We start from the raw sequence: 257820 nt of genomic DNA, 5'->3' as shown, positions 1-257820 counted from the left end.
AGGAGTCTTGAAATAAATTGTCTCAGTAATGCACATATTTTTGCTGCTGGACAGTAAGCAGATACCGCGTTTGTAGTAGCTGATATCCTTCGTATGATAGCTTTGATCATACCATTTTCTCCCAAGTAGTAAAGAAGACGTGGGAAACCCATTTTGAAAATGCTGCTGTCCAACAATGCTAATAGCGTGAAGCCTTCTCCGTACTTGTTCATGCCAGTAGCACTTTAAAATGAGAGAAAGAGTAACATGAAACATCTGATTGGTACCTCCTATAGTCCATTACTTAGTTAAGGTTCAATCACTAAAGGTTCACACATTACTTGAACAATTTTCCACTTTCATGGGTTGTTTAGGTTACATTTTACAGCAGCAAAATATCAGGCTTTTACTGATTATTTGATTTTACTGTAAGGAATAAATGAAGAAGTGAAGACAAAATGTATAATAAAAACCTTGTCTTCACAACATCATAAATGTTTTAAGATTTAACCAATAATGTATTAGACTTCAATCCTTTCCTCAAATAGAAAAACACTTCTTAAAAGTGTGTATTAACTCTTATTTCTTAAGTGTGGTTTTTTTTTTGTGGTTCTTAAAAAGGAATCCTGAGAGAACCAATAACCATTTATGTCTGCACAGCAAAGCTACTGTTTGAGTTGTCTTGGATTACATCATTATCTTCTTTCTTCTGCTTTATTCTCTCTGGAGACATAAGACATTAGTAGCAGAGTTCAAGCTGTCGAGAGTCCAAGAAACAAAAATGGGAGATTATTTATATTCAGCTGTCTGGTAAAAGATTGGAAAACTGAGTAATTATTTTATAATATTATATTAAAGGATGAAGTAAAGTTTTGGCTCTTGACAGGTATGGTGTGATAAAACCAGAACTGCCTACAATTAATTTTTATTGTTATTATTCACTAAGCATGCTAAAGTGCATACAGATTTACAGGGAAATATGCAGATAAAATCCCCCAGACAGGAACTTTATGTAACAAAATAAATTGTAACCAAACTGATGACGACAAGGAGGGTCCGTATGCCTCCCTCCCTTCCCAATGAAGAGCCCTGCAGCTCCTTGGAGGGCAAAAGTTTCTCACCTTGTGCTAATTAAGCCCATTGCTGATTTAATGTTTGCTCTGCTAGATATGGATCACCACCTAAATTTTAACGCTACTGCTTTATAGTTGCAAGGAATATTCCGCTTAAATCCAGAAGAGGATGCCAATATTTGGTGTAATATAGAACACCCTCTAAACATGGTAGCAGGGATCACACCAATGATAGCTGCAAGTGTGAGTAACAGAAAAACATTGACACTATCAATCACAACAGAGCCTCAGCGGCCATTAAGATTTATGATGTCAACCCTATAATATAGAGCTGTTAATGAAAATAGAAGATTGAAAAAATACTGATTTATTGGGTCAGGCACATGAAGGCTTTAATGAGAGCATCCTTCCATTGAATGTACTGCAGGACCCTCGGTAGTTACAGCCCTTAGACATTGCCCCCGCTAGAATTTTAAATGGAATTTTGAAAAGTTCAGGTTTTCCTCAAAAAAGGACTGTGGATATGAGGCTGCTGATCTTCAAATATTAGCTTTGTGGGCTTAAAATTAATAGTAAAAAATTACAGATAAGAGGCAGAAAAGGTCCATCAATGCCTTAAATGTGTGGTGTTCAGGACCAAATCTAGTATAGAAAAAACTATGCAGAAGCCTGGTGGGTTGTAGGGCCTTAAATTTTCAGAAATAATGATACTCAGGTCTCTGAAGTCCCCTATTGCAGAGCCAGAGACCTGTCCCATTAGCTGAGCCTAATTCAGGAAAGGTTTGATTTGATATTCAGATCTCATTTGCACTCACTGCCAACATTAAATTCAGTAGAGCAGTAATGGTTCCTGCCTTAAAAAAATGCTGAAAACAAGAAAAATCCCCAACAGAGGTAGACGCCTCTTCCCTGCTGCCCTCGCGGCTCACATGCCCTCACTGGAAGGCCAAGGCAGAGCAAGTGGCTGTGATCACTTTCAAACGAGTAACTTTTTGAAAAAAAAAAATCAAAATTCCTGAACAAATTTCTCAGCATAACCTCTGAGAAGCTGTTTTTTTATTTGAAGTACCATATTCCTAGTGTCAAAGTAAGTCTGGTAAATAAGGAAGACACATCCTGCTTTTGAATGTCTAATCATAAGTAGTGATAAATAAATACATCTGTCTACCTATTCCCCAGAATTCATTACATATATTTAGCAGAGTATGTGTGCACACGTGCAAACAATTTCTCAAAATAAGACTCTTAATAATCCATGTCTACCTAATTTTGTATTCCCTTCTAGATCATGTAGACACATAATGGATACATCACTATAGCTAAGCATACATGCACATGTGTATGAGCAGAGACATCAAAAGCAGAGCTCACACTTATGACATAAAAACTAGTCAAATGTGAGTGATCCAGCTCAGTAAAATGTTGTTAGTAGCATTAAGGTGAAACATTTCTGAAGACTTAAAGTATTGTGAAAGAGCTGGATGTCCTCCATTAGTTTTGAATTACTCCAGCTTGTGAAAGACGCACTTTTCTGTTTATTCAAAGTAAGGAGGATTGTTATACTTGGCGGTTCTTGCTCCCATCAGATGCTGCGTTAGCCTGCAGGCCCCTGACTCTGCAAAATAGCCCACAGCAGCTTGGATGGTGCCCACTAGCCAGGGCTCTTCCCCTGCTTTCCTGGGGGTAAATGCACTGGTCAGGTTTATGCAGCTCAGCAGGGGTTAGTGCCTTGTGATCATGGGGACTGGTGTGCTTGTTGGCAGCATCTCCATTTCACTGGATTCCTCCCCAGCTGGGCAGGGCAGTCCTGGTCCTGCTACTGCTGCCGGCCAAGGGGCTGGACAGCAGCTGGGCTTTCCTCAAGCAGAGGTGACCCCGTGCCTTCCTGCGCTCAAGAGTTTCACCAAGTTTTGCCTCTGCTGTTCGCTCCGGGAAGGCTTTGTTCTGTCCCTGTCACCCAACCCACCATCAGAAGGATGAAGGCTCACCACCAGCAGCTCACCAGTGACCGGCTTACCTGCACTCTGCCAAGGAAAGCACTCCCCGTGACACAGAGCCCAGGGCTCACCAGGCACATGTTCACCAGGCAAGAGTTGCTCTCAGACCTCAGGTTTCCCTGTCCCTTCGGCTTCATGCTGAGCAGCACACAGCTTTGGGCTCCCCACACAGCCCCGCTGCTCCCCAGTGCGCTGTGGCTCAAACTCACGTTACAGCCCCGGCATGGAGGAGTGTTGCTCCAGGGAGCTGAGGTGCCTGGAGAAAGATTTTAATGCTAAGAGGTAATGATTTTCAAGGATGAGATATACAGCCCATGGCAACAGGATTAAACTATGATTCAAAGCAGGAGGAACTTTACTTGCCCTCCTCCTGCAGATCAACATGGCAAGGAGAAGTCTCAGGCCACGGGCGCAGTGTCCAGAGAAGAAGAGGAAAGCGAGGCCACTGCAGGAGCAGACCCTTTCCCCTCTGCTCCACTATCAGCAGTTTATCACTTCTCCTTGCCTGCGATTGTGTCACTAAGGTCTGTAATCGCATGGGTGCCCCATCCCCTTCCTTAGCCTTAATGAAGGAACAGAAGTCACTGTAGGCCATAGTACCCAAATGTCCATCTTCTTCCTTAAAACCTGTCCCTGCTCTGACACCTCCATGAAGCTCATCAGCTGTGAAAACCACTGCCTGTCATGCAGATCGCTGTTCCCTGGCCATCCCCCAGACTGGCTATTCATGTCCACAGCTGCCTCCTGGCCAGGACACACCTTGGTGCCCCAGGTACCCCTCGGCCACCACCAAGTACTGAGGAACGGCCTGCAGGAAGGGTTGGAGGTGGTGGGAGGGTATCACACACCCCCAAGCCTCGTGCTTGGGAAGCCCCCTCTGGATCAAGGTGGGGACTGAAATCTTTCCTTATTCCTCCCATGTCCCTACGGGCATAACAATGGCACTCAGCAGACTGGACCCCGTTATGCTTGGCACCCTGCACATAAATAAGAGAGATGTTCCTTGGGCCCCCACCCCCAGGACCCCACCTCAGATTTGATGTATTTCTCCATGACTGCTTTCCTACCTTCAGAAGAGTTATGGTTAACCCCATAGCATTTCTGGCGTGTTGGCTGTAACTGTATTGGAAAAGTGATGCTAACCCTGTAAGTAGATGCAGTACAGTTAATGACTCCTCGCAAAACTGGTGTGACATACAGGCATCAGTGCTATTATCAACATTTAACAGCCACAAAGGTCAAAGCTACGACGGAAGGTGCAAGGAGTTGTGTAAAGGACACAGAGAAACAGGTAGCTGGGATTAGACTTCAGGAATTCCTTCTTTACCAACCTTCTTATTAATTGTTGGACCAAGCTCTATTCTCCAACATGGCTTTCACATGCTTTGTAAACACGTGAATTTTCCAATTGATCAGCCAATAATTTGTCCTCTAAGATCTGTGCAGTGCACAACTCAAGTCGTGTGACTCGGTGATTGAGGTGGATTGATTCCTCTTCATCAGCAGTATTTACAAAACTGACTTCAGTTTCAAGGCACACACCTAGTAACAGCAAAGTCAAAAGGTGGTCATGGCTAGGAAAAAAGTGTTTGACATTTCGCTGCCATAAGTTCTTCTATTTTAGTTATATTATAGCTTACTTTGTTTTTTCAAATTCTCTTTATGTTAATAGAAAAAGGAATTCAAGCTGAAATAGTTACCATCTGCCTGAAAGAGGACAGGAAAATGTGGTTACAAAAGAATGTCTGAAGTGTGGAGCAAAATACGGTCCTGCTAATGGTAGCACTTCTGTCATTAACATTAAAGATTAAAGGCTATAATATACAGGAAAATATATTGCATGGCTTATCACAATTTTAATGAAGGGTTCAGTGTTAAAGCAGGCAAGCGCTGAGAAGAAAAATGTACCTCTTAGATTTTATTTGTTCTCTTGGGAAACTACCCTATCATGATTGTAGCCCGTAGGATCAGCCAAATGAACACCAGGCAGTAAGTCAGCAGTCCCCAAAAGGTTAACAGAGCTTCTTCCTAATGTTACAGCAATGATTAAAAAAATTAGCTCACATTAACCTTTCACCTTTCGGTGGATGGTTCAAATCTAGCGTGGGTTGGTAGTGATTGAGAGTGGTTGCTATAAGTTTAATGTTTTTTTGGTGGCTTACGCAATGCGAGCGGGTGGTCCCACGCTGCTTCCCAGGGGAGGCATGTCTGCCCGATTAAAACCGCAAAATAACTCGCCTCAATTGGTGCTAATTGGAAACCTCCCTGGCAATTTCAGCAGAGACCCCTGTGTGGGCACAGGCCCCGAACAAGCTGCTACAGACCACGGCTGCAGCAAACGCCGCCCTTGGACACTCTGGCTTCCCAGCAAGGTTTCAAAGTCCGTAATTTTTAATTAAAGCAGGTTTGCCCATCTTTGGTGCTGAGCCTCCCCAGGGCCCTGCTCTAGCTTTAGCCCCTTCACCCTCTCCCTGCCTTGCACCCCCCAGGTCCTCCCCTAACTCCTCATCCCGACACACAGGACATGGCCTTCATGCATGGGTCTCACTGGACAAAGTGTGGGGACACAGCCTGGCCATGAGATTAGGGGTCTGCTCTCTTCAACTAATGTAATTTAGGGTGGAGGTGACTGTCGCCCTGTAACCACTGGCAATGAATGCGGCTGCAGCAACCCATTTATCCCCTGCATTTGTGTACCTTGTCCATCTCCAGCCCGTGCCCCTTGCCCGCTCCCCCAAACCAAAATCCACAGTGTAAGCGTATCCGTAAGATGAGAGCCTGCAAACAAGCATTGCCATAAGGTAATAGCACATCATGGCCCGAGAGCAGGGACGTCTAGCCCAGCCACGCGCCTCAGAAATACAAGGCCCAACACACACCCTAAGGCTCACCATGATGGCTGAGGCAACAGCAGCACAACCCCAGGATGTCCTGCTTCCCTGTGTGCCTTCAAATCTTGTACCAATTGGAAACGTTTAATCAATGACACATACACAAACACAAGCTCTCTGCAAATCCTGCTTGTTTTCTGTGGAAAATCCTTTACCTGGTCTAACAAACTACTCCCCTTCTTCTTCTGTTGTATTTTGCGGCTAGAAAAAATCATCAGACTCTGTCCATGTGCATTTCTTGCTTCTTGGGTGAGAAAGAAAGCAATCAGCACTCAGCGTTGTTTTTTCTTTCTTGGGTAAATAGTTCTTGTTAAACCAACCTAAGTAAGGTGATTTGCAGTATGGATTTTTCCCATCTAAGTTATTAGAATAAGTTCAGTCAGCACATTCAACCCTAGTCTCTAGTGGTACATAAATTTAATGCAACACTCAACTCTCTCTCAGTATTTTTGGTGTATACTCGAGTTTTTCTTGGCACAGAGAGAAGTGGCAGGTGGAGTGATCAGAGACTTTTTTCCTTCAAAGTGAGATTAGGGTTTTTTTAGGTTCCTTTGTTCTGTAAAAGCCTTGGTCTAATTCACTACAAGCTATCCAGGACTGAGAATGCCATTTCTTTACTAATTTATATGTTTGGTTTAAAGCTGTGCACTGATCTCAGTGGAGTTTCTCTATTTTTAGTATCCTGCTAAGAATTTTTAACCAAAGGGTTTTATGCACAAGAAGGGCAGGTTTTGTTGGGATTTCTTTGTTTTTGCATTACACTATCAAAGGCATTAAGTTTCCTCTTTCTTCCCCCTGATAACTTCTTATCTCAGCAAGAGAAAGTGGGACATCCAGGCTAGCTCGAGGCAATGGAAACCCGGCAGCATCTGTTCAGGACAACACTGATTGACTTGAGCCCAGGCTGAGCTGGGTATCTTAAAGTTAAAATCCCCCAGTGCATGTGAGGAAGTGTGCTTGGGAAGGAGAAATAGGAGAAGGAGAAATGGGATTTGCAGTGAGCTGTCTTCTCCAGGAATATACTAAATACAATTCACCTGGCAAAGAAAATCGGAGAATGCATGCAGCTTTCTTGCAGGTGCAGAGAAGACCTTTGACATGATTTAATGGTATTTTAAAAGGCAAGCACTAGAAACAAATGGGAGTGTGCTGGGATGAATTAGATGGATTAAGATTCAATGCGATACCCTAACAACCTCAGGAATAACTAATGACCTACCCTAACAGAAATGTCTGCTGGGTAGGGAACAAGGCAAAGCTGTTCACTTTAATGATTTTGCTGGCACTGAAGCCTCTCATTTGGGACATTCAGCAAGAACAGCTTATAAAAAGTATTGGCTGAAGTCCTCAATTTGTGCAAATTGTCTTGGTTCCTTTGGCATCCGGCGTGTGACCCTCTGCCCTATTGGAGCATCTGCCTCATTCTGGTAACAAGACAGAAATCAATGCAGACCTACATGTGAATGATATATTGATGGCTGAGATACTCCTGTTTATAGAAATGCTTTCATAATACCAGGAACAGGACAGCCTAGAATTTAACATCCAGAGGCGCTAGGGACTGCCCCAAATGTTTTACATGTAAAGAAGTGACAGCAATGGTTAAAACATCTGAAAGGGTGACTGTGGCGTACAGGCATCGGTCTGACACCCAGCAAGACTCCCGTCCATAGGAAAAATGATGCTTTGCTCCTGTGACATTTGAAATAAGAAATGAATAATAGTGTACCCAAGAACTGTCCTTAAAACGAGTACTTCACCTCGACTTCTTTTCAGTCTGGTAATTATTCACTGCATCAGTTCAAAAGGAAAATGATCATGATCTTGGCTGAACAAACTAAAAAATCTCCTAACATATCAATTAACAAGTTGTATAAGAGCATTGCAATTAATTTGTTTAATTGAAGTCCCTATTTCTTAGCAGTGCCAGGCTGATTTAGAGCCTTGAAGGACACAGATACTCTGCAGAAATGAAAAGAATGCGCTGGCCACAGGAATGAAAATCCCCTTTCTGCAGTCATTTACGGGATGAGAACACTGGGACAAGTGTCCATAAATCTCAGCTTGGCCACTTGTCTTGCCAGCAAGTCAGAGCTACAGAGAATCCACCTGAAAGGCAGAGGGCTGTTAGCTATGCGGTGTGTTCATCACAGCCGTGAGGGGCTGTGGGTGCTCTCTGTCAAGGGACCTATGGGGAAAACATGGAGACCTCCTGTACTTTCAGACTGCATGGTGCATATCACAGTAGCATGCAAACATGGCTTAAATCTCTCCCACAGCTTTCCACGGGATTAGAGCAGCCCTCAGGCTCTAAGTAGCAGTAGACAGCACCACTGCCAAAGGACCAAGCATATATTCCAAATTCAGGTGGGATGGAGTGGGATCAGTTCCTCTCTTTTCCTATGTTCTTGTAATGTATATGCTCTGTACCAGCACTGGCTCATATTCCCTTGCACAACTCTTTCTTTCTTGTTGCAAAAAATGTTACTGAGCAATGAAGAGCCGCACAGCCATTAAGCCCTTGATGGTGAAACAGCATGTACACGTGCAGATGTGGGTGTGCGGCCAGCTAATTGCAAACCGTGACTGTGTATGGCACACGCAATTTAATACAGTTAAAAGTTCAGTGCCTGACCTTCACAAAGGCTACATAAAAATGCTTCCCTTGATCAACCTCGGCTCATGATTTCAGCTGTGGCACCTCTGAGGCATTGCCCTGGGTGTGGAAGATGTCTCTATCCTGCAGTGGGGCCCTGGGTGACATTGCGCTCTATCGGCTGTTATCAGCCCCTTTAATTACTAACAGGTATGTTACAAAGCATCCAAATTGTAATCAGACTGAAATGGAGTTATAATGATATCTGATCTGGGAATTTAGTCCAAAGCTTTCCTTTTCCATGATGGTTTTCATTTCCTGTAATTTAGAGCTGGAAGCATTTATGGAATATCACATGGTTTTAGTTTACACAGGAAATCAGCTGCAGTTGCGGGAAGATACTGACTTAGGGGTTTTAGGGTTTGTTTTGTTGGGTTTTTTTAAGAAATGAAGATTGCTTCAGAGGAAAACATTGCAGACTTCTTCCTCTGCTGTTTGAAGCCTGCGTTCTGCAAAGCAATCTATGATTATATAGGAACAAGCAGTTTATTTCTGTTACATGATAATCACTTAATGTGAATGGAGCAATAAATGCCTTTCCTTTTTACAGTGAAGAGATAAACCAAGTGCAGGAAAAGATGTGGAGGAGTGTGAGGGGAAGGGATGCTGGGCAGCTGCAGCAAGAAAAACCTCTGAAGCAGGAAGTATCAAATAGAGTCTGCATGAAAAGCCTGAGACGACCAAATCAGATTAAAATGGGAAAAGGTGGTTATGTTTTTTGAGTTACAGCCTGCCATTTTAATCGCTCTCTGTGTGACTCCTGGGGAGGGGATGGGGTACATCAGGAATAACATCGCAGAATGCTGCACCACCCAGAACACACTGCAAAAGCCTTCTCCATCCCTGGGGGGGCAAGACTGGTTCTCCTGGTGGTGCCAGGCACGTTTCTCTTTTGGGTTGAGGTGCAAGTGCTGAAGTTTCAGTCCTGGGGGGGTGGGGGAAGCAGTTTTGAACTGCACTCCCACTAGTAACACTTCTCAACAAATTACTCCTCCGAAAGCGCCGGCAGAGCGGCTCGGCGCGCGCTGGCTGGAAGGCCGGAGCAGGGCAGGTTGGCATCCCTTGGGAGGCAGGCTGCGAAATGCCGGTCGGGAGATATCAAAGAGCAAGAAAGGCAGCAGGAAGGGGGGTGGAAGCCAGCAAACGGCAATAAAAATTCATCCCTTCCCAAAGGCAGCCCTTCCCACTCCCCGGGTCTCTTTGGTGCCAGAGCAGAGGGAGATGGCAGGCTGCGAGAAGAAAGAGATGGACCGCGTAAGTCAATAGCGACTAATGAACCATGCTGGAAACACCGTCAAAAGCACAGAGCTGGATTTGCAGGACGGTGAGAGCAGAGGAGTGCTGGCTGCTTTCTTTTTGCACACAGAGGTACATTATGATTTTAAATGAATCCAGAACAGCTGAGGCATTTGTGGACTAAAAGCCAACATAACCATGACCATCTTAATCATCCCCTTGTAAAATGAGCAGCCATATGCGTGAAATCAGCCCATACATTTTATGGAATATCTGTTGTATGCTGGACAAGTACTTGGACTGAAGTTTATTTTCTCAGGACTTCAACTCCTGAAATATAAACCATGTAACCTTTCTTTTCATAAAACCAGAATTTAGAGAGGGGAGGGGAAATTCCCCCAAGCTTTGCACTGCGTGGCGTTGCCTCTCACATGTCGCTGCACTTGACAAAGTCTAGTGCTATAGTGGACGTTATAAACAATGATTCCTTTACCATTCTGCATGAACAGCCCTTGTCATGACGAGGAAGGGCATTTAAACAAAGGTGGCAGGGCTTACAGTATTTGTTAGCGAGATATCAAAATATTTGTGTGCACAGTATTTCTTTGCTATATGTCTCAAAAGGCTGAGGTTAATCAAAAGAAGCCTGTTCCTTGTCTTAAACAAAATCTTGTCCCAAAATGCCTGCTCCTTAATCCCCAGAAAGCAATATCGTATTTCCTTACTGGTTGCTTCTCAGCTAATTGATTCAATGTCAGAGGCAGCGTTACGCTGTGTTAGGATTTCTCAGGGCGGGAGAGTTCCTCCTTGACCATACTTCTCCCGGGCTCTGGTTCTGCAAGGGTTTGTGCATGTGTTCAACCATCTGTGCCAGAGTAATTCCTCGGGCCTCAGCAGGACCGTTCATGTGCATCGTTACGCATATGCATGGGTCTCTGCAGGACCGTGGTCTGATTGTATTTTATGTTGTACCATATCCTGTAATATATCACATTGTCACTGGCTTATATGTCATGAATTCTTTCAGCTCCCGGAGCAAACTGTTGGAAGCAGGGTTGTTCATGATGGCCAGAGAGCACTCCTTGCGCTCGTGGTTTCATCTTGGGCTTTTCTGCTTGTTCCACTTTCATCTTGTTCCATTCTTGTTCTTCAGTGTTTCTGAAGACTTCAGGCTCATTTTGCTCTCTCTTCTCCTCTCTGATGTCCATATAAAACCACCAGGGAAAATGCTATAGCCTGTCCTACCATGTCCCAGTTAGTGTGTTTATACTACCTGGTCATCATCGAGACAGCCCCAGAGGTCTGTGCTAGATGGAGGCAAGGGTGGTGTGGGGGATTCAGCGCTTCGGATGTGGGCACAGGACAGCAAGGAGGAATATTTGGGCGGGAAAGTCAGTCTGTCTTCTTTCTGGTTTTGGGCTCAAAACCCAGAGGACTCCCCACTTCTCCAATTTTTCTAGCTGTCTTCTGGAGCACATAAAAATCCCTGCTTCCAGCTGTACAGGGCCATAGTCTATTTTCCCACTGCTGCAAAGGATGAATTGAGGTAGGTTGGGGTTTTCTGGCCACTTCCCTGACCTGCCTGCGGAGTGGTGTAAAAGGGTGTGCAGGCCCAGAGCTGGAAGAAGCAGGGTCCCTTACCGCGGGAGCGAAGAGCAGCCCCATGAGCGTGGCCCTGAGAGGGGAATAAGGCAACAAAAGCAACCTACGCCATCCCATGAACTGTACTGGAAGGGAAACGTGGCCAGAAGAGAAGATCACACTGCCTGTGTGGGAAAAGAAGACAGGATTTAGCACCAGTTATTTGGAGAAAAGGTTGGTTTTGTTAGGGAAGGTGTGAGAAACTGTCTATATGCGAACAGGCCTCGGGGAGCAGGCTGATTTAGGACAATGGGTACTGACTTTGGAAATGGGAAAAGGAACGATTTTGCACTAGTAGACAGTGAAGGGGGGCAGCCAGGAGGGCGAGGAAGCCACTGACGGACCCTCGCCTTCTAGAGAAGAGATCTTTCTTCTTAGGTGGGTCAGCAAAAAAATCTTGCCAAAACAAAGATTTGCTTTTGGGCAACAAGCACAAAATTATTTGAGCAAGAGAGAGGAACTGATCCAGAAGATACCATGCAATTTCTTTGCTGGGGGATTTTTGAGAGGATGTTGGGACCTCCAGAGCATCCCTCACTGTCCTCATGCATTGGACGTGGGCTTGCAGCAGCAGCTGCCTGTGGTGCTGAGTGTCCCTGCGCTGCACCAGCCCAGGGGCAGAGCCTGGGGGACAGAGACTCCTACCCCGACACAAACAGCGTATGCTGGGGAATAGGACGTGGACCTGGGATGAAGAGCAATATTATTTCGTGGTTGATCTGAATTTCAGTTTTTCTTCATCTAAGGGAGATTTCCTGGATGCTGCAAATATAGACTTGCGGGAATTTCAATCACAACTTCTTAAAATGCGAATTAGCCCCCTCTTCCCTCCTCCTCCTCTTGGGATCAACCTCAAAGCTGGAGCCAGCAGTCCAGGCAGGATCTCTGTGCTCCTGCCTCTTTCTCCAAGTCCCGTTGAAGCGCCTTATCTTTAAGTAGTCTCCGTGCAAACAGTGTCTGTTGGAACACGATGAATTTGTGCAGATGTATTTACCATCCCAAACTAGATTTTAAACAAATTGACGTTTTAATATGCATTTATTCCTGTCGCATTAAAAAACCTGCTGGTATTATGCCAGAATGTGATCTATAATGATGTTGTTTAGCGGCAACTCTGTCATTTGGTGTTGTTGACAGTAAAATAAATTAACATAATAAACATAATTTGTTCAAAAACAGCTAAGTAAAAACAGATGGTTAAAATATTTTGGCAGGACCCGTTAGCCCAGGTTTACATGTGTGTTTAGACATTAGTTCTGTTTGCAACATATGTTACATATTTTCTTGATCCCATTTAATATGCAAATACACACCCTCTTCCACAGTTGTATAAACAGGTCCTTTACAGCGTGAGCGACTGGGAGGGTGGGGGGAACAGGATTTTTTTCTCACTTTTCAGTGTCAGGACCAATTCTCGGCTACGTAAATGGGGGAGGAAAGTAGCCATAGTACTGCAAGAAACAAATAGGACGGAAGGTGGAGCATAACAACATATTTGTGTACTGACACAATGGATCTATTACTGGCTGCTGATACCTACTTGTGTAAGGCGCTGGTTTGTTGCTCACTCTCCCGACCACGCCAGAACGTGCTGTCCCCATCGGGCTCCGCAGCCTTCCGCTTACCTAATGCTCACCGCGCTGGCCTGAGCCCTGGCAGGATTAATGGTCACATCTAGTCCTATCCCTCCCTCCCTCCTGTTTGTGAGGGCTAAGGTGAAAAAAAACAATGGGAGAAAGCAAGCTGCTCTTTTAAGGAAACCTGCCATTGGAATGGAGCAAGCTGGGATTAAGTTCTTCTTTTTAACTATTTCTAAGCCATGGCTGAACTGATATAGGCACTGAATACTATGAAATTCTTGTTAATGTTTAAAGGTTAAATGTTTGTCAGACATTTTCAGTGTGTAGCAGATGAAAGTAAGCTTCGTGTTGCAAGGGAAACCAGCGGCATCAGGCCTGGGCATATTTTTAATAAGATTATGTATATTTTATATAAATCATATATACGTATGTACAGGTACATAAGATGCACCTTTTAAACCACAGCTCCAGAACAGAAGGAGCATGGACTCATGGACATAACATGGACCATCAATGGCTCTCAGTGCACAACTGCTTCTGGAGAGCTTTGACCCAGAAGACAAAGGTGGTCTTCAATGCCCTCCTGAGAAAGCCCAGACTGCACCGATCACACAGGGTGAGTTTTGTTAATATGTGGACTGGAGAAAAAGGTGATAGGGAGGGTAGTGCCAGCAGTGTGAGCTCTCTTCTTTAAGTCAGTAGTAAACTGTGCACACTTCAGGGTTTACTGCATATGCAAACTTCAGTACTAGGTGGTCTCAGATTGTCCCCCAACTTTGTACCCCTTTTTCTCACTCACCTCACATTTGCAGAGGGAGAGTGGCTGTTCATATCCCCTTCTCCATTCACCCTTCCCTAAATCTTCTACATCCCCCTTGAAGATCTTCCCTTGCCTATCACCTCTAAACACCAGCAAATGTCACTGTCCCATTTATCTCTCCCCCCGCTGGCAGCTCCCCCCTCTCAGCCCATGTCCCTGCCTGCCCCAGCACCTCCCGGCAGCCTGGAGGGCAAGGCTGGGGAAGGGTCTGGGCCACCTTTCTGCCTCTGGAGCAGAAGGGGATGAGGGAGAGAGGGGACAACATAGTTAACCCACATACCATCCATGCTGGCCCTTATGGCAGTGACTCACAGCATCCACATGACGAGCGGCCAGGGCCTCATCCTGCAGGGAGGGCTCTGGATGCCCAGGAAGCATGGGATGCTCTCCGGGGAGGTATGCCGTCCATCATTGCAGAAATACATGGCACGAGGGAGCATTTTCAGAGGTTCCTCAAAATGTCACTGTCCCTTCCTTGCGTGGTCCTGCGACATACCTAATATAAAATATTATTTGTGAAACTTCTTTTTAATTGCTGTTTAATGGCTCCTAATATATTTCAAATAGGCATCTGCAAGTTCATTTTGACATTTATTAGAAGCCATTAGATACCAATTTAATGGTAATTTTATGACAAATGTCTGACATCATTAAAAATGTGATGGTTGATAAATTATAATGTGATGTGCTTTTGAGCATCAGGGAATTAGACTGTTTCCAAATGTGACTGGTTTTGATGTTGTAAATTAAATTTTATTTCTAATTGATTTATGTTTGTGGGCTCTCAAAGTGAAGAGATTCAGAAGTTGAAGAGTTAGTGGGGAAGCAAGTTCTGATGAAGGCAAACATGTTCAGTCAAACCAGTGTAGGTCCTGATGGCTTGATTTGGGTGAAGGAAGCTGGTATTTGGAATAAATTGCTTTTTAGAGGAATTGATCTCTCCTACCAGTGGTCCAGTAAGTACTTTCCCCTGCATTAGTCTGATTATTTGTTTACAACTTTTTTATTTTCTCACAGAGTATCAGTCATCCTGGACCATCATCCCCTTGTGCCAAAGAAAGGACAAGCGTTGGTCCTGCCCAGGCAGTTTACAGTACAGGCAGGCCCAGGGCTGAGGGAACAGGGAGACAGAATCAGCATGATAAATGGCAAACACTGGTCTTTAGAAAGCTTTTCATAAACATCATGCAGAAAACATTTTTAGGGATAATTGGCAAATGTTTATAGGATGTTCCTCGCAAGCACAAGAGGGTAAATGGCAGAGGAGAGAGCTGTGCAAACTAAAAATGGTTGATAGAGGCTGCCGAGGGATCCTGAGCTACAGGGTTCAAGCAGATCATGGGTGTGGTTACCAAAGGAAAGCTCCATCTCAAGTTGCGTGGAAATCCCACGTTCACATTAACATGTGCGCAAAGCAATGGAGCAGAACCATAAGTATATCACAGATTTCAAAGTGAGTAGAAGACCTGCAGATGTGGGAAAAGATGCTTTCTCACAGAGGGCTCTGGGTTTTATGGAGAACAATTCCTAAGACCACTGTGTATGCCTAGGTGGAAACCAGGACTTCTCGGAGACGAAAGTACAAGTCAAAGGAAGTGGTGTCAGGAAGGCAAGATCACCTCAGCCTCCAGAGGCAGTACAGAATCTGGATGTGGTGGAGGAGAGGATGTCTTTGGGATTTGTGGTGTTTGGGATAAAAAAGCTGAACTAGCCCTGGGCTGTGATGCAGCTCTGGGCTCTCCTGGCCTCCCTCATCTCCAAGCATAGAGGCAGGTGCTGGCAGCCCTGGGCTGCTCTGCTGACAGAGGGCTGAACCGTCTCTGACCTTGTGCCTGAGGTAGTCAACCTGCCTGTCTAACGACTGTCCCTGCTACCAGGTTCATTAGACACTCATGGGGTGGCACAGGAACACTGGGAGAGCTGCCTAGAAAAAGTACCTGGAAACTGGGGAATTATGTTTCCCAGTTTGTGTTTGGGAGGAGGAGCAACTCCTTTGGGGGCCAAACTTCACGGAGAACTTCATTTCTGTCTTCCTTCATGGTCCAACAGCTTGGCAGTCTGGCAGGACTGGCACAGGCAGGCATGCCTGAGCGAGCAAAATGCTGATGGTGTGGCAGCATCGGGTTTGGCATGTGTGTCTGCAACCCACTGGGGATGCTGGGTACAATCCTGGGTAGCTTCACCTTATTGATGGCCATAGCGCATCTTCATTGGTGCCTGTATGTACGCCTGCTAGATCAAGGCTACTATTTCACAGTGCTGCCATCGCACCACGGTCGGTCTGACAGCTCTGCACAGAGCACGGCACAGCCTCCGTCGGGACATCAGCCATGGCTTCTTGATTTAATTCCTCATGTGCAGCTGAGGGCAGTGGTGACGAAACCTTGCAAGGCAGGCAGGAGGAAGAGGGGGGTGTCAGGTACGCCATTCCTAAATCAGCCATGGCATAGGCAGTATGCTGCCTGCTCCTCCACAGGCTCACCACTGGCTGGAGGACACAGAGCTGCAGCCAGCTCGGGCAAGGGGGCCTGTTGGGTCCTTCCCTGCGCTGTGGAGGCAGTTGTCGTCCTCCACGCCTGGGCTGTGAGCCTTGCTTAGCTACCTTACAGCACAGCATGCAATGTACCTGCATTTCAGTGGCTCTTACACAGGCCTGGAGGCAAAAACAGCATCCTCAGTAAAACTGCGCGTGTTCCTAACTCTAATATTGAGCCACGTGGCTTTCTAAAAACCAAGATTTTTGTTAAAGATGATGCCCTTTTCTGTAGGTTGCAAACATAAACTGGAAGACCTCCACAAAGTAATTATACAGTGTCAAAAGCTCTGTTAAAGACAGAAGATTTTCTCAAATCCTCCGGGAGGTGTTTCCCTAACATACTGGAGAGTCTATTTTGGCCCCATTAACTTATTTTCTTGTCTGTTTTTCAAGTCTTTGAAGTTTTTTTCTTTTTCCTTTGAGTAAGTGTTGTTTTACCATTGCATAGTTAAGTGTGGGGGTACTTGAGACAGGTCATGCTGGAACAATAAAATCTTGGAAAAAGAATATTTTGCATTTCTTACCACCGCGGTGCATCTGAGGGTCTTCAGGTTTGACGAAGCGGAGCTTTGCTCTTCTTGACTAAGGGCTTGCCTCTGCCGGGAACATTGTACACAGTACTAAGGTGGGACTTCACAGCACATTCATCATGACACATGATACTGTGCACAAACTGCCTGTACAGAAGAGGTCTAAGAACACTTTTGGAGCAGCCAATGCCTTGGGGTAGATAAACCCCAAAGTGTTAAATGGCTCATTCCAGGAGATAGAGAAAATAGAAGCAGACACAGGCTGAGCCCGAATTCCCTGATGCCGAGCCCTGGTACCCCGCGGCTGGCTGAAATCCAGCCCTGTGCTGCCGGCTTGCCAGTCTGCCCGCAGCTCCCCCGGGTGCAGGGCACCTCGTGGTCCTCCACGGGCTCCTGCGCCTCTTCCTCGCCTTGTATGGAGGTCCTCTGCACAATGAACATTGTTTTGGTTGTGCTTCTCTGGCCTTTTTCTCCGTCTCTCCCTCTGACTTTTCTGAGAGAGAGAGAGAGGTGCTGGCCAAAGCCGAACACACCATTCCAGGAGAGGAAATACCATTATACTGGCATCATGAACGAGAGGGATCCTAGTGCTGTATTTAAAGCAAAGCATGAGCCCTGGGTACATCTGGGTTCTGTTCTCCGTCGTGCTACGGGTTTTCTCTGAAGTTTGCCCTACTTACTCAGAGTCTCTATGCTGCAGCCTCTCTCTCTGTGAAAACAAGGCATCTTAAAAGTATTGGGGTTGTGAAAGACTCAGATACTTGAGTGGAGATGTAATTAAAAATGCAAGATAGGGTGGATTAATTATACCCCAGGCCTCTGGTAACAGAAGCCAAATGCCTTGTTCTGTGGTTTTATAAGGAAGAAATATGTGTTTGGACCATGCTGTGTCACCAGGCTCTGCTCCCCAGTGCTGATGTATGGGGGTCGAAGCAGAGCTGGGGGCTGGGAAAGCCACGGTGGGGAGAGCAGGGACGGGAGCTCCCCCCCAGATCTGCACTGGGGTTGTGGGTGCTGCTGCTGTAATTTACTTAAGCACAGAGAGGGCCTGATTCGGGAAGTTGCTGAACATGTCTGGAGTTGCTGAGTGAGTAGGGTGCTGACTCCAGCCTGGCTTTATAACCACCTCAGCATCAAACAGCCCTGTTTTGGTGTATGGGGCAGATTTGGGGGTCTTTTGGTACATGGCCATGCACGGCCATCACGCTGTTTGCCTCCTCTCTCCGTGTATGTGTGTGTGTGCGTGACTGCAACGCGCACGCCCTTCTTGGCCAATGTGCCTGGTGGTAAAAGATGAACCTAAGTGCAGATTCGGCATGCCGGGGTTAACCTCCGACTTGCTGGCAGCTGATGCAGCTCCAGCCCTGTTTCTTGTTTTGAGAAAAGGGCAAAAAAAACCCAAACTTTGTTTGATTTGTTGCTGTAATAGCAGCTGATCTGGATTGTATTTTATCCAAGTCTTTATGTGATTATACGGCCCAATCCCCACAGTATGTACACAAAGCTATTAAAAAAAGACGAGACATTTTAAAATACAGTTGGGCTTTAAAAAGGTCTGCTTAAATTGTAAGAAATACTGAACTTCTGCCAGGGATTTTGGTATTTGGGCGAAAATTGAAATCCCCTTACAAGATTTGTTACATTATTGAGCAATTATAAGTATCCCTAGTTAAATAATGAAAAAAAACCCAGTTTTACTGGTCTTCTGCTGGTGAGTTGTCAAGCGAAAATAAAACAAAATATGCCAGTGTATGCACACTGAAGCAGAGTTCCTGCGGGAGGGGAAAAGCCCGCAAGCAGATTGATGGCCGTGGTGCGTCCCTCTCTTGTAGAAACATGACAACATAGAGAAAAGAGAGGATGGGGGAGCTCACTTGTGGTGTGCGAAAGAATTGGCTGAGCAGCAAAGCCCTTATTTTCTCTGGATAATTTTTTCCTAAGTGAGCAAATGCCTGCTATAGAAATGTCAAACATTTTCCGAGCAAGGTTCCAGGTAGAGAGTGTTGACTTGCGTATCTGAGAAATCACTTAAACGGCAAACTTCATGAGCAGATGTCAGTGTTTTGAAGCCGTTTGACATTATTAAAGATGCAGGTGGTACGTTGGCACTACTGACTCAGCTCTGGGCAGCGATGGGCATTGCCTGGGAGACGCAGTATCTCATCACTCTTCCCGAAACTCCAGTCACGCTCAATGAGGAAAGCCAGGCTAAGATGAACTATAAATCTCAAAATACATATTTTTAGTAAAAATTACATGTGAAGTCCAAATTTAAAAAATTATAATATTGATGTTAGTGGTGTGTATGTCATTTTTCACGTGTAACAGGAAACACACCAGATCTTTCATGTCAGCTTAGACCAAACCTAGTAGACTGTGAAACTCCAGAGAAGAAAGGGATTTAAAAATTGCACTTTTGTTTCCAACCTCCTGTTTTCTTGCTGCTCCCAGATTTCCCCAGGTGCCTTCTCATTTTCATCGGCTCCCAGAAGCCAGGACCTTGTCATCTAATATGTTTTTAGAGTATATTGAGTCCAAATGACCAGTAGTCAATGACCAAAACACACCTGGCCAAGGCTGCCTTGCAGGGTCTTGTCTCTAGGCCCAGCCTGATCCTGCAATGTGCCCAGCACCCTCAGCTCCCCCCTCGCTGGCACTCTGCTGCAGGTGGCTCTTAGAATCATACATGGTTTGGGTTGGAAGGGACCTTTGAAGATCACCTAGTCCAACCCTCCTGCCATGGACAGGGACATCCTTCACTAGACCAGGTTGCTCAAAGCCTCATCCAGCCTGACCTTGAACACTTCCAATGACAGAGCATCCACAACTTCTCTGGGCAACCTGTTCCAGTGTCTCACTACCCCCATCATAAAAAATTGCATCCTTACGTCCAGTCTAAGCCTACCGTCTTTCTGTTTAAAACTATTGCCCCTTGTCCTGTCACTACAGGCCCCTCTTCTCCGGTGGCAGCAGCTTTCCTTTTGGCTGCCTGTCCACAATAATGGGGAAGAGAGTGTGGCAGAACGTAATGCCCACAGGAGCATTAATTATAGAATCATAGAATCATAGAATCATTAAGGTTGGAAAAGACCTCTTAAGATCATCGAGTCCAACCATCAACCCAACACCACCATGCCCACTAAACCATGTCCCTAAGCGCCTCATCTACACGTCTTTTAAATACTTCCAGGGTCAGTGACTAAACCACTTCCCTGGGCAGCCTGTTCCAAGGCCTGACCTCTCTTTCAGTAAAGAAATTTTTCCTAATGTCCAATCTAAACCTCTCTTGGTGCAACTTGAGGACATTTCCTCTTGTCCTATCGTTTGTTACTTGGCAGAAGAGACCAACACCCACCTCGCTACAACCTCCTTTCAGGTAGTTGTAGGGCGCGATGAGGTCTCCCCTCAGCCTCCTCTTCTCCAGACTAAACAACCCCAGTTCCCTCAGCCGCTCCTCACAAGACTTGTGCTCCAGGCCCTTCACCAGCTTCGTTGCCCTCCTCTGGACACGCTCCAGCACCTCCATGTCCTTCTTGTAGTGAGGGGCCCAAAACTGAACACAGGATTCGAGGTGCGGCCTCACCAGTGCCGAGTACAGGGGCACGATCACCTCCCTGCTCCTGCTGGCCACACTGTTTCTGATACAGGCCAGGATGCCGTTGGCCTTCTTGGCCACCTGGGCACACTGCCGGCTCATGTTCAGCCGGCTGTCAACCAGCACCCCCAGGTCCTTTTCCTCTGGGCAGCTTTCCAGCCACTCTTCCCCAAGCCTGTAGCGTTGCATGGGGTTGATGTGGCCCAAGTGCAGGACCCGGCACTTGGCCTTGTTGAACCTCATACAGTTGGCCTTGGCCCATCGATCCAGCCTGTCCAGGTCCCTCTGCAGAGCCTTCCTACCCTCCAGCAGATCAACACTCCCGCCCAGCTTGGTGTTGTCTGCAAACTTACTGAGGGAGCACTCGATCCCCTCGTCCAGATCGTTGATAAAGATATTGAACAGGACCGGCCCCAGTACTGAGCCCTGGGGAACACCGCTCGTGACCGGCCGCCAACTGGATTTAACTCCATTCACCACAACTCTCTGGGCTCGGCCGTCCAGCCAGTTTTTTACCCGGCGAAGAGTGCACCTGTCTGAGCCGTGAGCCACCAGCTTCTCTAGGAGAATGCTGTGGGAGACAGTGTCAAATGCTTTACTGAAGTCCAGGTAGACCACATCCACAGCCTTTCCCTCATCCACGAGATGGGTCACCTAGGCATAGAAGGAGATCAGGTTGGTCAAGCAGGACCTGCCTTCCATGAACCCGTGCCGGCTGGGCCTGATCCCCTGGTTGTCCCGGACATGGCTCATGAGTGCCCTCAAAACAAACCACTCCATGATCTTCCCTGGCACCGAGGTCAGGCTGACCGGCCTGTAGTTCCCCGGATCCTCCTTCCTGCCCTTCCTGTAGATGGGCGTCACATTGGCGAGCCTTCAGTCGTCCGGGACCTCCCCAGTTAACCAGGACTGCTGGTAAATGATGGAGAGCGGCTTGGCAAGCTCCTCTGCCAGCTCCCTCAGCACCCTCGGGTGGATCCTGTCCGGCCCCATAGACTTGTGAGTGTCCAGGTGGCGTAGCAGGTCGTTAACTGCTTCCTCTTGGATTGTGGGGGGTTTATCCTGCTCGTCGTCCCTGTCTTCCAGCTCAGGGGGCTGAGTACCCTGAGGATAACTGCTCTGACTATTAAAGACTGAGGCAAAGAAGGCATTAAGGACCTCAGCCTTATCCTCGTCCTTGGTGGCAACGTTCCCCCCCCATCCAATAAAGGATGGAGATTCTCCTTGGCTCTCTTTTTGTCATTAATATACTTGTAAAAACATTTTTTGTTGTCTCTCACGACAGTGGCCAGGTTGAGTTCTAGCTGGGCTTTTGCCTTTCTAATTTCCTCTCTGCACGACCCTCCCCAAGGGCCCCCAGAGCACCTACCAGCGAGGCTGCACTCCTGCTCCTCCTGACCAGCGATGCTGTAACCGGGGGAGCAGCACTTTGCAATTCCTAGACCCGTGGTTCAAATGTTGATGCTACTCCTTACACTTGAAACCACTCATCGTGTCCCTGAAATAGAACTTGGTGGGGGGCTGATGGGTTTGGCTTTTTTTTTGTTTGGGTTTTTTTTTGTGGGTGTTTTTTTTAAGTGTGAACCTTTTATGTCCCAGGTACAAATGTTTGCAGGGCGACAGAGGCTGCAGTGGGACCCTGCCTGTCTCTAACCGACGCCAGGTGAGATACCTGCTCGCCCTGCGCAGGACACTGCTGCTTGGCCCGTCAGTGAAGATGGCCCAGACGGGAGAGATGAGTGTGTGTGTGCTGGGCCAGCTTTGTGCCAGGTGGCAGCTGAAGGACTGGGACTGAGGCATTTTCCTTAGGACTTTTTGTGTCAGGCCCTCAGGCCGCTGGGGCTGAAGAGAGTGCTAGGAGAAGAATGATAGGTGAAAGCTCTGGAAAGCACAGTAACGTCCCATAGGTTTAATCTGAACCCTCTCAAACCATATGAATTTGGCAGGTTGAGTTTCCAAGTTCATCTGGCTGAGACACGGAGGAATCAAAGAGAAAGAAATCTCCTTTTCACTTGGTTCCAGGTGGAGCAAGATAACTTGTTCTGGCAGCCTTTCTTGTCCCAGAAATGTGTAATGATGTACGCCAAAGTGCATGCCCCTACCCTCTGGGGGAGAGTTCAGCATCTGTAATAAACTTGCATAGCCTAAACCATGCCCAGAACAAGAGGATGCTTTTCAAAAGAAGCTGGCGAGTTCTCACCGTTGCCTTCAGCAGTTGCAGTTCAGCCAGCTGATTTAATAAGGGCCTTCAATGTATGTTCTGCTTCCAAAAAAACAGATCTCCTTTACTATTCAAAAGGCAACAATCGACCTAGGGGAAAAAAAAAAATGTTTGCAAATATGATTGTTTCCTTCAAACTGTGAGTTACGCTGTTTTCCTGCTCAGCTGGCACTGTTTTGACAGGTACATATGAGTATTTAACGTGCTAATTAAATGCCTGGTGCCACACAGGCACTGGCCCTTTTTAGCACTTACTTGAAAATTCCCTGAGGAGCCGGTGCCCCTGCCCGCGCTGGAGCAGCACCGCTGCCCGCTGCCGCCCCGCGTTGGGACCAAACCTCAAGAGACGCGCACAGAGCCCGTCGCGGCCGCTGCCAGGTCCCCTCAGCTTCCCTAAGAAATGCCTGGTGCAGCAGAAAATGGGAACTGAAGCACAAGCATTAACTCTTCACTTTCTTTGGGGAAAACCCAGGGAAAAAATAATTCCGCAGTAATACCCCAGAAGAGTAGTTCACATATGGGATATTTAGCAGTGCTGAGAATCACCTACGCTTTCATACACGATAAAATATTACGATGATTTATTACATAAGAAACCTTTCGATTATATTTAATGAGCTTCCATTATATCGGTTTATTAGAAGAGAGACAGTCCTCATTAAAATCATTTCCAGGATTGAACTGGAAACGTTATCAGGCATATTTGGAAATATAAAAGTCTCATCTAAGGGAAAGGCATGTATTTGTCTGAATGTGAAAGTAGATAGATCCTTTTCACTGTGAGGAAGGTGACACACAGCAATAGTTCAGTTTTCCAAACTGAAATTTTAGCTCTAGTCAATACTTATTTTCAAGTTCTGTGCTATTTCTGTTAGCAGTCTTGTTTTCCCATTAAGAAAAATGTTAGATAAGGTTTGGAACCAACTAGTTAAAGAACACGTGAGTTTGTAGCAGATGCTAACACAATTCTGTAGTCTGAAAATAAGCAATGGAAGGGTTTTGTCCCAGAGAAGCGGAGTGACAGCTTTGCGCTCGGCTTTCAGATCACCTCAGGCTTCTCTCAGAATGATTTATTTTTCACTTGACTCTGTATTTATTAAACGGTTTGTGTGATGCATTATAAAAGCTGGAAACACAGCAGCAAAATCCATTTCCCTCATGTACTGCCGATCACCAGCAACATGAAAGCCTTGGCACAGCCCGTCAGCGGAGCAGGGTGAGTGTCAGACACACGTTTCTTTCCCAAGTCACACAAGAAGGGAAAACTTATTGAAATGTTTGTGTGTTTGTGTTGGACCGGACAGCCTGAAAACTGTGCCTAATGACACAGTGGAGTTTAACATAATTTAAAGCTACTCTGATCACTAATCTCATCATAAGGAAAGTTGTGGGCTTTTTTTCTTCCCCAACTCCCACCGACTTCATTGTCCATTGACGTCAATAGGAACGAGTGCCCGGGGTCTGCAGTGGTGAGTCTGACATTTTAATGAGCCACAGCACAGGATCTGAGCAGCACTGAATAACCTGGCCTCTATAGATTACACAGATTTAGGGGAGTGGGAGAGGAAGAGATGAAAAAAAAAACGCTTTTCTGCCTAGCTTTACACTGACTGGAGTGGAGAGAGCCGTCAGCAGGTGATAGGATTGCATCCAAGTCTTGAATTTTTCCTTAAAAATGCCTGTAAAAACCAGAGCCTACAAAGGGTCTGAATAAAACATGAGGTGAAAAATTGTGCCTCGCTTCTACTGTGAAGAAAAATTAGTGGTGGAACAGGAGCGCCCCTTCCCCGGTTTGAATGTAGCTGCAATCCTAGGAATTAATTACAGCTTGGCCACTGGATACCTGGCCAACAAACACTCATATTGTATAGAAAACTTATTTCTAGGTTTGTTTAATTGTCTTGCAACTTTTTTTTCCTAACAAAAGACTTGTTCCACTTAAATCACTGAGTGCCTGCCCATTGGCTGTATTTGGAAAATAAATAGATAAATAAATACAGTGGATGTTTATACTGTATTTGTTAGTCACTCTGCAGTACAGCTCAGGGCACCTTAAATTGAGCACCTGAGTTGCCTGTGTGGTCACAGGACTACAAATGACACCCAAAGGGTGACCCAGGACATCCAAGACAGGTGTTGAAAATCAGGAGGTGTGAGTTCACCTTCTGTATCAATTCAAGTGGGAGGTGAAGGGAGCTATGCTCCTCTCATCAGCCACCTCACTGTAAGATGAAGCAAATCTCTCTGAACCCCCTTTTTTTTTTTACTTTTATTTTTTTCTCTTTTTGTTCACTTGTTTTGTTTCAGCCAAAGCTGACCTGCCACTGCTGGGGCCTGCAGTGCTATGACACCTTACATCTGACAGCACAGCGCAAGGTGGGCTGACAGCCGTGTGGGATGCATCTCTCAACACAGCCGTGTATGTGTCTCCTGCCTCTCTAAAATGGTCCATTCATGCTGCAAAAAGCTTCAGAATAAGGATCTCTTTCCCTCCATGGATAGGAAGGGTTCTAACGAGACCTTGCTCTCTGCAGGAACAAGACTGCAAATTCAATTTTTATGCCACTGATCCCGATATAGAAGTTCCTTTTGGAAATGTGCAAAGCCTATTCACCTCATTTCCCAGAAGGCAATCAACTGCCATGGGATGGGAGAAACATTTTGTCACTATCACTCTGACTTATTTGAATTTCCAGAAAGAATGCAGTGTGATGAAATCACCTTGCCACTGCTGGCATGCTGCCAGTGTCGCGGGTGATAGCTGGCTGCAGCTAACCATCTCTTTTTATGTGCTCTTGGCCATTCTCAACAAAACCCACACAAAGCAGGACATCGCACCTCCTTCGTTGTACAATCCAACTGCAGGGAAAGTTCAAGGTTATGGTGAGCAATGATGTTCTTCACCAATGAAGGGAAGAGAGTCTTGTCACCTACTTTTGTATTCAGCTTGCCTCTAGTGGGAATTTTAAGCAAAGTCGTGAATGTAAGTTTTGCTTTTCTACAGAACAGCAAAAGACCTGAAGGTAGAAGAGCTAGGTCATCTACTTCTCCTGTGCTGGACTGCTCCAACAGCACACGGCCTTATTTTCTTTTCATACCTGAAGCAGTTTTGCATATGCCAAGGGGACTTCCACCCCTACTTTGCGAAACTCTACTACCTTCTGTTAGTTAGTACCTGTGTCCTTGCATAAAACACAGTTTTTCCTGTCTGTAAATTCATCCCATTACATCTAATCTTATCCCAAATGAGCCATCCTTGGTGTTTATAGCCTTCAAATACTTGCAGAGGGTTATCATATCCTCCTCCTTTAGTCATCATTTGGAAAAGTTGTTTATGCTGAATTCTTTCAGGCTTTCCTCATCCAGCCGTTCCCTCCCACCTCTCATCTGTGGTGGTGCTCTTTGAAAGCTCTCCAGCCTGTCTGCATCACCCCGGGCCTGAGGTGCACAGCAATGATTGCAACAGCCCAGGTGCAGCTCCGGCAGAGCCCTGTTGCAGCCCCAGCACATCCCCACTCTGGGATGTCATACCTCAGCGGGCAGCCCCAAATCACACAGGCTTGTCCTGTCCCACGTGTAGCAATGGCTGCTGTCTGTCGGCTGCTTTCCTCTCCTATGGACGAGCAGCGTTTCGGATTATTTCCCCCAAATGTATTAACTTCAGTTTTCCCAGGCGCAGTCTAATTTGGTTATTTCCTGCTCATATTTTTAATCTCTCCAGCTTCCCCCATATTATTGCTACATCCTCCCTCATTTGCTTTTGACTGCTTGGGCCAAATTACAGAGAAAGCAGAGATGAGCCAGGATGTGCATCCAGGCTCTCTGCCAGCCATTTTGCAAAGACATCACCCAGGCCACAGGATCCCACCTCTCGCGAGTCAGAGCGACAAACAGTGAGTTAGCAAACAGCCTTTCTTCTTCCAGCCTACCTGGTTACAGGGGCAGGATCGGTAGTGGCCGCCAGCTGACCCGCGTGGTCACGGGGGCTTGAAGGTTTCCAACTCCTACAGCGACCTGCAAGGAGCCCCTGGGTCCTCAGGGGAGATCATCAGGTATTATGTCCAAGCAGTTATTTGGGTATAGACACAAAAAAGTATGTGTCCTGATTTTCAGATGCCAAGTGCCTATAGTTTCCATCGGTGATTTTGACCATTATGCTACCTAAAGAATGGAGCTCTGGGTGTGATTTGACCGAGCAGAAAGGTTCACCACCTCTGAATTTCACCTTTGAAATTGCTTTCATGTAGGTGAATGAATTTCAGCAATTTTGGAATTGTTTGCATGCCTATGTGTACATTTGTGCATGTGTGTGTGCTCTGGTTGTGCAGACAGAGACCAGGCAGGGGGACATTAGTACTCCCTGAGAGCACAGGGACCGAAGGGGCGATGACAAGGGTCACTGGAAATCTGTGGCCTTACTTGGGAGTGGGGTGCCTGTGCTTTAGCCAGCAAGCTGCTGCATATTTTCCCTCTTCAGAAATAGCCTGAATTGCCTCACACCTACATAAGCTGCTTTCCAGGAGGTGACCTGCTTTCCTGAATCCAACCATTTAATCAAACCGGGCTTTATTTTTGTTTTAGTTCTTTATGTAAAGTTACTCCTGGTTCACGAACACTTTCAGCAGCTGTTCATGGCCTTTCATCATTGCACCTCTCACTTCCTCGGGGCTTTTTCCCACTCGACGACTGAGGCATCATGTCTGCCGAAGCGAAGTGAGTGTTCCTAACTTCACTGCCTTCAGCTTTTAGAAAAAAGGCTCTTTAGCAGGAAATGGCTTACATTTCACTAGACTGCAAATGATCCTGCAAACTAGTATTTACTAAGTCAGACTCAACCTGTGGAGCGTTCCCAGTACCCAGCTGCTCGACACCTGGGCAGGCAGGGCCAGCTCCATGGAGCGGCTGACGTGATGTGGCCCCAGACCCTTAACACCCTTAATGACACAGAGTTGTCACCTGCCCAAGCCCCCCCTGCGTAAGCCCAGTCCCCTCCGTTCCCCCCGTCCCAGCAGGCTGACATCGGATGGCCGGGAAGATGACCTGCAGCCCTTCAGGCCAGACGTTAAATCCAAATCTCTCAACAGCTCTAGCTACAGTGTTTGGGGGTAAAGGCAGGCTAGTGCTGCCTCCGCCAGCCCAACAGCAGCCCAGGCTGGTGTGCCTTGTGCAGAGATCATTAGTGGAGACCCCTGTGCCTTGGAGTCCCTCAGGGAGGGGAGGAGGACCCCAAGCTCCTGCAGAGCTCTAGGTGGGAAGGTGAGGAGTCCTGCTGCAACGGCAAGGGCTCAGGGCAGACCTCCCGTGCAGAGCCCTGGGTTACCAGGAAAACTTAAGCACCTCCAAACTCCAACAGTGGGATTCCTCTCTCCACTCTATAGTGGAGCCATACACCCCAGGCTCCTTTACAGTCAGTAAGAAGGAAAACCATTTTGGATACAATTCACCTGACTTGATATACCTGTCTCCTTTTGGATGAGGTGACTCCAATCCTAGAATCCAGCAGCTGAACTGACTAGAGCTCTGCTGACTACAGACCTGAGCGGTGGTGATTGCTTCCCCAAAACCTCCTCTTAGCCCCTGTGTGAAGCCATGAGGCGGATTCAGGTGCAAGATGCTCTGCAAGTCTGAAGGCTGAAAATGGACAAAAGAAAGAGTGGGCAGGCAGGGCATTGCAGTGGTCACAGTGACAAAGCCAGTTATAGCTGCTTCCGTGCCCTCCCCTAGCTTACCCATTCCTGGCCATCTCCTCTTGTAGGCAGGAGCAAAAGCTGAGGAACTATTGGGCCTTCAGCTTTAATAAGTGCTGCAAAAAGTGAGGAAGGGAAACGCTGAATGAAGTAGCTGTCCTGGCCCTCAAGTTGTCTGTGCTTACCCAGCACCAGAATCGGGGGAAAGAGCCCAGAGGCATCCCGGATGGTGGGCAGGGAGCCAGCACAGGTCCCCTGATGTCAGTGCAGTGCTGTGCCCAAGCTAACAAACCCAGGGCTTATTAGCTCAGGTGCAATGCCAGGCGAATGGCAATACTGACCCACTGCTCTCTGTGCATGGGCAGCCCTGGGCTGCTGCCTGGTTCGGAGCGTACGCAGCTCATAACCACTACCTACTTCAGGCCAAATGTGCAAGGCCCACTTCCCTCCCCTGCTATATATACAGTAATAAACCCCATGAAAAAATCATAGCAAGTGAGAGAGAAGAAAGTCCAAGCCTGGTTTTGTCACCCATTTGGATATATGCCCTGGAAACGAGCAAACTGCCAACAACCCTCTGGCATGTGTAGTTTAACCTCTCTGTTAGTTCCCCTGTCCTGGACAAATGTCCTTCACTTCTCACTTGGTGTTAGAGACCTCCTGTCTCCTCCTATTAAAATGTGTCTTACAGGTTGAAATTGTTGTGGTCCCAAAATGCTTTCAAGAGACAAGATGTGTGCAGGTGACAACACACACTGTCACCAGTGTAACGGGGCAAGAAGGTTCCTGTTGGTTAGTGCATTTAGCCCTTCCTAACAGTGTTCCCATTGCAAGGTAAAAAAACACTTGAGTATTCAGCACATGAAGTGTTTAAAAATAATAGTTTTGTGTGTGTGCAGGGTGGGGGGGCTAGTTTCTCTGCAAACTGCCGCGCTGTGATCTGGCTGAATATTTCAGCAGTGGAATAAAAGCCCCGCTCCAACTCTTCTGTCTCCGAGCACCCAAATAAGGGTGTATATGTATTCAGCACAAGCACTGCTCTAAACCCAAGCCCCAAATGCTAGCAGGTGCTTCTCCCTCTCTTTTCATCATCTAAGCGTAGCTGATGTCTCCTGCCAATTTCAAAGGCAAGCGAACACAATGGTGACGGGGGGCAAAGCAGCTGGGGGGGCTGCAGGGAGGGGGCACGGAGGGGGCCCTGCTTGGCAAGGTGAGCGGTGCCCGCCAGGATGGTGGGCAGCCCTGCCAGCTCTCTTTGTGTGGCTCTGGGAGGAAAGAGGGGAAGGAAGAGACGACAGCAAGCGAGCGAATTCAAAGTGAAGCGGCTGGGGCCAGCGAGCCGTGGCTGATCTGTGCCAGCTGCGAGCCACTGCTCCTCTAGTCGATGTGCCAATTATTTTGCTCGAGTAGGGAAGAAAGAGCCACTAGAGCTCTGTGTACTTTCGTGGCCAATGGGGCTGGAAGAGAGCGATGTGGATTTACGTTACCCATATCCACAGACACGCAGCCATCGCAAATTCCCTAGCGCCTGGCATTCGGGGTATGCTCCGTGCACAATCGAGCCTGGCTGCCCCAAACTGCTGGGTCCCGAGGGAGAGGGAAAGGGCAGCCATGCTCCCCATGCCTATCCCAGAGCAGGGTATGCCACAAAACCAAGCCCGTGTCTGCCAGGGAGTCATTCCCTGAGCTGCTGCAGGGAACAGGACCTCAGCACTAGCTTCCTTAGACCGGCTACTAGATAATCAGCTGTCAGGGGAAACGTTTGGCCCCAAAACTGCCCCTGCTGAAGCGCCAGCGTCAGCATGGAGGGCAGTCCTCTCCCTCTCCTCTGTCCCCTGGGCCACGGTCCCCGAGGGGCCACTCCTGTTCTCACGGCCAAAGGATGGTTTTGCTCTTTTCATGTGCTCCTGGATGGAGGAGTGTGGTTCACGTCAACCACAGCTGCTGTCCCCAAGCTGGGCTTAGCGCCGCCTGCGTGGGAAGAGGGTTGGGTCAGGACAGCTCTAACACCCCGGGTGGGATGTCAGGGAGGAAATGCAGCTGCTAAAGGCTTTTGATGAGGGGCTTGTGCAGCGTGGTAATGCCCTTCCGTAGCGGAGCGCCACGGGCACAGGGCGGCCAGTGTCGGGCCGTGGGACTCCTCTGTAACCCCGCCAGCCTGGGGATGCGAGCCAGGCACCGAAGCCCAGCGCCAGCAGCGATGAGCAGGCGCGGGCGGAGGACCGCTTGGGAAGGCAGCAGCAGCCGGGAGCCCCAGGATCGTTTTCACTCCCTCAAGTACCCGACTTCTTGTGCACTGAGGCCGAGCCTGCCCGTGGAGCATCCCAGCCTGCCGCCTGGTTTGCACCCCTGCCACAAGCCCCTCCGCAGGGCAGCGTTTAACGTCCCTGACCACAACACACTCATCCGAAGCCGCAGAGTGAAATGTTACGGCCTTCGCTGGGGCAAACGGTAACCAGGCTGCCCGCCCCCGCCGGCTGGAACGAGTAAAGCAAACGCCTGCAGCGAGGTCACCCTCCGCTGCCCCGCGCTGCCGCCGCGGGCAGGCCGAGCCGGCAGCCCAGCCTCGGGCCCGCCAGGCCGGCGGCCGCGCCCCCCGGGCGGACCGGGCCCCGCGGGCAGCACAGGCGGCGGCGCGGCGGCGGTGCCACCTGCCGGCGACGGGACTCCATGGCGGCGGCCCGCGGGGCTACGGTGGCGCCCGAAGCCGGCGGGGACGGAGCGGGCTGGGCCCTGCGGCAGGGCGGGCGGCGTTTATCCCCGAGCGGCCGAGGCGGGGGCCGAGGCGGGCTTTCGGGGTGCCGAGCACCGCCTCCCGCGGCAGGGCCGGGAGCTGCGGAGAGGCCCCTGAAGGCTCTCCCGGGCCGCCGGCCAGCGGGCGAGGCCAGGCGCCCCCAGGCCTGCAGCCCCGGCTCCGGGGGTCCCGGGGGACGCCCTGCCCGAGGCACCAGGCAGCGGCAGATAAACGCCGGCCGGCGGCGGCTGAGCCCCGCACTGAAAGGAAGGACTTCAAAGCCACCTGAGGGCAGGAGAGGTGACAGCCAGGCAGCGAGGCTCTGCTGCTCCGCGTCCCGCAGGCGCGTTCTCCTGTGGCCGTGGCCTCACGCTCACCCAGCAGTTAATGACGGGCGCCGTGGGCCGGGCGCCGTGGGCCGGGCGCCTGGGGAAGTGCAGGCTGAGGGCGGCGAGCCCGAGCAAGCGGCTGCTCAGCCCTGCAAACGCTGAACCCCGGCGCGGCGGTGAGAGGCGCTCGGCCTGCCCCAGGGATGGGCAGCTCTCGTGTCCCCTGCCTCGCCTCTGCACCCCGGGATTTTGAAACGCCTGTCCCGATGAAGGGCACCTGGTGAGGTCCCCCGAGGCAGTACACCAGCCTGCGTCCAGCTCAGTTTAGCCAGAGGAAGGACGTGAGCCTCTACAGGGACGATGTTCTCACGGCAAGCAAGGGGCACGAGGCAGTCCAGCGTGAGCAGGCTGGCCGGCCCAGCGGCAGAGGTGGTCACGGGGCAGGAGCACGGCGACGCGCCCGCGTTACCTACGTTACTGATGGGGAACAGAAGGCACAGTGTTCACCAGCCGTGTTTGTGTAGTGCAGTAGCCAGTCATCTGCCCAGTCATCGGCCCTCGCAAGAGCCTATGGCGGTGGCTCACATGACGCAGCGTGAACATGGAACAAGGACAAGCACCTATTAAATTCAAACAAGGCTGGCAGCCTTCAGCCACTTCTTAATATAAAACGAAAAGAACATTTTAATCACTCTGTTTTGGCATTTTTCCAACATTTTTTCCTTGTCTCTTCCCTTCCAAGAAGGCTCAATCATTATCCCATCTACCAGGAGCGCTTTCTTGTTAGCAAACATCCTCTGCCTGCCTTCACTGGGCTCTGCCTGCCTCCCCATGCACAGCTCAGTCCCTTCGTTGGAAAATGCTTCTTTAAGGGTTTTCCAACTTTTCTTAATGAGTTTCACTAAGAAAGGGGAAGGTTTGGTGTATATCCTTCAGGAAGAAACAAACCCATAAGAGATTTTGGCCTGCTCAGGACACTGGTTGAGAGGGTCCCTTGGGAGACAGTCCTGAAGGGCAAAGGGGTCCAGGGAGGCTGGACGTTCTTCAAGAAGGAAGTCTTAAAGGCGCAGGAGCGGGCTGTCCCCATGTGCTGTAAGAAGAACGGGCAGGGAAGACGACCGGCCTGGCTGAACGAGGAGCTCTGGCTGGGACTCAGGAAAAAAAGGAGAGTTTACCACCTTTGGAAGAAGGGGCAGGCAACTCAGGAAGAGTACAGGGATCTCGTTAGGTCATACAGAGAGGAAATTAGAAAGGCAAAAGCCCGGCTAGAACTCAACCTGGCCACTGTCGTGAGAGACAACAAAAAATGTTTTTACAAGTATATTAATGACAAAAAGAAAGCCAAGGAGAATCTCCATCCTTTATTGGATGGGGGGGGAACGTTGCCACCGAGGATGAGGATAAGGCTGAGGTCCTTAATGCCTTCTTTGCCTCAGTCTTTAATAGTCAGAGCAGTTATCCTCAGGGTACTCAGCCCCCTGAGCTGGAAGACAGGGACGGCGAGCAGGATAAACCCCCCACAATCCAAGAGGAAGAAGTTAACGACCTGCTACGCCACCTGGACGTTCACATTCTATGGGGCCGGACGGGATCCACCCGAGGGTGCTGAGGGAGCTGGCGGAGGAGCTTGCCAAGCCACTCTCCATCATTTACCAGCAGTCCTGGTTAACTGGGGAGGTCCCGGACGACTGGAGGTTTGCCAATGTGACGCCCATCTACAAGAAGCGCCAGAAGGAGGATCCAGGGAACTACAGGCCAGTCAGCCTGACCTCGGTGCCAGGGAAGATCATGGAGTGGTTTGTTTTGAGGGCACTCATGAGCCATGTCCGGGACAACCAGGGGATCAGGCCCAGCCGGCACGGGTTCATGGAAGGCAGGTCCTGCTTGACCAACCTGATCTCCTTCTATGACCAGGTGACCCATCTCGTGGATGAGGGAAAGGCTGTGGATGTGGTCTACCTGGACTTCAGTAAAGCCTTTGACACTGTCTCCCACAGCATTCTCCTAGAGAAGCTGGCGGCTCACGGCCTAGACAGGTGTACTCTTCGCCGGGTAAAAAACTGGCTGGACGGCCGAGCCCAGAGAGTTGTGGTGAATGGAGTTAAATCCAGTTGGCGGCCGGTCACGAGCGGTGTTCCCCAGGGCTCAGTACTGGGGCCGGTCCTGTTCAATATCTGTATCAACGATCTGGACGAGGGGATCGAGTGCTCCCTCAGTAAGTTTGCAGATGACACCAAGTTGGGTGGGAGTGTTGATCTGCTGGAGGGTAGGAAGGCTCTGCAGAGGGACCTGGACAGGCTGGATCGATGGGCCGAGGCCAACTGTATGAGGTTCAACAAGGCCAAGTGCCGGGTCCTGCACTTTGGCCACAACAACCCCAGGCAACGCTACAGGCTTGGGGAAGAGTGGCTGGAAAGCTGCCCAGAGGAAAAGGACCTGGGGGTGCTGGTTGACAGCCGGCTGAACATGAGCCGGCAGTGTGCCCAGGTGGCCAAGAAAGCCAACGGCTTCCTGGCCTGTATCAGAAACAGTGTGGCCAGCAGGAGCAGGGAGGTGATCGTGCCCCTGTACTCGGCACTGGTGAGGCCGCACCTCGAATCCTGTGTTCAGTTTTGGGCCCCTCACTACAAGAAGGACATGGAGGTGCTGGAGCGTGTCCAGAGAAGGGCAATGAAGCTGATGAAGGGCCTGGAGCACAAGTCTTGTGAGGAGCGGCTGAGGGAACTGGGGTTGTTTAGCCTGGAGAGGAGGAGGCTGAGGGGAGACCTCATCGCGCTCTACAACTACCTGGAAGGAGGTTGTAGCGAGGTGGGTGTTGGTCTCTTCTGCCAAGTAACAAGCGATAGGATGAGATGAAATGGCCTCAAGTTGCGCCAAGGGAGGTTTGGATTGGACATTAGGAGAAATTTCTTTACTGAAAGAGTGGTCAGGCCTTGGAACAGGCTGCCCAGGGAAGTGGTTGAGTCACCATCCCTGGAAGTATTTAAAAGACGTCTGGATGAGGCACTTAGGGACATGGTTTAGTGGGCATGGTGGTGTTGGGTTGACGGTTGGACACGATGATCTTAGAGGTCTTTTCCAACCTTAATGATTCTATGATTCTGTGATTTTATCCCTCAGGGGACAGAGCAAGGGGCCGCATGTGCAAGTGTGTTTCCGGAAGCTCCACTTCCATGCTCGGTTGTGTCTGATAAGGGCCATTCATTCTAGACATATAACGTGGAAGTGAATCTGCTGCTACCAGGCTCTCACAGACCACTGCCTGTTCTGTGTCATCAGAAATGAGGCAGCTGTGGTAAGATCCTCAAATACAAAACCAGATATTTTTCTAGCACTTGGTCTTATGATCTATGAACATCAACAAGTGAGGGGTGTTGGATAAGGTGGAATCTTATTTGTCCAACCAATATGGGCTCCTCGCAGACCTCACGTTATGGAGTCTTCGCACATATTTTAAGGACAACCTGTAGATCTTCTTCTGTGGTATCTACTCTGTCCAAACTGGTACCAAGACCAGTGGTGGTTCCAGAGGATCTCATCTTCACAGGTCATTCCTGAAAGGCTCCAACTTGTCCCTCTGTTGCTCAGACTCTGGGCTCTCAAAGTTCATTCCTGTTGCTGCCCCGTGTAATTTTGGCCAGTCCTTCTGTGGTTCACGTTACTCCCAGCCTTGAGCGCTGCATCTGCTTTTGCAAAGTCTGTCTTGCAAGTCTTAGCTCCAGCAGTCATGTGTTGGCAGAACGCATGTCTCGCTCTAAATCAAAAAGCATTGCAAAAATTAAGTCTGTTTTGCTGGAAATTTTGATACTAAAGTAAACCAGAGGCTTCTGGATAAAGTCAAAACCTCAGACTATTTCTGGTAGTTTTCCTTTTCTGAAGTGTGCTACGTTCCTTAGTATTTATTCCACTGGTGTGGTGTGGTACGATGCAGCACGGTTCTGCTTCTGGTCTTGCAGCCAAATTTTGAAAATCTTTTCTGAAATAGAGAATCATCTTTCCCAGATCACTAATAAACCACTTGGAAAGAATTGGGGGGAAAAATATACCCTCCCCTCCCCCCCCCCCCCCCCCGGCAACTGAGCAGTAAGGCACCAGCAATCGTATTCCTGAAATGTGAAAGTTAGAATAGTTAAAAAAAACCCCCACATATTTAAATTGTAAGACTTCAGTGAAATGAAGGTAGCAGTCAGAGTTGGAAAAAGAAAAAGCATTAGAACTAGCTGAGATTTTACTTGGAAACTACTTACATAAATGATTTAAGTTCAAAAAAACCTAAGAAGAGAAACGATAAAATATTGCCTGGGCCCCCACAAATAAACCAAGCCAAATCAATTACTTTTCTGTCTATAAGTCATGAGCACTTTATAAAATATAGCGTGAACGAACAGAGGCACTTATAATAAAGTGTTACCACTTCAACAACATTATTATATACAGCATCCAATATCTGGAGCTAGGAAGCAGGTGCCTTTCTCTGCAGCAAGTTGCCATTATCAAGAGCAGCAATTGTATCAAGGCTCCTGTATGTTTACTGGCTGCATAAAGACAATTAATAGCTCCACGCATAAACAGTTACCAGTTGATACACCATATTTCTAAATTAAAGGGATTAAATATCAGAGTGCTGCTATCACAGCACAAGGGGCTCACCAATTGCCACTGGAAAATGAATGTGCTGGTTAGCACAGCCTGGAACCCACAGGCTGCAGAGCGGGAGGCTGAGCAAACGCCACCCTTTAGGGGAGCGTAAAATTGAAGCTGAACAGGTATCAGCTAGAAATATGAAAAATGGGGACACTACAGGTTGCTTTCTTCTGCCTCCCCTTGCTCTTCCAGCAATTCATGTGCCCTAGGACTTTTCTCTGGGTCAGTAACTTGGTGAGTAGTTCCACGGGTGGGTCCCTGCAGAAGAGAGGGCGGAAGTTTGGGGTGGTTTAGGTAATGTTTGCAGCCGTGGTGTAGGCAGCCGGTGTAGGCAGCCAGGCTAGACAGCCCTGCAAAGCCCCTTCCAGCTTGATGGGATTGGTAGAGCCACAAGCGCAGAAATGCATGACTGCAAGGGTTTGCCAGCACAGGGTCTGGACTCTGTGTGTGAGACGTGTAGCAGAGCCAGGGACTTCAGATGCACATTCAGTACCTTTACCATGAATCTCTACAATCGACTCTACCTTCTATTTGAAAAGATAAAGGAAAGTTTTCTTCAAATACCCTGGTTCCTTATTGCAATGAGAGAGCAGAAAACAAAATGGTTTCTTTTGCATAAATATTGTATCTTTTAGCAACAGAATGTAAGAAATTTGTCCAGAGTCTGGTCCTTGCTGTGAAAATATATTCCTGTACTAGTCTAAGGGGCTACACTAAGCAGGAGTGGTTTACAAAGCTTTATACAAGCGGCACTTTATGGCCTTGCCAAGAGAGCAATTGGTGCTTTCTGCATCAGGACTGCATGTGGACCTCAAGTCATGGGGCCGCCCTTACTTCGGACTGTGGCTGTAGAAACAGGATGGGGCCATCTTTGCCCCTTGGGCCACACATCCTTACGGAGAGCACAAGATCTGGCATGAAAGAGTGTGAAGATGCAGTGCCTGCTGCTGATCTTGTGTGCCTGCTGCATTGGCACTTGGGCACATCGCACCGATTCCCTGAGGAATAAAGGGCAGGGAGCACCTGAAGGCAAAGTAGCCCAGCTGCAGGAAAGATGATGGTGTGTACACAGCGTATGGCGCTCCCTCTTTTTCACTGTTCCTCTGAAATATGCTGCACTTAGGAGAAACACAAGCCAGAGATAAAGATTTACTTTGCTTCAGCTCCAGAGCATGCAGCTTTGTGGGCTGGTTGGAGTTGCTTCTTTGGTGGCTCTCCAGCTCTAGGAACAGTCCCCACATGACTGGCTCCGAGTCCACGCTGCTCCTGGCCGCCCCAGAGCACAGAGGATCGTGGAGGAGGGCTGTCCTCCCCACGAGATAGGGCTGGCCAGCTGCACGGCTGGTGAAATACTGCCACTTGGCTGCATACTCCCCCCATCTACCCCCAAGTCTCACAAAAACAAACTGGAAAATACCCCACGAAACATTCCTGATACAGAGCAGGTCCCAGGGCTGCCAAATGGAGAGTTTAAGACCACCTGCGAGTCACAGAGCAAGCGGGATGCCTTGCAGCCAGCACCTTTGCTAAATCTAGAGACGCTGATTTTGAAGAGGAGAGGTATCACCCTGTGGGCAGGTACCATGTGTGCAAGCAGCGGATTCCCTCACAGGTAGGGCAGTGGCTGACCAGCACGGTCCCCGGGATTGCCCTCCTGCCCGCCCGCAGGAAGAGCTGCTGCTTCACCCTTTTCTTTCCGGGATTGGCCGTACTTACTGTGCGGGTTTTTGGGCCGTGCCTCTGTCCGTGGAGAGGTTTTGCACTTGTTCACCTCCAAGATCGGAAGTCAGCGCCCAGAAAAATACTACTAGCAAGAAGCCAGTACAGCACACATGCTACGGCTTAACATGAAGGGAAAAATATTATTATAATATTTTAGCTGTTTTTTTGTAGTAGTAGTATTACTATTATAGGACCAGGATAATTGGATTAGATAGAGAAAAACTAACACTGTGACAACACTACCCCACAGCCACAGATTTTAACAAAACTTAGCCACAGAGCCAGCGTGAATGAGGAAACTGCACTGACTCTCCAGACTGTTCTTCGTGCAGTTTCAGCTACTAACTCACCAGGATAGCAGCAGAAACAGGAGTTACTCACAATTAGCTGTTCTTCCAGTGCTCGTCTTACTCCACTGTTCAAATCACAGGAAAACAACATAGAATCAGCATTAACCTGACAGGGCATATAAATACGAGACCAGAGGAGGGAGAACCAACCTGGCATTTCAAGCACTGCACCCCAACCTCCTTCATCCCCATCAAAGATCAATTCACACATTCAGTCTCAGGAGGAAGGTTGGAAGCGTTCATCTACCCATGGCAGCATCTGAGGCTTGTATGATCAATCCTGTCCTGTTGCCCTGTGAGAAACAAAGGGGATCGTGCGTCCCCAGAGCCAGTACTGGCTGGCTGAGCATGATCCTCACCTGTGCCCAAAAGGGATTTCACTGCAGCATCAGCTGTCGGCTCCCAGCATCATACTGGGAGAGTGCATCAGGTGAACAGGGGCCTCACATGTTTGAGTGGTGACTTGGGCATACAGGCTGCTTTCTCCCACTGCCGGGCAGCTACGACCTGTTATTGTAAACCTACTTTAGTTTCCACACAAGGCGATGTGGAAAGCAGGCACTTTGGAGAATATTATTATTTGAGCTAGTTCTCCTCGTCTGCTACTTGATCCAAAAAGGAAGTACAGACTGAGAGTTAGTAGCAGAAACCGGTCAAATTGTTCTTCCTGCCACTCCAGTCAAGCAGGGTTAATGCTGCCCTGCGGGGAGCACGTCTCAGCCAGCCACAGCCTCTATCCCAAAGCGCTCTGCAGCGTTCAGACTCCACTGCACCAGCCCGCCACTGCCCCGCTCCCACGAAAGCGCCACAGGCTTTCAGAGAAGCTCAGAATCAGCTTTCACCAGTTGTGCAAATGGGTCCACAACTCCTGCTCAGCTAAATACCTGTTTGGGAGACTGGTGGGACGGCAGCGGACAGAAACAAACTCTCCCCAACTGTTAAAGATTAGTTTTGTTTTTAATCCCCTTACCCACCTTCCATTTTCCCTCCTCTTCTGGCTGAAGCATACAGGCTGCAGATTTTTCAGACATAATGTTTTATTTGCTGTTTTGGCATACCAGGGTAGTCACATTTCCAGCCCATTTCACTGCTAACAAATCCTTACGTGTGCAGGAATGCTCGTGTAATCAAAGAGCAATATTTTTAAGAGTCAGGATTGAGCAGTTTAAAACCATAGGAGATAAGAATCATGGCTGAAGGCCTGGAAGCTGCGAGATCGACAGAAAATGCGGAATGCCATGTTCAAGGTACTGCCTTTTTCACATACAGAGTCCCTGTATACTGGATACTTTGCCTTTGAATTCACCCTAGACATTAAGTGCGTTCTTGGGGGGTCTATTTGAAACAAGCAAACAACACTAGATAACCCAAGCAAACAAACTACTCCCCTCCCCCTACCCAGACAAAACCTGTTTCAGCTGCATTTCCCATGCAGGGCTGTAAAAACAGTTCAAGAAGATTTTAATGGCCCTTTCCAATTTCCAGCCATAAATGGCATCCCCACAGTGGAGAGGGAGGGTGGCAGAAAATTAAAGCGTAACCCACAGTCTTGTCTGAAGCCTTAACGCTGACTTGCTTTCTCTTGTCAGCTTCACATTTGGGGAAAGCATTTTGATAAATAACAAGTATATTAAAGACAATAAAAATATTTTATTTTCTGCAAAACCTTGAAGTTTTCCTAGGCAACGCTAGGAGCAAAGCACTTAAGCAGGAAGTTGGGTTCTGTGTCCCAGTTCCTGAAACTGAGACACGAGACATCAAATTATGTAAAAATTACGGTAACTCCAAGAGCTGACAACACTGAACTATGTTTCACTGCCTGCAGGACCCTGTGCCGGCTTGTCTTGTCTTTTAGCTGAGATTCTAACGGCTTTAAGGGTGGGTAAATATTGTCCTTCAGCAGCACTTGGAGGACTGACGGTGTTTTCAAAAAATGAAAATAAATGATACTACCCTGCCAGAGGAAAAAACAAGGTCAATCATGCTATGCAAATCAGCTCTCTGTTGGAGAGAAAAATCAAAACAGAGGAACCTGCTACCCCCACAGTACAGACTGAACATGAATAAACAAAACTTAATTCCTGCTTGATTTTATCACCAGACAGGGTGAAAGGAAAATATATGGGTGCAAAAATACTTAGATGAATACAGCAGTGACTTTGGAAACCTCTCAGTGCTTGAAAAATAAACTTGTCGCTATGAAGCCCTGCATTTTCAAACTAAGAGTGTCCCCCATGCAGAAGACATAACCGAGGACCTCTGAGAACTATCAGACATCTAAACATCTTTTTGCTGGAGGCTATGTAAGAAGTATCCTGGCTCTGAATATTGTTGCTACCCTTTTCTTGGGTTACTTCATTTCAGTTCTTGACAGAAACCAGTAATGAAAGGAAATACATCAGTGCTGAAAATTCACCTGTAGTACCTCAGGTCAGGTGAATAGTACTTGCGTATTTCTAGGCTTTTGGTTTATTTACTTAAAGGCCAGCTTACAACCTATTAATTGATCTGTCAAAACAAGATTAATTTTAACTATGGAGCAATATTTACTGCAGATCTTGATGAAATCTACACCTCACACATTCAAAGATCCTACCTTTATTTCCTTGGGCCTAGGAGAATGACAAGAGCAGCAACAGGCACCACTGCAGGTGATCACTTTTTACCTAGGCAGGAGGAGCTCTGCACGGCAGAAGGAAACTTACGCTGGCAGGAATGAAAATGTGATATCCACTAGGCTACCAGAGGGGAACCACACAAGTTGTTAGTAGAAATGCCAAATACCTGAAAAACATTTCAAACAATAGCAAATTTTTACTCAATTACTCTATTCAATGTCCTAATTAGCTGAATGAAAAAGATTTTGACTCCGGTGCTTATTGAAAAAATGGACACGATGCCATACTCATTTGCAAGACAAGTTTTACTCCCAATAGCACAAAGGTTGAAAAGATTTTTCAAAGTTTGAGAACCAGCATAATAATTTTGGTTTCATGTATAAAACAGGGCAACTCAAAGGATACAGAAGTTGTGTGACCGTTCCAACGTTCAGCATTAAATTGTTGCACAACCTAATTTTATCTCATACATTCATTTTTTTTCCTACATTATCTTCTTCTTAAATGATAACTCTGTACAACACCCGCAGATATCCAAGGTTAAAATATTTTGATAAAATACCATGTTATGGAAGGTTCCAATGACTTAGTATAGATTACAGTATAAAATAATGACAAGTCAGAGCATCGCTAAGAGTTTATTCAGAAGCTTTTACTTTTGGTTCTTATATCACAAAAGACATGTTTAATGTTTACAACAAGTATTAGAAACTGAGATGTTTTTATTTCTACTATTATAAAAGTAACATAGGAGACCATTCGAAGCCATCTTCAAAATGCAGACCAATCTTTTTTTTTTTATATAAACTGTACACAAAAACCAAGGCACTATACATTTTTGGATAATAAAGTATAAAGGTTGATTCGCATAGTTTCTCAAGAAATCCATGCTATAAATACAAACGCTTTGTTCAGTTTAGCACCTGAAGCAGCACTGAGAACAATTCATTAACTATTGCAAAGAGAAACTTTTCAGAATGCGTAGGAGATACATATTGGTGGTATAGCTAATTCAGTACAAGCAACTGCCATCCAGCTACTTTTCTGTAGTTTTGACATGGAAGTCTTGAAAGTGAATATATATTGCATTGTTAAATACATACTTGTTCTATGTGTTTATATAAATATAAATTCTTTGTAATCCACAAACTAACAAAATAACACTTTACAAAGAGAACTTCTTCAAAAACAAAAATGGCAAGTATTGTGTATAGCCAAAGGACACCTGCAGCAGTAGCTCAAGAAACTACTGTTTAAGTGCATAGGAGAGCAGAGCTTAAACACATCACCTTTAAGAGTAAAAATTGAATTCCATTTCCAAAGAGTTCTCTTGGCCTTTTATAATATTACGCACCTCCAAATAGGTAGTCACTAATAACTTCAGATTATTTCTATTTATTCTGTAAATGTGGGGTACAATTCTTCTAAAGGGCATAGAAAGTGAAAACAGACATCCGTTTAGCGGTCACACCAATAAACACATCTTAGAAAAGTCCTTTTGCCTTCTTCAGATTAACCTGCTTCCAAGATGGCAGTGCACTGTACTCTTCTCTTGTCATCTCTAATGCAACCTGCATTTAAAATGAAAGGATATGCCATTAGTAAAAACACTTACAAGTAGCAAAACTGTCAAATGAATTCACAGGCATGCACACAGTAACAGTGCACCTATTCTCTCCTTACCTCAAAGTCCTCATCTGAAAGGTAAATTTCAAGCTTCAGTGGATCAACTCCCTCAGGTAGAGGCCTAGCTAAGAGATCTGCTAGTGGATACACCGTTTTACACAGCTTGGCTAGCACGTCCTCTACAAGGATTATCTGATTGGAAACGTCAGCATCCTGTAGGGAGAAAAGGAAAACAGAGAATAGGATCACAATGCTGAAACCACCAATGGCTCCCATTGCAGTCTGCAGATGGCATGGGATCAACCTGCACTGCCTGGCCCACGGAGCACAAAGCTACACATCCAGGTCTGCACACAGGCGAACAGCCCTGCCCTACAACAATTTCATGGCTAAAAAAAGATCCGCACTTAGCAGAAGGACATCCTGTATTCTCAAAATACACAGGCTGAATTCTGTGTTTAGTCATGAAGCCAGCATTTTCCACTAGGGATGGCTGCAGAAGACTTACAAAGCAGAAAATGTCATTTGCCCTCAGATGCCCCTTCACTGAAGGCTTTTAAAGCAGTCATGTGTCATTTGGCTGTGATTCCGCTTCCCAGGTGGGGAAGTCAATGCTGGAGCTCTTGGAGCCAGCTGATCCTTTGCGGGGCATTTTGCTCCCCTGCACTTGAGCCTGGAGGACAGACCAGAACTGCACGTTGCTGCCTGTTTCACGTGATGGAAACAGTTGTTCTGCTAAACTCTAGTGCATCTCTTTCTAAGATAACACTTTTGTCCCGTTTTAACAAAAAATAATATGAGAAGTTACATGAAAGAACAACCAAGAATATCCACACTCCCAGTCAGAATTTAGCTATGTTGTTATTTTTTTCCTGTGCAGACTCCTGAACTGTACTTTGTAAGTTCATCCTCTGGATTTTGGGGCTTGACAGCACAAACAAGCAATGTTACTGACAACATGACACAATTACTAGCAATAGGAAACCGTATGTTCAATGAAAAGATTTACCATTTCTGTGATCTCTGCGATGTCTTCCCTGTGTTCCCAGCTTGGGAACATATTAGTGAAGGTCAGAGGCTCTAGGCCAGCATGAATTAGATAGGATTTTGGGGGCTTCTTTACATTTTTTCCTAAAAATAGTCAAAATACAAAAAAAAGAGAGAAATCACAAATGGTACCATATTTTGCAATGTCACCCACTATCCAAAGCTACCTCATAAGCATGTTTAATTGATGGTTCCTGAAAAGCTGAAGTAATTTAAGGCAGTAGGAATAAATTTCACCAGCATTTTTTTTAATGTAGTATGGCACCTTTTAACATGTTTTTCAGTATTCTTTAATCTGCCTTTTACTGTATCTGACCACAAAGATCAAACCATGTATGCTGAAAATCCCCCACAGTTACTTCCTAACCCAATGTATTTCTTATCTTACAAAAACAGGGTTAGAATAGAGTAAGCAGAGTGCGATGGTCTGAAATTAGCCAAATTCAGGTAAATGAAACCTTCTGGTATGCTCAGCAGAAGTGTCCTGCCAGCAGCAAATAAAGCTTAAGCTTGGAGGCTTAAGTGAGAATGTTTAAACTGTTCTTACCTCGGGGTACTGAGGTCTAACACAATCATTTTGTTATTACAAATTCAAAGGAATGGGATCTGAAAGTTAACAGAGGTATTGCAATAGCTGGATGGTAATGACTGATGATTTTCAAGACAGTCCCGCTTCTTTAAAGCATGTATCTGTGCACACTGCACAGGACATGGACATAACCCTGCCTAGGAGTGATGCCTTATCAGATTAAGTGGTTAAAGTCATTATGCTAAGTACTGGTGAAAAAAGGCCCTATTGGTTGAGTGATTTCATTCCCCAAGGATTCAAAAGCGCTGATAAACTCCAAATATTATTGGAAAGATGTAGACAGGCAGTCAGGGACTGGGAGGAGTTATCATCCAAAAAAATATTGTACCTTCATCTTACTTGGATTCAAACAACTCAGTCTAATCAAATTTTTTTTTCCAAATAGGCAATGGAAAAGCTGAAGATGTTGCAGAGTCCAGAATCAGGTGAAACTAACAGAGCAACATGACACCACCTCACTTCTGAGGGCTGTAGCTTTCCCAAAAACTGCTTCTTGCAAAATTCTGTTATTCCCTATATCCGATCTCAGAGCATCTTTAATGCATTAAGATTTCCTTCAGAGCATATAAATCCATTACAGAAGACACTGTTTTTTACTGTAGTCCCTACCTGCACTTGATGCATGTGGGCTCTCAGGCAGGAGGGTCTAAAAGAACACAGCCCCCTCCTCCCCATTGCCGAGGAGCACCCCAGGGAACTGATGCAACACCTGTGCTGAATGCAAATGGAGAGCCTGGCTGGAAATTGTTGTTCCATTAGGTTTGCAAAATCTGAACATTACAGGTTTGGCTTTAAATCAGATGTTGGGAGGAAACTGATTAGAGAGAATATGTTCACATGAAACTCTGAATACTAGAGATAAAAGCTCTGTGAAGTAGTCTAACAAACGTAGTAGAATGTGAGTGCTTTAACTATACAATTTAGACAGGAGACTTATCATTTGAATACTTGATTTTAAGCTTTCTCTTTCACATATTTTCACTGTGGTTTATTTGTTCATTCTATCATGAACGATTCAACAAGCACTTAAAAACTTTGCATTTAAAAAACGTGTGAATTTGCTCTAGTTGCGCTGCTCCACTCTCAGTAACTCAGCCAAGAAATAAAAGGAGAGTGGCATTTGCTAATGTTCCAGTACAGGTAAGATGAATTTGTATGTAAGTGGAGAAACATTTTCATTGCATGAACTCTGCCCGCAGCACAAGCTGATCTCCTCACTAAGAATCACTGAAGGGCAAACCAGATTCTTCCCTTCCTAGCAGTCTGCAGCTCAGCTCTCCAGACTGCTGATTTAGCAGATAAAACCACAGAAAAACTTTCAAGACATTTTGACAAGTTAAATAAGATTTATGCACAAGGAGAACTGCTAGGTATATTCAAGGGATATCCAGAGTTGCTAATCAATCTCTTTCATACCATCATGTAGTTAAACACTGCAAGCCAGAAAAAGAAAAAAATAAGGGGAGGGGGGAAGGAGGGAGAGGGACATAGACAAGGGAAGAAATGGAGAGAGAAAAAGAAGAGAAAAGCATTTTAATGCTTCTGATCACTCAACTATATTCTGGTAGTCAAAATAATTGCAGCAGCATTGGTATCTCCTGAAATTCAATTTCTCTACCTTGATAAGTAACAACACATAAGAGCTAGTCAGCCCTGACAGCTTGATGCAATGAAATTTTGAAGTGGTTGACAGAATCCCAGATTGTGAAAGTGATAGATCACCAGAACAGCATAGTTTGCCCAGTAAAAAACTGCTAAAGAAGTTCACATCAGCTTTAGCATAGAAATAGTAGAAGTAGAATCGGTCTTTAACAGCAACAAACTTGCTCTGCGCCTATCCAACCACACAGCCCAAAGCTCTTGAGAACTACCCCATGGCAAAGAGGATAAAGCCACAACTGCTGCAAAGTCATGGCCAGCGGTAAAAAAGTGAGCACCCAGCAAAAAAAAACTTGTCCTATGATACATATGCTAAACTTCAGATTCATAAGGAGTCACTGAAGAGCTTTCCACTGCGCATCAAACTCAGATGCAGCAAATTCAATCCAGTGCAGAAGGTATTAATCCCTTTTCCCACCATCAAACTCGATGAAGTTCAAAAAATCTGGAAAAGTATCCAAACCTCAGCATGTGTATCTGATTCCATCTCTGCTGGGGCCAGAAAACATGATTTTCATTACCAGAAGATTACAGCACTGCATCAGGAACACTGAGACCAGGGATCTTACTTCCATCTCTCTCACTAGCCTGCTGAGCAACTCTGGGCACTTCATTGCATGGGGGTCTGTCCCTCTAAGCTGACGTTCACTTCTGCTGTGAAGCACACTGTATGAAATGATTTCAAAGAAAAGCATCTTACCACTCCTTCGGACTTGTAAAAACTGGGGGTGGTGGAGAACAAGTAACTGGCCTCTTCTTTAGGAATTCAGCAGTCACTGCCAAAGACTCTTCCAATTACTGCCCTGTCTTTAGCACCCCATTCCTAAACAAATGCTGCTGTTTGGCAGGGCAGTGCCAGGGACACCAGAGGATGAACCGTGTAGAGCAATAATGCAGTCCAATAAAGGTCACGTTTCAGTGTCTCCAGTACTGGTTTTCAGCTGTCTCGTGCCAGGTGTTACTACCTCCCCTCAGTGACATGAGACAACTGAGTAGAAACACAACACTTGCTCCTACTCCTATTCGACCTGCAGATTGGGAAGGAGAGACTGGCTTATCCTTGTAAGGGTGGAATCCAACAAGGGTATCGCTTTCCCTCTTCAAATATACAAGTATCTATGGGAGAAGATGACAGATACCACTAGCTGTGTCACCAGTTGTAAAGTTTATTTGCTACAGAAGAAATCAGTGGCATCATGAGGTCTGAAGGTCCATAGCAATCAGGCTTTCCTTGCAAGAGGGCACAGTTTGCACCAATTAAGTCCTAGTGACTTATTCACACTGCTCTGAACTAACAGAACATGGCTGTTACTTACACCCTCTTTCCTGGATGGTAACCCCACACCTTTCTTTATTCATCCTCCGTTAGAAGATGCAAGGTCTGTTCCCAGCCTCACATAACCTTAGATGAAGTGAGAGGAAAGCATTACAGTGTCTCAAGGAAACCCTACTAGTGCAAAAAATAATCTGGTCAGTGTACTCTTCCATGATCATCAATTGCAGCTTGAATCACTGCACACTGAGCAGCAGTAACTGTCTTGTAGAAGTGCATTTCCGATGACCACCTGTTTCTGTGTAAGACTTGTTCTCGATTTTCAAAGTCCTTCCACCTCCCCCACTAAATCAAAACCCAGTTACATCAGCAAACTATCTTCATTCAGTCTTGTGATACACAGAAGCTTATGAAATCTAAAACAGGCTAGACAGAAAGCATTCAGGTTTAAGAGGCTGTGTTCTCAGAGTTCACTTTTAAGGTCTAGTGTCTGAACTATTCTCCCACAGTGGGGGCACAGAAGAGGAATAAAGCCTTTCCTCTGAGAATTGAGTCAGCAGAGTATCTTGGCAATTTGGGAACAATGCCATTACTACACAAATGGTTTGCTAAGAAAGAGCAGAGAATGTATCTTCAAATACACTGATGTTTATCAATGCCATTGGGGAAGCACCTGAGTACCTTTCAGCTTGGGACAGTAAGGCATGGAAAGGTACAACACACTCAGAACAGCCAGGCACAGCAATCTGTTACCTTTGCAGTACTGGAGCACTGTCTCCATGGCGCATTTCCTGTCTGTAGCCCACCTGATTCGAGCTGATCCGGCGATTTTGTTTTCCACTGGCCACCAGCCTTGCCACAGGTACACTTCATGGTGATTGTCAACAAGGAACAGTGCTACACAGCCAAAAAATAACAAATCCATAATCAGCCACTTCTTAGTTCTCAATTCCCTAAACAACTCCAGTCTTACATGCTTGTCAGCATCAGGACAGGATCATTTCAAAGCTTACCAATACCTTTTTGTTATTGATCCAGCTGAACTCAGATTTTCTGATATAAACAATGTATTTTTATAGCAAGCTTTTGGGATACATGTAAGTTTGGTTAGTTCTCAGCACCTTTAGCATGGAAAAATTACTGTTATTGCTTAATGCTGTATAAGCATTACATGCATTTTCCTGCAATAAATCAAGTTAAAAGTGGTTACAGTTACTGAATCACTGTCCAATACAGGATACAGTTATCTGTTTTCTTGTTACTTAAGTATTTTAAAGCATATACCTGGCTGTGGGGCAGTGTAAAGGTCCTCTTGCAAGAATGGCATGGAATTGATGACAGCAGGGTCTCTTGAAGGGTAAACGTACTCGGTGGCTGAGAATTCTCCTGATGAACTACTGAGGCTGAACAGGCGGGGGGTGAAATTAAACTTTCCGGGATCTTTAAAGAATAAAAATTAAGAAGATTTCCAATAGAAAATGCCAGAGATTAATGTAAAAAATATAAATATCAACTTTTAGAGTGACTGTAAATTCTCTGTTTTTTTAAAAATCAAGAAAGATGCCCAGATGTCCTGGGGGACTAGCAACAGCTGTGAAGAACTTGAGCTAAAAGGCTGGCTGCCATCAGTTTGAATCTGATCCTGGCTAGTTACTATCGGCTATTTCATAACTGACTGTTTTGCAGCTTAAGAGAAGCAAGCCCATCTCAGAGTTTACTCTTTAGCTGACAAATTTTCCACTTGGTAAATCAATCCCCCTGCTACCTTTGTTGGCAGTTTCAAAGCAAAGATGGACAAGAATGTGTGCAGAACTGCCTCCTAAATCCCTTCAGAAGAGAAGCAAAATGTGTTGGTAACAGTGTTAACTGTTGCTCTGTGCTGCATGAATACAGAGGGGCTGCAGAAGGGGGAGAGAACAAAATGAAACACTTCGTTTTCCAGCACTTTCCTTCTAAAACAGTATTGCTTAACTCAGTTGATTTTTGGAAGCATCTCTCTGAAGGGATCATCTCAACTACTAAGAAGTTCTTCAAAAGCTTTACATTAAATCTCACAGTACTGTAGACCAGTAAAATGTGAGTGCCAAATCCAGGAATGCAGGTCTACCTTGCAACATGCAATCATAGGCCTTTCGATCTCTCCTTCCTAATGCGTCCCAGAATCCCAAGGGCTCTGACCCTTCATCACATTCATGTATCGTCACCTTGCTGCTGCTGTGCAGCCCTGCCTCCAGCGGGCATCTACAAAACACAAAGAAAGAGAGTGAATCCAGCTTTCCTGCCCCGAACAGAGCTAACACAAACCCGCTGGCCACTCGCATTATTAGAACCCAAAAGCACCCTATAGGCTTGTTGCACACTTCCTGTCAACGCAGGCTTTTTGAAAATGATGACAAAAATTATCAATAAACAAGATACAGAGTTTCAGCAACCATTCTCATACCATTTCTGATCACATACCCAGAGTGGAGGAGACCTCACATGAGGTCTCAGTAGGGATTCTCACTGCCTGTTTTTGTAACTACTGCTGTCCTCCTCACATGCTTTCCCAAATTAATTTCCTCTTCCTTATTCACAAGGCTTGATTCTAATCCTCCTATCAACTGGGATTTAGTTTGCTATTCAGATATTGAGCATCTTCCTCCAAATGGAAAGAGATTAGTTTTTTGCAACTGTAATTAGTACTGTAGGAAGAATAAGTGCATTTGACCTTAAGTAAGTGATTGCAGAACACTTGTTTTCCCCACTCCACCGAATCAACTACCCAACATTCCTCCTCCTTACCAAGCATGCACATGCTGCAGTTGCACGCAGAGGACAGCTTTATTTATTTCAACTTTTATTTGAGGCAGACTATTTTAAGTAAATTGGTAGCCTGTATAAACATCTCCAAAATATAGGTCAGACACTCACTGTTCTTTTATTTTATTGGCTGCTGTTCTTCCTACATCCTTGGTGTGTGATTGTGCTTTGCAGCCATGCCACAGGTAGATAAGAGCTTTATTTATATTGAGGACAATCATGGATGTCCGGGAACGCAGGCTGCTGCAGTGACATGCTACTTCAAGTAAGTTTCCTTCATTGGGAACTTCTCCTCGCACGCAATATAGCCTCCAGTCACCTGGAGCAGACAGGAACAGTGCAGCAGTATTATACAGTCACATGGGATTGAAAGTTCAAGACCTCTGCTCTGGAACAGCTGTTCTCATACTGGATGAATTTCACATATCGCATGCCTATATTGTCATAGAATAAACTAGCTAAGCATCAGGTTTGGCTAACGCTACTTGAGAAACCCTGTTGCAGAAGAGGTGCCTTATGAAACCTTGCTACAAGAGTACAAGTGTTAAGAGCTGAAGAGCTTAACAGAGCAGAAGAGTCAAGTTTCTGCTCTGTTTCATACAGAAAAAAAAGGGAAACAAATACAGTAGTCCTTCTACTCAGCTCCTCTTCCCCCGTGCACCTTAGGCAAAGGAGGTCACATTCAGATGCAAAGTGGAACATGTCCAAGCTACACTTGCACTGAAATTCTCCTACCTGAACTGCAGCATTCAAGGAATATATTGCAAAAAGTAATGAATGGGTAACAAAAGCTTAGAGTTCTCCTTGGAGCAGGAGAACTGCTCATAAAAATACTCTTTTGCCCAGACTATGTAGAAAAGAACATATTTTAAAGCAAACAGGCACTTTGCTTAATTAAAAAAAACAACTAGAACCATTTATATGCATATCAATACAATAAAGTCAGCTTGCTCTAGGGTGACAAAATCCATTCTAAGCTCAAAGAAGAAAAACTACCTTGAAACAAAGCATGGCAAAGCTGTCTCATGGGTTTCATGGCATTCATTTCTCTTTTCTACAGAGTATGGTAGTTGAGACTGAATTCAAAGCCCTTCACCATAGGTAAAAAAGGATTTTGGGGCAGAAGCTTTTAACCAACAGTAATTTACTTTGTGCATTTTCTTCTTCCTCTTCCCTTCTTCCAGCATGCACAATCATCCCTCCTTGGAAGCACTGCAGGAAGCATGGCGGTTCTTTCCCTTGAAGCACTTGTACCTGGAAATTGAAAGCACCACTCTTCATTAAAAAAATGAAGCAAGTATACAGACTCAGGAAAACTAGTCTCTATGGATTATTAAAAATTATATAGTTATGGCCACCCATGCAGATGGCTTTCCTTGTACTTTACAACTGCTGACTATTGTTTAATTTACCATATATATCAGCATGCAATGGGTTTCATATGTGACCTGCATATTAAAAGAAACCTCTAGTTGGAATCCAACAATCAAGTTTCAGAGGATAAGGGATACCAAATAAACCTCAATTTAAATTAGTTTAAACTAACCATTATTTGAATTCTTTACAGGACTGGGCCATCTTGCCAGATATTCTTTGAAACTATTATGAGATACTGCAGGAACTGAAGTAGGTTCACAATTTGCTGTGAACTGGTTTACATGACAACATGCATGTTCTTTGCTCATTAAACATTGCATTTTGATTATGAAATTGATGTAGCCAATTGTTAAATCAGCTACATTGCACAGCGTCCCACACTCTGGGTCAAGTGCATTTGTGTGTCTCCTCTATGAACTCCTGTCTTACTGGTCATGTCTATGCTGCTGTTAAAAAACTAATTACAGCATTATCAAGGTACAGAAACTAACTTTAAATCTCCCTTCTTTTGTGCTGGTAACAGTCAAGCCACAGCAAAGCCTAACTCCACCTAAAGACAAAGCAAGCTAGCCTGTCCTCTGAGCTTCAAACTAGCTATTATCTGCAGTTGCTAGAATCTCTGCAAAACAAGGTAATCTACTCCGTAATTACAGAGTAAACATTGAAAATTTCAAATGTATTTTCACGCCTTGGCCTGGCAGAAAGTGCTTCTCCTGTGCTCAGCACTAGGAAGACAGTCCTGTTATCTGAACATGTATGGAAGGGAAGGCACAAATTTGTTTAACTATGCTTCACCTATTCCTGCAGGGAGAGGAGGGAAGACATTCTTCTTCAGTCATTCTCAGAAACATCATCTTTAGAAGTGGGATTTGGGAATGACAATCCATAAAGGAGCTTATGTGAGTGTGGAAGTTGGAATAAAGCCAAAAGTAATTTTGAGGGCTGGCTATTTGTACTGGCAAGACAACCTTTACAGAAAGAGAGGAGGCAAAAAAGATCACCCATGTTTACGTCCTGGCAAGACAACCTTTACAGAAAGCAAGGAGGCAAAAAAGATCACCCACGTTTACTGTTAGTGGCTACTTGGGCAGGCAAGTCTTACCAGAACTGCCAGCTAGGTCTGCAGGAAGCTCACCTGTGCTCCTCTCTCTTCATCAAGTTCCACTGTCATCAGTGCCGATGTCCCTTTCTCACTCACCGTGGAGTGCCTTCCTTGCCAAAAGAAATACACGCATTTCTCTTTTCCAACAGCTCTTACTTGTTGCTCTCCTTTTTGCCTGCTTCCAACTGCAAAACAGAAAGCACATGCTGAAGAAAGTACTCTGGCTATAGGTTTAAACAGCACGTGGTTTAATCTCGTCTGCCAGCTCAACACTGTCCTGTCCAGAACAGGAAAGATAAAATGTCCAACTGGAGGAACATTAGGTCTCCAAGCCAGTACATCCCCGTGCAAAGTTGGCATTGTCTTATGAGGTGGATGTAAGCCCACATGCCTGCGTTGGCCAGAGAAAGAGATGTAGAAAGAACTGGTACTATCTGGAGAAAAATAACTGACATCACTTGAGCCAATTTGCATGTGAAATGGTATGTCCAGTTATGTTACCAGAAGAGTGCATTATGGCTCATTTTCCACATTACACACTGTTCTTTGGCAGCAGGAGAGTAGCTGGCTGAGTTGTACTGGAAACAGCAACAGCTGAGACAGCTAGAGGCATAAAAGAAAAGTCTTTCTTGGTAAAGTGATATTAGAAAGGAAAACTACAGAACAAAAGAACACCAAAGCAGTATTTTTCAGTCATAAAAAAGTTAGGATTAGGTAAGCTTTATTTATTTATTTTTAAAAATTAACTCCGTATTTCATGTTGGTCTGGAAAGTGGGTTAGCAGCAACTCTTTTTTTTTTTAAAAAAAAAAAGAATTGGTATTTAGTTGTTATGATAAGCAAATAATGTTTACAGCAAGTAAAGTTCAACAATACAACCAATTATGGAATATTTTGCTCTTTCCAGTAAATACTGAATAAACAAATATAATCAAATCAAAGATTTAAAAAAACCCAAGAGCTTTAAACCAGACTCTTAAAAAAGTATTAAAACTTCTGCCTTGATTTCAGCAGTGCTGAGTAGCATCCAACTGAAATAGTTAGGAGAAAGCATCCTGTTTTTTTCAAGTTGAGAATACTCAATCCACTAGGCACTTCTAAAATTTATGGGTTTTACTCTTATCTGTACATTCAGCCCATAAAAATACTGCCTCCTACATAAAAATTTATTCTGTTTTGGAGTGATGGAATATATTTTCATCCATTTTGATTAGGAGTCTGTTTACAGTTCAGTATTAGTGTTACACACTTCTCCCAAGACTTACAAGCTTCTGTATTTTTCTTGGATTTGCCAATATGTGAACTCAACAATCCTGAACAAGACCTACCTACATTTTTTGGCTAAAAGCCTGAAGCTATATAGCTGTTATACTGCTTTCAACCAGTTCTAATATTTTCCTATTCAAAACAATCATTTTTAGACCATTTCTATTTTACTTACCACAAAAGCCACCTATTCTTAATTTAGTGCCAGAAGGGAGAGTTCCAATGAGCACACCGAGCTGACTGGTTCTCAACATTTACCTGCTGCTTTCAGGCTCTTTGTCAGAACACTGCTAAAGTTTTCCACTTGAGACTGAAACCCATAACAAAGGGTTTCCAGAAACAGCAAAAAAGACAGCAAGGGCAATGAATTGGCAAGGCTTTTCCTGTCATTGTTACTGTTCTCCATTACCCAGCAAAGGCTTTCCTTGTTGCTAAGCCTACCTCTCTTGTAAGACATTCAGACCACTGTCATTAGTCCAGCTGCCTAGTTATTTTGATGTTAAGCTGTGGGCACAATTCTGGCTTAATGAGCTGTCCTGTGAACACGTACAACACCACTGTTGGGTAAAAGCAGAGATGGACAGTATTACATTTGATGTATAAAAAATAACTACAGCTTTTTTTTTTTTAATACTTTCTTTTAAACAAAATATAATAATAATGTCTACTTCTTAATGGCCTAGGAAGGCTAAAACGTAATTTCTAACCTTTAAAACAGTTTCACATCCAAGGAAGTCTAGGTCTGGATCTCACCACTAACAGCAGCAGTTTCAGCTGCACTTCTCCATCTTTCAGCAGGATGAAATGGAATTGTTCACTAACCTGTAGTGCTCACCATGTACTTCCACTTCACCACATATGTGTCTCCCTCATGGAACTGCCCTATGCTTTGCTTAGGCAGTCTACTATAATCGAATTCCAGGATGTGCCAGACATCCACAGATGCAGTGATAATTTCAAACTGCCTCCCATCTTCTCCTTCTACAAGTCCATACCCCCGGCCAATATTCATTCCATCCAAGACTGTGCCTACAGTCGTTTGGGGCACAGCTACCATTAGCATGACATCATATGGTTTAGAGTCAGATCTGGATTCTTCCTGTCAAAAAACACAGAAGAGATTTCTTTGAGCATAGCTTTTTTCTTCCTACCCCACAGTTCCACTCGAACAGTTTGACTCCTGCATATTTCAGTACTTTAATATCTTGTGATCATTTGATACCTTGTCAAAACTACCTTGGCCATGTTCATTGAGCTGCTTGGCACTAATATAAAGCAACTCTGTGGGTTCACTGTTCTGACCCCTAGGTCAAAGCCCGCAAGATAAAGAAAATGCTCTGGATCCTTGAGAACAAGCGTCCCTTGCTTCCAACCCAGCTAGGTCATCTAGTCTGAAATACCTAGCATGCTTATTATATGCACCTTCTGGTGAAGGGATTCACTAGAATTCTTCTCATTGAGTTTCTTCAGCTCTGTCCAATCAAGAAATTTTTCTTTGAACAATATGGTCTCGTTATGTTCTGTGAGTCTGCCAAACACAGCCCAGTCTGGGCGTCCTTGTCCCTTTCTGTACAAGGCAACAAAAGAAATAGAATAAAATTAAACACTGTGAAATAAGGGCAAGAAAACTAAGCTTTTGCAATGAGACTAAACTTCAGTTTTGATACCTGGGTATAAGGGGATTGCATTCCCCTGGGTCCAGAGGATTTATGTCACAATTGGAGTAGTCAAAGGTGCCATTCCACAAGTGTTTTGCCAGCTGGAATGCCACTTTTCTTTGTGCTAAAGTAACTTCCTTTCCATGCCATACATATACTTCACTGCCAAAATCAAACACCAGCACCTAAAAACCAAATCAAACCAAAAAAACAACCTACCATTAGGTTAGATGATACTCTGATCCTCCAGTTTCCTAGTGCTGCAAGCTGACAGTGCGTTGAACACAAGCTCCTCCAAATACCTCAGTTTCTGCAGTGACACTAACAAGTAGCACTGCAATGCAAGTAAGGCCAGGGCAGTGGTCTGCACTGTGACACCTAATTGTTGAGGATGACTGGAAGCAAGCATGGGGAATACTATGAGGTGTATCTTTAGGTGGTAGCTAGGTCACTAGCAGATTAGGGAGCTCTTATTACTAAAAACCTGATTCTGTTGCATGACTGATTGCTGTCCAGTTACAGCAGTTTTCACTGACATTTAGACCTATGCTTCGTCCTGCAGCCGGGGAAGGCTGACAGAAGATACAGCATGGGTAATGGCTCAGCAAACAGGCAGCAGCTTGAATACTTTCAAGAAAATGTATTGTGTCTTTATTTTGGAAATCTGCTCTCATTCCTACTTAGATGGGTGAAATGGTTGTTTGAAAGGGAAAAGTCTGTGAAAGATAGAAATAAAAATGCTTGAAAGGGAAAACAGGTTTTTATTTTGTTTTGTTTTTCCAAAGTGCTGCCTGTTTTGCACTTCATGACTTTGGAGTGAGCCACTGTTGACAAAAAGATTTACACTTCCTAAAATAGTATTTCACTTTAAAGATAACATGATCTAACTTCTTGAGACCTGCAGCACACTCTAGAGAGCAAAGTGTTTAGAAGCTTTTCAGAAACACGGATGATCCAATTTTCAGTGAGCCTCTCCATGAGCATTTGCAGTTACTGAAAGTTGTTATTAGCTGTATGTTCCTGCACTTACCACAGGAGCATTAAGTGGCACGATACCTCTTTTGGTTGTAGCAGGGTACATTTTGGCACCTTTCCCCAGTAGTCATCCTCAGGAATGAGTTTATCCTCTACGAGGCGGTAAATGCAATTTGTTTCTATTATTGCAGCTTCATACATTTCATCTTCTTCAGGACTTCCAGCAGCTTAAGGAAAAGATTGTCAAAAATAATAAAAAATGTTAACATCCAACTATCTTTAGTAAAGAGAACTGACTCAACTATTTTACTGTGATAAAACATCAGATACTGTAACTGTAAGAATGCTTACACTGGTAATTTGTCTGTCCACCAAGGAGTTTCCAGAAGTCTTTGGCTGCATGGGTATGGGTATTTATTCCTTCTTCTATGGTCTGTATATAAGAAGCTCTACAGCCAAGTTCCCTCTTTGTCTGAATTAAAGTTGCAAGTTCTGAAGCCTAAGAGATTAACAGTTACTTGAACAGGATTGCTTAAGTATTTGGAATACTTGTGCATATCTTGTTCAGGGAGAAGGCAAAAGTAGATAGGATATAATAGAGCAAATTGCAGAAAAAATGGTTATTATTTGTTGCACTAAATAAACAGACACTAAAGAAAATGTTACAGAAATACATTCATTCTTTCATTTGCCTTAAAACAAGACTTGATCTTAATGAACATGGTAATAAAAAGGACATCCTGCAATTCAGACTATTTTTTGTATGAGTGCAAATCTGTTTCCTGAGGATATCCTCTTTTTTCTTGCAGTTTCACAACCTACACACTCCTATGTCGGCTTTCATTCAGTGCACAGGCTAAAACATATTTACAGGAATCCTGCATATCTACCTGTCAGCGGCTATCAGTTGCATGCTACTTTTTGAGACAACTGGCACCAAGGCTCAATTATATCAAAGAGACATATGCTGCGACAGTTCTAAAAATAAATAATAAAAAAACCAACTAGTACTAACCTTTGCTTTTTCTATGACATTTGCAAACTCTCCTACCCATAAGAAACAGAAATGTGGAGTTAACAACAGGAAACAGTCTCCGCTGTTCAGTGACGAGGCCCTTGGTTCAACTAATCTTGTTTGAACATGTCTTCTTCCTAAAGAGAAAACAAAGCTAATTATATTCCTTTGACTACTGCTATCAAATGCCAAGATCTAATTTGTTTTGAATGAAATACAAACAATCCCAGCACATTTAGCAAAATATATGGAAACAGACTGTTAAAGAAGAATTAAAAGACTACTCACAAGAAGCAAAAAAACCATTACCTCCTATCAACTAATATGTCTATTATTTCCTGTTCTCACTTTAACAACTTTGAGTCCTTCTGGAAAGAAATGAATTAAGTACATAGCAGACAGCAGCCAAATTCCAGAATACTTTACATTTGCTTAAGTAAAGCTATGACACAGTTTCTGTAGGCAGTAAAAAGTTTTAAGAATTTTACTTTGCCAAAAAAGTAACTATTATTTTGCAGAATCAGATACATTACTACGCAGTGTAAGGGGAAGTGGAGCAAGAACACTGTCATGTCACTTCCAAGTTATACTGAGCACTGGAGGAATGGGACAGTTCAAAAATTTCCACAGGAGATGGCTAGAATTCCTGAAATATTCTGTTTTCTCTGTTTTCTCCCGGCCACAATGCAAACCTGTTTGTAAGGTTTTGCATTTGTCATACAGTTCTCACTTATTCTTTTAGGTTTTGGACATAAATCTCAAGCTGGAGATCTAGAACAAGCTAAGCATCCAACTGTGGTTGGATAAGCAGCTCTCATATGTTACAATCAGCCTATTAGGTATGGAAAGTAAAGCAGTTCCAACATACCTTTAACTTGCAGCAGCATTAGCTTCTTGTATGGCACAGCACTGTTGTTAGAGTTTTGCTCTGTTAGATTAACACTCCGCAGACTAACGTTGCTGAAGTTCTCTTTGCTTGCCAAGCCAGCAAGTGCTACTTCTGAGAAATTTGAGTTTGTAGACACTTGTACATAGAAAGAAGTTGGAGGAAAAAACACACAAAAAAAAAACAAAAGAAGGACAAAATTATAAAAAAAATGGTTGTTGCATTAAAAAAATTATTTCCCCCCATTATTTCCAGTCTTTCTCCTTCTCAATAGCAACAGCAAAACCAGCTTGAACTCAGATTAACTGCTAGCCCAAAAGCTTTGTGGGTTTAGTAGTACCTAAGTTTCTAGATATCATCCAAGGGTAAACTGTCAGTGTCAGAACTATGTTATTTGGCAGAAATACCAACTTTGCTAGGAAACATGTCTTACCCAATGTTTTGTGAAGTACTGTGTAGATCTTCAATGCCTTATAGTTGATCAATGATAAAAGACAGCAGAGTAGCCAAGGCTAATTAACTGAAATTCCCTTCAAATTTGTCTCAGTCAGTGTGATGCAACAGCCATTTACATTTCAAAGTCTTAGTCATGTTTTACTGTAAACTTAGAGCCTAAATTCTTGGCTACTTTTGCTTATTTCTCAATCAAAGAGAAAGTACTTTATGAATTTATAACTCAGGGAAATGCTTCTCATCAAATGGCAACAAAGTATTACACATATAATTAATGTTTTCGTCAATACAGGCAATGTTTAAAGATGATTTCCCTTTATTCAAATGTAATAAGGAAAACTTGTACCCAAAATGGTAAAAGTGGTTTGACAAACCTTTGAATAAATTTTACAATAACGTCTCTTGCTGTCCATCTGGTTGTCAGGAGAAAGCAACATCACAAAGCCCTGCCGCAGACCACTGATCCTTTATGGAAATTAATCTTTCGGAGTCAAGAAGGCTAATTCCAGTTTCTGAGAGAAAACTAGGACCCAAAATTGAGGACAGGGTACCTGATCAAAAGTTTATGTATTCTTGCCAGCTCTTCCCGCCAGCATAATATAATGCTAGATCTGCTTTCCTTATCTCCTGCCCTCACCCTGCAGGTGCAGTGGCACTCACTCTCTCTGCACAAGGTGACTATGCTGAAAATAAATAATTAAACCTATGCATAGGAGGTGGCTGTAGGTAGCTTTCCCTGAGGAAGTCACACATGCCTTTCTCTCCAGACCTCCTAGACAGCCCACATTCAACCTTATACCTCAATCAATTTATTGCCTCTCAGAGAATATGCTCCATTCCTTCAGTTGTGGATTTGTGTTCGGATTTTTTATTTTGTTTTGTTTTTAATTAAAACACTAAGACAGTGTCTTGTACAAATCATCCTGTTAGCTTACTTTTTTCTACTTTCATTCGCTTTGACTCCATGAAGGCAACATTCAGTCTTTGTTCAGTATATTCATGAAGAATATCTTCTCTTGCTGCCAGCATTTTCAGGGGGTTTCTTGAGGACTGGACTCTGCGCATAGGCCTAACTGCACGTTTGTGCTCTGCTACAGAAGATATTAACCTGAAAAACAAGCAGTGTTTATAACCATCGGTTAATTTTCCTAGTCAGAATCATCTAATGACAAGAGATTTGCTTTGATTTTGGTTGTGACATTTGTTAGGAAATCAGGATCAGTTCCTTGATTCAGGCAGAAGAGTGATTTCAGAAATGAGTAGAAGAAATGCCCAGTACTAAGATACCTACAAGATGACTTAAAACTGAACATTTTGACCACCGCCCTTATGTCTGCATTCATAACAATGGAAAAAAAAAATAGTTCTTACTTTGGTGCATAAGGGTCAAAGATGGCATCAAAGTCCTCATCAAGGTCCAAAGGCACTGAGGAGGAAGGGAAATCCACATGGCGATAAAATTTGGAAAACGTTTCATCATCATCCAGCTTCATCACCTCTTTCACAGATTTCCCTGTAACTGTCAGCACTGTCTCTTGCATCCCAGCAACTGCAGGAAAAAAACACCTCACCCAATAAATAATCATACTGGAGTTTCTAACTCTAGAACAGGTGAACGTGGCTTGTCTGGTAGTTGTTGGGGTGGGGTTTTTTGGGGTGGTGATGGTGTTTTTTGTTTTTTTTTGGTTTTTTTGGGGGTTTTTTTTTTTGGTGTTTTTTTTTTTTTAATTGATGGAATTTGAAGGAGAGATGGTATAAAAGTCTGTTGGAAAAGAATGATAAAAACAGAGGGTAACTGCTACTCATATGCAATAATCTTTATTACAAAATGGAAATATATCTGAATAAAAAATTAGGCACTATCAAAAATGAGTTGTTTTGGTAGGGTGATACAATCATTTTATGGTCTTGTATATTCCACCTTGCCTCCCACAACATAATTCCTTCCTTTGAAAAGATCTACTAGAACTACAAGTGGAAAAGTCACTACTTAGACTAGTGAGTATGGCACAATCAATATCCTATGCTAGTGCCTCCTCTGCTGAAATGTGAATATGTTTGTTTATGGTATTTGACATTCTACAAATTACAAAAGGATTTTTGTTTTACAAATGGGAGGACACATATATGAGATGGAAACACCAGAGAACTCTAGATAACTTCATAAGTAACCAACAAGCTGTAGAAGGAAACTGTATGAGCTGCTACAGAGAGTCAGTTTTCAAAAAAGCAGTAAGGTGAATGAATTGTGCTTGGGAGGAGCTTGGTGTCCTATCTTGATTTTAATAAGATTAGACTACATTTAAAGCTGTTTCACTGTATATGGCAATATGGTTCAGACTGGCTGTGTGGTTTTAAGAAATTTTGCTCTCAAGAAGAATGTGTACATCGTGTGTAGAGAAAGAAGAAAGTTATTTCGGCATTTGTGATTTATTCTATTGTACATTTGTAATACAATAGCATAAGGCTTTTTTGTTGAAATTTAGCAAAGACCAAATCACAAAAATAAACTGTGTAAGTGCAGTCTGAACAAAGAAATACTCAGTTTCTGTTACCAGATATTTTAACTAAGAGGTACTTTAAGTGATTTACTGAAGTCGGAGGGTGGATACATTGCCACCTTTGGCAATTCTACCAACCTTTGTTATTCAGCCTTCCCAAGAACGACTCCAGCTTGTCAAGCTTCATATCTGATTCCAATTGCATATCAGGCCTGGCTTCAATTTCTAAGCAAACCAGAAAGTAAAAGTTGTTAATTGACAGGAAGTAAAAAAGCCTGAATGTATTTCAGCCATTTTAATTTCTTACCTTCCAAGGGCTTTGTAACTGGAGTGGTAGATTTCTGCCGGTTACTGAAAGGGGATGCTACTGGTGTTAGCGCACTTGGAGAAGCCAGGCCTGCGTAAGAACACAGAAGATAGGAAATGCAGTCCTGCGTCAGCCCACATTTCCAACAATGATGACAGGGGAAGCTACTTAGGGAAAGCAGACGAGCCTGGCCACTTCCTACAGTCCCTCATACTTCCCCAGCCTCCACAACTGTTGTGTTAGGGATGGCAGAGCGTACTGCCCTGCCGGCTCCTTAAATCAACAGCAGCCTCAGAAACTGTCCCCTTCACAAGAACAAAGCTTTGTTTCCAAGTGTCTGTAAGCAAGCTAACACAAGATATGTGCTTTCTCTTGAATACAGTCATTCTGCTTGTTTTCAAGGTAGCAGCAGTTCACTTGGTCTACATTTTGGACTCCAGTTCTACCACAAGCCACATTTTAAAAACATGCAACTGTTCTGAACAAAAAGATATGTTAGCAGGAAAACTACCGAGATCTTGCTTGGCACCTTCACCACCACCACCTCCTCACTCCCTTTTTTTAATTTAAACCCATCTGTATTTATACACATAGCACGATGCATCTGACCTGTGAATGCTGAACCTGGATTAAGCAGTAATTCTTGGGCCCTGTTGCGTTTTTAAGAACACGTGGAAATGGAAGTAGAAATGGAAGTCAAAGTCCCCACCATATCAAGCACTACTCCCTCCTTTTGTTGTACTCTCCTCCCTCCTTTCCAGTAACTATCATAAAGCAATTCATTCTGGACCCAGTGGATAAAATCAGATTATTTTTGTTTAGTTCTTTTCATATGAATCTACATTGCTCCAGTAAGAAAAATGGCACTCTATAGGTTTCATGTTTTTTATTAGGTAAAAAACCATACTGAAGCAAAGAATAGCATCTATTACCTCTTGTTGCCTAGACTTTCAGTAAATGGGGAAACTGTCATTTAAACTTTCTTCTAATATCGATTTTCCACTTAGCCATAGCTTACTAATTACTGACCCACATAAGTTTAAGCCTTCAGTTATTTTGATCAGATTAAAATGATATTGTGCTGGGAGAATACATACTAACCACGCTTCCACTATCTTTACTGCAACTCCTAGCAAGACATAATTGTCAAATACCACGATAGATTTAGAATATAATCGAGTAGCTTTCCCTGTTACCTAAGAGACTCAAAATTCCAGCAGGTTTTAAGTCAACTGGTAAAACCTTCATCAAGACGTATTTGAGAGGTCACAGCTCTTAAGCAGCTCTCCCAGGACTTAATCCACAAGACCACATTGAGAACTGCTTCAGATGTTGGTAAAGGATCACCTTCCAATTAGGACTGAAAAATTTTCAGCCATAAGAAGCAATTAAAATACAGCATCTGTGCACATGTATATAACAAGGATTTAATTTTGCACTGCTTTCTCATCATCTCTTAAATTAAAAACTCATCATGATAATTTATTCTTTTAGGCAACAAAAATAGCACACATCTGAATAAAATCCCACTTGGGCTACTTTTATTGATGCCACTGTCACTGGATTACCAGAATGATCGCAGTACCTGAAGAGATCCTTTCAAGGTATTTTTCTTTTCCCATTAAGAAAAAGCAAATGCTATCACCCTCTATTCCTTTCCAAAGACCAATCTATTTGGCAAAAAACCAAAAAAACCCCAAAAACCCCAAAAAATCAAAAAGCAGTCTGTGGACAACTGAACACTTTTTCTTGGTGACCCTCCAAAGTAGGTTAAACACTGACCACTGGCATTTCTAGCAGCAAAACAATGTAAGCAGCAGCTAAAATACGTTACTAATTACATCATTAATAGATGTAATTCCTAATACCATGTATCTGTTTATCTGCCAACAGAATGTGGCTTGGATTGCAAATGGAGTTACTCCCTGTTGCAATACTGCCCTCACCCCACAATGATTTTTTTTGGTGGTTGTCATTTAACTCAAGGTTCATTGTTGTGTTTAATAACCAAGTCTTGTAACAAAACAAAATTTAGTGTTCATTAACCACAAGAGATCAGTTTAGGTGTTGTCTTCGCAAAGCTATCATCTTCCCAGACACACTGCATGAACAGCTGTATTTCTACCATGTAGAGCATTCAGAGACTTCTGTCCACTTCAAAAGAATGATTGCATCTGGAAACAGTGACTGAATTCAAGAGATCTCAAAAATGTCAACATTGCTCCCTTGTCATTTCTACTCCCTGGTTCTATGCAGAAATCTGTTCAGTGATTTCTTCAGCCTAACACAACACTTCAAGTTGTTGTCCAAAACAGCATCCATAAAAATAACACGTGTTTGCTAAATATTCCCAGTGATCCTAGGAGCGGGGGAAGTGCCAGCAATAGCAACGACTAGATTTCACAACTTTTCTCTAGACAGTGCACCTGGGTTTTCAAAGAAAGAATAAATAAGAAAGAATAATCCAACTGTGCCCTCTGGGTTGTATTAGAAGGAAAAACAAAACGTATGACTGTTTAAGTGATTGACTACCACCAGTCAGATAGAGCCCAGTAATAACTGGATGGTAGTGCAACAGGGCAGAACAAAATGGATCCATACCAATGGCCACAAGAAGCTAGAACGAACAGCCTCATGACATGATATTCCGTTGAAGATAAACAGTCCTCCTCTTGCTAAACACGGATCCTGTTTCTGCATAGCTTTAGCTTGACTTTATTTTGACTAGACAGATAAGCAGTAGCTTATTTATATTAGGATCATTTCATCACTGACCTTTTTTTACCATTCGGCCAGCCACAGTGAACTGCGTGGAGTCATTGGCTGCTCCTTTACCCTTGGACTTCCAGGCTTCTTCTCGAGCTGTAATCAGATGTTTCCTTTCTTCAATGGTCATCTGACTCTCCTGGTTATCTGCCATTCTCTGCTTTTTTGGGGGAAAAGAGAAAGAGATGTTTAAAAAAATAGATAAACTGACCTGGATATAGCAAAGGACTGGCTGAACATTTCAACTGCTAGCTGTAGAGGGAAAAGAACAGGAGAACAAGCTACTGAAGGAAAGTCACAGACACAGCTTAGTGACCCTGACCCTGAGAAGCTTCATTGTCTTGCTGCCCCATTACACTGTGAAGATAAGGTTTTGGTCTCTGCTCTTTGACCTTTTCTTGAAATTACCAGCCAAGGCAAATGACATCCCTCTAAGCAAAGCAAACCATACCATTTACTCTGTGTACAATATAATTTTCCAGACTTTGTTCTTTTGAAACATGACTTGCTACACTAGTGAGATCACTAAACTGACTTTCAGCAGATGTTTTCAAGTGTACAAATCTGCAGGTGGCACAGGGAATAAAAATGAAGCAGCATAACTTCAGTTTGTGATTTCCAAATCACTCTCTTACAGTAACTCAATTCTCCAGGCAGAATTAGCAGCCTTATCTCTCCAAAGGCTGCTCACTTTACTTCCTATGTCAGCTTGCTATACTGAATTTTTTTCCAATGACTGTGATCATCTCCCTTTTTTTTTTTTTTTTAGGTCATCCTCAGCTTTCCTCATTTGCTTTAGAGGGAGCAGCCAAAGCTTGAGTGATTAGAAGCAGCTAGGAGCACTAAGTATCTTAGTGCCCTCCTAACACAAAGGATTGAAGACGGTACATTAAATAGGAAAGAAACTGAATTTACACACTCTGCTGTAGCTAGGTCAGGCCAAAGAAATATTGCTTCAATGCACTTATCTCAAAAAAGTAGCAACATTTCAGGGATTATACTGCATAGAAATCAAGTATAAAAGTATTTTTAGTCCGTGGGACTGTCAGCTCTAGAATTACTTTCAAGTGTGTGCCATTTGGCATTTGTCTTCACAACCTAGCTGTTAGAATTGAAAAAACACTTGAAAATCTAAAGCTTTATCACAGCTCTTGCTTATACAAGCACAGAGGGGAAATGAAAAAGGACCCAAACGCTTGTGAACATAAAATAAATACTCTTCTCCGTTTCAAGATACCAGGAAGAGATATAAACCCAAATATTCTTATTTATTTCTTTTCTTAAAATCAAACAGACTAAATACATCAGTCACTTTATATAAAAACTCTTGTGACTGCAAGAGGACACACCGAAATAGAGATTTCGTAGTTTTCGGCATTTACCAGGAACAGTATCCATCAGCCAGAAGAGTAAAGACAAGCCAAGAAGTGGCTTGTACAAGGACTAGGACATGAGAGCTCTCCACTCCCTCCTCTGGTTCCGTGTGCCTCTGCAGTAACGCTTGCTCTTCATTTATTAGGAAATAGTGTCTGGGCAGCTAGACACTATGACTGCAAGTCATGATAATCAAGATACAAACCTCTCATTTTTCCCTAGAAATCCAAAACGTTCAATAGAAATAAAAAGATGCAATTGTTGTTGTTGCAATATCTATTCAATATTGCTTCCTCTTCTGTAAAAGCATGTGAATGCTTTAAATAAAACACTGGAAGTGAGCTCTGTTCACTTCCCCCAATGTCCGAAGCACAGGCACCAGCTGGTAGAAAAAACCCACAGCAACATACTAAAGGAGATCTTGGCTGGAAATTAATATATACCTCAAGAAACCACAAGTGAAATTTCATACACAAAACAAATACTTTTAACTTAGTGAGGATGCTGACTTTGATTACAGTATGAGGGTAAGTGAGGGAGAGGCAGGATGAAGTAGAGTCATAAGGATTCTTTCATATGTATTATTTATAATTTTTTTTAAGTGCCAGGGGGCTTCATTTTGAATTTTGTCTCCAGCCAGTACCTGAAGCTCCAGAGTCTGCAGAACTACTGGAAATTCTGAAGACATAGACCTGGAATGCGTATGTGTTAATCCCTACACATGTAAATTGTAAGAAAGATCATGAGTAATTCTGGAGCCTTGTCAAAGGACAAAAAAGAGTAAGTAGCTGTCTAACAGTAGAAACAAACTTTTTTTTTTTTTTAATGGAAGATTTCAAGCTGCTCCGTTGGGCAAAACATCCTTGGAGTTCCTAAAAGAAAAAAAAATCAGACTGGATGCATATGTTACAAAACTCGGAGCAATTCCATATTAGATCTCTTCCTAATGCGTGAAGACTCCCACCTTCCTCTATTAATAAACAAATTAACTAAAAAAAAAAGATAAGTTGAATAGACACCGAGCAACCCATTTAATTTGCTATAAAAGTCCTGGTGAAAAACAAAAGTATATGTGATGCTTAAAAGAAAGAATAATTTACTATAGTTGGAAAACTAACATGAGCCAATGCAATTGTCAAAAGAAATTTCAGAACAATTACACCTGGTAATTGGGAGTAGTTTAGAAAGCCCTCACAACTGCCAAATGACAGCATTTATGGAGGAATGAGTTGGTCAAAGCACATTCTGGTTGGGAGAAAATATGGCAAGAAAGGTAAAACCTGACAAGCTTTTAAGTGCAAATTTTATTTCCAAGTAAAAAAAAAAATTACGACATGAAAGAAGAACAAATCTCAAATTTGTAACTGTTACATTTTGATAAGGGGAGCTAAAGACCCCAATAAAAACCCAAAACAAGAATTATTTTAGTGTATCAGGAATAAATAAAAGCTTAGGAAGACAATGATTCCAATGCTATTTTTCCATTAAACAAAAAAGGCTGTTACATTCAATGAAATATCCTAATTTGTCATGAAAAATACATCCATGTGTTCAGACAAATGATAAATTCCTAAAATGAAGTGGAACAGAAAAAGGATCAGACGAATTGGCATCCAACAACATGAAATAACTGGAATAGGAGATGCCCCAAACACACGCAGTGATTTTAAAAAAAAGCTTTGAAAATGGGAAAATGTATAGGACTGATAAAAGCGCAGATGGGGACAATATTTAGAAGAAGTAGAACTAAAGCATGTAGGCACAGGTCACAAGCTGTGTGTTGTTCCAGACACTCAGGGGAAGACTGCTGTAAGACAATCAATAAAGAATCAAAGCACAGGCACGTAATTAATGCCATTTCACATGGCATTATGGAAAACAGGTTTAATCAAAATGGTAAGTTTGATGAGATCAAGCATGATTAAATATGTTAACACAGTTACCTCTGATTTCTTTAATATATTTGACTTAATCACAGATGACATTCTGAGAGTTTTTTGAGCAATATAAAAATATCAGCGCAGCTTACAGGCTGCAAACTAGTTAACTGACTGAAAAATTATTTCTAAACAGAGAAGAGCCATGCAGTGATCTGATTCGTCCCAACTTTGATCAAAATGTTTTCATGCATGTGGAAAAAAAACACAGTTCTGCTGAGAAGACCCTCAGGATGACACCAACATACAGAAGAGTGATGAACATAAAGAAGAAATAATCGCATAGATGGGTAAAAAAAGGTTATCAGAAAAATCTGGTAAACCAGGCTTTTAAGAGAAATGTTATTTGAAAAGGGAAACAAGCAAAAAACAGCCAATTAGGAAGACAGGAAAAGATGAGAAAAATTCCCATGGAATTATCTGAACAGATAATCTGTACTGCAATAGCTCATCCATTTCCAGCCTCTACACTTCTATCCAGGATGCAGACAATTTTGAAAGGTTCCAGGAAAGGGCTAAAATATTTTTTCAAGATTTGAAAAAATCTACCTCAGATTTAATCAGATGACTATTTATTTTTACTGAAGAGAGGGTTAAGAGTTAAGTTTTACCCAGTGAGAGTAATTACACATGAAAAATTACTTAATATTGCAGTGAATTTTCTGTATGTTGACACTTTAGAATAAAGACTGCGTATTTTTCCAAAACATCTGTTTTAAGTCTTAGAAGGAGTTATAGACTCGATGCAAGAACAGTTAGAAATAGGGATTACTTTTCTCCCACTGCTTGGCTAGGTAGGATGATGATACTGGTCTTTTCTAGCACTCCCAAGACATTTCTTGAGGGTATGCACAGGCACTCTACTGCTTTTGAAGCATCAGTTCATGCTAAGGAAGGGTCCACATCTAGGCAATGCTCCATTTTGTACCCTACAATTTTCCAGTCCAAGCAGTGTCCTTTTTAGGTCACAAGAGCACAACTGAGAGTGGTCTGTTAGCATGCTGGTTTGTTGTTTTGGGTTTTGTTTTGTTTTTTGATACCAGAAATAAGAGATGGTTTTCTATGTTGAAGATTAAGACTGCCCCTATCTGGAGGAGTCCAAAACCAAGAATGAACATTAAAAAAAAAAAGTATTTTTCAAAAGCAGGATCCATTTAAAATGTTATAAATTATATGAAAGAAGAATCCAAAAAGTATCTATTTGCTTTTTAATACAAGTAACTTCTCTGGTTTAGGCTCCTAAGACAAAAAAAGCACAAGAAGAATCCAACAGCTGTACAAGTACGGAAAAGTTTCTGCATTGTTTTCCTCTGCAACTTTATATGGGTCTTGTTAGAAGGAGAAAACTCAAATGCAAATGCACATCTTCCTGTTCAAAAGTGGTTTGAGCAAAATAGAACATACTCAACTCGTGTTTGGTACAAAAACCAAAATGATTAATTGTGCCAGAAAAAAACCAAACAAATCTGTATGCACCTTGACACTATGCTAGAAGGAAGCAGCTTTCTAAGAGGGCAGGATGTAGCTCACCACAATCAATGGAAAGATGAACACTTTTTGAGTGTTCCCCTTTTAAGACAGATGGGATGAATAGCCCATTGAAGGTCCTCCTCTCATTACTGGGGGGATATTATGTTAAGCTAGACTACATATTTACCTTCTAGATACATAGACCTGATGAACTCTGTCACAACAAAATGAATAGGTTATCTAAGTAAATAGTAATAAAGCTATATTAAAACTAGAGCTTACAGAGAAGAGGTAACACTAATACATTTCAGTTACTAGCCCCAAATTTAATTTTTAATGAAAAAAAAACAGAGTAAAAGATCATCCTCAAAAACAGCTATGGAAGTGAATGTGGAAACAGTAAATATCAGTAGTCAAAATTTTTATCGTAATTCCAGTAGCCTCTGCTGTAATCATCATCCTCTGTTCTAGCAGTGAATATCTGCCCCTTGGATTCAATGCCATTACACATGCTGGTCAGAATGCTCCCCACATGTGACATACACTGTATTTTGTGGGGGAATGAAGAACCCAATGGATTTCTTGTAGTACTACAACCACAGATCTGAGCTGGGAGGCAAGGGGCAAGGAGATGTAATAATGCAGAATTAGATTTGCATAGATCTATTGAAACCATCCAGTGAACTCTCCTTGTTTTCTTGTGTTTTTCTTCAACTTGTTTCTTTGCCCACTCCTGCCTTTTCTTTTTTTACCTCTGATCATGTGAAACAGGTACTTTTTTGCTCAGATCAAGATCCAGTATTCTACTTCTGCTCAAAGACAACTTTGTTATGTAGCTCTAGCTGAAGAAAGTTTATATTTCTCATTATCTATTAATGCTTCATAAGTAAGTTCTTCAAATTGTTTATAATGGAATTGCAGAGATAAGGACATGATTTTGAGGAACACGTCACATGAAGCTTCTCTAACATTTACTGGAACAGCAGCAGAACTCTATTCCCAAGCAAACACAAAGTTAACTCTGTTGTCACAAGTTGCTTTGGGAATGTGCATCTTAGATCTGAATGTAATTTTCTGTCTTATTCCTCCCTCCAATAATTAAATAGGAAGTTTATACAGCATTTCACCTTCCATCTCCAAGGATGATGTTCATCAGAAATCAGAGAGCTTGATTCTTTCAAACTAGTACTACAGACCTTAAAGGAAGAGAGAGAGAAGCAGGAAGATGGGACAGTCAGAGAATAGAAGCAGGATATGCCAAGGTAAAAATCCTTTAGACAGGGACTACGGAAAAGCACTATGGGAAAGTAACCTCTGAACAAAAGCAGCTTGTTTTTTACAGTCAATAAATTAGATGATTTTACATCTTAGATTGTATATGCGCATTACTTACAGAGAAGCCAGGGTATACAGCATTTTATTCTAAAATAAATGCTGTGCAGTTACATATTGCTCCTTTTATATACCCTTTTTAACAACTTGCAAGTTTTCAGTGTTATAATGAATGCAATGCCTCCATTTACTTTCTCACCTATATAGCCTAACAGATACAGAATTTTTAGAAAAGCAACCATAAGAGAAACACTAGCAGAATGTATATTGAAGAAGAGTACACAGCATAGTGGCATAATACTACGTTTCTTTAAAGCGGCATTTACTAATCTGGTTAATCAGTTAAGAGGATTATTAATTTCCTATGTAAAAAAAACCTGTCAAAATGTGCTTACTTGAAATTGTTGAGCATTTAAATTGTGCAGACTTTTGCTCACCTGATTAATAGGTAGAAAAGGATGAAATTTATGGAGAGCGGGTATAACGGGAGAGTAAGTAGAAGCATATACAGGTTCCTATGACAAGGACAGAAGCAAAGCAAAGGAATTAGAAAAGAACTGAAGTATCAGAAATGGAGATGGGGGGGAAATAACTCATCTTTCCCTAATTTCTTAAAATGAAGTAAATCTGAATCTTTTAATCTTCTAGAAATGTTTTCCCTATTGGAAAGCCAGAGATCAAAAATGTCATAATACAACAGCACGTTTACCAAAGCCATTCCATGCAGGAATTAAACACGTTAGTACCAGTATCACTACAACTCAACACAGAATGAAACAGCACAGCCAGAAGATATACTTTTCATATGCTGATAATTTTTATGTCTCTGTTTTCATGCACCATTAAATTGATGAATCATGTCAACCACAATGTGAATAATTCTGCTGCAAGTTTAATCAGACCCTGCTAAATAACAAGCCATCTATTTTCTAGATGAAAGGAAAGAATGCTTACTATAACTGCGATACTCAAAAGCCATCTGGAAGGAACTGCTAAGCCCACAGCACTCAGCGAAGGTGAGCTCACCATTCTAAACAAAGCCTACAAACAACCCCTGCCTCAGAGCTGGGCTTATCCAAAGCTGATTAGACATGGCTTTATTATCTGTAATTCTTCTTCCTTTCTATAGGCTAAAGCAAATGTGGAACATTGCACAGAGTATGGCTAAATGCAGCTCGTTAGAGTGGCTCAAAATGAAGCCTAATCATTAGAGTTTCAGCTTTGATTAGAACTGGATACGAGCCCTTGGTGGATGCCAGATATGAAATGGATAAAGCTATTACCACAGCAGGAGACTAATATTTTCCCTAAAGGTCACTTTTTAAGGGCTTACCCCCTTTAAGATTTTTTTACAGGCTTCATCTCTGAGTAATTTTGAATTGACTGTTTAGCCCTAGCCTTTAACACCAAGTGCTGAGCTCCAGTTTGAACTTGCTATAAGAATTAAGTGCATTTCAAATGTCATTCACTGCTTTAATGCAACTGCAATGCAGCTGGTAATCACATTAATCAGGGACTCTGTTAAAAATGGCTGACTATAAAACAGGAATTTTCATTCCAGTAAATCTTGCTATTTTGATACTAAGGAAAGATTTTAAAGTTAGTTAATTTTTCTACCCATGAAAAAAACCAACAAACTGGAAGTCTTCCATCCAACTTCAGATGATGAATACAAATATACTAAATCCAAAATATTTTTCCCAAATAAAAGGGATTTTTTTTTTCCAGTAAGACATTCCTCAGTGCACAGTTGTTCCCCTGATGTTAGAGCTATTCTTTGAATTGTCCAAGTATGTTTTACCACACATATAAATAATTTAAGAAGTCTCACAGCTTCCAACGAATTTTCCTCCTATGTGCAGCAATCATCAAAACAGATGCTGGACTCCAAGTAAATCTCAACTTCCCCCTCATCTGTATCTCCTTGAGTTAATTCCTTAGTACCTTTTTTCCCCTATTTGAGGTTGCTCTGTCAGCTTTTCCATGAATTTTATGGTTTTTCTACAGTTTAGCCTACATATAAATGACTATAACACATTTGGAGAAATATCTCACCATGCAGACAACGGTGCAGAAGTATTTTGACTAGAAGTGATCTAACAGCACTATTTAATGTAACTATTTTATTAAGAGTATGAATCTCTCAACTTTTGTTGTTTATAAGAAATCTAAATGTACTCTAATAACTTCTCTTTTATACAGCTATGCTTCAATAATCAAATCTCCAGAACAATTTAGATAACCTTTTAAAAGAGACACACACACAAAAGAAAACCTAAAAAGGTGTCTGACTACATTAACAGGAGTGACATACTGCAACTAAAAGCTTCAGGCATTATTTTGAACCAGCAGGGCATGACAGAAGTTTACACACCCTTGCTGTCAATGCATAACTGCCATGTGTGGAAATTGTATTTTAAGTAGCTCAAAACACAGTAATCAATACAATTCCTGCATTTTTATAGCAATCCAGCAACAGAAAGCATTAAGATTCTTAAGTACATCATAGTCTCAAAGCTCTTCTACAAATAGAGACTTCAGTAGCACACTGCTTCATGGTCCTCAAAGGATAATAGCCATCACATTGATTAATTATCAATAATAGTATTTCCAGATTTAAGAGCAGCTGACATGGTGTGTTGTAAGCAGTGTGGTCAACTTAGTGAAGCTTTACATTATTTATCATGTATCACATAATGAATCAGCATCACAAATAACAATACAGGGAGTTGTGTATCTAATAAAACTAACATTTTTTCTTACACATCCAAGATTTCACCCATTGGCAGACATGCAAATCCTTTGATTTAGGCTCTAAATATCCAAGAGCTAACATGAACCAACAGAGTGGGTGACCCAGTGTCACAAAAACTCCCAGTGCTAGCATTGTCACTTCAAAGCTTGTACCCTTCAAGCACTTCATGCTCACTTACTTGCTTTAAAAGCCTAACTTGTGCTATGCTGAGTGAAGTTGCTGCACATGGTAACACAGCAGGGAAGATATGGGTGCTGGGGAGCGAGAAGAGAGAACAAAGGTTTTGTCTCTGCCTAAATCTTGGCAGCTGCCTAAAGCTTTTTCTCAACCCCATTGTCTTTAGCTGGAGTACATTTGTTAACTGATCTCAACAGTTGTCATTTTGGAGACTAGCCTGTTAAAAATGTGACCGCAATTTTGCTTTCCTTGCTGAAACTATTTTTGCTTTAGGACATCTTTCAAACTAGCAACTGGATTTTTGAGCAAGTCCACAGGGCAAAACCAAAACAAAACCCATTAACCAAACTGCAAAAATCAGCTTTCTTGTTTTTCTGTCCAGTTAACACACAATCATTGATGAATCACATGTTCAGGCACAGATTTATCCTCAATAATGACAGACTGTGTAACAACTCCTTATTTGTAATATACTGATGGAACAGGAGACTTTTTGTTATTGTTTGCCTATACTATGTAATAGAAGCAGCATTTTCACAACTAAATAATTGGATCCAAAGATTACTGTCCTCACTAGTAAAATTCGTAACACAAATTTTATCTTCACTTGTCCTCTGTGAAAACACTCCTTCAAAAATTAAAGGCTTTTGAAATAGCCTATTTTATCTGACACTGTCATTTTCAAAATACTAGACTCAGAAGGGAAGCAAGTCTACATTAGTCCTGTAGTTTGAACCAGCAGTCCATTTTGAAGCAAATCTCCCAGTCATCCTCACTTTCTGTGCTTTGGTTCACATTGCAGAATGCACAGACTTTTGGATGAAACTAAGCGCTTGAAGCGCACTCCTGGATTCCCATGTAACACCACGGCTGCTAACGGCAGTCAGGCCACAGGAGCAGACTAAACTTAGCCTGAAGCAGAACAAGTAAGTATGGCATGGATAGCACATCCTCATTAGTAATCGTTCTGCTTTACAGATCCACTCCTGCTGGGCAACATAATTTACTCGTGTATAGACATAGCCAGAATGTGCTAACAATGTGGACTTCCCTTTCCTCTACGCCTTTCTACCCATCTCCCACTCTATTCACTAACACTGACAAGACAGATAAAATCCTTGTCCAGATGGTTTTGGCTATCCACAAACACCAAAGATCATGCAAGATAACCAAAAGCCAAATGGCTCATGAATGCTCTGGTACCTGCACTTCCTCAGTTTCTAGGATCCAAAATCACTGCTCAAAAAAAAAGTATATGCACAGAGACAACACAGCTTTAGGAATGTGAAATTTTTACAAGCTCACCCATACTGAAGAAAACACCTGAACTTAAAGTCTTAAGCCAACTTCATTGGGGGGAAAAAAGGCTTAAATCATTATACCTGTAAACGTTCCAGAAGCCTTACAGGCCCACTTACTGGTTCATAATCTGCTGATGTAAAGTCACTGTAACCAATATTAGATGTCTCAAGACAGTGAAGACATTCTCGTTTAAAGAGCTCTCATGTTGGGAGAATTGTTTTTTAAACAAGCCTAACAACAAGAGGAATAGCAGGAGCTAGTAGCTACTATTAGGCATGCCTGTCTAGTTGGATGCATCTTCAAAAAGCTGAAGCACTTCAAGCGAGATGTTTTTTCCAAACAAGGATAGAGTTACCTTCTTCAACAGCTGCTCAACTTCTTGCATTTGCGTGCTACGATCAGTGACAGACACTTTTGCATACTCCTGCTTTTTGCCGAGCCTGCTCTTCCAATCTTCTTCACCACTCTTCTTCAGCAATGCCAACCTAGAAGAAAAACCATGCCAACAGATAGCTTTAAACACTGTACTTCCTGATATCCTCAAAAGCTACCCTTATTGTTTCACTAATGCTGCATTCAAGAGAATTTGAAATTAAGTTTTCTAACATTAATTATTTACATTTCATACTCATATACAAAGCTCACAAACAAACACCAAGCCTTTACTGAACATGTTGAATGGGAATCATCTGTCAAAAGACAGATCAAAATATCTAGATCTGAGACAGGCACTCCAGTTAATTTGTATAGTCAATGGAAATAGCCAATACAGTCAAGGGAAACCAAGGTACAACAGAGATCATCCTAAAGTAGACATACAAATAGGTTAGATTAATCACTGCTTTTTTCCCTCCCTTCTGTCGATAAGGCACAGAGAGTGACTAGCTCAGCTATGGAATCTTATGCTGTAGATGTCCAAAGTTAATAAGATGAATCCTACCTTTGGTCTTTATTGTACTCATTAAAAAATAAATTTCTTTAAAGCCCAAGAAGAAAGAAATCTATTCAGCAGGCACCCACCAATTAGGTCTCATCAGGCACATCAAATGACAACTCTGCAGTTACTGCTTTCACTACAACTCCAGTGACTGAGGTTACTATCAGACGCCTAGGCACCACTTAGTATCTCCTTGCTTAGCTCAGGCATTGCTGTGACACAAATCAGTAGTACCAATGCACGTGTAACTTGGTGCTAACTATAATACAGCTGTGAAATCCATCTGCAAGATTCAACTTATTTAAAGGATGTCTTATATTTAAAATGTCGATTACCTGTCGATCTCAGGTAAGTAGGATCTTTTAAAAGTGCTATTTCCTAATCTTGAGCAAAATTCTGAATATAGCACACAGGAACACTAACTGGCTCTGGTGGGGATAGCATGTAGATTTATTTTCCTAGAATTATAAACTATTTGTCCATACAAACTCTGAGGTGATTAGTTTTGGGGGTAGGGGAAGTTAGTTAGGAATACGAGGTGTACACAGGCATGATCTTCAGCCTACCTTCCTCAGAAATTAATATTTGTATGAATTTTCTAGCTTTCAGAAATCATTCTTAGTACTCCATAAAATGTGTATCTGCAGTACTTGTGCAAACAGTTGCATTGGTCCACTAAATAATTTTTATTTTAGCTGAATTAAGTTTTACTATATAACTTTCTTTAATCTAGGGCATTTCAGTAAGGATTATACCAAACCTTTAACCCTATTAACATTTGAACAGGTTCAGTAGTTAAAGTACTGGCAACCTATTTTGACCACAAAATACAGAGATTCCTTTTTAGAGATGCGACTACTGTTACCCTCACAGTAAGTCTTGTCCTGAAACAAGGGGACAGGAGAAGGAAGGGGTAGGACCTTCTAGGATCTAGCCAGAAGCCAAGTTTCAGGCAGCTGCTTCCTGCAAAAATGGGGGGGGTGCAGCCATCCTACTGACCTATTCAAAAATGACCAATTGGTCCTAAGGCTTTCATTTGAGAAAAACCGAGAATGCAGAAAACAGTAAATCCACAGAATACAATGGCGGTAAGAACGTTAGTATTCAAGAAAGCAGTTATTTCCTCTCTTCCTGCCCAGGCAGGCAGCGCTGGCAGGCTTCACATTGCCTGATTGCTTCATACCTCACAGCACGGGATGAGTAGGGGTGAGAAGGACTCACAATAAGGAGTTGAGGCCATGGTCATTGTTTCCAGAACGTATACAAGATTTCACTGCCCAGAACTAATCTTCTGGAGTGCATCCATGCATGTGTGAAACTGTGGAGGAGACCAAGATGGGACTAAATTGCCACCATGCAGTTGAATTATCTTCAGTAGTTATGTTCTCTCAGGTCAGCTTTGCTTAGAAATGATCGCGATAATTGAAGCTGGAAGGCATTTTGGTCAGCTTTGGCCTAAGGTGGGTTTGTTTTTAAAAATGTCTATAGCTGCTCAGTATAGCAGGCAGGAAAAAAATTTCTTTTTCAACTTGACATTACTGCAGGATATTTGCCCTAGACCTTTGCCCCAAACAGCTTGGTTGATCAGGAAGAGGAAATCTGTAATTCTAAGAATGCTTCTGTGTCTCTGGAGACTTCGTTTTCTCCTCTGTCATACGGATGCATTCATACTAGCCCTCCACTTTTCACCTGTATATGTAATGAAACAACTTGTTCCTAGAGTGAGAACACACGTTCGTCTGTTTTGAGCACTGAAATTACAACTTAAAGAAATATGTATGCCCAGTATGCCACTGCAAACTTCACTGCTGTGTAAAACCTAAAGCCATGTATTTGTTTCTAACAATGGAAACAGCAATAAACTCAGACTGCCCTGACACAGCAACAATTGGAGGGCACCCTTTTGTATTAATAAAGATGCAAAAACTACTGAATTGGTTCACACAAGCAAGCCCACCAGCTCAGCAGCTTAACTCAAAGTAAACAGCAGTTGATTCTTTGGAAAGTCTGTAAAAATAAGGCAATTATTCGGTCTAACCCTTGGATTTGTTTAAGGCTTGCTGCCTACTAGTTTCATTGCATACCTCTAATTTTCCACTTCTGATAAATAATGAATAATCATTCATTATTCACTTTCACAGTGATATTCATACTGCTTTTGACTCCAAAAGTTCCTTTTCCAATCTGAAAAAAAATCAGTTTTACTCTTTTCTTGGAAGAAAAAAGCTCTTTACATATCTGCCCATCTTTGACAGCTTGCTCTGCGTCCTTCTTTGACCTGCTACTGAGATAGAATATCTGCCATCAAGATAGAATGATCGTCATCCCAGAGGTGTCAGGATGGGTTCAAAGCAAAAGTTTCACACCTCAAGGCAAAATGTTGGATTAATACTGAAGGGAAATAGAAACAGGATTTGAACAATGGTTTTGCCTAAACAAGGAGCGTTGTATGAAAGACCTTGGCAAAGTCCTGGCAAAAAATGTCAAAAATGACACATTTTTCTTTTGTGGCAATATTTTAGTATCTTAGCTACTAGTGTTATCCCCGAGACAGATTAAACTGGACACAGGCTTGGCTTTCACACATACTCCATTGGCTGCACTTGACCAGTTCTTTTCAGCTAAATCATAAATCCTGGAAGGGCAATATGAGATAAGTAACTACAATAAGAAAGCCGACTGTTAAAGAGTGCATAAATTCACTATAGTGGGGACTAGTCTGCATAAGAAAGTCTTGTTCTGGTGTCCATACATCAAAAAAGGTTGAAAATTAAGTTTAGGCTGGGCTCTTCCTGAGAAGAAATGAATGAAGGTAAGAGGTCCACCAGAAATTAGAGTTATCTGTAGTTTTTTTAAATGGTGATCGTGGCACGCAGCTGACTTCTAAAGCGGAGCCTATAGAGTGGCCTTCTAGCAACTTCGGTCTCCATAAATGCACAAAGACAGGTAGTTACATGTAACTGATGCTCCATTCGAAGTCCTCCAAGGCATTCCTCTTCCTGAAGGCAAGACAATTAAAAAAAGGTTTCCACCACTCATATATAACACATCAGTGGATTGGCCCTGGCTGCCCAAAACAAAACACAGCCAAAACTACCCGAAGATATGAGCCTTTGCTCCCTCTCACCTCCAAGCTGCGTGTTTGCAGAAGGAGAGAGGATAGGTGTCTTTTTGTCCTTGAAAAATCATGATTTTCATTCTTCCATATAATATAGGTAATTCTGAAAGTGCCAGGTATGCACTCACTCCACAAGGATAACGTTAGTTCAGTGAAGTAAGTCTTTGTGGAAAAAAACTTTCATCCAGACCAGCATGCATGCATCCTGCCCAAATATCATTACATCTGTGGAAAAGCTGTTCTTCCATAAGGTGAAAGAATGTCTGACACAGCCAGAAAAATCCACTGGATGGGAAGATGAAGTTAGTGAATGTAAAAGCAGAAAAAAAAAAATCCAAAGTGTAGTAGTTAATCTTTAGCAGAAATGTTCTTTGAGGTTTATGAATACTTGGCATCAGCTACAGCTAAGCAAAGGAAAATGACTGGTTGTAGTTTTTTTAATTCTGGGCCAAGAAGGAGGCTACTGTGGTATTTGGAAGGCTAAAACATTTTGATATCAGCTCTGCCATTTACAGACATTTGTGGAATCAGAATATACAAATTCCTGACAAGACAGCAGGTATTTTCCTTTGTCAGCTTTGGGACTGACTAGACAATCTTGGAGGCCTAATGAAAGTGATTCCAGATTGAGTGTGACTGACAGTCTTTAAGAGCTCCTCAAGAGTTCAACTCAACTGAAGCATTAAATTTAGGACTGAAACAGCTGCTAGTACTTGGATCTTCTCTTCCCTCCAACCTCTCTTTCCCCACCAGGATCAGTGAAGGCAGATCATTTACTACCTATAAACCAGAAGTTACTGGTCTTAAACCTTATCTGCACAGACAGTTGACATATTTACAGAAGGGGGACGGGAGGAAAGGAGGTTGCTTTAAACAAAACAACAACAGTAAACTGAAAAAGGTAAGTACATCCTTCAGGAGGGGGACTAAGACTGGACAGTTGTGTAGTTGCCCCTGCACTCCCTCTTTATGTTAAGGGGATAACAGGGAGTGGGGATGCTCTATAAATGAGGAGGACTCACACACGTCCTAGAAATACATTAATTTAGGTAGTACACTTTGGAATCATGTTTAAAAAAATGGTTTGGAGTTCCTAATATCACACCCATCTCACGAAGTGCGGTAATACTTTTACACAATGAACGTTTAATCAACCAGCTACTTTTAGTTATTGGTTCTGCTTTCACTGCAGAAAACTGAAGTAAAAATAGGCCTATTTGTCAACCCGGAGCAAATAATCGTAATTTTACTCACTGGACTGCTACCAGATCCTTTTACAGTTTGGGGCTCAAAGTTTTAACTAAATTGGAATGACTTTTACAAGTACTACAGCAGCTATTGGAGCTCTAGCCGTGAACTCCTACTGTTCGCACAAGCGCAGAACACTTAACATTTTGTTTCAGATCAGAATGATCTTGGGTTGGAAAAAACACTTCTAATACTCCCACAAACCTGTCCAACTTATTACCCTTCTAAAATCCCTACAGTAAGTTTTCAGAAGTCAAAATGGCAATCGTATTTCTGAAGTAAAGAGGGAAACATCACAGAGTCTATTCCTGACTCCCTGTGGTCAGCTTATTTAAAAGAGACTACTCCCATAGACCAACAAAAAACTAGCTATTAAAAAAAAATCCCATTATATCTGTTGTAATTGAAAGCAGAACCTGGGGAAGTATATTGAGTATATCAGTATAAATGTAACTAGAACATGTATTTTTATAATTTTCATTTTCTGAACTACTTATTGATTATTCAGGCTCTTTCAAAATCAGATTATCACGTTCTCTTGAACAGTAATTCTCATTCACCACCATTTGCTTTATAAGCATGCCAGGCAGATTAGCTGCATGTTTCTGCTGTTAGTATTTGACATCTAATAAAGCCTAATAATCACTGCTTAGCTTTTTCAGAAACACGTTTAAAGCTTCTTTTTATACCATCACTCTAATGACTGTATTTATATAGATCATTTAAAAAAAAGTGAAATTTAAGTACCTTTCCTTAATTGACATCGTTTTGCTGGAATTATCAAGGACATCCTCAGTTGTTTGTCCTTTGTTCTCTCCAACAGAAAACATCTCACAGGAATTCTTATTAAATTTGCCTTCCAATTGTTCAGAGAGCTCCTGCAGTCTACAGGATGCTGCAGCTGCAGTTTGTGAAACTGTCCTCATTGCTGATGTGCTGGTGAGTTCAGAAGTAGGTTCAGCGTGGTCTGCCCATTCAAAAGAGAAGTCCCGAATTAGAGTTAGCGTTATTCTCAAACATATTTTACATTACTAACACTGACGCAGCAAATCATATGCCATCCTAACAGAGAAAAAGTTTCTGGCTGAGCTAGAGTACAAAGATTAATCATGCAATATTATCTGCAGCATAGACTGGCCATTTGTGACTGAAGTTCACACGAAGCCACAGAATATCATCTTCAACACACAGTTCTGAACTTCATATGGAGGAGGCATAAACTGCTGCTCCTGCCATCACACAAACAGGAAAACAAATGGACAGATGAAAGTGAGAGAGGAACAAAGAGTAGGGGAAGAGAAGCAGACAAAATTTAAATAAGAAATTAACTTACTGGTAAAGCAGTTTAATGCATAAGTAGCATACTAGGAGGACATTTAATAGCTTAATAAAGGTATTATTTTCTAGGAGGGTGTTGGGGGCTTTTTTGGTTTCGTTTTTTCAAGCAGCAATTAAACCACAGGAAAAACTGCCTTGATGAAAGATAAATGCACCATTACAGTTATCATTAAGGAAATATAAGTGATCTTCATTTTTCTTTTTGAAATTTTACAAGCACAACACCCCTCTGATACACAACTGCTCCTTTTTATCCCAGTCTCCATCTCCCCTGCAGTCACCTAAAGTTAATTGGATAGAACAGATGCTGCTTTTGAGGAATACAGGCAGAACTATACCTTCCTCGCTATGCCTGTTTGAAGACCATTAAATTAAAAATAAATTAACTTCACAGAATGAAGACAAAAGTGCTTCTAGCACTACAGGGTACTGTGGTCCTGTACCCTATCATAATAAAACAGAAACCTAATACAACATCCTTCTATATTCAACAGAATAGAAGGCTTTATGCAATGACCAAATTAACTGATTATTTAAAGACGGGTGAGTTTACTTATTAAGTTTGAATTATGCTGTGCATATAGAAATGTAATTGCTCTGAGAATTACTTGGTTTATATTTCATCACCACATTGAAGAGAAAATAATAGTAGTTTTGCAAAATTAGTTCTCTGAAAATTACCCACTACTAGCTATATATGTGCATATGTAGATAATACATAACTATATATGCACAAGAAGGCAACAATTAAGAGCAGACACTTGACCCAGAGCATCAAGTTTAGCTTGTTCAGCATTTTGGAGGGCAGAGGCAAGGGCAAAAGAAGAAAGGATGAGTCTTAGCTTCAGCATATAATGCCACTTCTTTCAAAGTAAGAAAATCTGAATAAAATTGAGCCATCTTTAAAGGCTGAAGAATTGAAAGAATAACAAAGAGAAAACGGTATTTGTAAAATTTAAGATTTCACAGGTATTTCTCTACCTTTAAGCAGTGTTAAAAAAAGGAAAAATAACCAGTCTTGATAATGCTTGAAATGAAGGTGTTTAAAACTAGAGAAACACCATAGTTTGATGAACAAGACTACAGCAAAAGCAAGTATATACTGCACCTCTTTGCAAAGTCTTGCTTTTCATAACACTTTCCAAATCCAACTTTTCTTGAAAGGACTGGCCGCCTTTGACTTCCCATTTACCTTGCATGCGAGTATCGATCTCCTTCTGTTCAAGAGGCTGAAAAAGGGCTTGTGAACTAAATAGTTCCATGCTGCCCTTCCTCAGGAAGCTGTATGTTGTCTCTTTATGGTAGTCTCCTGTTTTTTCAGGAACAGGATGTGTGGTTTCTTCCTCAAAGGAGCTGTACTTTGTAATTTCATTAGCTTCATGTGCCAGAAACCTCTTTCTCTCTTCTTCATGCCTCTTTAATGCTCTGTTGCTTTCTAGCGTTTCCATTGAGGGCTGCCACTGTTCTGACTTCTGTGTGCGTTTTCCTGAAGAGTCAAAGTTTTCTGCTGAAGAGTGGAATCTCAAGTCAGCTCTAGTGGCAGTGCTCATGCTTCCATCACTAGCTGGCTTCGCGTGCAGGTCTCCAGCATACAGCGGAGAAAGGGCAGATGCCATCGTTGAAACTGATGTTGCAACTCCAGTTGACAGGGGAATAATTTTTCCACTTTCATTTTGTACCTATGAACAACAAAAAAAAAAAACCAACAACAACAAAAAAAAGACTTACAAGCTCTGAAATCATCAATTCCTGAAAACAGTCTAATCATGTCAGTTCTTCAGAGGTGTGCTTCTGTATGAATATAGTGCTCTATAAATATACACTAGAAACAGATAAGGAGAGCAACAATGCCCCCATAATTTGGCTGCAGATGGATTATTCCACCCAGGGAAGAAACAACTGCATGTGAACAGCAACATCTTTAGTAAAAAAGGGTTTATGTGTAGCATGCAACATGATGTTGTGTCAGGGCTCCATGAAAAGTTTCATACTGACATGGTACTGTGCAGCACTGGGGAAAGAAATTAGCTCAGGTTCCACGCACCATGTGCCCAGGCTAATCAACTCTGCATGTCAGCAGGGCTAATTAGCTTTGGCACAGCTCTGCTCTGATACGGTTATGCAGCTTCCAGCTCTGGAGCTAGCTCAGTGCCAGAGAGAGACTCTGCTCCATGCTGTCCTACATAGGGCAGACATCCCTGACGCTTCTGCCATATAAACCACCTTCACCCAGGACTGTTAGTCTAAGACTTTTTCAAATATCAAACATTGGCTGTCATGTACATCTCTGAGCAAAGTATTTGAATCTAAGAAGCATATTAGAAAAACCTCCAAATTTGCTTTGCTGGCCTTTACAGTGGAACAATTATCTCTTCTACTCTTCTAACATAATAATTTTATAAAGTTTTCCTAGAGACAGTTCAGATGCAAAATTTTTCTGAAATGCAGAGCTTGGCTTTGTCTTCTCCAAAGGAGACAAAAGCTATGAAAGAGACTGACAAACATGCCTTCATGCACATCAGGAGAGGTTTTTGTTTGGCTTTTTTTGTTGTTTTCTTAAACTGCAGCGCTAGTGAACAGCATGCAAAAGGAACAGACAAAATCACACCAGTAGGAGGAAATCAACTGAAAACTTAAAATGCACATGCAAATTCCATAAAGCATGGACAACACAGTCATTCATTAAACAAATCAGAAAGCGGAGCAAACACTACTATGCTAGCTCAAAGTTTCCAAAGAAAGATTAAGAAAATAGTTACCAGTTTACTCTTTTTCCATTGCATCTATCAGAATTAGAAATTTAGAGGAGATCAGCAAAGGAATTTCAGCTTTAATTACAAGATACTTACATTTGCAATTATGTATTTTCATAATGTAATCTCTAGTTATCTATTTTGATACCTTTCTTTTCTTTCTTCCTAGAAAAACTGTGACTGCATCTCAAAACATCCCAACACTCCAAAGGAACAGTTCACTATAGAAAGTCTTTTTGAAAATACACTCCCATTGAACTTGCTTCAGAGTCAGCTCTGGTTTCTTTTGCTAGGTTCAGAAAGGTTCTTCTGCGTTTCCTTGCTTGAAGAGCAAATTTGTTCTGTAAAAGTCTGACAAACTAATGTGACTGTCACTGGCTTCTCTCCCATTTGCTTCAGCCCATTTCTGTTGATCGCCTTCCTGGCCCCCAAACAAGTTAGTGACACAATCATTAAAAAGTCCAGGTTGGCATGTGGAAAATGAATGGAAAGAGGACTATGTAAGTCCTCTTAAAAATCTCTGGAAATCTTGCTAAAATAAATTTACCAAATATTTACTACTACCTCATGCCTAAGTAAAGTATGCATAAAGTACAATTATATATCTGTACATCCTTGCACCAACATGGTTAGAGAAATCCTGCCTTCTCACTATTCTATTATTATAATATGGAAAATGTATAATCATGAATGAAGCGTATAGAAAGAGAAGGGTAGGAACTTTCTAACACAGATTGATCCAAATCCCTAGAAATATGACATGCATAAGAGTTCTCCTTCACTGTTAAAGCGATTTCTTTTAAAGCTGTAATACTAAGGGACTGATGTTTCTGCTATTTGAACATCAGCTCTGAAAGACCACTGCTGGGCCATCTTATGCTCAAACTTCACTAAAAAGGCATTCCTTTGCAGTTCCAATTATATGAAGGATTCCAGAACACGAAGCCCAATTCCACAGCACATATTAAATCATTTCATTTTGACCATGATTTTCTGAATTTCAAAAGTATTCTGCTTTTGGGGGGGGAGAAGGAAATCAATGCCCCCTCCCAGGGGAAAATGACAGAATATGTCCTGACTAATAATGGAAATATATAGTGCTTTCAGGAAAAAGTCTGAAAGTTGCACATGACAAAGCTCCAAAATTCCCCCAAAATACATCTAAAGCACGATGATATGTGTCATAGTTTTTACCCCTTTGGTCAGGAATTTACTTTTAGAAGACATGTAATACTCTACTGGAAAAGACAGACACTGTGAAAGGTACAGCATGCTAATCAGGAAGATGATATACTCCTGAATTACTTAAAAAAGAAAAACACACCAATGAGGTTGAACATTTTAGAGGATGTTGTTCCTTAATGTCAGAAGACAGCTTCCTGACAAGCTTTTTCCTGCAAATACGTCATGACCCCAGCATGTAGCTCACAGCAAAGAAAAGGCCAGCTGTTACGGCATCTTACACTGAAGCTGTTTTCTCCACTAAAAAGAAACAAATGAAAAAGAGCTAAAATTGCACTTACCTGCTCAACTTCTCCAAGAGTGACTGGCTGAGTCTGGTAACGAGCATTCATTCTCCTGTGCCTAATATCCCCTCGACTCCTTGTGGAGATGGCCCTGGATACTGGTTGAGACAGTTTGTTAAACAAAGCCATCTTTTCTGCCAAACTTAAGGTGGAAGAATCGGGTTCATCAGACTGATCTTGCCCCATCGCCTCTTTGGCTGCTCTTATCTCCTCTTTAGCTAAAATTTTTTGGTGTGCTGATGCCTGCAAGCTGAAGAAACAGAACTGGAAATGAGTTTTGAAGAAGCCGTTATGAAGTTTTAAAATCTCAACCTGATAGAAGCAGAAGAACTGCACATGAAGCACAATGGCCAATGTAATATAGCAGCCTAAGTGGTTATGCAGTGGTTCAACATTGGCATGATGAATTCTAATTCAACAGCTGAAGATTTAAATAAAGTTAAATTTTCATTCACAAATTCATTTGATTAGAACACAACGATTTTTTAAAAGGGGAACTCAAGATTGAAGAGAGACTTTTCGGACCAGCCTCTTTTTACAGACTACAGAGCTGTGGAGAGACATTTAAGATGCCTGCTGTGGAACAAACACAGGCCCTACAGTGCAATTTATGTAAAATTCAATTTTATTTGAAATAATTTGTGGAGCATATATGATAAAAACATGTAAAAGTTGGATTTAAACTCCAGGTTAGTGCTGCTTTAAGGTTAGCATGAATTGCAATACCTCTTATAATTCAAAGTGGAACAGAATTCAGACTATCTTTCATTTTGAGTTATCTGGGGTAACTCAACAACAAAGAATAGTTTTGAAATATACTCCATTAATTTTGAAGATTGTTTGACCAATGCTGAAGGCAGACACATTCATTCATAAAAGCTGTAACTGCATTTGTCTCTACAATAATATATTTTATTCACCTCTAGCTAGATTCAGCCACATTTATGGAATTAGTAGTATTCTCTTTGTTTTTTTCTCTGTCGTGGTCTCTGCTAAAATTCTCGTATTCAGAACAGGCAAACAGTATTCTGCAACTTTACCTATAGGTGGTGCAATTTCTTATCTTTCCTTTAATTTTGCAAGCTAAAAAAATATATGTAGAGACAGACAAAGAGGATATGTACTACTTGTGAAATCAAGCACCCAGCTTTGGTATTTTCATCTCAAGATGACATTACTGTATAAAAAAAAGTACAAGAGCAAAGAGGATTCTGCTAGGTTTGCTCACATGCAAATTCATTTATTTCACAAAGAAGAAGAATATGCTTCTAGAACAGGTAAGTGTGGTTAGAAAGGTCCTGAAAACAGATGCTTGACAAAAAAAAAAGCTGCATTGTTTTATCATGCAAACATAAATGAAGGTGACAATGTTTTAAATATTCTTGAAACGAGTATTGACTTGACACATTGAAAAGGCATTCAAGACTTTAAAGATGCATCTGCTATTGAGGAATCTTGTGCTCCATGTAACATGCATGTTTATCCCCCCCAGTACCTGATAGGTTGTACAGTGCTCTTAACTACAGTGGGACTAGGTACTCTTGTCACTACTGTGTGGGTATTCACAGAACGTGAAGCAGGGGTAGATTCACTTTAAAGAATTGCCAAGGAGGGAAAATTCACAGGGAGAGAGAAGAAAAAAGCATTAAGAAAAGCAATACATTAAGTGTTAACTACAGAAAAGACCAAAACCAAAACAAAACAGAAAAAAACAAACAGCAATGATTTTTAATTAACTGAGTTATCTGCTGCGACCTTTACAAATAACTTCAAATACTTTGAAAGAACTAAAAACCTAGAAGAGCAAACAGGTTCTCTCAAAGTTACTCATTACCCATAACATAAGCTGTCTTTTAGCAGATCATTAGGTGAATGCCCATTCACCTTAATTTTCCCAAAAAATGACTTTCCTTTTTTCAGAAAAATTTCACGATGTATGACCAGAGTGCAAGAAATGCATTTCCAAAAAGTACATTTGAGATATCAGAGTGTAAAAGATTTTCCCCAATACAAATACATTCCATAAGAAATTGTGCAATTTCCCTCAGCGCAGAGTATCTTTTTCATTTGAGTTACAAACCAATGCTATGATTAATCCCGTTTACCTAATCTACAGGTTCATAAGCTTTCTGCCAAATTACAGTTCATACAAGTTATGCTTTACTAGTCCCTCTACTTCTAAAAAGGAATTTCAACACAGTTTCCCCTGTGGTTCTCAAGGAAGGTGGCCCTTAACAATAAATGATTTCCTTGCTACAAAGTTGTAAACACCACATATATGGAACTTATTCCCAGATTTAAACGCAGGAACCAAAGTTAGAGCCAACATATGTACAAGACTTACGTAGCTGCAATGACCACTTCCTCACTGGTAATTGGTTGTGTGTGCGATCTATCCTGCAAACGCCGCAGTCTCCTCTCTACTGCTGAACTTCTTGTAGGTGGTTTAGGAATATTTTTCATTTCAAGTGATTTTTCCATTTCCTAAGAGGACATATGTCATAATTAAAACCATGGAAGAAAAGTTCTGAAACAGTACTTTCTTATTAGCTTTTTTGCATGCAAAGTAGTAAATTTCCCAAATGCCCATCTCTGAATTAGAAGCAGGATGTAATTGCACAGTAGGCATCATGAAGTCAAAACTAACTACACATCTCTCTAAAAGATGTTCTTAAAGAAGGCTTTAGAGCAATAGGTCTACTGTGTAGGTAGGCGAGATGAGGTTAAAAAAAAGTTATGTAGCTTGGACTTGGTTAGCTGCATTACACTTCATTCTAATGCCCTTTCAGTTCTTCAGCATCTTGTATTTGAAACGTTTAACTCAGCCTTCTACTAAGAAAATGTAATACTTACTCTAAAAAGCAGCCTCTTTGCTGCTACACTTAGTTTGGCTCGGTCATCCAATTTTTCTTCGTCTACACAAAGAAAAAGAAAAAAAGGAGGCTGAATGTAATGAATCAAGCTCATATTAAGTGCAAGGCTTTTTTTGACTAAATGATTTCTAAACTCCTCAAAAAATTATGTTTTACTAAGACAAGAAGCACCACCAGCAAAAAAGCTGGCTGGTGCTCCCTTTTAACAAAAGACTTATCATGAACCAAATTGTGTAAACTTTACTTGTATTTACATGTATTGCATCAGAGGAAAATTCTTAACAGGACTTGAGAACAAAAACCTCGTCTTCAGGACAGTTCATGTGCTTTCAACTTATCCAAACAACCTTTTATGAATAATCAAACTTATTATATTAGTCTATGATAACACATGGACTAAGAAAATAATTAGACTGAAAGACTGACTTAAGAGCCAGTATTCACCATGTTGTATCTATCTTTTACTCGCTGACCATACAAGATGGTCTCTCCTGGAAGCTGGTCATTCTGATTACCACCTTATGTCCCCATTTTTCAGAGGCTCAACTGGCATCCTTAGGAGCTGAAATCAGCATCCTCCAGAGCTAGCATCTCAAAGCTGCAGAGAATATCAGCTTTCAAATAGCATAAGGCATTAAATCTAAATTTAGCTACTCGTGAGATTACCTACTTAATTTACGCCAGACTTGCCGAGAGTGACAAGAGGGAAAGAGAAACAAGATGGCAGATTGAATTATATAATTTAATAACCAGCATCTTGCAACTTCCTTAGCTAAAAACACATTACCAATATCAGTTTCACACTGTAATAAAGGCTTTTTTAGTTATTAGTTCTAGACCACTGATTAACATGTGTATTTTTTTCCATCAACTAGCTTATTTATTGTCTAAATCAGGAAAAAAAAAAACCAAACCAAAACTATGTTGAAAAGTGTCAAGCCATTCCCCCCTTGCCTCCCATACAAAGTTCGGTACCCATAGACAGACTTTTGGACTTAAATGAATTTGAAATCAAGTCTGTAGTAGACATGCCCCAAGGAAAAGTGGTACTTCAAACACATTATAGATAATGATAGTTATTTTCAAGTGGACTTTGTTTGCATTACCAAATAGTTCTCCAGTTAAAACAAAACAAAACACATTTGCTCCCATTTCTTCCTTAGAAAATAGTACAGTAACATACCTTCAACAGGTGGTATTTCTGCACTCAAAATTGACCTAGTGAAAAATTATCAGAAAGAAGTTAGTTGGAAATGAGATATCAAAAATTAAATTCAAACTCCATCTGAAGGAGCAGGACTTCAGAAGTCTTAAAAGTGGGAAAACTTTATCTATTTTTCAAGTTTCAACAGTTTCCACTTTGACATCCTTTAATAAAGCAGAAAGGCAAGCAATTGCAGCCAAACTTAAATACAGTAAAGGAAAATGATTTCCAGTTCATCTTGCAGAAGATAAAAGTCTAAGATTTGCTGCCAGCTCTTTTAATATAAAATATGTAGCTTTGGTTGTTTACAAAAAAAGTAAATGATAAAGCAGAGCAGAGGGAAAGGAAACTCTTTATATAAAAACACACAAAAGCATTTATCATTAGACAGAACCAGACAGCTATAATACTTTATGATGATTCACTGTTCACCATTTTATGGGGGGGGGGGGATTTGCAACAAATTGGTTTTGTCGGTAGTGTTTTGGTTTTTATTTTATAAGAAGCTATTACAAATACTTGATTGTTTTTAAAGAGAAACAATAACCTTGCAAAATGTTTATGCTAATAAATGAACAAAGTCTCTTCACAAGCTTGTTCACGTCTACCTGCACCAGAATTCTACACAGAGCTATGTACATGCCTACCTATCTGTCTCCTTTCGTTCTGCTGACGTTATAGGTTGAGTTTTAAATCTCTCAGAAGTCTTTCTATTTTCACCAGGAGAAAAATAGCGCCTCGGCCTTCGTGGCCCTCTTTCACGGTCACCATTGGCAGACAAAGCACTACCTGCTGCTGACTTCTCAAACCGAGATTCACTTTTAAACCACATGATAGAAAGCGCATAGAAAAGAAAATAGAAGAGAGAAGTAAAGCATAGATGTAAGCATCTCAACAATTCACTAGAGATCACTCTGCATGCTCCTCCGGTAACATGCGCAGACGTACACATTCCAGCTACCCCACATCACAACTTGCACTAGCAAGCAGAAGCACAAAAGCGGGATTCAAACCATCTCAGCCTCCAGTACACACTGGTGAGAGCTAAGCTGTGTGCTTTAAGTGCTGAACACAACTGCTGTTGAGTGTGTGTAATTTTTGCCAAGGACGTGCAAGTTTCACACGAAAATATGTCTGAAAAGTCACCTACAGTTCCGTTTTCTTGTTGGCATTAGCAGTCTCCAGAAAGACATTACGGAGCTGGGCAACAGAGACTTTTGTGTCAACCATGCCAATCTCACCGTTTGCTTCCATGCTCTCCTTACTTTTAAAAGCTTCTAGCTTAGGAGCCACAGTATAGTCAGACATTGAGCGCGTCAGGACTTTATGCTTTGCTGTCGACACTTTCCGAACAGGAGCTTTTGCCTTGGCAGGCTGCGATACAGACCCGCTCTGTATATACATAACAGCTTCACTCCTTTCTATGTTCTCAGGGGTCTTAAACTGCTGCTCGGGAGCCTGCCTCTTATTGCACTCCAGCTCTCTCTGAACTTCTGAGTTAACTTTCAGCTTGCTTGTGAAAGAGGAACTCCCCCCGGGGGTATCCAGTTCTCCTCCTCCAAAGAGGCCTTCATGGTTCTTCCCTTGCTTGCGAATCTCAGATGGCAAAATTGGTCTTCTGCCTTTGGAAGCCTGTTCACCCTCCAAGGAATCTTCTTCATCAGGCTTTGCTCCATAACCAAGTGCCTCTTTCTTTTCACTCTCTGATGCAGTGGCTGCTGACGATTTTGTTAAGAGGCTAACATTGTCTGGTGGAAGGAGGCTGCCAACAGTGATGTTTGCTGGTTCTTCTGTTGCCATCAGCTGAGCTGTGTGAGCAATGCCAGCAGGCTGAATATAGCCATGTATTGGTTGGCGGACTGAACTGACGGGCTGATTTATAACCCTATCAAAGGCAGACGTTTCTGTCTGAAGAGGCATGTAGTGGGCTGGCACTGGATGGGATTTTCTCTGAGATACTGTGTCTGTGACAAGTTCAGGGCTTCCACGAGCACTTTCCTCTTTCACCAGTTTCTCTCTAACTTTTACTCTTTAAGAAAGAAAAAGGATTAAAGCTGTGAACAGCAATACCCAATCTGGGAAGGAACACAGACACCTAACTGTGGGTACAGACAGCAACATCGTATTAAAATAAAAAGCAACCAATACATAAAAGAAAGCAATCTTATGATGCAACCCGTTCCTCCCCCCCCGAATCTTAGCAGTAACATTGCTCAAAAACATTCACGTGATTCACCGGCCCTCAAACATGCATGATTCCCGAGAAGGTAACTGAGCAAGCTCTGAAAACGTACAGCATGTTCCCATGAGGTCACAACTGCATTTGTCAAACAGCACATACCCATAGTCTCAAACAAACAAGATGATCAAAACTGCTTTTTATATTATCAAAGTGTTGGGTTCAGCCTGAAATTGCAAATTCCATTGGCAATCATGTATGTAGTCAGATTTTTGAAGATGTCTAAACACTGGGCAGCTTACGTCATACCAAGATACTGTTGCATTGGGGAGAGGGATGAAAAAACATGTTATTATCTCCACCTAGCCCTTCAGATGTTTTCCCAGAGACTTTTTTTACTTGTGCTTTTGTGTATCATATAAGACATCTAAAATGTTACATGCAGTGTAATCTGTTTCAGTAAGTGAGAAAAAAACGTTGAAACTGCAAGCCTTAAAGCCCAAAGTGAAACTATGGCATGGCTGTTGCTATTCAGAAGGCTTGCAGGGGAGAAAAGGATTAAAAAAAAAAAACCAAACCAAAAAAAACAAAACAGGCATTCTGTTTTAAAACATTTCATTACATTCTAACGTGCAAAACTTACAGGAATGTTCCCAAAAGTTACCTTCCTTTAGAGTATTTTCTAGAAACATCTCTAGATTTGTGTAACATCCATGCAAAACAGAGTCATATTCTACCTTTAGACACCTAATGCAACTCCACTAACGGAAGGCAAGCACGTGCATCCGGAGGCAGCCTTTGCTCTACAACTACAACTGCAGGTAAGCTCTCCAGCAGCTTTACAGCCATGCCAAGTGTTCGGACAGCTTACAGGGCGAGCGTTTGTAAATATCGCGTACACAGTATTAAAAATGAAAGCCCTGTACTTCCTTCCCTCCCAAGTGGGCATAAAAATTATTTTAATTCTGGGGAAGGACAGAACTTCAAGTACAATAGGAAACTAGCTCTTTATTTGAAAGTAAGTAATCCAGCTCAAAGTATGTGCAATTCCAGGCTTGCTACCAACAGACTTTTTGGAGCTCACATTATTAAAAAAAAGCAAGATTTAGGAAAAAAGGCAAACGAATATCTGAGAGAATAATTCAGGATATCCAAAGTTATCTGAAACACCAAACTTCCTAATATTTTGGTGTTTCTTATCTCTGAGGATTGGTGCACTTATCAGGGAAACTTCTCAAAGTTACTTAAGAACAGAAAGTGTGTTCAGTCTGAAAAAGTGATTCTTTAAACTACGTATACCAAGCATTCTCCAGAACATCCACAGTGATGTTAGTACTGGGTTATAAGAATTACTTTAATCAGGAACATGGAAAAGAACCTTCCAGCAATGCTTCTAATGGTGGGCTAACTGTATGTGCTACCAAGCTGGGAGAAAGCAGCTGCTCATAGCTCTGATCAAGATCTTGCTTTACTTGTCAATATAAATTTTTTGCTCCTCTTGTATCATTTCCTTTGGAATTCAAGGAATTAATCGTAGGGAATGCTAAAATGGATTGGTGTGTGGTATAAAAAGCTGCTGGTTTGCAGAGTACAAAGTGGGATAAAATAAGAAGTTATAAAAATTAGTGGAAGCCAGAATGATGGTAGCTGTGGAAGAAGCCAGAGGCATTTGTACTTCTTCATCAAAATACCAATTGGTCGTAAGTTACAATAAAAGCAGATGCTTCAGAAAAGTTTCGACAGCTCTTTATCCGCAAGAAACAACACTTTCTAACTTGCTGTTAAAGGAGAATTAAAGGCAAGTGTTAAGTGAAGACAGAGTAAAGGGAAAGAAAGGGGAGGTTTATAGTCTGATTGTTAGCCACACAGCTACGTTTTATGATACCTGGAGGGCCAGCTGATAAGTGAAGGTGTGTCCCCTTCCGAATCTTTCTGAAGAAACCATTCAGGTTTTGCTTTCCCTGCACTACTACAGAAAACAGAACTTTAGATAATTTTTGAGATCTCAGACATGCTCCCATTGTTTCTCCCAGTCTTCCCTCCCCACCGCTTTTTTTGTTTTTTAATTACTCAGTTACAGAGGACTGTTGATGAAAATAAAAGCACAGCACTTTAATCAAATTGAAAGGTAATAAACTGTGAAACAAACTATCATATTAATTCAACAAACATCTAAAAGGTGTTCTGAATGCTAAATATTCTGCAAAGGTAACTTTACCAAGTGTACATTGTCCTGAATTTGAGAAATGAAAGCAACTACACAATCTTATTTTTGCCATTTGCCATTGCAGGTCAGTCTGAAGGGTTTATGTAAGGACACCTGGAAAAGTTGCTAAAACCATTCCTTTAATTTGTGGTTTAAAGTGGTAAAGACCGCTGGGTCCAAAACGAAGTAGTAGTATGAATTTAGTGAAGTTAGAAATTCAGATGGCTATATCATACTTCCTAAGAAATTTTCAGGAGCAGCTGGAACTCCTCTCCCCTCTTCTAGCCCTGTATCACAAAAGCTTCACAAATGCAAACCCAGTTAGCTCACATAAAACATGCTGTCTCACTGAATGACAGGGAAAGGAAAAGCTTAAAAAACAAAGTAACCCCCAATTTGTTCTTGTCTTGACTTTATTCTGTTTCCATTTTGGAGAAATGAAAGCATAAAAAGAAACAAGAGCACTGCAAACTTTTAAAAGCCCTACAGGAAAGGGTGTCTGCAGACTACCTACGTACAGTTTCTCAAATACTTTCCTAATGTCCACCTTCATCTACAGTCCCTCAGCAACAGTATATCACATCAAATACTTTGAACTTTGCAAGCACAGACTGTCCGGCCACACTAACTTTTACAAACAAACTCCCTGGAGGTGACAAGCAGCCAGGCTGCTTTCCATTACCTACACCTACATCTGAAAGAACTCCTCGCATTGCAGTAGAGCCATTTGGGATGAAAATCCCAAATTAAGCTCCAGGTCATCTACTTTAATTTTTCTTAGTTGCTCTTCTAATAAAAATAGTTGAAAAAAGTCAAATTAATGACTGTTCTTAAGATAACAGAGCATTTACTGCAAGTAAGTTTAAAATTGAGAACTTACCTACAATTGCCACCTTATCCAAATCAAGCTTAGAACAAAGTCAAACACTGACTGTTAAAACACCTTTTGTTTTTCCAAATGTTTTTGAATTCCTAAAGGAACTGACCAAATAGAAGGAGGAAAAAACCTTTCACAGGAGCTGACCAGGTAGCTGGAATTGCTTTGAAGCAAGCAAACTTCCTTCTCATCTCTTAATGTGTACTTTGGCACATTTTTATAGTGGGCATGGCCCAAGCAGCAATTATTTGTACTTGATCATTCATCCTTTGAAGAGAGCAGTCAGAAGAACACAAGCCATGTTTTGAATTTAGAGTTAATCGGCCACTTCAGCAGCCAAATGCAGACAATGTCAAATGATACCTTCTCAGCACTTTGTTGTCTTCTCAGTGATGGATAATAGGATTAATTATTAAATCGTCTTAGGACTGAAGGCACAAAGCTTTCATATGTATTCCAAAGCAAGCTGCATTTATTTTCCAATTTGAACTCAGCAAATTTAAATTTAAAAAAACCAATTTTGCAACCTATATAATGTGGAACTGACTTCAAAACAGCAGCCACCTGGAAAGCTGGCATTAGCCCTTATTTTGCTTGTGCAAATGGCCTTATAGGAGACTACCACACAGTAACTTTAAACAGACTGCATGGAAATAGGCAATGACTTCTTTACCACTCAGAAACAGGGACAAGAGTTTCTGAGAGGTTATTCTTAAATCTCTGAATATCACACCATTAAGTATGCACTGGCACTGGAAGTTGCCAGCGCTATTAAAATGCAGAACGGGCTCTTGGCAACTTGGCCTTTAAAATGCCACCTACTGCCTACACGCATATCCAAACCAGAGACCAAATCCTAAGTTTAAACTCTTGGCTGCTGTAAGAGCTACACCGCATCTTGGTGGGTGCAGATATTTCCTTCAAAAGATAAGACAGACAGTAATTGTGGGAGACTTGTTTCACGCAAATACTGACCCAAACCTCATCCAGAAAGAACCTGAAATCAGTGACAATGCAGTCAGAAATTTGTATTAAGTTATGACTTATTCCTGCTGCTTTTGCCCCAGTCTCTCATTTTTTAGTATGGCACTACTGCAGAGCAGAGAAGTAAAAATGACCACACCACAAATGGGATGGAGTTTAAACTCTGGAACTGTCCTAACATCAGAACCCACCTGAAAATGGATCTTACTATTTCATTATGGAAACGGAGAATAACTAAGTTTCCAAAAAAGGAATACCTTGCAGAAGGGGCTTGTCTCCAGTGCTTGCCAAACACAGCTGATCCCTTTGTGTTTCTCACAGCATTAGATCTTGTAGGGACATAAAACTTTTAAAAAATGAAAAAGTATGCCCCCATTAAAAACACTGTTTCTTAATTATTTCTCTTGGGCCCAACTTTTGCAGCATCTTTTATTACAAGAAAATACGTAATGCCAGAAGTGGCAGCTTTAAAAAGAAACAGCTGGAATTTGTGAATGATTTGATAATGCCTTCAGCCTGCTCAGTCTGAACTTGTAACTGGTTTATAGAGCTGCATTAGAAAAAACACACTTGTTAGTTAATAATGAAAGAGCTTTATAAGGAGACCCAATTTCTCCACATTAAAGGCTAATCTGTGAATCAGCAGATTCAGGTGTCTCTCTCTAGCCAGCATGCTGTTTCACCAGGACAACTGCCAATCCCACCAATGCTGCATTAAGTGCAGCTTCTCCTGAGTTGAAAGAGATAACAACCTAGAAGGCATTTCATTGTTCAGTGTTTCATTGGTTTCCCCTCACAGAAACAGGGACTAGGATTGCTTTATGAGAGTAAAGAAAATAAAACCCCTTCTTACACTGCAGCAACACATTCTTGGCTATAAAGTTTGATGGGGTATTCTCTTTGCTTTCCTAAGGCTGAAAACTTTGTCCCTTCCTTCACCTTACAAAACAAAGAAAACAACCTGCCAAAGGTCCATTGCTCCAATATCCCTTCCTATCAGTGATTGGATTAATCAAGAGATTTATCTCAAATCGATCATTTGAAGATAAGGAATAACATTTTATAGTATTTGATTTAAGACTGCTTCAGAGACAAGTTTTTTGGAGCCTGGAATAACCTAGTCAGCTCAAGGAGTTTCAATACAACTCTTGTCTCAGTTGTACAGATGACCCTGCAATGACTGTTTTCCTTACTGTAGTAGCAGAATTGTAAGCTAAAAACATAAACTAAATATAAGATAGTAGCTTCCCAAGTATGTTGACTTACTTTGCCTCTGATGGCTTTTTTGAAATGATAACATTCCTTTAAAATTTTGGCTTAATTGGGAGAGTCCAGTGATAGCTCATATAGCCACGTATCATGCAAAAGAAGGTGAGCAGGATTAGAAGGCACCTAAATAATGAAAAACTATGAAAAAAATATTAAGAGACTACTACTGGTCTGTCCTATGCAATAAAGTGAAACAAAAAAGACGACTAAGTACATTTGAGCAGTTTACAGGCACTGTAAATAGATGACTTAATCCACCATGTGGTTAATCTTTGACGTAGAAGATTGCTTCCTCATTCAAAATTTAAGGTATGCTTATATGAGTTAATAAGGCCACAACAAATAAAAATCAAGTTTTGTGATTTTGATGGGAAGGATAAAGAAGTCCAGTCAAGATAGCTTGTTTCTGAACCTCCTGCAAAAAATGCCAAAAAGCGTAAACAGTTCAGTTTATACCAGTTCATTTCAGTTTTTTAGAAGCAGTCAGCACTGCTCAGCATGGTGCAGATGTGTTTACGATTAAGTTCTCACTACAGTTTACATCATTTTTAGCTGCAACATTTTAACTTAAGTTTTTACAGTTATTTTCCATTTATCCACCTACCTAGAAATTAAAGAATCACACTTAGAGAAAATCATGCTTTTAAAAAATTCTTAGTCACGTGTTGTTTTCAGTCACCATAACACTTTGACAGTCTGTTTTTGCACTACAGTGTAAAACTACAATGTGAAATTAGTGAAAACTTTTTTTTTTTCCTTTCTGGAAGAATCCGGTTACCCTATTACTGGAGTGTATTTGTCAAATCTGAAGCAATTCAGCATACCATGAGGGAGGCCACGTTTTCCAATCTCAGCATGGAATTTTAACTCTCCCCTCTGCCCCTTCATACACATACCCTGATACTATCTGAAAGATTAACTATCACAGTTTAAAAGGATTTTTACACTTTCACAGCAGGAAAACAAATCAACTATTATTTCAACTGACCCGAGACACTTTTCAGCTTTTAACTCTGAGACCTGTTTTATTTTGGCAGAAGCAGTCATGAAGCTACTCAAATCTTCGCTGAGAAACAACTTGCCTTTACTTGGAAACCCCCACCCAAAGAATTACAGGCTATAGAGGGAAAAAGTTAAAGGCTTGCTCTAACAGATTATGAAAAACAAAGAAGAAAAAAAAAAAGAGCAGATTTAGAACCATAACTGCTTCAATTCTACTTGTGTAAATATCTTAAACATAAGTTATCCCACTCCCCCCCAAAAGTGCCTAATTTTAGCATAAATTATTTAAATATAAAGTGAAACCAAGGACATACGTAATCACAGAAATAGATACCCACTTTTTTGTATCAGAAACACACTGTGATTCAATAGACCCAACCAATCCAGCCTGAGACATCCAAAGCCACTAAATACATTCTTCAAGGGTAATAAATACATTCTCATAAATACTGTAGACACTGCTGCAGAAGGTGATTAAGGTAAAGGAATCATGCTTACCTTTGTCTGATGTTACTGTGCAAGGGCTGGTCATTCTGCAAATGGATCGGTGAGGTTGCCCGCTTTGGTGAAGAAAGGGACTCTCTGGGGGTTTGCTTTGGTGATATTGGCACTTCATTATAGGAAGAAGATTCTCGTCCAGAAAGTGAAAGGGAAACAGAACTATCCAAGGTTGCTGAAGGGTCAGAAGCCTGTCTAATGGCACTGTTATCATCTCCTTTTCTATCACTTTTTTCGTTTGAGAGGTCTTCTTTATCTGGAACACCATCTTTTTCATGGCTGCAGTACTCTTTGGATTCAGAAATCACACTCTTTGACTCCTTCGTCTCAGTTCTGGACAAATACAGGGAGCCACAGTCCCTGTTTTCATCATCTTGCCTTTCACTTTTCACTCCCTTTCTTTCTACGCTGTCGGGATCTTTCCTTGCCCGTGTATATCTGGATGAGTAGTCAGAATCCAAATCAGAATCAAGAGATAATCCGTATTTTTCTGCCAGCTGGCGCCGCCTCTCTGCCTTGTACCTCGCTATTCTTTCTGCTTTTGACTCTAGTTCCTGGGCATCCATGTTTCCTGTACTATACAAGGGCTCTGTATTACCTCCTGCGATTTCTGCTCGGTACCTGGATGTTCTGGGTTGTTTTTCTACAGAAGAATCTGAAGTTTCCTCCTCTTCATTTGATCTTCCTGTCAGAAGTACAACATATATGAGCAAGTCCATCCCAAAACTCCGAGTACCCTACCCACCATTCACATTGAGTGAAGTAAAAGCTTCCCATTTTCTTACAAATCAAAGTGTACTAGTGACTACAGAGACAGATTACATTTTTGCACTTATGTCTCCAAAAGCACATACATATGATTAAGAAATGTATATTAGTTATAATTCTTTAAAAGTCTCATATCAAATTATTGTTTTAAAACAATATGGATAATCAACCTTTTTCAAATAAGACAACTGGAGAATTAAAAGGCAAGTTAAAAAAAACCCTGACCACAGTTCTTCTATAAAACTCTTCTCCATGTACTGCACAAATGATAGGATAGTAAACATGAAGTAATTCAGCAATGTAAGATTGACTGATGTATACTACTTACCTAAGTGGGGACTGTATGGATCAGTTGCACGCATATATCTTGGTGTATCTTCCTCTAGTAAACGGTGTGTGACTGATCCTGGACAGTTTTGTAGAAGCATAGGTTGTGTATCATTTTCAATTCCCTCTAAGCGTCTAGCTATTCTCTCTTTTCTGAAAAAGATGTGAAAAATGTGAAATCAGGCATCTTTGAAGATTTGAGGGGAGAGTTTCTAAGGAGGTAACAAAACAAGCTGTGTGTTTTGTTTTACAGGCCTTTTTTACCTTTTCATTTCCAAAAAATCTTGGTTGTTTGGTTCAAACAGTTTTCTTAATTCTGAAACTGAGACAACAAAAGATTATACAGTTTATAAGCTACTAACTTTCAGAAACTCACAGAAACTTGCTAAAATGCTTTAGAATAAGAAGGAACAGTCAAATAAAGTTAAGAGGTTTGAAATGGCTTTTGTTGGGGAACAAGCATTTTCCTCTTGTTTTCCTAGTTTATTAAGCTTGCGTTGTCAAAAGTGCATTAGGCACATAGGTGTAAACACCAAGGAGTGCTCGCCTCCAGGTACTTCCAGCTAAGCTAGAATCTGCTATGCATCCTAGCAGTTTTCAAGATCTAGTATAAACTGGGCAACTTGTATTTTGATTAGCTGAGGTCAAGCTTACACACTATAGTAACCCCTTTCAAAACCAGGGAGTATGGAATTACTGGTTACCCTGTCTACACAAAGGTTGGGGACTGACTATGTTTAAAGAGAAACTGTGTCCCCTATTCCTTACTTTCCTCCACTCCCTTATATTGAGCGAATCCCAAGAATCCCAGCAACTCATGGTTGGAGTGAAAATTACTGTGTACCCTCATGAGACTCCTGCATGGTTAATCACTTTCTACTTTGCTAATTTTCCCTTGTAGTTTTAATTGGATATACTTTCCTTCTCTCCCCCTAAACTGTTTGGTGGTGTTATGTGCTAGTAGACAGCTGTCACAGTTCACGAAATAGTAGTGAACCAACAGGAGGCATGACAGATGAAGTAATCCCTATATATACACACATATGTGCAGTTATCAGTGATGTTTGCAAACCACACTGGAGCAGTGAGTGCTACATAAACAAGTGTGGTGTGACTTTCTTACCACCAGGAAGGGAAACCATCCAGTTTGTCAATGGATGCAGTGGACCTGGGGGGTCTGGGGCAGTGCTTAACAAACCCCTACACACCTCCCCCCATCATTGCCTTGGCAAAGATGTGGTGCTAAAAGCTGTGTGCACCTATTCTGATGCAACGCACCTCTGGGGTTCTGATCCTGTTGACCCAGGGATCAAAAGTTAAAGCAAGCTAAAGTCTACCGCCTGCTAAATCAGCCCTAGATTGCCACCAGAAATGTCTGACGACTCCGGAGTGTCTAGTAGATACTGTTCCGCAGCACTGCAGAAGTAAATCTATCAGCTTTTTTCCCTACCAGACTTCATCACTCTAAATACTTAGAAGATAAACATTATTGAAACACCACCCTTTTAAAGGTCAGACGCACCTTCTCTCCCTTTCCTCTACTGCAAGAACTTAGATGCATCGCTAAGTCAGGGTTTCAGCTTAGCTAACACATGTCCAGGAAGTTTGCTGTAGTCAGTACCAGTGCTCATACCTCTTAGATAGAGATAGATACTATTGACATTGCCTGTCATATCAACCTTACGTGCTGAAAAGCCACTAGGACTCCAGGTAAAATGTCTTGGATCAGGAAGAATGAATGTATTCTGATCACGACTACTCAGAGAAGCAAATGAACGAGGTACGAATATAGCATCTGAGGCAACAGATGAGTGCCTACTGAGAATGTGTGATTAACAGGGGAAAGAAATCAGCTGGGCCACTCTCCAAAACAACTCCTTTAGTCTACATTTTTACAGAAAGCAGACTCAAGCTATCTGCTTCAATTTCTCAAGCCAGGTTAGCTCAGATTGTAATCATGCCGTGGAAAAAATCTAATACGTACACATTTGATGCAACTAGCAGTGCCGAGTAGCTAAGCATGCAGCTACTTAACAGTACTAACCCAAGGGACACCTCTTCCATGCCTAGTTTCAGCATGTGCAGCAAAGCAGATGGAAGCCTACGCTGTTGACGAGGTTGACAGTGCAAGATAGCCACTAAAAGTCGGCAAGCGCCAGGCACAGATCTCTGGAGATGGATGGGAACTGGACTTGGGCAATGCAAAATTTGCATCCTGAACCAACACCAAAGCAAAGATGAGCCCTTACGCTGTGTTTTCATAGACTTTTCTCTCAATACATAAGCAGTTCCCGCTGCTACTCTGCCTAATCAAGCTGTGCTAGCAGTGGAACTGTATTAAACAAAGAACTTACCCATATGAAACTAGCTTTTGTCTCACATTCACACCAAAGGAAATGATTTCTCATAAATACTTTGCTCTCACCTCTGCCAAATCTACTTCTGTTTAAGTTTGTTCCTGTGGCTTTTAGAGTTTTTCTGTTGCATCTGTTGGTTATACATACATAAAATGGTCAAAACAAAACCCATAATTGTTCTGCCACTTCAAACAGGTCAAAGGCCTCCACAGCTCACAGTTAATAAAACCACATTCCATCCAAATCCTCATCATTTTTCTTCCCTAGTCACCGATTTATACAGTCCCTAAAACCATCATCAGACAACAGGTCTTTTACACAGCTTTAGTAAAGCTCTAAAGCATAGCTTCATATACTAAAGTTGCCTTTTTTTTTGGCCCCCCCAAAAAAGGAAACTTGACTATAAGTCGTCCACATACAAGAAATGTGGAACATCCAAAGAACTCCCAGCAGCATTAGCTCAACACCCTCTTGCTACGTGTTAGCTGAGGTCCAGAGATTCTACTACCGCTCTGCAGTCCTAAAAAGAGCACTGGCCTCATGAAGCATCTCTCCCAACACCTTCCCAAACAAGATGGGACAAAAATAGCATGGGACTACTCTATGATGCCTTACACTTTTTCCACACTTGAGATTCCAGACAGTAATTTCAGCTAGGTTGGCCAACATCTGCAGAGCTTTTTTGTGAAAGCAGTTTCAGCAATTCTTCTTCTGGGGAGGCAGGGAAAAGAAGCACAAAAAAGCAAAAAAAAAAGACGATAAAATGCAGGAAGTCTTCTACTGTAATGATTTCTTTTTGCTGAATAAAATATTTTACTTCAAAACACGAAAGCCAGTTGGAGAAATTTCATTCCCAAGGACACTGGTTGGCCTTTGCAAGCTTAGGTGATCGGGTTTCTCTTTTTTAGTTTGCAATTTGAATATGTTGGTGCCAATTTCCCATCTTGTTCATGGCATGTTTTTCCACATGACCATCAGAAACGACACCATTTCAAAGACACCCATGACAGCGTTAAAGAATAACAACACTTCTACCTAAAAGGTAGCACAAAGATCTGATTCAGCACACATGAAAAGACTAAGAAGTTTAAAATAATTAATTTCACAGTAAAAGCTCCTTATCTAAGTTACTTCATGCCAACACACTTTGTAATAACTGTTGGTCAATATAGTTAAGGGCAAGCGGAAGAACAGCCACAGTTCAGGAACAGACCTGAACTTCAGGCTTTATTTTAGGATGTTGAGCAGGATGCTATGGTAGGACGCCCTCTAAGGTAGACTGTCAAGAGGCATCTTAATTTTGGTAATTGTAGACCTTCGGAGCAGAATTTACCTTATAACAACAGTATTTAGCAAAAGCAGTATTGTTCCATGTCTCGTCCCAGAATAGAAAACAAAAAGTACATTTGGAATGCACCTTATAAGAATGTTTTAAAAACTCCTTAAATTAAGATCAAAGATTTCTTATAGAATTCAGAAATCTTTCAGAAACATTTGTTACAGAATATAAATATGTTTTTGCTGAAAGCTCTCTTTGATAACAGCAGAGGGGACACATGGATAAAGTTGCAGGCATGTGACAGTTTTATTTTTAAAATACAGAAGCTGTAAAAACTAAATCAAGCCTTCCAAAAGTCCCTAGTAAAGACTGAGTGCATAAATTTGTGAAGCCTGAATAGACGTGGATCAAAAGTTTACCTGCCAGAGGCTTAATTTCTCAGCGATGGTAAATAACCATTGTAACGCAGGTATATACATCTTCAGTTTGAGGAAAATTTAACACAATAGTGAAGCCTACCAGCCTCGTTCCTACCTCCTCTTCTCTTCACCTGGAAAGATGATGGTCTACAAACCAGGCTGGAGAAGCATTTATCTTCTGTTTATGCTAGCAGAGGCATACTAACATGTTCAATGCTTAACTGCAGGCAGCAACATGTGAGACTTCAGCTAGACTCTTTGAACCTCAGTTCAGTCTGTATCATCTGAAAATTAAATATATTCTTCCGATTTTCCAACATGTGCAAATCTGGATCAAAGTTAGGCCCTAGATGACACAAGTAACCTGCATTTTCAGAAAGTGTTTGGCCTCAAGTGGTCCCGTCAGAATGTGACCATCAGCTCCCACTGCTAACTTTTTCTTAAGTCTGGTACACACCAAATCTGATGCCTTTATTATGAGAATAATTTCTTAGGAAATAGAGACATCTTGGAATAGAAATTAGTTCACCGAGAAGCAACTTACAGAGAAGGTTTCTCAAGTGAAGGCTCTCACAATTAATTTGTTGGCCAGCATGATTGTAAGGCTAAGAATATGGAATAATGAGGGACTATGTATTCTTACTGACTAGTGCTCTCTGGAAGTCTGTATTATATAAATGCATATCACTCCGTTCCATCATTGTGTCAATGAAGTCTCCTTCTGAACATCTGTAATGATTGTATTATAAAAGCAAGCACATCACTTAAATATCACTTAAATGTTAGGCTGGAAGAAGGGCTCCTTTCTAAAGGAATTCTGCAACAAATGACATTAAAAGAGCAAGCCAGTTCCTTTATGTTGGGATTAGTTCATCTAGCCTTGTAGTTTGTCTGAAAAGGATAAAAATACCACCAGAACACACACACAATTTTAATCGAAGTTCTGAGATCCACAACATCCCTGAGAGAAGGGAACATCTTTATGCCAGTTACACGTAGTTCTTCAGTCAAATGTCACCCTTTACTAGTCAAGAATTATTTTCAAGCAGATTGTGATTTCCTCTAAATAATTCAAGAGAATTAATTCTCGCCTCTACCTCAACTGTGTCAAAAGATAAAGATGGAACTCCTGTTTTCTTCATAAGTTATTCAGACTAACACAGAAGTTTTTTTTTTTAAAAAAAAAATTTAAAAAAAATCCCCAAACCCGTATGTAGCCAGGTCCTTTAGCATGCAAGACTAAAATTCAGTGTGTAGTTGTGTAGTCAGTTGGTCATGCAAGCACAGTGATTCTACCAACTACCGAAGGGGACTGGAAAGAGCCAAGACTACAAGCCAAGTTAATACCTTTGAATTCAGTATTAATCTAACTGTACAAAGAAACCTCTCTTGAACTTTTGAATTTCAACTACTTCTTAACCTATTGAAAACTAGGTAAACAAAGCTGAACTTTATGAAGCAGGGATGTAACAAGGCTTTGTAAAAGAGCATTGTGGTTCATCCCGTTTCATCCCCTATGCATACTTCACAGGGAAAAGAAAACTCGTTTACAAAACATCTGTGCCTAAATGATTTTAACTGTGCCTTCCACTTGCATAGCCAAAACTTCTCATGCTGTTAAATTACCACTTGTGCTCATAATGTGTCTCCCTTACCTACCTTTTGGAAGTACTGCTAAGAGATTAGCATCAATATCCTTTGTGCTGTTTGCAAGTTCTTCTTTATCTTCAGATGAAAACTCCTTCTGAAAACTGAAAGCAACATCTGTTTTACAGAACTGTGGATGTTTCTGCTACAAATCAAATAAAGCCAAGATGTAACCAATTTACTGCAAGATAGTCTAACAGAGATACCAAAGAAAATATTTTCCATAAGAACAAAATAAGAAATAACCCCAAGAAACTCACAAAGCCAAACCTAACATAATTTGAAACTTGTTTGGAACTGACTGTGACACATTTTTGCATTAAATTACTGACTGGAGACTGCCTTCAAAATGCTCTCCTAGCAATTATATTTGAAATAATCTATATCAAATGATTCTCCATAAATATTAAAACATACTTCATCAAATGCAGTAGTGTATGTACACTCCAACCTAGAAGCCTTCTGCACGACTGCCCTATTGTTGTTACTGCACTGATCTCTGGATCTTATATGGCTTATAATACACTAATACGAGCAGCGGATCATTTAGTTTTATACCTTGTCTTTTCAAAACAGCAAAAATGCCCATTTAGATGAGACAAAATATTTCTTTAAATATGTTCATTAAATGTGCAAATTTTAACTGTAAAATGTAGGTGTCATAATAGTCTAAAGTAGATACTAACTGTCTACAGAGACTTTTTGGAGGAAGTGTTCCTCCTTGTGGGTAAAAAAAGTGAGATTTTTCTCTCCAATTATTAAAAATAGAGAGAGAACTGCTGTATTCTGCCATTATGACTTCTAAACTATCCCAACCAGGCATAAGAAAACTTATACTAGTCTTAAAACCTTTAGTAAACTGTGTAGACAGGTGTAACAGATACAAATCCCCACAGGGAAACTAGGCTCTTCTTTTTGCCACGGTAGTGATGTGCCATATGATTTACTGTCATTCTGATAAGACAAATTGCACAGCCTTACTCTTGGAAAATCCTTCCTTAGGACAGTTTTTAAATGGCTTTTTAAAGAATTGAATACCCTTTCATCAAGGGTATTTCGCTAGAAAAGAAAAAATAGTAAAAAAAAAAAATCTGTACTCACTATTCCAGAAGAACGTTTCTCATTGAAAAGAGTTTCAACATACAATGACTAATAACATTTTACATGAACTCCAAGAAGTATTTGGTTCTTTATCATTTATAAATAATATTCCTTTGTAAGACAACATTGAGGAGAGAGTAAAACCCTTGAAATGACAATAAAGAAACTGGGCTGTGTCACATTCAGGCACTATGCCACCTGCCGCGAATCATCTCCCACAACTGCACTTACAGAAATTATTCCAGGTACTGCCAAGAAAAGCAATGTTAGCCACTACAGAAAATAGCAAATAGAAGATGAAGAGCTGCAATAAGCTGTCCATTACAGAAAATTGTGTATCCTTACAGGGCAAAAACACTTTAATGGAACTAAACAAAAACCAAAATAAAATAAAAAAGTAGCACACAGCAGCCACAAGCAAATAGGTGTGTGTGTTATCTGAGACTGGGCAGAGAATCAGACAGTTAACCACATGTTTCTATACGCCTAACCTCACATTGCAAACACTCATGATTCTTATTAGCCTCACAATATGTTATTTTCTTACAGACATAGCTTCTGGAGAACCCCTAGGTGGAGAGATTCCCAGTTTCCACTTGAAAGCAGTTTCTACTTCTTTCGGCTGAGGATGAGTTTGAAAAATGTGAATAATATTGGCCTAAGGCTTTAAATCAAAACCAAAATTTATTTTGTCAAATCAATGTGATTACTTCAGACTTGTCTCAAAAGCGCTGAGGGACCCAGCTCATGACTTTTGAATACCTGGGCTTTATTTAGCAGCATCTCCAATTGCTTCCATAATGCTTGTGACAGTGCAGCACCTTAAGTTTCCATAAACATGGGACTCTGCACAGAAAAGCATTCCCTCATACAGTTTAAATTAACTGTGCACTAACATCCACAACTATGCCTCAGTCCCACATGAATTTCCAAGGGTAAAATCATACAGAATCAGGACTGGCGCTAGCCTGCTGGTTCTAAAAAGAATTGTATTATTGCATTGCTTGTGGATCCTCCACAAACTTTTAAATACTGTAAGCTAGTTAGGTTCACTCCTGCCCGTTCCTCCAAACTCCAGGGAGTCTAAATGTCATTCACTGGGTTTCCATCCACTTGTTCTCATGCCAGTGTTGTCAGTTACCTTACTTATTTTTCTTAACAGAAGTTTTCCACATCTACTCAGCTTCCTCAAGACAGGCTCTCAGCTTCACTGATTATCTGTAAAAATGCTCTCTACCTGTTCCAGTTCTAAGTCATCTTTTTTGTATACTGTGTCCAGAATTGGACAGTCTTGATTCTAGACCTGGGTCTTAGCAGTGTCTTATAAAAATAGGAATTTTAGTAGAGAAAGCATTATTATATGACTAGCCAGATGAATGCCGGGATCTACCACACATTTGCCTTTTTATAACTACGCTATACTGGTTGCTCAATCCCGCATGAGAAACTAATATGCCAAAGCTTTGCTTTCATCAGTTGCAAGTGACAGAAAAATTTATCAGCCCCCAATGCACAACTGTGCACTTAGTATTATTACATTACATCCCTTTTCTATTACTCCTCAAGGTCATGCAGTTCTTCCTGTATGTGAGCTCCCTCCTCCTCTGTACTGAGGGTGGCTTCCAACCTTTGCTCACTGGCAGATTTCATTAAAATTCTTTTAATAACCACAAACTTCTTAAGCCTAACCCTTGCTGGGCTACATGGCATCACAGGTTATCTGTTTTGTGAAAGTCCCTTCAGAGTTTCCCTTATGCCATTATTTTCCATTTCCCTCTGGACAGACTGTCAACTTTTATTTACTTGTTTATTTTTAAATGATTAACTATTTTCATATACTGACTGTTTTATCCACAATGGAGGAGTTTTTCCTCTTCAGAGGCATTTTTGCTCTCTCTTGCAAAGCTGCAGGTGGCATTGCTTGTTTTAAATATTTACACATTAGAAATACAAAATGTTTTAAACTGATGTATCAATTACATTGTTTTAACTTGCACAGAGAATTCAGAGACAAAGCACTGCTCTGAAGATGATACAGTCAAGCCAAACAATTGGGTATTTATAGATACATATATAAAATTGGTTCTAAAAATGAAAGTAGGCATATTTAGGACATGTCACAGAACATTCATTAGGAATCTAAATTGAGTTGGAATGATGTTAAAGCAATTCCAAATAGTTTAAAAAAAAAAAAATTACAGGACACTACTCATAAGGGTTTTAAAAAAATATGCTCATAAGTAATCCCTCACCAAGACTTCCCTTTTTGCTCAAAAGGATCTATCCAGATGTCTCCCTGCTTTATTAGTTTCTCTGCCAAAGGAGCAGCTGCAGCAACAATTTAGTTGCTCAAGCAGAGTCAGACAGCCAGGCTTGGATTGCCAAGTATATTGTACCTTCAAACTCTTCCACAACCCTGTTCTAGAAGTATCACAACTACATCTACTCACCTTTGCTTAATTTCTCAAGTCATGCTATAAATCTAGGTGCAGATTCTGAGCAGCAGCACCAGGAGTTTCTGCACTTAACAGCTAGGCTATGCACATTCATTATGAAAATAATTTAAGGCACACTTGGGTTTCTCTAAATGAAAAAAAACAACCAAACATTTAGACGTTTGCACAAATTCTTTCTTCTTAAAGTCCCTGTTAAATCTGGATACTGAAAGAGGAACTTCTCCTCCTTTGCTTGCTTGAAATACAGCCTGTGATCATGGCTCATGAAACGCAATCAACAGCAGGAGGTCCCACAAGTTTGTTTCACACAGAATTTGTGTGTAGTTTGGCCTCAGGTTCCCAACAAACTCATTATACTCTCCAATGTTCAGGAATTCATACGATTCCTATTAAAACACAGGCAACAATATTTTACAACCTCAAATTTTTCTTTAAAAACAATGTATAACGTGGCATTAGTAGAGTATTTGACAGTCTCAGTAGTTATACTGCTCTTGCCACTTCCAAAGTAAGTGTGGGCTGCTTCTATACATCAGGGATTCCAGGCTGAAAACTTCATCTGCTGCTGCTGCAGCAGCAGCAGCATACAGTTTCTAAATAGCTGTCCCACTAACCTAGTTACATGCCCAACAGCAAGCAGAAGTTTGATCCAAATGCCACTGGTAACATTGCCCTGCCATCTGGATTAAAGCTATGGGATATACTGAGATTTTGTGATTGAAACACATGCATGAAAATCCACTTGTATATCTGCCAGCTAGGTGCTTGGCGTTATTATTTTTTTCTCTTTCTCTACCTCCAGGAGAATTTCCTTCCCTGGACTCTTATATAAAAGGTCCATTCTTCAGTCACATCCTTCTCTGCTACTCTCATTTCTACTTTCCCCTACCTGCCTTCCATAACACAATGTGTCTTGTACACCTATTCCCTCCATCTCTCTGCAATACCTAAGAAACAACATGGCAGGGAATCAGGTGCACTCCAGAAGGTGTGCGTTGACTGAAAAGATGCTTGCAAACATGAGCCTGGGTGCCTAAGGCTGGTGGATTCTTGTGCAGCTGAGCCAACAAAACAGCTGGTTGCTGGGGCAAGACTGAGTTCCCAACTCCCTGACCTCCCCTCTGCACCATTATGAATGAGTCCAGCAAGTTCGGAGTGAGGATGGGAAGAGAGAGGGGATGTGACCAGCCACCTTGCTTAACTGTGAACTATATCCCCTTACTCAGCCTTGTGGAACTATGCCCTAAGATTACAGGCACGAGGCAGCATGGCCCTGCAAGGAAGCAGCAACGTCACCTCTCCATTCATCTCTATGGTGTCCTCCTCCCATGTGCTGAAAAAGCTCTCTGAACAGCTGTGTAATTAATTCACCCACTTCAGCCACCTTCTTTTTCAGACAGATCAGTTTTCCAAGCTGGTTCACTAAATGTCTGTACTGTGTCTGTGCCATGCAAGGAAAAATGGGCATTGCAGTGGCAGGAGGCTCAGTGCACAGTGGGACTCTTCCCTAAGCACTGCCAGCTATAAATTTTCACATTACTTAGGAGGCAGTTGTTTAGGTGTTTTCAATAGCTGTTCAGAGCATCTGCTTTGTGCCAAAGCTTGGTCCTGTGAAAGGACCAATAATCATTTTCCCTAACAAAAGAATAAACATAGATTCAAGCAATGACTGCAAGTTACAATCGTGCAACCAGTCATCTTCACTGGGAAAGAAAAACTTGACCTTACCTTAACGCTCTCTTCCTTTGGAGCAATCGTGAAGGTTTAAATCTGACCGAGTTCTCTCTGTCAAAATCTGTGAAATGAAAAAAAAACACACCGTAGTGAAGATGCTTTAATAAATGGGGAACTTTTAGGAAACTACGTTATAGTCTCCAATCATAGTCCTTTCCCACTGGAAAAGACTGTACAAAGGTCTTCCCTCTAGTTAAAGGACCATCAGCTGGCATGTCCAAGATGGTGATAAACCAAAGCCTTGCAAAAATGAGTACAGACAGTAAACAAATCAAAAGCGTCAACACTTTATGGAACTGCCATGTTCTAATCCCAGTACTCATGGTGTAGCACTGCAGCCTGGGGCTATCATTTAAACTCCTTGACTCAGTTTTCCAGCTTATAAAATGGGCAGTAGACATGTTTATGAAGCACTCTGCAAATGAGAAATGCTGCAAGCAGCAAGAGCCTTTTTGGCTGCAGCCTAGCAATACTATAAAAACTGCATATTCACTGCAGAAGTCAGAGGTGCCCAGCAGGAGGATCTATTGCAACAACAGTATTACACCATCCATGACAGAAATATTTCTGAAGGTTGTCTACTGTTTGGAAGCTCCCATTTTTTTCTGAATAGCCTTAGAACATGCTTACTTTCAGACAGGAACACATGTTTACACTGAGAGCATAACTGTGTCAGATGCAACCTTATATTCAAAAAGTATGTATTACAAAGCCTCTAGTTCCCAAACCTTTGTGAATCGTAAGAAGCAAAGGGCAATTTCCCCTTTCTCCCCCCAGATTTAACTTTTTCATTTCTGCAGCCAAGAACATTACCAGAGGGTCTAAACAATGACCAGTGGTAAGGCGGACCAATGCTCCAAGTACCGGCTGCCTCCATTCAACAATGAGGATGCTATTAAGAGACCTTGGAGAACTGCTAGCCAGGGAGCAGGGGAGCACCTGGTCTGTGAGTGCTGTTGAAAAACACATGAAGCTACTAATAATTTACTCCTAACAGGAAAATTGCCTTCCGTCCCATCTGTATTAAGTCAACTACCCCAAGACACTAAATTAATAAACAATTGGTCATTGACGCAGTGTTCGTTTTATTTTTCAAAGACAGACCTGAATATTACACAACCTGGACTTTAGAACATTTCAAAAGCAGCAACATCCCTTTTACTCTACCTCAGAACTGAGATTTAACTATTTCAAAGAAAAATTAACTGGCAAAAAAATATTTTTTGCTTATACAAAATATTTTAAAATCTAGGTAGGATGTTTCTTATTTTTGCAGAAAAGGTTTAATGAAACTTATTATAGCTGACAACATGGGTCTTAATTTAGAGAATTTATCTTTCATTTATGCCTTTCAAAACTTCTCACCCTCTTCCTCTCTTCCACTTCTTTCTGCCACCGCTCCAGGTAAACACATTAAAATTTTAAAAAAAAAAAAAAAAAGTGAAAGAAAAAAAAGGCCATTTTAACAGCTTGATAAAGAGGCTTTAAATTTGCAAAAAGGCATTTTTTAGGCATCTGCTACAAGTCACTGCAGATTTCAAGCAGCTTTGCTAATAGCATTCTTCAACTTTAATAGGCAACTTTTTCCTGTTTTTGTTAACATTCATTTTCTCTTTCCAAGTAAATGGAGAATAAAGCACACAGACTACACAGAAACATCTTGTTAGACCAAAACAGAGTATTATAAGAAAAACAGTATGAATGGTATATAAATCATTATATTTTACACTACAACATTAAAAAGAATACTCCATGCCATAAGTATCCTCTAAAAAGGCCAGATTTACATTACTGTGAGAAGAGTATGCAGTAACTTAAAAAGCCCAGCTCAATATCAGAATAATCAGAACCAGGCATATCTTAAATTGATAGTCGTTCTAACGGGATATAACCCATCCTATCGTTTTTGGCGCTAAACCAGCTGTCCACCATGAAAACCACAAACAGACCACAGAGAAATTCTCCCTAGCCTAGCCAAAACTGGAGAGGGGATATGAGAAGGGAAGAAAGTAGCTTTCATTGCTTCGCTGGGAGAAGGGAGGGAGAAAGGCTGCGAAGAGGGGGCACACAAGCCAGTCTGACTCTTGCTACCCATTAAACACATTCAGTAACATTCATACATACCACATCTATAATGCCTCAAAAACATCTTAAAACTTTGCTGTATTTCACAGGGGCAAGCTCCTCTCTTCCTCTCCACAAACACAGAAAACCCAACCAGACAATTATATTCTGTTACACAGTTTTGGTATTTTATGTATTTCCTCCTGTTCAAATTAAACCCCATGTGAGAGGATTAAAGTCCAATAAAACTTACTTACTACAATATGGAAGTCTTAAAATTAAATACAAACACAGGAAAAAAAGTAAAACAATTCTGCTTCAAAAGAAAATAAAGATGCCCACAAGAGAAACATCAGTTTAACACAGTCTTAATTCAATGTTTAATGTAAAGCAAAAAACCCCACCCTCATAGTATCTGATACACAGAAAGAAAATCTTTGCAACAGCATTTTGTTCCTTCTTTCACTGAAGAATTCTAAACATGCATATTAAAACAATTTTAAATATTTGTATTTAAAATTAGGAGTATATTTACTGAAGTGTAAATCAAACTTGCTCACAAGTTTAAGCATTTGTTCAGTCTAGTCCCTCTCCCTGTTAGGTACGAACTACCAGATAAAACCACTATCCATAGTTTAATACATAAGAAATTAAAAATGCTGAATTTAAAAAAAAAAGTAGATGCAACTTTCCAGTATTACTTAGTATATTTAAAGGCCCTAAGTCGGTGGCAAGCTAAGCTAATTAAAAGATCCATCTAATCGGATCTTTCAAAAGTGTCCTTTAGGAAATAATGAAATAGCCTAGGTGAGTAACTGCATACTGATTGCTAAAGTAGCTAATGCAGCTGCAGAAGATCTAGTCAAACAATATTTACACATACATACATATATACGAGAGAGATTAAACACACACAAATGAACTGCATTTTCTTCTATCTACTTGGAACTCTTACCTTGCTCCTCAGAGTATTTAACATTTCCCAAATAGCTGGAGATCCAAGGATTTCTGAACATGGTTGCACAAACAAAGGATTCAGCAAAGAGAAACTACAATAGCAGCTAATTCTCAACCAGCCACAGCCCTAGGCCTGTCTTAGCAATATCGCGTAGAGATTTTTCATAGCACAGGACTGGAGCTGTCAGGCTATCGCGTCCCAGGGAGTACAGTAAATGCATAGCAATAGGCTGCAAGCTGGAGCAGCTCAAGCCAGTAATCAGATTACAAACAGAAATTAGGCACATGAATGCTAAAACAGATTGGGCAATGGTGATTGGGAGATTTATAATATTACCACTTCAAAGATCCAGCCAAATCACACATTATATTCCTGCAAAACGAATACAGAACCCCTAAATCTTCATATTAAAAAAAAAAAAAAAAAAAAAAAAGAAAAAACCTCCAAGAAGAGGAATAATTCCTTCCTATCTCTAATCAGGATAAACTGCAATGCTTGCTTAAGAAAAACAGCATCCAGGCTGCCAAAAAAATGGACTCTGTTAATCATATCATTATGCTAAACGTTTTGCCTAACTATTAGTTGGAACGTTTAAAACAGACAAGATTTATGGATAACATATGAGCAAAATTACTGGTGGGGGTGGGGATTTAAGAACAGACACCACAGCTCCAAATATTTTAATTTGAGACAGAAGGTGTAAAATTGCACAAAAGTACTGTCTAGCTACCATATTTTTTTATTAAACCGATTTGATGGATTTTGGATTGAAGAGTCAGAACCCTTTATAGTTAATTTTAAAGTCTGGAAATATTTGTTCAAAATGGTGCAATAACCCTGGCTCAGTCTTCCACACTGAACTACCTGATCATCTAACACACACACACACACACAGACAGAAGCATTAAATATATGACTGAAACAGGTCCATGCACTTAACCCCATCCAACCAAAGGCAGTAACTGCCTACCAGCTTCCCTCCAACAGACTTCTTCCCTTCAAAAAGATTTCAACTAGCATCAGTAGAAAACTCACCAGAAGGCTGGGGTTGTCAGGGCCATGAAAGGGTAGCCTAGAAACACAAGACCGAAGTTCTTGACTTTTCTTATCTGTTTTTATGATACCTGGTACAACAGGACCCTGATCCATGCTGGGAACCTCTATGTACAGGCAAAATATAAGCAATGGTGCTGTGAAAGAGACTGCTTAACCACAAGTGAAAAATATAACCTATCAAAAACCTATTAATTTCTGTTGGCTCACCATGAAGTTGCATTTAGCCTGTCTAGGTCATCAAGACACTGCTTTTCATGCTGGCAAGTTCTTGCAATGGACAGAAGAATATGCGCTCCATCTTGTCTAAAACTCCTGCTATTTGTATTAATTTATTTATTTTTAAACATGAATAATGTTGGACTCACCTTAACTGAAGCACCTTTTATTAGCTGATCTTTCAGCAGTAGAGAGCACCCTGGAACAAGAGTCGCCCAACACATGGAACATGGCATTGAAGCCTGTGACTCAACAAGTAATATCCTCTGTTCAGAAATATCTGATGGTACGTACCACATTTTTTTCTTTGCCTGTAACCTTACTGGCTCTCACGTTTAATTCTAACCACTTTACAGCACTACCCATAGAACACAAACCGAATACTGCTGTGCTCTGTTGACCAGCTGTGAAGGCCTACATGTACTCAAGCCCAGTAAATACAAAAGCAGTAACAAAAAATGGAATCTGTCGACACTGGTCCAAACTCGCCATTAACCTGAAAATCTGCTTTATGGCCTAGACATAAGTGCAGGTGTGCTTAAAACACAAAAACGAGACAGTGCAGAAATAACACAGAAGCTGCTGGTAACAGCTAATGGGGACATTCTGGACCAGTACCTGTGTGGGTATACCAATAAAAGAGACGCCCAGTTCTGAAAAGGTCCCTTCCTTTCCGAACCCTGCTTGTGTGAAGACTGCTTTCTTGATCTTGTGAATAGAGGCATTATTACCTGGAGCATTTTTAAGCACCTGTAACTCATCTGGTACACAGTAAGGGAACTGTTTCTCATAAAGTGCAGGTAAATAACACTCATTTGATAAATCTCGTGGCTGCAGTCTTTAGCAAGGTTGAAGGAGAAGTTAGACTTGACAGCTGAGCTGATGCAATAGCTCACAGCTGCCAAAAAAGACAGTCCTACCTGTTTCTGTCTGCGGGACCTCTGCTAGGTCCTGCTCCGCTAGTGACCCAGTCAGATGACTAAAGTGGTAGTAAACGTTCCCTTTTATTTTTGCTGGGTATGCTTTTCAGGAGGTGCCAGAACAAAAAAAAAAAGGCACAGGATCTTATGACCAGGAAGGAGATCAATCCTTCTGGCTAACAAAGGAGGTGAGCTCAGCTTGATTGTCATCCCCATGTCTGGTAATGTCCCATATGACAGAGGAGAGGTGTGTTTGTATTTGTGGAGGGAGGGGACAGGCTCCCACATTCCTCTGCTGTTCATCATCTCCAACATTTTGTCCTCAGCATCCTTCTGGTGAACAACGTGCAGAAGGTAAAGCACACAGAGCTGCAGAAAAACTCTAGAGTGCCTTTCACAAATGCTTATATTTTAAATGGGTTCTTGCTTGTGCAAATTCAAATTCTACTCACAGAACACAGTAAGAAGCCAGTTTCTCCAACAGCTCTGGCTACCACCTGGGAAGGAATACCTGCAATAGGCTTTGGTGCAAGTAGGACTCCTTTCCCTACTATTTACGGCTAGCAGGTCAAGAATACAGGGGCCATCTCATGGGACCGAAGAGAATTATTATAGAGGAAAGTAAAATAGCCAATAAAAGAAACATCTGTATCAAGGTGATAAAAAAACACACCATAACCCCACAAAAAAACCCACCCATAGTCTAGAGTTTGGCTTCAAGCTCTCTTTATGTTAGGTTGCAAGGTGATCGTTGCTCTGTGCACGGTATCTATGAATTGATTAATGTCACTGCTGTTAATACTGCAACTGCTACTGTGCAGAATCTGTGACCCCAGAGTTTGTTCAGTTTCACTTCAAGACGAGGGGTATGTGCCAACACTACTTCCAATACTAAAACTCTTAATGCCAAGAGATGCTAGAGCCTTCGGGTATTACACCAATGCTATGCACTTCACACAGATCATTGGGAAAATATAACTATAGGTAACTGACAACTTCCCTCCCTCCTTTCCATCAAAAAGGGATCACCTGTTGCAAGACAGGTCTCTGTGCTGTCCCTTAACCAGCTTTGGCAGTGGAGAAGACAACTTGGTAAAAACAGTAAGTCAGCAGGGTCAAGCAATGGTATAAAGAAAAGAAGTCTTAGATTTAGCTTTTTGCTGCTTGTTTGGAAACAGTAGGTTTAAGAGCAAGTCTTTCCCAGAAGAAAAGAAATTCATCTGCAAATACTTGATGAGGGAAGGAGGAAGAGTATTTTGTCCTTCAAAGCGATCCAGTCTCCAGGACCTAGAAGTATGCTCAGCCAAACTGTGTTATCAAGGCTGTGTTACAAATCAGTAGTAATGTTCTTGTCCTCCTCTGCCATCATTAATTCTTGAGCTTTAGCAGCCTCCAACATAAGCAAACAGAGAACAACAGTTCAGCTGTTAGAAAGGGGGGCAGCCCAGCGGGAAGTTAGGTTTGCAGTCATTTGGGCAAAGAGCTAGAGGTTAAGCATGCATACATTTCAAATCTGAGACTGCTCATGAAAGACCAGCTGGCAGCTAAATGTTGTTCTGAAGCTTCCCACAGGAAGAGAAGGAAAATATCTTCCTTTTGTCTGGCAAAACTAATCACTGTAATCAAAGCTGGAGTTTAAACGACTTGCAAAACTCTTCTCAACTTACAGGGCTGCCAACCCCAAAGCACTAAAGAGTTATGAATCAGGTCCCACAAGATCAAGTCTTTTTTCTTTCTGAATTTTGATCGCTTATAAATTATATTTAGAAGTGTTCCTCTGTGATAAGGAGAACTAGATACTTTGTTGTGACTTGCAGTTATCATAAAAACAAAAATCAAAGAAGCCCATGACAGCTGTTTGAAGAAAGCCTAAAAATAAAAAAATAAAATAAAATAAAAAAATCAAGAATGCAGAAGAAAGAAAACCCACAGTCACTGCAAAGAAACTTTCAGCAAGTACGCTAGTTTGGTAAACAGGAGTCTGACCAGCACGGAAAACTGAGATGATCTGTATAAACAACATGATGAAATCATATTTTCATCCACACTTCATGGGTAGAGGTCTAAAGCAGCTCATGAATTTTATTCCACTGCTGCCCTTCTGGACAATGAGAGCGCCCTTGGAATAGCAAGTCAAAGTGAGCTGTGCCAAGATCTGAGATGTTGTGGATGATCGCAGGAATGAAGGTCAGAAGAGAGGGCTACACCAGACGCCTCTCTTCCATCACTCCATCTGACCTCCCCTCCCAGGCTCCAGGCTACTTGCCCACCCCAAGCCGCCCGGTCAGTTTTTGGCATGTAGGCATGTGTTTCCAAAGTGGCAAGGCACTCGAAGAGTCTCTCTTTTTTTTTTTTTTTTTTTTTCTTTTTTCCCTCCCTCCCCCCCCCTTCTTCCCATTCTCCACCAATTTTTGCCAAGGTGTTTAAGAAATAATGTAGCCCAAAGCTAAAGGACAATTCAAAAATCTAACAGAAGATTACTTCAGTAGCATAATGACTTAACAGAAAGTTATCATCTGAAGTCATGTTCAAGCATCCTAGCTTGCAAACACAGTATGTATTCTGGGTTGGCAATGCCAGTCAGTTTTCTCTTCTCCATCCAAATCGCATGTACGTGGGCAAGTGATATTCTCATTTCCTAAATGGAGGCTATTTATACAGACTTTTAAACTAGAATAAAGTTTCCTGACGTGATATTATCCTTCCAATGGGAAGCAATTTTAATTCTTTTCACTTTGCTTCCCCCCCCCCACTTTCACTGTGCAACAGTTTTTGAATAACGATCCTAGCAAAAAGATTTCTGCTTTTAGGCTAGTGATTATGTTTTGGACAAGTCTTCAGATAGACTTCAGCACTGCATTGCCTATGTGGTATACTTTAAAACAGGTCATGTGCAAAGAGATGAAAACAGCTGATTAGGAAGTGTCATAAAGGGGACTAAGTTTTTTAGGACAAGATGACAGATGTGTTAAAAGAATATGGATGGTCTTTTCGTACTGAATATTTACTTGTGTGCTCTGGGAAAAGGGAGAACAACAGGTATTTTTCCATGCATACTCTAAAAAACCTTTCAGTCTCTAGATTACTATTTCAGATTTGAAGAAGTCTCCCTCAAGTCATTAATTTTAGCACCCAAAAATCTCCTAAAAGGAGATTTTGGTACCTTTTAATCTTGCAATACATTTTCAGAATAAGGAACATGAAGGTAATGTCCCCTGACATTGCTACATCTTGTATCACTGTTCACAAAACCATATGGCAAGACTGTAGCATAATTAAAGATCTTCAAGGTTTTCCTCTTTAGGAGTAGGATCAGTCTAGACTAGCTCCTTAAAAGTTCAAAGGCCACGCACCCCTCTCACATGTGGTAATCAGATATACCAGTGAGGCACATTATCCGAATTGAGTCAGACCTGTTTGTCTGTGGGCCTGAAACAGTAACAGAAGATGTCAGGCGTGCACAGGGCCAGGGTTAGGCATGGACTGAGCAAGTGGATGGAAACGACGGATAAGGCAGGAACTCCTGTCCCAGCAGTACATACAATTTAAATGATTAAGCAGCCCAAGGAGTTTGAGGAGACATGGATTTTTACCTAGCAAAACAGTATCTGAGAGCATTTCCCACCATGGCTCACTGTAAAGCAGCTGCAGTTCAGATTGTGAAGGCACAGGGTTAGCCACAGCTCTGTGGACGTCCTTCACTGAAGTCATGACACAGGCAGCAGCTTCTTCTTTACTACGGCAGTGAATGAGAGCTTTGCTGCTGCAACGACCGAGGGCTTAAACCTATTGGGTTTAAAGCTGTTAAGCTATTGGGAGAGACTGTCTGCAAAACTCCTGTCCTCCAAACAAGTGGCCAGGGTATCTAGGACAGATTTCCCCTTGTTCTGACACTTCTAGTCTCTTCAGTCTCCAGAAAACTTTCCACTGGAGTGCAATACAACCAGCAAAAGGCTGTCTCCTTGCCTGGAGTGGCAAGTGGCCTTGTGCAGGTAAGCAACGCAAAAAGCACAGCCACGCTACTGAGTTTTATCCCGGCTGCTCTTGAACGCCTCTGCACTGTCATCTCTGCACGCGTGTAAAAGCCCACTAAGGAAGCAGGAAAGATACGCATACCACAAAGAAGAATTTATAACAAAGTTCTTTGGCTCTTCGCGATAGTAATCTATAACCAATTTTGTTTACCACCGTGATGTGACATTTCGCAGGCCACATCATACTTACCTCATACTTACCTTGAAATATCACTGTAATTTTCAAGCCTCAGGCAGACAGCAACCTCGCAGACAACAAATCCATGACCCCAGCTCCCATCCTGTTTATAGCATGTTGCAATACTTTCTCAGAAAATTAAATACTTAGTAAAAGAAATAAAGAAAAAGCATGTTCTTTATTCAAGAGCTGATGGTCAAGGTAGGACAGCTCAACTACAAGTACTGTCACTGAAAATAATGAAAAAACACGTGTACCGGGCTTAATTTGCAGCCAGCATGGCTAAGCAAAAATTCATGAGGAAAGAAAATCTGGTTAGCACAGTGATGCTGCAGTTCTGGAGCCTGTTCTCTAGAGAGCAGGTTTGAATTCATAGCAGCCACAGCCTTTTCTCTTTATTGCTCTCATACACTCCCAAGGCCCCTGCAAAAAATCACAAACATGCCCACTGCTCAGGAGGGTACCAATCACATATAGCAAGTTAATCACAAGTCAGATCTGAAGAGCTTTCCCAGAGCTGCCCAGGAAAGCTTACACAGCACCTGCCTGTACTATACTTGTCTAAATCTATGGGTATTTTACTAAGGGAAAAACACACAGACTTTTTTTTTTTTTTTTTTTAAAGCCTTCTTCCATGTGAAAGTCAGTTTTTATGAGGTGGGTATGAAGCAATCTAGTAAAGTCCTGGTCTGCACACAGGCAGCGGGTGCCAATATTCCCCTTCTCCTGGGAGCAGGATCATTGCTTTAGCCAATAACAAACAGTCTTCCAATAAAGGGCATAAAACTGCACAAGAAGAGAGAAGAAACAAGTCCTGAAGTCATTCCAAAATAAAATTTAATTCCTCTTGGTTCAGGTGTGTCTCTGAAAGCAGACAGCAACACACTTCTTAGCAAAGGCCACCGCAAAGCATTCCAGTATATGGAATGACAGTGTGAACTGGCGTCCTAAGGTTACAACCAAGCACATGAAAAATACATCAGGAAAGAGAACTACAGTTATGAACATTTGTACAAAAGGATTTTATTTTTTTAAAGCCAACTCTAGCATAATCCTTGATTTTTGCCAAGCAGAGTTTACTCTCTGACAGCCACGCTTAGACAGCAGCAGCTCCCTGGCAGCACACTGTCAGCACCGCAGTACTGGGTCGTATCTCCCGGGGTCTGGGCTGGATCCGTTCTGGGCTGCGCGCTCTCCGCCGCCATCCAGCATGTTCTGTCCCCAGACACCGCTGCCGCAGCTTGCCTAATAAGGCCACGCGTGAGTTGACTGGCTGGCTTATAGGTCACCCAGTGTTTACCTTGCAAGCCGGCAGCGCAGCCGCGGCTGGAGCCTACCTACCCCTTCGGCAGGCGGAGGGGGCTCGGCCAGCCCTCTTCAACAGCTGTGCCACTGCTCTGCCATCCCTGCGCTTGCAGAGCCACGGGAATCTTGGCACATCAGCGCTGCTCCTGTGCAAGAGGTTAAGCTCAGCCAACAGCTCACAGCCGAGGGAGACATACTTCAGTTTTACCACAGGCAGCGTATAACTGCAGCGAGTTCAGGTAGAGTTTTCACCACAGCACGTTTTAGGACCATTAGACTGAAAAAATAATCAGGTTTCTCACTGCATGAATTGCTTGAAAGTAGGCCAGCAGCGCAGGTATAAAAAGCCACATTCACAGCTCCAAGACAGCAGACAGGTACTTGTCAAACACCAGAACCAAGTGAACTAGATGAAAGCAAGGTACAGATACTCATTTGAACACTACTATTTAATTATTGAACACTCTTGATCAGTTATGGTGAGATTCACTGCAATTCAGATGGCTTCAAAAGTAATGATTTAGTCTCCCCAAAATAGCTATCTGGCACAAAAACCCTGCTTCTGCTGCTCGCTCTCTCTCTTGTGATTCAGACTAGTTTTTCCTTTATACCTCTCCCAAGGTAATTTCAAGATGCTAGATTTGGACACCATCCTATGCTTTTCCCCAGCAGAGAGTTTGCAAGGAAAGCCACGAGACCGGTCTGTGGTTAGAGTCAGCAGACAGAGGAGAGCGGCACGGGTCACCTCCTCCCGCAGCACTGCTGTGAGTTCCCTCCAAGGGGCTGTTCGGAGTGGCTTTTTCCCTACAGGTCAGTACAGACAGTGCATTTCTGTCCTTCATTCCCCCCATATCTGGCACTGAACAGTAAAATACCAGGACAGTTCAGATGTTATTTGTACCCTGATATTTCTAAAATTGCCATCCAATCTTCTAAGAACTTTGCTGCCTTGAACGAAGCATCCCCAGCGAGCATGCTGCCAGAGGGCTGGCAGAGACTGTCCCGATCAGCAGGGATGGGCACAGAGAGCACAGGTCTACGGGAGGGCACAGAAGAGCAAACTGAGGATCCTGCCCATTGCCCTAGAAACTTTTTGTTCTTGGATTCTGTAAACTCCGTATCACAGCTCCTTAGTACCAGAAAAACCACACCACCCTGTAAGGCTTAAATACCTACCTAGTACTCCAGATGTAACAATATATTTACCAAATGATTCTCACAGCTAGAAAAATCTCTAACACACGGGGAATAAGACTAAACCATGATTATCACCACACTGAAAGAAACCAAATTGCCACAGTTATGTCCTGTTCCTGCAATGAACCTAGGGTTCACACTATTATAATTAAAAGTGATAGCATATATGGCCAACTCATTCTTTAAATAGTGCATGTTAAAAAATGCAGCTGGGAATCATGCTGACAGTTTGTAAGTTTAGCCATTATCATTTTTGGCTGAAGCTGTGCCCAGATGCACACACAGATCTTGGCTCAGAACTGCTGATTTTCTGCTAAAAGTCTATTCTCACCCAATATATGCTTCACTAATACAAAGAAATGGGGCACACACATTCAAAAAAAGGCCAGTCAGACAGAATTACACACAAGTAGTCTTAAAATAAGCTAACTCACTTTGTATCCAATTTGCTTAGATCAGCAGCACAGTATACTCTTATGAATGCTGTAGGAAACTAAACAACACACTAGGACTAAGACGGACTGGTACGTGTGCATTAGACCTGTTAACAGAGTTTTAGGAAGAAGTCAGGATAGCCCTGAACTATGGAAGTCAGTCACGCTTCACAGACATCCAGGCTGGGACGAGAGAAAACCTATCAGGCTTGCACTATTTCCTAGAGGAAATGGGTTCACCCATTCATTTCTAGTCTCTCAGAACACACAATGACAAACTCAAAGTACCAGGGGGAACACTGTCTCTCCTTTTGGTTCAGAAGGAGCATCTCAAACTCAGGCACATCCAGAAAAAACACTGTGACATCCTCACAGGTGACTGCTTAGTTGACACCAGTTAACTTAGGACTGTTTGTGTAACTGTATGCTAGCAAATGCTTTCAAATGCTTTTACACTTTTGCAGTTTTAATTTTAAATGGGAGGTAAAGTAACAGCTGACTTTTCTCCATTCTAACACTCCCATCTTTGCTCACAGACATTAAGAATTCCAAGAGACAGGCTTCAGGAGGGAATTTTCGGGATAGTTTAGAAATACTGCCAGTACCTCCTCCACTGTGCTAAAGATGGAAAAAAAAAAGAAAAAAAGAATTAACATTTTTTTTAATCTGTATTCTGAATATCTTAAATGCAAAAGGACACCTAAGAGGTCACCCTCATGAAGAAACATGGCTTTTTCATTGCTCAGGACAAAGCACAGTTATTGAACTCAGTTATATCCGACTGGTGCACAGCTAGAGAGTGAAGTTCTCACTGAATTCTTCAAGGGTAGAAAAGAAATTTCAGCAAAATCTATGCATATCAAAGGTGATGCTGAAAGAACAGAGTAATGGCTCACGTAAGACCTCTACTTTAAATCAAGGCTGAAGAATTTTTTCCGCACACACTCCCTCAAACAGGCCACTTCCTCCAGTGACCTTACAAAAGTCAACTCCCACCTCAGCTCTCGGTCACACAAGAGGAAACACATCTACCACATAACCAACAGTTACATGCTGCAGGCACACATTCACTGAGAAGACAGATGGGGTTTCAGTGAGGTAACGGGGAGGTGTTCTTCCTCTGGTGTACAGATGGTCAGTTCAAACTCAAAAGCAAAACATCGTGACTTTGTTCTAATGAAATGTAGTGAGCAGAGAAAACAGCCTACAAATGAAAGAACAAGGGCAGTTGCTTGGGGAGCCAAGAGGTTTGTTATGGTCCAGCCTCCCTGAGCCACCTCGGGAAAGTACAGAGGACAGCCCCCAAGGCTGGTGCAACCCTGATGCCTGTGTGATGGCTGGGAAGGAGTGCTCTGCCACACCCACATGGGAGGAGCTCAGCTGTACTTGCCCCAAAGTTCACGCATCTTCCTGAGACTAGAACTGCCATTCCCAGCTCTACTCCTTTTAGTCTCCTAGCTCTCATCCTTGCCAATCCCTCCCTTCTGATTTTATTTCTGCTGCCTTCTGCATACCTCCACCTTCCTCCTGTACCCCATCCTGTGGGTAATGCCACCACATTTGTATTCTTAACTGTTTCCAAATCTTCTTCTGCTTCTCCCCTGAGTCTTCTCCAGCTCTCACTGCAGACTCTCCTATTAGAGACCCAGTCCCACCCCAGAGGCTCTTTTTACCCACTCCACCCCACCCCCTCCCCCAACCAGGCCACCTTCTTGAGCAGGGTTTTGTTTTCCTTCTCTAGGAGGCTTCAGTGAAGGGCTGTCCAATCTAGCAGACTTGACACTTACTCTCCCCTTTACTAGGCAAGATCTGCACATGGGAAACTAAGAATGTGCATTCGTGAGAGCTGAACCAACCTGGAGCACACAAAGCTTAACTTCAGCAGCACACTGTGGAGCAGGCCAACAACCAGAGGGCAATAGTGTAAGCATGCTGATAGTCTTGGACACTTTTCTTTTGCAGGTAAATTCTCTTCATCAGTCAACTTGTTTGTCCCATGAATAGCATCAAAGGAATGCTGTGCTGTTTGGAGAGGCACTGAGTGTGTGTAATGGAAAAAAAGAGACATCCCTTAAAAGAGAGAAAAGACAGGCAGCTTGAACAAATTAGAGTTGGAAAGAATGACAGACTCCCTAGATGTCTTGATGGCCATTGGTTATTACAGTACAACAATACTGTAATAATACAATACACTAACAACCAGTTACAGAAAGGGTGCTGGACTAAGTCCTTGCAAGGCAGGCCTTACAACCCAAGTTTTGAAAATATACCTACAGTAGTATTTGTCTAAAAGTGAGGCAAAACCACTGGTGAGGAGTAGTGCATTATCATCGAAATCACAGACATGCACAGTACAAAGCTTCTTAGCCAGCAGGGTGCGGTGGGACACAGCCCTGTGCCAGGTGATGCTACAAAATCCTCAGTCACTAGGGGCCTGTCACATGTGGATGCAGTCTAGTGCTGAGCTACATGTTCAGCTAGCTCAGACGAGGCACCAGTATGTTCAGCTGCAAATGCAATATGTTCAGAGCTCAGGAGGGGCTGCAAAACCCAGCAGGGAAACGGGGCAAGTTCTGCAGCAAGACCTCTCTTTGCCACCCACACCACACTCTCTCCAAATCAAGGACCTTGCAGTTCTCAGGAGCAATGAGGTGTCGCAAGCCTTGGGGAATTTTGCATGGACCATGAGAAGCTTCATTGTTAAAATGCCCCATCATCCTCACAGGCCCCACAGCCACAGCTAAGGCGGATCCCACAGTTCGTGATCCAAGCAATAAACAGCAGTTGTACATGAGCTTCAGCACCTTAAGAAAGCACGTACAGGACAGCTACACAAGAAACTCACTGAAATGCACCTAGTTTATTGTCAGCACGGTGCCCTGCTCACAGAGTCTGCAGAAAGGTATTCTTATGGCATGAAAATAGTCCTTCTTCCTACAGCAAGGAGCCTCCGGGAGCCATTTGAGAACTTTATTTCGGCACAGCAGCACTACTGGCACATTTACTATTAAGTTCTGTATCAACACTCCACACAAAGGATTTTGAAGTCCAAGCAAGATGCTTGTTTTTCTAACTGCCTTTCTACACCTGGCCTGATTTTTATAAGTGCTAATGGAAAAAACTGAATAAAATAAAGCTGTAGAAGAGCTACGTAATCCAGCAGCTTCTCTAAATAAATGATTTAACAATTTGTATTGCACTTCAGCATACACATATCTTGCTTTGACTTAAAAAATCAAGTTCTTAAATAGTCAAGTAAACAGAAAAAAGCTCAGTCAAGGCTACAATTCAAGACATTTAGACTATCTTGTAAGTGTATTGCTCACCAATGGCTTTAAGTCAAACTACAGCAGTATTTTAAACTCCCATGGAAAGTATGCCTGCATTAAAACTCAGTACAAGAAACTTAAACATCCTGACAGCATGTGGCCATGCTTGAGATCACAGTGAAAAGCTGCAGCATTTTCTTCAGCTATTTTCGTTTCCTAGGAAGTTTTAAACCATAATCAGCAGCTTATACCCAAAGTCTAGATGTCAAGACAGCACAGACTGGAGTAAGTCCAGGAGTTGCATTAGCTCACAATATGCATTAAATAACAAAATCCTATCCAAGGAGATCGGGAGCACTAGCATGCTATTTAATGAAGGCTGAACAAAACCAGAGGATTGCTCCTAGAGAGGACGCTATATAGGGATTTCACTTGGAAAGCGTAATTTCATTTTTAGTCAAATTCTCACTTTCTTCCCTCAAGGGTATATGTGTGTGTGTGTGAAAGTATTCTGTTAAACAGCTTGGCATATGTAAGTTCTCAACTAGTTGCTTTTTTGGGAGCTTTTTGTTTGCCAAGAATTATCTGTATTTCTTGCAAGTCATTATGAGGAACAGTGTGAGACCATCCAGTTTCTGATATTTCAAAGGTCTGAGAGTGTGTAAAAACAACCTGCATAGAAACTGGATTTTACAAAGGTTTCACAGGAAACAGGTTTGGTTGGTTGTTTTTTTTTTTTAAAAGATTTTTTTTCATCTATTGACTATAAGAAAACTTTCTGTTAGAATAAACATGCAACTCTTGATTGAAAGAGTCTTATTCACCTATTCCTATCTTTTTGTCCTATAATTGGGAAGCAAAGAAAAGCAGAGGGCAGGCAGTGTGGTAAGTAACCTTGAAAAATGACTTCCAAACATAGAAAGGCAGGGAAGAGAAAGGAGGAGACTAGGGGATGCCAAGGTGAATCAGCACCAGGAACGCCAGAAATCTACATCAGTGTAGACCACTGCCTTGTTTTATTTAAAAAGTCAAGCAGTTGTTTCTCTGTGTTAATGATAAACTGTTAGTTGTGGTGCTTTTTTTCTAATGGGTGAACCATGCCACTGTGGGTGTTCCACATTCACCACTTTGTGGCAACTATCTTAACAGGAACATCCAGTAACACACGTTGTTAAATACTGCAACAAATTTAACACCCCCACCCCCCACCCTGAAAAATAAAACTTACATTTTATTTCTATTTCCTTACCTAAACACCTAACTGCTCCTGTTCATAGACTTTTTTTTCCCCCCCTTAATAACTTAAGATTATGAAGAAAATAAATAAGTATGGGGTCCATACAGGATACTTCAGTTTTCAAGTTTAGAGACTGCAGCAGGACTTTTACTTCCTTTCAGTTACCCTTACTAAGAGATAGGGTTTGGAAAATAAGATGGTAAGAAGAACTCAGAGCAGATTTTGGGTCCCATTATGTCAGAATAATATATAGTTATACCCATCTCCATCTACTGGAATTGCTACAAATACCTTTTTTTCCCCCCTCCACATTTTTAATCCCAATAAGTGTTATGCCAGTTTATTCTCTCTCTTTCCAAGCACTGGTAGTATTAATGCATCAGGATGGAGTCTTATTCCAACTCTTATTCCAACTTTATAGAGCATGCTGGATACCTCTGCCATAAATAAAAGCTACTTATACAATATGCAGCCAATATACAAACAAAGCCCATATCTGTTAGAACTGAGCCACCACACTCCGTTAAGCTCCAGTTAGATTACAGTTTTTCCTGTAACTTGTTCCACACCAAAAATTATTTGAATGCCTAGTGCTGCTACTCCTTTTTGGTCAAATACGAAAACAATATATTAGTTTTAGCTTCAAATACTAGCTTCCCTGTGAACTTGCTACACAGAGGTCATATTCAAGCCATTTAATGCCTCAAGACCAGTCTTAGGGTGACTTGGTGTCCAGTTTAGGTTTTCAGAAAATCTCCTGAGACCCATAAGACAGGTTACTAAAGCAGTTACTAAAGCACTGAAGTAGTAGTGGTGGAGGGCATTCACAACTTATTACAGGAAATTTCTCGAAAAATTTGAGAGCAAAACACAAAAACCCTGGCTCCAATGCTAGCCATGTGACCAAAGACTTACGTGCCTGAAGCACCATGTGAAAGGGATATTTTAACACACCTTAATCTTTGAAAGTTTCTGTAAAACTGCCTTCAAGGAAGCCAAGACACAGATATGCCATATCCTACAACATCAAAGACCATAGAAGATGCTGCGGTCTCTCCCTCAATATATCCTACTCGCTGTTAAACTGCACCCAATACATAACAACTTTTTTCAAATTGTTGGTTCAGCACGTTGGAGGAAGCTGTCTTCTGGCAGAGAAAGACAAATGCTAGCACAGCTACACCCCTTTCCTGGCAAGTAATTTATCTAAATTAGATTAAGCTTTTCTGACCTCCTCCGCCTACCCAGAGCTTGGTTAAATGCAAGGGTTACCTATCCAGCCCCTGTGGTACTAACAGGACACAGCAGAGTAAACAGCTCTGCCCTCTTAACATTCAGCAGTGGGACCCCCAAAAAAGAACAGGCTGGTTCCCGGGACTCCTGACACCACTCAAACAGCACCAATCGTTTTGAGCATTATAATTGATATTGAAAGTCAGTTTTGCATGATAAAGCTAGATAGTAATACCGTAACTTTAAAAGCAACTGTTAATATACACAGAGGTTAATTTAGAGAGCATTTGTACAGATAGCCCATTAAAAAGAACTAATAAGTCAGATGAGCAAGTTAGAAGATAACAACTTCTACTTTAACATGTTTAATCTGACATTGCTTTGAATATAATATTAATCACTTTAGGATACAGCACTACAGAAAAATAGTGAAAAGCTTTAGAAAAGGAGCACCAAATAGTTTTCCTCTGCTCTCCACAGTGTACAGTCCAGTATACATTGACAGTGCATCATCAGATGTGTATTGAAACCACGTTGATAAAACATCCTAATTCAAAGCTTAAAACCAGCACATTGCCAACTCTGTTAGCAGCACAAGTAAAGCATCTGTCGTTCTGCAAAGCCTTGAAATTGGTTGGGTTTTTTTTTAATACTTCAACTCTGAATTTGGGTTCTGCTTGAGGGAAATAATAGATTAAAAAAACCACTAGCATTCAGGGCTTCTTTTTAGAATAGATTTGATATGATTTTGGAAATAAATACTTTGCGCTTTTCAAAAAAAATTAACAAGAGGGTGTTTTTTTCTTTCTGCCATTACCTTTTACAACTATGAACTGACTACTAGGTAACTTCTTAAGTTACAAGTGTAGGCTAAGGATGGAAACCAGTTGACAAAGAATGCCTGAAACTAGATTTGCCTGACAAAGTTCCTTTAGATAAACCGGACTCTATTTGTCTACAAATGACTGATCTTGCAATCTTGATTCTCAAAAAAACTTACAAAACTAAAACCTTCCAAAAAGAAGGCAAAGAACTAAAATTTCCTAATTCCCCTAGATACCGAGAACAGCGACAGGCTCATCAGATACTGGTTTTATAGCTTCCCCCTGTTTAACAGGCTGTAAACTCCTTATTTCTTTCTCCAGTAAACCAATTATCTTCCCACCCTCCCCCCTCCAATGTAGGAATATCATACTAGCAAGCTCTTTTCTGACAGTTCAACGCATGTCTGATTAAACTGAGTAGTTTTTCATAACTTCTGTTTAACCTTGAAATCTGCTGCTTCTATTTCAGACCTGATGAAGTGCTGGTGTGCCTGCAAGCTTGTCTCATTTTTTCCCTCCATACCAGCTGGTCTAATAAATTACCTCTTCCTAACAACCTCATGTTAGCTATGTCCTTAGATCATACACAGCAAAACACCATTATGTCACTTCAAACTTGTATTAAACCCTGATAAAGGGTACTTCTGGCTTAAGAAATAATAAAAAACTAAGTCACCCATACCTTGCATTACAAAGGCAGCTGTTCAGCATCTCCACTCATCACATAGATGAGAGTTTATATGCAAGGAAAGGCTCACTTATTAAATACCTTCCAGGAACATGAGCATTTTCTGTTTAAACTGTTCTAAATGTAAAAAAAAAATGCATCGATTGGACATTTTAATAAATCTGAGGTGACTCTAGGGCTGATGGTTAGGTTCCTAAAGTCTGCTACAGAGCATGAGTGTAAAACAACCAGTTTGCATGATTTAAATTTAAAAGCAACTTTTTCACTTAATTTGAGAAAGGGAAGGGGGAGGATGGGGAAGGAACAGTTTGTTGCAGATAAATCACCTCTTTTCAATCCATGGGTAAAAGGTCCTTTTTTTAAGGTTCGGCAGTTGGAGGCTTCACTCCCCTTTCAGACATGCCTTTATTTGGAAACAATGCAGGAGCAGGCAGGGCAGGGCTTTTTCATAAATGCTGCCTGGCCACATGCAAAGTAACAACAACTTGGCAAAATGAGTGGCAGCTCTGCACAAGCAATACAGCCATATGCTCCTCTAACTGTCCCTGTACAAAAAACAAATATGGAGTTTATGGTTTGAAAAAGCAAACAAACAAAAAAACCCTTTGTAATTGCTTATTGATCATTAAAGGAAGGAGGAGGATTCTAGTATCTGCTTCTAGACAGAGACCAGATTTCCGTATAAATCCTGCAAAGCTTGAAGCTCACATAACTATACTCTTTAGGACACTTACTGCTTGTATCACAGTGCTATCTTCAGGATTGCAGCGTATTTGCTCTTGAGAGCAAGGAGTGGCTCTGGATAAGAGGGCACAGTCATATGAAACGCATAGACAGCGCTTGTTATGAATGAGAGGGGGACAGAGCTAACTGAAGTGCTGACAAATGACTGGACATAAAGCTTCACATTGGGCACTATCAATGTACGAAAATGCAGGAATAAGATGCAGTTCACACATTGGCGTTAGTGCTTGTCTGTTCACTGCAATACCTGCAAGATGGCTCCTTGAGATCACATCCCCTTCTTCCCACAGACAGGGAGGAGAGACTATTTTTACACAGCTGCTGACCAGCCCACTTCGACAAAAATAAACAGAACTAAAACTTGAGGCCAGCCTATCTCCCAGGAACTTCAGGAACATTAGCAGCAGAGAAGACCAAGTGAGAAGAGGAGATCCCCAGAATTTTAAGTTATAACCTGACCTCAAGTGCAACATCAGGATCTGTTTGCATTTCCTTTCTCCATGCTGCTTTCTCTCACACCAAGAAATGCTCTCAGCTAGGAAAGTTACCATATCTTCAGCAATTTTTCTTTTTTCTGTTTTTCTTTTGGAAGAAAAGACTCGATCAAGTTCCATTCAGGTTTTCTTCCCCTTCCTTCTTCCTTCTTCAGATATTGCCAAGGTCAGATACAGGAACCGTACAAAAAGGCATTAAAGCAGAACAGAAAGAGGAGGTATCTGTTCAAAGGTACTTTGATCTTCCTCAGAAAAAGAACTTTTGTTCCAGAAGTGAAAGTTCACATTCTGCACAATCTTTAGCTTGGATTATCCCCTATGCTCCTCCTGGAGCACTGGCTCAGTGCTGTTGAGCTGAGGAAAAAGTGTCCACTTCATTACAGATGCCTAGCACTGGTGCCGGGTGGACCATCACCACCAAGCCAGTCTCTCACTTCCAACCTTTCTAGACCACAGTGTTCACAGAAGCACCTGGCTGCGATGACAGAAACCATTTGCATCCATTCTTTGATGGATGGTTGATTTGATTATATCAGTCCTCAGGCCTGTGGATACCGCTCACCTTGGGAGGGCACCCAAAGAATCTCCTGAACCAGACATGGTCTGCATCTGCATGAAAATGCAGATTCCCCATCTAGAAAGTCCGAACAATTCAGACAAGAAAACAAAGTACAATAGCAACATAACAATGAGGCAATTATAGGAGAAAGAAGGGGAAATACCTACTAAAAAACTTAATTTGCTAAGGAAAAGCCTGGACTTCAAACAAACACAGAGGACAGACTTGTGATGAAGGTTTGACATCTGTTCAGTTCTTCCTCCGTGGCAAGTAGCCTCGCTGTCTCTTGCACGGATGCAATCAACACAACTTTGCCTGCCTGCAAGTTACATTCAAAAGGCTGTCATCCAGAACAGTCTTGAACTTTGTTTTCCATCATGGAATACATTTTGCAAATGTATATTTTTATTTTTCCTGACTGATCTCATGTAGAGAGGCCACAGAGTTAAAGCATCTTCGGTAAGCTTAAAGCGGGAAGAGGTACGTGGGGGAAAGACAGTTTCTGTGGCTTTTCTTTTTTGTAGCAAAAGGACTCAAGACTGAGCAGTAAGTGTGGAAGAATTCATGCTTACTTAATTATGCAAACTGCAAGATTAGGTAAGTGATAAATATGTTTTCCTCTCAGAGGACTCCGAAGACCTCTGTCAAAAAGGCAGCCTGTGTTTTACACCCAAAAGCAGACACTGCCTCTTTAGTCACCCTACAAAAAGGGCTGATGAAAGCTGAGGTTAATAAGTGATTTTCCTTCTCTCAAAATTGCAGCACGTCTCACTAGACATTAGTGATTTCCTGTTGCACTCCCCCAGCTGGTGAGAGCTCTTGGGAGCATTATTTCTGATAAAGTATATTTCAAAATTTAAGACTTTTTGCATTTTTATGGCCATATAGCATCTCAATAGATTTATGACTGCTGAAGAGTTGCGTCTCTAAGAAGAAAGATTTCAATTTCAAAACAAGTTGGAACGATTATCTAAATCCTCCCAAACCTTCAAAATCCTATTTAGCATGTTTTGAGATTCACAGTTGTTTTCAGGCTTTTTGCTGGGATTTAAGAACTGCTTCATCTATGTTTATAGTATTTACTGTTCCTTGCTCTGGCAAAAGAAAGGGGGTGATCAGCTGTTCCAGTTCCTTGACCAAAACAAATTACTAGTTTGATTCGGTTTAGATTTTAACTTCACACCACATCTAAAAAAAATTCTAAGTATTATTTTTTCTTCTTCCTCCTATGAGCTGCACTGTTAAAAGGGTCCCATGTTACAAATCTTGAGTCAAGAAACACAGTAACATGTTCTTTCTTTTCACCCTTTCTATTTAAGAAAGAAAGTATGTATTATTTGGAGTGGAACAGTAATATTAATTTCGGTAAGGTCCTAAATTTTAGGACTTTAACTACCCTGATTCCAGGCTAGCTAGAATCCTGTTCAGCATTTTTGCCCATCATACCACTACAATGACACATATGAGGGATTTGCTTTGGCATTTCTTCTGAAGTTTCAATCAATGCTGTGGAAAAAATGCAATAGGAAAAATAAGAGTACACTGACCACCAACAAAAGTTAAGAGATTTTTCAATTCTTGGCAGAGTTTCTGCCAAATGGGACTAGAACTGCGACCTCTGTAGCTCTCTCCAACCTCTCAGCAATCCTGAAAGCATTATAAAATACTGCTATCCTACAAAACAGAAATCAGATATTTTCCGTAACTCTTTTGAGAGGAATACAGTCTCCTAAAACAAAGCAACAATCCTTAAAACTGATCGCTACCTTGAGTAAGTAAAGTTACTGTAGTACTACTATCCCCCGTAACAAGTCTAGTGAATGTTACAGACTGCATTTAACAACTGGCAATTTTCAGGAGAGCCACCACATGCTTCCCAGCCCAGCAGGGCATTTTATGGCAAGCAAGCAAGCCAGAAATTGTGACCAATTCAGTAACAAAAATAAGCACAAAAGATGTGATCAGCAACTCAACTACTTGAAGCTGATTTATTTCCACAGTAGTTGGATGTAAATATTTCCTCATCTCTACACTGGTAGACTTTCAGTTTAGGGAATGTATTACGAGATTCAGAACCTACATCCAACGCTGTGGCTCCCTCTGATTGTTGTATTGTGTAAAAACTATTGTGGGAGCATGTTCAGCCTAGTTAGCCAACAATTTTACCATCTCTATAATTAACTCTGGAGTCTGACATCATCACGCCCTCAAGGTTCTTTTAAAATTTTAATAGCCTGGTTTATGAATATTCATTTGCCAGCATTACACTTCCAGGGATTTATGAAAACCCAATGGCATGTCAGTTCCCAAATAGGTTCCATTATTCCTGCTGCTTCCTTAGCATATTTATTACAAGACAACTTTATGCTGTCAGAAAGTGCATCAAGTCTGCAGTTGGTCCAACCATCTAGGTCATTTCATAGAGATTAATAGACACAGCAGACATCTGAGTGCTACTGCTAAGGATGCCTATTAATCCCTCCGCTGGACGTGATGCTTCTTCACAGGCCTCACTGGTTCTAGGCTATAAAACCTCTTTCTCCTCCTGTTTCTCTCCCCCTATATGCCACTGGAATTAAAAGCCAAGCTCGCGACAACCAGCCCTTCAAAGGCTGCTCCTATGTGAAAGAACAGTCGCCCAAACCACGAGGGGTTTATGAGATGTGTACAGACAACTATTTCACGCAGTCAGCTTGCTTCAGCAAGTGCTACAAGTCAGATGAAACTGGCACACTGCAACAGCTAAATAAAGTTTGTGACACATTATTCCATTACTAAGAGGCATAAACAGTTCTGTACTGAAATGTATAATTTGTTTGACAGTTGTTTATTTTTTGCAGAACTGTGACAATGCTGCAGTTTTAAACCACTGTCTTGGACATCACTGTGTTTCACAGACATGTGACCCAACCATTCCCAGATGTAAAGCATCTCCAGTTCTGAAAGGAGAGCTCACCAGCAGTTCACAGTGCAGGTAAATCGAAAGCCCTTATAAACTTGAATCATTCAACAGATGTTAAGAGCACAGTAAAGCATATGAAATTTAAGGCTACATTAAATGTATTAAGCCAGGTGTATTTTTAGTCAGTTATTTAGAAGCTTCCTCCTAATATTCATGCAAACTGGAAAGCAAAACTAGAATGCCAAATAGTATTTGTCATTTCTCTCATCTATTCCTTGGCTACACTTCTCCTTTGTCAGCAGAGAGGCAGTTCAAGAAAGCACAGAACTACTTTTGTCATTTCCTAACAAAATGAATTTAAATAGATCTTTCTGAAGGCATTGTCAAACCTTACCTTAGAAAAACTGATGCAATTATGTGAGTTTTCCCTCACCACCACCACTTCGGAACAAACACAGTAAGAGGTTTGATCTGTCATAAATGAGCACTCAAAGTTTCTGCTTTCTGTTTCTGCTCCAAATATTTACAAAGCAATGAAAGCTTCTCAATTTGGAAGACTCATTTCCAACTACCATTTGGCAAATGCAATACTTAAAAGTGCCTCCAAATGCAGCCTCAAAATTAGCAGGGGAAAAGGGAGAGAGAAATGCAGCTAAAGAATAACTTGAGTAATAAAAAAGGGTATAATCCTTGAAGGAAAAGGGAGGGGAAATTAGAGACCAGCAATTTAGACAGTGATGAAGAAAGGTCAGAAGTCCCGAAGGATGTAATCACGATCCTGTTTTAAAAAGGGAAGGGCTAAAATTGTGACTGATACAATGGCCTATCATCCAGTCCAGAAAGTCTGAAGTACCATGAATAAAATGGCTTTACAGAACATCATCACTTGCAATTTTTCACTTGATGCTTCCTCTAGCTCCCAGGCCACAGCTTTGGCCAGGGAGTGTGTTTGGGAATAGAATTGTAAATTCTTACCAAAACCTGGTGAAAAGCTTTTGTACTACAGGCAATCCTTGGCACTGGTCAGGGTACAGCAGGCACAGCACCACTATGGTTAAATTACAGTATTTCTGGTTTGCTTCTGTGGAGAAACCAGGCTATTTGGCCTTGTTTTTTTCTTTCCCAGCCTTCTTTGGGGAGGGGAGGGAATAACTTACGCTATGTCTTCAGAACACAAAGACCTATTGTCAAAGTCTCAAGCTGCCTGTTTGCCCTAACACGGATAGATCCTTTGTGGTGGAGGGGGAAGGGGGACCTTTCACTTATAAGAGATCTCCTTTAGAAGTAGAATGGGTTTTTTGTTATTATTTTAAACAACAACAGAAGGTTAAAATAATTTACTTCAAGAACCCCTGAGCTAAAAGCTAGATTTTTGCTTTTTTAAGAGCTCCAAAAAGAGGGAAAAAAACCCCACCACAACCCCAAGTCAGCCCTGCAAAACTCTACTCCCTTCTCTGCACATCCCCACCCCTCCCCCAATTTATTTATTTATTTTTAGTGACTTACAAGCTAAATCTCTAGCCTGCAACAAAACCAGGTTTGGGTAGCTGTCAATCCTTAAAGTTAAACAGTTACAACACTTGGCAGGTGGTTGTAGGAAGGACTTTTAGCTACAAGGAAAAAGGCTGGGTAAAGCTGAATGCCCAATTTTTTTTGGCACCCAATACTCTTGTGGGATGTACAGCCATGTTGGCCACGGTCAGGGTCCAGAATTATGTAAATATTTCCAAACGTTTAGAGCTTGTCTGCCTTGCTAGACCACCCACAGTGAGTACAGCTTGATGGCCATGGGAACAGTACCACCAACTACATTGTTTTTTACTGTACTCTACTGAATACACTTAACCCCCAGTGAACTGACAAAATTACTCCTCTGTGTCAGGAAGATGCACACACGTCTGCCCAGCGGGAGCTGCAGTAAAGCATCCCTTTTGCAGGCAGAAGGGTGCATCTCACCTCCATCAGCTTTCATGGTTAGGTTTCAGCCCACGAGTCTCGGAACATGCAAGGGCCACGCTTAAGTTTTGCTCCCCTGCTAATAGGGAAATAGTGTTCAACACAAAAATCCAGGTTTGTGGAAGCAATGCAAACACCAGAAAACTACTTGGGAATTTAACTAATTGTCACATGTCACAAGAGAGAAGCAATTCAGAAGTGTTAATCAATCCGGAGTTCATTTCAACTCCAACCATTTGCTAGACTCTGGAGTTGAGCAGCCGGTTGCGTTCCACAGCCACTGAATCAAAGATATGAGTAAGGAGTAAAATATCCCAAGGTACCAAATGGGGCATTGTCAGGGTACACGACATGTAAGTAAAATCATGTTGAGAACGAGTCATTTACACCTTCTGTGTAAATCTGGGTGTAATCCCATGATGCAATACCCAGATTAAATCTTAGACCATTATCCCAGCATATCAACCCTGTCTGTTTCCAGCAGAGAGGTGACCCAAAGATCCTGTTTAAACTAGCCCATTGAGCCAATCAAGACAGTAAAAACAAAAGCATGAGAGCGCTCCTCTTCTCCCTTGGTTCTCCTTGAAACCAGCTCTAGGTTTCAGTCTCAAAGCCTGGTCCCTAATCCTTGATCTCTCTCAACTCCTGCTTTCTCTCCTCTCTCTCTCTCTGTCTCTCCAAAGTCTTGCATAAGAAGCAAATGGCCTGCTGTGGAAGGCTCCTTGCGACGCCAGGAAGACAAGCCAGGGCAACTAAGCCTAATAGTTCTTGATTTATCTTAAGTGTTTGCTGAGAAGAATGTGTGTGGAGTCACTTTTTTTCCCGACAATTAACTTTCACAGAGTTGTATTATCATGACATTTCATTGTCTGCATTCAGTCTCGCATCATCACAGGCAATTGCAAGTCATTCATAAAAGTCTACTCAATTACTGGCCCTAGGTTTAATTCAGAAATACTTATCCGTTTAATGTTTCACTAGAAACTAGCTAGTGCTGGCTTCAATCAAGCTGCAAAGTTTCTGTGATATCAAACATAATTCTTTCATAGCTGCACTTCAAAATTATGCCCTAGCTTTACTTTATACCTATTTTTACATAAGTCCAAACAACCCAGCACAGGCAGCATATAAGCCTTCATAATTCAAGACAAAAGTTTATTTAAATCGCAAATGAAAGGTGCAGAACTAACTAATTTTAAGTAGAGGACTGCCGGACTGTTCAGACTTAAGCCCCCATGATGCTCTTTCAGAAGCATGGCGCAAAGGCAAGTAGACAACTGGGCAATTTCAACGCTGGGCTAGAAGAAATGGCAGTAGGCTTGGTCCAAGAATCAATATGATGTCTTAAAATAAGAGAGAAGTTCTCTTTGGCATAAGAATATTAGCACAACACTCACATAACACATTGTCCTACCTGCCTTACCATGGTCTGTTTAAGCCTTTAAATCAAGCAGACTGAGGCTATCATGAACACAGTATGACAGACCTCAAGTTGCAAACATTTAGATGCTGACATTCCACCTGATGTGGTGAAAACAATGCAAAGCACTGAGGTACCTCACAGCTCATAGGGCCCACAGATTTTGTTCCTTCTCCTGCCACTTAACCAGAGCCAACAGCGTCCCCTACTCACCTGCCCTTCATTCTCACTCCCACATTGAACAGCTCTTTTCTAACCCCAACTCCTCCCACCTGCACTGAATCAGCACCCGCACTGGCATAGCCATGGTGAGCAGGACTGAGGAACCCACAGGGCTAGAGAGGAAGGGAAAAAAAGTTCTCAGACAGAGCAGTTCCCTGATCTGTGCGGCCATGTAGCCAATGGACGCACATAGAGAGAGTGGATCAGGAGCAAACTGGGAGGGGGGGGGCGAGCAGGAGGGATTCCTAAACTGGTATTTTAAAGCGAGGTTGCAACTTCCACTACTCCCATCTGCCAATCCAAACCATCAGCTGCCTAAAGCAGTCAGAAGAACTTGGTATCCCTAGCCTTAAACATTTGCAGCAACATGATCCAGCAGGTGTGCGTGAGTGTCTAATATAGGTGAACAACAACCATCATTCCTGACAGTAATAGGAAAGAATGTGACTGGCCTCATCAAATGGTGTCCAAATTGCCTAGGTATTTCCAAAAGAAATGGGGAGACCTGAATTTGAAACTCACCAGCCTGAAACCTGAACCCTCTTCAGGACAGCCCTAAACACCAGCCTACAAGCAAGTGAACACACGAACTCCCTTGTTTAAAGCAGGGCAGCTATGAAGAACAGTCTTATCGATGATGATATGTTTTTCTGCAGTTAGTAATTGCTATAAATCCTCCTAGTGAATACACCTGACACACATTACTAGCTCAGAGAACAAAATGTTGGACTGAAGTGTGTTGATGCTATGTTTTCTCCTTTGACTCAACCATTACGAAATCCTTGTAGCCAGCAAATATACATAATCTAAGTAGCCAGAAACATGATTAACACTGGAAAAACTAAGCCTTTATGGCTCTGAGTAAGTGCCAGGATAGATCATTTTTCCTGGGCCCACCTAAACAGAACCCTTACACATAAAGAGTTGTGACTTCATCTAATGACTGATCAGCAAAGGCTGCCAGCCTCTGGTGAGAAGTGCCAACCACTTGCATGTATGGGAGCTTTTTTAACTTCACAACTCTCTAAGTTACCAGAGTTCCTCTGAGCTGAACACTTATCTCTCTTATCTCACACAATATGCTACATGTGAGCATATGATCATCAAATCTCTTCTTTTGAGCTCTGAGATACTTCAAGACAACCGATTTTTTGCTACTCATTCAAAGAGCCTAACCTAATCAAGTTTTCTACAGCTTAAATATCCCATTTCCATCTCAGAGAGATCTCTGGCTGGACAGGTCACTCTTCAAATACACATGGCAATCAGTAGCTAGATGAAGACTTGGTGTAGATTCCTACATGCCAATGGTTAGTTCATTTAGTTTTTCTTGCTCTGAATAAGCCAAAAGACCTTTATCCTTTCTAGAAATTTCAACACGGAAAAAAATATCGAAGTTGTCCACACACCAAACACAAACAATTTTTGCAAACAGAACACATTTCTTCCAGAAGTGTTCTGATTCACTAGTGTTTCAAGTACAAAATAACTGTACCCAGTTGAAGTACAATTCTAGGTGATTGTTATATAAGCAGAACTGACCACAAAAAACCTTCTAATGGTTTTGTTCGTTGTTGGTACAGTTGGTTAAGGTCGACTTAAAGTGCAATGTTCTTGATTTTTTGCAGAGGTACAGGAACATTTTTGTGTTAATTGCTCAGTTCAGTTTTAAATGGCTGAGTGGCAGGGCTCACCCCGCCCCAAATACTAACAAAGCAATTGTTAAGACATCCATAACTCCAATATTTGCACATATAAACTGACAAATGCATTTTGGCAATATTGAAATTGCATCTGCCACTATTAAATGTGTAGCATACCTTTAGATATCTGTGTACTGATAATCAGAATATTTTAGTATGTAGAGCTCTATAACTAAAATGTATTATGTGCTGGTTTATAAGGTATATAAACATTTCTACCAATGTTTCCCCACTGATAATTTAATAAGAAATGGAAGTAAAAAAACATGAGAAACCTCAACCTGAGAATTTGGTATTTAAACCTGTAACTGTAACACAGCCTTTAAAGACTTGAGTTCATTTTACAGTTATAAAATTGTTTCCCATCCTGATACACAACCTCCAGCTATGAACATAAAGATTCCTTGCTTGCAAAGACGACCCTTACTATCTGATCAGAATGAAAGGATGGGGGTTGAGCTATGTTTTCGAAGTCAGCTTGTACAATTCACACAGGTTTCACTGAGTGTAACTCAGGGAGTTGGGATGTTTTTTGTTTGAAGTAGTTTTAGTATAAACTAACTCTAGTTAGGTTTTTTAAGGCATGCAGTAAGCTTCATTTCCCTCAACTTCAAGAGTTTATCATGTTGCTTAGAATTACCAACATTAAATCCTTGAGTCTGTTTCTTTCAAATGAGTTACACACTCTGGATGGTTTGACAACAGTAAGAATATCATTCTAGGTTAGCTTTACTCACTGCAAAAAACAGCTACTTGTCTTCACAATGAAGAAGAAGAAAAAGTGAAATCCAGAGCTGCTGGAGCAACAACTGCCTGAGTTTTCAGCTCCAGTTGCCTCTGTTAACAAATCAGGCAAGTATTTTTTATTGGAAACTGAAGGCAGGCAGGTGTTATGATGGCTGACACCAAAGCCAAGTGAACTCAGGTCTCTCAACTCCCAGACCTAACCTGTGGCTACAGGGTTAGCATTACCAACCCCTAGTCACTGCTGGAGTGCCAACAGCTGCCCGAAACATTGCTTCCACTAGGATGTCACCTTGGTTTTGGGGCCAGTTGGCCCTTAATGGAAAATAACATTGAAATACTGTCCATTTTTCACTGTAATATAAACAGTTGGGGCAATTATTTTCTAAGAGTTAACGAGTTATTCTAGCTGTCTCTGAGGCTTAGCTGGGCTTTTTGTCAGAAAGGGTAAGATTAAGAAAGTCACATGTGAAGCACATACAACTTGCATATTCCCTAGATCATTTGGTGCAACTGTTTTGAAACATTAATCGACACTCCTCCCTCCTTCCGCAGCAAGCTAATAGGAGACAGTGCTAGCTTTGTTTTATTTTAGGGAATAGACAGCAATTTTGTCTAAATCTAAGGCTGGTATGATGGAGCATGAATGAAATCCTGCAGGTCTTTGCTGACTGTCAAGAGTTTTACAGGTATAAGCCACGAGGAGCACATTTGGCAGTCATTAACTTCATGGAAGTATTATTAACTTCTCACAGTACTTTGGCACACAATTTTTCGACTAACACCTGAATCTAGTTCCTTTGTAACAGACCACTAGTAACAGCATAGCAGCTTTCGGCGTCAAACAGCTCAGTTCTGTGGGGAAATTACACACTTCCTGTGTAACGGTCTGATGGAGCCTTAAGTTGTTTTAGAAACGTATCTGGCCTTAGTTATTACGACACATGATGCTTCATGTCCAATTTCATCATGCTGCTTTTTTGTATACCTGAAGAGAGACATGCCTGGAAGAAATCTGAATTATTTTAATCTGAGTTTTTGAAATCTGACTTTACAGTTTTGGTTTGTGTTTTTTTTAAACTCTGAAAACTGGCATCATTAGAGCATAGAATCATAGAATCATAGAATCATTAAGGTTGGAAAAGACCTCTAAGATCATCGAATCCAACCGAGCAAAGAGAGACCAACCCACCAACTAAATCCAAATAAATCAGCAAAGACTTAATGCATAATTGCTCTATCCTCTCTGCTGAAAGACTCCCTTCAACACACCACCACGTGAGTAAGTGACATCAGAAGCATTTTTATCACCAGTTACCCAATGCATTCTTATCTGCTTAAGGCAGATCCCAACTAGGACATGTTTTGCTCATTAAAAATCACGACCTTCCAACGCGTCTCAACTCTAAAGTGCCTAGTTGGGAAAGTAGCAAAACCAGCGAATTAATAAGGTGAGACCATTGTGCACACTGCTTCCTTTGAGAGCTCACTATTCCCCTCCATTATGCCAAATGGAGGCTTCTCCGCGGAGAAACTGAAGCCAATGCATTCAGCAAGAAAACACACTGTGAACCGCAGTGCCCCTGCAAAGTGAATAATCTCAGCCACCCTGTTACTGCAAACTATTCCAGAGCTTTTGCCTCTTTAAAATTGTAGTGAAATTGCCATGCACAACAGCCAACACATTGGGTAACAAACATGAACTCAAACAATAGCAATTTAAACTAAATAAGCTTGTGCAATTTTCACCTATATTCATTCTATGAAAGGCTTCATAGACAAGAGCCAATCTTGTGAACATGTTCTAAGCAAGGAAAATGAAAATGTTGCATTTAAAAAAAACCAAACCCACAAACCACAAATTCTACATATTCTTAAAAATGTTTTGCATAAACAAATGTACTAAGACTATATAAAGCTTTCAAACCACTTCATCAACATAAATCTAAACAAGAGAGAAACCTCGGCTCATAATGTGTTATGATATATGCAGGAAACGCACAAACCCTTTCCACACAGAAATCTGGCAACAGACTCCTCTGACCTGTCTGGAAATGCCTTGGTCACAAATGGCTCAACTCCACCATCTCTGAGTCTACCTTGACTTGCTGTGAAGAAGAAGTGTGTACTACCATTTCACTTTTCCTCAACTAGATAGTTTTGGGGAGCTCTGTGTACAGATACAATGTAATCTCTCTTCTCTGTATAAAAATGGTATAGCTAGATTAAAACTGCTTGCCTGTCCCCACTACCTTTATCCTATATAAACTATCAAATACAAGGAATTTAACAAAGAAATGCCAAGTACAAAGTTATAGTCCTTCTGAATAAAGCTCCTAGAAATCTGAAATCCTCCTTCCCACTGGAAATTTTTGCCAAAAATGTAATTTAGCAATGCAAGCAAGACAAAACAGCATTGGAAGAGGTAGAATTAATGCTTAAATTGACTAATGAATTCCCCAGAGATAGCAGGGAAGAAAGTTTACCTGTTCCAACAAGTTAAGCATCTGCTGCACAAAGAGGAGCTGATATTGTTAGTTCTCATCAATCAAAATGTTTCCTGCATTCCACCCTTACCACATTTGAGCCTGAAACTCAAGTTAAGAGCTCTAACAATGTCTTCCTGCTCTTGTGCAGACTCTGGGGTACCTAAGTTCCATATCTGATGTCTTTGTGGTCTGTTTTAAGGCTTTTAAGGCATTGACATCTTCTAACAGGTTTATAGGAGCACAACACAGGCATGCTAAAATGGTAGAGCAATTTATGTCAACTTGCTTTTTAAAATGCAAGTAGAAAAGAAAAAAGAAAAATGAGATCATATAAAAAAGGATGCCTATTAAAAATACTAATTTTACTGGAAGCAATACAAAAACATTTTAAAGTCAAGTATCAAACTGAAGTACACATCTGTTAATCCAAGACAAAAATTAACAGGCTATCTGGAGGATATTGATCGGGCAGTTTCTTCCTAACCCTCACTGCCTCTGCAGGTAGAAGGATTCAATCTCCTATAAAATATGCAGATAGAGGTGAATATTTAAGTGTATATCTAATCTGTGTGAGAAAGATAAAATATATGGGCTTCTTTTATTCCAATAAAGTATTCCTATCCCTAAACTGATAAAGTAGTTTTTAAACAGTAACTCTCCACACATCTTCTGTCTGCTGGTATTCTCCAGGCTAAAACACAAGTTTATATAATTCAGAATAAAAATTCTAGATTGATCTGACAGAGAAATACAGATCTGTAATCCAAAGAAAATGGAAGATGGCCTTAAATTGCTAGTTCCCGAAAGGGAAACTGAAAACCAGAAAATTTCTTTCCTTGGCAAGGACACTATTCTTGTTTTTCTGGAGATTAAAATATACTACCTGGAATATCCTTGAAGCAAGGAACCTCCTCTTCCCATCCCCCTGCCCCTTATGCTCCCCCCCCTTTAACAGCTGATACTGCTGCAGGAGAGGAAGGTGAAACAGTGCCAGTAACTTTCACCTGTGGTGTCCTGGTAATGTTTGAAAATAAGAGAATGGAAAGTTGGAGGAAGCTTTCTTCAGAACCCTCCAAGTCTCAAAATACAATAGAGTTATCCAATGCAACAGTATTCACATGTGTTTATAGAACTTCTTAAACACAAGAGAAAATTACTACTGAAAAATTTTGGTTTTATAGAAGTGTTCTTATAGCTGCTTGTAGTACTGTGGCCAAGGTTAATGTATTAAAACAGAAAAAGAAAAGAGAGACATCTCACACACAAACCAACCAGCGACAGGACTTTCCATTCATAGCAGAATGAACTCATCCTCCAAGCAAAACCACAAGAATAAAAACACAAAATGCCTTAAGGAAGGCTGAATGACTGGCATGCACAGGCTGGAATAAACCCACTCACATTTCAACCTGACAAAGCCGCAAATATTCTCAAACAACTGGCTCGAGTGACTGCGTGCAATCTCTCCGAATGAGGTGCTACTTACTTCAGAATCCTGTAAAAATCCACTTGTCTGCCTTTATACAAGGAAGGAAAGAAAGAAGGTACAGATGCAGCAGAAGGGGTCAAAGTCTTCTCAAAATAGTTACTGATAACGCCTGAAGCTCTCTTTAGCCAGGAATTTCATAATTCTTGTTTTAGAGGAGTTTCTCACTTCAGCTAAGATTCCTTTCCAAAGAACTTAACACTCACCCGCTAAGAAAACAGAAAACTGACTTCACAAAAGTTACCAAATATCAATATGCAAGGCTGGCAAGTACATGTGCAGTCAAGATGATTCAGATAAGTCAGATAAATTTAGAACAGCGCTTTCCTAAAAGCATGCGTTCACCAAATGCAGTAAATATGCAGGAGCTATATCCAAGTGCTGATTCCAAACATTAGAGCAAAAAATTTATTAGTGAAAATCTCCTTTTAAGAGTTCGCTGCCATCTGAAGTCCTCAATGTTATTCCTTGATCTGCCTTTAGTATTTCCATCCATCACTGGATTTATCCACATAAAAAGCTATAGGCTCTCCAACCTCAGAGGACTAAGCCAAATGCAGTGTGGCAACTTCACATAGGACCAACCTTTTATGGTTGGAACAGTAGAGCTTTGATACAGCTAATCTACCATAAATAGCTCTTGAAACTCAGAAGGATCAAATCAGCTGTTGCAACAGTCCCAGCCTTTAGCTGCTTCAAATCCAATTATACTGTCAACTCTGTCTTGCAGGTCTCCTTTTTACTCCCCCCATCCAAAACTTTTTTAGTCCTGCTCCTGCGAGAAATTAAAAGCTGCAAAGACAAATGCAGCAGAACAAAATGCATTTAATGAAAATTGAAACAAGTGGACAAGTATTCTTACAATTATCTTAAGGAACAGAAGCTTTGTTCTGTGAAAAAACGGCTTAAGAATTTGATGCCCATTAAAAAAAAAATTATCAGCCCTGATTTTTAATGCAAACATACAATTTGAAATAAGGAAACAGCTGCAAGAACAGCAAGCTCAGCTTTAAAAGGTGGGCAAAACCAAGCAGATAAATTATCTGTGTCCCAGATTAAGGCATAAGGCACTGAATTGCTTGCATATTTTTTTCTGTAACTTAAATACCCTAGAGAACTACTAGAACTCAGTGTTATAAATCCTTGTATTACAATGTTTCCTTTCAGGTAGTTAGTACCATTTTCCCACAAAGCAGCTGAGAACTATAATTTAAGAACTCTTAAGGAACTGGGAGCTTCCACAATGTATGTTTACTAACAGTATAAGTCAACATAACTCTGAAAATTACCACTAGGACTACTAGAGCACAGCAATTCCCGAGAAACTAGTGCAGTGACAATGTTCTGGAAAAAGATGCAGGTTTGGATCCAGTGAAACACAGGTGAACAGCATTATCTTTACGGTTCACCTCACAGTGCAAAGAAACCACACAACCCAAGTACATAAGTATACGCAAATAAAAGATTTTTTTTTTTTTAAACCATATATTATTAACGTCTCCACAGTCTTTCCAAAACAAAGAGATAAATTACTCCAGTGTAGTACAGGAACTCTGGTACTTCAACAGGGAAGAAGTGTCTTGTGGGCAAAGCCTGCATCCGTATCTCCCATGAGCATGTAAATCCTGAACACTGCCAGGGCATCCTCCTATAATACTGGGACTGACATCTACAATCTAGGCATCAGTCCTTCTTTTACAAGTGGGGAGAGAAGGGGATTGCTAATTCCCAGTATTCAAACTGCTTTAAGAAGGGCCTGAAATTTGGCTCCTCTACAAACAACTCTAATGAAAGGGTCAAAATACAAAAATCATCATCCTCCATGTCATGAAAACCTGTCAGCCATATGCCATTCCACTCTTCTCTGAGCTTGCATTAAATTTTATCATCTCCGTTAAAGGGCCTGGGTTTTAACTGATTTGCAAAGCATGTAACGTACATCGAACACAAAAAGAGTCACTGGTTTCAATCTTGCCTACACAGATGATGACAAAGCAACTTCAATTAAGTGTGGATGGGTTAAATGAAGTGGTTTGCTATCTCCTCTAAATTGTGCATGAAGAACCCAGCTGGGTCACCTTCTGGAAGTCTCAGAGAAGTCAAAGAGCTGGAAGAAGGCACAGAGAGTTTTCCCTTTAGGCCCTAGCAAATGCCTAACCTAACCAATTCAGATGCACAGGGGACAGTGAGCGTTTCATTAGCATGGAAAAAACTGAGCATGTGAGAAGTAGATAAAACAGACCAGCACGATCTGCCCGAATAAGTTTATCACTTTGAAAATGGTTTCTAGAACTTGTCACATTATGCTTCTGCACTGCGGTGAAAAAAAGTAGCCGAACCAACTGCTGACAAAAGTTCAACAGAGCTCTCAAAAATGCAGCAGGCATGCTTGCAACTGGTAAGAGAAAGAGCAGCCGTGAGCATGCTGCCAGAGCATAACCACTGGTGCTTTATTCCCTATCCATAACCATTTAAAATCCGAGGTCTTTTTATCACTGTGGAATTTGAAGGATGCGAGTTATGACATGGAAACACACCCCCTCTCAAGGAGCAGGGCTGGGACTGCTTGTTTCTTTTATAGAAACCACTCTACATCTTACTGTTTGCATTCATTCTCCCTATCACACAGGGAACTATGTTAAAGATTTCACTTTCGCACCTGATTTGAAAAAAAAAAAAAAATCCTGTGTGTGCTCTTTTCACACAAACTTCCTTGGCTATAAACACACAAAGCAGAACTGACTACCACGGAAATGCAGCAGTTTCTCCCTCTTCCTCCCCAATACAAAATTTCTGTAAACAGAGTAGAGGAAGCCACAGCCGATACTTTAGTTCACCACTAGCTCTTTACAGCAAGCATAAGATCTAGCATGTGTCTTCCGGAGACTATCACCTCTGTTATCAAAGAGAGTGAGACATCATGCACCTCTCAGACCACAGGTTCTGTCCCAATTAAGACAGAAGTACAAATTAACAGACACACTTTTGATATCAAGGTCTTGCATTGCAAGAGAGGATATGTGCGTCAACGAGTAACAAGAAATAACACCAGTGTAACACACAGTAAAGTGCACACAGCTTGGGAAGTCTGGAGTAAGCATGTATTTATTTAACAATTCAGTTTCATAGTTTACAAATATTTTCCTTGGGGGGGGGGGGGGGAGGGACACACGACACTACAAGAGACTTCCCAGAAAAAAAAGATGGACAAGTTTAATAAAAAGTGACTTACCAGCATCCATTGTTAGAATCATGACCCCACTTCTGTGTCCCAGGAAGCAGGAAGCCTTACCCATCCAGTGTATGCGAATGACTCAGAAGGACAGCATGGCTTTGTTTCAGCTTATATCTTCCAGCTCATTCACCCCTCCTCCCTCTCGTGGGATAAAAGTGTTGCCTGTGCCTGGCCATCCCTATTGGCTCAGCTGGGGAACCACACTCATTCAGCATATTCAAGTTTCTGTGAGAGCCTAAAATGACCCACAGAGGATTTTTAATTATCTTAAATAAAAAAAACCAAACCCCAGCAAAACAAAAACCAACACAAGCACTTTTTGTCTTTCTAGGAAAACAAACCATTCATTCTTTCACTATCAGACGCATTTTACAGTTGGTGTTATTGCCGCAGGGTCAAACAATTCCCTGTGCTCTGAAACGATGAGAAGGTGGCAAGTCAGGGAGGACAGTCCCACAGACTTCGGTAACCCCCAGTTTGGCTGCACTGTCTGTCTATGGGAATACATGTTTTGTGCCAAAGCCTATGCCCTCCAACCCAGCTTATCTGCAATGCAAACTGCATATACCCCCAAAACTGAGGATCTCCCGGTTTGCCAGGGAGGATTTGCTCTTCCATTTTATTTTTAAATAGGCAGAACAGTAAAAGATTGTGGTCTTACTGAAGACACACAACCAGACTCTACAGGTTAAACTCTGCAGTGAGGAAAAAGTCATTTTTTTCTTAACCTGTAGGGTTCTCTAAATGTAACAATTGGTATAATCTAGGCTCTGCCTGAAGAATTTAGAAAGCTGTTACAATCTATTTGTAAACCACCACTCCAGTGAGATAATAGTGTTAAAAAAATTCACCACAATGTAAGTGAAAAAATCTATCTGATCAAGAGATATCAGAACCCTTTGTTAACTTTGATCAAACCAAAGGACAGCCTAAAAAGTGCATTTGGAAGGAGAGAAGGTGGACGGGGAGAGAAGTTTGTTTCTGCTGTACAGACCCTGAAAGGCGAGTTTCTGTATCTTGCAGTGTGAACTGCTGACAGACTTCATATCTGTACTTAGGGATTCAGCAAACACAGTGAATGAAACACTGGTGTTCCTTGCCTCCAATAAGAACTACCTTTTCTAAATAAAGCATGGACATGTTAGGCTACTGTGTCACCATGTTAGTCACCGCTAGATAACCTAAGATTCATAACTCTGCGATACAACCACAAGTGTATTTTGGAAGTGTTGCTTGTGGTTGTTGAAATAAACAGAGTGCTCCCTCTCCTCCCCTCCTCTGTTTTTAGAAAAGGTATCAGTTGCAAGTCTTGAACACCAAGGTTTGTAGAGCCACTAATGAAGTTAGCATCCTCAATTCAAAGAAATTAGCAAAAGCAGTACAATTGAGTCATCACTTCTCAGATTTCTTGACCTTCTCTTGCTTCGCGTGGCTTCCCACCAACGCTCCTGAGTCATTACAGTTTTGGGGAAACAAAATATTCCTAAAGATGAAAATTTCTGACATTTTCAGTAGGACACTGCAATAAAAACTTTGGAAAGAGGCATGAATAATTCAGATCCTAGAAACAAATCTGAAATCTTTCACTGAATGGAAATTCAGAAGAAATGACCCAGGTGTACAGGCTGCTCTTCGAAAGCCTTACTACAGAAAGAAGCACACAGTGTCAGAAAGGATGTCAGACTGAATGGATTAGTGGTTTCATCCAAAGTTTACAACTCTCAAACAGTCAGGGTGCTGTTTTGTTGACCATAATAAATAGCTAAGGACATTTGGCAACAGCCCAGGCCATGTGCAGAGATGCATGTTAAACTTATGGGAGAGACATCGGGCATAGCTTCCTTTCCTACCAATAATTATCAATTTGAAGAGAGATGCAGCAGTAATGAAGATGCTTTTGCACTCTCCCTATTCCCACCCTTTTCCACTTGACATCATTACTAAAAATTCCCAATGCTTTAAACAAACAAACAAACAAATCCATGACAACAAAAATCAGAGTTTTGAGTATGCCTTCAAGTAGTGCAATCCCAAATCCTGAGAAGAACTGTATGGAGAAAATAGCAAAAGACCGGTTCTTACCAACAAGGTAGAAGGTGAAGAGCTGGTACACTTTTAAGCACAAGACCTCGACTCTGCACAAGATGCCAGGCTAATCCAACACTAACACTTCCATCCTCAGGCAAACTGAGCATGAGTAATATTGCCAGAGAACACTAGGCACAACAGGTACTATGCCAAACACACACATTTTAACAAAAGCATTATCATACTTCGTATAAGAGCAAACCACTTTCAATAGGATGACATTCCCTGTAAGCTTGGCTTTTGCAAGAAGTCTAGTATACTGTTCTGTAGCAGTAAAGTGCAAAAGTTCAAGCAAGCTGTTCTCAAAACAGCAAAAAAAAAAAATTCTGGGTCAGCAAGAGATTGTGAGGTACTGCATGGTTTTATTTTAAAATGGTGCAAGTATTAATAATTCAGCTTACAAAGTATTCAGAAAGGTAGTTGAATTGAAACCATAGCAGAGGGGAACAATCTTATAGATATCTGAGAAAATAAATAGGAAATAAATGTTTTTGCCTTTATCCTCAGAAGGGAGAGGATGATGTTTCCAGCTATGTTAGAGAGAACATAGTACAGGTGTTTAACATGTGACATTAACCTGAAGGATACTGCTGCACTGACAGGGGATTTATAAAAACCAGGCATCACCAGTGTTTCAATTCTAACCTGGACAGCAGAAATGAAACAATTCATTGTTTTTCAAGCTACACTGGGCAGCAAGAATTGGCTGAAATTTCTGTAATTCAAAATAAACCAGTATTAGAAGGAACACTGCATGTTTCTTCATATATAAGCAGGGCTGCTAAAGCGTCCAGAAAGACAGCACATGAACTTGCACATGAAGCCTTGGCTTTGCTGTCTTTTGTGGAAGTTACACAATACAGGTAGTACATGATAAACGGTATGCAGCTAGCAAAGCCAACACACTGTAAATTAAAAAAAAAAAAACAAAATACCTGTTCATAAATTGTGTCTACTGGCATGATGTGAAAAGAGAGTATCAGTGACGCATCTGATCGTGCCCTGCACATTTCCCGGCCTCAGAAGTCAACTGGACAGTCTCACCCAGATGCAAGTCCAGCAACAAAGTAGAAAGCTAGGTCATGACTTCCAGAGATCACCAATTTTCTTCCATCATTTTTATCCTGTCTGATAATCTGGAGTCCACATAATTGCTTACTGAATATATATTATAAGCCAGTTATGGGTACAGTAAATACTGCACAGGATTGCAAGATGCTGTGGAAAAACTTAAACATGTTAATCTGAAGATTATATATCCAAATAGCCTATGGTTTAGTTATCAGACCTTCTCAAGCTATGTCTTGTCTTATCTTAACCACGTTAAGTCTGTAAATTGTGTACTGTTAACAATCTCTAGTTGTTTAAATTGTCTACTAAAATAACCCTCATGGATTTTAGTTGTTGATTTTTTTTTTAGATACCCAGAATACCCATTCACATGGTCTGACAGCATCATTTTCTGAAGGTTACAACCATTTTATGATGGTATATACTAACAAGCAAGTTCAGCAAGAAATTCTCTGGAGGCTTGACTTACTTGAGTCTTTGCTGGACGAAGTTATTCAAGTACATATTACGCTTAAATTCACAAGACTGTTCACATAATTTTCAGTACATGCTTTAGTCTTGCAAGAACAGGCTACTTCTGCTCACCTTCATTAAATTACTCACTGCACAGAAAGTATACAGCTAATAACCGTGATGTGAATATGCCTGCTCTAAACATTTTTGGAGGAGACTTTATACAAATGCTTTAATTCAGAATTGTCAAGATTCAATCAATTTTTTCCATGACCATGATCCAAACCCAAATCTTCGGGAATCAAGGTTAGGTTTTGCTTTTCTACTGCAAGCCTTTCCAACTTTTCAAGCTCTCCAGCACGTGTAAGAGTAAGCACTGTCCCCAGTCCTCCACTTTTTTTTTAAAAATAAGATGTTAAAACCAGCAAAATAAGCTTTTATTCAAACTTCCACTCTTTACACTGTGTTCCCCCAGCCTTCAGAAGCTATAGGAAGTTGCAAGGAAAACAGTTCTCACATAATTTTGGAGCAACAACTGAAACACTGCGTACCATACCTCCAAGAAAAAACATAGGCTACATGTGGCAAGAGAGTAGTAGGATGACAGCTCTTTCCAGGCAGTATGGCCAGAATTAGACATCAGTTCTGTTTTAGGAAAGTTAAGAGATAGATCATCTATATATTATTTTGCTGATACAAACCAGTGAGATCTTTCTGATCATGTCCAAGAAATCACATCTCTCCACTCACAAAAATTACACAATTCTCCAAGAGCAAGATTAATCCCATGCTCTGCTTTTATGGGACTTACAGAACCTGCTACACAAACTTACACACAAAAAACCGTCCCTTTTGTTCTTGGTTTGTGTTTGCTTAGGGAAATGCTTTCCCATAGCCAAGCTATGAAAATATGAAAAAACCTCAATCAAATCTAAACTGCAAATGTATCACCAAAAGTCTGCAAAATGAAGAGTGGACAACATGAAAGGTAGACTACAGATCTGTAATTAATTAAAATGTTATATTTGAAGGAATTGTCCACAGTCTAGAACGGCTGAAGCCATATTTTGTTATACAACAACTGGAAGAGGGAATGATAGAAAGGCTGAAACAGGAGATCCATCTCAGCTGCCTCTTAATGCATACCAAGATGAAGTTTTGGGAACTCTTATTGTCACTTTCATATTCAATAACATTTCTTCTTAAAGCAGCATTAGCATCTACTAGGTATTTAAATACTATCCAGCTTTTCTGAAGGTCCTAAAGGCTACTCTGGGATCTTAACTATTATACCACTGCATTTTATTAATGCTACATATGTACCAGGAGGCACACACAGATTCTTCTTTAAAGAAGATACAAACAACTCCAGAAAAAAAAAGAAGAAAAACAACAATCCGTAGTTCTTGGTTCAAATCTGCATCCATTTTTCAGCACAGGCTCACCTTAAATCCCAAGCATCCAGGCCTGACCCTCTAGGTAGATCTGCATCACCATGTCCAAGTGGCTCACAATCCAAAAGGCAGTCCTTCTCCTACAAGAACTAAACACAAAAAAAAAAGGGTAAGAACCACCAATGCACATCCCAGGTATGAAAACAACTTCAGAACTACCAGGCAGTTGCACAAAGGGGATGACCTGATTGATTACAGGGAATGAAGCAGTTTAGAGTACATTGCTACCTTGCCCATTCATGCGGACAAGATCATTTCCACAAGCAAAAGCACTTTTCAAAGCTCAGTTATTGATGCACTGTAGCTATCGTCACAGGGAAAGTGAGGTCTTGCAAGTTGGCTAGGAACCCCAAGGAACTTGTCCCTTCAGTCACTAGAGTCCGATCCTTCAACACGAGACACATTCTTGAACTACCAATTTCTCTAGAAATGCTGAGCTTTCACCTCACAGAAAGTAGTCTCTATTACACCTTTCAATAAGGTCAAGCAGCACTGAAGACAACAACAAAACAGCAGCATCTACCAAAAGACTATTACCCTCAAAATCTTTAATTTTAAACATCAGTGGATGCAACTGGAAGAGCCAGCTCTCTTCCTAGAGCCACAGCAATCCTAGAACCAACCTGAGACCTCTCCCAGTGGAGAGTACTTGACCCATCAAGCAAGTCCAGCTCTACAGGCAACACCTGCCACATGGCCTGATTTTTGATCCCCACACCTTGAACCACAGCTGCTTTTATTTTCTTCTTTGGTAAATACAAAACATCTCTGGCTCTGCCTGTAACACCAATTGCTTTCCCACAGGGTGATTTAGCCCCTGTGGAGATTTCATGTTGATGCAGTATCCAAATTAGGTTGTTCCAAACTAGCTGAATTATCCCAGCACCACATTGTCCTTAAGGATGCCAATCCCCTGAACTCATAAAGAAATCACAATAATCAAGTACTTTGGGCTTGTCACTCTATTCTGTACCACCAATGCAGTTGTTTCTTTCCACAGAGCAGAGAAGAGTTCTCCAATGACAACCTGAACTCCACGAAACAGTCTGGGCTGTTGAACAGATTACTGTCTCCCACCTGTAATATAGCTGGTAGCTAAAAGCACATTTTTACTCTTGAGGGGTGAGGTTCAGCTCACCTACATGTATTTTTAGGTGCCAAATATAGTGCTTTCACTTTCACTGCTGCTTTATTAAACTTCCTTTTTTAATCTAGTAAGAGGCACAAAATGAAGTCATGATATCCTAAGTGACCAAAGCAACAACTGTTAAGAGCAGTCAGGTCACTGCTCTGCTTCCACTGCAGCTGCTGAACATGTCAGACACTAATAACAGCATCTAGAGAAAAGGTCAAAAAAAAAAAATCATTGAAAAGACAGAACGACAGACAAGACAGGAATTTTGCCTGAGTTGGGAAAAATTCTGATTTTAGAAGACAAATCCCCAAATTAGACTACCTTAGACCCCATGGGAACAGATAAGGCAGCAATTCAGTCTTCTCCCGAATGTTATGCAGCTGTTCACACATTTTAACTAAGCCAGTTTTTATGGTCTACCCACATTTATCTTTGTATTTCAGACAGGAAACTACCCTAAAGTTCCCAGAATATGGCAAACCACATACTATTGTTTTCCCATTTCCAACTTTCATTCACCTCAAATAAGCATTCCTGCACTTTGGAAGGGTAAATGAGTGGGGATTCACTTCAGCCTGGTAGAAAAGCTGAGGAAAAAAAGGTGGTCGGCAAGAGGTAGTTGAAAGAAAGATAACCTGGTTCCTCCACCATCACATAGTCACAGTTACCGAATTCCTTCTTGCTACTTAGCCTTAGGGTTGCCTGAATGCTTCTACTGTTCCTACCTTCTTTCTTTTTACGTATTAACATTTTAAAAAGACAGAAAAGCCAAGGATCTGAAATCCAGCTATAGTTTCAGTCAAATACTTCACGGGTTTCCTGGAAACCACTGTGAGGTGGGAAGAGGTGACATTTATAATGAACAGCATGCATTAAACCTGGTGTGCACTGCCACTATTCGACTAGCATATTTCATTATTTCTTCTGAGTTGAAAAATGCTACGTTTGTTTGTGTGTTGGAACAAGAGAGAAAAGACCGCAGCACTGCAGTTTTGAAGGCCTGCAGCTTTGAAGCCTGTCAAAGTCTATCCTTTTAAAGGAACCTTGAATATCTGGTGTGAGTTGAACTATCTTGACAGAGTTGTTTTGGGTTTGTTGTTTTTTTGGTTTTTTTTTTTTTTTTTAATATATTTGCCTATGTCACTATATGCTACATATCCTTAGTTAGTGTCAGAAGTCTTACAAGAAGTTTTGGCAAGAACACACAATAAGACAAACACAAGGCCTAAGAAATACAGAGCACCTACCAGGGAACATTCAAGATTGAAACCAAAATGTGAGAACTGGCAATTCAATTTCGACCTTTTAAAGATTGACCTTGGCTGCAATTTTTGCACTCTGTCTCCAGTTCACCTGAGAATTGTCTGGCAAGCCACTTGAACCATATATCTGATAACTCCCATATTTTGAAAGTTTAGAACAAAAGCAGGAAAAGACACTCCAAATATTAATTTTCGCCTTTTTGATGGACTCTGCTTTATTACACAATAGATGATTCCTGGAATCAGTCAGTACATCATGAAGGACAAACAGACATCAAAATATTATTTGGATACTTGATATTATGAACTAGAAAGAGGGGCTAGTGGGTAATTGCTTCTGCTTAGCCACAAAGATCCATCATTTTTGATCCAGGAGAATAATCAAACTTCCAGTTTTTCTAGACAAAGATTCTTCTGGATGCAGATAACATCAATGTTTGGACTAATTTAACACCTGAAAGCTGAACCAGGAAAGACAGTCACTGTGTGCACAGCAGACAGAAACATAGCTGCTTTGCAAGAATCTGCAGTGACCCATCAGGTTATTCATTAGAGGCTGGCTACAGGACAGCTACATCATCTTCTCTTTTTTAAGATAAGCCTCGTAGTTCTGGAGCTCTCACATGCAGAACACACTTTAAAGAGTTTCACTGAAACAAATTAAGGTTGCATCCTTCCAATACCAAAAGAACAGGAAAAAGAAAGAAATTTTAGGATGTTTTATTTATGGCTTAATGACTTCTATCACACCAGTTCTGCAAAGCCATCCTCTTCTCAGGCTCTTTAAACCCAACCCAATGAAGCCTGACACCATAGATCTTAAAGACATTTTGATAAGGCCCCAATCTGCAAAGCTTTGGTACATCTTCATTTCTTACAGAGAATAAAAAAAATGCAGCCTCAAAAAACCTGGGAAAGAGGTAGAGGAGTGCAACAACTTTCCTGGGAAACCAGGAATTCTCACAGAGAGTTCAATTAAACCAGAGTTTAACACCTCCTTCACACTATCTCAACTGAGGTGTCATCCTTATTAATGCTCCAGACGCATGTAACAAAACATACTGGGCAGCTGCCAAGTGCAAAGGAGATTTTCAAACTGCTGGTTTGCTTTTACAGTGTCCCCTCCCCCTTCCACCCCACCAAAAAGAAAGGCCACAAAGACTGTCATCGGTCCAGGTTCTCTCTTGTATACTGAGAAAATCACTTAAGAACAGCAAAATTCAGCTCTATGCCTGCACTTACCCTCTATATTTGTGCTAGCCTGTAAACTCTTAACATCCCATGTTCTTATTTCTCTTGTTTTCCAGGCGTTTCGGAAGAACCCTACACAAGAGTAACAGGATACAGGCACTTTTGTTTGTAGCCAGTTCTGTTACAAAACACATTCAAGAGTTCAAATCCACCCTGCTGTTATTTTTTCCTATTCCACCATCTTACTTAAATTGTCATTTGTGATGTAATTTCTCCAGTCAGCAGGACTCGACTTCAGTGCATTTCTCTCTCATTTGACCTCACATAACACTGTCGTAGTTTGACCATCTGTTCTAGTCCCCCTGCCCGATGGTGTTTTCAGAAACAATCTGCTTTTGCACATTCCGGATGTTTAAAGAAATTACTTTTCTGGAGAACTGAAGACGACCTGCTGGGGAGACAATCTCTGTAAGTATCATGATAGAATCATACCTGGCTATGCTTCCCTCAACACCTAAAGTGAAGCCATTCCCCTGAAAGTTATCAGCTCAGCGCCCATGAAGTGGAGAGCTACACTACGAGTGATACATGCATGTGCAGTTCTCCCACCATGCCCTTGGTAAGTACAGTACACAAGATAAGGATGACTCCTATAAATAGCATGGCATATAGAAATATATCTGAACCAAAAAGTCATGTTATTGCAATGCAAGATTAGTGTTTGGGGTGCACGTTGGAACAACTGAGTGAGCGTATTCATGCTTACCACATTAAAGTGCTGTTATTGATACTTGCCAAATATTCCTTAAGCAAGGAGAATTAAAAGCAGGAAGCTCAAAAAAGCCCTTTAGCCAAGAAAGTCATAAGACATGTTAATGTGAAGTTTTTTCCACGCTAGTAGGCTACAGTTTCTCTTAGAATCTGGTTTCAAATTTGACAAAATAGGATTCTGCAAGAAACTCTACATCACCTCACAGAAGCTCCCGTCATACACTGACCTCTAGTGTAATAAAGGCTCAAGACATCAGAAGTCTCTTCAAAGCCTTAGAAAACATGATCAAATTATTTTTCCAGCATTCTGAATGACATTTTCATGCAGTAAAACAGACTTAAGTCAGAAGGGCCTCACAGGATTACTCTCAGTTGTTTAACAAAACTGAAGTACAGATAAAAGAAGCTACAAAACTCAAATTGTTCTAAGGATGTGAAGCTACTGCTGTATTTACATAAAGTAATTTACATCAAAGCTGCATTTAACTACTTGGAACACCAGCTTAATTTAGCATCTAAACATTCTGGATGTACAGAATTGTTTCCTAACTACAGTTTTACAAAGCTTAGTTAAAAAACCATTTCAAATAGAAATGCTGAGCTTGGGCAAGTCCTGTACCGGACAGATCACAATTATATCAGCCCAGGTTCTGCATCAGACTTTCGGAGGGCATGTGGACAGAGCTGCTGACTCAGATGTACTTACTGTAGCCAGCACTCAAGATGAGAAGTCTGCTGGAAATGTGATATAAAAATCCTCATGGGTCCTCACTCACTAAAGACACAAGGCTCACAGAGTCAGCTGGGGGGGTGGCATCTTAGAGAGCCCAGGCAGACTGGGGTGGGAGAGACCAACAGCTTTTGAAAAGGGAGGGGGAAAAAAAAAACCAAAACAAAACCAAAAGATTTAAGTTAGTTTCAAAACTATCAACTTAAAACCCAAACAAAAACATCCCCCCCCAACTTTTAATCATTAAAGAATCTGCATTTTGTTATGAGTTAACTACAGTTTTATGACAAAAACTATTTAATGGAAGCGTAGCAAATTCTAAGACAGCATTGCTGAATGGGGCAATTAAAATGGATGCCCAAATTATTTAGGGCTTGTATACCACTTCCGCCCACTGCTTAAGCACCTGTCCTAAGCACCTGACTCTGGACAACAAATCCCAGAGATGTTCCCTTTCCTTCAGACCATTTCTTACGCCTCCTTTAAAAGCACAGCATCATTCAGAAGCTGTTCCCAAGTGAAATGACATTTTCAAAGTGTCCAAGCTTTCCAGTGTCTGTACACAATGCCTCTGAAACGCAGGCGTATGTGGCTATGTTGGAACAAGAGCTTTTATATGCACTCTAGAGTAGAAGCTCTTATAAACTGAAATCTCTTTTGAACAAGATATTAAAAGCTTCAGAAACATGAAGTTCAAAAAGAGTTAAGCACAGCCATCATAATTTCAAAGTATGAAGGAAGTATTCAGAAATCATTTCAGAGAAAGCTGCTTCAAACTAAGTTCAGATAAACTAAAGGAGGTCCTTTACGTTTGCAATCCCAGATTCGAGTCTGTGAAGATAACGCAGAAAATAAGGACTGAGTTTTTAAGACTGGTTTCTAGCTTGAGTACCAGAATTCAATAAATCCTTATCTGTAATAAGGTCTGAAAAAATAGCTTTGCATTATTTAAAAGAAAAAACTGCTTAATGATGTGTTCAAACCTAAACATCTGAAGTTTCAGACCACTTCTGAAATACATGCAAGTCATTAGGAAGACAACTATTGGTATCTACCACACTTGCCTTCTGCACAGCAGCTGGCTTCTTGCTGCCCCAACAATGAATTCCACCTCAACACAAGCTGTGACCTGCATCCTGAAGTCTGCTTTTCGGATGTACTGTATCCTGCAATCTAAACCTGGCAGCCTCTCTTGTCAGACCGAGGTGACAGCACCAAGTATACAAGTCATAATGAAGTCCAGCACCCTTCATGCAATTTGGTAAGCAGTCTAGAAGAAACAGGATTCCTAGCTACTGGTCCAGAACACTAAAGGTCAAATCTTACCTGTAAGAATTGCTTTTCTTTTCTATATCACAGCCATTTTATAGCCAAAAACTCTTACTCCAGTTATAGCACGGAGTCAAACAGTAGCACTCGGGATTTGCAAGGATATCAGTCGCTAAGTAAGGTCATTTCAGGCAGAGTCATGAATAAGATTCATGTTTTAATATGAGAGATCCTGGTCAAAGCCACTCAGCTACACTTCATTTCCAATTCAAGTATGCCAACTCGGCCAGCTACTTACCTCACATACAGCCCATACATCACTCAGACAAGGAACTGTATCAAGAAATCCCTTACGCTAAACTGTAATTTCTATCCAGAAAATACTTTGCCACTGACTAGGAGAGCATGATACCACTCTCCCAGTCCAAAGGGGGCAACAGTTAATCCATAGAGCACATCAGACAGACCTCTGAATAAGAAGTGCATGGAGAAGTGCTTGCACAACAGATCCTTGCCATTGTATTTGACAGAATGTGTTCTTCCAACTATTTTTTCCCTAAATTCTTGTATTTAATTCAATGCATGTGGTGGTGGGAATGACTTTTAGAACAGTGATGTGCATCAGTACACAGATGTTCCACATTTGTCATGTCACATGAACCTTGTGGCTAACACCCAACCATTAAAAGTCTAAAAATCCTCCTACATAAAAATCTACATGATGCATTTGTTCCTAGAAAAACATCAGACAATATATTAGATTGCTGGAGACAGATTTATCCAATATTGTCTTTTTTTTTTTTTTTTTTTAAACTGCAACAAGCTTTCTTCGGTTTCAAGAAATAAAAGTAAAAAAAAAATACACAGAAATTAAGTCAAATGGTAGCTTGACAAAATTTGCCAGAGCTAGGAGAAAGCCCTTCAAATTGAATTAACTGTAGTGTATTGTGTAAAGAAAATGCACATATGTTACATATAATTATGTCACAGGAGTGAAGCAGACAGCTTCATAACCAGCACAAAGCTCTAAACTCTTCAAAGTCAAAGAAGTTTCCTAGTTTATTCCCTCCCAAATGAATCCAAACAAAAATAAGGCACAGAAATTGATGCCAGAATACATGACCTAAACTCTGCCTTCAGACCCTTACATTCAGCACTGCCTTAATGATAAGGAACATAGCTCAAAATGCTGTATGTGTTAAGAAATTTGTGTGTCCAGGGTTAGTGAAATACTCCATTCTAAATTTTGCACAAGGCCATCGATAAAGTGTCACGCTGCAGATTGTGTGAGTTACCAAGCAATTGCATACTGACTGATTTTTTTACTGAGCTGGCAATATAATACCACATAAGGATTTGTTTCAGGCACTAATTCCTGAACTATCTTTATTAAGGGGCAGTAGCCCTTAAACATAAACACGCTGTAGTCAACAGATCACTGTCTATCCAACAACCACATTTCTAAGGGAAAGTTACCTGAAGTTAACTATGTATTCCTCATGAAATGCACCCAGCTTACATGTAAAGATCTACAGTTACGACCACCTCAGTACATTTGGATTTTGGCATACACTAGAAAGCATCTATTAACTCATACATCAGTATTTGCAAGCAAACAATAAATTCAAGTAGAATAAATCTAAAGCCACTTCCTTCCAGTTATTGCATGTGACAGACCTGCAGTCAGTACCCTGTAAGAGGAGAGAGATGGTTTCAATTTCTTGCTGAGAGAAGCTTGTGTGACCTTGGGCAAGTCACTGGGGTTGGTCTGTGGCTCCACGGCAATCTCAGTGAGCTGCTGGCTGCCAGATTCCCACTCCTCTCCCTGGCTGCATGAGTCTATCCCTTCCCGGCTCCACAACATGTTTGACCCTGCACTGACTCATTTCAGACCAGCAACCATAAAAATAATTTAATTGCTTCCTTACACATTAAACACAGATGACTCAGTACAGGGTCAGAAAAACAGAGGGGTGCAAAGGGGGAAGCTGGTACATGTGGGTGAGAACATGGTAGCTAGCCCCCATAATCCAGCTCCCGGTCCATCAGTCAAGATAAAGAGAACTCTCCAATTTCACAGGGGTCTGGTGAGGATGAATAACTAAAGGTCAAAAAGGCACTGAGATTCATGTTAATTCACTGGAGCAATTTTTTAGATTACATGCCTAGGGAAGGGAATTTTTTCCAGAATACCCATTTTGGACAAGTCTGTGGCTCCCATCACCCAAATTTCCAAGTTCTCTAGAGACTTCGAGTCAGAGACTTGCTGAAGTAAAATAAAGCTTAGAGGGATCCATGCTGAGGCAGAAGTCTCGAGGACAAGCCTCTGTTTTGCAGGAAGCTCCAGTACAAGGGAGGTAAGAGGGAACAGAAGGCACAGAAGCAGCACAGAAGGGGCCTTCCCTTCTACAAGTCTGCATGCTCAACAAGATCACCATTTGCTGCTGTTTCTGTAATTCGTACTGTATTTAGGTGTGGAGCATCACACAGCAAATTGATCTGAACAGTGCAAATTCCTGTATCGGAAATATGCATGCTGCTTTATCTTGATTAGACAATGCTTAGCCATTAAAAGGGAAAAGGCAAGACAGGGTCTTCAGGAGATTCCCTAGATAAGATGTCCCCAAAAGCTGAATCTCATTTCTCCTCTCTCAAGAAAGGGAGGAGGCCCAATCCATTCTTAAAGCACCCCAAAGGGAAGCTATAGCTTCCTATGATCTTCAGTGTGGTGGCTGTACCTCTGTTGCTGTTTGGGGCTGGCTACCTCAAGGGCCAGGAAAGACAATCCGATAGAAAATCCACCAACTCCATGGCTGAACACCTCTTCTCAGCTATCTCTCCTCCAACACCCATGGGAGCATTTTTTTCTAGACTGCTGCAAGTTGTTGTTTTCTTCCCAGTTCTTCTATTGGCACAGCTGTCTTAGGTGGCCAAATTAGACAGGATGTGTGGGTCAGAACATGTGTTAATAGTACCAAAGCAGAACCAGAAATGCCACAGCAAATGTTCACTTTATTAGCATAATTAGAATACAGCATATAAAATATTTAGCAACATATATTATCCAGCAGAATAAGTAGCAAAAACCTCATTCAACATTTAAAGGCTCTTTTGAACAGGTTATAAAAGTGACCTGTTGGAAACACAGCTATGTTGGTAAAAAAGTTCAGCACATATCTAACAGTAAGTTTCTTTCTTAGATATTCTTTCTACAACTGCCCTGTATCTCCTCATACATACTTTAAACAATTAAGTAGTAGCCATTAACCCATCCGCAAATCCTTAAGTAGCCTTTGGAGCCTTCAGTCTCCTTGTTTGTTTTATGAAATCACATCATAAACAATCCAGTCTTATTCATGAGCTAAGCTTTGGAAATTTTACTCACTTAGTGGACTACATAATTACAGTACAGATTATCTAGTCCTGTGGGATTTGCATAGTTCCTTGCTAACTGTCTCTGCTATTAAAAAGTTTATGTTGCTTACAGTTTATTTATGGACTTAGGTACTTTTGTTTTAAGGTAGCCATCTCAAATTATAGCTTAAGTCTAAAATCAGAGCAATTTTGTGGTGTACTTCATTGTAGCCAATAGCAACCTTGTTAGTCAGTAATACAGCCGTGAATACTGTATGTAGAAGACAACAGTCTGAATTTAATGGAAGCAACGTCATTACCACTCGATTTGCCAGTTTTGCATAAATCTGTTCAGAAGAGATCTACGCTGTTTGGCAGGCTATTGAATAAGCAGTGGGGGAAAAAAGCAAGCATGATATGCAGCTCTTGTTGTAGAGGAAAGTTATGTATGTTTATTACAACACAAGAAGCACTTGTGATAAGATTTTACATTTCCAGAGTGAAGTAGTCTGCCTATGCTACAAATTCAGTTTTGAAAACAGAAGCAAGCACCATAAGCCAGTAACACCAGTGAAAGAGCCATAGTTTCATTGCTTTGCATGTCATTTAGCTGCTAGCGGCAAGAAGCTTCCAACGGAACAAGTAACAGAAGTACATCCTTGCCTCCTGTAACTCCTGGGAAAGCCAGTCTGTGATTCTCACAGCACGTTTACTGTGATCACCACCTGGAGGCCTTATCATTGCTGGCAAGCTCAGTCAGCTCTCCTCCTGCCTCACTGCTGGGCAAGACGTGAACAAGACCAGACCTCCCTGTTTCAGATGCCTGAGAAACTGCAGCACAGAGACACCAGCTCAGTCCTGCCCTGCACAGAGGTGTGCCCTCTTGCTTTTCCCCAACTCCATGCAAAGTCATAACCTACATGCTTAGGGCAGATGTTCAGTTTGCCAGTTAGCCAGCAGCAGGTAAGTGCATTTTCTGAAACACAAAGGGCCACAACATAAAGGGTAAATTTTATTTCTTTTTTTAAATTGACATTTAGACTGCCATGTTTCACTTTAAATGACTGGGAGTGAGGTGGTTTTTTTTAGGCTGGTAACAAGCTTCTGAAAAGCTAGACACATCACAGAAAGGCAATTCCCTCTCTGCTAGGTAACCTGTTATGCTGAATGTGGGAGGGTAAGAACCTCAATGAATGCAAAAAGTAACTATTTGAATTTTCATCTAAGTTCAAGGGAATTTCCTACCTACAGGCTAAAAAAAGCAGGAAAAAAACCCCATCAACAGCACAATACAAACAAACAGATTAAAACTGTGCTTACAGCAAGTCTAGGAATCAAGTATTGTTTTCAATCTCAGCCTCACAGTTTAGAGAATATGTGCTGTAAAACACTCACTTCATGTATCAGCCAACTGGCAGACCCAAGTGTTCTGGATTTATGATATCTGAGTGACTTCTAACCTGCACTTGCACAGCTCTGCTCAGCCAGACCTCAGTTATAAATCAGGACTGTGCATATTTGCAATGTGCGCTCTTACTGAGAGAGTTAGTTACCTCTGACACGTGCAAGCGTGCAAGTAACAGGGGCCGGAATCTCTTCTGACAGAGTGCCCCGGGACAAAAACAGTGGCCAGAAACATGTGCTATAGTTAGAACTTCGGTCATGACTTCAGAGGGCAAATCGCATCGCTTGAGCTCTTAGGCACACTCACTCCTTAATCTTCAGCTTGAATTCCTTCCTCATCTTTTACATATCAATTAGATATACCAAAATAAAAGCCAAGTACTGGCTGCGTAAACTAGTTCATCCCACAAATCCAATTTTAAAAAGTAAAGTGCAGCGATTGCCACATGCTCTAGACAGTATGAGTGTGGGTATCCTAGTGATAAATAGTCTAAATTCTACACAGGACCCTATGTACAGGTTTCACTGACTGTACATTCAAATAACTTCAGCAACTTTGACTAAGATACACCTGGAAAACAGAAGATTCCTTTTATATTTGTAAACCAGCTGCCATTGATTAAAGTCACAGTAGTCCATCTTGAACTCGTATCCTAACAGACAAACACCGATGTCTCGTGAGACTTGCAGTAAATTGCCATGCTCAACTGTGTATCTGAGCAAGAACATTTTCAACTTTCGAAGTTTTCTCATAAAACCCCTAGAAATAGAGCATACCTGTAATTAAATAAATGCCAATCTTAGCCAAAATAAAATATCATCTTAGATTTAAAGCTTTCATTATTTAATAAGCTCCTATACAACTAAGATGTGACATAAGAGTGGTTCCGTTACAGTGCCTCTCTCGGCTCCTTTGGCAGGGACATCAATTATTTAGGACATCTTCTGAAAGGGCTGCAAAACCAAATTACAATATTCTTAGACTTGTCGAGTAGCAACACTATGAAAGAGATATTTTATCAGCATGTAAACCAATGACTTCTGCCAACCTAATAGGTACTATGGACCAGATTTCCACATATGCTCATTAGATTGCCTTCCAAGTTCTCAAAATGAATTTTTTGAAACATTCCTTCAGGCTCAGAGACATTTGCATGTTCTGATTTCATAATAATAGCAGTTTTTTCCTTCAGAAAACACATCTGATTATGCTGCAGATTACAGTTCTTAACCACCTCTTCAAAAAAACCCATGCATTCAAGACTTCATTACCACAAGGTAACTTTTATTTGATTTGCCTAGTTTCTCTCATTTCTCCGACTCATTTTGCTGCCGTGTTACCTCCTTAGTGTAAAAGTCTATGGCATTCAAAGTACGTGAAGTTTCAGTGTTAGTGCTTGGTATTAAGGTCTCGAGAATCATTCCTTCAAGCCTGAGTGCATTCCCTTTCTCCAAAACAAATCAGCTTTCACCTGCTTTCATCAATTTTGATACTTTACTGTCTCCCTCAGCACTTAAATACAGGAGAAATGCTGAAAACCAGATGCATCATTCATCTCTAAGAGGGTTTACAAACAAGATCTTGAGCACATTTTAAGCGAGGAACTGCTCGGTTTCCATTTCATTTAGTTAGTCCAAAGCCGTTAGTAGCATAACGTATTCACTGCTTTAAAGATGCTGAACTACTTCTATGCTGAGAAGTGGCAGTTATCACAACTGTTTACCACAGGACCGCAGAGGAACAGACTTGCTGCATCAAGCACAGAAAGCGGCGGATAGCAAGGAAGCCAACGGCAGTGTTACCGCTGGAATTCCAGCTCATCACAAGCAATGCTTGCAGTTTCAAACTTGCCAGCACTGACAAAATGGGTAAGAGACAGGTGTCCATTTCTACACGTCAAGAATTTAAAAAAAAAAAAAGAAAAAGAAAAAGAGAGAGAGAAATCTTTAAAAAGACAGTTCTACATGTAATAATTGTCCAATTTTGAACATCAAGTTTTTCAAATTGTCTGCAAGAGCTTTTTTTTTTTTTTGACCCTCCTTGGGCCTTTATCTGTAGAGACAAAATTTGTTGAGACAATATCATTCACATTACTCATGCCCTCCTTCCAAACTCACACTGCTGCCCCACTCCAGCAAAATTATTAAGTGGTGCACAAACCAAAAAACGGAATACAAATAAGATGCACATGCTTTCTTTTGGCCAGAAAAGAAAGATACTGCAAATATGGCTAAAAGAGAAGATTTGGTGGAGGTCAGGCAAAGGTAGAAGTGCTAGAGTGGTCGGCAACTCCAAGTGCGTGGCCAGCCAAGGTGGAAGTAGTAAGTCCAGGAATGTCCTATATGAATAAAAAGTGCGAGAGGGAAGCACAAACTGCGTTTAAAGTCTTTGCTGAATAAAAGCCTTCTCACTTGAATTGGGCAATTAGGGTTGATTTCAAAGTCTTCAGTAGTACAATAGACCAAGTTTCCATTAAATTGGTCTCCATGTGATCTATCATGTATCTCACACTATAAAATCTGGCAGGTAGCTCTGATCTTCAGTTACATTCAGCTATACTGTAAGATCTGCTTTGCACAGGAGCGTTAGCACATGCTCCTTTTACATCTCTACAAAGGAGGAATCAAATTTGTGTTTGGCAGAGATAGTAGTGATACATTGGCCATTTGCTGCCCAAGCTAGACTAGCAATTACTACAACTCTGCACCAAAATGGCATCATTCAGTGGGTCAGCACAGCAATGGCAAAATTGCTTTGTGTATCTGCATAAAACCAGGAACAGCAGAGTAATCCCAAAAGTTTTAAATGAGAATTAAAGCTGTGCAGCTCTTGAGAGACCCATAATAGAAAAGCAGTTCCTTAAACGTATACCTGCTTTCCAGTAGCTCTTTCCCTAAAGCTAGCAAGAGGTCACCTAATTCAAAATCCTACTCTCCTTTTTTCCACAGTCATCTTTCCTGGTCAGGTTATTATGCATCATCCTAAAATGCACAAGCAGATCATCCAACTCCAACAGAACACAAGATATCTTGGCTGTTGGGACTATGTGGACATGGTCTGAGTGTCTAGCAATGAAGTCTTCGTAGCACATTAGGGAGGAACACACAGCCAAAAAAACCAAAGAAAACCCCCCAAACACCCAAGAACAGACTAATGACAGAAACAGACCATAAAATCCAAAATAGTTGAATAACCTACCAAAGATAACAGTCACAACTAATTACAGTCTCCAGAAAGGCCAGATTCAGAAATGAAAGGAGTATTATACATTTAGTTCTCCCAGACAAGGCAGAAGGACATGACTAATGCTGCATGGTCATTAACCAGTAGGTCATGCACTGGCCTATTCAGATCATCACTTAACAATGTATTCAAGACACATTCCCTGTGTTTAGATTTATCTCCTGGGGTTAAGCATCTTGTGACAGCCTGACTGAAAACACCACCCTCATTAATGAAATTAATTTCATTAACAATAAATTCAACAAATATAAGAATTCCTAAAGTTTAAAAAAAGATATCTTCCTAACAAAACAACATAATTAGGGACATATTGGATTCATGTAGCCTATTGCACTTCTGTTCACCTATGTGAATTTTCAAAAATGCTCAATCTGTTAGGACAACATTATGTAACACTGGAGAACAGAGGAACTTTTACAGAACTATAATCATCTTTGAGGCAACGCCTCAAAGCATCTCAGCTTCCTCATCAACAACTAAGATAGCTTTCTTCACTGAGCAATTATGGAACAAAACTGAAGACTGACTTCCACGTGAGAGCGAGAGCTGTAGTCGAAAACCCCTCCCCAAGGTTTTGGAAATGGATAGTGCCACGCAAGAAAGAAACAGAAATGAGGCAAAAGCAGTAGACAAGATGAAGCAAGACTCTCAAGTGCCTAAGACAACTGGAACATAAGAGTGATTCTTGTGAATCAGGTGCACACAGAAATAGATGCCTGTTCTAAACAACAGCACTCAATACAGAAGCTATTAAGAGGATTAAAAAAATACGAAACACAATATTCAGGTTACCATGAACAACCAAATAATGCCAGATCTTGTGCTCAAAGATCAAAGTAAGCTTGGTTTCTTCCCCTTCCTTTAATTTGAGCACACTATTTAAATAGAATGAATTGAATAGATGGTGCAATTAAATCTGGAGAAAATATAGAGTAGTGTTTGTGAGCATAATCCAAACAGTCCCAACTAAGTTCTAGCAGCACATTTCAGGATAAGGGTCCTCCATGTCACGTCTATTAAGTTAAATATGTGGGTGCTATGAGACATCAAAATAGCCATTGAACAACTAAAGTGCTGTAAGGAGTGCTCGGCTAACAAACTTTGCAGCTCAGCTGAGCAGTGAGGGCACCTCTGTTAACAATTAACACTGGAACATCTCTGAACAACATGGACTTTGCTATGGAGATATTACCTTAACTTTGACTCTAAATCTCAGATCTGAATTATGTAATATTTTGGACAAGAAGATCACCAAACAATAATGTAAAAAAATTAATGGAGAATCTTTTCAGGACACTCCTCAAAATGAAACCTGTGACTGAGGTTTTTTATACAAGTAATGTTCAAGGCAGTCAAGCAGTTGCACTCTGCTCATTGCCAGATGGCTCTGAAATTGATTTCATCCACCTGTAATGCAAAACACCCTCCCACGTCTGGAGCTTAACACAATCATGAGTCTCCTCTTTGCACAGTGGATATGCATCTACTGCCAGAATGAAGTGAGAAATCAAACAGTTTTGTTTGTCGGGGTTTTTTTGCTTTAACTCAAATACTTCAATTTACTCTATAACGAGCAAAAGTTTTGTTAAGATGTGAAAGAAGATAGGGCCTTTTTTATTTTGGTCAAAAATGTGTATATGAATTATCCCAGAGAATGTACTGATAGTACAGCACAGCCTTCTCTAAAACACTGAGGCAATTCAACACCTGCAGCAGCCAACAGAGCCAGCTCAGGTGTCCTTTGTAAACAAAGCTTAGCAATAATATGGAGATCTTGGTCTGGAAAATGATGTCTTAGGAGACAATACTCCTGTACTGTGAGGTAGGTGTGCAGGGCCAGTCACTGGCAATCAACTCACCAAGCTGCACCTGTGATGCCACAAAATCAGCAGGCAGAAGCAATAGTTTTGTTAAACTCAGCTGGCAGTTCCTAGGAAGCCAGCACACTTGGAACGGACAATCCACCAAGCTGTCCTGTTAAATCCAATTACTTTGTTTCAAGCCAATGTTTATAAATGACCGGCTTTTACCCTATACTGAAGTGTTTTTGAGACATTCAAAAATCCTGGAGTTCATGCAGGTTGTCATAACTCTTTTGTTGCCAAATATGCATTGGTGGCACTATTGAGCAGTTACAGAAAAGGCTAGGAATCAGATCATTGCTGGGAATGTTTCCAACCAGACACTTGTATTCTGCTAACTCAAACAAGACACTTGTCTCCTTTGTGCCAAAGTAAATCCCCAATTGCAGAACTAGGTGAAAAAGCAGGCCTTCACTGATGATCACAAGCCAAAGCCATCAGGTTCAATAGCACGTATTACTCTAATAAACTTTTAAGTACTCAGCCCGAGTTTAACAAAGCTTCCCAAAACTTCCTATGTTGTTTGTATTGACCCAAATATAGTTATTTCAAATCTCCTTCCTCCCTAGCATTTCTTCTCCATTCTCTTCAATTTACTCCACCAGTAGAAGAGACATGCTGTCACCATGACTATTTTAACTCCAAAATACAGCAGCTGTCTTTAAAAGATGCTAGATGCTCTCATAGCATGTTTAAAATCTGATGAACAAGAAAAGGATCTGCAATGTTAGATTAATAACAGTCATACGCAGTTACAATCCAACAGAGCCAAACAACACTATACAATGGCAATAGCTTCTGGCCTTTCCCAGCTGTGATCTTCCCTGAAAAGCATAACGTTTCCTTTAAACAAACAACTTTTAAAAAAAGTGTGGAAAAGGAGCCACAAACACAAAGGAAAAAAATTCCAATTCCAGCATTTTAAGCTTCAAATAAACACTACTTCAGTGTTCCATTTGAAAGCTTTTAATTTGTCAAATCACAGCTCTGAAAGGCACGATGGGAAAACCCATGTTCATACATGGATCCACTTAGATGAAGTGAACTGTGAAGAGCATGTGCTTTTTGTCCAGTCTGACTCTGACCCACCTTGCCCCCTCAGCATGAAGGCCAAGGCTCTAAAGTCAGGCACTGACCAAGGGGCCTCGTGCCACCAGCCCTCACTCTGTCCCCACTCCCAGCTGGGCTGATCCCCACTGCACCAGCTCCCACATGCACTGGAGGTCTGAGAGCCTCCTTGGTTCACTAACACAGCAGAACACTGATGTGCTGACCCAGCAACCAAAACCTGAGATAAAACAGCTTACAAAGCTGAAGGAGTGGACTAGACCCACCCCAGAATAATCAGCACAGGCATACAGCTGGGAGCAGGAAGGAAAGAGGGAAATGGGAGGAGTAGGGAGCTGTTAGACTCCTAAAACTTCATCCCCAAAATGGTATTATTGCAAAGCCACACACACATAAAGAGTTGGCCTGAAAACTGTAATACAGGTTTCAAAGCTCATTAAAATTGCCTCTAAAACAAAGTTTTCAGAGTAAGGTTTCAGTGGGAGAAGGGAAATAATTTCTCTAGATTACTTTGAAAAGTCTGCCCCTTCTAGAAATGAGTTCTGAGGCTCCACAGAGTAACCTCACTATCCTGTGCTGGGAATATTCAATAATACTGTAATAATATTGTAAACAGCATTTACAATAAAAGCGTGCAAACTCAATAGCTGTTCGGACATAAACCACGACTGAGAGGGCAGCCAACACCGAGGCTGCCGCAAGGGAAAAGTCCCAAAGCCCAAGGACTTGGGCTATGCAAGCCATGATTTCCAGAAGCAAGGGAGCAAGCTGAGGGTAGCACACCAACAGGACGTTGCGGGGGCTGGATCCCAGAAGCCTTGGTGTGTGCAGCATGAGACAGTGTTAACGCCATTTGTGAGAAGCATCAATTTATTTTGCGCACTTCCTTCCACTACAGAAAGTTATGCCTGACCAGAAAGGAAAGTTAATTTGGCCTAGTTTAGTAAATTCTTAAAACTCTGCCAAAGCATTGTCCAGACAACACAAGACATAGCTACTGGCAAGTTCCTGCTCTCAGAAATCAGACTTTCAGAGAGTCATTTAACCTCTGTGTAGCTTTATTTACTTGCAGTATTTTTAGGTTGTAGAAAGAGCAACAGCTACATAGGTAGAGTATAAGGCAAGAATTGTTCAGGCTTGGGGAAATCAGACTCTAGACACATCATGACAGATGTCCTGCCTTAAATAGCAGCAGTAACGTTCCAGTACTTGAGAGACCAGCTAACACTCCAAAATAGTAGAAAGTATAAAACATTAATGAAGATGATGTGATAAATCTGTTTCAAACAAGTAGCCTGCTCTGCAAAGGTGGGGGCGCAGGGGAATCACTTTTATCCCTGCTAGCTTTGGTCATTTGCTACATCCCCAACCATTGTTCTTTCTTCTTTTATTAAAAAGAAAAACAAGAAGAATGTGCTGTGTAATTTGAATTATACTCTTGATAGTGTATTTGAAAGGAACAAATTAGGGATGCAATTCTCAGTTAAGAAAGAGAGATTTACCTTAGGTGAAGTCTGAAAAACTGATGATTTGAAATCCAGAATAGGGATTAAAAAAAAAAAAAAAAAGAAGAGATTGAGAAGACCAGGTCATAAAGAACGAGACCTGCATAAAGAAAAAGACAGATGCTCAGATGCACTGATGTTTTATCAGTGAAATGATACAACAAGTAATTTTTCAAGTTACCTGAACCTGAAGCTCCCAGCCTGTAGTACATGTGTCACACAGTAGCGGTATGCAAGTCATGTTGACATTGCACACAAGTGCTGGCCAAGTGTTGCCAAGGAGCGTGTGTGTGTGCGCGCGCGCGTGTGTGTGTGTGCAGGAGCTGCCCAACCACCACGGGTAATTTCAAGTATACCGGTTTCAGAAACTCTTAACAAAGCAATTCAAATACATTGCTGTATTTAATACAGGGATCATGTTCAGTTGCTACAACTGTCGTACTTAGAGACTTGAGGGGGTAAAAATAATTGGGGAATAAAGATGGTCTCAGGCTTGTAGGTATTTGACAAGTATTCAAGCCAGAGTAGCACGCACAGTGAATACAAGTGACTGGAAACATTTGAGCAAGCAATCTTGTTTATCAGAAGAGTAGCGTTTCTTACAGCAGCTCTCTAGAGGCCACACCAGAAAATAGAACATTCTGAACAACTTTAATACACAAAACTAATGACTGTTTTACAAGAGTTAGAAGTTTTCCACAATAAGAATTTGTGGTTTCCTGTGCAAGAAAGAATGCCAATTCATACCAACTTGTTCATGGAAAAAGTTTTTTTCAGGGCTTCCTTAAGAAACTAACCTCTGTACACCAAGATTATTTGCTTTGTTTCAGCAGAGACTGGCATGGTTATAAGTTCTCATGTCAGTCTTTGCATAAGAAACATTTAATGAAGTAGAATTTGTTTTACTGGAAGGACACTGTCTACTATTGCATCATGAAAGTACATTTGTATGTTATTCTAGGAATATCACAAGTAATCATAATTCTCGAAGACAGTATTTAAGGTGTTCCCTCTCTTTATTGCATTTAGAAACATCTTTTGGCCAGGCTGAAGTTCAGAACAAAACCACTCTGGTCCTCAGCTTCCTTACTTCACACACGTATACGGGTCTTTTGGGGTTTTACTTTTGATTTCAGCAGTTCATTGCTGGCAAGCACCTCCTGGGAGCCCAGAAAGAGCGTATCCAACCAAATACTGCTTTAAAGATTTCTTTTAAAAGGCTACTAGGTCATGACTCCAATAGTAGGTCAGATGAAACAAAATCACTGATAACACTGATAATTTTTTGCAGCTCCCTAGCTCCCTATTGGAAGGCAGATTATGTTCCCAGACCAGGGAATGGAAATTTATATCTCACCTGGAATGTTTCATCTGCCATCTCCCTGCCCACACAAATCCCTTGAAGTTGTCTGTGGCTGTACTATCCTAGCAGGGTATGCTACATGGTGCATTTCAGACATGAAGTTTATTACAGAAGTATTGGCTGAGCATTCCCTTCTTAAATCACAAGTTTTAAGAACCTGAAATGCACACCCAGCAGCAGTTAGTTATGCTATAGTTAGCTTTTATTAATGTAAGTCCTAGAAAGTTGTTTAGTTGGGTTCAGTGCCACTTAAATTCAAAATTCATTTTATTCAACGTAATTTAATTTCAAGCTAGAAGAATTAAACTTGCATTCCATACCAGGAATCCATATAAACAACTTATTTCCATACTCCAGGCTTTTGCTTTCAGTAGGAAGCCAGAATGACTTTGTTGCCAACCCACAAAAGCAATACAAAAATAGGCATTTGCATGCAAGTTGTAAAGTCAGGCATGCACCAAATATTATGGAGACAAGACAAACAAGTGTATTTAAGAAAAAACAAATCCTTTGTCTGTCAACTATTGGCACTCTACAATATAACAGGAAGGAAGAGGACACGCACTGGGGAAAGCATCCAGGAGAGGTTTGGTGCAATCCCACGGTCAGGGTGTTTATAGAGTTCTGGGGAGTCTTTACTCTCTGAGCTTTGCAAGGGTCCAGTTTTGTACAAACTCCTTTGAAGTAATATTTGTCACAGTATATGCTTTAAACCAGAAATGACAGAATACTTAACTAAAGTAATTTAAGCCTAAAGCCAACAGTGCGATCTAGTCAGGAAGCTAAGCAGTCCTGTGGAGTAAGGTGGGAGAAGAACAGTTACTTTTTAGCAGTTAAACGCTGATCACAGATGAGAGCACAGCCTCACATGCCACACACAAACAAGGCAAAGCATCCAGACAGAAGTAACTATAACAGGCAACCCTAACAACAGCAGCCTAACTAAGCCAGATCCTCACTGATAGATACTACCTCAGTAAATATACTTTGTTTTCTTTTTGTAATTTTGTTCATAATTGCGACTTTTGCTTAAGTAAGCTTCTTTCAAACCCTTGAATCTTTCCAGTGATAGAGACAACTGTGTGTAAGTAGGCTCTGGGGTGCCGTACACACAGCTGATCAGCTGTATACAGGGCAGAGTCATGATCCGCACAACCTGTGAGATAACAGGCACCCAAGCTCGCCAGTGTGGAGTACGACCCATGGTAAGAGCTGCAATGACCACTCTGGAGAGAAACAATTTAAATTGCCAAAGTTAGAGATGACAACTCTCATCACACATCAACCTGAAGCTTGGGGAACAGCTCTACCTGCCGCTGCTCTACTTCTGTCTTTAAATTAACACATACTGTAATTTTTAGTTTCAGAGAGCAGTGGAAGAGTCAGTGAAGTGAGGCAGGCAAAGCAGAACTTACCACTAGCTGTGCAAAGGAAATCATTAACAACAGCAAAAGAAAACAAAGGTTGAAGGGATTAATTCAAGTTACATTTTCAGAACAGCAATTTCCCTGCTGCTGGAAATGCTGCTCCCCTGTGCAATCCACAAGGTCCCCTCTTCCTCCTCCGCTAAGCCTTACAGTTGTCAGCTTTCCTGGAGTTGGAAGGCGTTACATAGACAGACATGTCTTTCAATTGGCTAGGAAGCCAATTTAAGTTTAGAGGAAACTTTAAAATAAGTATTTTCCCCTGTAGGGGATGGAGCAAATTTAAGCCAAGTTAACAACATTGGCAGAATCTTTCATTTAAAAGAAAGAAAAAAAACCCTAACAAAAAGCTTTCGCCAATGCTCTATTTTTATGCCTTTCCAGAACTTCCTCCAACTTAGTTAAGAACAGTTTTTGGAGGTGGGTGAGGGAGTAACCCTTTCTTTTTCCCCCATTGCTTTTAAACATGTTTAGCAATTTACTGCCATTTAAAGTCTTATCCCTTGACTTCCCACCACCTTCCATGAGAAATAAATACTTGTTTCTCCTGAAGCTTTTAATAATTCAACACCTCTTATTAATCAGATACTGTCTTCCTCCTCTGTCAACTGAGGACAAACGAACACCTCTTTACTTTCATACTTCTCAAATTCCACTCCTCCCAATCTCCTCTATGTCCATTCCCTAGACTCACTCCAAAGGGGTTTATGAATTAATCACCAGCACATTTAAAAAAAAAAAAAAAAAAGAAAAAAAAAATTAAGATGCACTCCCTAACCTTCTTTGTGACAGATGTTCCTCCTCCATTCCCCACCCATCTTTCCCTGCCCTCAGTATCACACTCAGTTGTCTTCCTCTATTTTTGAAGCATGGACAGTCTGCGGTTCTGGATGAGAACGCCTGTTACCTGTTTTCTGAAGAACCGTTCATACATGTAGTTATTAAATCCAGAATACACATTCATTTCTACATTTTCTGTATTAACTACACATTTTAAGCTAATATCCATGACTTTGCTCAGCTAACGTAACTATGTATCTAATATGATCATTTCAAACTATAAGCCTGTATTTCTGCTATGATTTCAGAGAAATACTGATTTAGTACTCCAACACTGAGTCCGAAAGAGTAATTTTCCAGAAGACAAGAGCAAGCATCTAGCCAAAGACAGTGTTTCAACTTCTTTTAAGACACTAGCACTAGAATGGAAAAGTTCAAACTCTCAGCTATTTGGAGATACAAAAAACAGATCTTGAAATATGCTACCTTAAATCAAGAGACTTCTTTTTATATTTTTATTTTGTTTTTACAGGGTCATGCTCTATTATTAAGCCAGAATCATCCTCTTATTAGCATAATTTAGGTAGTATTGATGTTTAACATGAACACGAAAGCTACAACCAGCTAGGATAGAGTAGGCCTGGTAAAAGAACAAAAAAAAAAAAAGTGTAGGAAAAAAGAAATAAATCTACAGTCACCTGAAAATTTCCTCTCTGAATAACAGGGTTTTCAGACCAGTTACAATGGGTAACTAGGAGCCTGGGGGAGAGACAGCCTTTTCTGCTATCAACAGCAAGAATGCACAAGTCATTCCCTTCCAGTGTCCTTCACCATGAAACGATTCACACAGCCAGAAAATTCAAATTTACACTCTACAACTACAAAATGCATTAAATATGTTTTCAAGAAAATGCCTCCCTGGTACAGGAGTATGGAATACTAGTTAATGAAACCAGCTCAAGCCTCTGAAAACTTAGCTTTATCACTATCTTTAACAATCTCTTGCAGCAACCAAGTATATGCTCCTTCTCACCCAAAGTTTCAAACTGACATTGTAGAACGGGTTAAGTGTTTAGCCATTAACAGAATTATCTCCCTTTTCCAAAGGTGCTTGTATTTACTTTGTTCAAAACTTGCATTGAAGTTCACCATACAGAGATAGTTTGCCTTTTAACTTCTGTATCTCCAGGGAGATAGTTATGGATTCACTGCTGCAGAAAAGAGTTTAGTCGCACAAAACGTTTTCCGGACGTTTCCTATTCCTCTCATGGCAGGGGCAGCAGGCTGGATGGAAAAATCCAGAAGGCAGGGTTCAGCCTATGGTCCCTTACCTGGACTGAGCACTCTGCACGCTGCAGATACAAGGCATTTCAGAGCCCCAGTTCTATTCCTCAACATCCGATCTGAAGAGTGCTGCCACTGAAATAAAACTTGTTTCAAGAATGGGTAAATGAAAGCGTTGGCTGACAAGAGAGCAGAGGATGCCTTGTTAAACTGAACATTGTGCAGAGAAGTGGGGAAAGAAAAGAGCTGTTGGTATGGCTTTAAGGGGCACCTTTTCATATCCCAGTTCTTTTGGATTAGTTACTACCACAGGCTGTGGATGTATACATGTAAACACAATTGTATTTCACATCTGTGCCAAATCTAAGAAAATAAGATATTTATGCAATCTAACCAACTAGTGGCAAAGAAAACTTCTGACAACTTTGATACAGTAAGAACAGTCTACTTTTGTTTTAAGTCCATTAGAAGCAGGAGAGGGGCTCGCAGCACCTAGCATTTAACAAGAAGTCAATTTTATCTCCACTAATACTTAACACCAGAGAAACAAATGCAGCTACAGTTGCCTGTATTAAGCAGCTGGCAAGCTCAGAGATGGAAAAGTTGTGGAACAGCTGGGGAATGCGAGACCCTTTTGAACAGGCTGCTATGTGATCCAAAATAATGGTACGTGTTTACACACAACACAATGGCAGCAACAGCCAAATGCAGGTCTGGCGAATGCACTACAGCTGCTCCTTCCCTCACACAAGGCACAGCGAGCAGATACAAAAGAGTTCATATTCGCAGAAATATGGCTTTCATCTTAAAAGGCATCAGTCTGATTTCCAAAATAAACAGCTGGCCCTCCAACTGGACTAAACCATACAAGATTCTGTATTAGAAGTTACCCTTCAGGGTCATAAAGCTTTCCAAACTGCTCCTACTTTACCACCAACAGTTTCCAACAATGCGTTATTCAAACCAACAAGTTGCCATCTCACATATTAAAAAAAACTTCTCTCATGAAGGTATTTTCCAGCTAGCGTCAGGAAGACAGCCATATACAAACTCTTAATACAGACACTGACTACACACAAGTTAACTATCCATTTCAGAGAAAGATGTGCTAAAAAGGAGGGTTTGAATAAAAATGGGCTATTTTACAGCTTTTTTACACTAATGTTGCACATAGGTGTAAAAGTAAGTTAGCACCTGAAGACAATACATCCCACTGCTTACACCTAGAAGAGGGATAGTCCTTTGCTGCTGCTTATGCAATGACTGATAGTGTGTTGCAAGGAGCGCTTGCTTGTTTCACAATTGCCATCTGAAGACAACACAATTTTGTACATGACCTTGCACAAAAATTGCATCACCTTATTTCAAGTGATCTTCCCAGTTTTCAAGTCTCAGAAGTACAGTATCAGTGGTACCATCTGTCTTGCTCATGACAAACCATGATTAAATAGTGCTAACAAACTGGCTACTACTTTATACCGTAACCATACCACTCCTAATTGTGCTACGCACCAAAACAGAGTTAGTAATGGAATGTTTCAACCCACTGCATCTTGATTAAAAATAGTGTAACTCAAAAGAAACATTTTTTGACTGAGAGAAGGAGATGGCATTGAAAGATTTTCTCTCTTCCTCTGCACATAGCCATTAATGTTACAATCCCAGTTAAGAGCTATTCAGAATATGATAGTTAAAAGTGGACAAAGACAGCTGTCGTAGCAACAATAACAAATGCAGGCACAATTTTTAACCTCCTCCGCTTTTACAAAGAAAAATGCCACTAATAGCCACCATAGAAAGGAGGATTTTGAAATATGGGTTATAAGATTCTGTCTTGTAATTAATGGGACTCTGTCAATGATAAGCACATCTCTCAGCACACCTAAGCAACAAAATGCAACATCTCTACACTTCAATTTCAGACTTCTGATAAAGAAAGGGAAATCCATTTGTGAATTAAGCCATATTTCTAAGAAATTCCCCATATAAATGGAATATACATACTGAATAAAGAAGGAAAATAAGTAAAGCCTTGAATCACACTTCCAGAAAAGATGCTTCTGGTACCAAAATATATTATGCTAAGTGCCCTTCCTGCAGGCAAGGCAGTAACAAGCATGCTACTTTCAACTCCTACCATCTGTAAAGGTAAGAGCACAGATTTGCTCTTCCAGCTGCACTGACACTGCACTTGCTAGGAGCACCTGCAAGTGCTGCCATGTTGTGGCAGAGGGAGCTATGGCTTGTATCCCCACGGGACCTCAGTATGAGCTCTAGAGCCCCACCTGCACCAGGAGCTTTTTCTCCAGTTTTGAATCTGCTACCCAGATTTATCCATATAAATATCCATATCCATTATAGCTTTGTGCACATCCCACTACTCTAGCGTCTCTAAAGTCGTCTTCTCAAAATAACAAAAAGTAAGAATGGAAACTTGAAACAAGTGCAGGATGTTGGAATGAGTTAAGACATCAGCGAAGTTTCACACAGTTCAGCAAACAGATGATTTTTAACAATTACAGGTAATGAATTGATAGTCGGCCTACATGAGCAAGTGAGATGTGAATGATCTGGACTACCCATGAGCTGCTCTGAACCTCTCCCAAATTACTCTCCATATTTACCATAATGGATTACTCTTCCAACCAAGACCACAATAATAAATTAAACAAAAAACAAACCCAAAACCAAATAAAAAACCCACAAAAAAACCAGGGAACCCCAGTTCCTTATCAGTCTCCACTAAATTAATTACTGCTTTAAAGGAGAAGGTATTTGTCTTAAAATTCCAATGCTGTACTTACAAAGTACAGACAAAATAAGTGTACTTGGAAATTATTCTTTGGTTCCACTTCCGTTCTTTGTAGTCAAATCATATATTTAGTTTGTTTTCAATTAACAGACCTGTCAGGGTATTTGTGTGCATGAATGGGAGGGTAAGTTTCCACGTTTCTGAGAAGAAGTTCTTTTTAACAAGCATTCTATATGTGGATATAAACTCAGCTCTTTTTCACAAAACAATTACTGCTGTTATTTGCCACAAAGGAACTAAGAAAACAAGCGTCTTAATAGCTTATTCCTGATTTTACTATAACTGCACACAGGTAAGTTTTTTTAAAAAATTGTTAGGAGGTACACCAAATTTTACTTGCCATAACAAAGATTTCCCTACCAGGTAGATCTCCTGACAGCCATGTCCCAACAGGCTCTAAATCGTTTATACACATACCAAGTATTGTTCAAAGCAGACTTGCTTTAAGCAAGATTAAATACCTGTTCAGTTTGAACTGTCCCAGTGCCAGGATAAACTACACTAAACTAGTTCAGACAGTTATCCCGCTGGGCACCAATGGCCTTTGAAACTCCCAGTACCCCAGAATCTGCTGCTTCTGGGAATTATGCCAGGAGCTGTGGGATAGCTCTCCACAGAGGACATTACAAATTAAATATTTTAGAAGTGTGCTTATGTTTACATGGAGCAAGGCTGCAACAGTTCAGCATATGAGTTAGCATGGTTTGCATCCATACAAAACCGAGCAGTGCAGTTGGGAACTATAAATTTTCTAGGGAAGCAAAGAGCATGAAATGATTCCCCCAGGGGAATACAGTCAGGGCATACCTAGCAGGAGCTAACACTCACCTGAAGACAGAAATTTTGTTCAGAACTTTACTGCTGAAAAGCCCATGATTTTCCTGTGGCGATTTCGGAAGCTTCTACACAGGACAAACACTTTGGTCCTGCCTGTATCAGAGAGGTTAATAATGATATCATGGCCAGATAAACTTACAGGCACGTACATCCATGCTAGGATACAGCTCTTTAAGTCTTATAATTAACATTGAACTCCTTTAAAGTGAAAGCTGAAGCGTATTTCCTATCAGGATAGCAAAGAAGAATTTTGAATGCATCTCACTTAATACAATAACATCCAACAAAGTCTTCAGACAGTGAAGCAAAGCAGAACCAAAAAAGAGCAAACTAGTCTAGTGCATCTCACCATGCTGTTACCCACAGCCAGATGCATTTAAGGACCAGGCCAACACCCTTTTATTGAGGCCTCAAGAGGCACAGGAAAACAGGATGACATATTGTTGTGGTTTAACCCCAGGAAACATATCAAGCCTCTGAACGTCCCACCAGGGAAGAATTTCTCGTCAGGAACAGCTGTCAGGCCTGTGTTTCAAGAGCTGAGCACATTACCACTATTCCTTCCTCTTGTCTCCACAACAGGCACCTCTGTCTCGTGGAGGCTTGACGCAGATCATCAAGAAAACAGGACTGTTTCTGTGAAAACACAGGCTGGACCTCTACCACCGTTGGTTACACAGGACAGCACACAGAGCCAGAGGACAGCACATCCTCATCTTGAACTGCACTTTCGGGTCAGAGGTAATGACACCTCAACGTAGTAACACTGCACACAATTCTGTTGTCATAAACCTCATTAGCCACGTGAATCATTCAAGAGAGGTTTCCATTTTCAAGTGGCTTTTGTTTTCATTTTGAACACAGGAGATTAAGATAATTACAGGCTGAGAACATTCTTCAGTATGATATAATTTGGTTTACTCTTAAAGAAACACACTTGCCACGATAAAAATAACCAGACTAGTTCAGAACATTTTCCATAAGCTATCAGCAGGACTGTTCACACACCCAGAAGAACTACATATCTACCAGGATAAGAGTACTATCTTTCAGCGCATGAGATGCTATCTGAGCTAGGATCAGTCTATGATGACACTAACAACTGTCGAAGACCCATAACAATACCAAAACTAAATGAATAATTTTCACTTCCTATTTACTTCCCAGGCCTCATGCTGCTGCCCCCTGCCAAGTAATAAACTCAAGTACACTCAGTCTTTGCAAGACCACTTAAGTCTCTCTTAAGAGAGTCATAAACCACGATCACATGCAGATTTTAAGAAGCATTATTAGTGAAATGGATCCAAAGGTGTCATTAAGTAGTCAGCTCTGCAGCATTGGGTGTCCATGCTCTATGTAAAACCCTACAAGCACCGCAGTCATAACTATCAGCATACTCTACTCATTTTTTTCCTATTAATCACAATACTTCATTATTTCCCCCTTTCTAATATATCATTGTTTTCTGGAGTTCAGACAAGAAGTCAGGGCAAGCTGCAATCCCACTGCTGACCCATTTAAGCCAGGGAAGGTAAGCACTCAGCCTCTCCAACATAGCTATTGGGCTGTGGACCAGAGAGGTTCTGTGCATCAGTAAACAAGTACCCTCTTGATTTTTTCAGCCTTTCCCAGCACCCCACTGTACTGTAACCAACCAGCATCATAAAGTCTCTCTTTCTTTACACCACATGTGCACGCTGCTGCTGCTGCTGCCTTTCTTTCCAGCTGAAAGAAGAGACAAAACTCCTTCAAAAATTTCTCAGCCCCGCTGCAAAGCAGCCCTCGCGCCGAGCGCGGCAACGGCAGAGCACCCTCTGCCGCGCCTCCGGCTCACTGCTCCCGCCAGCTCCGAGGATGTCCCCGCACAGCACCCCGCCGCCGCACCCGTGCGCTCCCCGCAGCGCGCCCGGCCGCCGCCTCCCCCCGGGACGGAGGAGGAGGGCGGCGGCGCCGGCCGGCGCTTTCTGCCGCTCGGCCTCCGGGCTGTGCCCGAGAGCAGGTGCTCCCGCAGCCCGCGCGGGAAACGGCGGCAGGGACCGCAGGCAGGGCGCGAGCCCTCCATCCTCCACATGTTGCTGCGCTGAGGAGAAAGAGAGCCCGAAGCCGGAGTGACAGCTCGGCCCCGGGCGGGAGGGGAGGAGGGGGGAAGCGGCGAAGTTTCGTGCGGCACCTTCGCGACGCAAACCCGCTCCCCGGACGAGCGAGGAGCCCGCGGCGCCTCGTCAAAGGCGGCGGCCGTGCCCCGGGGGCAGCGCCCGCCCCGGCCCCGCGCGGGCTTCCCTCCCGCGGGGAAGGGGCGGCGAGCGCGGCCGCCGCCGCCACTCACCTCACAGCCGGCGGCTCGGGGGCAGCCACAGCCTCCGGCGGCCTCCGTCCGTCCCTCCGTCCGGCCGGCGGGGCGGAGTGGGGCGGGGGAAGCGGCGCGGCCCCCGCCGCTGGGGGCCGCCTCCTCGGCGAAGCGGGGCGGCGCCCCTCGCCTCAGCGCCCTGGCGGGGAGCGGACGTGCCCGACCCCGGCCGGGCACGCGGGGAGCAACGGCCACGCAGCGCTACACGGCCCCACGCGGGACGGGACGGGGTGGGGTGGGATGCGCCCCTCGCCACGGCCCCGCCCCCGCGCCCCCCGCCCGGCTCGCCCCGCTTCCGCGCGCCTCCTGGAGGCGCTGCTCCACTCCTTAAAGGGGCCGCGCCCGGCGGGGCGCGGAGCCGGGCCGGTGCGGGTGACCCGCGCTGGCAGCGACGTGAGAGGCGCGTTTCGCCCGGGCGGAACCACCTGCCGAGAGCCCCTGGCAAAGGTAACGGCCACCGGCGCCGGGGTGAAGCCCTTAAGTGGAGACTGAGGTACTGCAGCGGCACCGGCTCGTCCTCGTCCCGGACGCAGCTGGCAGCCGTGCAGGCCGGAGCTCGGCGGAGGTCTGAGGGAAGCGTTGGGCCCTGCCTCAGACGCCATCCATGTCAGCCTCGGGGCGCCTCTCCCCGAGCAAACCCCACGGGGAGTGGGGGATGCCGCGGGTGAAGGCCGTGGGGTGGCGGGTACCAAGGCACGGTGTCCCAGCACATCCGTACCTTGGAGGTCGGGTCAGTGGCAGATCGGCTTCAGGCTCCCGGCCCTCTGTTACACCGCTGCGAGGGTACCCGGGACCTGAACCTGGGCCTTCGAGCTCATCAAACCATGCGGGCCTCTCCGGCCAACGTGTTGAAGTGTGGTGGGAGTTTTTTGGGTCCCTTTCATCATGGCTGGCCCAAAGGATATTTAATTATTTAGTTAAAGGGGTTCAGAGCTCCAGTGCAGCAAAGGAGCTGGGCAGGGCTCGACAGCGTTACTCATGCGTTAACCTAAGTATGTGGATGGCTCCTGCATTAGCAACATTTCTGGACAGTGTTTCTCTGTAGTGTGCATTCAGAGACATAGGACTTTGTTCTCTTTACTAACTCTCACAACCTTTCCAGGCTATCTCGACCAAATTGCAGAGTTTGCTCCTGCTGGGCTGGAGCAGGGCCTGGGAAGCCCTTGGGGAGAAGGCTGACTAGAGGAACAATTCAATGAATGTCCTGCTTTCTCCCTGCTACTGGGACCACATGGGGTAGAAGCTGGGGGAAACAGAAAGTCATCACCGCTTTTTATTTAAAGGGAGAAACTTTTTTTTTTCTCAGATGCGCTTGTTTAAAATTGAGGCATCGTTAGGAAGATGGAGGAAATATGATTATGATGTTGTAGACCTCACCTCAGTGGTGCAGCAAAGGTATTTGTCCACACGGTAAGAGGGAAACAGCGCATTCAAATTTTCTGATATTAAACAGCCCAGAAGGTAGAATCGTCCTTTCTTACATCTTCCTCTCACTTTAATCTTTTACTTTAGACAAACATTTTTCTAAGCAAATTACATGGAGAATTGAAGCCCTGCTTCACTTGATCAGATCTTACAAAGCAATTTGAAACATGACTACAGCACATACCACATAGAGAATTACCAAAGGGGGAATCGTTTGAAGAATATGTTAAACCTGAGGTAGAGAACACATGGAACTGAACAGAATAGATGCTTCTGTTCCATTCAGTTGCATATGCAAGAGCAGAGCTATCATCTCCTCCATATTTGCATGAAGTCTGTGCAGAGAAACAGGAGAAAATCTTAAGGTGTGGAAACATGCTAAAATGAGGCAAACCTAAAAACTTTCAAATCAACACCCAAGTATTTCACAAGGCACACTACAAAGTATCTTTGTCTGCAGCACTACAGCAGCTTTGTGCTCTAGATGAGTTCAGAACTGAATGTTGAGGGCTTAGCTTGAAACATTGCTGGGCTTTATAGCTTTGTGGCAGGCAGAAGTTTCTTAATTGCAGGATAATAATGTGGTGTGGGCACATGCCTTTTGCCTGGTGGTTATGAATTACGTTGTGCAGATACATGAAGCCCACATCAAATAGAAAGCACAGACGTGTCCTTCCAGTCTGATTGAGGGAGAGAAGAAGGAAAGCTAGCATGGAAAGGAGGTCAGACATAAACCATAGCAAGGTTAAAAATCTTGGATTAAAAATTGACCTTGAAAATATGGTTTATCCTGCTGCCTTTCAACACAATTTGTGCTGTTGTTCAACACCCCTATTTGAAACTATCAAAGCTCTTCCCTTTGCTTAAGAAAACAAAGAGGCAGCACCTTCTCACTAGAATTGTCAAGGTTTAGAGATGGAATTTTGATCCTGCGAAAAATGCCCTGTAACACAGGCCTGAGACAATTGTCTGAGTGGAGGGGAGAAAAAAGTGATTGAAATGTTAAATTTGCTTTTGTTGTGATTGACATGATGCTGTCCTTTTTTTTTTTTTTTCCAAATATCAGAATGGTTTCTTGATGGAGCTTTTACAGCTGAAAACCTGCAACCCATTTAACAAGAACTCTGTTTTCACCCTAGTTCAGAACTGATTTGTCTGGATTTAGCTTTAGGCACAGTCCCTGCCATCTTCTGCCAGAGATTTTTCTCCTGCAAACTTAATCCATGATCCAGATACATGATTATTTCAAATTTACATTTAAAAAGGAGTAAAAGATTGATTTGAATTCCAAGGGAGGAGAGGGAGGCACAATGATGTTGAATCCTTTGTTTCCAGAAGAACCAGGAAAGAATTAAGACTATTAAAGAAGTATAATTTGGATCAGACCAACCAACTTAATCCATGTCAGTTAAAAAGATTATTTTCCCCACTTTTTTAATGTGTTAGACACAAGCATGTTTGATTTATGATGGGAGTCAAAACCATCTGTACTTTGGGGCACAAGCAAATGCTTATTTAAACAATGGGGCTCTCTGGGGGGGATATAGGAAAGAAATGACATTCTTTTGCAAAGAATTCAGTATTTTTCACTCCATGAAGTATCTTGTTTTGTTTTGAAACGTACTCTGCAGAAGAAACAAGAACTAAACCTGTTATAAAGGAATCCAGCAACTTTCACCTTTATGTGACTGGTATGAATATGAACTGTTACTGTTTGCTTGCCTTTGAGTGACCCGCATGACAAGAACTGGTCATCTCAGTCTCATTGGCAGCATACAAGTGTTCACATCTTAAAAACATTTGGAACTAGTTGGCAGTCTGAGGCCTTGTCTGCACTCAGGATTAGCTCTGATTTCAGGAATTATTTTAGCTTCTGGTACAAACCCACTGTAGATAATGTTGTGCAAGTTGTGATCTACGCTGCCGTCTGCACCATTCGATGGCTGATGTGGGGACTAGTTCTAACTTCAGATGAGGCTGAAGGAAAGGAACCAGTTTCTGAATGGTTACATATCCTGAACCAGCTCTCATGATGTGCTTGAGTAGTTTATTTGAAGTTTTTCAGGGAAAAAGTGTTGAGGTTATCAGAAGATAAACATCTGTAGCGTCGTTTTAAGTTCAAGCCTGCATTGGGTGGAGATGCCGTTCTGTAACCAGATGCTGTGCTGTATATGCATTCATATGATTAGAAACAGGCTTGAAAGTAACATTTAAATTTACTAGTAAACTTCTCAGGCTTCAGTAAGCCAGGTCTGTGAATGAATGTTGTGCCCGTTCCTTTTAAATCCATGACCTTGGATCTAGACATGTCTACACTTAAGGAACTTTCTTGCCAAGCTTTGGAACTGGCCTGTGTAGCTCAGCATAGTTGGTATACTATGACAAAGATGTGCCTCACTGTAGAGCCCAGTGTAAACTATTAATGTCAACAAAAAGGCCAGAGCAGAGAGATGGAAATATGTCTGTTCCTGCGAGGTTTCCACATATGGAGAAAGCAGGAAAAAAGTAACAATCTACATTTCATCTGCTCTTCTAAATGAACGTATTCAACAATGTGGCAGGCTAGTAGCTTTCTCTTCCTGTGTAAGACTATGCCAAACTAGAGTGAGGAAGCCTAGGGTCTTTTAAAAGAAGGTGTGAAAAACTCTGGGGCAAGTGTAGAATTTTAGAAAAGAGCCAAAGCCTCTGTCCACCCTCAGAAGAGCAGAATGACAGAGCTCTGGCAGCCATTGCAGCCACCACCGATTTATTTACGAGTTCCTGGAGTCAGTCCAGTGTAATTATGGGCCTAAACTCCAGATCGGATTCACTTGACATTTGAGAAAGTCTGTGGAAAAACAGTAATAATAAACTGATAATAACCATCCGTCTCATAGGCAACAAAAAATAAAGGGAAGAGAAAGGGCAGGTGGGGAGAGTGGACGGCAACATAATCCCCCGAAGATCTCCTGCTTGTCAGGAGATACTTTCAGTATATACCCCTATGTATTTTCTAAAAGGAGCTATTGAGAATTTTGGAGTAAATCCTGACTCATGTCAGTGCTATTGCAATTACTGCACTGGAAAAAATGAAAACGGGGGGTGCAAAGGAAGCTGGAATAAGTTGGGACAGCAGTTTCTTTTGGTGGAGTAGATAGTTTGTGGCCCACGTGGCATTTATCCAAGCATGCTCATCACCTAAATTATATTACCATGAAATTGTTGGCTTTAGAAGAAGATGTTTGAAGAAACTATGCTGTAGCATATGATTTGTTTTCAATTTCATGCACAGTATAGGAATATGCTTTTTGTACTTTACTGCAGGTCTCTGATTCTGCTTGTTCATATCATTGGTATAACATGGATGAATATCGGGGTTAAAAATCTTTGTATTTAAAACATCTGCTGTCTTATATCAGGATTTATATTGCACTGTTCAATCCTTTCCATTTGAATCACTCCATATTATTTTCTATTGAATTTCTGAAAGACTCCTTTAAAAACCCAACTCTCTGGGAGTTTTCCAGAAAAAAATATTTTTCAAGTAAGATAAGTTGATGAATTCTGCTGAATGGAAAAGGCATCTTCTCTGACAAGAAAGAGGACTGACATTTAGTTTACAGTTGTCTCAAGTATTTTATTTCAGGTGATGGAATTGAATTGCAGGTTATGAGTGAATGTTTAGCAAAGCAAGAACAGTTAGTTACATTTATGCTACACCTAAATAGCATATTGTGAGTTTTCCTTATGTAGGTTTCAGAACATATCACCTACATAGGCACAGGTACAAAGGAGTCCATATATGTAAATGGATTTCCTCAGAGGAAGCATTCTAATTAGCTGCTTTCATCAAACAGCAGCAACCAAATGTCAAGTGCCCTGGCAGTCAATACCGAGCACAGTAACACTAGACAGTGTCTGAAGGAAAAGGAATCCCGAGTGAATGAATGGGGTTATTGGCCCAGAACATCTCATCTTCAAGTGACCTGCTTTACCATGCTCACCTAACTTCTCAGGAACTTCCTACTCACAACTGGAGTGAGTAACTCCAGTTCTGAAGGAGAAAGAATATGAAAAAGGGATGGTCACAGCTGTGTATGCAGAACAAATTCAGTTCTCAGATATCCAGTGAATGTACATTTCTTCAGGTTAAGTGCATGGGAATCACACACATTGAAGCAGTTTAGCCTAGGTTATTCAGCCCATTCTCCCTGATCTGACAATGGTATCAGGTATTTCTGCTTAGGAACTATATGTAGAACTAGAGTTCTACGTTATTTAAGTTTTGGGGTTTTTAATTTGGCTTTTTATTTAGCTATTTAATTTCTTTATTTGACATTTATTTAACAGTAGGTTATTGTGTTATTTCTGTATGCTTTCATACTTACATCTATAAATACATGTCTCATAGGTCTTGAGGAGATGACTTAGCAGCCTGAGGCACTGGTGTAAGGTCAATAATAAAAGTGTAATATATAGGAATGGATTTTTTTAAATTTTTTTTTACCTACCATACATCTGGCTTTCACCAGACATGTCCTTTTTTTGTTCCTGGTAATTTTGTTGGGGCAGAATTTGAGAATGCTGACAATTGTCTGGAACAGCCTTACCAGAATAGGAACTTTGCCTGGGCTGCTGGATATCTAGAAATCCTAGACACATTCACTGTGCGTTGCAGATCAGCTCCACAAAGTATGCAGTACTTCCACAGTGTTCAACCTTCTGAGCATATGTTGCCCAGATGAACTGCACAACCCACAGTAAACCCACTAACTGTGAAAAGTCAGATTAACTATATAATTTGTGCACTGTACATCTGATACTTTGATGTGCTGGGCTTACAGGTATTTTCTATTCTGCACACGCTCATAGATTTCTACTGGGTATTTCTTGGGTGCAAATCAACTGATTTTTTATTTACTTGTTTGCATGTCTCTCAATGATGAGACACTGTTACCTGGAAAAAACTTATTTTTGTTTGGGATCAGTGCATAAAATTCAGCAAGACTCTGTTATAGTTGGTCAGCTGAGGTTGCATCCAAACCACTGAACTCGGTGGGATGTTGGAGCACAGGGTCACACTGAATGAAGCTTTCAGCTACTGATGGCGTCTGAAGAACATCAAGAAAAAGTTGAAAGCCTCGGTAAATATACTTCGGAAAGTAGCTGGCACTGCTGTGTGGATTTCAGCACAGGCAGTGGGCCTGTCTGCCACAAAGTTTTCTTCACATTATTTGGTGTAACAGTCCTCACGTGGAGCTCATAGTTGTTAAAATAAATAGTGCTTCTAGAATAATATATGGGATTTTGAACTCCATTCCTCAACTGTGGCTTCCAGTACCATCTAACAGTCTTACAACAGATATTAAAATGTGAAACAGTTACATGCAAGAGAAACAAAAATAATAATCCCATAATAACAGGAAACATCACCATTAGCAATCCCAGTTTGCTGTTCATAAGAATTTTGAGAGTTATTGGCATCAAATATGCACAGTCTGTAGTGTCTAAAAGGAACTTAATGTTGATATTCCAGAAGTACTGCCTTCCCTTGACAATACTGGACTGCACTCAAGTGCATCCCAGTGACTTCAGAAAGGTACACATCTTCTGTGCAGACAGCGATACAGTCATTTACCTGTGCTGTGACTGTGGTACAATGAAGATTATAATATTAACGGCTTTGAAGTCCAGGTGTATGCAAGGGGCATAAAAGGAATTCCTCAGCCTTCCAGACCTCAGTGAGCCATGTAGCTGTGGCATGAGTTTGTAATCTCTTGTTGCTTTCTGGAATGACACATTTAAAAAAGAGATGAGCAAAATCAGTGTCAGTCCATTCACATGCAGGGCTCTTCCCACATGGAAAACCCTGCAGGTTCCAGTCCTTGTTTTCAGTCCTTGCACTTGTGTAATTGAGCTTAGCGGTTTATTGTTTTGTCCGTATACCCTTCCAACTTCTGTTTCCACAAAGGTGGTGTTCTGCATGGGTGTGCTTGTGTTTCCCACACTGCGAGGGAATATTCAAGTTATAAACAATGATGTAAATAAAAATACAAGTACTTTCAGCAGTTCACTCACAAAGTCTTAACATACATTAGCCTTTATGAAAGCCTTGTATGAAAGCAAGGTGTTTATTTGCAAACATCTACAATTAGAGCTTTAACTACTTCAGTGTGCACAACATTTGATTGCTTGTATGGGATAGTATGAGAGCAGTCTGCCCACTGGGAGTCCTTTTGCTGCAGAATTTGGTTTTAGAGAAAGGATTGCTTTGCACTACTTTGGAGTAACAAGGATTTTATTTTGCATAGTCAAATCATTAAACAAGTTGCATTCAAGGGGACAACAGTACTTGGGAACATCAATCTAATTTTCTTGTTTCAGCTGGAAAAATAGGAGAAGAATCAGAAATGTTAAATGTTTAATTCTGATATTTTTAAGTGAAATGTTTTGACTTTGGATTTGGAAGTGGCAGGTCAATCTTGTATTTGGCTTAATTTTTAAAAGAGCTGCAAAACTGTTAAATAAATTTAAGCATGAAACAAAACACCTTGGAAAAATCACAACTGTGAAAGTTTTTAAATTTTCTTTTTTTTCATTATAGCTCACTGAATCAGAAATCCATGACCCATTGTCTCTGGCCCCTACTCAAAGATCCAGTAATACTCTCCACATGAAGCTGTGTCTTGGACTCTTGAGCTGGAGCCAGAGTCCTTGCGGTTGAAGCTAGGAGATGGAAGTGGATGGTCCTAAATGATCCACTAGCAATAATAATTTGTCTGGAGCACTCTTGTGCTTAAACACAGACTTCCCATGAAGACCCACAATTGCAAATACTTAAAGATATATGAAAAGAAAAAGCTATTTAAAATAATCCCTCCCAAGTCTTATAGCTACCAATGTCATACAAACATACAGTATGAATCAGGTCAGCACTCCCAGGAAAAGTCTGAGTTGCTTGCAATCTTTCACTAGGATCCTGAAGTTTAATAGCTTAGTCATTTATTTTCCCTCTTACACTAATGTGTTAGCAACAGATATGAGAGGGGATAAAAAAACAGAAAACAATGAAGTGGAGACACTTCTTATAGGCAATCCACATCAAAGGATGTAAGATTATAGAAGGCGAAACTGGAGCTTAGAGTGACTTCTGTCTACAAGAATGAAAATATTTGCAGTCTCACTTGCCATGTTTGTACTCAGAAGAACTACATGGAACCCATCCTCCTCCAAGCCAGTGTGTTCACATCTCATCTGTGTGAAATAAAGATCCCATTTTTTGGCTTGCCTAAAGCAACTTTTCAGAGAATAAGGTTATTTGAATAGGAAAGCCCTAATTTAAACAAGTAACACTCTGTGCAACTCGGAGCTTTTTCAGCAAACTGAATTCATGAAGGAACAAAAAGACTAAACAGAGATGTTTTGTCTCCTAATGAAACCCCCAACCTCTTTTAGGTCTAAATAAAACTTTCAAGGCAAGAATTTAATAGAAAGAAAGATTTTGTGAAAAAAGTTCTTGTTTACTGCCAAGTGATACAGCAAATAGTTTGGTGACCTAGCAGTTATTCTTTGTTGCATGATTGTGTTGTGATCTTTCTTATGAAAAACATGATCAGTGTCAATGTGTTGTGTAATGGAAATACTGTCTTTAGTATAAACTGATTTTGCTAATGCTCTTATATATTCACTGGTTGTCTACAACATGACTCAGATAGCAAGATTAGATAGAAAACACAACGTGGGCCATCAGCTACAACTCACAACCACAAAAATGGAGGTTAGGGTGTTATTCAGTCTCTGAATAGATACAGTTTGTGTAAGAACCACTGCACACATTTCCAAAGTGATCCAGAATATCGCCACTATATTGTAGGTAGTAAGGCAGAAGGTACAAAAAAGGTTTGAAAAACCATGCTTGTAAGTTCATTTGCAATGCTGACACAATTTACATACGTTTCCCCCAGCCCTGAGGATATTGTTGGCAAAGATTTGTGTCTCATGGTAAGTAACAGCAAAACATGAAAACATAGTAATCCCAGCTCTGACACTGTGTCAAGGAGTAATTTCCATAACAATGATCATTTTGCAAAGATCAGAAATTATTTAGTGATAAAACACATTCTCCAAATCAACAGTGAAAGCACCTCAAATCAAAGACAAATTATTTTCTGTCTTGTATTTTATTTATTTATTTATTTAGGCCCCAGTTGAACATATCAGTGAAGTACTTGAGAACTCTCAAAGAATACAATAGTAATACCTAGAATAAAATAGTTATACTTGAAGATTTTAAGTTAAGCCTATGCTGAAATGATTTGCTAGATTTATGCTGAGGAGTGAGCTCACAGCTCACAAGCTGTGATCGGTAGAGGTTTGTGGCAAAAGATGTTGGTACTTTAAGCTTTGGTTTTGCTTCTCATTTTCTTCAGCTATTTGAGGTCCTACCAAGTGCCATAATAGCTGGAAAAAAAAAAAGCTGGAATACAGCAGGATCTGGCAACAAATATCTCCGCATTGATATACTCCAAAATCTGGGGACTGAAGTTGGAGAAGAGCAAAGGAGCACCTATGCTTGGGAAAATTGCTGGAGACAAGTTGCATTAACTCTGAACCGTATCATGTTGCTGTGACAGTAGGGAAGAGCCAGAGCAGAACCAGTCACACAGCAGAAGGTTTTTAAAAGTTCAGTGGGCTTAATGTCATGGGAGGGTCATGAGCAGTGAGCTGCCAAGCTGCACTCTAAGACCTTTCTCCTGCCGTGAACTAGTGGCTACGTAAGGTACAAGGCAGTGGAAAATCAGGCTCTAAACCTATCTTTCATTAAATGCAAAATGTTTACATTTTAGCCAATTAAAAAATCTCAGTATGTACAAATAATCTGTAAATCCATGATCTTGAAGCCTGTCCAAAACCAATAAAAAAAGCCGGTACCTGCAACAAAGATGTCACAAGTCAAGGGACATTAAATGTGCTGCACAGGTCTATATAATGAACAGGGTGGGATTGCTTGTAGGTTTGCAGATTTGGCCTGGCTTGAGCAGGCTTAGCTCACTTTATTGGAAACTTGCATCCTCTTACATTAGGGTTAGATCTTCTTCCTGTGCTTTTCTGGTTTTCTACTAAGCATAATTATCAGCTATCTTTACACCCAGGTCCGACTCCCTATATTCTTCTTAATCATTCTCACTAAAGCAAATAACCCTCCCCAGTCTGACGTGAGTATAATTATATTTCATTACTTCACAACTGAGCCATGAAAGAGCCATAAAATGTTGTATTTTACACTAGAAGCGGTGAGGAAAACACTGAATAATACCACTTCTCCTCGACAGTGCTGGCATCTATGAATGGATGGGGTTCATGGTGCAAATCATCAAATACAGAAGCATGAAGAGGGAAAGTTCAGATAACCTAGGAGAGACTGAACTACCATAATGAGAGTACTTCTGCAGGGTTACCAAGTTCTTTTTTCCAGGGGAAATAATGCCAAAGGCGAGAGGAAGTGTGTGGATAAACATCTCATTGGTGGCGACAATGACTGTGTAAGTTGTTCTTCAGACATCCACTGTTGTCATATCTCCTGCTCCTTTGTTAAGATTTGAACTTGAGTGAAAACGAGCAGTTGTGAAAGTTGGTGGAGACTTGAAGTTCTATTTTCCACTATTGTATGACCTTTTTATGCTGCCAAGATGGCACAAAAAAGCACAAAGTGGGGAAGGACCAGCTTGCTTCTAACAGCACTTCAGGTGAAGATGTTCTGGTTGGAGCCCAGGAGGTGATTTCAGGGCAGACTTCTTTCCACTCCCATAGAGACTGGTGACCCTCTGGTGACTGCACTGCTAGCTTACGTGCCAAGTATGCTAAGTATAAGATGTGGAGAACACTTATATAACATTTACGGTAAAATTTAGTAGAAAATAGTAACCAAGTGTGCTGGTTTGGGCTGGGATAGAGTTAATTTTCTTCATAGAATCTAGTATGGGTCTATGTTTTGGATTTGTGCTGGAAACGGTGTTGATAACACAGGGATGTTTTCGTTATTGAGCAGTGCTTACACAGGGTCAAGGCCTTTTCTGCTCCTCACCCCACCCCACCAGCGAGCAGGCTGGGGGTGCACAAGAAGTTGGGAGGGGACACGGCTGGGACAGCTGATCCCAACTGACCAAAGGGATATTCCATACCATATGACGTCATGCTCAGCATATAGATCTGGGGGGATGAAGGAGAAAGAGGGGGATGTTCGGAGTGATGGCGCTTGTCTTCCCAAGTCACCGTTAGGCGTGATGGAGCCCTGCTTTCCTGGAGATGGCTGAACACCTGCCTGCCGGTGGGAAGCAGTGAATTAATTCCTTGTTTTGCTTTGCTTGCGCGCGCGGCTTTTGTTTCCCCTGTTAAACTGTCTTTATCTCAACCCACAAGTTTTCTCACTTTTACCCTTCTGATTCTCTCCCCCTTCCCACCAGGGGGGAGTGAGCGAGCGGCTGGGTGGGGCTTAGTTGCTGGCTGGGGTTAAACCACGACACCAAGGAATATTCTGAAGCAGCTCCCCAATCTATTCTTAGTGCTGGGCAAACATTTCTAAATTAATGTTTTCCATTTTGAAAATGCTGATTCATCAGTGGGAATATGTCAAGGTGGATATTTCATATTGGAAATATTCATACTTAGTAAAAGGAAATTTGGTCAAGGCTCACTGCAAAGGTTTTGGAATGGTATATTTCTTATTTATTACTCCTCTTTCAGAAGAGCTCTTATTCTTTAAAACAAATAAACAAACAAACAAAAAAAAGTAAATGGATTTTTTTGTTTGTTTTAACAAAATTATATATTTCTATTGACATGACTTTTTTTGAACATTTTGTTTTACAGGACTTTACAAATTCTCTAATTTTTTTCCCCTCCAAACCTGATATGTTTCAAAATGTCAGAATTTCCTGTGAAACAGACCTTCCAGCTCTGCCATAGCCCTGTCTGTGAAGCCTTTAGAATGAGGAATGGTAGTTAATCTCTGTAATTGCCCCAATAAACCCAAACTAGGAGAGACAAAAAAGTAAGGAAAAAAAAAACAACTTGAGAGAAGAAATAACTTATGCAGATTTTTGTAATGAACATGTCCTCAATAACTCAAGCACACATGCAATTGTCCCTGCAACAGAACTAGTTTTACTTATGTACAGGAGCTTTCTAGCGATAAACCTATGTCTGCCCTCTGACATTGTTGTACGAAGGAGACATCATTGGTATGGTACAAGCAATTCTTCTAGTCACTTTTTTCAGCAGACTGGAATAAGAAGATGGACTCTGTTTAAATCTGTGGCAAAAATAATCACTCATAAAATCATGGAATCTGAATGTAACCATTTGGGGCCTTTTAAAGCTGCCTTGCTTTGCTCAACTGTAATATTTCAGCTGCTCATTATTGGCATACTTAAATATTCATCTACAAACTTGGAAATCCCAGTTCTCTTTCTGAACTGAGTGTCTCTAATTTATTCACCCAAAGTCTGAGACTTCTATTTTTCAAGTAAATTTAAGAAATGCTTTCTCTCTGTTTCAAATCCCTTTTCAGAAGATTAAAAGAGGGAATATCTAAAGAGGATATAATATCCTAAGGCATTCACCTGCTTAATAAGGTTGATCCTGCCTAAGAAGACTCTGGATAATTCAAGCCATCTGACCAAATCACTTTTCATTTCTAAAAATGCCTTGGTCATGTTGTATCCAGTAAGATGGACAAAGGGAGAGAGGTGTGTAGGCAATAGTAAATACAGCCAGGTAACTTTGGTAGACTGAAGACCAGAGAGAGAACTGCAAAGAATAGGAAGAAGGTTCTGTGCTACTGTAGCTCTTTTTTTAGGTCAAAAAGGAACCAAAAGAAAGTTCATAACTTTATTTATTCCAAGAATGTGTAAATCTGGATGCACAAAGAAGTAACATACTATCTACATAAAACATTTCCATTTGCTGGCTCCTCCCATCTGGATTTACTGGACTACGGCCAAAGAGTTGTAACTGCCAAATTTTTCTCTAACAGAAAATCCATCTGAGCAGAATTTAATATTGGCAGAGGATGTTTGGAGACATGTGTGAAAAATTAGGAACCCTTTAAGGGAAGAAGTCACCCAATTAAAAATGTGCAGAAAATAATCTATCATACATTCCCATCAAATCCCTTTTGATTTCAAGTACCAAAATAATGACTGGATCAGACCCCAGTTGAGTCTAGGGCTGTCTGAACTGTTTGTTATGGATTTACCATTATTTTTGGAGGGAGAAAAAATCTGAATTGAGCTTTTAAATGTTTTTAGGTTTGCTTTTTATGTACTTTCTTTGTGGAATACCTTGCACAAATAATTTTCAGTCCTTTGGCTCTTTGAAACAGCTTCCTTTGAGCATTTCAACACATTTATCCATGTTGTGTGTTTGTACTTTCAAGTATTGTTTTTCCCTGACTGGATGACTCTTAAATTTAAAATAGAATCATAAATCAGGGAATAAAAATACCAAACTGTAGCATATTCTGTTTCAAGAGGATAATCACTTTCCTAAAATGTATGAAACATTTGTAACCACAGGCATTTAGAGGAAATGCTAAATAAGGCAACAAATTAATAATACTACTTATTAATAAATCACATTCTTCAGCTTATTAACAACCATATTTGCAACTTAAGAAGTTTTTTTTTTTGTTTTGCGTTGTAAATACTGACTCAACCCTACTACAGTATGTGTGGTACTGGATCTGTAGAATGGAAATCAGTGAGGTAGAGTTCTTCTATTTTGCAGAGAAAAACAAAAAACTGCAAAATAATTCTTTGAGGTTCTTTTTTTGCCCTGAAATAGAGCTAACTGTTTAATTTTGTAATTATTATCAAAACACTTCCTTGTTTAAAGAAATACCCCCCTTTTTTTAAGAAAAAAACAAAATAATTTCCTTATTTCCAAAGTAAATATATAATTTTAAACATTCTGGAACAAAAACCTTTGGGTGGCATTCATTTGACCAGCTGTAACCATCACAGTCTTAAATACATATCTTTGAATAAGGTGAATTGACATCCAGACATGCCTGTTTCTCTGAGTTGACTATAATTATGGAGTTAGACAAAATGCTTAACTCAGATTTGGCTACAGATAAGTATTTTCCAAAAAAAACCCCCGCCCCTCCCAAACCTGTCTTTTTTGGAGTAGTTTGAAATTACTTCACATATTGAACTCTTAAATTTGTGATTACTTGTCAGTTCAAACCTGAATTATTCCACATATTTGGTCCAACCCCACTTCTGAAGCATGCTCCAGAGAGAGAGAAATGCTCATATAGTATTTAATTCTCCATGTCGATAAAGATTTGAGTTCTATTATTTCATCCCCAATTATATCTTTTTTATCATAGCTACAGGGTGTGTTACAGAGTTACCCTTTACTCTGCTAATCAAGAAGAATGTGTCTATTATTCTCCGCATTTCTTTCGTGGAGGCAGTCACCGTTTCTGGGCGTATGCAAGCAAAATGTTCACCTCACCAGACATATCACTGGAAGTCTGAACAGAAACAGCCCAGTGAATTTCCAGTCTTGTGGCTTCTGTGATTGGTGAAATAGAGATCTATGCATTCCAGAATGAAAGACAAACAAAAACATGTCCTTCAGGAGCATCTTCTGTAACCAGTGTGATACAGAGCTGAGAAATTACTCTGATATTTGGTGATGAGAATTTAGCAAAGATCTTGACTTCACTGGGAAGCTGCTGGACCTCAGGAGCCTCAGGCATAGGCTGTCACATATGGCATCCCACATACAACCAGTGAAGATAAAATAACTTGATAATAAATATAAAATTTGTAGGCTGTATTCCTATATAGGCAGAACTACTTCTTGACATAATGAAAATTAATTCAGTTTCTTTTCCTTTGTGCAAGTTTGGTATACCTGTCACCTTGTGTCTGATTTGGCAACTAGTTACAATATTTTTCATAGAATCAAAGCACAATTCAGGTTAGAAAGAATTTCTGGAAGTCATGCAGTCTAAGCCCCTGCTTAAAACAGGACTAACTTCAATATCAGATCAGGTTGCTCAGGGTCTTGTCCAGTTGAGTTTTGGGTATCTGCAAGGATGACGTTTCTGCAAGCTCTTTGGACAACTTGTTCTGGTGTTTGGCTGCCCTCAAGGAATTTTTTTCCTAATCAGAATTTCCTTCTTGCAGTTTGTCTCTGTTGCCTCTTTGGCTGCTGACCTCTAAGAAGAATGTGCCTCCATTGTGCCTACCCAATAGCTAGTTAAGACAGCAGTTAGATCCCCACTTTTGGCCTTCTCTTCTCCAGGCTGAACAAACTCAATTGCCTCAGCCTCTCCTTATAAGTCATGTGCTCCAGCCTTTTAACCATCTTAGTGGGCCTCTACTAATATATGTTATAATTTTCACATTTTCTGCAATTTCTTAGAATTGCTACCTTAAAAAATCCCAAGGTCTTGAAGTTAAAATACATTTTTATTTGCGTAATTGATGATGCATTTGCCGTAACCTGATCATCCCAAAAGAGAACTGCTTGAAAAATGTAACCAGCTTTTCTAGTCATCTGGTCTGTGGAAGAGTGGATTACTCCATCAAGGCAGCCAAATTTAACAAGGAAAAGAACCAGATTTAGCAACCGTATCAAAAGCAGACATTGTTTCAAGAGGCGTAAGACTCGTATTCCATCCAGACACCAGCCCAGCCGGATAGGACAAACAAGTTCCTAACTCCCTTTTTAAAGGAAGATGGAGAATGTATTATCTAAAACTGTTTAAAATCCAAAAATAGTAATGAGTGTGTACATAGGGTTAAAAATCACACATTCATTTCTGGAGCTGGGCCAGAGAAGAGCAATGACAGTGTGATCAAAATTAGGGCACTGAACCTCTTTTTGCCAGAAAATATTAAGGGTTAACATAGAGTATAGAAGGCATGATTAGAAGTAAAATACTAATTCCTCTTTGATTTCAGTAGAATGGCACCAAGGTAGACTGGCAGATTTCTCTCCCCGAAGAATTCTTAACTGCACATTCAAACCAGAGCCCAGTCCTACTTCCATGTTCACAGGAAATATTTTAAATACCGTAGCAGAAACTGGGCCTGTGCTCCTGGCTTTATCCATCGGTTGCTCTTGCACAGGGAAGCCCCAGCATTAGTGTCAATCCAAAATGAAGTAAGTTATAAACTAAAGGGAGGAGTAAGCACTGTCCTGAGGGCTGGGGTGAGCGCCTGCTGTTCCCACCGGCCCTTCTGCAAATGGGTCAGCAGCCAATTTGTGCTCTCTGCCTGGCCGCGAGCACCGGCGGCCAGCGGGGAGCGAGTCAGCCGAGCCGCAGTAGCCCTGCACAAGCGTGCGGTCGGTGCCGAGTGCCTGCTGGTTTCCTTCTCTACATGCTTCACCCCCTCCCTGCAGTGGGGAGAAAGTTAACCATGCTTTCCGGAGAGTCCAGGGATGGGTGTTCGTTTTTGAGGGACAACTGGGGACTGGCAGTCTCAGCTGCCTGGTGGTGGCTGTTTTGTTTCTGGGAGGGATGGCTGAGCAACTTCCCCGACCCCAAAAGCTTCAGCCGTGCTTTGAGGCTGAGCCGGTGCCAATATGCTTCCTGTAGCTGATACATTTTTATCTCATCCTCGTAATCGGCGACACCACCAACTGCAACACCAGCTGCAGGGGAGAAGAGAACCTCTGCCAGGGATGGGGTTGTTTTTCATACGTAGCAGGATTTGACTTGTTTATTGAAGGAAGTGGGGTTGATTAGTTGTGTCACAGGACTCCTGCCCATTTAGGGACCAGTGGGAAAGAATCCTTTCCCATCCATTTAGACCAGGTGTAACTACTGGGGCAATGGGCACAAGGAGGAAGTCAACAATCTCTTAATCGAGCTGGCTTAGTAGTGGCTTAATCTGACTACATTGCCAGGATTTCTGGACTTACGCCCAGAAAGCAAACCCAATATATAATATAAATTATTAAGATAAATACTACTATAAAATAATATAATATATTATAGAAATTATAATGATATCAATTGTTATTATATTTTAGAACCAAATACGTAGGCATATATATGTAGCTAGCTGGGCTATTAATGCCCAGAAATTCTTCCTGTGTGCACGGTGCAAAGGCAGGACTTTTCTCCTGTTCTGGTGAGTGTGCAGCAAGCGTAGTTACGGTTAGTATCTGCCTTACTACATATGTATTATGCTATTGAAGTGCATATGTGCAAGATGTCCATTATGTCCCAAACATTTCAGATTTACGTGACTCACACCCAAGAAAAAGACAAAGCAACTATGGCTCCAGCCGTCTAATTTATTTGGAGAAAGAGCCTCAAGGCTCTTCCTGCATGATTCTGTTAGTTCCTTGCTGTCAAGCTGGTAATATTTTTGATCTTTCTTTCTTTCTCCCGTTAGCCTTGCCACTCTGCCTGTTTTGTTTTAAAAAAGAGTTACTGCAGAAGTTTCCAAAGGATAATTATCTGGGGAATAACTTGTGTTCTCTGGAAGCCAGTATCATTAAATACCTGTGGATTTACTTCAAAGGAGAGGAAAGTTTAAATACAGAAACACTGGCAAATTAGCTCATTCCTATTTTTTATCTGCCTATTTTAGATTTGTAGCTACAGACAAACCTTAATGTAGGGTAAACTTTGGCTTAAGGAGGCACCATTGTTTGCTATGAGACGAGGGTCAGCAACAAGCTCTGGAAACCATTTGTCAATAAAACCCTGGTAAAGCTAGGAAGCTATTCATGTGGTTTGTATTCACACTAAGTCTTGTAAAGCACTATTTATCATGGTGACAGCCACCAAATAAATCTCATAATTATAAAGGGACACTGCTAAACCATTTCAAAACTAAATATTGAGTTGGAGCATCAGATGCTCAGCTGAGCCATGTCCTGGGAAGACACTAGAAACATCTCATAGCCACTTAGTGAAGGAAAGCATATGGACTCATGTAAATGAACTTTACTACACAAAAGTGATGTACCGAGCAAAGTAACAAATGATGCTTGCCACCTGTTCAGCATGAAAGGATACCTTGAAATTAGAGGAGGGTGAGAAAAGGAATCAGATGTAAAGGATACTTTCGCTGAAGATGGTTTGTAGTGGATTGTTGTCCCTGGAGAAGGATAGATATGTCTTACCCAGGCAGTGATCCTGCACACAAACAACAGTTGCGATGTTGCACCATCGTATGCTTTTCCTGGTATGTTTAAAACATTAGGCAGTAAAGCGATGACTTGGTCATGGGAAGAAGAGAGCCATCAGCACTTGTAGCTTTGAGACAGCAGGAGCTCTGAGGCCTGGAAAGCTGACAGCAGTCTTGAGATGGGTAGTTAATGAACTGGGTAGGTAGAAGACTTTGACCCCCTGGTTCTCTCTTTTTTTTCCCTATCGAAAAGTTTTGGGCTTACTCGGGCTGGTTTGGCTTTGGGTTAGAGAAAGGCCTGGTTTCTCTGCCCAAAGGTAATGACATTGCTTGATTTTCTGTGAGGATCTTCACCAAAAGGGTCTGTGCCAGCTACTGTAGCACTTTCAAGGCTAGTGTGGTTCAAGGCTCTGTGGAGGCTGCTCAAAGGAGGCAAGCTGCACAGCTCCCTGGCTGGTTCTTTTCCCAGGCCAGAAGGAGAGCCAGCATAGATCCCTTCTAGCAACTGTGCAAAGAAGGAAACTGGAAAGGCTGGTACCCAACATTGTTTTAAGGAAAGAGCTCTTAGAAGAAAGAGAAGCCATCAGTTTCCTGCTCTGTTGCTGTTGGATGAGTGAGCTCAGCTTTTCCTCTTGCTCATCTTTTGCTCCTTTGTTTTCCCTCTCCCCATATCTGTCAGGGTCCTGACTGCACCAACAGGCTCAAATTGCCCCCACCTTTCCTCCTATTCCAATAGTCCCTCTTGTCTCCTATTTCAACAATATTTTCCCCATGACATCCCCTGAATCCAGGTTTATGTCATATAAGTAAAGCAAATGAGTCAGAAAAAAATGGAGCTAACAAGCCATGCATCTCTCATCACCCCCTCCCTCAATTTGTCTCTGCTATTATATCCCACAAACTTGACCATTGTTTGTCCTTTCAACTTGCAAGTTATTACGGCCAGGAACTCTATCTTTGCATGTGTTTGGGCAGCGCACCATTCAGTGGGGACCTAATTTCTGCTTGGGGCATTGCTATAATATTAATTACAGTAATTAGGAGTCTCAGGTGTGCTTCGGCTGGAGTTGAACCATAACAAAAAGCAAGCCTGTCGACTATAAGCAAGGCAGAAGCTTACTCAGTCCTGACAATAGAGTTTCTTGCTTTTGCCAAAGATGGAATAACAGTTTATATTTTTCTTTCCTGAAACAGTACAGCAGATTCCCTGTAGGAAAGCCCAGGGATTCTAGCCCAAGGTTTTCCTTAGTAAACTGGGCACAGAGCTGACAAGTGCCCTAGAGACACCTCCATACATCCCTCCTGGTATACCTGGATGAAAGCCATCCACCAAGAACTCCCCAACACCACCTCCTGCTTGACCCACCTGCAGTCAGATTTTTTCTCTGTCCCAGGCTTCACGCTCCAGGCAGAATACCTCAGCAAGTCCACATTATGCCCAGCCAGCTTCTTCAGAGAGCTTTTAACCCCAAATGGGGGTCTTGTGATTCCTTTGTATTTTCACTACGCATCCAGATACAACTGGAATTTCTGCTGATTTTAAGAGCCTTGCCTCCAAGGCAATTAGACAGTCTGGCATCAGTTTTTAGGCAAATAAATTCTTTTGTCCATACACGTGCATATATTTGTCAGGAGCGGTGCATCTATTGCTCTGCTAGGCAGCTATCTCAAGCTGCACCTTGTAGACTAAGATATATTAGGTGGCATTTACCTTAGTACACTGGCACTGGTCATTTGTATCCATGTATATGGCAGAACTGCCTGAGCAGTGAGTGGCAGCTCCCTTTCTGTTTAATGATAGGGGAGCATTTTAAGATTTGTGTAATGCTCACAATCACTGGCTTCACTCGGTTTCCAGCTTCAAGACTGAGGCTGTCAAGCTGTCAAGCTGTTTTAACACAGCAGAAAGTATCAAGACAGAGGGCTAAGATGACAGGAATGCACAAACAGCTAGCAGGTTCATTAACGCGCAAACACTTTCAGGAAATCTGGAAAGAGAGCTGTGGACTAACCTTTGGGAGACCTGGCTTATTCCCATCTCTCTGCCACTGCCACATTACGTGAGCCTGGGCAAGAGCTTTCACTTCTCTGTTTTACCTCCTACCTGTGTTTGTTCTGTAAATAACCAGGCCTTGTTACTCAATCCCCATAAAATTCCTGTTAGGTTAACTTATTTTTCAAATATGAAAACACATTCACAGGGAGGCTGTAAACTGATTTCAAAAGCTTGAATGGAAATGCCATCGCCACACTCTTGCCAGCCTAACTCAGATGGGAATCTCTCCCTGAATGATTTCACAAGGTGATGTGGCAAATCAAGTCAGAGAATAGAAAGCTGGAGATTTCTAGATGTGTTCTCAGAAGATCGGATCCTTGTCCTCATTCTGCTGAGCTGGAGATTTCTAGATGTGTTCTCAGAAGATCGGATCCTTGTCCTCATTCTGCTGTCATAGCTAGCATTGGCCTGAGGAAAATGATAGATTGAGAACCAGAGATGGGAGGAAAAAGAGGATCTTGCTGGTACAACGAGCACTTTTGGAAAAGACAATTGGGTAAAGGAAAGGAGCTTTGTAGAACTTTTGAGAGTTTTTCAATATTAAAAATATTGTCACAAAACTAAGCTAGCATGGGAAACATTTGCACCTTGATCGCATTGTATTTTCCACATTTGATCAATGATTCATCATATTTAGTTTCTTCTTTGACAGTGGTTAATACCAGATGTTTCAGAAAAATGTGCAAGTAACCTTGTAAATAGATAGTCTAAGGTTAGCTTGCCCAAGGCAAGTTTCTTCCGAAAGCCAGGTAGCTGGCTGATGGCCTGGCCCATGAAGATTTGTTTCCCCACAGTCATGGTTCAAACAAAGATACAATGATACACTGATTCCATAGATTACCTAATCACTGCACTGAATTATTTGTTATTCCAAAGTACAAGTTATTAGAAACAGAACAGGAAGGAATGTTTTGAACTGTCTTGATTTCTAACCTACCCAGATGAACCAAAGCACTGGAGAATTTTTTAAAACGTTCTTCAAAGGGCATTTTAAAAGAGTGTAAGGCTTGAAAGTAGTATCAGTTGCATCCATTTTTGAGGCCATGCCTCTACGCTCTACATGCTCCCCCCTCAAAAGAAAATAATAGTCAGAAGAAGGTTTGGTAGTCTTCATAGTATTCAGAGTCTGGGTTCAATCAAGTACCTGAAAGCTAATGTTTACTTGGCATTTACATATACCCCATATTTCAGCAGATGAGGAACCAGTAAAACATTCTCTCACATAAAAATTCCCAGCTCTCTGACTTCTGGCAGTGGCCAAAAACCCTGCAAAACCAGCTTTTCTTGTGATATTTTGGCCTTTTTGGTCCTGGTCCCAGGAGGAAATGGGGAGTGTAAAAAACATCTAAAAACTTACTCATAAGAGCTTTTCAGGTAGTTACGGTCTACCTCCAAAACAGGGTCCTTCTGTAGAAATGTCATCAGCTGATGACACTGGCAGATCCTGGGGTATGTCTTCTGGATTGGGTAGCTCTCTTCAGCTACTTGCTTCCACTGCTTGTGGCTGACTGAAGTCTCTCCATGGATTTGATAAAAGAGAAATATTCAGGTTAAATTTGGTTTTAAACGTTTTCACTGTAACCGTTAGAGTTTGTTTGCTCCTTCACAGGTTGCATCTGTCTTAAAACAGACATCAACCGTACTTGTATGCTCTTCCTACTTACCTCTTTCAGCCAATATATTCCTGAAGACAGAAGAAGAAAAAAAAATGTCCCTTCTCATGTTCTCAGTCCTTCTCACAAATTCCACAACAATAATGTCCAACCTTTTGATGCTACTGTAGCCTTTAGAGGATCATGTCTGAGGATACCACAAAGCCAGAAATACCTACTGCTCAGTAGCAACAGCATAACAGGTGCACCCTTGCCTATGCTCTGGGGAGCATGGCTTGGCTGCAGTAGAGCCATATTACTTCTTCTCAGCTCTTGAAGGCATTTTCTATGCTTTGCCATTGTGGCAAGCCCCTCTGTGTCTTGTGTAAGTTCACTGTAACCTCACCATAAGTGAACTGTATGTGAGTTATTTAATGAACTACACTTGGAGTCACAGTTGGCAAATTATTTTGCCTTTGCAAGCTAGTGCAGAGTCAAACATAGCCATGCTAGGCTGAGAATTCATCTAAAATGATTAGCAAAGATGGCAAAGATGGTTTGCAGCCACCTTTCTGCCCCTGCCCATTACCCTGTACAGAAACTGCTGTTAGCCCACAGGCACAATATCATAGACATTTAAGGTTCAGTGCCTGTGTAAAAGATTAAGAAATTTGGGGGGAACACCAGGATATTTAGGACAGTCAGATCAAGAACTGGTTCCAAAAGTGAATTTAAATTCCTTTGGGGTGGAAGTGCACGTCTGGAAAAGCAGCACCTAGTCTACTGGTGGCAGATCTTCCGCTGCCAGATCATTTCTTTAGAAAGAGGAAATTTTTCAACACCTACTAATTCACCAGCCAGTCTGGGAGTGGAAAGGACTGGCAAATTACAAGCAAGGTGACGGGAATTTTGCTTTACTCCAGATTCTGATCAAATAGCTTGAGTTTCTCCTGCATTAAATATTTTGAAGCCACAGCCACCAGCTGGGAGTTGGGCAGGGGCAGAAAGACAGCTGCACAAAAATCAATGAGATGCTGAGCTAGGAGATTGATGTCCCCTGCCTAGGTAAGGCAAAGAGACCAACTCCTGCCATCACCCAGGGATTTTTTAGTATAATACAGCCTTTGGGATTTATAATTCGGGCTGCTTGGGATAACGTTGTTCTATCTTACGCTGTAACGATCTCCCAGTGTGATAGAGTCACAAAGAGTGCAGTACATAATGTTGTACGCATTCATGTTTTCCAGCCAGTTAAACAAGCTTTCATTTGTTTTAGAAGGAATCTATTCAAACTTTGGCAGAGCAAATCAATAATTGTGTGTTTCCTTTCTTCCTCCCACTTGGAATCCAGTCTGGATCACGCTCAGAGATGGTGCAGGGGGAGGAGAGAAAGGGACCTCCAAGAAGTGAAATGCCTCCCACCAGTAATTGAAGCAAAACGATCGCATTTCATGCACTGCCCTCCACAGCAACAATATTAATGTGGCACTTCACCCTGTAACAACAAAACAGAGAGGCCATTGCTCACCCTGCTGCAGTCCCAGCTCTGGCTCTTCTCTGAGCTATTTTTTTATCCATCCTACCCAGACTGCCCTTCGGGCTGTGGTCCCTGGAGCCATCTGCTCCAAGGCCTGATCCAGATTTCTGGCCTTACTGCTCCTCCTGCCACTGACATCTGCTCTATCTCCAGCATGTTTTGGGTGTCACTGACATCCAGCTGCATGTTTCACAGGACATTGGTTTGTTCTGCACTTGCACCAGCAGCTAACTGGAGCTCTGCCCCATTAGTAGCACACCAAGCACACCAGTTTCTAGCACTGTTTAACTGAAATGAACTGAATCCTGAAGAAATTAAGTAGGCTGCATGTAAAACAGTGACGACATTTATATAAACTTGCCAGTAGCTTCCAGTTGGTAGGAGGTGAATGGAGACAGAGGATACAATGCCTGGGAATGCAAACTCAAGGAAATGTGGGAAGTTATTGTAGGACTCTCAAAAGGCAGTGTCTGCTCCCCAGACTTTAAATGAACCCTAGTGATAAAATAGGTGGGCCAGAAGCTTTCTTACATGAAAACCTGGGTTTTAATCAACTGCCCCTGTAAGGCAAGTCTCATGCTTAGAGTTCATATGAGCTTGATCTTCAGAAGATTTTGTGAATTTGGTAGTGAGCTCTCACTAAAACTCTGATAAAATCCTCTAGGATAAACCCTAATTCATGGCCTAATCCTTTGTCTCATTTTAGTCACTGACTATCACACTTTGACTTAGTAGCAAGTTAAAAAAAGAAGTACACTCACCTAGCTTGCACAAAGGCAGGGTAAACTGCTGTTACCCATTTAACTCTTAAAGGTTAGCATCACTGACCAAAAACCTCACACTCAATGCTGGGGAAGGAAGGAAAAAAAAAAGAAAAAGCTCAGTAACTAACAAAGTTTTTTCTCTCCTAAATTTGATCTCTTGCAGGTTGGATTCTCAATCCATCTCCTTTGTCTGTTTATCCCTCAAGTGTAAACCTCTTCAGCTCACATTGTTCTGCTTCAAGAGCTAATTCCACGTGAGTCATGGTGCTGGAATGCCAATAAATATGGCTGTAACCATGCCCCAGTTTGTTGCTGCAGATCATTTTGGCACAAAATTAGGCCTGTTCTTATCTTTGTTTGTGCAGCGTTTCTCAAAAAAGGAGATTTAGGCCTGGCTGTGGCCTTTGGGTGCAAAAGCAGGAGAAAGTTTTCAAAACAACAGAAATAGTTCATAATTTGTTGAACCAACCTACAGGCAGAGATGGGCTTCCTAGCTTCTGAACCCCTGCTGAAGTGGGGAAGTCCATGCTTCCCTCTGTGAGGGCTACTCTCCATTTCTGCTAAGTCAGGCAAAGTATTGCTACTTGCTAATTGTGATAGGATCAGAAGATGCCCTAATGTGACTGATATTAGGCAGGGCTCTGTTTCCCAAATCTGTTCCAATGACGTTTGTGTGGTTAAATTTGTTGCTCATCAATTACATATGGAAATAAAAGGTGAATACTTAATAATTCTCTTTCCTTCCTTCCTTCCTTCCTTCCTTCCTTCCTTCCTTCCTTCCTTCCTTCCTTCCTTCCTTCCTTCCTTCCTCCCTCCCTCTCTCCCTCCCTCTCTCCCTCTTTCTCTCTTTCTCTCTCTCTTATTCTTTTTCTCTTTCAAGTACATCTTAAAACTCTTTTTTTTTGCAACTATTCCTCAAGAATAAGTTGTCAAAAAGTCCTTCAACTGAAGTGAAATCACAAGCAGGGCCATTGCAATCCCCTTTCCTAATAAGGTTGTCCATATCGTCTGGTTAAGGCTGTCTAATGAGATCCATGTCCCTTGGGCCTGGAATGCAGTACAGTAACTGAGACGTCTATTTATAAGCTAGTTGAGAGATAATTGTGTTTATCTAATATTTAATCATTTGTGCGAAGTTTTACAAATAGATGTGTCTGTTGGATATTGTCCTAGTATGAAGAATTTCTATCCAAAAATACAAAGCAGGAAATCACAGGCAGTGCAAAATGCAGTCAAAATGAGTTCTGTGCAGATCCCTCTGAAAATCACTTTGGTTTATATTACATTAAAAAAGCAGGGCTGTTTAGGCTGCAGGTTTCTAGGCCTGACTAGTAGGGCACTGCATCTCAAAATACTGTGAGGTTGTACCGTACCCTCTGCTCTGCCTTGATCAAGGGGACTGCAGCCGGTAGCACTCTGCGGAGGGGTGGCAGGTTGTTCCCAGACCCCAGCACTGGCACAAAGGGGATTCTGCCTCCCGCACATCACCCTTGCTGCGTTGCTGTTGAGCAATACTTCTTAATGAATGAGCCATTATCTTGAAATTGCTTCGGAGTGAGTGCCGCTGGCTGGGAGCCGACACACTTTCCTCGTTTATTGAAGGGTGTTATTTTATTTGTGAACATCCTTCTTTTTCATTTCTTTTTAATGACACCAGCTTCTTGTTTCTAACTGAAGTAACATGCAGTCCCAAGGCCAGTTTTTAAGCGTGGGTCCCTAAACCTGCACTTAGTCACCTAGCAATAGTTATGTCTAGTGAGTAGCATTCAGAAATGCTTCCCAAGCGGGTCCAGGTACACACCAGCTTTGCCTCCCGACTATGTTTTCCGATGACAGCTGAGTGTGGGAGTTCAGCTGCAGGGCAGAGCCATCCCATCAAAATAAAGGAGGACATAGGCTTTTGTTTGTGTGTTTTCTGGGAGAAGAGAATTTCTTCATCCAAGATTTCCACATGCAGTGGTCACAGTTTCACTGCAAACTGCAAACTTCTTGATAAGAGTTAGGTAAAGTAAATAGATTGCATTTGTGTTTACAGCACACGATGAAGGAGTATGTATTCATGCCAAAGGAAGATCCCATTAAATCTACTTATACTGGGTTTATGCTTATGTAGTACAATGCTTATACATTCTTCTCCAGGGCAGCATGCTGGGATTGTGATTGATGAGGACAGTGCCCCTTAACATCCTGCGCTGACAGAATCCCATTCCCAGCAACTTGGGTGGACCACAAAAGGCAAATTAAACAAGCCTCCAAAACATGTTAAAATTTTAAAGAAAATTATCTTTTTATCCTTCTGCTGTGAAAGCTAAAGCAAATGCAATGCAAAGAGCATTACCCGAGATATCTTTGCACTGAATTAGTCTAGTGAGAAAAGCCTTATATAAATAACCGCAAACACGTATCAGTATGCACATTATATATATGTATATATATACATATATACATATTTATTTTTATGCATGTGCATGAATGTATGTATATATGGATGTATTGCTATGTGTACCATGATGGCACTGGAATTTCTGTCCCACATAAAGAAAATCTTTCTTTTTTGAACATTCCCTAAAAAATCTGCCCCCAAAGTGGAACATTCCTCAGAGGGCAGCTTGTTACCAGCCTTGGCTCCATTAACAGTAACCACTATCTTTCTCATCATTGACAGCAGGAGCCTAAAGGGAGCTATAATTCACTGACAAGAAACAATTTAATTACCTTAACTGTTGTAACTTGCAGATCAGTCAGCACAGCACCCCGAGGTAAGCTCCATAGGGTTGTTCCTGAGAGCTCCTTGACTCAAGTGCTTTGCCCAGATGAGCCCAGGAAGCTTTGATCCGGAGCCAGGTCCCTGCCTGCACAGCACAGCCTGAGAGCCCAGCACCGAGGCCCAGGTCCTGGCTCTGGAGGCCCTTCCAGCGCTGGCCTGCAGCAGCAGCCAGGTGAGGACCAAGAGGTTTCTACATCGCTCAAAGTGGAGCTCAAGACTGCTTTTGCTTGATCTGTTTCATGTGTGAAATTCCTCCTAGCACGCATCCTGAGTGGCTCCAGAAATGTGATCCTTGGGTATCCCACCACCTGTCGTGTGATGTATGGAGTGGCTGTACATTCATCGTCGGGGGAATATTTTCAGGCATCCAGGCTTTGATCTGTACCTGGATTATGCAGATGTTTCAAAATGAGTCTAAACATAATGCTGAGCTTTTAAGAACATAGCTTTTTGTTTTGTCCTGCAATGAGTTGGGCTGCTTCTTCTGGGAGCCTCCTCAGGAGCGGACCCACGCCAGATCAAAGTTTCTTATAGCACACAAGGATCCATTGTTTCAAGAACTGCTACAAATTAGCAGCTGCAGTTAAAATAAAGGGTGGAGGTATTTTTCTTAGCCTCATTTAAAATTGTTTGGGGTAATTATCCCAAAGTACACTGATAAAATAAAAGTCCCTTAGGGGCTGCCAATTCTGTAGTGATCCCATTCAGCTGCACATTGTTGTCAGATATCTGATCAGGACATGATGATGTGTTGGAGGCGGAGTGGAGCTAAACTGCTCTAACTGCTCACCTCAAGACTGCTTCTGTTGCCTCTGGCAGCTGTAATGAGCTTTAGTGGAGGCACCCAAGGATTTCTCCCAGCGTTAATGAGGAGAGAGGACTCCCTATATACTCAGACAACACAAGGTGGGAAGGGAGGCATCCCTCTGGCATGCAGATATCTAAACTAGAGCCTTCGCCCATGCCTGAACCCCTCTGCACTTCTGGATGTACGAAAGGCTAACTGCAGATTACACGGTCAGAAGGCCCACAGGAGATTTTTGTAGCTGTGGTGCTACTCCCCAGTCCTGCCCTCAGCTTTACTGCAGCACAGGCAGCCAGCCAGCCCTCCTCCCGCCTCTCCCGTACTCCTCTGTCCGGAGAGGCAGGGTAGAAATGGAGAGCTGCTGCGCTCAGCAGCGTGCTGGGGGCGGTGGGCTGGGGGAGGAGGCAAAGGTGCCGCTGCCCTTGTCTGGCAACTCCTTGAAGAATTCTGTTTCCAGACTGCATGAATTGAATCCTACCTGGGGACTTCGCTTTAACTGGCGAAGGTGGGATCCTGCTCCAGATGAGGATCTGTACCAACGGTGGCAATTTGTACTGTCCAGGTGAAAGTGCCTATGTAAAGAGGACTCAGATGCAGCACAGGCACTCGAGTAACCAGCTGGCACTGCCAGGGAGCAGTGGTACTCTTAGCCTGGCTGGATGTCCCTCAGGACTCTCCTTTTAGCTTGGGTTTGTGCGCTGCCTACCGCAATGGCCAGCTAGCCCACACGTGTGCTCTGTAAGGGGATTCTGCTGTTACAGGTAACAGGACAGAGAAAATCTATGCAGACACAAGAAAGATTCGACTCCATGGAGCTCTCATGGCTGATGCCTCTCCTTTGCTGTCCTGGAGGTCTTGAGCAAGGCTACAGAGAAGGGATGTCCCCTCACTGGGCTGTCACTCAGAGCTCGGCTCATCAAACCTCGGCATTCCTGTTTGGCAGGAAATATGGGTGTATAAAAATAAGCATTCTGAACAAGAATAAAACCAGCTATTTTCAAAATTATTTGTGGAAGGGAAAGTCAGAAGGAATCTACCTGGAAAAAGTAATTTAACATTTTTTTTAAATACAGTTTAAAAACAAATCATATTTTACATATTTTTACTTAGATGTTGCTGTTTCATTATTTTAGGGGAAGTCACTAGTAGAACACAATGTAAAAATATAACAGTAAACATATTACCTTGTGGTCATCACAAAATCACAGGGAAAGAGGTCACTTACGCTGTCCCACTTCCCATTTCAGGATGATAGTAATAACAAAGTCAAGGCAGCTGCAACTGAGCATACGTTAGGGCTGTATTTTCTAGCTGACAGTGTCTCCAGTTAAAATTGTTTGGATCCAGGTTGGCTCACAGTTTTGATCATTTCTGGCACGCTCTATCCCTAACCTCTCCCCTCTTCTGAGGCAAATCTCGCTCATACAAATTGAGTGCCATTTTCCCCTAGGTCTAGCTGGCCTGGAAGGGGGTGTGAAGCCCAAGTGCTCAGGGAGCGGGCTAGTGCATCCAGCCTTCCCACAGCACCGTCCCCCGACGCTCCTCCAGGACAGGACCCTCACCCGCACCCTGTGGCTGCAGATCCATAACGCAGCTCCACTTCTACTGCCCGAAGAGATGGGGAATATGCTCCAGGGTGTCCCAGGGACACGGGGACAGAGCACAGTGCCAGTGACAACACAGTGATTCAACTCCACGCTGCAACCCTGGCGCCGATCAAGCTAAGAGCGGCTCTGAGATTGTACCGTTCGACACACAACCAGGACGTGTGCTTGGGTAACTGGGCCTGGGTCCAGGAGAGTGGGAGGGTTAGGGATGCCTCACGTTTCCGTATTTGTGGGAAGTGCATTAATGTGCGCACAACTCCATTGCGTTCACTTAACTTATTTATGAGAAAATCACACAGATTCAGCTCTGAAGGCATCCAGAGCTCCGCTAGCCTTTATTCATGGTAATGTGAAGCTTCATTTCAACCTTTGATGCACTTCCCCACTCCCTCTTTATTTAAAGTGTGGTTTTACTCTAAAGATTAACTGTATAAAATTGGCATCTGCTTCCTTAGCAGATATATTCCATGTGTGAAATCAGAATACCGGTCTGGTGACTTCAATGGCAAGAATTTTTTTCACATGCTCCTTTTTCGTGTTGACGGTGCAGAAACTGAGTTGTACTCCTGCATCTGAGGCAGCAGTACTGCCCTTCGCTTTTGACCCTAAGCTTTTAGCCAAATGAAGGAATGGTGGACTATTTTCTTTAAAAGAAAAAGTGGTGATGAGGAAGGCATTTCTTTTGATGCACCTCTGTTAATGCACTAAGGGTATGCACTGGTCACAAATCACAGGAAAAATCAGACAAAAGGGGATAATCTCTTTTCTTACTCCTCTAACCCAGTCAGACACCCTTTCTTTCTTGCATAGCTTTTTATGTTGCACTATTGGGGTGTTTTTGTTTCAAGGGCTTCTTTTACATCTTCTCTGCTAGCTCGCCTTTGCTGCTTGGCCTCTTTCTCAAACACATAAGCCTTTGTAAAAGGAGAGGCAGTAAAAGCTCTGCCCTTCTATGCCTCGTGTGTACTTTCATCTGGGGTAGTGACACATACTTGTGTTTGATGTGGAAGTTCCTGTAGGTTTAATTATATGGTTTCTTGTGGAATGTAATCGTTTCTCCAGCTATCAAGTGGTCGTCACTGTGGCTGGCCAAAGACAGTATTAAACTTCATTAATACCGGCTCAGTCAGATTCTGAACTCATTCATCACTCTGCAATCCCACGGAAGACAAAGACGGTCCCTGGTGCGGAGGACTGGGGTACAACGTTATGCCACGCAGGCATAACGCGGCATAGCCTGGTCTGCAGGCTGTTGGGGGCTGGGAGTGTGACACAAGGAGGGGAGCCTCAGCTTGACTTTCAGATCTAACGTGGATCTTTTTGCTTAACAAATCAGAAAATCGTGGTCATTTGGGAAAGAACTTTGCCAAAAAATTCAGAATAATGCTATTAAATAATTCAGAGATTTCCCCATATTCCTGTGGAGAAATCTAGAACAGGTTTCGTGGAATTTGAGGAAGATGATTGTTTTCTCTGGAGAGGTCTGTTGGGGGCAGGTAGGTTTCAGAAAAGGCTGGTGGGAATTTTTCACGGGTGCTGGCTACCTGGTGTGCCTCCGTACGATGCTCGCTCAGCATCAGGGACTGGGGATTGTCCAGAGTTGCAGGCTGGTCACGCAGATAGCGAAATATCTACCTGGGCCTTATTTAGAGCTAAACAAACAGAAAACGTGAAAAATACAGGAAATTTTGTCTATGTAAGGACTTGAAGAACTGACAGTTACAAACCTGGGTTCAGCTCCGTGCCTACTTCCTTCTCTGTTGTAGGAGAGCATCCTGCGGCATGCTGGAACCTCCATGTAGGTCACCTCCTCCACATGAACCTGGCAGTAAAATAAATGCTCTCACTCTGAGCTGCCCTGTACCCCCCTGGGCCATTAACAGCCCCCGTATGTGGTGTGGGGCTTAGAGCAGATGGGGCTCTGACTAATACCATCTACACTACATCCTCCTCTCTTATAGTCCCTTCCACTTTATGACAGACTTTACTACTGCAGCTGTGCACTGGCCTCATGGTTTCAATGATTTTTCCGTAATAATCTCAATCCTTTCCCTGCTCATTGCTCTGGGTGATTGGTTCCTTGCCCTCATATTAAACTATGCTACATTTTTCTGCAGCAAACTGCATTAGACTGTATTACAAGCTGGTATCTACCATCTCACTAACAAGCCAAACCCTTTTGAATAAAAGGCATTTTTCCTCAGAGTTTTTACTGCCTCCAATGCAGTATTCTCTATGGACCTGAAGCACATAATTATTTCATGGAGTATCCTGCAACTAGATCCAAGCAGATGCCAGGGCGTCCTACAGAATGTATCTATGGCAATGTATTTGCAGGATTTGGCCTTTTCAGGCAGACAGGTAAGAGAAGCAGCTATTGCAATCTTTTTGCTGCCCTCTTATAGTAATTAAAACCTCCTTTCACAAGTGCACTTTGCTTCCTTCTCCTAATCTGGTTTTTGATGTTGCTTCCAATTTGATCAGTTTTATAAACCAATTAGCCACAGGCTTTCCCCCAGAGGGCCATTAATTGCTGACTGCCTCAGAACCACTGGACCATTATGCTGATTGTATTTATTCAGGTTTTTAAAAGATGCTCATACCACTGTCCAACTATTTGCTACATCTGAACCCGCTGGAGTCCTAAGAACCATAAATGTCCCAAACCCAGGAGCCCTCTGGCTCTCCCCCCACCTCCCTCTGCAACGCCTGGGAGAGCAAATGAGCCTCACAGGCAGGTTCCTCCCGTGGGCAAGGGCAGCCTCTTTCACTGCTTCATTGCTCCACTGATTCTGTTTTAGCCTTGTTGCTTTCCTTGATCTGAGTTTGAAATGTAAATTCGTCTAAAAAGATAAACTTCCAGCTCAGTCTTTGGCAATGGCGGGAGGGAGGGAAGCATTGTGATGATGCTCAGAAATGACCCCAAGAGTTCAGGAAGCATCTCGTTATCCCCGGCTGAAATGAGGTTGCTGTGAACTGGGGCTTTGAGAGTAAATTAAGAAAGGGTAAAGGTGGCCCCAGGCTAGGAGAAAGTCAAAGTGGAGTGGGTACCTCAGGCTTTGTCATGAATTCACATGCAAAAACCCTACAGCAAGACACCTTAATTTAAAAGGAGCTAGCTGAAGCTAGCAGCCCAGGGAATATGTGTCTGAAGCTTGGTGCAGATTACTTCTTTATGTTAACAAATGTTCATTTTCTCCTGTATATGGGAATGGGTAACCCTTGAGTCTTGTTTTGCAGCTCCTTTACCAAAAGGGGTACCTCTTAATCATAGCAGTATGCGTAGCTGTGCACAGAAACATAGAAAACTATGTCTATCAGCAGCATAACTGTATGAGTGTAATGTTTTCTTATAAATATGACTGTGCCACAAGGCAAAGCACTTCCATGTCTATTTGATACATTTCAACTATTTTAGTGCTTCTGGGTTCTAGTCTAGTGTTTCCATTGGTTGGCTGAAAAAGATAAACATACACATTTAAATATAAAAATATATCATTATATGTAATAATAAAAATTACTCAAAGATATTATTATATTGTTATAATACCACATTATAAGATATTGTTATAGTGTGTAATATAATTATAAATATGTAAATAAAAGCATGGGCATGCTTTGAATCATCCTGCATGCTTCTGTTCAAGAACAAGGGCTCAGCCTTCCCCCTTCAGCTGTACAGAACATAATAATAAACACACAATTTTTCTGCTTATCTGAGTCCCAATACCTGAGTGGGAGTGACCTGAGGGATAAGGATATAGGGGAGAAGAGCCTGGGCAGAAACGTGGGGGCATGAAGGCGAGAGGGTTTCTAGAGGCTTGTGCGATGCTTTGGGAAGTTTGCAAAGAAACTGTGGTTTCACATTAGTTCTCTTAATCGTCTGCAGTTTGGGAAATACTGGAAGGTTCAGTGACACCAAGTGCGATAACCTCTACAGAGAACGTGTAATTAGCTTCACTGACAGGAGTAACATGCTCCAAAGGGCCCAGGAAATCGATTCCTGAGCCTGTCTGCTGGTGAGGGTAAGGCATGAAGTTGTCAGAGTCCAATACCCTCTGACCAGGTTCTTTTGGATGTTCCACATGAAGAGGGTTTGATGTTTGATTCAAATTTACTTATTTGTAGGTATTTGACTTTGCATAGGATTCTGATTTAACAGAGCGATACAGCAACATACTGAAATCACAACGCAAACACAGTATAGCAATTGCAACATACAGTTGGATCGCAAATGCAATTCCCATTACTGCTGAGGGCAGCTCAAGCCTGTTGCTGTCTTCAGGGTTCGTTTTGTTGGTTGGTTAATTTTTAGACTCTGAGCCACAAATACACTTCGCCCATGCTGGTCTGTCTGGCTCAGGAAGATAATACTCCCTATCGATTATTTTAGGGAAGGCCATTTACAAACCAGTTGACCCACTCAACTGATGACAGCTGTTTATCTAAAACAAAGGCCACCCTCCAGTCCCTTTTATGTTGAGATAAGTTAAGCTTCCTTTACGACAGCTGTGGTCACTTCCTACACGCTTTTCTGAGTTTCATGAGCACATCATCCTTGGCTATCTACTGTGAGCCTTCTTCCACTGAAGGGGTTCGTTGGTCGGCCACAGAAGTCCCCCAGGCTTCAGAGCAGGCAGTGGTTCCACTCACGAAGTGGGCAAATGAATTCATACATAAACCATTCCTGTTAGCAAAGGACAGTATCCACACTCATATGTATTAGAGGCAGGATCCTACTATCTCCGCCTAATTTTCAGTCATTATTAACCAAATCACAAAGCCCAGGCTAAACGCTTACTTCTGGTGGCAACCACTGGCACCAGGGCATAATCCAGCCTGACCATGTGCCCCAGGCGGCGAGCTGCTCTGCCTGCCAAGCCGCCGTGTTAAATTAGCAGACTCCTCTTCTGTAAACTGTGCCGTATGCTGCATAGCTTGAGTCCCTGCCATCAAAATAATTGTGTCCAGCATTTTTTTAATGGGTGGTCATCTTTCTGGGTTTTGTAAGCCATTTCCCCTGGCTGGAGACCATACATGGCTAAGATTTATGTCTATTTATTTTCGATGGCCTATTCGCTAAATCTACAAGATTGTGCACGCAACACAGGGTATCCAGAGCTCATTTATCCCAGAATGGAGGAGGAGCAGAGAAAGAGATTGAAGATTAAACAAGTGAGACCAAAATTGAGAATCATTTTTTATAGCATTCTTTTGAATGAATACACTTTTACAACATATTTTTCTCCTAAACGATGTGTTCAGGCAGAGGCCCAATGTTGTAAAAAGACACATAATTGGCACTCAAACAGGTCTGAGTTATTGCCTGGTTGGTGTAATTTTACACCTGTCACTGCCCATATATTTATAAAGAGTGAAAAAACCAGACCTGGGGTTGTTTCCCCGCTGGTTGCCTTCAGGCCGCGCTGACATGCGCGCTGAGTTTATAGCGTGCTTTTGTGAAACGCGGTGCCTGCAGGGGTGAAACCAAGAACTCATCTCAGACACAGCCCGGCGGGGGTCAGCAAGTGGCCTCCGGTTGCAGATGCCGCAGGAGTAGCACGGCTTTTCAGGTCTGGCCCTGCTTTCCCACCTTCTTTTGCAGAAGCCTGCCCCGTGGGACCGGTGCCGATCCCCATCCCAACGCACCCCTCCTCACCGAGCATCGCCCAGTGCCGGCGTGCTGGAGGCGGGCAGCAGGCGCGCTGAGATAGCCGCCTTCTAAGGGAACGTTTATTAGATAGTTTTGTTGGCTTTTTTTCTCTCTGGGATTTGCTGAAAGTATCTAGCCTGTGGCCTCAGCTGCTTTTCGTGAGCTTAAAATATACAAATATAAGAATAGCAATCCAAAAGCGCTGCCAGCCGAGGCTGCCCAGACGTCAGTAGCATTTATCCAGAAGAATAACAGCACAACCCCAATCCTCCTTAATTTGCCTTCTGGTGGCTGGGAACAGAACGCTGGGCAGTACCAGTTAAAGAGCCTGTCCCCCTCTCTGCCATCATTTTTGGGTCAAGGCGAGTTGCAGCTTGCCCCAGGTTGATGGGCTCCTCTGCCCAGAGGCGGAATTCCCGCCAGGAGCTGGAGAGCAGGCACGCCGGGAGCTTTCTGCAGGTGTCCCAAACCGGGGGGGCTGGGGCCGGGGGAAGCAAATCAGCTGGAAACTCAGCTCATGAGCCTGGCTGTGCTAATCCCCTCTGCGGAAATGCTTGTCCAGGTACCTCGGGGCCCTAGGCGCTGCTTCTTAATCCTCCTCCTTTGTTTGACCCAGATGGATGGTTATTTTTTTCTCCTTCCTTTTCCAGTTAGTCAGTGAGTCAGAAACAAAGCGGTCATCTGCAGAGCTCCAGCGATGATTTTCCTCAAAAGCTTTTGCATGATTGAGCTGACTCCAGCAACTGCTGCTTGCTAATGCAAACTGGGGCAGACCTGCCGAGGGCGGCAGGTTCAGGGCGGGCAGAGCCTTCCTCCCACGCCGGGCTGCCCGGCCGTCCATCGCAGCCCTCCTGCATTTTCCAGGCAGGCGCCGTCCCTCTCCTTCTTCCCTGATGAAGACAGGGTTCACCTGGCTTGAGCAGGGAGGTTTGAGCTCCAACACAATCAGCACCACTTTACACCTGTTTACTTAGAAGAGTCATTCAACAGAAGTTGGCCAAGCTGCATTATTAGGGTGCAAAATCAGAGTATCATCCATTTTTAATACTTTTACAATGCTGGAGAAAGACTGGCCTCTCTGGCTGTAGGACTGACACACCTCTGAACACAGGCTGGTCAGTCAGACTCAATCAATTTGATTTAAAAATCATGGTATTTTGTACAATAACTTACTTTGGATATTTTTTCCTCTCAATTTCTGTGAGTCATTAATTACATTCATTTCATATTTTCCAGGCTTTTTTCCTGCAGTGCTGAGAGCAAGAAAATTGTGTCTTGTGAACTGACATTTGCATTTCTTGCATGTCCAGATGGCAAGTCTCTAAGGACACCCGAAATGGCAGGACCCTTGTGACAGCGGCCAGGCTGTTAGCAGGTCCCCTGCGGCCGGGGAGCAGCAATACTGAACAAGAAACAATTCTGCACATAACATATTTTGTCCCTCCCCAGTTTAAACTTTTTAACTTTCTGTGGCTATAAGCCACATAAAGGAAGGTCTCACTGCCCCATTACCTTAATGTTATATTATATTCACACCTGTGGTAAATATTGAAGTCAGGATCTGTTTTTTAGTTTCTATCTGTAAATTCTAGCCTAGAAAAGTAGGGAGACCTGCAAACCCAAACCACCCAAAGTCAAGAGGGGGCCTTCGAGAGGGAAAGGTTTTCCAGAACAAGCTTTCTCATTGTGAAAGGCTAAAATTATTGCTCTCCTGTGATTTATAGCGCAAAGGCTTTCAGTCTTATAGAGCACCTGGAATATTCAGCAGTAATTCAGAAACAGACACGCGTGTTGTTGATACAGCGTATCGCTGCAGAATATATAGCATCAGAGTACCTGCACATACTTTACACACCAAGAGATTATCCTGAATATGCTACTAATGTGTGTAAATATATTTGCTATTGTTGGCATAATTCACAAGCACAAAATGAATGTGGCTACAACAAAGCCCGCTGGCTGCTCCATCAATTAGTCCTCATTTTCCAGCTGTGACTTGTATCTGCTTATATCTTCCCAGAAACGATGAACGATGAGAGATGAGAATAATTTAATTTATGGCTTCACCACAAATTAAGTCTTAGGTTAGCAGTATGTAATCTTTACCATTGTAACAAAGCTACTCATACAGCAAGGTTCTTCACCGAACAGAAAGAACTGGTATTTACTTCTGAGTGCCTGCAGCACTTCTGCCCAGTGAAGGACCAGACAGTCCCATGGCCTGTTTCCTATACACTGCCTAGAAAAAAAAAGCCTCCTGCGAGAGAGCTCAGACCATCTTAACCCTCACCCAGATGTGCCAGCAGGTTAAGCACGCTTCTGAGCTTAGCCGCTCCTCTCCTTTCTCCCTGACCCCCAGTTCAGCCTGTGGGGCACTCCTGCCTCTCGAGTCCACAACACCAGTGCTGGGCAGTGTTTGCTCACTGGTTTGAGAGAAGGCTGCCGTCTGCTAGCAGGGCAGACTAGTCCCAAGCCCTGTATCTCTCTGTCCCATGATAGTTTCCTTTCCTCTCCCAAATCTGCACTTCACCCCTCAGTCCATGGCATGAATGAGAGAGTCAGCATGAATAAGATGTGGGACCAAGGCTTGAGAGACCTGGAAGCGGTGCCTGCACTGCTCCTGGTCTACTTTAGCTATGTTGACACTCTCTGGACCTGCAGTCTGGATCTGGGTGCTCTGGATTCCTCTAAATCTGCCCCTTTGGTCTCCAGCTTAGTCAAAGGGCAAAGACTCTGACACCTTCAGGTATAGGTGGGAACCTATAGTTCTGCTGTCCTAAGCCCCAAGATCAATCCTGAATGCCCTGCCCTTTAAATTCTATGGTTAAAACCATTCTCCCCAGTTATCTGACCTCATGGGGTTGCTGGTTACTTTTTATTGTTTCAGGGACACCTAAGCACTGAAGCCAAGGCTTTGTTGAATGATTTCCAAACGTGTTACAGACATGTAGTGGCATTAGGAAGCAGCAGGCCACTGTTCCCACTCGTGACCTTGCAGCCGCTGGCACCTCTGCGGTCACTGCTGTGCACGTTTCCACACTGCCTGTGTTTGACCTTCTTTCTGGTGTGCAGCCTTCCCTTCTGTGACTCCTCTTCCAGGCAACCTCTGGAAGTCCAGTGCACTCAGACCGCATTCCAGACACCTCTGATATTGCCCTACTTTTTGGTTTCTCCTTTTTGCCTGTTTGCTGCTGCTAAATGAGGAGACTTGTTTCCCTCCTGTTACAGCCACACGGTAGTCCTGGGCGGGATGGGGGGATGGCATTTATTGAGCTGTACATAGCCCTGTGCAACCGCCCTGCAGAGGTAGGGCCAGGCACCCGTTCCCTTTCCTTTAACAGAAGACATATAATAAAGGAGTACCAGAAAGATGCCCAGAGCATAACAAGGGAGCTCTGCCTATTGACAGAGCTCCTAGGCAGATGATCCCCATCGTGGCAGCCTGTGCGGAGTCACTGCCCCACAGGGAACTGCAGCCGCGGCTGTCGCCATCGACGATGGGAAGGTTAACAAGATGTACCTAACACAATGTGGGGGAGACCAAGGCAGATTACGGTTTATGTCTTTTTTCCCTGACAGTCTCATGCAAGGTCTCGGCACTGTTAGTAAACACCTCATGCTACCGCAGGAGGATTTAACATCCCAGAGCCTGCTTCTGGGAAGCGCTGCGTGCCCCCGGAGCCAGCCCGTGGCTCAGGCGGCCTGTCCCCGGCAGCACTCGGGATGCCACAGGATTGGGCTCCCCAGCTTAGATCAGCAGGGACAGTCCAGTGTAGCACGAGAGCCAACGCATGAAGCTAGAGGAATGTACACAGGGAGAAATGGCAGAACAGTGCGTGTCAGGGTAACTTCTGACTGAGGCTCGCTGAAAAGGTAATCATGACCCAGGCAATTTTGCCAGCACTGGTAGCTGGGTCAAACGTTTGGTCTCTTTTTTTTCTATCACCAAAAGAAGGCACGGAGTTCTGCATGGAATAATATTAAGGGTTGATTGATTGCAGATTAAGAGCCTGAATAAAAGCTTAATGACGTCAGTGGAAAGATTCTCATCAGCTTGAGCCAGCCCCAAGACACAGCTCGACTGATGCAACGGGAGTTTTTTTTTTTAATGTAATTGTTATAATGTAAAAGCTTCTGTTGGACAGTAATATCTCATAGAAACAGAATTAAAAAGAGGCCCTGAACAAAAGAACAGATTTAGCTGCCCAAGACTGCAATTTCAGTGTGGATGTATGCTTATGTGATGTTTCACAACAACGTACTTCACTCTTTGCATCATACAGAGGGAAAGCTCAGGTGTGCTGGGGCACAGTTAGCATTCTGAACTGGGAGTTTCCCTGTGTAAACTAGAACAGATCTCTCATACAGTAAATGAAATGTTCTTTATACAGATTTTTCTGTGCCTCTAAGGACCTGCCTGCTATTGGGGAGATCTTTACCAGCCCAGAGTGATTCTTTCAGCCTCCACGCTCACAGGAGCATGTCATGCTTGGCACTGAGATATAGGTGTTGTTTGCAGGAAAGACAAAGGCCCTGTCCCCTCTGGCCTGTAGCATATATTAATCATAAGAAGCACACATATAAATATACCCAACTTTATATTACAGGTTATTTTCCTCTTTCTTCAAAGCTAAGGAATTTTCATGAAGTGTGTATACATCTGGTATCGGATCAATTCAAGATTACGATAAAAAGATTATTTATAGCTCTGCATTGACATTTGTTTATTGTATAGATGACATCACCATGCCAGACTGTTGCCTTAACTCAACATTTCCCACTTTTATTGCATTTGTGATCCTGTATATGGCCACAGAACAAATCATTAAAGAGGATTGCATGAAGGATAATGAGTACCATAATACTTCTAAGCCTCACATACACTCTTTAGCTGGACTCAAACTCTTTTGATCTGTTGAGCAAAGTTGCAAGAAACAGAAAATAACGGACATTGAATGACACATTTGCTTGTAATCTCAGATTTTCCAAATCCCCCCGGTGTACCTGTGTTCCCCTTTTCCTCACTAATGAATTCTGATGTTGAAACAGATGTTGCCCTGTAAATTCTCTTACATTATTTTATTTCCCAGCAATGCTGCTGCTCCAGATTCATTCGGTAAGAGGCAAATGCCCAAATATGCTGATCCCTTTGTCATGTCTTTCCTCTTCCCCTCCTCTTGCTGTTTGCCAGATCATGGTGGACTCCATCCTGCATCATGCAAGAGTGACATAGGAATGAGCAGTTTTTAATATAAAGCAGTGGTCAAGTTTCTATTATTTTCTACAAACAAAATTTTCTGTTGGGTAATTTATTAAAGCAGGCAGGAAAAAGCTAAAATATTTTTTTAAACTTCTATATTTGTATGTTATATTTGCAAATTTACTATCAAAGTATGCAGCTGGACCTGAGCCTGAACCCCATCACAGCTGCCAAATTGGGAAAACAGTTTTGCACTGCTGGGCTGTCCAGTCCTCTGCAAGCCCTCCAGCAGTGCCTGTCCAGCCTCGGTCCCCAAACCCACCAGAGACCACCCAGAACGGCACGCCACCACGCTGGCTGCTGCTGGTCCAGCCATCGCTGGGCTTCCCTTCCCCGTTGATTTGTCATTGCACAAGCAGCAAGCCAGCGCACCCCCTGTTTCATTGTTGGGGCTGAAGCATTGTTTTATATGACTTTACAGTTCTGCTTGTAAAACACCTTCCTTTGGGTAGCTGTAGAAAGCAGCCTTTCTACCAAGGGACTTGTTCTAGCCAATTTTTATTTCTGTGTTCAAAGTTTTACAGAAAAGAGAGGTTTATTTGTGCAAGTAGGAAATGGATAGCACTGGCTCTGAAATGTTTATACACTGATCTCAGACTAATTGGCCAAATTAAGTTGCCTCGGACTTCTTCAAAGTATGGCATGAAATGCACTTGTAATTAAGGCACAAACGTTGTGGCACAAAATCATTTTACACCTCTGTACAGCGGATTTGCCAGTGGAGTCAGAGGCGACTCAAACTGAGTGAGGGTGGCCCTCCAACCTCCGTTCGGTCTGTTCAGATTTCTGAGAAAAGGCCCATTTGCCAGATCAGAACCGGTTGATCTTTTTTTCTTGAATAACCCCTGTTCTTCTCCCCACTCGCCACTTTTCATTTTCCTTCTGCCACTCTCTAAATTTTCAGAACTTCCACATTTTTATGATGTCGTGAAAGCTTAGGGTAAGAAAGGGAAAAGTGAAAAAATGGGGAAAAGTGCTACCTTGTGGCCACCACTTAGTTTATTATATTTGGCGGCAAATAAGAAACTCAAAGCTAAACTACCAGAAAGTTGAAATACTTTGAAAACATTCCACAAATCGTGAAAAACATAAAAAAATGTTCACCTCAGACCTTGCAAAATGAAAATATTTTTTATCCCATTCTGGTTAGTTTTTATTCTGTTATGGTTTCTTATTGCATCCACTAAAAGTCGTGACTGTTAGGCCTGAGTTGTCCCTCCCGGTGTGGGCCGCAAGAGAAAGGTTCACAAACATCCTTGTGGGTTTTGCTGGCTGGTTATCACTTGGGAGGAGAATCGCAGCCATTTGCCTCTCTCTCCCATGGGAAAGGCCTTGGTGGCCAAATCCAGTGGTTTCCCAGGAAAATGCATGAATTCAGAGGCAATTCTTGGAGGTGGCCTGCCCTTTACCTCGTGGCCAGCTCTGAGTCCATGCCCGTTTCCTCTCCTCTGGTCCACCTGACCACAGTGAAGCATGACTACCAAGGACCTGCAACGGTGGTGGCCTTCACTTGATCCATCGCCATGGCATCATGGGGAAGCGCTGAGTGATACTTCCCTGTCACCTCAGGCTGTTGTACATGTGGGATTCATGAAGGGCAGGAGATCAAGGCTCTGCACTGCCTTTGGGAGCCACGCTTGCATTTTAATTTGAATTTGCAGAGGCAGGCAGCCCTTGCAAGCAGACCCCTGCTGCCTGCGGGGACAGCTCTCCTGTGTGAGCCGGGTCTCCCTAGCCCTTGGTGTCTGCTGCGAGGGCTCTCCGAGACCCCGCGTGGCATTAGGTGGGCAGCGCTGGGCTATCGGAGGTGCCCGTGCTGCCGGCGGTCCTGGCTACCCCAGCGACTCCCACCTGCACGCGGGGCAGGGTGCTGTGCATCATGCAGTGGGGCGAGAAGCAGCACAGACTGGTTTTAGCATCTCTGTCGTAAACAGGTAGCTCGGAAGGGATCTTCCCTCGGGGGGGCTTCTGGATTCACAGTCGTCTGCCTATAAGCACTACAAATCCGAGCTCCAAAGCCTTCATGTTCCTAAAACCAATGAGAGTATTGCCTGGGTAAAGGATTGCCATAAAAACTGAACAAGCGCTTCAGGATCTGCCCTTCTGGCATCTTCTCATTTTGTCTTGGCTGCTGCTGCTCAGGGGATACCTCCAGAGCTCAGTTTTTGCTGCGTTTGGCTGCTAGCTGCTAGCTTTCCAGCCCAAGATCATATGTGATTTGGCTTGGGGACACATCACGTGTAGCTGTACGTCAGAAATGGTAGTTTGCCAATTGTAGGTATAATTAACAGACCGGAAAAAAACCCCAAACAATAGCTTCAAGTAGCCTCAAGCCAAGTTGTGGGTAGAATATTAAATAGACTACATTTTTCAGAGTGTACAGAGAGAATTAAATCTGTGGCTGAGGAGTGGTTCCAGACAACCTGAGGGGAGCTTTGAAAGGCTCATTAGCTTGCGATGCTGAGATCTAAACTTTAGATTCATTGGGCTGTTCGAGACCCAGGAGTATTTCCTGGGCTTTCACAATTTAGACTCAGCCTGATCACTCCTGTACTCACTTACTCAGAGAAGACGGCAATTGCTGACGTGAGGCTCGTCAATGGTTCATGACAGCCTGTGCTGCCCTCAGGATTAATAGGGTGGTCGTGCACGTAAGAGACTCTCTGGGGATCTGGGAGATTTGGGTTCAGCTACCAGCATTGCTATGGATTATGTGGAGTCTGGCTTCTCTTGTCTGCAAAGTGGGGATAAATAACAATCCCTTTTCTCTGCCTTGTGTCATTGTATGTAATGACTTTAAAGAAAACAGAAACTCCTCTGGCAAAAGAGGCTGTCAGATCTCGATGCCACTTAGGACTAAGAAGAACAATATAATTCAACAGGACTATGGAGAACTCAGTATCAATCAGACAAGGAAAAACAGCATGGGACTCAGGGCAGGACAGAATGGAAAAAAAACATTTAATAATAATCATTTCTGGGCATACAAAGTCATAGAAATATAAAAAAATAGAGGAAAAGGTACCCCAATGGTCCCCTAGCTCTTTCCGGTTCTCCAAAAGTTTTGCTGTTCCGTACAGATACCTGTCTAGCCTGCTCTCAAAGATGTCCACTCCCTCCATCAACATCACATTTCCTTGCCTCACTTATGAAAATAGCAAGATTCAGCAGTCAGTCAAGTCAAGCCTCTTGCCCTTGCCCACAAGGCCTGCTACCCCGCCACGGTACAAAATTCACTTTATTTCCTAAATTTGTTCTTGATGAATCCACGCTGAGTGCTGTTTATTTCCTTGCTATTAATTAAAATTTTTTCAGAGAATTAAAATTAAGCTGGCTGGCCTATATTTCCCTGCTCTTCCTCCTTAAAAGCGTACCATGTTTTCTCTTTTTTTCAGGCTTACAAGACCTCCCCCACTCTCAGAAGTGCTTGGAAACCCCAGCCAATGGTTCAATAATTCTTTCAGCCTGTGCCTCATGGACCCTTTGCTAAGGCTTCTTAGATACAGAAATTTTGAAAATACATAAGTTCTTCTTAACCTCTGTGTTAACGACTAAAGGCCAAAGTCTTGCCTCTTTTTCACTAGTATGGATCACACTGCTTACTTGTTGCAGCAAAGGCTGGTATAAAAAATATACAATAAATGTAAGTCTTTTGCCAACAGTTGAAACCTTGTTGAGCTGTGAAGCAGGGCGTTCCTTGGCCTTTTTCTTTCTATAAGAATATCTATCAAATGGCTTCCTCTTCCTCTAGATGTCTCTTGGTAGCTACTACTTGATGTGTGCCGTGATCTTTGTTGTCTCCTCGGGAAGGACCTGAGTCTCCAACAGCTCATGCATTTCGTCAGCCGTATCAGCTTGTCTAATAATGGTGCTACTTCTCCATACAAACTCAGTCTCCCGAACGCTGCAGACTACCATCACTTGCAAAGCCACCATGGTCATGCTCCCTTTTGAGATGATCCTGTTTTGCTTTTGCCTCTCTCTTGCCTCAGCCTTGCTTCTCTCTTTCAGACTTTATGCTTAATTCACACAATATAGTTTCCACTTTCTTTATGTTTCCCTCTAGCACCCGAAGCCATTGTTTTAGCCAAGCTAGTCACTACCCTAATTGGGATGTTTGTCCTTGTGCCCTTACTATCACTTCTTTGAGGAAATGCCAGCTCTCCTTGGCTTCTTCTCTTTCTTCCCTCTCCTGGAATCTGTCAAGCAGTTGTTTTCTCCATTTATTTATCCTCACATATATAGTCCTTGTTGACATACTGTCAGAGAAGTTCTGTGCATGTCCTGGGGGCATACTTTTTCATTACCATAAATTAAAAAAGGAAATCCAGACACACGATTAAAAAATGTAAATCTTTTGCCTGTCTTCATTAGGGATTCCGTATAGACTGATGAAATTGTCAGCCTGAGTCTTAGGGATGAACAAATAAAAGAAAAATTAAATATAAATTCAATAAATAATATCACGTGGCTTTTCAAACCTTCTAGCAAAGTTTAATAAATCTGAGTTACTTAGACACATGTTTATCATATAACTAACTATTTGTAGGAACATGGTATATATCAAAAAAGTAAAATTTGCTTGCATTCCTGTAGAGACATATTGTAAGGTGTGAGAAGAATGTCCTAGTCAACAACTGTCCTTTGCTTTCAAAGGCTGAAATATGTTCTTATATAAATAAAAGAACAAGCCAGTAAGTGTAGGTTATTTCAGTGGAGGAAAGTAACAGCTAATCCAGGAGTCAGATTTTTCATTGCAGAGAGCATTTTACAACTTTGAAGTCTCTTTCATTCCAGAATGAATATTGCAAACGAATCCTAATTGTGAAAAAACACAAGATGGTTAAAACATCTTGTGCTAACAAAAATGAAGACTTTGATTGAAATAAGCTTTTGGGAAGAGGTTATAGTTTATAATACAAAGAAAAAGGAATTATGATATCCAAATTTAAAAATGTTCAGTGTTATTAAAATTATATTTCCATTTTTTTTCTTCCGTTGATTTTTTTATTGAAGGCCAAAAGTATCCTCAAGAGAGCTAACTGTAGTCAGCGCTTTGCAAGAAAAATCTTTCCATTGGAAGACTTCCAGCCAGGTCTCCATTTCAGTTCTGTAGAAAATGTAATTGATTTTTCCATCTAGTTCTAGTCTATATCAGATGTATTTAAATCTGTATTATGCTGCCTGTTTAATGTGGGTGACATATTTTATTAATTTTAAAGGATAATCTCTTGTTTTCAGTTTTTTTAGTGGAATTTTGCAGTTACTATCCACAACCTGAGGCCCAGATTTTGATGCTTTTATTCTTGTTCTTGCACTGTGGCATGACCTACCTGGTGCTTGTAACTACAAGTCTGTTGGGGTGACAGCATGCACGTGGACAGCTAATCTGGACTATGAGAAGATGGGGTGTTTATGCCTCAAGATGCTACGTGGTGGCATTTAGACTAGATATGAGGAAGACATTTTTTACGATGAGGGTGGTGAAACACTGGCACAGGTTGCCAAGAGAAGTGGTAGATGCCCCATCCCTGGAAACATTCAAGGTCAGGTTGGATGGGGCTCTGAGCACCTGATCTAGTTGAAGATGTCCCTGCCCATGGCAGGGGGGTTGGACTAGGTGACCTTTAAAGGTCCCTTCAAACCCAAACTATTCTATGACTCTATGATTCTATGATGCAATCCACTATATACTTTTGAATCTCTTTAACACTAAATACAACACTGGTCAGCCAGGGTCTTCAAGCCATACATCAGAAAGGAACCTGCTCATCAGCTTCTTGCTGTGAATGCAAAAAAAAAAAGGAGATTCACTTTTGTAAACAGGTAATCAGAAGACTATAGCCCCATGGCAACTGGTGCGCAAAGAAGATTGGTAGGAAAACGTGCTTCAGTTACTGAAGAAGAGCCAGATGACACTTCTGATACTGTGCATGTACCAGCCACAGTCATCATCACAGAAGGAAATCGAGAAATGGATACATGGTGATGGTGGAAACCTGACATTCCCAAATGTGGCAATTCCAAATGGACTTGGAAGCAACAGTAAATAGTACATTTTTTAATGCTGCTACATTGTAAGAGATAAAATAAATGACATTTCTTTTTCCGTAGAAGCTGTCTTCTTTATTCTTGTGCCAATTTTTGCTCATACTGATTTTCCAGACATACTTGGGTTTACTTTGTTCAGCTAACCAGCGGCCTATATTATTATCCATGGTCTGTAAAGTGACATCTTTAGGTATATTCCTGGGATTCACTTTTTGGAAGGAAGAATGTTAAATTTTCCTGGTTTAGACAAGGCAAGGTTTAGAAGGGAAAACGAAGCACAGCATCTGTTCTGGATGAGAAGAAAGATCCCTCTGCAAATCATGTGTGCACATTCTGTGCACTTTTGTGAAGCAGCTTTGCCATCTCAGTAAAACACAAGAAAGGTGTTTTGCTAACAAGAAATACCAGCCAGCGTCTTCTTGTACTAAACAAGCCCTCCACCATGCAGAGGGGACAAGAAAAAGGTATCCATCTTTTTGACCAATTCAGCACTGGTTATGTAACTTTATCTCTATTCAGTGTCGCCCAATAGGAGCAAAATTGTAGAGTGGAAAGTGTGCTGAGAGCCATGCCTGCACACTAAGCCTGTCAAGGGGTCTTGCTCTAGCTGGATGTGGTCCCATGGACTGAATGCCCCTGTACCGTTGAGTGCATGGCTGGAGTACATTCCCATTTGTTTGAAAGGGATCCAATTCACATGGACCAAAACTCCTCTGTGATCCCAGTCAAAGCATGCGACATGGAGACATGGGCTTCAAAAGCCCCATCCTGATCTGCACTAAGTTGCTAATGGAGACACAGCCAGCTCAGGGGTCTCCCATCATCCATTCACCTGGCATGGCAGAGGCACTCGGGAAGGTGAAGGGGACAGTGAAACCTCACCTTTATAATCCTTCTGGCAACACTTCCACAACTTCTCACAGTTGCAATACTGATGGCATAATTTTCCAGCTTCAATGGCGATGGCCTCCAGGTCCATGAAGTCTGCATCTTTTTATCCCTTGAGCCTTATAAGCCAACCGCGACACCACAGAATACAAATTAAGGTTATTCCATGTTCCACATCCATGTAAGGACATTTGTCATGAGGTCTCCCCTTGCAGAAACCAAGGGGATATCGGCATGGTCCCTGAGCAGAGCCAGCTGCCTGCCCCACCAGCCCCTTGAGGCCCACAAGTCCCCCCCGTGCAGTCAAGCCATGCCAGTTGAGACCAGACAGAGTAAGCACTTAGATGGTGACTGATTAAATAGGGGTTATGGAGTACCTGAGGAGGGTGCCAAAATGCCTCATGATTAATCAAAATCTTTAAAAAATTTGGGGAATCTGAGTGCTGCAAAATCTCACTCTGTTTTTCCTCTCCCGGGAAGGTAAACAAATGAGCCTGCTCCACACCAGAAGTTAATCAGCTTGGGAGACCCTGGAGCCCACAAACCTCGTAGCCGTTCCCAAAGCAGATGCCTGTCTCTTTCCTAGTGACTGGTTTTTAGCCAATGCACTCTCTTCCCAACACCTCCTGGAGCACCTCCCCCAGCCTGGCCCCCTGTCCCCTCTGCTCCCCACCATCACCCACCACCTCCATGAAGCAGTGGCTCTGGGTCCCCTCCGAGGGCCCCCCTGGGAGGTGCAGGGAAAAGTCCATTGCACAGGAGCAATAAGATGCACGAACACACAACAACAGAGGGACAGGACTCCTGAAAACACACAGCATAGCTCAGGCAGGGAGAGAATCTGTCCAGATAAGAAGTGAGAGCCGTTGGGTTAGGTCGCGTCCATAATTCATGAAGATTTACAATAGGTGAAATCCAACTCTTTCTGTTCAGAGGTTCCTCCATGCTCCTTCCCTTCTCTCAAGTGAAGAAGCTTGAAATATTCTTCCCTCTGTTGCCTGAAATTCTTCCGGATGCCTCCAAGTGTCCCGGGAACAGGGCAGCTGACTGCTCTGCCATTTATTCCAAGACACTAAGACCAGAGACCCAGCAGCCAGCATGCCTCAAACAAGGGGAAGGGCAGGCAGGAGCTGCCTTTAAATTAGGAACCCAGAAGTTATAATTTTGGACAGGAAGACAGAGCTGATAATACCAGTTTTATTTGTGGTGGGATTGTCTGAAAACCAGAGAGAACATGATGCTCGTGATGTCGGGGTCCTTGGCCTGGGTTCTTCTTGCACCCCTGACTGTTCCTCACAGTGCTTCAGGAAGCCTCCACTGTGCTGAGCAGTTTGCTAATGGCTATTGACTGCTTCGTTTTCCATACACCTGACTTGCAATTTGCTGAATGTGCGTGTTTGCTTTCTCCCTGTCCAGCGCCGTCAGTCACGAGATGCTGGAAGCAGCTGGGAAAGCAGCATGGATGCCAGCCGTCATCCAGGGCCAAGGGCTTGTGGGGTCCGTTTCTGCCCACAGCTGGCTGAAACACCCCATGCTGGAGCGCAGGGAGACACTGAAAAATCTCTGGCACGTATGGGCTGTGCTTTCTGCTATGCTTTCTTGATAAGTAAGCACCAAGACAGAATAAAGCATTTTTCTTTTAATAATTTAAGTTTAGATGTCAATGCTTTGAAACTTAAACATGGGGGGAAGGTAATTTTCTGCATGGCAATGCACATGTTGGAAAAACTTTGGGCTTGTGAGTAAACGGCATATGCTTAGCTGTGAGACCCCAAACATCGACACGTGCCTGCAAGCTGTGGCTCTGTCTGGGCCCAGAGCTGTAAGGGGCAGAGCTGTGCTGCTCCGGCATCACAGGCATTTCTGTCTTTTTTTTTTTGGTCTCCTGTGTGCTCAGTTTCCCGTGGCACCTTCTCAGTCACAGCTTCTGTGGCCGCTCTGCTTGGGGTGCATCTTCTCCCCACAGAAACAGAAAAATGAAATGAAATGAAATGAAAATATATTCTTTGCCAAAGTTTTGTTAATCTGCAGAGGGGGCCAGACAGGAAATTTGTACATTGGTCCTCACTGACATTGCAAATAATATAAACCCCTTATTTCCTCCACAGCTGGCTGGAAGCTCGGCCCCTTCAACACAATGAGGGGAAATGTAATTTTCTGTTTGTTGTATTGTTGGAGGTTCTCGTTTTTACAGCTGCTATTTGACTCCCTCTGCTTTTTATAAAAGGCTCTTGTTTCTCCTCATATGCAGGTTACCTCCCAAAAAATAAACCTTTGGAGGATCTGCCGCACAGTCCCCAGCTCTCGCATCCGTGTTCGCAGTGGGCATTGCATCTGGAAAGAGCAGATGAGCCATCCACCCGGGGTGCGCCTCGCACCCCAGCCCTCCTCCCCACTGCTTCCCAGCACAGCCACCCCCCAGGGACTCCTCCGAAAGATGATTGAAAACAATAACATTGGTTATAGCTGATCTGGATGTGCCTTAAATATTTGCCCCATGATACAAATGCTTGTGGTTATCCCACGAAGCATCTCCAGACAAATGTTTTGAATTATCTGTTTCCAGGAACGAGCTCTCGGGAATGGCCCGGAGCAGCTTTCCCAAACGTGTTAGCTACCTCGAGCCAGGCGGGTATCTCTGCCGCACAGGTAAAACCCTGCCCTGGTACCCTGACCAAGCCGCCTGCACGCCCACCTTTGGGCAGGGACGCAGGCAGGACGGAGCGGGTAGTGAGGGCAGGGGCATGGTGCGCGGGGGCGATGCACAGGGCGGGCGCCGGCTCTGCGCAGGCTGCTGCTGGGCACCGAGCAGAGGCAGGACCCTGTGGGCTGCGGGCGCTGTGCCAGGGTGCCAGGGCCAGGCAGCAGTACCGTCTCTGATGGCAGCCCACGGGACGGGCACCTTACAGGTCCTGACAGTCTCCCAGGTCCATCCCCATGTTCTCCTTGGGATGCGACAGCATCTCGTTATCAAACCTCTCCCTATGGGAAACGTTCCATACAGCAGAGTTTGATCCAGCTCTCATAATTATCACACTTAGGCTCCAGGCTGCAGACTGTTAGCAGCAGCCCAAATTAACAAAGTCCTTAGTGCCTTACAATAATAACCTTGGTTAATAAAACTGGGGGAAGTATATAATCACAATAAGGCTGCTATGTATACACAAAGGCAAGATTAATAAACCATTGTCGAGCCCGGGCTAAGTCAATAAAGTGGAACTGATTGGAAGCCAGGACAGCAGGCAGGTAATCATTAATCTGTATGTGTGATATTTAGTTTAAAGACCAGATGTTACTTGAAACCCCTGCAGATGCATGGGGTGTCTGGGAGGGCACCCCAGCCACTGTTACCTTACACCCCTGCATGCAGAGCAGGAAGAGCTGCATTCTTTGTGATTAACCCAGCTTGAACTTTGAAATCCGAGTCCCAAATATTTGCAAGAAAATTGCAACTAAGACAAAGGATTGGGGTTTGAAAGGTCCTTTGGTTCTACAGTGTGGGACAAGCTTCCCACAGGGCAAGTCGCTTCACCTCCTGGGACCTCACTTTCCCATGTTCAGAGTACGATTCTTCCCCAAACATGTCTTATTTCCAGGGGGAATTAGTACTGAATTTTATAAGGGAAAAGCAAGAAGGCAAAACTAAGAAATACCAAACCCTAAAACTAAAAGTCTGAGAGAGTTTTCACTTATTTCAAAGAAGAAGAGCAGAGCTGGCCACAAAAGTAGCAAACATTTCCATGTTCAAAAGAAGTCTTTGCCTAAATACCTGGGTAGTGCTTTGTTACTCAGCTCATAGTCACAATTATTGTACAAGAAGGCACCGGGTTTCCAGGAATCACAGCTTCACAGATGTAGATTTCATATGTGGAGAAAGAAGGTCTTATATTCTGAGGTCTTTAACAGAGCTGTTTTCCCCAGGATTGGCTGGCCAGTAAAAAATCCCCTTTCCTTTTCTTATCCCAGACCCCATCAGGGTCTCCAGAGGACAGGGAGAGTGAGAGGTGCGGTGTCTGGGTGATTCGATGACCCAAAGGTGCAGCGTGCCCACCCCGCAGGCAGGCGTGGGGAAAGCCCCGGCCCCGGCTCCCGCAGACCGACCCCACCGGCACCCCTTGCTTACACAAGTTGCAGCCAGAGCAGACTACTTATTTTACCCTTGTGAAAGTGCTTTAACTTAAGAATAAAATATTGTTTTACCCTCTGCCCTGCTGCTCAGTGTAACTCCAGTGTTAGCTTCCATAACTATAACAAACCTCCAAAGCAAACAGGTTTTAAGCTCTGCTTCCAAACCAGGCTGGATAAGGAGCAAGCAAGCTCAATTAGGTGCAGTGGCCAATTCATTGCCCCTTCCTCTGCCTCCGCTCCCCCCTGACCCTTGAGAAATAGGACTTAGTCCTTCCACTTCACAGCCCACCCTGAACTGAGTAAATAGGATATGTGTCTCCTCATTTGCATGGATATTTTAATTGCTTGGAGCCAGAACGAAGTCTCTGCAATATTTAAAGCTGTGGGGTTTGAGTGGATCACTTCCCCAGAGGAGGGCCAACGTAGCCCTGCCCAGGGTGTTCTAACTCTGTCACCCGTGTAACAAACAGGGCTGAAGAAGTTGATTTTGCAAGGTGGCAATGGCTGGTCAGACTCTTTCCACGGTGGGGGCAAGCCTCCCCATCACCTCTCCAAAGAGCACAGCCCTGTCAGCAAGCAGAGCCGGCAGGAGGGCAGGGAGGGGAGGGAGGGGATGGAAACTTCCCGGGGAGGGTTATTACAGAGACTGAACAGGCTCTGGTACATCCAAGCACAAGTAAACGTAGCAATGTCAGGCCCAAGTGCCCTGCTTTTTTTTATGACAGCACCTTCGCAAACATTTCAAACATTTGTTTTTCTTTGTGCAGCCTCCCATGCCACCACCCAGCACCAACAAATACAAGCTCCTTACTGTTTAAGCACAGCCTTATGAGGAAATATTGTTACAATGAGCTGCAGCTCAAGCCTGGAATGAAGATATAAACGAACACAGGAATAGCAGGCAAGCAAGAGCACGCGCAGAATAGAAGTTGCAAGGAGAAGCGAGGCCAGGAGCAATTGCAATGGCTCCCAGGAACCCCGTGAGGAAAATGGGCCTTCGGATACTGAGAAATTCAGGAGACCTCTTAGGAAGAACTTGCTGTGGAGTTAGTAAGAGCTGTTTTATGACTCTCTGGACTGAGATGGCCATCAAAAATGAGCAGGTAATTTTTTTCTGAGGTGCAGTGAACTGCGTTGCTGCTGTAGCATCACCTTCACCAAAAGGAGCTGCCGGGCAGCAACAGAGTCTGTCCTGTGGGCAGGAGCCTTGCAGAGCTCACATGAAACGTGGGGCCAGTAACTCTGAGCCCTTGGATATGCATCTGCTCTGCTTGACATCTGAAGAGTCCTGACTCCAGAGAACAGGTGCTTAGCAGGCTCCAAAGTTCACTTCTTTTGAAAGACATCCCCACTAGTCATCCCAAACCACTAATGGTTTTGCACATCCTGGCCTCAGGTCCCAGCCTTCTCAGCAGACCCTAGTGCCAAGGACAGCAAGGCTGGCTGAGAGGACCAGCTGATGGCGACATCATGTAGTCCCAAAGCCATGTATTAAATTGAGTTTAAGGGCAGAAGATCACCAAACAGCCTGCAGATTAGGCACTTAGCCAGTGCAGTTTGGCCTAGCTATTTGTCACTCGAGCCCATAGGCACGAATTAGACAAAAGCATGGGAATCCTCAGGGAACTGAGATACTAATTGCCACCAGCAAAGAGCAAGATTCACCCCACTAACAGTGACACCTAATTCCTCTGACCAAAATCTCCTGGCACGGGAGCCAAGCAATGTCATCCTGACATGGGGAAAAAGAGCTTCAATGTAGTCCCAAATTAGATCCCACGTACGTGAACAGGGAAGACATCAAAGCAAGGGAATTCTCTGCCCATTTTACATCCTGTCTCCTCAAGACTTAGGAGGTTTTTCCTACCCCTGTGTCGTGCTGTGGCTCCCTCCCAACATCCCTCTTGAAGCGCAGACAAGGAAATTGCATTGCACTGATCCTACCAGGGCTGTGTTGGAGAGGGAGAACTCCTTCCCTATTTCTCTCTGATGGACCTCCAGGAGACTCTGGTAGGTCCAAGTTTTCCTTAAGCTCCTATTTTGCTCCAGCCTGATGTTGAGCTCCTGCTAAGGAGCTGCTGGGAGCTGCTGCTGGAGTGATGACCTCAGCCCTTGTCTAAGCCACCACTCGCCAAGCCCATGCATCCCACCCTGGGGTTGTCATCAGTATTTATCTCCATTTCCATTTGCAAAGAGCGAGTGGTTTGAAGGAAGGGGAAGTTGAACCGCCCGTGCTGTCAATGGGACCATCCATCAGCTGTGGGGTCGACGGTCTCATACCTGCACAGGAGCAGGGGGATCCGTCCTGGGCCTGGCCACCAACAGGCACTCTCCTGGAGACCTCCCCGTGCCCCAGGCCTCTCGTGGTTGCAGACTTAGCAGCTGGCGCAAGCTGGCCCCCACACACATCTTTCCCTAAATATTATGTTTTTCAGGGTGTTGGTTTTAGCTGTTGTATTTGGCAAGTTTCCTTCATTGCCTTTAGCAGCAACGACTTACTGATAGAAAGGAAAATTTGAGGACATTAGCGGCTTATTCCAGCTCTCCTACTTCGTCTCCTACACACACACATGCCACCCCCTTACTACCGTGCCCAGAAATGGGGCCAGGTGGTAAGGACTGGTGCTCGGGGAAGTATGTATCTACATCTTCCTCCTTGCAGAACATTTCCAGGATCAGACTTTCTCTCTGTATTTGGTTTTTTTGATAATGTTCACCAACCTCTTGGCGGGATGAGATGTGGGGTAGATCAAGAGGTTCACATTTCCCTGTTGGGAGACACATACAGAGTTTTTGTCCGTCTTAACACTGCAGGCTGGCATTTCAAAACTCCCTCTTAAATGCCAAAAAAGTAGCTACTGTCTCATCAGAGTTCAGATCCTGTGTGCTGCCTGTCTGTAAGGACCTCAATGGATATAATAGTTGCTCCCTGCCAATTTCTAAAAAACTTGATCTTATTTCTACAGCTACTTTTGAATGTTTCAGCCACACAAATACATGGTCAGAAGAAAGAGGAAATGGGAGCTGGGGGGAGGCAGGAAGAGGAGGAGAGAGAAGATTCATCTCTTCTTCCTAACACGGCTCTTTTATCTGTGAATATGGGTTGTTACCCCAGCATTAGGATTTGGGCTGAAGGTTTATAGCAAAGACATGTAAAACCCCTCCCCTATTCTGAGGAAAACATGCATGAGTGGAAATAAATACATAAATATTCAACTGACACATCAGATGCTTACCAAGGCCACCCAGTGAGTTGGCTTTTATTCTAGACCATTTTTCTGTTCTATATTAGTGTGTGTCTTTCACCATGGGGTGCTTGGCTCCAAAGGAGACCACGACCTACCACTGCTACGCCGATGGCGGAGCGAGGCCTCCTGTGCTTCACGTGCAGAGCTTTGCTGCACTCACCTCGCCAAGTCTCCTCCAGAAACAGCCGGGAAGCTCCTCAGGATGGAATACATAGGGGAGGAAGGCTCTTTGGCAGGGCTGATTTCTGAACACAGTGGATGGGCTTCATCTTACTCAACACTAGCTGCTGGAAGGTAACTGCTGAGCCATTAGTCCTTCCTATTTCCATTCCCACTAGAGCAAGTGAAGAAAAATGGAAGAAGAATCATTTACCTTGGATCTTCATGACCTGGGGCCTCCTGGGAAGTGAGATGAATCCCACCCCGAGATGCTTTGCAGGTTTCCATCCAGTTTGCTGAGAGCAGGAGCGCAGAGCCAGCCCTTGTCTCTCAGTTTGTTCTACAGACCTTGGCTTGCCTTTTGGGAGCTCCCAATGTAGCCAAAACCAATGTCATCTCCTGGGTTTTACTCTGAAAATGGGGGGCTGCACACAAGGGCTAGTTATTCCTAATTGAACCTGGTGGTTCAAGACCGCTGGTGTGGCTTTACAGGAGGGGGGGCTGAGTCCCCTCCCAGGACCACTGCCTGTTGTGCACTGTGCATGCCCCGGAGTTCAGCCACGGAGGCTTCCAGCTCCCCTGTTTATGCTGCGGCTGCCTCCCAAACACCATTTGAGGATCCAGGCGAGACAAGAGCACTTCTTGTACTGCATGCAATATACACAAGTTACAGGATAATTTCTGTCTCCAGGAACTCACAGTCTAAATTAAGACAAGATTGCAGTGAGAGATGTCACGAGAACTGGCAACAGGGAGAAAGGAGGATGGGAAATAGGAACCTTGCTACAATCCCGTCCTTCTCTTAGCACACTGCCTTTTTGTTTAAAGCAAACTTTCCTGTTTTCTGGAATGATCTCCCAGCACATCCCACTTCTCTCCTATTTATCTCTGTCAATATCTGGTGCATCTCTAGATACATAATGCATCAACTTCACATATGGTATTAATAAGCAGTGGGTATCTGCACAGAGTGGTCACGAAGAGCATCTGACTGATTGCATTGCAGAAGGATGCCTGGAACTGGGGTTGTTTTCCCAGATGAACCTAGGCAGGACATATCTGAGACCATTTTTTTCTCCATTCCTTCTCATCACATACATATTTTCAGGACTCAAAGCCTGGACAAGCAGAACATCACGATGTCAACCAAGGGAAGACGTAAATCTCCTTAAGTAATTTTTAATGAAAAAAAATATTGAGTTACTTTGAGTGCCATAGTTTCTGGGTGGCTGGCTTTAACTTCAGCAATCCATACTTAAAGGGAAATTTTACAGTCTTAATATATTCCAGATGCTCTCCTAGTCCCAGATGAAAGCTCTGTCGTCGTTTACTGATAATATTTTTGTCAGCAGTAGAATTTTATTGTAATACCCCATCTTATTTGTAGTCACTATTAGTCATGAGAGAAACTTCCTCTCATGTCTCAAGCAATCCCTGGGTCACTCCTTGAGTGTCCTGCCTCACGCTAATTAAAAACCATTAACTGCTTGTGTCCAAGACTTGTCTATATAATGCATGTATACAATGACTTTTTACCTGATGAAAACCATTTGCTTCTAGCAGTTAGACAAAAAAAAAAAAAGTTATACTCTATAGTAACAATAGTTGGCTTTATAACAGCTCTCCGGTGGAATGAAAACAAGAGATTTGCTTTGAAAATAAACCTCCATGAACTTGGATCGACAACAAGGGACATGAAGGTTTACTGCAAAAACAAGAAACGTATTTCACGCTGTTAAACTTTGATCAGATGTTAGTTTCTCACAAGGAGAATAGTATTTAAACGTGGCAATTTTGATCCTTTGTAGTGACCGATGGTCTGATTACAGAGGGAAGGGGATTTGGGGGAACACAATAGAGCAGATTATCAAAGCACAAGTCCTCTGGATGGACCTCTGAGGACCTTTCTTATTCAATGAAGAGCAGCTAGAGTAAAAAAAAAGTCACTACATGATGGGCTCCATATGATATTCAGTTAGTATGCAAGTTGGAAGCTGCTATGTTATTGTTTTCTCACCACTGTCTCTGAAGATTAACGTGGATTGTGAAAAATCAAGTCTCGTTGCTCCTGCTCTTGCCTCACTACCATCCTCATAGGCCTCTGCAGCTGCTGACAGCAGCTGAGAGGAGCCACAGGGACACACACGCTCCCAATGCTGTGGCCAACTCTTGGGCCAGCTCCTCAGCACCAGCAGCAGGGTTCTGCTCTGTGGAAAAAAGAGTCTTCTCTGGCTAGAGCAGTGGTAGGAATTAAGTTTGCTGCGTCCTGAGGTGCTGCATGGGGACTTGACGAGGATGAAGCATGTCTTTTAGTCCTGGGCTGTATTACCAACATGAACGTAGTGATGTCTCTGACACATGGGACATTCCCATATTGGATCCCATGAGGGAAATATTTTACAACATGATGGGAGCCTGTGCAACTATACTAAAGCAACAGAAGGTGGTTGCTGGTTTTGAGCAAAGTCTCTGCTGGGCAGCACAACTCCAGGCTGTGGCATTGCCACCACAGCCCTTTCTGTTTCATGACCCAGCCTCGCAGATACAGCTGGTCAGTGTCAGAGAGGTGGAATCTGGGCATGGCTGTAGGATGGCGTGCAGTGGGACCCAGCTGTGCAAGTCTCACACGCACACTCTACATGTGGTTTGGCTGGGAAAACTATCACTGAGTTGTCCAAGACTGTGGAGGCCCTATTCTGTGTTAATTCTGACAAACCCTAGTGATGTTGAACCAAGACGAAGCAAGGGCCTTCTAAAAGGACTTATCTGTGCACCCTGCTGTGGCCTCCAGCAGAGGTGTCTCCTAAGGGTCTCCTAAGAAGGAGATGGCTACTGGAGTCCTGCACCCCAATTTACTAGCCAGTGTTTGTTCCATAATTAGTGCCTTTAAGTCTTGACTAGAATCTCGTTTTGCTCAGTGATGGACAAATTTTATTACAGAAGGGTCCCTACTCCAAAAACCTAAAACCAGCAGAATATCTAGAGAACTTATTAAGTATTGGGGAGTATGGACTCTGTGTTGAACTCCATTCCCAGAAATCCCACTGCAAACATGAGCTGTAACTTGCTAATTTAAAGCTCCCTCTGGAATATACTGTGTGAACTGCAGCCAGGATGTACACCTGTAAGAAAATTGGGATGTGGACCTCTTATTTAAAGCCATGGATGAATTTATCCATGAAAGGTGCAAGATGGTGGTGGGGGGGGGGAAGGAAATGCTGTCTACTCAACCATGACTTGATTGAAGGGGTCTAATTGGACTGGAACTCCCATATTTGCTCTGTCCTCTGTGCCTCATCTTCTAGTTTCGGTGCTGGGACACCCACGCTACTGCGAAGCCCCAGGGATATGGCGAGAAACATAACAAGATTTATTCCAAAGACCTTGTTTATACCATCTGGATGAATTCGAGCAAGTGCAGATTCCTAAAGGGATGTGAAAACATGTAATAAATGCCCAAGGCCTCTGGTCTTTGGGTGCCTCATCTTCTTGTGCAGTCAGTTGGTACCTCAGAGTGTAAGCAAAGCTTTTTTTTAACCTTTTCAAAAGTTTCCTTTTAAGTTTATACACATGCTTAGAGCAAGACTTAAAGTGCAAGCTAAAAAGATATTAGGGAGATTATTATTATCCAGAGGCAGCATTCAGATTACAGCAATAATGAGATAAAGATTTGTCAGGTTTCTTCTGACCTGTAGCTGCAGCAATGGTTGTATCTTCATGAAGTGACCAACAGAAAAGCACTCTCCGTTCAGTTGAGCTCCTCACTGTGTGAAGCTATTCACAAGAACATAATGGAGTCGCGACCAAAGAAAGGAAGAGGGGGATATTCTGCAGCTATAGAGCGTGTAACGATAGAGGCTTAAAGAGGTCACAGCTCATCTGAATGTCACTGAGACACTAATGTACTGTTCTGAATTCTCTTTCGTACAGCGGTACTGTGTGCTGCTAGTCATATCAGTGAACCACATCTAATTATGGGTGGTACAACTATATCTGCTGATGTTAGGCTACTCAGTGAATTTCAGAAAGACTTTAATTGGAAGGGAATAGACCCCAGTAAGTGGACTGTGCCTTGTATATACCCTCCTTTCACTTTGGCACCATTACCATCATCCAGGTGTTGTTATCGCATGTAAGCACAAAATCTCCTGCAATGCTTGCACTGAGAGATGAATGACGACTGACAACACAAAACAGGCATGGCAGCAACTTCTGAAGCAGCCTCTGCTCTTTCCTGATGTTTGTGGTTAAGATAGTAATTGGAAAACCTCATCTCTGGCTACACAGAAATTGCACATCAGTGTTTACTACTGACTTAAAATCCAGCAGACTACTGAGCCATCCTCTGACACTGAACAGATGACACCACCACTGGATATTATATATTGCACTTTGAACCCTTTATGGCTTGAGTTGCTCTGATATTTTTGGAGATAGGAACCTTCTAGCTAGTTGAAACCTGTTATGATAACCTTCCCCTTCTTTCTTTCTACAAGCCCCGCATCTGTAAGCCATAGGCTGATAACCACTAGTACTTACCTGGCACTGCTGTTGGCATATATCGTCATTGGCAACGTATTAGGGGTGAGCCAGGAGAAATATCAGACTTTACTAGCTGAATTGGCTGAATTACACATGGTCTTCTGGCTAGCATCATCTCATGGTACATTCATGGACCATTACTCAGCAATCCCATATACCAGCTCTCTCTTGCTCTTCCACTTTCTTTTCATTCTGGTTTTTTTTTTTTCCTTTAATTGCTTATGGTATCTCTTTTCCTGAGCTTTAATCTTAATTTCCTCTTATCCTCTTATTCTTCCCCTTTCCTGAATTTTGTTCTTTCTACCATGCCTCTCACCCCAATCCCGCAGCCCACCACCCTCTGGACCACCCTCTGGCCCCCCACTTCCTACCGGTGTTCCCCAGATACAGGCTGGGGTGACTGTGGCTGTCAGCAAGCCAATACCTGTTGTAGCTGCTGTGGAGGTTTGTATTTGGCAACACAGTGGTTGGTACCACGGCCTGTATAGGTTGGAAATAAGACACAAATGTGGAACAATTTTTTGTTCAATGGGGCAGTCAGAGGCACTGTATTTCCACCAGGGATGATGTATTTTCCTCTTAAGTGTACATTGCCACTGCCCTTCAATACGTAACTCAGGTCTTATTTAAGATGGTACTTATAGAAAGTTTTAGTCCATGTTTTTTTTCCTAATCAATTAATAAAAAACTCTGCATGTAGAGCTCTGACCCAGCCTGTTTAGGCAAGGAAAATATTCTTTCCACTCCTGCATATGAAAAGGGAAAGGGCATAATAAACTCAACGTGTTTTAACGAATTGAAGAATATGACTCTGAAAATAGAGCTTAGACCACTTCCTAGTACAATTCTCCTTAAACATGCACAACCTGCTTGGTAATTCACTTTCAACCTTTTGTCAACATTTTTTCCATGAAAGTGATTGAATTGATTAATGAAATTTTGTTTGCTGAAATAAAAACATAAAGTCTGGTATTTGAAAGCTAATATATACATGGAATAATATTGCTTTTCATCTTTTCTGTCTTTCCATTAAACTTTTAAAATAAGAATTAAATACAAGATGAAAGAATTTGCTGACAATTTTTGGTCTCTGTTCCTTCTACATGTTGTGTGAAACATGACAGTTCACTAATAGCTCAAGAGCCTGTCCTGCAGTACCTACAATACGCCAAATGACAATTGTAACTGCTCTTAATTATCCATACAAAATGGTTTCTTCACTCATTTTCAGCAGCGCAAAGTTCTTTTGCTATCTTCGAGGGCATGTTTCTTGACAGGTCAAGGATGTTACCGCAGCAGCCACAATCATGGCAACAATTTACATGAGAGGTAACTTAGAGTGCTTAGACCTAGACTTGGGTCATGCCGGCTCTGTTTGCTCTGCACTGCCTGCATGACTGGCATCACAGCTCCAAGTACCTGGTCCATACTGCCAGCTGTTAGCTTTTGGCTTTGGTGTCTTGGGACACCAAAGAGTCCCCACGTTTCACATGGTGACAAGTCAACTCCCTGCACAGAGGATTCATTGAACCTTTGCAAGAAAACCTGTCATCAAGTGCATGATCTGATAAGTATTTTTTATTTACATACCCAGCCAGAAATTTTCTCCCATGCATGCCATTTTCCTACCTGGCTTCCTTCTCTAAAAACAAAGCTCTGCAATATTATCATGTTTTAACTGGCAAAGCCTCAAGCCTCAGTGATTCTCATTTCAGGTGTGAAAAATGTAGACCCCTGTTTTGTTTTTGCTTTGCTCTGCCATTAAAATCTGTTAAAATGCTGGGATTTTCTCCCTGTTGAACTCTAACACAGAAAATCCAACTTAAACAGCAGTTGAGCAGCCTGCAAAGTCCAGTCAACTTCCCCTTCCCCTCTCATGACCCGTGAATGAAATAGATGTTCTCTGGCGTAAATATCAGGTGTCCACCTGTACGACAATCATGAGCGGATCTGCCAGCAGGGGATCTAAATGGAGTGGGTAACTGCTGAGCACTCACCGGGGGCTTTTCCCCTGAGCAGGCACTGACCTGGGTCTCTGTCCTTTGTGCAGCCCCCAGCTCTTGCAGGACGGGGAGGAAGAGCCTCTCTGGGACCCCCATCCTGCTCCAACCTGGCTGAATCGGCACGCAAGCTGGAAAGGCGCTGGCTGGAGGAGAGGATGGGAGTCTGACAGGCAGAGGGCAACCACGTGAGCCTCATTTCCTTTGGAAAGCAGGCTCGGCAAAAAGTGTACAGGCCTTTTTTTTCTAGAGGGATTTCTTTCTGCAGCTGCTAGAAGCCCAAAGAAAAACTTCAGCCCTCTTGGACTCCTCTCACTTTACAGTTTGGGCTTTTATGTGCATATTCAAGTCTTGTAATACGTAGGCGTAAGTGATGGGCTGAACCTTAGGACTCAAGCGTGGTCGGATGCTGCTCTGCCAGGAGAGCAGCTGTGAAGGTGCTTGCCGCTGCTGGAGCAATGGGCTCCCTCCCGGTGGGTGCAGCCGCCCATCAGTACCCCGGGGTGGGTCTGTGCCGGGGCCCAGCCTACCATCCTGCCCATGGAGAGTGCGAGAAAAGCTGCTGCTTCTTCAGAAAACCAAAGGCTGCTGCCACAAATCCAATGCATACTGCTTGCAAAAGCCCCTGCCAGAGGAGCCAGGCAGAAGGGACCATGCTGTACTTCTACTTCAAAATTCTTTTTATTTGTACTTGTGCAAGAAAGAGGCAGAAATTTGCTGTTATTTTTAACCCTGCTCAACTTTTAGTTGTAAATGGTGGGTAGAACCCACGCAGCACAAAACCACAGGCCACACAACAAGTTCATAAACAAGGCTGTGGGACTGAGTTGGAGCTGCGGAGAGGCAGTGACACTGCCAAAGGGGTAGGCAGGGACCCTTGGTGGGCTCAGAGCCAACACTGCCTAAGGCAGCTGCATGGATTTCACATCCAGGTGGTGGGCACCCCATCCATCCAGCTCGGCCAACCAACAACCTTCAGGAGCGATCACTCTAGGTGGACTCTGCAGAGCTTCTCTCCTTTTTTGCTTGCCCCAGAAGATACATTTCATTTCTGTGCCAACCACAAACAAGAAGTGGAGTTTCAGCACAAGCTCTTTGGTGAAATGAAGCCAATCACCCCGAGTTCGCGGCACTCTCCCGCCCAAAGTGGAATGTAGCTTTGGAAGGGCAGTACCTTGTCGTAAAACAAGCTATTGTTGTCTGCGTTTGAGTGCAAGCAGATTAATGATGAATCAGCTTTTTATGAATGCCTCTTTTCATCCCTTCCTTATCCCTCACCTGTGTCTTGCTTTTAAGACAGATGGTGTAACTTCCTTTGCAACTTCAGTTCCCATTGCTCACTTCTCGTCTTGCCGCTGGGGAGCACTCCCAGGTAGGGCAGCTCATAAATAAATCTTTCCTTACAATTGCTCAGTGACATGTGCAGCCTGTAAACAATCCAGCAATGTTGAATAAGGAGCTAATTCAAACTGGTGACCCTTAAGCATGAACTGAATACACTGAATAAAGACAGCTGGGTTATAGGTTTTGCTACTTTTGTAAAACATGCTTTAAATTAAAATAAATGCATTAAATGTGAACTTAGATATGATCCAAAAAAAACCCATGCAGAGCAGAAGTATGAATTCCCAGATACACAAGACTAGCAGTCAGCTGCTTAAACAGGGTAAGTAAATCAGTAAGCAATTGTCATTTCAAGATTAAAATGTGTAATGTAATAAAATTAGATGCATTACAGAAGATGCTGCTTCAGTCTTACTCTGTTCCAAATTCATTGTTCTGAAATAATATTTCAAGGTTTCTTTTTCTGAAAGTAAAGACAAGTGTAATTTGCAATATGTTTCCACAAATGGCATATGCAGTTCCTCAGGACTTGCATCATTAGGACTGTGTTAAAAAAGCCTGTATACTGCAGAGTAAGGATTTTTTTACAGTATGGAGTTCTGTTAAAAGACAAACATTTCTTCCCCCCTGAAGGTCATGGGAACTGTTTCCCATAGAGTTTCTAGTTAAATGGCAGCCATTTTATTAAAATGTCTGTTTTCTGTCAAGGAAACTTAGCACGTCTTTAACTGTCAGAAAAGGCTATACAAACATGTGCTATAGCAGAACACAGAATCCATATACATTCGCTAATAACATGCTCTGACTTCACCGATAAAGACAAGTTTATCAAGTCCTGGAGTTACCACTGTCATCATTAAGGAGCCTCGCACTCGGCCACAGCTGACCACGAAGAAGTACTGCAGGAATAATATTATCTCTACCCTCACCTTAGGTATGTGCTGTTGCATTTGTTGTTACTGTCTTATTTTGAATAGTGCCTGTTATAGCAGGAAGATATGGGGTATCTTTTCTTAATTGCAAAAACCAGTCAAGCCAAGAGCCCGGAGTCAGACCTTGTGGGGTCCCTTCCTACATCAGTACAGAGTCACTTCTTCATCCTGGCAAGCCACCCAGCTACTCTGTCCTTCCCACACTGAAACTTCTACACTCCATCACCACATCTGAGCACATCTCCTTCCTGAGGTCCCCGCTGGGATTAGCCTCTCACGTGCTTGCTTTCTTTTACTCTCTCTTCCAGTGTATACAATGATTTGAATTTTCTAACAATACACATATGTTATTATACATTTAAGAGAAGGTAACATCAAAGAAACAGAGTTTATACTGAGGGCAGAAGGTGATGAGGTATTTCCTGGGGAAGTTCATGCTACGGTCTTAGAGCTGCTAAATATTGTTGTTCTGAGGAGTTAAATCTTGGTAACCTTAGGAGTTCATGTAAGTTTGTGTTATGTGTGGTGTTCTTTAACCAATGTTTAGTATGCAGTATGAGTTATTTGGCTGGGATTTGTATGTAACCCAGTGACAGGAGAGCAGAATACAGACTGTAAATTTATGGTACACAAAAGTTTCTAAAGTTCCCACTTGAAAAGGCAGTGTTCTGCGGTTCAGCATGGGCGCCCTTTGACGCGCTGCCCCAAGGCACTCTGCTGAACACACCTTCAGCAGCTTTTGCTGTCAGGCCAAAGGTTGTTTTCCTTTGAGTTTGTACTGCAATTCCATAAATCCTAAATACCAGTTAAGATGCTAACACAGTATAAATATTTACTGCTGTCACTGGCTTTGAGAGACAACTACTAAGTTTGCAGCTATGGATAGCTGGAACTGGAAAAAGATGTCCTGTGACTGCTGAGAGGTCCAAGAAGTGGCAGAAGAGAAGGCAGGAAAGGTGGGAGAGATCCTGGTCTTCAACAGAGGTCTGGAGAGAAGGTCCAGCCAGGGATTCACTTGGTTGGTACAGACTGTCAAGAGACAAGACCCGACCAGGAGGCACAGGAGAGATGAACAGGCAGAGAAAGGGAGGTCAAAGCATGGACAAAATCATGGTGAAAAGAGAAAGAGAAGCAGGAGTAGGTAGAAGCAAAACTGATGCGATACTGAAGCAGAGAGCACTCCTATAGATGGCCAGGTTCCAAGTACTGCCTTTAATATAGAATGAAGCCCTTTGTGAGGAGGGGCACACAGGGATATATAGCCTGAGGTAGAGTGAGAGCATTTTAGCACCACAGCAGGGGGGCAGTTTTGTAATCCTGCAAGAAATTTCATATAGAAGAGCTATATACTCCCTTTCTTATTATTGCAAACAGTAAGAGAGTTGTCCCATATGCGTATGCTCCTACATGGCACTCTTTGAGGGACACGCAAGGAAATCATGAAACAGAATACATAGTATGCAGTAGAAGGAGCCAGATGGAGTTGCTTGGTTAGAGAACAAAACAAAGGAGCCCTAAGAATAAAATGGGGAAAATGCAAAAGGAAGCAGAAAGGCAGGAGGAGTTGGAGGACACACCCAAACCGGGATGCCGAGAGCTTGGAGAGCAGGCCAGGCAGGGCACTGGAAGCTGCCATGTAGCGTAACAAGTGGGGCCCATCAACAGTACGTCTGGGATATTTCCATGAAGCTTATTTTTTCTATGGGGGACTAAGGAACCGCTGCTTTGGATGACACTCCCAGTCCAGCACCTCCTGTGGAAGAACAGCCAGAAGCCATGGCCACGGAGGAACAAAGCCCGAAGCTGACATTAAGGAAAAGATGTTGCAAGGAAAGGTTTCCCCAGGAGTGAGGTGATAGGTTCTGCCCTACGGCCTCAAGATTTAGATCCTTCCCATTGCTCTTTCTGTTTTATTTGGTTTAACGCTAGAATGTAAGTGGTTATTATTGGTTTTCAAACCAACATTTAATCCTCATATTTGAAAATCTCTTTAGAATAATACCGCGTTCCCACTAATTACTGTACCAAATAAAATCTATTCCAAAATATAGAAACTATCAAGTATATGTATTGTTATTTCTTCAGGGTCAGGAATTCCCACTTTTCCCCTGGTTTTCCATCTCAAAGTTGCATTGTTCTAGCTGAAGAAGAAGTTATTTCAGGATTAGTTGCAAGAAACATCCGAGATTATCACTGATTGAGACATAACCCAGCCCTGTTTCCACAGAAGTTCCTGCTGACCTTATGCGTCATGCTTTCTTTTTATTATTTAACATATTTTCTTTTTCTAGCAAGAGACATACTCACATTTTATACAGACATTATATTTTCATGGAGATACTTTCCTAATGCTCTGCACAGAGATTTTTGATTCCTGTCATTATCTATGAAGATTTTAATCTGAAGTTATTATTTTTGTTTCATTTGGCATCTACCTTTGGGAAAGAGCCAAGGGAGGAAGTGACAAATCCATCAGCTTAAGACGGGAAACTCTGTGATTTCAGAGCTGCTCACATCTCGTTAGAAGTTGCTTTTCCCTTTGGCTATTTCATACTAACATCCTTTCATGGGATAGTTTCTCCATTCACATCATCAAAATATACCATCCAAATACTTATTCATCAAAAACTGACTGGAATAAGTCTAATCTTGCCCGTTATATACTCTACCATGTTTACACAGCACCCAAGACAGCAGACCTTAATGGGACATGGGGGCATGACTGCATATTAAACGTAACATAGTAATAACAGCTTTACAAAAAGAATGGATCATTTGTCTAATTGCTATGCTGCTTATAAACTATTTTGCCTGGAAGATACTCAGTACCACCTTGTATGTGTATGTTCCTAACATATTTCTGTAGCATCTTTTCCTCCTTTGCCCAAGGCACAGTGGAAACAAGCAGCAGTCACTCACCCCGGCTCCTTCCCCGTGAAAAATGCTGCGTATTTCAGCATCAGAGAAAGGGAGGTTTTCAGTTTGCTCCTCTCAGTAGCAACTCTCAGGGTCTCAAGATACTTATTACAGTAGAAAAGCAAATGGGAATAACTGCATTGATTAAGCTGTGCCTAGCACAAGCCCTGGATAGCGATTCAGAATAATAATAAAAACATTGCAAAACAATATAAATACCAGTGCGATTAAAAAGCCTCCCTCTAAAGCAAACAAGTCAGAGCACACAGAAGGAGTGTTACATCTAATAGCTGCCCCGAGTTGCACAACACCTAACATCTCCTATCCGAAGCTCTCACCATCCCTCAGAACAGCCTCCAGCAAGCAGAAGGCATTTTAGTCCCCAGTCACTGGTCCCAAGGGGGCTTGGTGCCTCTGTGTACGTCCTCGAACTCCTCCTGTTGCATTGCAACACTAACAGGGGAACCACAAGGATGTGGAGGATCAGCAACAAAGTTTGGAGCGAGGCTGCCTGGAAGAAAAGGGAGATTAGGATGAGGGCTGCATTGAACCGGAGCCAACCAGTCAAACCATGGTACTTACACAGTAAATAACCGTGATGACCACTTCGCTCACCTTTCAGCACTTGCCCCTTTTAAACAGTTCTGTAGTATCTTGTGCCCTTACTCCTAACAACGTATCGCCGTGGGTGTTGACATTTAACCTGTTTGTCAATAGATCCATTTACATCTCATTTCACTGGCACCCCATGCAAGAGGCAGTAAGTGAAGAGCATTTTAGCACAAGTGATGAAAGATGTCATTGCTGGTGCCCTTTAGCACCGCCTGCACTGCCATGAAGTATAGCTACCATTAGGAAGAGAGATTTGAGTGTAATGTCTACTTTCACCCAGCAAGGTCAAAAATTTATGGTTCTGACCTTTTCTCTCTCATATGATGTTGGGGTGGGCTCGGGTCACGTTTGCAAGGAATAACATAAAATCAAATAGGGTTGATGCAGGTTCAGTGTGAATTGATGCAGAGAAAGGATTCGACCTCTGCCTGGTAAAAATGACTTCAATGACTTTAACAACGAGGGCCATAAAGTTCCACAAACTTTACAGAAAAGGTCGTAAGGGTGTTAAATGTTTCAAAGGGGCACACAAGAGAAGGCAATTATTCCAAGAAGACCTATGTTTATTCTTATCATTATATAGTTTCTCAGATGTATTTCTCAAGGTCTCAAATATATGTTTCAAGAAGAGCAAGTCTTGTTATGGCATAAAGGTCTGTGTTAGTTAAACCAGCATAACTTTTAAGTGCTGTGCTCTTAGCAGGCTGTAAACTGCTTTGCCTTAGTTGGGGTTGGTCACTTGGCACATGCAAGCCCTCATGCTGCATTCCCCTGATTTGACCAAGTTGGCTCACTTGGACTGCTGTCTATGCTGACAAGCCTGAGAGTTTTAATGGACTCTCATACTTTTCCCCGATTCTCATTTTTAAGGCCAACCAGAGTTGAACTATTTGGCCGAGTCACTTTTCAGCACTGGAGTCCTCTGATGTGCACAGCTGCCGTACGGTCTCCAGCACTCTCCTCTCGCCTCGTCACCAGCAGCTCGGCACGCAAGGAGCAGGAGTGCTGCTCCCCGTGCACACCAGTGACAGAGGGCAAGTGCCCAGCGACTGGGGGGGAAGGGTATTTTAGGGACTGTTGGCTCCTCTCTCAGTAAGCGTGACAGAAGAGAGTTACAAAGTTCAGCCAAGATCTATCCTGCTAGTGTTTAGGACTGGACCCATTGCAGACGCGGCGGCTCAGTGAGAAACCATTTTCCAAATAACAAGTTGCTCTGCGGTCTCGTTATCTGGAACAGATTTTCTTTTTTCTTTTTTTCTTTTTTTTTTCTTTGCAAAGAAGGTCAATGCCATGTCCATCTGCTTAAACACATGCATAGTAACTATGCAGAGATTCAAACATATATCATCTGTAATGCTGTAGTACAGCTGGCATAATGCATTTCATTTTGGTACAGTTTCATTTACTTTTAATTTATTTTCTTGCTGTTTTCAACAGGAGTGAGACATTACTTTGACAAGGAAAGATTTAGAGCAATTCTGGTCACTCATAAAACATGCTGATATGAGAGATCTGCAGACATCCTGCAAATTTTTTGTGCTGGTGTTTTTTTGCTTTGTATCTGTAGATGCTCCCCCTGGCTGCAGTACCACAAGTCTGAGCAAATATAGCCTTCCTTGAAGATAATCTTTCCCAAACTTTCCGCTAGGATGCATAACTTCATCAATTCCCCAAGTTTTGGATCTGAGTTGGGACTTCTGCCAGAAAATGTAATGCCTATTTGCATTCAAGCTATTCATTTTAGTATGCATACAAGCTGTCCTCTGCTGTCAGGGACTTCAGCAAGAATTGTTGCTTAACAGTGTCTTTGGAAATATCAAGTCATACATAAGCTATGAAATAGATTGTTATTGTTATATGGATATTTTTAACACATTTGAGCATTGAGCAATTAATACGAACGCATTTTGATTCCTATTAGCTAAATCCCTTGGTATCTAGCGTGCTTCCTCTCCAGCTTTTGTAGTCTAGCAGGAGATATAATTTGTACCAGCCCACCCAGGGCAAGGGAGCAAGAAATAAGCTATATGTTGCATATCTTTTCTTGCTGCTTCTCACTGCTACAGTGACCTTTCTCCCTGCTGTGAAATTTCATGTCCAAATTTCCTCCCCAATACCACAGGATGCTGCAAGTACTAACTAAAAGAAATGCAGGGGAAAAAAAAGGGAAAGAGAGCAGTTAAATGGCGACTAGCAAGGATAACAAGACAAATAGGAATAGCTGTTACCACACAGGTTCTAACCCCAGCAAGACCACTATGAAAGAATATTATATCCAGTAATGTTCCTTGTCAAACTTAATGGATTATAAGCACCGCGGCTGTTCCTTATATAGATACTTTAAATTAACTTTGTAAAATGATGAGACAGATATACTAAACACCTATCTCTGGCCATCTGCTCATTGTCGTTGCAGCTCGTGACTTGCCTTGCATACCGCTGTGGTTTACTATGTCCGTGCTCAGCCCTCGCTTTCTGGTCAAGAACACAGAGGCACAGAAACTCTCCTGACTCTGGGGTATCTTCAGATGTGCGGGTACTCCCCCGGGACCAGCGCAGCAGCATGTTGTTTTTGTTACTACAGGTGGCCGACACTTTTCCAGGCAGTCTGATTCCTCTGGGGATATTGTATTTTTAATGCCACTCAGTTTTCACAGTGTTGGCTTTATATGGAACGAGTTGACTCCTAGAAACTACAAGAAACCAGAATCTTTTAAGTTTTGCCATTCCTAAAGTGCTGTTAGATTGAGCCCTATGCTTCTGTTCCTCTGGGTCCTCCCCAGCCCGGACCCCTCGGGCGTAGGGGGCAGCGATGCCCGGGGCACCGCGCAAGGCTTAGCCCAGTGCAGGAGCTGCACCCCTGCAGTGGAACAGACGTGTGAGCCACAACACCTCTAAGTTACTGCAGTAGAATATACTTACTCCAATGCCTGGTTTTCAGCAAAAATAAGGATAAATTTTGGTTAGCTTTTTCTGTTTTTTTTCCATGTAAAAAATTCATTTTGACATTATTATTTAGTTCTCTACCTGCTTGCTGGATATCAGCACTTCAAACCTCACCACCACAGTGGCTGCAGAGCATTACCACTAGTACAAGAACGTGACACCATTCTCAGAAATACAATCTTTAAAGCAAGGGTTACCCCACTGAATATTTTATGCTTTTTGTTTTGCTTTTTGCTTAGCAATTAGAAAGTGCCCTTTGTTTGTGTTTCAACAGAATTATTGTAGTAGGACACTCTACCAAAAAAGGCAAGAAAAGAGCTTTCATGCCAGTCAAGAGTTCTCTTTTTATTTTTCTAGCGATGACAGAGTCACAAAATAGGAGTATTTCACATGTGGGCAATCTGGAGTTTGGTTAAACAGGAATGAAATAAAATCTACAAGTGACAACTTGCTTTTGTAACACAGATTACCTCAAACCCAGGAAATGTTACACAGTAAACCTTTCCTTGTTTGCATTTCAAAAGAGTTGCTAAAATACCGCTTCTCAGTACCTGAAAATACCCAGTGCATGTATTGCTTTCGTGCCCTCCTCAGCAGGGCTTCAGCAACGGATCTGCCCCGCTGAGTGCTCAGGCCCGAGCGGCCACGCATGTGTGTCAGCGGTTTCTCCCCGTTTCGGTGTCCGTCTGGAAGGAAAAGGTGGAGCAGTTGGGTGAAGCCAGCTCCGTCCCACTCCCCCAGCCACAGCCGGAGCAGACTATTTTTTCATCGTCGCATGACTAATATAACCACAGGCAGTTGAAGTGCATGGGAATTTTTCCAGCCAGTATTCAGAGGGCAGCGGCAACCTTTCTGCTGAGGAGGGTCTTATGACATGCTTTCTATTTTTTTTCTTTCTGTAAAGAGTTTGCTGGCACCGCTGGTGCAGCAAGACAGACCCCAAACCTGGCACCACTGGAAAATGACTCTTCTTGAATCCTTCACGTATCTTGAATTTCATGCCAGCACAGGCCACACTGGTGACAGTGACAATCCATGCATTTTCTCAGGCATGTTCTCTAGTTAAGCTCTGCCAAAAATGGCTGAACTGATCATTTCATGGTTTCTGCACAAGAGCTCCCAAGACAGACAGTGAAGCCTTGCTAGGCTGCGCGGTATGTTCCACAGCACAATACCGGCAGCGTGTGGTGGTGGCTCACAAGGCTGGTAAGAGCCATTTTAACTCTTGCATGTGCTGACACTGCCTTTTCGGGTTCTCCTCCAGTTAGCCTGGAGCCTGCAAGCCCCTGAGCAAGGTTAACCAGCTCCCTGCTGGGGTTCTCATTAGGAGCAGCTGAGGCATTGCTGTTTTTTCTGTGCCTCTTTTTACATCTGTTTCTATGTTTCTGAGAAGCCTTGCCAAGAAGACCCCAATTTATTTAGCTTTCACGTCTGATTTGATTTGAAGCTTCTCAGCCTCTCACCCTTGGGCTTGGCCAGATCACAGGAGCAGAAGTCACAAGATTTCTTAAAAAGAAAACAACAATAAAAAAGCTGATTAGACAAAACTGTTGAAAATCTCCAAGAATTAATTTACAGACTAGATGTGAGAGCTTCCCAGAATGGCATCTTTCCAACTGCAGTGTCCCTATCACTCCAGTCAATGATGGGACAGATTAGGCACTGAATTCCTGCCAGCTGATACACTAGAGCATTTTTATTTATGAGAAGTGTTGCAATTTGGTACGCTTTGACCATTCCTTTGAACTTTGGATATTCGTATTGCCTGATTTTGGCAAGTTTGCACCTCGGTGAATAGCTGTGTGCTGTTCAAAATCTACGTGACAACAACAATGACACCTTTTATTTATAAATGTCACCCACACATAGTTTGGCTATATGAGGTCTGGTAAACGGAGAATGCAATTACACTTCAGCATGAGAAGAGACACAGAGCTGGACTAGAGCAGGGGGGTTTGGAGATGTTTTGCACGTTTCAATTTCAATGCTGTCTGACTGAAAGCTTGATAAAAATCCTATCTCAACCACAAAAACTGAACAGCCAATTAATTACTAACATTGTCTCAAATGACTTCTGAATAAAGGAGAATGTGGCTGTCTTCAAGGCTGACATTTTAGGTGTGAAACTCAGTTTCACGCCGGAGATCCTCCACTCTGCTCTGCGATGAACCCTCTGTGGGGCCAGCCCGGCTACTGGCACTCTGCCTTGCCAGCCCAGAGGGAATTCAGTTCTGCAAAAGCCTCTGAATGATGCTACTAGCATCAGCCCACGGCTGATGTCTGCAAGCCGGGAGCATCACTAGCCAGTCTGTAAGATAAATATGTCAGTGAGCCTTACAGAAACACAGAAAAGTCTTCACAGAAAAGAGAGTTGAAACAAACTGCTAGCTGTGAATTCTCTATTGCAATGACAGGGTATGGCTAAAAACCCAAGTATTGGCAGCTGAAAGGCACAGGCCAAAATCAGATCTTTGTACTTTTGAAATATGGGGGAATTCATATTTAAGCCTTCAGGCCTAAGTCCTGTAGACTGAAATTTCCAACTAGCTCCACAATGTCCAGCCCACAATAAAGAAAAAAGTCTTCGTCGAGCAAGGAGAAAATTTCTTGTGATTTTTGCAGAACAACTTAAGAAAATTACAGTCCTTTCCCTTGGTTCAGTTTATAATGGATCCCTGGGATAAAAATACAGATTTGGGACCAAACTCTGCTTCTTGCAATAGAAGAGATTGTTTTCTTTGACTTGTTTCCTACAGAGGTCGAAGAAGGGCAGCTATTTTTTCACAAATCTAAATGGGTATCAAGTGATGGTTAAAATACAAAAATACTCTAGGAGCTACGGCCTCTCTGCATAGGTGCAAATCTGTAATTCAGCTGAATTCATTCCAGAGCTATATTAACCTGAGTGCAGGTCAGCAGCTGGCAGGCAGGACACAAGGGCAGAGTGGGGCAGGAGAAGAGACTTGTTAAACCCTGAACCTGCAACCGGATCTCTGCCAGCGGCTGTTCAAAGCCTCCGGAGGCTGCAGGCAAGCCAGGGGCAGGCAGGGCTCCGCGCCGGCACAGGCGGCCGCTGAATCAGGGCCTTGTGCACTGATTTATTTTAGAGAGTCCAGGACGCAGTTACTGGACAGCCTAAATATAGCTCTATCAAAATGGAAAAACAATCTGGATTCAGCCGTGTACAATCAACAAACCTGCTCACACCTCAGGCGCCGGGACATGCTGTACAACGCGCTTTGTGGGGGAGAGGGGGAAGGAAAGCGCCAGCGGAGGGAGGACAGACCCTGAGCGGGAGCCGGGTCTCCCCTGCAAACACAGCAGCAGGTGATGCGAGGGGACTTCAGTCTGCAGACCAAGCTGGCTTCTACCAGAGCAAGAAACAGCGATGCCCCAATGGCAGAAAGAAAGAAATCTGTAGAGAAAGCAAATGGTAATTACATGTTGATAGAGCTCTTGTTCTCCAAAAACTTACTCTGAAGCAAGATGTGGAGGAAATCTGGTTTTTACTTGTGCAAGCAGTCTTGGCCAAATATCTTCTCTTCTCTCCCCCTTCACTACTTTGCTAGAAATCCCCTTCGTTACTCACACACAAACAAGGCTGTTGCCATAGAAGTCTTCTTGACGTGGTTAAAAAGTGATTCAAGAGGATCACCCGGTGGCTGAACCGGCTTATGCCGAGAGTAAGACAGCAGAAGCCAGGCCCTCTCTGGCGGCTGGGGCTGTGGGGAGAGCCCCGACTCTCCCGTTAGAGCTTGCCAATCTGGAGCTCTGGTTTTGCTCAGAAAGTGAAGCTGAACAGGAAATTATTGTGCTGCGTGACACGGAGAGCTGTATTATGCAGTATTAGGAAGATCATGTTTATGAAATGTTATTTTTCCACTTTAACAGTTAAACCTTTGGACTTGTTTTCTTAACGTAATTTTCATTTTCTGCAGTTATTTATGTTTTAGTGCTCTCCTTCTCCAAAGGATAGGATCCCCCCCTCTTGCACTAATGCATAAACTCTGTGTCTCCACGGCAGCCCTGGGGCCGAGGGAAGGGAAGGTGAGTCCTGACACACGCCAAGCGTGTGGTGGAAATCATCCCCATGTGCCTCTCCACTACTGACCGATGCCGGAGCTGCGGGCCAGGCCCCTGGGCACACGTGTGGCTTCAGGGACACAGTGCGAGGTGCACAGGGGAGGCAAGAGGAAGGGGCTAAGTGGGCCCTTCCTCCACTGGGTAGTGATGTGGTCTCACCTCCTTTATCTTTCAGAAATGGTCTGTAGCAAAGTGCTGGCATTGCAAGGGGCCCTGTGACCCGGGGAGTGCAGTATAAAATAATTCATCCCTTTCCAAGAGTAAGGCTAAAATAAAATATACACTGCTCAGCTCACTGTAAACATTAACAATCTTCCTTGTAGCCTTTCTGATGAGCCTCCTCTAGCTACTGCTATGTGCTGGAGCAGCGGTTTGGCATCACCATTGCAGATATACACCCTCCCAGGACCATTCCCCAAGTGAAGGGTCCCTCTTGCCTCAGAGAACTTGCACTTCTCACGTGCTTGTTAGAGGCAGAAGCTGCCAGGCTGCAGAGGTG

General features: G+C 42.2%; 1 protein-coding gene and 1 long non-coding RNA gene across 5 annotated transcripts; one reads left to right on the top strand and one right to left on the bottom strand.

Moving 5' to 3' along the window:
* Positions 1 to 41470: 41470 nt before the first annotated feature.
* On the bottom strand, positions 41471 to 182923 carry SVIL (supervillin). Of its 2 annotated transcripts, XM_075144002.1 has the most exons (38): positions 148152 to 148437; positions 110582 to 110648; positions 105309 to 105400; positions 99859 to 99916; positions 99596 to 99747; positions 98500 to 99184; positions 93549 to 93629; positions 90635 to 91513; positions 90132 to 90302; positions 89464 to 89498; positions 88261 to 88322; positions 87752 to 87891; positions 86903 to 86998; positions 85405 to 85657; positions 82237 to 82807; positions 80538 to 80757; positions 74843 to 74972; positions 64150 to 64297; positions 61375 to 61464; positions 61206 to 61292; positions 59938 to 60115; positions 59502 to 59674; positions 58096 to 58251; positions 57228 to 57364; positions 56564 to 56711; positions 56294 to 56439; positions 55247 to 55422; positions 55002 to 55146; positions 54402 to 54678; positions 52348 to 52499; positions 50984 to 51089; positions 49947 to 50154; positions 49141 to 49274; positions 48318 to 48473; positions 47787 to 47930; positions 43475 to 43596; positions 42523 to 42678; positions 41471 to 42410 (listed from the first exon to the last, which is right to left on the bottom strand). In XM_075144002.1, the coding sequence occupies exons 1-38, from the start codon at positions 148213 to 148215 to the stop codon at positions 42324 to 42326; spliced, it is 6882 nt and encodes a 2293-aa protein (XP_075000103.1). In that variant the 5' UTR covers positions 148216 to 148437; the 3' UTR covers positions 41471 to 42323. The 2 variants fall into 2 exon arrangements, with proteins under 2 accessions (XP_075000103.1, XP_075000102.1); XM_075144001.1 differs by lacking the exons at positions 86903 to 86998; positions 90132 to 90302; positions 90635 to 91513; positions 93549 to 93629; positions 148152 to 148437 and adding exons at positions 153212 to 153309; positions 182842 to 182923 and having other exon boundaries at positions 64150 to 64300.
* A 288-nt stretch (positions 182924 to 183211) lies between these two features.
* LOC142079582 (uncharacterized) lies at positions 183212 to 227098 on the top strand. 3 transcript variants are annotated; one of them, XR_012672718.1, is made up of 3 exons: positions 183212 to 183309; positions 184169 to 184272; positions 226868 to 227098. It is a non-coding gene; the product is annotated as an uncharacterized LOC142079582 (long non-coding RNA). The 3 variants fall into 3 exon arrangements; XR_012672719.1 differs by lacking the exon at positions 226868 to 227098 and adding an exon at positions 212403 to 215890; XR_012672720.1 differs by lacking the exon at positions 226868 to 227098 and adding an exon at positions 210117 to 211219.
* Positions 227099 to 257820: the final 30722 nt, after the last annotated feature.

Source organism: Calonectris borealis, chromosome 2, assembly GCF_964195595.1.
Source record: "Calonectris borealis chromosome 2, bCalBor7.hap1.2, whole genome shotgun sequence".
Classification (NCBI taxonomy): Eukaryota; Metazoa; Chordata; class Aves; order Procellariiformes; family Procellariidae; genus Calonectris; species Calonectris borealis.
Note: the sequence above shows the minus strand (reverse complement) of the source record. Positions and strands in the feature narration are given on the sequence as shown.

Excerpts from the sequence above, each read along its gene's own strand:
- SVIL (XM_075144002.1), bottom strand. The coding sequence starts at position 148,215 with ATGGGTAAGGCTTCCTGCTTCCTGGGACACAGAAGTGGGGTCATGATT. Across the intron at positions 91,514-93,548 it reads CTTATCAGCTGGCCCTCCAG|AGTAAAAGTTAGAGAGAAAC; the intron begins GTATCATAAAAC and ends TCTTTCTTAAAG. Across the intron at positions 61,465-64,149 it reads TGGCCGAATGGTAAAAAAAG|GCCTGGCTTCTCCAAGTGCG; the intron begins GTCAGTGATGAA and ends GTTCTTACGCAG.